At 36.0% G+C, this 212135-nt stretch overlaps 7 protein-coding genes, 2 long non-coding RNA genes and 4 pseudogenes across 13 annotated transcripts; 5 read left to right on the plus strand and 8 right to left on the minus strand.

Annotated features, from left to right (window-relative positions):
- Window positions 1-398: 398 nt before the first annotated feature.
- LOC147907911 (uncharacterized) lies at window positions 399-2658 on the minus strand (annotated as a pseudogene). Its single transcript, XR_015546860.1, has 4 exons — window positions 2393-2658; window positions 2202-2239; window positions 1902-2104; window positions 399-1606 (listed from the first exon to the last, which is right to left on the minus strand). The product of XR_015546860.1 is annotated as an uncharacterized LOC147907911 (transcript).
- A 13061-nt stretch (window positions 2659-15719) lies between these two features.
- On the minus strand, window positions 15720-17988 carry LOC147907912 (uncharacterized; annotated as a pseudogene).
- An 8046-nt stretch (window positions 17989-26034) lies between these two features.
- Window positions 26035-31448, minus strand: LOC147907913 (uncharacterized). Its single transcript, XM_087411877.1, has 2 exons — window positions 31396-31448; window positions 26035-31336 (listed from the first exon to the last, which is right to left on the minus strand). The coding sequence occupies exons 1-2, from the start codon at window positions 31446-31448 to the stop codon at window positions 30787-30789; spliced, it is 603 nt and encodes a 200-aa protein (XP_087268003.1). The 3' UTR covers window positions 26035-30786.
- Window positions 31449-31471: 23 nt separating this feature from the next.
- On the minus strand, window positions 31472-33635 carry LOC147907914 (uncharacterized). The gene has a single exon (XM_087411876.1). It carries the CDS (start codon window positions 33622-33624, stop codon window positions 32455-32457), a length of 1170 nt encoding a protein of 389 aa, XP_087268002.1. The 5' UTR covers window positions 33625-33635; the 3' UTR covers window positions 31472-32454.
- An 11335-nt stretch (window positions 33636-44970) lies between these two features.
- Window positions 44971-60786, minus strand: LOC147907915 (uncharacterized; annotated as a pseudogene).
- A 2059-nt stretch (window positions 60787-62845) lies between these two features.
- Window positions 62846-67140, plus strand: LOC147907916 (uncharacterized; annotated as a pseudogene).
- A 10055-nt stretch (window positions 67141-77195) lies between these two features.
- On the plus strand, window positions 77196-83397 carry LOC147907917 (uncharacterized). Its single transcript, XR_015546947.1, has 3 exons — window positions 77196-81091; window positions 81169-81332; window positions 82929-83397. It is a non-coding gene; the product is annotated as an uncharacterized LOC147907917 (long non-coding RNA).
- Window positions 83398-83964: 567 nt separating this feature from the next.
- Elp6 (Elongator complex protein 6) lies at window positions 83965-88159 on the plus strand. Its single transcript, XM_011060394.2, has 2 exons — window positions 83965-84472; window positions 86939-88159. The coding sequence occupies exon 2, from the start codon at window positions 86944-86946 to the stop codon at window positions 87766-87768; it is 825 nt and encodes a 274-aa protein (XP_011058696.1). The 5' UTR covers window positions 83965-84472; window positions 86939-86943; the 3' UTR covers window positions 87769-88159.
- A 3636-nt stretch (window positions 88160-91795) lies between these two features.
- On the plus strand, window positions 91796-149516 carry Hlc (putative ATP-dependent RNA helicase DDX56). Of its 2 annotated transcripts, none has more exons than XM_087411918.1 (7): window positions 91796-91928; window positions 91989-92708; window positions 117287-117730; window positions 117828-118087; window positions 118192-118384; window positions 147947-148251; window positions 148449-149516. In XM_087411918.1, the coding sequence occupies exons 2-7, from the start codon at window positions 92634-92636 to the stop codon at window positions 148813-148815; spliced, it is 1644 nt and encodes a 547-aa protein (XP_087268044.1). In that variant the 5' UTR covers window positions 91796-91928; window positions 91989-92633; the 3' UTR covers window positions 148816-149516. The 2 variants fall into 2 exon arrangements, with proteins under 2 accessions (XP_087268044.1, XP_087268045.1); XM_087411919.1 differs by lacking the exon at window positions 91796-91928 and adding an exon at window positions 112116-112374 and having other exon boundaries at window positions 92516-92708.
- On the minus strand, window positions 92068-108879 carry LOC147907918 (uncharacterized). The gene is made up of 2 exons (XR_015546951.1): window positions 102472-108879; window positions 92068-102090 (listed from the first exon to the last, which is right to left on the minus strand). It is a non-coding gene; the product is annotated as an uncharacterized LOC147907918 (long non-coding RNA).
- On the minus strand, window positions 149499-202177 carry LOC147907919 (uncharacterized). Of its 3 annotated transcripts, none has more exons than XR_015546945.1 (2): window positions 201955-202177; window positions 149499-149875 (listed from the first exon to the last, which is right to left on the minus strand). XR_015546945.1 is itself a non-coding variant. In XM_087411920.1 (2 exons), the coding sequence occupies exon 1, from the start codon at window positions 154343-154345 to the stop codon at window positions 153665-153667; it is 681 nt and encodes a 226-aa protein (XP_087268046.1). In that variant the 5' UTR covers window positions 154346-155132; the 3' UTR covers window positions 149499-149875; window positions 151000-153664. The 3 variants fall into 3 exon arrangements, 1 of the variants encoding a protein (XP_087268046.1); XR_015546944.1 differs by lacking the exon at window positions 201955-202177 and adding an exon at window positions 155156-155673; XM_087411920.1 differs by lacking the exon at window positions 201955-202177 and adding an exon at window positions 151000-155132.
- Window positions 156303-157771, plus strand: LOC147907920 (uncharacterized). The gene has a single exon (XM_087411923.1). The coding sequence runs from the start codon at window positions 157305-157307 to the stop codon at window positions 157707-157709; it is 405 nt and encodes a 134-aa protein (XP_087268049.1). The 5' UTR covers window positions 156303-157304; the 3' UTR covers window positions 157710-157771.
- LOC147907921 (uncharacterized) lies at window positions 181919-185173 on the minus strand. Its single transcript, XM_087411922.1, has one exon. It carries the CDS (start codon window positions 185165-185167, stop codon window positions 184541-184543), a length of 627 nt encoding a protein of 208 aa, XP_087268048.1. The 5' UTR covers window positions 185168-185173; the 3' UTR covers window positions 181919-184540.
- Window positions 202178-212135: the final 9958 nt, after the last annotated feature.

Genomic DNA, 212135 nt, shown 5'->3' on the forward strand with positions numbered 1-212135 from the left:
ATCAAAACTTGAATTTTGTCACCATTCAATTTTTCGAAAAATCATTAAAGACTAAATTATCTCATATATAAACTTATCTCATATATAAATCTTTTCGAATTTTTTATTTCAGATAATCTGATTCTGAAAAATATTGATTATCGTAAAATGCTTTATACATATATATATATATACACAGGGGCGTGAATATATGGCCTCACTCGTCTTGAGCAAGAAGAGTGGATTAAACTGGGGAGTACAAATTAGTTCGGTTCGTTTTCCAAAAGATGGCTTCCGGCTGTTGTGAATGGTTCATAGTGACAGCTGATTTTGGCGTTTTTAAAGAAGTTAGACATCTGCTAATAATATTCAGTTTATATCGCTTTGAATTTCATACAAAAATACTTGATTCAATCATATTTGATTTTTACTGTGTTTGAAATGTCGAATTTTGTGTTAACCAAGCAGTATTTGCGGGAGGTTCTAAATTCTGTTTTAATTGGAAGAAAAGTGCAGCTGAAGTCCATCGAATGCTTGTCGAAATTTATGGTGACACTCCAACTAATAAATCATGTAGGGAATGATTTCGACGTTTCAAGGATAGAGATTTCAGCGTTGAAAACAAGCCTCGCTCTGGACAGCCAAAAAAATTTAAAGACAAAGAATTAGAGGCGTTACTCGAAGAAGATCAGAGTCAAACGCAAGAGGAGCTTGCAGAATCATTGGGAATAACTCAACAAGCCATTTCTGCACGATTGAGAGCCATGGGAATAATTCAAAAACAAGGAAATTGGGTGCCTTATGAACTGAAACCGAGAGACATTGAAAGGCGATTTTTCACTTGCGAACAGCTGATTCAAACAACAAAGAAAAGGTTTTTTTGCATCGGATTGTGACTGGAGATGAGAAGTGGATATTCTACGACAACCCCAAGAAGAAAAAATAGTACGCTAAACCCGGTCAATCGTTACCATTGACCTCAACATCAACACCAAAGCCGAACATTCATGATTCGAAGATCATGCTCTGTATCTGATGGGACCAAAAGGATGTTGTTTACTATGAGCTGCTGAAACTTGGCGATTCCATTACGGGCGATCGGTATCGGATACAATTGATTCGTTTGAGTCGTGCATTGCAAGAAAAACGGCCGGAATACGAGCAGACATAATAAAATTATTTTTCTTTATGACAACGCTCGGCCTTATGTCGCAAAATCGTAAAAAAATATTTGGAAACGCTCAAATGGGATGTTTTACCGCACCCGCCGTATTTTTCGGACATTGCTCCTTCTGATTACTGGTTGTTCCGAAGGATGCAGCACGATTTGAATATTTCTTATACCAATTGTGAGTTTTATGCTGCAATGTTGTAAACAACTATGTTGTACGTATAGGACAATCATAAGTATTAATTCTTGATGCTATATTTGATAGGTACGTCTCAAATAGGATGTAAATTGTAAAATATCTGGATATTCGCAAGAAAAGAATATCAACTTCGATTTGTATAATAGACATAGCTTCTTGAAACATATCTGTCGTAACAAAGGCAATTGTCATTGTCATGGAAAATACAGTTTTGAAGCATTTGAAAGGTGTAGTTTTCGCCATTGACGTAACATAGCCTGTAAGAAATAAAGGCAATGTGATTTAGTTCAAGTAGTGCAATAAAATAAATACCAATTAGCAATTGATTTAATTAATATCAATTAATAGAAAGCAAAAAATGGAAAAATGTATAAAATATAACTATGCAAAAATAAATTAAAAAGTATTAAAATATAGAAAAACTAATATAAAAATGTTAAAACTTAAGAAATACTTAATACTTAATATTTTATGAATTTAATGTATTTATGTTTTTTTAACGAATTATTTAATATTTTTATCTTTTTAAGATACAATAATTATTTCATATACCTGATTGAAATGAAACCAACATCCAGTTAACTTTGCTCCGGAAAATTTTGAATTAAGCAATTTTACTGCAGCTATTTCAAAATCACTCATTATAAAATTAACGTTCTCCTTAAGTTGTGGTACCATCTGTATAAATTTTATTCCATAAAGCATCATACATAATAGTTGTACGCACATCATATAATAAATAATGTTCCAATGCCCTGGAAAAATTAATTTATATTTAATGTTTTAAAAATCTTAATAAATTAATTTTCAATTAAACAAATATCTTGCTGTATTCATGTATCATATATGTACAGAATAGAGTTGCGCCACATGTGCATACGTGGGAGAACCTTAAAAAAATACAATATACAATAATTATTTTCATAATCCAATTTAAAATTACGTGCTAAAATATTTTGCCCTTATTATTATTGTTTGCTGTAAAATACTATTATAATTTTTTGTTAAAATTTTTTATAAGGAAAAAACAGTTGCATACTTACAGAAAATGTTCCATCGACATAGATTTCAGTAGCGGACAATAAAGCTTCTGGTAAAGAATTACTAGATAAAATTATTGCAGTTTTTCCATTATCTGTAATTAAACTTCTCTTATATACATAATGTTACAGTGTTCCAAAATGTCACGTAATGATGCCAATGTATCAGGTATGGGTGATCTGCTTTTTATATGTTCACGGTGCATGCTGCACCTTTTAGACGGAAAACTCAAATATTGCGCTACATTCGGATTGCCAGAAAAGAAAAATGCATGTCATAAATATAAAAAATTGTAAACAAAATTTTGTTGAAATATACAAACATATAATAAAAACAATGAACTAGGAACATAGCGGGGAGTGGTTCATTCACGGAAGCGATTTACTTAATAGCAAGTTTGGCACACATGCACTGATTCGGTTTTGGTGCTGCTCTGACACAGTGCAAGTGCGTAACCACTTTGGTGCTATACTAAACTGCACTATCAGAAATGTCAGTGTAACATTCTTTAAACTCGTTCAGTTCATTCGGATGATCCGAATATAAATTCAGCACTATACTGGGTCAGTTTTTATTTGTCGAATACAACAATCTGAGCGCACTGATACAGTTCGCTCAATCTGAATGTGCGGCACTAAAAAAGTTCGCATTTAGTGCACACTGCCAAATTCGCTATAAACGTTTTATCGACAATTATCGCTATGGTAGCGACAGCCAATGGCGAGATCCTGGAAAAAAGCGTAGTTCTCATTGGCTCTCGTTAGTTAGCGACAATAGACGATAAAACGTTTTGAGAACCCGACCCAGTTCATCACAGCCCATTACATAAAACGATCTTGAAATAAGAACTATGAATATCGTCTTAAAAGGCTGATCAATGAGATATTACTAAAGATCATCGGCGCTTATAAAAGTTTGCGTAATTGTAAATTTAAGTGATCAAGAACAACAAACTAATAATATGATATTAATTTCATAATTTATTAGTTTCGTAGATATGTATGTATATTCAAAACTTAATAATACTTGATTTTTACTAAAAATTGTGATTTTAACTATCATCTGAGTTTGATTATCAATGGAGATAAGTACAGAGAAAAAATTGTAATTTTTCGTCAATATATAAGATATTATAGTATTAAAAGTATGCGTACTTATTTATACAGTATTTATATAATAAAAAATCACGAATTTAATAATATATTATCAAAATATTTATTTTATAAAAGTAATAAGGCTCAATAAATTAAAATAAATAAAAAGAACAAAGAGCTAAAACAATCAACATAAAATAACAATTTGTATTAAATAGTTAAAAATAAAATAAAACATGTCATGAAATTAAAAAACGTAAAATTTAATTTGACAGTCAGCAAGTGAACAAAAACAAACGTTTCGATCTCTGTTGGATCATCCTCAATGTGATGCAAAGATAACAATAGAAATGTTACGTAGATAAAATATATAAAAATTAAATAAAAAATTTTCGGACGCAGCATTAATTATAAAACTCCAAATTGAAAGAAAATCAAACAAAAGATTATAGTTGACGACAATGTGCTCCTCCGAATTGTGTATGTGAACAAAGACGAATATGTTTCTGTTAGCAAGTACAAAATGTAATAATAAATTAATCACAGGAATAAAAATAAAAATAATAAGAAAAGTACAAATCGAGTCGTAAATAATAAAAAGAAAGGTACAAAACAAGTAATAAGATTAAAATTAAAAGAAAGAGGCAAAAATTATTTTTGATATTATAAGAGTAACATGTACATAAGAGTTATTAATGTCGAGAAAGTATAAAATGCTGTCATTCATTATACATATATATATATGTATTGAGTTTAGTACAGATAAATTTAGAATAAATATCTTATTATGTGTCTCAAAATGATGTGTTATCGATTAGATAATGCGATGGGAATCAAAATTGATCATCTTTCTAGGAAGCTAAGAGATAAAGTAAAGTATATATAAAGACAGGAAAGTTAAAATGGTAAACTAAAAAGAAAGGGGAACATAAGAAAGAGAAAATAAAGTAGAGATTCTGATTGAATAGGATTTTACGATTCCTTATGTCAAATCTATTTCTAAAGGTTTGTTTCCCATCTCTAGTATGTTTCATTGTAAATTAGCTTTTTCTATTCCCAACACATTAAAAAGTTTTATAAAAAGAGGAAAAGGTAAGCTTGATTTCCAATCAGAATGTTGTTTATAAGATCTCCTGTGATGATTACGAGGCGAGTTATGTTGGTCAGACAAAAAGAAAATTGAGTACGAGATTACGCGAACATATCTCTGATATTAGAAAGAATACGGGTTCTCCTACTGTCATAACTGATCATCGAATTAATTTTGATATATATGATCATAATTTGATATATTTGATTATAATTTTAAATGGAATGATTAATTTTATTTGAAACGATGTGAAAATTTTAGACTGCAAATCTTCTTATAATAAGAGATTGGTGTCTGAAATGATTCATATTAAAAGGCAGAAACAGAGTCTTAATAGACAAAATGATACCGAATCTTTACCTGAAACCTACTCACAGATCATTCAATCTCTTTCTCCTTCTTAACTGCTTACTTTTTCTATCCATCTCTTCTCTCTCCACTTTCTCTCCCTTCTACTTTATTTTCTCCTTCTTATGTTCCCCTTCCTTTTTAGTTTACTATTTCTACCTTCCTGTCTTTATATGTACTTTACTTTATCTCTTAGCTTCTTAGAGAGATGATCAATTTTGATTCCCATCGCATTGTCTAATCGATAACACATCATTTTGAGACACATAATAAGGTATTTATTCTAAATTTATTTATATTAAATTCAATATATATATATATATATATATATATATATATATATATATATATATATATAATGAATGACGGCATTTTACACTTTCTCTATCGACATTAATGACTCTTATGTACATATCTTATAATATCAAAAATAATTTTTGCCTCTTTCTTTTAATTTTAATTCTATTATATATATATTATATTTTATTTATTGCGACTTGTTTTGTACCTTTTTTTTATTATTTGCGATTTGTACTTTTCTTATTATTTTTATTTTTATTCCTGTCATTAATTTATTATTACATTTTGTACTTGCTAACAGAGACATGTTCCTTATTCATATACACAATTGTTGGAGGAGCACATTGTTGTCAACTACAATCTTTTGTTTGATTTTCTTTCAATTTGGAGTTTTATAGTTGATGCTGTGTCCAAAAGCGAATTTTTTATTTAATTTTTATATATTGGATCATCTAAAAAGTAGGTTTTTTGTCACTAGATGTGTTGATGGTCAACAGGGATCGAAATGTTTGTTTTTGTTCCCTTGCTGATTGTCAAATTAAATTTTACGTTTTTTAATTTCATGACATATTTTATTTCATTTTTAACTAATTATATTTAATACAAATTGTTATTTTATGTTGATTGTTTTAGGCTCATAGCCCTTTGTTCTTTTTATTTGTCAAAATATTTATGTTAATAATCGCAAATTTTTATTAATTGTCGATAATGTCAGCATTCTTCTGAAACCTCGGATCCTGTTGATAGTCATGAAAATTTGCCTAGAGCCGACGGTCTTTAATATCCGTTGATGAGGTTGTCTACAATAGACAGAAGCATGCAGAAGTGTGATAAGGCTATAAAACACATCAAGAATAAGCTAATTTTTCAGTATAATAGGACATAGAATAAGTCCGTAAACAATAAGTCAGTAAAATATAGGAAATGGATTTCGATTATTCACTTAAGCTGGAAACAATGAAAAGTACAGATAATATGAACAATAACAGATTTCAATCAAACAAAAAACGTCTATTCTAATATAAATATTATAGTTTCTGATAGGTGAAATCTCTTTATTCCCTGTTCCTATTACCTGTGCTTTTCATTTCCAGCTTTATGAACTTATTTTACGCCTTATTTTATTTAAAAAAAACCAGCTTACTCATAATGTGTTTTACAGTCTTACCACTACTATCTATTATAGACAGTCTTTAAGACAGTTTTAGATAACATTTTAAGATATTAATAAAGCTCTGTGATTGGTTTATGAAGTCTTAAGAATGCCATAAACTAATTACAGAGTATTAGTATAAGAACAAACTTTATGAATATTAATCTTTAATTTTAACGAGAGTGATGTCATAAAAAATTTATTATTAAGAATATCATCTCAACTGAAAGATATGTCGATGTAAAAAACAACGACATCTGGACCCTATTCTTGAAAAATATTGCATATGAAAATCTTCAGAAATACTATAGCCAGAGTTGACAACGTTATCCCATAAAAATAATTCGTTACCGTTACCGGTACCGAGTAATTTCTTTTTCCTTAAAAGTAACTCGTTATCGTTACTCGATTTGCGAAAATAATTCATTACCGATATTCAAAATATAACAAGTTACTTTCTCGTTACTTTTTTTACTTGATGTTAACAAAAATATTATAGCGTTTTTCATTGGCAAAATTCAGTGCACATTAAAGCCGTTGTACACTACTCTAATCTGAATGTAAAAATGAAATATCTCAATTGATATAATGTCAAAGGGCATTTTATCTAATTTAAAAATTTTCAATACATTTTATAATAAAGTGTATTGAAGATTTTTTTCGCGGTTTATCGCGTTTCTATATTTTTATTAAACATACACATTTGCGTCAATTTGTGTGTACAGATTTAAACTGCACTGAGTGTGCACTATCCAGACAGCAAAGAATATTTATTATAAATGTTTATTAATATTCATTTTGTGTAAATGTTATATAGATATTTCTTTATTCATATATATATTTTATATAAAACTCTTTTTGAAATATTATTAAAATATAGACTAAGATAAATATTTTATATAATATTTATGAATATAAATATAAATAAATATTTCTATTATAATAAATATTTTTTACTTGGATTATAATGACTCATTAAATATTTTCACAGCATTTACTATAACATGTACAATAAATATTTCATAAATTTAAAATAAATGTTTATGATCTGTGCAATCTAAGATCACAAAAATATTTACAAAATATTTAAAATAAATCTTAAATATTTATAAATATTTTGTAAATATTATAAATATTTTATAAATATTTATAAATATATCTTATAAATATTTATAAATATTTTATAAATATTGTGTGCTGTCTGAGTAGTTCTGTCAATGAAAAATTTTATTATGTGCAGATTTTTGCAATGAATATTCTGAAGAGAAGTCAGAATTCTATCTTGGTAGAGCTCAAAAACTGATATACTCGTATATATAGAGAGATATGTACTGCATCAGTCGTTCAGATTCGTTTTTGCAATCATCTCCATCACTATGGATTCATACGTTCAACATGAGTTGGCTAAGTAAGTATTTCAATTATACTTATTTGTGAAGATTTTTTTTCTCTATATATTGCTTATTCTTTTGTTCTTCTCCATTACAACGCGTCTTCTCATACCATTTTGACAAGACTATTAGCGTTGACATCGACGGTTTACAAATTTTTGAAGATTGGAATCGTTGCGGGGCCAACCCCTCGTATAGAAATTGCGATTGGCGATACCCGATAACCGCATCATCCCGTCGCATGTTACGTGAATGGCGTTCATCGAAAAAACGGATAGACATCCAGTGATTGATGCAGTCATCTACGCCATCGAAAGTAATGATACTGGACCTTCATTGAACTTATTAAATCATTGAACTTAAAATATGTGATGTTGATAATGTGAAGTTATCTTTAAGTGAAAAGTGTTTATACATATATGAAACCGTCGACTATACTTTTTATGCTTGAACTCGAACAATTGTGTCGAATATATATATTTCGATTTGTATCCATATATTAATATTACAAGCAATAAATTTAAATATTTTGTGACTCATTTACGTCAAAACTGTATAAGTAACAATAACAATGCTATAGATATTTTACGTTAGGATTTACAATAAAAATTCATATATTGAATGCGAAATTGGTAATTTAATATGAATCATTTCAGACAGCAATCTCTTATTATAAGAAGATTCGCAGTCTAAAATTTTCACATCGTTCCATTTAAAATTATGATCAAATATATCAAATTATAATCATATATTGGGTCATTTAAAAAATATCCGCGGTTTTTTGTCACTAGATGGTGTTGATGATCATATATTGGGCAACACTAATCCGATTGTGTCAAACGAACGCGCGTTTGAAAGATGACATTTTAGGTTACATTTTTGTAAACAAAGTTTGGTGATTCATCAATCGTATCAAAAATTATATTGGTTTGAAAATGAGTGAAATATCTGAAGAAATACGCTATGTGATGCTTTTTTACTACAAAAAAGGCAAAAACGCAGCACAAACATGCAGACAAATTTGTGAAGTTTACGGCGCGGATGCTGTAAGTGAACGTAGGACGCAGGAGTGGTTTGTTCGATTTCGTTCTGGAAATTTTGATGTCAAAGATCAACCTCGCTCTGGTCGGCCAGTCACTGAAAAAATCGATGAAATTTTGCAACTGGTCAAGCAAGACCGACATGTGAGCTGTCAGGAAATAGCTAATGCACTAAGAATCAACCATATGACAGTTTGGAATCATTTGAAAAAAGGCTGGCTACGCAAAGAAACTCGATGTTTGGGTGCTACATGAATTAAAGCAAAGAAATTTGATTGATCGAATTTCCATCAGCGAAACACTACTAAAACGCAACGAAATCGACCTATTTCTGAAGCAAATCATCATAGGCGATGAAAAATGGGTGAAATACAAGAATATTGTTCGTAAAAGATCATGGAATAAGCGCGGCGAATCACCACAAACGACTTCAAAGCCTGGATTGATGGCAAATAAGGTGATGCTGTGTGTATGATGGGATTGGAAGGGAGGTCGTCCATCATGAGGTGTTACCATATGGCCTAACGATTAATTCAGAGCTCTACTGTTCACAACTGGATAGATTACAGGAAGCAATTAAGGAAAAATGACCAGAATTGATTAACAGAAAAGGTGTTGTCTTCCATCATGACAACGCCAGACCACACACATCTTTGATGACGCGCCAAAAATTGAGGGAGTTTGATTGAGAAGTTTTGATGCATCCACCGTATAGCTCGGACCTTGCACCGTCTGACTACCATTTGTTTCGATCTCTGCAGAACTCTTTTGATGGAAAAACATTGGCTGACAAAAGAGCTGTCGAAAATCACTTGAAAAAGTTTTTCGCCGATAAATCACAAAAGTTCTCCACGGATGGAATTATGAAATTACTCGAAAAATGGCAAAAGGTTATAGATAATAATGGCCAATATATACTTGATTAAAATTGATTTTCAATAAAGAAAAATTTCATTCAAAAATTGAACAAAAAACCGCGGATATTTTTTAAATGATCCAATATATCAAAATTAATTCGATCAGTTATGACAATAGGAGAACCCGTATTCTTTCTAATGTCAGAGATATGTTCGCGTAATCTCGTACTCAATTTTCTTTTTGTCTGATCAACATAACTCGCCTCACAATCATCACAGGAGACCTTATAAACAACATTCTGATTGGATAGGAAATCAAGCTTACCTTTTCCTTTTTTTATAAAACTTTTTAATGTGTTAGGAATAGAAGAGGCTAATTTACAATGAAGCATACTAGAGATGGGAAGGAAACTTTCAGAAATAGATTTGACATAAGGAATCGTAAAATATTTATCTCACGTGAATTATGTGTAATGTATTTATTATGTATATGAAACTTTAATCTACGTTCAATTGTAGAGAAAATAAAGGAAAGAGGATAACAGTTATTTAAAAAAGTATGAATAGCCTCTATCAAATTTATTTATTGGAACCGTGGATGTGATAATAGGATAATTTTGTCAATAAAACTGATGATAATACCTTTTTTATGGCAAAGAGGATGATTTGAATGGAAATTAAGGAACCTTCCGGAAAACGTCTTTTTATGATAAATGTCAAATATAATTCTCTCATTATTTATAACAAGCATTGTATCAAGAAAACTTAATCTGCCACTTGTATCAACCTCCAAAGTAAACTGCAATCTCGTATATAAAGAGTTAAAAATATTTAAAGTGTCATTGATAGTATCGCGGATGGAAGCGCGAGAAGAACATCGTCTACATATCTAAAATAAAATAAAGGGTGTACTGACAATTTTTTAAGTGCTGTTTCTTCTAGAACTCTGTAAGTTCTATTATTAAAGGTAAAAGGTTGAATCTAAAATAAATTTAACAGCATAATAAACTCGTTTTTTGAGATGCTTGTCTTCGCTGAGATGTAAATCCACCTCCTATCGATGTTATTTAATGCTAGCTCAATAGGAATATTAGTAAAAAGGGATATTACATCCAACGGAGTCAAAACATATTTAGAATCAAAAACAGTACCATTTAAATGCTCACCAACTGGAGACTGTTTTTAATGTAATTAGGAGCTTTTGGTATACTATCACTAATTAAATTATGCAAAAAAAGAGAAAAATAATATAATGAACTGTTAACAAATGACACAATCACTCTCAATGGGTTACCATCCTTATGTATTTTACAAACCGTAAGCTTTAGATATAACACTATCAGTTGTAAATAATCTACGATATGTTTGTTCATCAATAAATTGATCACGCTTCCATCTCAACAAAGTGCGTAAATCCTGAGTCAATTTTTTACTTGGATCTTTATTAACGATCGCGTAAGTGTTAGTGTCTGAAAGAATCTCCTCCATTTTTGATACGTAGGCGTCCTTGTCCAGAGCAACAGTAACACTACCCTTATCAATGTTTGTGATAAGTATATTGGGCTGGTTATTAATAAAAATCTTTTTGTTATACGTAACCATTCCAAAACCAGTTTGTCAGTAAAAGTAGGAAAAGGAAAATTATTATGGAATCTATTGAGTATTGGAAAAGAATTATTCCTAACAAAGTTAATGATATTATTAGGACGACCAATTATATTATTTTCAATGTGTTTTATAAATTCAATCAAGATACTGTCTTTATTTTACTTATTGATAGGAAGCCCAAATTTTTCACCGAGTTGTAACAAGTTGTTACAAGAACCTCTAAGGGAATGTCAATGCCACTCAAGTTAATAAACCATTTTTCATAAAATATCCAAAGGAGGCGCCTCATTAAAATTATCGAGATTAATATCAATTCTAATAGTAATAATTTATTTGAACAAAATTTATATATTCATTTATTAAGTTATTAGGTGTACAAATAAGTTTCCGCTGTTTTTAATCAAAAATTAAGCATTTATTGTGAAAGAACGATACATAATGTTTTATTGAAAGTATTGTCCATCGCTAGCCACTACTTTTTCCCATCTTTCTGGTAGCATACGGATACGTTGGAAGAACGTTTCATCTTTTGAGGCTATCCAATTATCGATCCAATTTTTGATATCTTCATATGATGTGAAGTGCTGCTCAGACAGACCATGCGCCATCGATCTAAATAGATGATAATCGGAAGGGGCAATGTCTGGTGAATACGGCAGGTGGGGTAGAACTTCCCAATTGAGTGTTTCCAGTGTAGGTTTTGGTGACCGGCGTCGCAACATGTGGTCGAGCATTATCATGCAGGAGAATAATTTTGTCATGCCTAGAGTAGTAGTGGGCGCGTTTTTCCTTGAGTGCTCGGCTCAATCTCATCAATTGTGTTCGGAAGAGAGCCCCAGTTTCGTTCGGTTTGAGCAACTCATAATACACAACACCAAGCTGATCCCGCCAAATACACAACATTTTTTTTCCATGAATATTCGGCTTGGGTGTCAATGTTGAAGCATAGCCAGGTGATCCCCATGATTTCCTCTTCTTTGGGTTATCGTAGTGGATCTATTTTTCATCATCAGTGACTATACGATGTAAAAAACTCTTTCGTTTATGCCTGACAAGCAACATTTCACATATGGAAAATCGGCGTTCAACGCTAGACTTCAGTTCATATGGAACCCAATTCCCTTGCTTTTGAATCATTCCTAATGATTTTAAACGATGTGAAATTGTTTGTTGAATAGCTCCTAATATAAGCGCAAGTTCTTTTTGCGTTTGGCACGAATCTTCATTCAATAATGCTTCCAATTCTGCGTCTTCGTACACTTTCGGCTTTCCGCTACGTTCTTTGTCTTCGACGTCAAATTCACCGTTCTTAAATTTTTGAAACCATTCATGACAACTTCTCTCACTTAAGGCAGCCTCACCATATGCTTCTACAAGCAATTGATAAGCCTTAGCTGCAGATTTATACAAATTAAAGAAATAAATCAAAAGTTCCCGCAAATGACGCTTATTTGGTTCAAAACTCGGCATTTTCGCACAAAAAAAATATATGATGCTGATACAAAATCGCTAATATTTCAAGATTATGTTGTTGACAGATGTCCAACCTTACGATATAATGTTTTACATCAAACAATTTTAACCATAGCTTGCTAGTGGCGCAGTCTTTTGTCAAACGGCGGAAACTTATTTGTACACCTAATATTTTTCATGATTTTCTTTTAGCTCAATGGCAGACGATCAAAAAGGTTTAGAACTAGCGACCCTATGGATCGAATTAGATATATTAAGACATAATAGCTCGGTTCTCAGAGTCACAGTCGCCTGTGACAGGACTAGCGGCGATACAGCCGCTCGCGTCGGACCAACGGTGCAGGCTGTATCGATTCACAAGAAAAACGTAAGTTAAAAATTATATTAGGTGTATGACTTTGCTCATTCGGTTTTCGTATAGATGGCATTAGCGGTAATTGGTGATCGAAATAAATAGATCATAGACGTCACACAATAAACTTAGGAATCTGTCAACATAATCCAAAAAGAAACATTAGTCGATTTGTGTCTGCATCATAAAGTTATTCTCGATTGAAAATGTCAGTTTACGAGCCAAATTCTTGTCATTTGCAGGAGGTTTTAATTTTCTACTTCAATATGAAGAAATCTGCGGCTGAGGCTCATCGAATGCTTTCAAATATTTATGGTGAAGCCGCTATTAGTGAAAGAACGTGTCATAAGTGATTTCAACACTTCAAGAACGGTGATTTTCACATCGAAGACCAGCATAGCGGTGGAAGAGAGAAGGTTTTCGAAGATGCAGAATTGAAGGCATTACTTGATCAAGACTCTTGTCAAAATCAAAAAGAATTGGTAAGATCATTAGGAGTGACTCAATCAGCCATTTCAAAACGTCTCAAAGCCATGGGAATGATTCAGAAGCAAAGAAATTGGGTGCCGTACGAGTTGAAGCCGAGAGATGTTGAACGACGTTTGTTTGCTTGTGAACAGTTGCTTGAAAGGCAAAGACGAAAGGGCTTTCTGCATCGCATTGTGACTGGGGACGAAAAATGGGTTCATTACGATAATCCCAAGCGCAGAAAATCATGGGGAGTTTCCGGCCATTCTTCCACGTCGATGGCCAAACCGAATATTCACGGCTCCAAGGTCATGCTCTGTATTTGGTGGGATCAGTTCGGCGTAGTGTATTATGAGCTGTTAAAACCGACTGAAACAATCACAGGCGATCGGTATCGAACGCAATTGATGCATTTGAGCCGAGCATTGAAAGACAAACGGCCGCAATACAACGAGAGACACGATAAAGTGATTTTGCAGCATGACAATGCTTGACCCCCATATTGCGAAAGTGATCAAGGCATACTTGGAAACGTTGAAATGGGATCCTACCCCACCTGCCGTATTCTCCAGACGTTGCTCCCTCTGACTATCACTTGTTTCGATCATGGCCTGGCTGACCAACACTTCCGGTCTTAATTCTTTCGACGCGGGATTCGTACGCTGCTCGAAAGATGGAAGAAAGTAGGTTGTCCAGCGATGGACAATACTTTGAATCATAAATGTATAACCAGTTTTTTACGATAAAGCCTCGAATTTCGGAAAAAAACGGCGGAAGCAAAGTTATACACCTAATACTAATATAAAGTTCAATAATAATTGGGAGTACAAATTAGTTCGGTCTGTTTTCCAAAAGATGGCTCCGGCTGTTGTGAATGGTTCATAGTGACAGCTGATTTTGGCGTTTTCAGAGAGGTTAGACATCTGCTAATAAAGAGATATAATTCAGTTTATATCTCTTTGAGTTTCATACAAATACCTTGATTTTTACTGTGTTTGAAATGTCGAATTTTGTGTTAACCAAGCAGCATTTGTGGAGGTTCTAATTTTCTACTTTAATTGAAAGAAAAGTGCAGCTGAAGTCCATCGAATGTTTGTCAAAGTTTATGGTGACACTGCTCCAACTGATAAATCATGTAGGGAATGGTTTCGACGTTTCAAGGATGGAGATTTCAGCGTTAAAGGCAAGCCTCGCTCTGGACAGCCAAAAAAAATTCGAAGACGAAGAATTAGAGGTATTACTCGAAGAAGATCAGAGTCAAACGCAAGAGGAGCTTGCAGAATCATTAGGAGTAACTCACAAGCCGTTTCTGCACTATTGAGAGGGAATAATTCAAAAGCAAGGAAATTGGGTGTCTTATAAACTAAAACCGAGAGACATTAAAAAGCGATTTTTCATTTGCGAAGCTGATTCAAAGACAACAAAGAAAAGATTTTTTGCATCGGATTGTGACTGGAGATGAGAAGTGGGTATTCTATGATAAGCCCAAGAAGAAAAAATACTACGCTAAGCCCGGCCAATCGTTGCCATCGACCTCAACATCAACCAAAGCCAAACATTCATGGTTCGAAGAACCATGCTCTATATCTGGTGGGACCAAAAGGATGTTGTTTATATACTATGAGCTGCTGAAACCTGACGATTCCATTATGGGCGATCGATATCGGATACAATTGATTCGTTTGAGCCGTGCATTGCGAGAAAAACGGTCGGAATACGAGCAAAAACATGATAAAGTTATTTTTCTTCATGACAACGCTCGGCCTCATGTCACAAAAGTCATAAAAAAATATTTGGAAACGTTCAAATAGGATGTTTTACCGCACCCGTCGTATTCTCCGGACATTGCTCCTTCTGATTACTGGTTGTTGTGAAGGATGCAGCACGATTTGGCAAGTCACCGGTTCACTTCTCCAAAATTAGATCGCCTCCAAAGAGTCATTTTTTCGAGATGGAATTCGAAAATTGCCTGAGAGATGGGGAAAAAGTAGTAGCCAGCGATGGACAATACTTTAATTAATCTGTTCATTCATCTTGTTTTGAAATAAATGCATTTTTGAACACAAAAAAATGAACCGAACTAATTTGTACTCCTAATATATATATATATATATATATATATATATATATATACATATATATATGTATATATTAGGTGTACAAATAAGTTTCCGCCGTTTGACGGCGCCACTAGCAAGCTATGGTTAAAATTGTCTGATGTAAAACATTATATCGTAAGATTGGACATCTGTCAACAACATAATCTTGAAATACTAGCGATTTTGTATCAGCATCATATTTTTTTTTTGTGCGAAAATGTCGAGTTTTGAGCCGAATAAGCGTCATTTGCGGGAACTTTTGATTTACTTCTTTAATTTGAAGAAATCTGCAGCTGAGGCTCATCGATTACTTGTAGATGCATATGGTGAGGCTGCCTTAAGTGAGAGAAGTTGTCGCGAATGGTTTCAAAAATTTAAGAACGGTGAATTTGACGTCGAAGACAAAGAACGTAGCGGAAGGTCGAAAGTGTACGAAGACGCGGAATTGGAAGCATTATTGAATGAAGATTCGTGCCAAATGCAAAAAGTAATAGCTAGCGATGGACAATACTTTCAATAAACATTATGTATCGTTTTTTCACAATAAATGCTTAATTTTTTATTAAAAAATCAACATCGGAAACTTATTTGTACACCTAATATTTAAAAAATATTGTGTTAAGTCGGTTTAAGTGCAATGTAAACCAAAGAGTATTAATAATAATATGCCGATAAAAAATTTAATTTAATGTTTATAATTTTTGTAATGTTCTAAAATAAAATACAAAAATATTTTAATTATTCAATATTCTATTTTCTTTGTTTTCTTCACAAAAGCAGTGCAACATTAATGTAACGAACATTAGTCAGCATATCAATGGTAAAGTTTTCATCATATGGAATTTTCAGAATATACATGGATTTATCAAAAGATGAATAAAGAACAAAAATGATAGCTCCGAATATTCAATATAAGTAAATCCAATTGAATTTGCTCATAGTATGAATTTTTCTTTTTAAGAGTATAATCTTTTTTCAAAAAAGAGCAAAAGTTTAAGCAATCATTAATTGTTTTCATTTTTCCTTCATAAAGACACTTAATTTCTAATAATAATTCTGGATCATTTACTCCAAAAATTATTCCATCTAGCGAATATCCAACCCAAGGGCACTTAGGATGAACGACAAAACCACATGGTTTCACTTTTCGACCTGTAACGTTTTCATATTCTTCTCTCGCAAATTTTTGCATTAATCCATGTTTTACATACTTATTTTTAACTTCTTTTGGCCAAAAATAGGATTTCGATTTTTGCTCTCAGTTTTGGCTTTACATTTTTGGAATAAGTAAAAATATTGTAAATTCTTGAACCGGATATTCTCAATTTCCTTGCTTCATTCTATGCTATATGAGATTTTATTGTATCGTAACATAATTTGGCAGCATCGAATACTTGTAAAATATTTAATATCGAAGAACAACATGAACTTAGTTGAACTGGAGGTAAATTTGATATTATATCGATTGAATTATTATCGAACAAGTTGTGATCTATAATGGCTTGTATTTCTATTGGAATTTTGACATCTCTTGTCTTTTCGTCGCAAGGCTTTATTGATGTACCACGTCCTCGTTTATGTAACGATATTGCACCATTTGGCCTACATTTGGCATTTAGACTACAGAATCTATCAAATAAATTAGGTACATTTATTTTGATATTATTGACTTTGAAAGACAACAAAATGACGTGATTTTAGCAGGACCATTCATCCCGTATGATATTTTTTGTGAATTCCAAACGTATTTTAAATCGGTGCAAGACAATTCTTCCAATTTCAAAATGTCATTTCAAAAAAAAATTTATTTTTTAAGATAATTTTTTCAAACTTTTAATATAATATTTAATTAATTTGGTTTTATTACATAAATAATTTAATATACCTTTCCAAAAAGAGTAAAACAGTTACAATATGCTTATAATTGTCTGATAACCTCGCTTTACATGAGCACATCATTTCTTGAATCATTGGTTTTTTTACGATGTTTATAATTCCTTCTACGGTATGCTGAAATGATTTACGTGCGCTCGTTTGCAATATAAGACCCGAAATATGTTTGGTCGAGTCATTATTCGTTGTTTTTGAGCAGCTAACAATAATTACTTGGCCAGATTTTAAAACTTCCTCATCTTCGTTTATATTCCGACTCATATTTCCTTTTACAAATTCATATCAATATTTGAGATAATCGTAGAAACATATTGAAAAAATAAAAATCATAATCAATTGATATCGTGAAACTAAAAATTTAACCCTCTTTACAGACCACGTGATTTAATTAACACTAGCGCCACTATCGGTTGTGAGCATCGCGAATACGTATAAAGTCCTTTCTGTTCTGTATCCGGAACAAAATGTTTCATATATAATTATATGTATGTACAATAACTACATAAAATTATATAAAATTATATGTATATAAAATTTGTCCATATATACATTTTTTTCTAGATATTATGTATAAATGTAAATAAAATATAAGAATTATAATATATAATTTCATCGTAAGTATATGTATAACATATGAAGGTGAAGTATTATATGTATATTACGAGCTATTTTGTGTTAAATATGAATCAGAAAAAAATACTAATCCGGAATTCATTTCTATGACTTGATGTCTAATGTATTGACAGTTCAAAGTATCACGGAAAGCCTGATTAACGATCATTGCTCGATCATTGGACGATGTAAAAATAAAATAGATACATTTGCAGCCTAAATTATTATTAAGTTATGATGAAATTATATATTATAATCCTTATATTTTATTAACGTTTATATATACTCAGGAAAAATGTATATATAGACATATTTTATATATAATTATATATATTGGGTCATCTAAAAAGTATCCGCGGTACTTTGTCACTAGATATATGGCCATCAACACACATCTAGTGACAAAAAACCGCGGATACCTTTTAGATGACCCAATAATTATATATAATATGTATATAAAACAAATGAACATGATTGGTTGTTACTTATAAATCAAACCAATCACATTTAATCACTCGGCAAGCAGGCTAACAGCTTTATTCGGCTTAAGAACACGCCCATTAATTTCTTTCGAAGAATTATATACAGCCAATTGTCGAACAGAGTAGTGCACAGAAATTAGACAAAAAAATTTGTCTATTTTTCATCATGATTTCTTAAATAAATATGGCACTTTTAATTTTTAATTAAATATTACCTTTTAATTAAATATTACCTTTTATTTCGTATGCGGCAGAAACTACGCGTGATTCAAAATTCCAGTCGACCAAGTTGCAAACGTGCACGCATGCTATTCCTCCTTTTGAGTCTGAATTTTTTCCTGTTTTGTTAATTAACGCGGGATATACAATAGTTAAGTCATAGGGTCTTAAATTGTAGAAAATTAATCAATCACAATCCAATATGAGGAGAATAATCGATAATTGTCAGTCTTCTACGACTTAAGACCCTATGACTGTTATGATTTTTATTCTAGACTCCCTATAATTATACTATCCAGCCAGAAATGATAATGGAATTGACGTCGATTTAACGTCAAAATCATTAAATTGATATCAAGTCGATGTCGGAAATATAATCTTCATTGATTTATTTGTATAAATAATTTAATCACGATAGATTATTCTTATTTTCTGAGATAAGCGAGGATATTACAAGTTGTTTCGTATTTTATACTCTGTATGTACTTACTTCCATTCTTCAATCTCTGCAACAAACACCAAACAGTAGAGGTGGAGAACTATCGATAGCATTGTCGATTACTATTGATAATTTTAACTATCGAATACTATCGAGGTTTTATTACAATTATCGATAGTTTTCGATAGTGATATTTTTCCATCATGAATCAATCAAAAATCCATATTAAGACTTGCTGCACGTTGAAAACGATGAAAATCTTTCTGAAAATCTTCAATTTGCGTTTCGTTATTACTTAACGAGTTCGTTCGCTTTCCAGATTTCATGCTCACAGTCAATTGAGTCAATAGTGTTCACACTATATATGTTCCAAAATTCACTGCCAATGTTGAAAATGGATACATTCAGAACAACGACCGCTCACTGAGCGCTCAATGAGCTTTTTGATCTAATTGGCATATTTCATTAGATCTTAAAATATAAACGAATCAGATAAAAGAGTAATCAATGAGCGGGTTATCGTCCTGATGCACTTAATGTTGACTGTGAGCATGAAATCTGAAAAGCGCACTTAGTAAATAACGAAACGCAGCCTTAAAACATAATTAATTTTAAGAATAAACCATATTGACATATTGTGTAATAATAATTGGTATAAGAATTGATAAGTAAATAAAATATCCCTATAATAAAGCTAATAAGCTATCTTTATTTTTAAGATCGAAAAAGAAAATGAATAATAAGACTGAGTATAATAAGGTGAGTATAATAAGGTTAAGATGTCAAAATCACATCATATTTTATATGTATCTATATTTTAGAAAATCGAAAAACAGCTGAAGAAATAAGTGACAAATCAGATGAAACATCAAGCAGTAATACAAATAATATAGGTACTATTACTGTCTTCAATAAAGGAAATAAAAGAAAAAAGATATCTATGGTCTGGAAACATTTTAAGAAGTCTAAGGACCAAAAATTAGCTAAATGTATATCATGTAGAAAGGAATATAAAACTAATGATAATACTATTAGATGTACAATTTTGCTTCAGTTTTTTTTCCGAAATTCGAGGCTTTATTGTAAAAAACTGGTTATACATTTATGATTCAAAGTATTGTCCATCGCTGGCCACTACTTTCTCTCATCTTTCGGGCAACGTACGAATCCCGCGTCGAAAAAACTGATCATCTTTTGAGGCGATCCACGAATCGATCCAATCTTTTATCCAATTTTTTACTTCTTCATAAGACGGAAATGCTAGTCAGCCAGGCCGTGTGCCATTGATTGAAACAAGTGATAGTCAGAGGGAGCAACGTCTGAAGAATACGGGTGGGGTAGGATTTCCCATTTCAACGTTTCCAAGTATGTCTTGACCATTTTCGCAACATGAGAGTCGAGCATTGTCATGCTGCAAAATCACTTTATCGTGTCTCTCGTTGTATTGCGGCCGTTTGTTTTTCAATGCTCGGCTCAAACGCATCAATTGCGTTCGATACTGATCGCCTGTGATTGTTTCAATCGGTTTTAACAGCTCATAATATACTATGCCGAGCTATTAAAAATCCACCAAATACAGAACATGACCTTGGAGCCGTGAATATTTGGTTTAGCTGTCGACGTGGAAGCATGGCCGGAAACTCCCCATGATTTTCTGCGCTTGGGGTTATCATAATAAACCCATTTTCGTCCCCAGTCACAATGCGATGCAGAAATCCCTTCGGTCTTTGCCTTTCAAACAGCTGTTCACAAGCAAACAAACGCCGGTCAACATCTCTCGGCTTCAACTCGTATAGCACCCAATTTCCTTGCTTCTGAATCATTCCCATGGCTTTGAGGCGTTTTGAAATGGCTGGTTGAGTCACTCCCAATGATCGTGCCAATTCTTTTTGATTTTGACACGAGTCTTGATCAAGTAATGCCTCCAATTCTACATCTTCGAAAATCTTCTCTCTTCCACCGCTATGCCGGTCTTCGACGTCAAAATCACCGTTCTTGAAGTGTTGAAATCACTCACGACACGTTCTTTCACTAATAACGGTCTCACCATAAGTATTTGAGAGCATTCGGTGAGCCTCAGCCGCAGATTTCTTCATATTGAAGCAGAAAATTAAAACCTCCCGCAAATGACGAGAATTTGGCTCGTAAACTGACATTTTCAATCGAGAATAATTTTATGATGCAGACACAAATCGATTAATGTTTCTATGGGGTTATGTTGATAGATGTCCAAGTTTATTGTATGACGTCTATGATCTATTTATTTCGACCACCGAAAAAGGTTTTACCGCTAAAGTCATCTATAGGAAAACGGCTAAAGCAAAGTTGTACATCTAATAGTAATCTAGCAAATCATCTAAAAAGATTTCACCCTTCCATTATCATTAAAGATGACTTTAAAGAAGTCTCAATCCAAAGTACAAGTACTACTTCAAATAATAATCTAAATTCAATTCGTTCAAGTTACCGATCAATCAGTCCTATTTTTAGAAGATCACTGCATTACGAAAGTTCATCTTAAAGAAATAAAAAATTGGATAAAACATTCGTCATAATGATTACAACTGATTTGCAACCGTTTAATATAGTAAATGATGTTGGATTTAAGAAATTTATTTATTGTCTTGATCCAAAATATGTTTTGCTTAGCAAATTTACAATAAGAAATTTAATGAAAAATCTGTATTTACAAAGTTTTAGTAAATTAAAACAAATACTAAATGATATAAATTATATAGCGATTACCACAGATTGTTGGACATCAGTGACAACTGAATCTTATATATCAGTGACTTATCATTATATAAACAATAATTATGAATTAAAAAGTACGATATTATCCTTCATTCATATAATGAAATTATTAACAAGAAGACATACTGCTATAAATATGGTCGATGCCATAGGAGAAGTTTTTGAAGAATATTAAGAATAAAATTACTTGTATCGTGACAAATAATGCTGCTAGCATGATAAAAATGTGTGAAATTTTAAAAAAGAGGCATCTTTCATGTTATGCACACACTCTAAATTTAGTTATACAAGACAATTTAAGTTCAAATTATGTAAAAGATGTTATCAGTAAATATAAAGAAATTGTAAGATTTATTAAAAGTAGCTCAAATGCAACAGAAACATTCAAGCAAGAGCAGAAAAATGAAAAAGAAAATTCCTATAAATTAGTTCAAGAAATCTCAATGGAACAGTATGTTGCACATGGTATAAAGAATACTTAAAACTAAAAATGCTCTTAATTAGACTCTTTTAAAATTGAAGAAAGCTCTTGTTCTATTAACAATAGAAGAAATAACGATTTTAACTGATATCGAAGCTTGTTTAAAGTGTTTTGATGAGGCATCGACAAATAAAATATCAGGTTCGCAGTATATAACAATCTCACTAATTATCCCGATTACTTTTGGTATATACAACATTTAGATAATTATTAAAAATCACATTAGAAGAAGGAAAAATGTTTCGTTTGGATCTTATTGAATCTGTAAAAAAAAGGCTTTCTATCTATGAAACTAGAATCCTATATCCTATACCTTTCGTTTAGGTCTTATTGAATCTGTAAAAAAAAAGGCTTTCTGTCTATGAAACTAGAATCCTAGATCCTATAATTAGGATCTCCAATTCTCGATCCAAGATTTAAAAAGGAAGATTACAGGAAAATGCTAATCAAGCAGCAATATTTCTGGAACAAGAAATGAATAGTTTGATGAAGGTAAATTCACACACAAATCAGGCTAAACTATCAATAATTTCATCTTCGAAGAAATTTTTCTTTTCATTTATCGAATGAAGAAAAGTCTAAAAGTGTTCTAGCAGATGTAATTATATGCAAACGATAATTTTTGAAGAGAAATAATTCGCCAGAAAATAGATCCACTTCTATTTTAGAAGGTAAGTATTTCCTTTAACATTTATTATAATTTGATAAACATTTTTTAATATTTTTAGATTAGTAAGGAGTTAAATTCTCTACCAGAATTATGCAAAAAATTTATGCATACCAGCCTTCAACAGAATTTGAAAGAATTTTCAGCCAAACTGGGCAAATAATATCCGATAGAAGATCAAGAATTAAATCCAAAAATGTTGATATGCTTGTCTTTTTAATAAAAATCAATGGCTTTTTTATGATTAAAAATATTTTATATGTTGGATATCAATAACAACTTTTGTGATGTAGGCACTTTTAACTTTAATAAATGTACATGACTACATGAAACGAAACTTAATTTTTGAAACTAATCGATAATCAAGCTATCAATTACTATCGATGGCAGCAATTATCGATAGCTTTCCATCTCTACCAAACAGACACACAAATGCATAAGAAAAAATTGCCAATTCGGTAGTTTTCTATTATGGATGAATCATGATGTAATCCTTACATGAGCTGTGTTCCACTTGAGTCCGGAGGTTTGTTCGCGTCGCACGCTCCAACATGCCCAACACGCTCCAATACGTTCGCGTCACCGACACCAATATTTAATAAATGAGTTTTTGATATAAATATAAAATGTTCAATGACATGAACTTCAAGACAATTGAGTATGTCGCCTAACCTGTGAGACCACTCGAACGGGTCGGACATGTGCTTCGTTTCGTTTCGAGTATTTTGTGTTACCTCGATTATTTGAAAAGCGCTTTTATACAAAATAAATGCGTTTTTAATAAATATAAAAGATATATTATATTTTGACAAACGCAGAGTCGCTATTTTGTATAATATGTATTTACGTTTCCGTACGTCTTACTATCAAATCCCTCGTGAAAGAAATGAACCATCATTCCAATTAAACTCCTTTTTGAAAGATTTTATTCTAGTAACCATTGACTGCTCGCGACAAAACGAGTACTAGACTCCGTCAAGAAGCACTGTAGATGTACGATTAGAATTTGAATTGAAGAGAATGTAATCGCGAATACAACCGCCTATTGCTTTATCATACACGACTGCGTAATCGAATATAGATCAATGTTAAATGTAGTACGCAAGATTACGTAAATCATCACTAAAAAAATACCCTCCCCCTTTTTTTAATATATGAGATAAAATCCAAGATCCTTTGTGATCAAGCACAGTCTCAAAAAGCCATTCACCATGACTATACCAATGTTGGTAGATCTACAAGGACTTATTGTTGGTAACAAATTTGTCGTGAAGGAAGTGACGGTGTTGAGAAAAGAATCTATTCTTTCTCATTATATTTTTACGTGTCCCATCTCATGGAACTTCTTGACAAAGTCAGAAAAGTATTAAGCTTCCTGGTTGAGTGCTTATCCCCATCGATTGCAATAGGAAGATGGGATGATATCGTACAGCATGCCGAAATGATTACTGATTACAATGGCTGTAATTTTATGAAAGTTTTTATGGAAATTTTTATGGAAATTTTTAATTTTATGGAAATTTTTGTTATGGAAGAGAATGACGACAATAAGACTCTTGTATACGTTAAAGGATGTAAGAAACGCGAATAGCTGGCTGTTATACTCGATAGCGACGACTCGACAATTGAGACTCTGAATGCTGATTACGAAAATATAGATTTTTTTCATAATCTAGATGTTCTATCAGAAGAATCTATCAATAATGATAGTTGTTCAGTAGTATGTATATAGTTCAATAAGTGTTCGATAGTTACTCAATAACAGTTTTAATAATGATTCGATAATTAGGAACGCCTGGTGTTCGAGATCGGTAATTTGAAAAAAAAGGGTAAGAATTCCTTCGGTCGACCGACAGTAATTGTTATTGAACGCACGCACAAGGCGAGCTCGTGATTTCATCTCGAGCCTGACATTAAGCCTCGTCAAAGTCAGGGATTCATGGTTCTTTAGCCTTTTCAAAACAATTCGGTACACGCAAACAGGCACCGGCAACGGAACATCGAAAGTTCTAGAACAATTCGATTCGCGCACGCGAGCGCCGCGCTCCGACGAATACGTCACGCGCTGTCACCAATCCCGCGTACGGATTTTCTGTCGCGCATGACTGTTACGTTGAACGTCGCTAGAAAAGAATCGAAAGCGCCAATCAATTTTGTACAACCAATGCCACGTGATAATTACGATTGTGGCTAAATTTAATTGGATTTCTCCCGCCCGGACCGGAAGTAATAAATGCTTCGATCTCGCCGGTCCTAAGAGCAGATTGGGCAGATTGCTTAAATAGTTTACACCGCTTATACCGTCTACACCGCTTAGAGTTCTTAGACTTCTTAGAGATCTTACTTCTAAAAGTTCTTCGAGTTCTTAGAATCATAGTCTCGCTACTATACAGCTTCGTTAAATCGCCGTGCTAACCGCTTAGTGAAATCGCGATAAAACGAATCTTTCCGAGAAAATCGCCGAGATTTTCCATCACCGCGATTCCGAATACAATTTTGGAAACGGTGGCTGCATTTGATATTTTGTTAATCTATAATAATAAATCGGAACCCTATCATTTGAAAACAATTTGTAACTTTATAGTGTAAGCTGCGCATGACAATTTGTTCGTTTGTAATCTTATGGTATAAGCTGCGCGAGTTATTTTTCTTTCTCAGTTGCAGAGTTCACGTTCGCGCGGCATGACGTGATTTCGGACGAAGAAGGTCAGCGAGCTTCAGTGAAATCGTGCATTTTGGGTGCCTCACAGCCAATCCAACGAGCTCATCTTCGTAGAATGAAGAAGACGGAGGTCATCAACGAACGCACTTCAATCGTATGGCCTTATCTTTTTTTTTTTTTTAAGAAGACTGCCTCTTTTACGGTTTTTGAACTGAGGTTTTTCCGGAAGACGAAAGGCGAATGCCGAGGTAGGGATTGAAAGCAGAGGTACTGCGGTAAAACCAAAATGGAATCTTCCTCCTCCCTCTTTTCGAAAAAGGAAGTACCAAGAGCACAAAACTTCAAGAGAAGAGACAAGAGGATCCTGGAGTTCCTTGCATGAAGTCGAGAGGAGCCCAAGCGGGTTCCGTTCTACGGAAGTTTAGCTACTCTCTGGAGAGGAACTAAAGAGGGGTCCTGCTCGAAAGGGAGGAAGACTCAGGAGACCTCAAGGATAGGTCGGAGGATCGGACCCTAGGAGAACCAGAGCTATGGGAAGCTGCTGCAGTAGCACAAGGAGTAAGAAACTGATCAGGAATCCCGAATTCCTTAAAGAAGCCAACGTTTTTAGGAAAATCACAATTGCCGGGACGATAATTTAAGGAAAGGAGGGCATTGTTACGCCCATGCCGTGTCAACATCATAGATCGCCACTTGTGAAATCCTGAAAATCGCGTTGCCCAGCGACACGTGATTCTGTCATTTACTGTCATTTACTGTTATTTAACAAGATCGGCAGATTTGGACGTGAGCCGTTGCTGCGCTCGGACATGTATCTCGATCCGCTTATCCTTTCATCAATCGTGTGCTCTGAGCTTTACGCGCGCGCGCGCGTGTGTGTGTGTTCTATGTTCATTTCATAATAAACTCTTCTCATTCTTTTTATAATATTCGTGTTGTTCATTTCTGCGAGCCGGGAGTACGTGAACGCATTTGCAAGAACGTTTCCGTGAGCCGGACGTTCGGACATAACAATAGTATGTATAATATGTATAATATAGTATATATAATATGTATAATATAATATAATATGTAAATACAATATATATTTGATATTTATAATATGTATAACGTATTTTTATACGTATTTTTTTATATACGTATTTTTTTTATAATAAACATAAATTTTAAACACATTATCTTTATGTATCCACGAATTGTGCGAATTGTCAAATCCCAACCATTTCACGTAAACCTCATTCTCCCTCTTACGCAATACGTTTTCAATGAGATGCACGTCGAGGTTAGCGATGTTGTGCAATTCGTATTCATAGAAGCCTCCAACAATAGGTTCTCCGCAAAAATCTTTCAAAAGATACGTCACTGAATTAGTTTGTTGCACTTTGATAATTTTAAACACCTTTATGCTCTAATTCGGCGTGTAATCTTTATCAAGGCTGTCTTGAATTTGCTCATGCGTATTGAATCACCTACTTTGTATCGCGCGAGTGTAGCAACTTTACGCGATTGTAAACCGTGGTTAAGAGCTCGGCGATCGCGGGGGGGATCGTCGACGGGACGCATACCAATAGTTCGATGCTTGCACACGTTGTAATTTGATATGAGACGCGGCAGGGTGGATAGACATCCATTTGAAATTTCCATTTATTGTTGTCCATTTATTGTGCGTAAATTGTTTCCACATATCGTTCTTTAAAGTACGATTGAACCGTCCAACTGAGGCCTTCATACCCGGCTAAAAGTCATGTGGTTAGAAAATCGTATCCGCATTATATAATACGACAGTGTTAAATCTCGTGGATATCGAATTTTCGATAACGTTCAAAGACAGTTCCAAAATTCGAAAATCTCAATAACATATCGATCAACGTGTATGCAGATCCTTTATCTACGGCTCATAGGCGATAAGAGGGACAAGCATGTCAATCTCCTGTACCTACAAGATTCACGCAATGACAACATTAGACACTTTGCGTGGATCAAGAACCTGTCGCGTCTCGTGAGCTTGCAGATTAATAGAAAAAAGAACAAGAAATATTTCTGCGATCGGTAAGTATGATAAGAAAAGCCAATAAAAAAGAAATAGCGATAAAAAATGATTTATTTATTTAGGTGCCTCCATTACTTCAGCTCGTGCGAAAAATTGCAGTCGCACGAAGTAGACTACCAGAAAATTAACGACTGTTCCATCCGACTGCCGAGCGAGGACATGGCTCGAATTCGGCAACTATAACAACGGGAATGAGTGCCGTTCATCGTCTACGCCGATCTGAAGTGTGTCTTACGCAAGACGGAGTCCAATAGGGAAGACGCGTCGTCATAAGCATATCAACAGCATGACACGTTTAACATAGGCTATTACGTGCGATGCGCGTACGATGACGCGTTATCGTCGTACTACTTTCGTTGCAATGAAGACAGTAGCGTGGTTCGCAACTCAACGATCGCACATCACGTGAAAAATATCATATTCGCCAACGAGTCTATGGAAACGTTATCTAAATAGCAATGTCGGGAGGCGCGACACGTTGTCACATCTGCGAGGAACTGTTCGCGCCAGACGATACGCGGGACCATGATCATCTCGCCGGTAGATACCGCGGTCCAGCGCATTCGAATTGTAATTTAAATTATAAACATTCGTTTTATATTCCGGTATTTCACAATTTATCGGGCTATGACGCGCATTTTATAATTAAGGAAATTGTTACCGCGTACGATGAACATGTAGATGTACTACTGATAACCAAAGAAAAATATATTTCATTCTCTAAACACATCGATAGCACCAAAGACAAAAATGAAAAGAATTTTCAGAAAAATTACGTAAAATTAAGGTTTGGTTATTCTTTCAAATTTTTAAATGCAAGCCTCGATAAATTGGCGTCGTATCTCGACAAAGATAAATTAAAAATTGTACGTTCCAAATTTCCAACATTATCAGACGAAGAATTTGAAGTACTCACACGAAAAAGTGTCTTTCCGTACGATTGATTGCGTCAAAAAAATGGCAGAACCCGCGCTTACCACCGCGCGAATTATTTTTCAGTTCGTTGACAGGCGATACAGTATCCGAGAGCGATTACACTCACGCCACGAACATCTGGAAGCGATTCTCCGAACGCTCGGCGAGTATAGTGATCTGTACTTGAAAACTGATGTCTTGTTATTAGCCGATATTTTCGAAAATTTCCGCAATAGTCGCATCGCGAGTTATCTGTCTCGATTCCGCGCATTATTATACATTGCCAAGTTTCACGTGAGACGCCATACTGAAACATACGCGCGTAAGATTCGAGTTGCTCACCGACATTGATATAGTCATTCATCGAGCGCGGTATACGCGGTGGTCTCAATCAATGCTCCGGCAGATACGCGCAGGCTAATAACAAGTACATGTGTTCGTTCGATCCATCGAAACCGTTGTTGTTCTTGATGTACTACGATGTGAATAATCTGTACGGATGGACGATGTGTCAACCTTTACCATACGCCGAATTTTGATGGGTCGAAGATGCTGCGAACTTTGTGAACGCGATCGCTCCGGATTCACCTATCGGTATATTCTTGAGGTCGATCTCGAGTATCCGCAGCATCTACGCGACCGACACACTACCTTTCTATCCAACGCGCGATAAATCACCTGGCAAGCGCGAAGATAAACTTCTAGCGACGTTGTACGATAAGCAGCGTTATGTCATCCACTATCGCAACCTGCAGCAACGTACTCGTCATGGTCTTTGCGTAATAAGGATCCACCGGGTGTTACAATTCGCTCAATCTCCATGGCTCCGTGATTACATTGAACTCAATACACAATTTAGAACGCTCGCGAAAAACGATTTTGAAAAAAATTTGTATAAACTAATGAGTAGATATACTAGGCGGGTTCTAAGCCATGGGGCTAGAGGGGAATGCGGGGTGCGGGGAAGTACTTGTAGGCGCGGGGAATACCTAACGCGGGGGAAAGAGGGGGAAAGGTCTAATCTCCTACACAATAGGGCTCCTACACAATAGGGCTCCTTTTTTTGTTATCAAAATTAGACCATGTTTTTCTTTAAAAATGCATTGATAATAAAGGTTTGAATTTGACCATGACATATTTTTCTTTTCTTTAAAAATGTATCGATAATAAAGGCTTGCATGTTAGAGAAAGATAGAGCGCGCGTGCTACGAGTGAAGAAAGGATGGAAGAATTAATAGAGTACGAGTTTCTTTTGTATGATACAGTTTTTCAATTTTTATGGTTTTTCCTAGCGCGTCGAGGCAAAGGATGGGAAGTAAAAGACAATACACATGAAATAAGGCGAACAAAAATGTTTTATTTACATCTTATTACATCGGTTTTCGTACTTATTAAAAACTAAAGCTAATAGTTCGCAATCGATGAAAGGCTTGCATGTTAGAGAAAGATAGAGCGCGCGTGCTACGAGTGAAGAAAGGATGGAAGAATTAATAGAGTATGAGTTTCTTTTGTATGATACAGTTTTTTCAATTTTTATGGTTTTTCCTGGCGCGTCGAGGCAAAGGATGGGAAGTAAAAGACAATACACATGAAATAAGGCGAACAAAAATGTTTTATTTACATCTTATTACATCGGTTTTCATACTTATTAAAAACTAAAGCTAATAGTTCGCAATCGATGAGCTGATGTCCATTGAAGATGTCGCTATTACATATAATGTTCTCAGATGCAATGTTGGAGAATCGCTTATAATAAAGGCTTGTATGTTAGAGAAAGATAGAGCGCGCGTGCTATGAGTGAAGAAAGGATGGAAGAATTAATAGAGTACGAGTTTCTTTTGTATGATACAGTTTTTTTCAATTTTTATGGTTTTTCCTGGCGCGTCGAGGCAAAGGATGGGAAGTAAAAGACAATACACATGAAATAAGGCTAACAAAAAATGTTTTATTTAGATTTTATTACATCGGTTTTCGTACTTATTAAAAACTAAAGCTAACAATTCACAATCAATGAGCTGCTGTCCATTGAAAATGTCGCTATCACATATAATGTTCTCAGATGCGATGTTGGAGAATCGCGTATACTTGGTATCTACCGTATCGATGAGTCGAGCTAATCGTTCAAATGTTACATCGACACACCCGTTAAAGTCAAACATACGGCGTAGCGTCGTTTCGGTCATCATAATGCGTACCGATGAAGAATCGAGACGTACGACCGTAGCATAGTTCAGCATGAAAACACTGATGATTAGCGGTCCAACGCTAATAAAATTATCCTTGTATTCATTTCGAAACAGCTTATAAATATTTCCTCGCTGCTCGTAGAGACTCTTCCATGTTTCGAGAGATAGCGATAATTCGTGTCCGCGATGATCTCCAAGGACGATCTCCACGTAACTCGGTGGGCCAACGTTGATTCCAATTTCTAAAAATTTGTAGCCCGTATTCGTCAGATCGTAACGTCTGCTCAGTAAACGCACTGCACGATGCTCCGTACTGTGTACATACATAATGTTAAAAAACGTTTCTTTTATGTATAGAACGTTGGAACTTACATGTTATATTCCTTCTTCACATCACACGATGCACTGTTCTCTTTAGCGTACATTTTTTTTTTTTTTTTTTTCGACCGTTCGTATAAGCGGGTATCGTAAGACTGACTGCATCCGTGTAAATGGTAATACTTCTGGAATCGATGAGAGAAGATAGGTTCTCCCCCTCTTTTCCAAAAATTTCGAACATGTTGCGACACGTTTTATCAAGTCTTTCTACATATTTTCTTTATCACGAATTTATACATACGTTTATACATACATTTATACACACGTACATACATACATACGTTTATACATATGTTTATACATACGTTTATACATATGTTTATACATACGTTTATACATACGTTTATACATACGTTTATACATACATACATACATACATACGTTTATACATACGTTTATACACACATACGTTTATACATACGTACATATGTTATACACACATACGTACGTTTATACATACGTTTATACATTACAAAGGAAGGGAAAAGAAATACATAATAAATATGTTAATGTATTTTTATTAAAAAAATTCTTTTGCAACCACCAGTTATATATTTTCAAAACATTTTGTAACGCGCAATTCTTAACATGTTGTCCACATCGTATAATATTAGTAACATCTAGATTAGATAAAGATTCCATGTCTTCGTAAACTGCATCCAGGGTCTCAATGTAAATACGTTCTCGCTCATCGTCCAAAAGCAAGTTCCACAGCCACGTTCGTTTTTCGCGTCCCTTAACGTACACGATAGCATCATCTTCAAATACAGCTGCTGTGATCGTCCCGTCTTCCCATTGCAATCCATGGTGATAAGCAATCAACCAGGAGGCGCAAAACCTGTCGGATCTTGTCAAAAGTTTCCATGGCACAGGACTCGTAAAAATGTAATGCGTGAGAACGGCCCCCTGTTTCAGCACCGCCACTTCCTTCACGATAAATTTCTTATTAACGATGAATCCTTGCAGATCCACGAACGTTGGCATGAGCATGTTGTCGAGAAGACTGCAGTCGATTGTGGTCGTATCGTAGATCTTATCGTGTTAGAGGTGCACTTAGGTGATTTTGCGCACAACGTTGGTCAATGGATTATACTGAATCACGCGATCGTGTATGATGAGACAATAGGCTGTTGTATTTGCAGGTACATCCTCTTTACATTCAAAGTCTAATCGCACGTCCACGGTGCCACTCTTGATTGATTCGTTCTGTCGAGAGCAATCAATGATCACGAATGGACCATAACGTAAAAAAGTTGTAAAGGTGAGACTCGGCTCGAGATACTCGTATCCGTAGTAGCCCTTGCAGAAACGCGCGTACAATTCGTACAGAATCGCACATCTGTTTTTGTCAAAATCCAGATTCAAGTCATCGTACGGATAACATTCCGAATTCAGGTAAAGTTTCGCATTGGTTAATTTGCAGTCATCGAATCGACTTACATCCTCGGACATGATGTTTTTTCGACCTGTTTGCATAGCGAAAATAACGTAGCGCGGCTTCTCGAGCTGAGTAGCCGTCTTGATGGCCCACGAATGTTTGGTTGTGCTCTGCAAGAGTGGAAATTCGTACAAATCCCACGAGCGAAAAGCCATGCTCAGATATCGTCCGTTCTCCAAAGCGCGCAACATCGACAGCTTATTTATCTCGCTCAATAACACATGCGGCATTCGCCACTGTACTTTGAATAATTCGAGCGTTGGCTCTACCACCGGATCTCCCGTCAGACAATTGTTGTCGTTGCGCGCTCGTATTAAAATCAACTCATGACGAGCGTTAATCACCACGCGTTTGTAATCTTCGCAAAATCCCAGCAGTACGTAGAGCGGTACACAGAAATTAAAATATCCGGTTGCAGTAGTCTGCGCATCCCAGCCGGCATTCCGTAGAATCACGCTTCTGTCGGATGACACTGTTACATAGTTTTTGAGCGTGCTAGTTATACCCACATTTCTATTACGATCAATCTCCACACCATTGAGTTCATATCGAATCTCATCGAATATGAATGCGACACAATTATTTGCCAATGCCACATGAGCATCTTGGACAGCTTTGTTCTTCGTCAGTTTTCCCTCGACATATAGAAAGCTTTCGTACGGCAGTGTGTACAGATCCTGTTGCTGTATAGGTATTCTTATTTCGTCACTGTACCCAAATGTTGTATTAGCGAACGGATTGTACGTGTGAGTCTCAATCTTGACGATGCGATCGTCAAAGATCATCTTTAATGCTTAAGATATCAGTCATCTTAAAAGTTGCGCACCACGAATCCTAAAGATTGTAAAAATTTAACGTTCGACGCACTGAGCTTCTTCTTGCTGACGCAGTTGGATGAGCAAGCGTTATCGAGCGGTGATGTTACCAGCTTTGTAAAGAATGCGTTATCTCTCTGCGTGCGCTCCGCTCCGTTCAATACGAGCATCTCACGCTCGCTGTCGCTGTCGAGTGAAATTTACGGGTCTCCTCCCCGGGAAAAGAGCAATCGTGTTTGGCGACAGGATCGAAAATTCCGTAAGCTCTCCCGGATCGGAAAAATGTTTTGCGTGCCCCTCCGATATTTATATCGGGGGCACCCGGGTAAAAATGTGTTCGGTGCCGTTTTTTGCCGTGCTGTCCGCCCGGGGTCAGTTACATTGGGAAAAGGGGTTTACTTTCTTTATTGATCAATGTTCGATTCGGCCTTTTTTTGGGGTTTTGCCATACGTTCGAAAAAATCCAGCAGCGACCAATGCTTTGGGCTGGCCCAAAGTTATTCTGTAGCCATTTTAATCTGCACCCATGGGGTTGTATTTTGCGCGGAGCGAAATGGGTTTTCCCCAACCCCAAAATTTCCCATGTCATTGTTGGGTTGTTTATGTTGTTGGTTTTTGTCATCACCCCTCTAAAGGTTTCAGTGCGTTGCGGTGAAAGTTCCAAAAATCATACTTTCAAAATTATTTTTCCCGCACTTCTACAACCTTGGGGAATTGAATTTTTGCAGTTTTTGCCAAAAAAAATTTTTTGTTCGATTCGTTTAATTCGAATGGTGAAAGTCTAAAAAATCCCAGCCGAGTCGTAATCGCCATCACAATCTATGGGGGAAAGATTTCGCCGCGAGGACGGGCCCTTTTCCGTCAGCGAATGTCAGGACATGACGAAACAGCGTTCATAATCTGAGTTTTTTACAGCACCCGTGAGCTTTTAAATTCACGCGCGTTACCGTTTTAGAAATCAGACACTTTTGACGCAAACTCTGATTTCCCGGATAGGACGACGTTTTGTCCCTATGTGTACCCGTTTCGAAATCGCACTTTCCTTGGGGGTCAAATTACGAAACTTAAAATATATACGGGTTTTTCCCTTTTGGGAGCTCCCGGAGTCCCCCCGGTCGCTCGAAAAATTTTCACATACGCTTTTTTTGGGTGCACCCCGCTCGTGGGAAAAGCGTTAGCATGAAAAACCCCTTAAAGTAGGGTCGGATACGTCCGCGGAGCCCCAAAGGCCTTTGGTATTTCCCCCGAGGGCTTTTATTCTTTTGGGTTTTTTTTTTTTCCCCGCTGCACACCCGCCCGGGTTTTATAGGGGCCAAATATAGCCCGCGTCCTATTTGTACGGAGCGAGATACAGCCCGCGGCCCTTTTCCATCGCGCGGTCGTGACGTTCGCTCCTCGAGGGCGCCGGTTTTGCTACTTTTTACGTTTGCCCGCTGGCCGCTCCCCAAAATCAAGGCCCCGGGGGCCCCAAAACTTGGTAAAAATAATGCACCCCTCGTTTCCCTTTGGAAGTATCCGTTTTTTTCGTTTTTTCTTCCCGTTGTATTTCTTTTTTGTTTCAGCCCATCCATTTGGTCTTGGTTTTCACGTGCCCAACGGCAGGCGGAAAAGCTCTCCGCAACCCGAATCTCTCGCGGTGACACGTTTCCCGCCTCCTGGCGAGCTTTTCTGCCGCGTTCTACGGTAGACGTTGCTCGGAATATGCAAGTGTTTTCCCGGGCACGCGGTCCACGGATTAGTTCACGTACCCTTGGCTAACGCTTCGAAAGCCATGCCCGGGCCCAAAACGGGTTAGCCCGGAAATGTAACTCGAAAGGAACCGTTTATCGTTTCGTTTAAACAGACTCCCCGCCCGCCCGGCTTGTTAAGTCTTTTCTTGGGTCGGGACGCCTTTTGGGCCTTGCCAGGTTTGTAGTGCTGTGCAGCGACGATATTTTTAAAACCTCCAACCCTTCCTGTTGGAAGCTTGTCCACATGGGGAATAGTCACCGTACAGCGAAGGTAAAACCCTTCGGATATCGGCAGCTGCGCGGTTCAAGTCCGAATTCAAAAGGATGACCGCATGAGATCATTTGCTACTGCGCGACTCGAAATTTTCCCCCCTTTAAATAGTCGTTCGGGCGCGTAGTTAGTGTGAGCATGAAATTCGTGCCGCAACCGTTGTCGAAGCTCAAAAAATTGACTAAACGAAAATGATGGGAGGCGGTGGAGAAGCGCAACCCGGCAAATGCTGCCGAAACTATAGCCTCTTTTTGGGCCCATCAATTTGTGGTAAAACCAACGTTCCTAATTTATGAGAGCCCGAATGGCGGCGTTTCGAAAACGTGTACTTACCAAAGTTGAAAACACCAAAGTATCGTTTCCGAAAATTTTTTTCGTTTATTGACAAAATCGGTTTTTACGTTCCAAAAACGCGACATCTTTCCCACGACGAGGCGACCCAAAATTCTATTTTTACTTTGATGAGGGCAGGCAAGCAGGATGCGGGAGGAAATTTTCGAGGGGTCGCACGGAACATCGATGTTTCTACCTGTCAGATACCGGGATCCCCTAAAAATTATACGTGAAACGCGAACCTGTGATCCGTTAAACAGGCTACCAACTTGAACAGTTTAAAACTCAGTGAATACTGAATGTCGTACGTTTTTTCCGTTTGCCCGTTTGGCAGCAAAAAGGTTTCTATGATGAAAAAGAAGAAGCTCACAAACGGACATATAGAAAAGGTTTAAAGGGTTCGCGTAACCCTAACGGACCAGTCGTTACCGATATTCCCAAAACAACTGGCGAAAGTGCGCGGCGTGAAAAAACGCGAGGGGACGAGAAAAACGAGTGATCGTCCGCAAGAAACTCGCGCCTGAAAAAACCCGGGAAACGAGGGGGCACGCGTTGGAAGACATTTTAAAACCCCTTTTTCGAAAACCCCTGCGACTTTTCGCGAAACCCCCCGCATGCGCGCTCAAAAAAGGGGTCGCACGACGAAGAACTCTGCCTCTAAAGGAGGAAGGATGAAGGGAAAAAAGAAAGGAGAAGGCAGAAGAAACGAATGGAAATCGAGCGTTCCACATTGATAATCCAATGATCATCGCACATCGCCACAGTCAAACCCCACACCATGTGCCAAAATCGACCGCGATAGAGCGTTTGGGGAATGTTTTAAAACGACGGAAGCTCTCTAGCGCGAAATTTTAAAAAACAACCAAACGCGGAAAGGCGAGGGCTTCACCCGGGTTGGGCCCCCTGGGGCAAAATATTCGGGCTGCCCTGAGGGGGTGCCGATAAAGAGAGCGGTATAAAACAGTGACGGCATTTACCTACACAAGGAGGGATGATGTTTTGGCAATAAACGTTTCGATGGATGACGCCAAATAATTACGATGGGGTACGATCGCCGGACACCGGGGCTTACAGTTATTTTTAAGAGAATTTCCCGACGATACCCTACCGGAGACGATTGCCCAAAAATAAAGAGAGCTGTGGTGACAACGGGACAAAACCCAAATACCATCGCAGGGCGTTTTGAGAAAAAGGGGATAAATACAAAAAGTAATCGCCCGTTGGGGCATCACCCCAAGAAACAAAGAAAAAATCGGAAAAATTACCTCAGCAAAGATGCTGAAAAAACGCGATCGATTACGAACCCCGGGTGATCCCCAAAGAGTGGTGGACGTCTACATTGCCACGCTTTGCACGGCGGCAAAAAACGTCACAAAAGAATTGTGACAACCCAGGAACTTCGCGAAGCGGGCTTTTAAAATTAAATGCTAGCAAGGAAAAAGATTCAGTTTAGAACTAAAACAGAAAAAATACATTTTTTTCTGTATCGTGTATTACACGTCGAATCATGAAAAAAAAAATCTGAGAAAAAGGAGGAAAATTTCCCAGAGACGCAACCGTGAGGAATTCACGCTCCCGGAGAAAAAATTTTTTTGCGTAGGCGCGCAAATTCGGGAACGACGATCTGTGGAGGTTATGCGGGGACGTCCTATCATTTTTAAAAAGAGGCCACCAAATACTCACCGTTCGTTTGAGCAAATACGCGTGGGCTACCATCAAGAGCAGGGGGAAGCGGACGGCTAACGCTATCCCCGGGGGAAACGTTCGAAAGGTAGAAGATTTCCAAAAAAATTTTCAAACGGAAGGGGAAAAGGTTTACAACGGATGTAAAAAAACTTTAAAAAAACAATGTTAAAAATTTTTTCCCCGTATTCGAGTTTGGGAAGCGTCATAGCGGCGGTTCAATCGCCGCTTAGAACATATGTGGGAAAATGTTCCCAACGGTAATTATAAGGGGTCGCGAGTGCCGGTCTCCTGTCATTCAACGCGCGCAAAACGCACCATCGGCATGCGACCCGCCAAATAAATCCCCGATCGCCCAAAGGCCTTTGGGCCGGTTCGCGCGATAAAGACGCGGGCCCGCAAATTTAAATAGGGGATTCCCGGGAGCGTGAAAGGAATAAAAGTTTTTTAGAAAGGGGACACTCAATTGGACCCCCGAAGTTTTCGACGTTAAGGTGCAGGTACAATCCGAACCATTTACTCGGGATTATGTGGAAAATTTCCCCGTGGACGTTCACGAGTATGGTTGCATCGCGCTAATCCAACGTGTATCTTGGGGAGAAAAATACTGGCAGGAAGGGGGGACAAGGTGACGCAAATGGTGGGGGAATCGATGAAACACACAATTTTGGAACAAAAATAAAGTTTTGATAAAATTTTTATTTTATGTATTTTTTTTTACATAAAAAAATTCAAAAATTTAAGTAATAAACTAAGTAAATTTTTTTTATTCCCCTTTCCCTTTGTTTTTTAGTTCAGATATAAATAGAAAAAGTGTACATAAAATGAAAAAAAAGTAAAACAAATAAATGAACCATAAAACGAAATAATATTATATAAGAAAAAAAAAAAAAACATTACGGAAAAATTTTAAGAAATAGTAAAAAATGCACGTATGAAAAAAGTAAAAAAAAATAAAATTTTATAAAGTTGTACACACACACACACACACACACAAACCCAAAAACCCCCCAAAAATATACAAAGGGTTTCCCCCAATGCCCCCACGGTAACGTCTCCGGCTGGGACATGTATCGTTTGTATGATGGCTCAGAGGATTTTTGATTGGGAACTTACACATCGTGCAGTTTGATGTATACACGATTGACACGATATTTTTAATTTTATTTAAACCCCCCGGGGTTCGTCGAAGTTATCGTTTCCCCTTGTGTTTTTCCCCGTTAAAGCCTTTCGCTTTTTATTTCTCTCTTTTGATCCCCTCCCGGTACACTTCGCTCTAGACCAAGAATTTGGATTATCACACCTTTTTTTGTCTTTTACAGCCGTACTTTTTTTTTCGCGAGGGCAACCGTAGCGTTGTCCCCGGTAATCACTGTGTCGAAACAGCATATCACGTTCATAGTTCGTAAACGTTCTGCACTCGACGTTACAAAAAGTCCGTGTCGGTGTACAAATTTTTCTTTTTCACAATATGGTAACAATCTCGGATGAAATTCTACAAGCAACTTTGATATGTAAGAACACATACCCAGTAAAAACGGTTGTTTAACTTCACCCCGATTTTTCGCAGTTTGACGGGTTAAATTTTCCCCAAAAATGCCGGGGGTTTAAAAATTTGGTTTTGGGTCAGTTCCGCCCGACCGTCGCCCATTTTGTTAATAATTTTCTCAAGTGAGGGGGCCCATTCTCATAGTTTTACGAATACCGCGTTGTTCATTAATTTTTTAAAATTTTTTGAAAAACATTTTTTGCCGAATTTTGAAATTTTTTTTGATTCAATATAAAAGCGAAACCCGGAGATTGCGGAATTTTATATCGATGAAACTTTGTTACGCGAAGACCCCCGACGAGTACATTGCGGGAGGTTGCGGTAGTGGTGACGTAACGCGTTTATGTAAGCGTCCTAAAATTTAGCCTCGCGCTTGGGGCGGGTTATTCGCGGCGGACAAAACGGGGGTCAGGTGCGTTGTGTAATGTTTGTGGATACTCGAGATCGACTTTGAGAAGTAACCGATGGATGAACCAGAACAACGCACTCACTCAAAATTGCAGCGTCTTCGCCCATGAAATTTGGCGTTTGGGAATGGTTACACTCGCCCACCCTATAAATTGTTAACTCGAGAATCAAGTACGACAGGTTCGAGAGTCGTAGAACCGTATTGTATTAGCCTGGCTAATTATGGGAAAATTGACTGAGACCCCCCCGGTATACCGCCTCAAGAACATTTCCCCTATCGATGTGGTGAGTAATCGAAATTTTTACCGTATGTTTAGCATCGCATCCCCGGGAAAAACCGGGAATGTTTAGCGCGGATCGAGACCGTAAAGCACACAACTTTGGGAAATTTTCGAAAAAGCGGCCAAACAAACTCTTTTAATACAGACCTGTACTCGCCGGGTTTGAGGAAAACGCTTTCCCAAGTTCCGGCGTGACGTAATCGCTCTCGTACGTATCGCCTGCAAAAAAACTGAAAAATAAACGGCGGGGGTAAGCGCCTGCCGCAATTTTTCGACGGACAATTTCGTACGGAAAAAAACCTTTTTTGGGAGTAATTCAAAATTTCATTGATAATGTTGGAAAAAGAACGAAATTTTAATTGTTCTGCTTTAAAAAAAATTTTAATTTATCGAGGGTTTTCGTTTAGAAATTTTAAGAAACGAAAATCGTAATTTATGCAATTTTTGAAAATTCTTTCATTTTTGGCTTTGGGCTATCGCATTTTTAGGAAAAAAATATTTTTCTTTTGTACGGTAATAAACTTACATTTTCCTTTGAACGCGGGAGCAATTTCTTTTAAATTAAAAATGCGGTCGTAGCTAAAATTGTGAAAAAATCGGAATATAAAATGATTTTTTTTAATTAAATTTTCTTTGCTCGCTGGCCCCCGGAATTACCGGTGGATGGCAATGATCGCGGGCCCCCGGGATCGCCGGCGCAACGGTTTTTCGCAAAAGGCAACGCTCGTGCTCAGTACCCTTCCCAAGTTCTTTCGACAACGTTTCCAGGGTCTTGGGGGGATAATATTTTTAACTGATGCGCCAAAACATGATTGGGGCGCGAAACCCCGTTATGCAAACTTCACGCGACGGAAAACCCATACAATGTAACGCGTCGTGATGAACATCGCAGTAGTACCATACTAAAACCTCGTGCTGTTGATGCTGTACGACACGACGATGCATTTTCCCTTTCAAGTCATCTTCCGTAAACGCATCCCAAAACAGCGTAGGGCGTGAATGGGGCGTCTGCTTATTTCAGGGTTCCCCCAATTTAGCCAATTTCGTCCAGCCGGATTGATACGAAGTGTTATCTTTCGAGTCCATTTCGTGCGACTGCATTTTTTTGTTGGAGAATAGTGCAGAATGAAAAAAAAAAAAAATTTTAACTATTTCCATATTTTATAATGAACGGAAAAAATTTTAAAAATTTTTTGATATTTACCCATGCAAAAAAAAATTTTTTGTTTTTTTTTCTAAATCTGCGAACCCCCGAGACGGGGGTAAATTTTTTTTCCATGCAAAAAGTCCAAAACCTCGTTGGGATCTTGCACGTACGCATGTGACGGGGTTTTCCTTTTTTTCATTTGGGGAGCCAGAGGGAAAGGCCTGTTTTTTTCGATGCCCTACACTTTTTCGAAACCCCGTTCAAAAACCCTTCAATTTATAAATATCCTTTAAATGATGGAAACTCAAGTTTTCGAATTTAGTTGTTTTAAATGTGGTATGCGATTCCCATTTACATAGTTTTTGCAGGGTACAAGGGGGCGACCCCCCCACGCGAAACAGATTTTCGGAAAGAACTGTCACCGCCCCCTTTTGTCACTTTTCTCGGGCACTTCGATGTGAATCCCCCGTGCATTGGATTTGTTTTTTTAAAACCATTTTAAGGATTCGCGACAAAGCCCACCGTACTTTTCCCGGAATTCTTCGAGCGATGTGGATGCCAACGAGGCGCTCGTAAACCACCCTGAATCGGGGCAACGATTTTCGCTGTTCTTTAAATGCTCTTATTGGGGTTTATCCTTCGTCGCAAACTCGCCCTTGAAGCAGATTCCTTTTGCGCTACCCCGTCTTTTACTCGTCCCACAGCCGAACTATTCCCCGGTCTCCAAAAAACCCTGCGGCTCAATGTATTTAAATTTATCACAGACCTGTCGATACACGGTTTTAAACGCGGCGCGATCTCTCGCCAGATGAGGATTTTCGTCGCGATTCCGTACTCCCATCGCGTAGTCGCCCAAAGTGATGAAAACGTTGTCCCAATTTATTTTCACTCGCGAGTGTGCACCTCCCCAACCAGGTTTTCTGTGCCAAGGCAACGGCGCTTGGCCCAAAAGTCTTCAAAGCGCTCGTGCCATCGTCCCATCGGCAGCCACGCAAAATTTTACCCAAATGCGACCCGGCCGCACTGTTTCCAAAAATTCGCGTACTGCCGGGTTTTCCATGTCTTTTTTTTTTTTTTTTTTTTTTTTTTTTTTTTTTTTTTTTTTTTTAAATCTTTTTGATAACTCTTTACGGAGAAATTTTAATTGTCATCACAAACATTTGCAAAGTTTTTTTTAATGTGGCAATGTGGGCACTTTTTGCTGGAAAATAAGGTTGTTTTATCTGCAATTGTGCAAGGGTGCCCCTTTGCGCGTAAATATGTCAAATGGCTTCCTTATGAGAACAATCTTTGGGGATGTCTATTCAAACGATCTGCATTCTGCAAATTTCGAAAACCCCTCCTCTTGTATAATAACAATGGATTATACAATGTTTTGATGGTTGTTCAGTGCACGGATTTCTGATGATGACACAAATCTTTGTATATAATCTGTATCAATCTCGCTCAAATCGCTAGTATAGCCAGCGTCGTCCGATAATGTTTCTTCGTCGGAATCGATCTCTTGATCCATTAGTTCTTCGAAGTTCACTTCTTCGAGTACTTCGAACACTTCGTCTCTGATATGTGCGAACTGTTCCTGATCTGCGTTTCGAATATACTGGACTGCGTTGACTATGTTCACATGATTAACCATATTATGCTTATCAATAACTGAAGCATCAGTAACTGAAGCGACTGATTCCTTGGTCTTCCAGGACACCACTGTGGTACATCGAGCACTTATGCACTTTTATATATTTCATTATGTCCAATGGACTCCGTCCAAAATTTCTCCGTTTCATGAAAATTTCAACAAAGAAAGGAAAAAAAACAATCGTTAGTACAAAGCATGAACATAAAACTCAAACTTTAACGATCACTGATCTGTGAGTGATAATATTCAAGAAACTTGCCATTAGAAAATCTTCCCAATGATATTGGAAACATAAACAAAAACATAGATATCCTCAGAATCGTCAGATCTATGATAAAATTTATGAAAAAGATTACAAATCATGTAGAAAAAATCCTATTTACATAGGATCCACATTTAGATTTTGTATTTACTGAACCGATCGTGTATAAATAAAGACTCATATTTTCACTGTATTATACAAAAGAAACTCGTACTCTATTAATTCTTCCATCCTTTATTCACTCGTAGCACGCGCGCTCTATCTTTCTCTAACATGCAAGCCTTTCATCGATTGCGAACTATTAGCTTTAGTTTTTAATAAGTACGAAAACCGATGTAATAAGATGTAAATAAAACATTTTTGTTCGCCTTATTTCATGTGTATTGTCTTTTACTTCCCATCCTTTGCCTCGACGCGCCAGGAAAAACCATAAAAATTGAAAAACTGTATCATACAAAAGAAACTCGTACTCTATTAATTCTTCCATCCTTTCTTCACTCGTAGCACGCGCGCTCTATCTTTCTCTAACATGCAAGCCTTTATTATCGATACATTTTTAAAGAAAAGAAAAATATGTCATGGTCAAATTCAAACCTTTATTATCAATGCATTTTTAAAGAAAAACATGGTCTAATTTTGATAACAAAAAAAGGAGCCCTATTGTGTAGGAGCCCTATTGTGTAGGAGATTAGACCTTTCCCCCTCTTTCCCCCGCGTTAGGTATTCCCCGCGCCTACAAGTACTTCCCCGCACCCCGCATTCCCCTCTAGCCCCATGGCTTAGAACCCGCCTAGTATATCTACTCTAATGAACATGTGGTATTCGTGGTATAAGACCATGGAGAATGTGCGCAACCACGTTGATGTAAAATTAATAACAAAATGGGACGGATGGTAAGGCGCGGAGGCAATGATCGCGAAATTTCACAGCCGCAACGGAAAATTTGACCGCCGTCGGAATGTGCAAACTCGAAATGAAGTTCAACAAGCCGATTTACGTGGGCATACTCGACATATCGAAAGTTTGCTTATACGAATTTCACCACGAGTACATGTCACCAATATATCGCGACAAATGCAAGATCATGTACACCGACACGAACAGTCTTATTTACTATATAGAATGCGACGATGTTTACAAAACTATGAAACGCGATATTGCTAGATTCGACACGAGCAATTATCCGGCAGACAACGTGTACGGTATGTCTCTCGCGAATAAAAAAGTATCCGGCCTGATGAGAGACGAGAACAACGGTGCGATAATAATCGAATTCGTTGGACTCAGAGCGAAGATATACGTGGTGAAAGTGGAACTAAGAGTGCAAGAAGGACACTAAAAAGGCGAAAGGCGTAAAAAATAACGTCGTAGCGCGAACGATAACATTCGACGATCACACGCATTGTTTAAACGAAGAGATCGAAATGACTCGCCGTCAATCGTGTATAAATTGCACGAAGTGTACACGATATCCGAATCGAAAATCGCTCTGAGTCCATACGACAACAAATGATACGTATCGGACTCGACGGAGACGTTACCGTGGGGGCATTGGCGGATACCTTTGTAATATATGTATTATATATAATATATATATTATATGTAGTATATATTGCTATTATGTATTACTATTGTATTAGGTGTTGGAATTAATTCGTAGCGTTTTACAAGTGATGGGAAGTACTTTCATTAATGTATTTTTTAATGCTCATGTGAAATAAATAACATTCTTTCATTAAAAACGCTACGAATTAATTCCAACACCTAATAATTTACACTTTTTTTTACATTTATACAAGTATTAGTATATTTTATGTAATAGCATTTATTATATATTATGATTATTGTACTTTCATGTAATACGTATATCATATGTTTTTAACATATATATATATATATATATATATATATACGTATTATATACTACTAGTATTTTAATTTACACTTTATGTATTCCACTTTATGTTTTTTTCATTTATGCGTATTACTATTATGCGTATTTCTATTCTTTTGATTTACACTTTACGTGTTTTTTACATTTATATAAATATTACTATTATGTATTACTTCATATGTATGTATTCTGCTCCATACATAAATTGTTATAAATAATTATATATTTTGTATCCAAAACGAAGATGATGATGAATGGGGGCTAATAAAAAAATATATGTTTATATACTTATTGATATATATTTTTATATGTAGAAAAATACACGAAATTTTATCAAATGACATTGTTTTTGTGTATCCATTGAATTGTGCGATCTATCGAATTCTAGCCACTTGACGTACCTTGTCTTCCTTCCGGCGCAGTACTTTCTCCACGAGATACACGTCCAGAGATGAGTAGCGCGATGCAACTCGTGCTCGCAGCTAGAACGCACCAGCGATGGATTTTCCACGATAGTCCTCGAGTAGATAGGTTGGGATTGGTACGCTGCACCTTAACGATCAGAAACACCTCAATGGTCCAATATGACGTGTAATCCTTCTCAAAAATCGTCTTGTACTTGCTTACGCGTACTGAATCGCCCACTTTGCCGGATCAGCGATTTTTATCACACTATACATTATGCCCAAAAGTCTTTCGGGAGATACGTTGGCGAGTCGCATGCCGATAGTGCGATGTAATCTGATACGAGACGCGACAACTCGTCGATCCACTTCTAATTGCCGTTGAGTGTAAACATCTTCCACATGTCGTTTTTGAGCGTGCGATTGAATCGCTCGACTACTGATGCTTTCAACGTCGAATATACGTGGAATAGTGATTAACGTCGTGTTTTTTCAAGATTTTCTGCACATCGGTGTTGTAAAACTCTTTCCCTATATCCATTTGTAAATTTTTCGCACATCTTCCACTCGCTCGAATTATCTCAACAATAGCATCAGCCGTCTCGCTTCCACCCTTGCTTTGGAGCGGTACGGCCCACGCGTACTTGCTCAACACATCGATACGAACGGTGAGTATGTAGTGGTGGCCTCTGTTGAAGTTCAAGTACAGGCGCATCTCGACGATATCAGCCTGCAATAGATCGTCGTATTCTCGAAATATGACGCGTCTTCACGGAAAATTTCTTCTTGCCGGAGCATGCAATTCCTCGACGAGTCGATGTCTCTCGGAGCTAATTTTTCTCTTTTCGCTGGATCTCTTTTTCATGATTCGATGCGTAATACAAAGAGCAAAAATATTTTTTTTCGCTGACGCCACTCGACTGATTCGTTTCGTTGATACGCGATTTAATTTATAATAAGGCTTCGCGAAGTTCCTCGATGATCGACAGCATTTCATTGTCGTGAGCGCTTCCTTCCAAGTTACATATTTCTGGCACGTCTTATCAGACGTACGATCAGAATTTCTGCGGACAGTGTCTGCAATTTCTACAAACGATAGACGCGCTTGAATTTAAAAAGCTCGACGAGGTGCTGTGAAATCTTAATATTAGTCGAATGCTTTTTCCGTCGTGCCATTGACACTTACGCTGAGCGGAAAGAGCACCGTCCTCGCGGCGAATTATTTTCCCGCCATAGATTTGAGTGACGGAGATTATGAGCTCGGTCTGGTGTTTTTTGAAACTTATCACATGATAAAATGTGAATGAATCGAACAACAAATTTTATTTCGCCAAAGATAAGCGGAAATTACAATTCCCGAGGGTTCATACGAAGTACGAGACATAAATGAATTTTTGAAATGCGCGATTTTACGTCCGCATCGCAACGCACTTAAAACCGTTGATGTAATGCGTGGTGACAATAACTACTACAGCAACAATAACAATGACACCGATGATGATAATGGTCGAGAATACCCGATTATGCTCCGCGCAAACTACAACACGATGAAATGCGAGATTAGATGTGCGTATAGAATAAACTTTGGCAAGTCCAAGCATTGGATCACTGCTGGGATTCTCATCGAAGCGTATACTGTGTGGCCGCGAAGGTGGCATGAATCGGACGTGTCGATCAACATAATGAACGTAAACGTTATCCGCGTAGAGTGTAACGTGACCGCGGGCGTTGCGGTTTTACAGCAACGGTAAAAGCGCGCAAACGATATATGAATGTTCCGAGCGTGCCGCCTGGATATAAGATATCGGAGAGACTGGCGCAGATCATTTGCCGATCATCGTACGGAGCATTACGGATCTAACGATATATCGTCGATCCAAACGGACGATTGCTCGAGGAGAAAAGATCACTGTTAGATTGCATGTACGACGGCGACAGTGATAACGTGAGCATAAGATGCTGAACGGAACGGAGCATACACAGAGAGATAACGCATTCTTTACAAGGCTGGTGACGTCACAGCTCGATAACACTCGCTTATCCAGCTGCATCAGGAAGAAGAAGAAGCGCGTCGAACGTTACATTTTTAAAGTCCTTGAAATTCGCGGTGCGCAACATTTGAGACTGATATCCTAAACATTAAAGACGAGCCGATCTACGACGATCATATTGTCAAGATTGAAACTCACACGTACAGCCCGTTCGCCAACACAACGTTTGGGTACAACGAAATAAGAATACCCATACAGCAATAGGATCTGTACACACTGCCGTACGAAAGCTTTCTATATGTTGAGGGAAAACTGATGAAGAACAAAATGATTCAGAATGCTCACGTGGCATTGGGAAATAAGTGCGTCGCGTTCATATTCGATGAGATTCGATATGAACTCAAAGGTGTGGAGATTGACCGTAATAAAAATGTGGTCATAATTAGCACGCTTAAAAATTATGTAATAATGTCATCCAATAGAAGCGTTTCTACGGAATGCTGGAATGCGCAGACTACTGCAGCCGGATAATTTCTTTAATTTCTGTATATCGCTTTACGTACTGTTGGGATTTTGCGAAGATTACAAACGCATGGTGATCAACGCTCGTCACGAGTTGATTTTAATACGAGCGCGCAACGATTGCCTGACAGGAAATCTGGCGACAGAGCCAACGCTCAAATTATTCAAAGTACAGTGGCGAATGTCGCATGTGTTATTGAGCGAAATAAGCTGTCGATGTTGGGCGCTGGGAGAGCGGACGATATCTGAGCATAGCTTTTCGCTCGTGTGATCGATCTGTTCGAGTTTCTGTTCTTGCAGAGCACAGAGCTAAGCATTCGTGGGCCATCAAGACTACTCAGCTCGAGAAGCTGCGCTACGTTATTTTCGTTATGCAAACAGGTAAAAAAAACGTCATATCCGAGGATATAAGTCGATTCGACTACAAATTAACCAATGCAAAACTCTATCTGAATTCGGAATGTTATCCGTACGATAAATTTAGATTTTGAGAAGAACAGATGTGCGATTCTGTACGACTTGTACGCACGTTTCTATTACGGATACGAGTATCTCGAGCCGAGTCTCATCTTTACAACTTTTTTATGTAATGACCTGTTCATGATCATCGATTGCTCTCGACAGAACAAATCGGTCAACAGTGGTACTGTGGACGTGCGATTAGACTTTGAATGTAAGGAGAACGTACCCACAAATACAACAGCCTATTATCTCATCATACACGATCGCGTGATTCAGTATAATCCATTGACCAATGTTGTGCGTAAAATCACCTAAGTGCACCTCTGACACGGTATAAGATCTACGATACATCGCAATCGACCGCAATCGACTGCAGTCTTCTCGACAACATGCTGGTGCCAACGTTCGTGGATCTGCAAGGATTCATCGTTAACAAGAAATTTATCGTAAAGGAAATAGGTGCTGAAACAGGGGACTGTTCTCACACATTACATTTTTACGAGTTCTGTGCCATGGAAATTTTTGACAAAATCCAACAGGTCTTGCGCTTCCTTGAATGCTTATCATCATGGATTGCAATGGGAGGACGGGATGGTTCCATACAACAAGGCGAAATGCCTGATCACGGCAGCTGTATTTGAAGATGATGCTATCGTGTACGTTAAGAGACGAGAAACGAACGTGGCTGTGGAACTTGCTTTTGGACGATGAGCGAGATCTTAGATGCAGTTTACGAAGATATGGAATCTTTAACTAAGCTGGATGTTGCTAATACTATGCGATGTGGACAACATGTTCAGAATTGCGCGTTACAAAATGTATTGAAAATATATAACTGGTGGTTGCAAAAGAATTTTTTTAATAAACGTATTCATTACGTATTTCTTTTTCCCTTCCTTTGTAATGTACACGTATGTATGAACATATATGTATGAACGTATATGTATGAACATATATGTATGAACGTATATGTATGAATGTATATGTATGAACGTATATGTATGAACGTATATGTATGAATGTATATGTATGAACGTATATGTATGTATTATATGAATGTATGTATGTATGAACACATATGTACGTGTGTATGTATGTATGTATGTATGTATATATGTATGTACGTATGTATGTATGTATGTATCCGAAAAACATTGACGCTTCTGTTAAACGCGTCGCGACATGTCTGAGCTGACAGTACATACATGCAATGTATATAGATAGTGTATTAGACTTTTTTCATTCAATCGTAAGCTTCAATTACGAGCACTAAGACATGGACCGAGTAAAAGAATATATGCGTCGAAAATCGATCGAGCGAAAGAGGTACCGTCCGTTGTCGCCAAGTCCACCAAGTCCACCACCATCGAAGGAAAAAGCGAGATATTAGGAATGTCCTGGAGAAGGCGTCAAAGCCGCCAACGTGCTCATCATCACCATGCCACCGCGTCATCGATACCATCGAAATATAAAGTATAAATATTAATAAACTCGCGAACAAAGAAAATACGTAGAAGACGCGATAAAATGTGTCGCGACATTTTCGCAATTCTTAGAAAGAGGGGAGAGTTACCTCTTCAATTCGAGAAGTTTTACCATATACATCGCAATTTACACGGGTGCAATTAGTCTTCGTACAAGCGATACTCGCTTGTACGAACGGTTGAAAAATGTATTTCGCTAAAGACTGCAATACATCGTATAAAACAAAGAAGAACTGCAGTAATATGTAAGTTCAACGTTCTATACACAAAAAAAATGTTTTTAATGTTATGTATGTACACAGCATGGAGCATCGCGAGATACGTTTATTGAGCAGACGTTACGATCTGATTGCTACAGGCTACAAATTTTTGGAAATTAGAATCAACGTTGATCCACCGAGTTACATGGAAATCGCTCTGGGAGATCATCGCGGACATGAACTATCGCTGCCTCTCGAAACGTGGAAGGGCCTCTACGAGCAGCGATGAAATATTTACAAGATGCTACGAAACGAATACAAGGACAATTTTATAAGCTTTGGACCGCTAACTGTCAGCGTTTGCATGCTGAACGATGCTACGCTCGTTTCGATTCTTCGTCCGTACGCATTACAATGACCGAAACGACGCTACGAAGTATGTTTGAGTTTGACGGATGTATCGATGTAATGTCCGAATGATCAGCTCGACTCGTCGATACGGTTGGTGTCAAATATACGCGATTTTCCAACATCGCGTTCGAAGACACAATATGCGATAGTGACATCTTTAACAAACATCAGTTCGTCGATTGCGAGCTTTAGTTTTTAATACGTACAAAAAAGAAACGAAGTAATAATATGTGAATAAAAAATTTTTTTCGTTCACATCACTATATATGTACTTTCTTTACTTCCCATTCATCCATCCATTAATCCTATACCTCGACGCGCTATCATACTCCGTTTAGATAAACAATAACCAATCCGTTTTTTTTTGCCATGTTACGAATAATGTACACATGTACGTATGTATGTACGTATGTATGAACGTATGTATGTATGTATGTATGTATGTATGTATGTATGTATGTATGTACCTTTCCGTAGGAAAAAAGGACATGTTACAGGTGTGAAAATAAACGTGCAGCGTGAATTTTCAGCAATCGATGGGCTACAAATAATCGCGGCTACATTATAAAGAGTGTTGCAACTATATAAGCAGTAACTTTTCTCGTGACTTTTCTCACTTATGATCTAAATTGTTTTACAACTGCCGCCTACAGATAAATTTTAGGCTGGCTCGCTGCAGCGAAGATTGATTCTCAACATCAGTCTTTGTCTTGCTTTGTCTGTGCGCAAGACGTATTACAACGTGAGTGATTTTTTTTCTCCCAACGTGCAAAAATATTCTACCATTAACGCTAAATGGTAGAATACTTTTGCACATTTTCTGTGATTAAGTGAAGTGAAGTGATAATTTTTTTTACTGTGTAGCTATTGTATAACATGGATGATAAAGAACTGCAAAGAATTGAGCCTCCTCTTCCTCCTCCTTCTCTTTCTCAGTTCAATAGAGTGATATTATAATTGATCTCACTCAATTACATGTCACTCAAATAGAGTTGTTCCATCGCCTCTTCGAGATTGCCGATGAGGTGGATGATCTCACTCATGTGCGCATTAACAGAATTGCATTCAACCATCTCATCGACAATTTCGATGAGGCGGTGGAGGAAGAGGAAGTGGAAGAGGAAGAAGAAGAAGTTGAAGAGGAGAGCGTCTCCGCTGGAGTTCTGGAGGAGAGCGTCTCCGAGTCTTGAAGGATCTCGCTCCTTCTCCCCCTCTGGAATATCCTGAGGATATATCCGAATTATTCAATCAAATAGAACTAAATTTGGGTATCTACAATGAACTTAATTTGGGTATTTATCTCCTTAGCGTCCTGACGATCGGGCAGGAGGAAGAAAAGGAGGAGGAGGAGGAGGAGGACGAGGAATAAGAATTCAGCGGAGAAGGAAGAGGAGGAGGAGGAAGAAGAGGAGGAGAAGGAGGAGGAGGAGGAGAAGGAAGAATAAGAATTCAGCGGAGAAGGAAGAAGGAGAAGGAGAGAGTGTGGAGAAGGTAAGAATATTTTATTATTATATTATATATAATAATAACATACAATAATTTTTCTTTCTTTTTTTTCTTTAAAATGAATCTTGTTCGCATTATAATACCGCGACGCATTTTGGAATGGACGTGGAGTCCGCGGTGGCGGCGATGGCGGCGGTGATATGTGACGTCACAACATAGTAGGATGTATCATCATATCGGTAAACACCGATAGCGCCGGGACTTCCCGCGCGTCCCCCTCCCTTTCGCCGCGCCTGCGAGGACCTCCTGCGCCCCCCCCCCCCTCTAGCCCCATGATCCAGAACGTGCCTTGTTTTACTACTACTGTACTTGGAAAAGAAACTTCTTAGACATTTTATCAAATGTAGGAAATAGATAAAAAATAAAGGAATCGTTCAAGATCAACGAACGACATGCTGGACACTGTTCTGTCACACCGAACTTGTCCTCCATGGAGCGGTTCCAGAATGCTCCATTTGATGCCATTGCATCGACCTTGAATCCAGCTTTCTCAATGAGAATAATGCATTCCATGAGTTGATGCAAAACTGTTCTAGATGTGCTTCCTGAACTAAGAAAGCATCCTACTGCCTGTATCCATTTGCCCTTAAAGGAAACATGGAACATGAACTTAGAATATGAAGACCAGTGCGCGATCTCCTCTTTTTCCAACTTTTTGTGTATTTCCCCAAATTCGTGAAGCCCTCAACTTCAAGGTTTTTACGATTAAACGTTAGTGTCTTAGATACTTTCATTTCATCTAATAGATCAATCATCTTGAAACACATAAGATAAAACAAATAAGATTTACAAGTGAGCTTTCGAATTTTTCATTCTTTCAAAACTGATATTCAACTCTGTCGAAAACGAATAAATTTCACTCATAAAATATTGAAAAATTCATTCTTCATAAATGAGTAGCTCAATTTTCACTCCAAAAAATTTAGAGAGTAAAAAGAATAGGAACAAAGTAATAAAAAAGAAAACATTGCAAGGAAAAAATAGTTATAAAGAAGAAAGAAGAATTTATGAAGTATGCAATATCATCGACAAGAAATGTTTATATTAATACATGTACATAGTATATTTTTATTTGAGAGAAATAAACTTATCACGCACATCAGATGGTTCCATTTTCGCACTTTTTTTCTTTAAAACTTTCTATAAATTTAATAGATAATAAATTTAATTTCCAATAGATATATTTAGGAACCCTTAACAACCTTACAATCTTTAATGGTTTCAATGTACCGGCTTTAAAGTATCTCTGCATGGCAAGGCAAGTATATTGTGACTTCGAAGATGCTCATAAGTCTTTTTTACTTTTTATTTGTAGCAACAAACATTCGTATATCCATTGAGTAGTATATCGCATGCCTTTACTACTTTTCACTTTCGATGCTGCAAAACATGCCTGCACGAATTGTTGAGTTGTGGGAAGCTTACTTATCGCTTCTTTTACTGCTTGCATATTTGCTTGAACGCATTTGATCTTTATGTTTTGAATTTTCTTTTTTAACAGCAAAAACTACATTTCCAATACAATATTACAACGAATAAATGCGAAAGTAGTATATGGGCAGTCATGTGGCACCAAAACAAACGTCTCCTCCACGTCTCTCGCCGGCGCCGTGGGCGTGGCCTAGACGGTTCAGTCTGGAAAAAGGCGCGCTCTGATTGATCGAGGAGTGAAAGGTAGGAGTAATAGGATAATTAAATGGTGTGTTCTGGTTCGTCCTATATTTGATAAAGATCTGATTGATTCGCATCGTACCTATTCACGAGGTGATTAAAGAAGGGGGGGGGTAGTAGAAGACCTCTGACAAAATGGAGGATAAAGTGAAAAAAATGGTGAGTGAAGATTGGGACTGTAACATTTTTTGTCGTGAAGACAAAGTATGAACACTGGGCATGAATAGCGGGCGGTTTTATGACGCTCATTTTTTTTGTTGACGCGGCACTATGTCTCCGACGTGTTGGCGTTTGTGAATGTTTTTTATTTATGAGAGATGAGATCTTATACTAAAAATTTTGGAGTCTTACTTTTGCTAAGAAGAAGGAGGTAAAATAGGAACAAACATGCTCAACTGACGCGACGCATCGTCTCCGGTATGATGACTCATTTGTTCGAGAGTATGATTTTTATGTACAGGGTGGGCCATCTATTGGTACGTTTTTGAATTTCGTCGTATGGCAACACCGAACGAGCAACAGACCCGAAATTTTGACAGTTTATTAGTCATACCGTCCGCGGCACGAAACAACATGTTTTCTCTTGAAGAGCGTTTTGAAATTTTAAAAACTTATTTTCAAAGTCAGTGCTGTGTCGCCGAAACTGTACGAATTTTGAAAAGAAATATGGGTCGTGATAGAGCACCCACCGAAGGAGCTATACGCAAATTGGTGAGGAAAGTTCGTGAGAAAGGGATGTTAGTGGATGACATTATATTACGACTGTTTTGAGTGAAATTGGCGCCGAGGTAGTCCAAAATGTCATTAATAATTGGGGTGACCGAATGGCATACTGTAAGGCCAGTAGAGGGAGCCACATGAACGAAATCGTTTTTCATTCTTGACGCGGATACTTTTAGCTTCACAACAAAAAAAAAATTAATAAAAAATATCAATGTATGCTCATTTGATCGCATTTTTAAAAACGTACCAATAGATGGCCCACCCTGTATAACAAGGATTTTATGAATTTGTATTGTACTTCTTGTATTTTATTTAAAAGTCTATATTATACATGTAATAACAGAAATATGTAAAGAAAAAAGTTGGTTATTGGAGTGTACGAGTGATTAAGAAACGAGTTTATGTTATGCAAAAATGTATTTATTGATACAAATTCTTTTTTTCAAGAAGAAGAAATATATAATTCTTATGAGAATAAAGTAAAAAGAGTTTTTAAAAAAATTAAGCCAACGATTCTCGCTTCGAGAGAATTATATAAAAAATTTCGTTATATCTTAGTGAAGTTAATTCCAAAAATATTATATCGAAATACATATCAAGAAAAATTAAGTTGTTAATTTATGTACGTACATTATGCTCTATATCTTCGTAATTATCTCGCAACGTTAATTTTATAATTTCCTGATTAATAAAACTTGCAGGTAGTTTCGATTTCTTGAATTAAATAGAGTACACTTGTTAACATTATCGGATAAAGATTCTAATTGTTTTAAACGCGCACTTTACAATATTTTGCAGTTCGAGGAAGGTAATTTTTTGCATTACAATTGCCACTATGTAGGTTTTTCGTTTCGTCGCCGATGGAGTTGAATCGTGCACGTCCTCTTCTTTTCAAAGATTGAAATTTTCCCTTTCTTCTTTATATGCCAGCAATATTGATTTTGTCCCATAAGATGTGGTAAAGCTAATGGTGATATTTTTTACTACAAATATTTTTCACTCTGTTATCGCTGCTTAAATATTCGTTCATGAGTCCTATGTGATATTGAAACTGTTGCCAGCAGTCGGTGTCGAAATAAATTCCGTCCGCGTTGTGTCCGTTCAATTTTACAAGAGGTTTTGAAGATTCCTTTGTTCGTTCTTTGCAATCCTACGTGAATCGTCTTGGTATGAGAATTGTTAATACCATACGTTGTTGCTAGCAACAAATGAAATTGAGCAGTAATAAGACAAGGGAGATTCTAACGCAGGAGTTTTAAAGAGAGGTGAGGGGCGGGAGGGGGGATATCCGCGGTGCGGGAGTCTGCGGAGAGAGGGTGACGTCACTAGGTGAAGGGTAACGTCACAGGGAGAGGGGAAGGGATCGCGTCACAGGAGGTGATGTCGTTAGGCGAGGGAGTGACGTCACAGGAGAGGAGGAGGAAAATGATGTCACAGTGGGCGACATCGCGGGGATGGCAGTGCAAGAGACGAGGACGTCCTGGGTGCGAGAAATTACGTAGCCGGAAATTACGTAGCGGAGGTGTGCGTCTGCGTCGCGGTGAAGACGTAGCGCGAAGTCAATGGCTGCCGCCGTCGCCTCTGGGCGCGGTCCGCCGTCGGTCTCCGCCACTACTACCGAACATGGTCCCCTCCGCGCGCTATACTTATCATGTATACTTATCATATATACTTTCTATTAATACTTATCATTTTTCCTCTTATGTGTCGTCATCCTCTTCTCGTACGCGGAATGTTTTATTTATTTATTATGTTATATTATATATTTTATTTTATTTTATTTTATCTTATATAATTATTCGCACTGCGCGATGGTCGCACGCGATGGTGTGATGACGCGCACGTAATACAATACCGGTGAGATAGGAACGATTAATTGCAGACACAGAGATATTTTTATTTTAACTTATGAAAAGAAGAGCATAAAAACCACCGCACAAGATATTGTTTGTGATATTTAATTATCATTACATTAATAAAACGTTAGACGTTTCGGCCACCATCTAGCCATCTTCAGTAAATTTACAATATTCTTAAAATGCAGAATTACATATATTTGACAAAAATTAAATTAAATCAATCATCGTATAATATAATTATGTATTATATAAACGTGTTCTTTCATCATGTAAAGGTGCATTGTACAACAATTGTGCGAGAGCGCACCGCGCGGAAAAATTAGAGTGAGAGTTCGGCGCACGGCTGGTATGATGCACGACAGAAAAATCAACTCAGTTTCTTTGTAATTTAACAAAAGAATTTCTTTAATATATTCAGTTACAAAGTCAAAAGATATAATTAATTAAAGATCAGATTAACAGAATATTAAATGCGGTCACCTTTTCCAAATTGAGTTTGGAATCGCGGTGATGGAAAATCTCGGCGATTTTTCTCGGCACTTCTCGAACGATTCAGTTTATAGCGATTTCACTAAACGGTTAGCACGGCGATTTTACGAAGCGATTATAACTCTAAGAACTCTAAGAACTTTTTGGAAGTAAGTAGGAGGACGGCGAGATCGAAGCATTTATTGCTTTCGGCCTGAGCTTTCCCTTTTGGGAAAAATCCAATAAAATTTTGCCACAATCTTAATTATTACGTGGCATTAGGTATACAGAATTGATTGGCGCTTTGAATTCTTTTCTAGCGACGTTCAACGTAACAGTCATGCGCGGCAGAAAATCCGTGCGTGGGATTGGTGACAGCGCATGACGTATTCGTCAGAGCGCGGCGCTCGCGTGCGCGAATTGAATCGTTCTAGAATTTTCGATTGTCCGTTGCCGGTAACGACAGCTTGTTTGCGTGTAACGAATTGTTTTTAAAAAGAACAAAGAACGACGAATTCGATGATTTTAATGAGGATTAAGATCATGCTCGAGATGAAATCACGAGCTCACTTTATGCATGCGTTCAATGACAATTAATGTCGGTCGACTGAAAGAATTCTTGCTTTTCTTTCGAATTACCGATCTCGAACAACAATGTTGCAGCGCTAATTGTCATATTACGAATTATGTAGAACAAGAATCTAATTTTAAAAAATTTAACCTATCATTCATATCTTCTAGTCGAAATGTATGAGAATAGAATCGTTACCTGTTTTACAGCAAAAAAATGATGAATCTCAAGTACATCCTTTACATAGATGGAAATTTGTCGTGACATTTGTGTGTTATTATTTGTCATATCATATCTGTTACCACTATTTATATATATGTGTCAAAAGTTTAGAACGTTCTAGAATTATTTATTAAGTGTGAGAGAGATCTTTCTTTAGAAAAGGCAAATAAACATCGGGCAAACTTTCAGTGTCACTTTGCTTATTGATACTACTTATTTGGTTTTTTATGTATATCATTTCAGAAATTCTTCTTTTCTTATTAATGATTGTTCTGTGCCTAAAATTCTGATATTATCTCAATCCAATTCATGCATCTCATTCAACTGGTGATGTGAAACCATTGACATCTCCGAGGTGGATCTTCTTATGTCAGCCCTATGTTCTCTTTTTCGAGTTTTTAATTTTCTTTTTGTTTGACCAATATAAGAAGACTCACAATTTAAACAATTTATTTTATAAATCACTCCACACTGGTCCTCTTTACGCAGAGGATTTTTTTCAGTTTTAATAAATCTATTCATTTTATTTATAGGTTTGTAAGTGATATTAAAGCCTTGAATATGTGATAGTTTTTTAAATTTTTCTGATACTTTACTTAAATATAGTATTATAAAAAACTTTTTCTTTAAATTAGAATTAGAGTCGCTTTCGTTATTGTTGTACTCACTATTTTTATCTAAATTCATTCTATTTTCTAAAGTTTTAATTTTATTTTTTATTGTTGAAAAGATGAATTTAACAGGATAACCATTCATTAACAGAGTGTGAATTAAGTCAGAGATTTTTTTCCTGAAATTTTGGATGGGATAAAAGCAATATTCTATCTAATTGCCCGATAATTACGCCCCTTTTATGTACTAACAGATGATTCGAAAAATAATTTAAATATCTCCCTGAATTAGTAGGTTTTTTATAAATATCGAAGATGATTCCTCCTTCTTGTCTTGTTAGTTTAACGTCTACAAAATTAATGCCGTTTTCATCGCCAAAGTCAACTGTGAATCTTAGCCTTTCATGATATGAATTAAACAATTCCAGAGCATTCTCCACTTTGTCTTTATGCACTGCTAATACAATATCATCAACATAACGAAAATAAAAAGACGAGATAATATTACTAGTAGTAATAATTTCTTGTTCTAAGTCTTGTAGAACAATATTCGCTAATATAGGGGACAATGGAGAGCCCATTGGCATGCCAAAAATCTGTGTAAATATTTTTTTGTCCAATTTAAAAAATGTAGAATTAATTATAATCATAATTGCTTTATATGTAGAGTTAATTATAATCATAATTGCTTTATAATAAACTTATGGAAAGGAATCGAAGTCTTGTTTTCAATCAAGTTCTACCTACGTTCAATACTCTTTAATACTAAATCGGTTGGAATGTTCGTGTACATCGAGATCACGTCGAATGATATAATACTGAAGTATTTATCGATTACCTTTCCATTAAGTTTATTTACAATATCAAAACTATTTGATATTGTGAAACTATTTGGTGGAGGTAAAATATGCCTGATCGTGTAAATAAGTACCAACACCGGTTTTATAATAATTAAAACGGTTTTTAATAAAATCATTTTTACCAGTGTGTGTAAACGTAGTCTAAGACTCTACTGTTAAGTCCGCTGAATACAATGGCCTAGTTCCCACCAAGGATTTGAACGAGAAAGTTTGTCCATTTATTTGCCTCTCACTTTACTCATCTTTCTATCTCCACCACCGCCAATAACGGTCCATTCTAGATGTCAATGGCGCGCACGGATCCACTCTGCAACTGTTGAGTTTGCTGAACACGACTAATGGCATTGAATCAAGTGATTTAGCCAACCAATTAGATCACTTTCTCACTTTTCTCCTTTTTGTTTCATTCAGATGTCTTCTATGCACTGGTGCATAAAAGCTGTAATATAATTGTCGTAAAAATAATATGTTTATAATAATATAAATACAAATACAGGTTAAATCGTAAGAAATCCCCAATATATTTAATGATATTATTAATAGGTCTGTTCTTTTCAACTAAAGTTCTTGTACGGTTCTCGTTTTTACACTAATTCATCTTAAGATGTCACGAATCAGAGAGCCGTCTTAAGACATTATTTAAGCACTTTAAGACATTACTTAAAGCTGGTTCTACATTAATCGCAGCGCAGCGTCGCACGCGTATTGTAAGCGCGTTGCGATCCAATGCATGATGTCAATATATAGGTGAAGCATTTGATAAACAAGAATAAGATGATCTGCTAAAAATTATTACTCTTCAAAAAAAATGAATGTATCTAATGAAAAATTAAAACCCAGATGTACAATCTTAATTAATCAAGTTCTATCAAATTAAAAAGTATAACACAAATGATACTGTTTCTTATTATTTATACAAACTTACCGTTTTAAAAAAAGATAAAAAAAAGCGCTAAGCATGTGCTTTTCGTGAAGAATCATTTGAGCCGGTTTCACCAACGCCAATTACTTAATTGGCCGTGGAACTGACTAATTGTGTTTGTGTTTGTTGTTTTAGTAGAATTGATCACTTATGATTGACAATTAATCACCGATTCCGCTTAATCGAATTGATGAAACCGGCTCTTTGTATATAATACTAAGTATGCAACCGAATTAATAGTAGTTTTAATTTTTCTTCAAAGATATTTTTGAACATATTTTTCTTAATCTAACCTAAATAATGGCAACTTTTATTCTCTGTCAAAAATTAATACTCTTTGAAAAAAATTAATGTATCAAATGAAAAATTAAAATCCAGATGCTACAATCTAACTAATCAAGTTAAATTCTATCAAATTAAAAAGTAAAACACAAATATTGTATTGTCTCTTGTTATTTACTTAACTCTAATGATATGTATCATTCGTATAAAAGATTTGATATCAACAAAATTGGCGCTAAGTTAAATTCCATGTAATTCGGATACCAAATTATAAAATATTAACTTATATATTATATATTAAATTATAAAATAAAATTATAAATAATATTAACTTTAATGATATGTACCGTTCCTTTAAAAGATTTGATATCAAAAATTAGCGCAAAATTAAATCCCATTTCTTTACTATATATGGCAAATTAAATAAATAATGAATATTAATCTAATGATATGTATCATTTGTATAAAAGAATTGATATCAACAACTGTGGCGCCAAGTTAAATTCTACTATCAAAATCAAAAATGAAACTCTAGTGATACTATCTTTATTATTATTTACTTAATCCAAATGGTACTAATTTTTATGAAATAAAACCTAAGTATACGTATATCTTATTGCAAGATCTTCCTATTCCAATCCAAATGGTTTAAATTCCTCTTACATGAAATTATTATAGCATAATCCATTCAAAGACATTTTCTCTTTCAACTAAAATAGTGGTTATTTAATTCTCCTTCAAAATATTATATACAAATTTGCATAATCTTGCTCAATTTAAGTGTTATTACAAAAAATTAAAGAGTTAATCATATAAAACGAAAAAATTTAATTTAAATAGAAAAATTTTTCAAAATACTTGTGCTAGATCTTGATGTAATAACATAGAAGAAAACCATAAATGTGATATTTAGAAAAAGAAAAATAAAAATATTTTTAAAAATAACAAAAACAAGTAGCATATTGATAAGAAAAATTAGAATTATATTTAAAAATATGAATATTTAGAAAAATAAGAAAAATAAAAAGCATTCCCAATGAGAGTTAAAGTATCCAGCATGTATATATATGCGATTAAGTTGTAGAGTCATGTAAATTATGATGAACGTTGTGAATGCTATTAAGTTTAAGTCTAAAATAAATAAATTTAAATTTGTAAGACATACGTTATCAAAGAGAAATAAATAGTAAACTTTATTCTTATTTAATATAAAGTTCAGATTAAATTTATTATTTTTATTATTACTTCAAATTACTTTTATTATTACTTTTATTATTACTCGATCTAGCAGCGCCAAATGTTTTTACATGAAAAATTTTTCTATTTATAATAAATTAAATTTTTTCATTTTATATGGTTAACTCTTTAATTTTTTCTGATAACACTTAAATTGAGCAAGGTTATGCAAATTTGTGATAATGTTTTGTATAATATTTTGAAGGAGAATTAAATAATCACTACTTTAGTTGAAAGAGAAAATGTCTTCGAATGAATTATGATATAATAATTTCATGTAAGAGGAATTAAACCATTTAGATTGGAATAGGAAGAGCCTGCAATAAAATATATGTATACTTAGATTTCATTTCATAAAAATTAAAGATAATACCATTTGGATTAAATAAATAATAGTAAATAGTATCACTTGGGTTTTACTTTTGATTTTGATAGTAGAATTTAATTTGGCGCCACAGTTGTTGATATCAATTTTTTATACAAATGATACATATCATTAGATTAATATTCATTATTTATTTAATTTAGCATGGTATAAAGAAATGGGATTTAACTTGGCGCCAGTTAATATCAAATCTTTTATAGGAATGATACATTCCTATAAAAATTAACATTATTTATTTAATTTGGTATCCGAATTACATGGAATTTAATTTGCGCCAATTGTTAATATCAAATCTTTTTTACGAATAATATATAAAATTTTGAAGAATTTAACTTGGCGCCAATTTTGTTGATCAAATCTTTTATACGAATGATACATACAATTAGAGTTAAGTAAATAACAAGAGACAATACCATTTGTGTTTTACTTTTTAATTTGATAGAATTTAACTTGATTAGTTAGATTGTAGCATCTGGATTTTAATTTTTTATTTGATACATTAATTTTTTTCAAAGAGTATTAACTTTTGACAGAGAATAAAAGTTGCCATTATTTAGGTAGATTAAGAAAAATATGTTCAAGAATATCTTTGAAGAAAAATTAAAACTACTATTAATTGGGTTGGATACTTAGTATTATATACAAAGAGTTTCGGTATATACAAAGAGTTTCCAGTTTCATTAATTCGTTTAAGCCGAATCGGTGATTAACTGTCAACCATAAGTGATCAATTCTACTAAACAATAAACACAAACACAATTAGTCAGTTCCACGACCAATTAAGTAATTGACATTGGTGAAACCGGCTCAAATGATTCTTCACGAAAAGCACGCATGCTTAGCGCTTTTTTTTATCTTTTTTTAAAACGATAAATTTGTATAAATAATAAGAAACAGTACCATTTGTGTTATACTTTTTAATTTGATAAAACTTGATTAATTAAGATTGTAGCATCTGGGTTTTAATTTTTCATTAGATACATTCATTTTTTTTTTGAAGAGTAATAATTTTTAGCAGATCATCTTATTCTTGTTTATCAAATGCTTCACCTATATATTGACACCATGCATTGGATCGCAACGCTCTTACAATACGCGTGCGACGCTGCGCTGCGATTAATGTAGAACTAGCTTTAAGTAATGTCTTAAAATGCTTAAATAATATCTTAAGACGGCCCTCTGATTCGTGACATCTTAAAATGAATGAGTGTAAAAACGAAAATCAACTGCAAGAACTTCAACTAAAAAGAACAGACCTAATACCATTGATTATATTGAAGATTTCTTACGATTTAACCTGTATTTGTATTTATATTATTATATACATTTTTACGACAATTGTGTATGACAACTTTTATGCGCCAGTGTATACTAAAGTTCTGAATAAATCAGAAAGGCAGAAGGTGGAGGAAATGGTCTAATTGGCTGGCTAAATCACTTGATTCAACGCCATTGGTCGTGTTCAGCAAACTCAACTGTTGCCGAGTGGATCCGTGAACGCTATTGACATCTAGAATAATGTCACAATCCGTAGCTACCCTAAAAATTTGTTCAGAAAATATTTTTTCAAAATTCACAAGTATATTCATCACTGGCGAGCCTGAGTAACGCACCCGGACCCCGGACACCGAATCGCTAAAGCCGCATCTGACGCCTCTCCTACTCCCGCTATCGCTTATGGCATGAACCGAGGGTGGGGGACTTTTCCAAATGCCCATGGACAATAGAGCAGTAGAGTCAATCAGTTATTTTTCGACCGCCGCGCAGTTTCAAATCTAAATATGCGGCCCTTTTCGATTTCTAGTAATAAGTTCTGCCTCAAACTCTAATTTTAATTCGGCCTCTATCTGACCCAGTAATTCTAGCGTAAGATCCATTTTTATTATAAGATCCGAATCTAACTGTTAGTTTAATACAAATAATTTTAGTCAGTAATTTTGTACGAACAAATACATATATTTGTACTTAGTTTAAATGAACGTACATGTGCACATTTCTCTTAACAAACTCCCTATTTCTTAAAAAACATTCTTAAAAAAATATCAAGCGCTAGTTGATAGCTATTGATCAAGCGCGATCGTACTTGCTAATTATTTACTTGCTGACAATTTCCTTACGAGGAAAGACAATCTTATAATTTCCACCACACAGATGGGCGAACTTTGCGAAGAGGGAGCGCGCATACTCACGGAGGGCGACTCCTGCGAATCAAAAAACGCCTCAAAAAACACTCTTGGGCGCGCGAAATTAATCAGCGACAAGAATCGATACATTATCATATTAATAATTGGCGAGCAGATATTGAAGGACAGGAAGGCAACTGATGGTGGAAGCAATCTCGTCGCTGTTAGACGTAGTCAGCGAGCTCGCTTTACCATCGGTCCCTTTGTAAAGGCGATATTAATGGACTGGCATGGCATAGAATCAGAGATATCTTAGACGATACATTTCATGATCATGATGTAAAAATCTCAATTTGCACCAACCAAATCATGACACCTCCAGTCGATCGCCCACGAATCAGCGAATGCTACAATATAATTCCGCAGCGGGCGGACATAAAGGTATTACAAAGACATATTTGCGCGTCAAGCAACGGCTATTGATGTCTCCAACGCATTCATGAGCGATTTTATCTGTATTTATGGCACACCTAAAGCCGTTCTCACGGATCAGGGATCAAATTTTATGAGCGCCCTCATGCGCGCGATAGCATGCAAATTTCGAATAACACAATTTAAAATATCTATCGCGTATCATCCCCAATCAAACGGCTCGAGAGAAGTCACCATGTACTTTTGGGAATATCTTAAACAGTATGTAGATCGAGACAATGAGTGGGATGAACATTTGAGGTTGATAACGTTTTCGTATAACGCGAGCGTACACGAAGTTTATAACAACTAAGTTTGGTAAGACGGCTCGAATACCAACGAGCGACCCAGTTCTATCAAGCGATTTGAATATCACATACGCGAATTATTTAATCTCACTGTTCAACTGATTCCGCGACTTGCAGGAAATCGCTCACGAAAATCTCACTCATGCAAAACAACGGTCGAAACATTATTATGATAAGAGAACGAATCCTCGAATGTTTAAACGCGGCGATCAAGTTTATTTACTAAAGGAACCCGTGAAAGGGAAACTTGCCGATCAATATACCGGGCCGCAACAAATTTTGAAATTTTAAAAATTTTAATGAACAATAATATTAAGATAGCGATAAATAGCAATAGGACTTGCATAATACATAGTGACAAATTAAAGAAATTACGCTATATCGGAGAGCGTGGAGTGCACCTCCCTGATGAAGACGCCCCCCGGATCCAGTAGAGGAAGTTAATACAAAGATAATCGCTAATAGTTTAGTAACTGCTGCATCCAAGAATGGACGAGTCCAAGAATGGACGAACGGACAATCATTTTTAGCATCGTCACCGCGCTCCTCACCCCACCAGCGAAAGGGCTGATAGGTTACGACTACGGGGGTCACGGTCTCAATATTATGTCTTTATCCCTGCTAGATATAGGGAACTGTAATCTGGAAGACATCGAGTCCGTCATCGAGAATATCCACGTCCAGCTATTCCAGCTCTCGGATTTTGACAGGACCAGAGTAATCCAGTGCAAGATTGAGGTCGCATATAGATCATAATATAGACAAGACCAGAGTAATCCAATGCAAGATCGCATAATATACTATTACGAGATGCACTCTCATGTGTCGATAATATATGGCGAGAGGAGAGTGTACTTGCAAAAAACAGCAGCTAGCAACTGCCGAAGAATTCACGAAATCGATACAATTGACCTAGGAGGAAGAGATGATTATATTATATTTTTGGCATCGAATAACTCCTTTATTTCGGAACGTCACTCTCACCGGACACACGTCCGTGGATGGACGATGCAGTGGTATTCAGTATAGCGACCCGTATGGAACATGGGACAGCGTCATCGTGCAGGCGACGGTTAAGGTAACGTTGCGAGACTTCGAGGCCCCCATCCGCCGTAATTCGCACGAAATCATTTTACTTTCCGGTTTGCACTGCAAGATCACGGCCAGAGAGTGTCTTGACACCGACGGAGGTGAGACTTTTGGTCACCGCCCGTTAGTTATTATTTCAGCTATTACGACGTCTTGTATGAAGAGCAAGCGAGTAAACTAACTCCTAAGACCAATCAAATGGCACCTATCATTTACTCGATCATCACGAGAGAGACCACGTTTGCACTCACGCAAATGGGCAGAATCAATATCTGGCTACACGCTAGTGCAGACGGAACATCTGAAATTTTTTATCCTGAAAACATGGCAAGACCGAGCTTTTAGGATACGATCAAGAATTTCCATGAACAACCTGGATATTATCAGTTGCATAAATTCTAAGTTTGTATATGTGAAGAAACATATCAGGGACTGATGTGCTTTTACCGGGATATAACGAAATAAAAATGCGCCTTGGAGAAACAAATACTCCAAAATGCACTTATACTATTTAGAATTGCGCCAGACGAAACGGCGCACCGCATTATGAAATCCTCTGGACACCTGGCCATGGTGGCTGGAGAAGTCATACACTTCATTAAGTGTGTTCCAGTGGAATGCAAAATCCGACATATGGAGGAATGCTTCACCGAATTACCTGAAATCTACGGAAATAAATCGGCTTTTCTTTTACCTGGATCAAGAATACTAATGCGGACAAGAACACATAAAGACTGCAACGAGCTCCTGCCAAACATGTATAAAATACATAGGATCTGATTCCGCTTTATGCTGCGCCCGGTAGAATCCACTCATAATTCAACTGCTGACACGACTAACGTGGAGATACACCGCAGCGCTCGCTACCAATAGGATCTACTCGAACAAAGACCTAAACAGGCTCCGTAACCATATAATGTTCCCGGTAGAAAAACCACAAATGTTGAACACCTTGGCACGAGGAGCAATGGGTCACAACATACTTTCAGGAAGCGTCTCGATAACAAATCTCTTCCACCAGAAATCCCTGGAAAAAATTGCTGAAAGCGGGGGGCACGCCTCTGGCAGAGATTCATAACATTCGGCTCAGCAAGTGCAGGAATCATGACAATTTTCATCATCATCAAATTGATAAAATTAATCGTGGACACAATAATCCATAGTTACGCCCTGCACTCAATATGCAAGTAGAGTTTACATTTACCCGGGGCTATTTGGAGTTCCGTCACACACTTGTTATTGTATCTGGCAGAACCTAAAGGAAGGGATACCACAAGACAACAGGACGAGGAAGCATACCGGCCATCACAGGACCTCTCTCATACCCGCCGCCACAGGACCTCTCCCCAAAATCCGTTCTACACCAGAAGATCGACCCCCTACTCTCACAGCCCCAGTGCCTATCGAAAGTGCGAGTGAAAAAACCGTGAGTTACAGGGAACTCCGCGCAATGTTAAACAATAAAGATAATGAGTGAGCGACTATTGCTAGCTCTAAGCAAACTAATTGTAATACTGCGATAGGTTAAGTAAATGCGCTAAGTCAAGCATTTACGATAGATTTAAGAACAGTGTGTGTTAAATTTTCCCTTCTCTTAGATCAGACAATCAATAAAACGTCGGACATAATCCACAACATTTTATCTTTAGGAGGGAGGTGTCACATCCATAGCTACCCTAAAAACTTGTCCAGAAAATATTTTCCAAAATTTACAAATATATTCACCACTGGCGAGCCTGAATAACGCACTCAGACACCGAACCGCCAGAGCTGCATCTAATGCCTCTCCCACTGCCGCCACCGCCTATGGCATGAGCCAATGGTGACTTTTTTGAATGCCCATAAGCAATAGATCAGTAGATATAGAGTCAGTCAATTATTTTTCGACCGCCGCGCTGGTTTCAAATCTAAATACATGCCCTTTTCGATTTTTAGTAATAAGTTCCGCTTTAAACTTCAATTTTAATTCGGCCTCTATCTGACCCAGTAATTCTAGCATAAGATCCATTTTTATTATAAGATCCGAATCTAACTGTTAGTTTAATACAAGTAACTTTAGTCACTTTTGTGTAATCTATCACGAACAAATACATATATTTGTACTTGATTTAAATAAACGTACGTGTGCACATTTCTCTTAACAAAATCCCACCCTATTTCTTAAAAAGCATTCATAATATCAAGCGCTAGTTGAATGCAATCGTACCTGCTAATTATTCGCGAAGTGGATCGTAACTACTACTCAGAATCTTCGACGACTAAATTAGAGCTGGATAACGTAAGGTAAGTGAAATATCATATAGCCCTTCTCTAAGAAATCAAATCGCAGCTAGTTGCACAAAGGATGATATTTCCGCGCTCGCGTCCATTTATTGACGTTCGAATCTTGACGGTGAACCCACGCTCTAAGTGGTTATTTAGTACATCCTGCGTGTCATCGTTATTCTTTCAACACAGGAAGAGCGGTATAAAGTGTCCGGAGTGTTACACTTCCGCGCCAGAAGACGAAAAGAGGCATTACCAAGATGTTCTAAGACATTACATCCACTTGGGCTTTCCCGATCGTTTCGAATTCTGTAGTGCATTCCATATTAACGGCCACTCTGCGTACCCTCGCAATTTGTCTAAAGTGTCCTGAGGTACTAGAGAAATTTATAGCGTATCTGGGCAGAACGGGGGAGCAGCCGTGGAACTACTATCATCGGAATATATAGTACCCGCCTCTAACTAATCACGGAGCTGGATAAATTTAGATAGGCCTCTCCCTCGGTACATAAATCGCGAAAATTTAATCCAACATAAAATCTCGGGTTAGGAAAAATCTCGAAACCGGAAGATCGGCCGAACTCTCCCTCGGGTGTAACAATAAACTGTTGATGGCGGTGGTGGACAGAAAGACGAGTAGAGTGAGAGGTAAATAAATGGACAAACTTTCTTTCTTTCGGTTCAAACCCTCGGTGGAAACTAGGCCATTAATTGCGTTCAGCGGTCTTAACAGTAGAGTCTTAGACTATGTTTACACACACTGATAAAAATGATTTTACTAAAAACCGTTTTAGTTAAAACCGGTATTGGTACCTGTTTACACGATCAGGTATATTTTACCTCCATCAAAAATATTTATATAATTTGATGGAACCTGAGACGAAATATCCTTTGTCATTTATTAACCTTAATATCTAAAGTTGCTAACATCGAATTTTGATACGTTAAAGCGATTGAAGACACCGCTTACAAGGCTTTTTTAATTTAATTAAAACGGTTTTACCAGTGAGTGTAAACGTAGTCCTAGATAACAGAAAGATGACAAGTGCAATCGATAATAGAAATCGATAAATCGCCGCCATTTTCTTTTATATTGGAATCACGTGATTATTATACACGTACATAGCACAAAAAATTCAAAATCATCTTTAGATGTGCAATATTTAAAATGTCAAAAACTCATAGTGATAAAAAGTATGTACAAAAGTATATAAAAAATTGGGAGTTAGAATCAATTTTTGAAGTTTAGTTTCGCAATAGTTTAATTAAATAAATAATTACAGAATAGAAAAAAATCGATATAATCTAAATTTGATGCAATTTTGGCGATACTATTTTTTTAAATAGTGATGTCCATTCTTTTTAAAATTATTCTTATTCTTTAATGATATAGATTGGTTAAAACTGTCGCCTGCTGGAAATTCGAAAAAAGCATTTTGCATTTTTTATAGTACAGTTCTCATCGCGCACAAAAAAGGACTCATCGAACATGCTGCGTCGAGAAAACACAAGACATATCTGAAAAATCGAAATATCGTTCAATTATCAAAACTTAACAAATTTGCGAAAGTGATTGTGACAGAAAAACGAAAAATAGCTGAGCTTAAAAATTGCTGTTTATGTGGCAGAACATTCCTCATAAAGGCCGTTGATCATCTTGCTTTTATGATCAAAGAACTTGATTAGAATTTTGAAATCCTGCGAAACATAAAGCTATATCGGATGAAATGTTCAACTTTAATAAAAAAATATTCTATCGTATATCGTACAAAATCTCCTTAAGGACCTTAGAAATTCATATTTATTCATTGATTATTGACGAATCTATGACGATCAACGTGACGAAAATCCTCTGCCTCATGATTCGATATTTCAGTCAAAGAAAAAGATTGTAACAACTTTTTATCGCTTGATTGAAATGACAGCAGGTATCTCTGATGCTATTGTTGAAACTATCTTGTAGCAATTGAAGAGTGGAATCTAAAGACGGAAAAGCTTTTAGATCTAGTTGATGGAGCCAGTGTAAACGTAAGTATAGATCATTCGATAACGAGGCTATTGCGAAATATATCAAGATCTTATCGTGGTTAAATGCATTTGTTATTCATTACATCTCGCAGTCGAGGAGGCTTGTAAAGTCTTGCCAATCTCGATTTCATGGTCATGCGAAACACACTTTATTAGTAAGAAATGTCAAAACAAATATGCAAAAATTTATTGTATTCTCAATGATAATGCACCTAAAAAAATTATTAAACTATCGAAATACTCTCGATGGTCAGTGAGACTCCAGGCTATTAATGTCATTAATGGCATTTTCAATCAATGAGACGAACTATAGCTGCATTTTAAAATTACAAGTAATAAGGAACGCTGTTATATAGCTTCTCAAATATATAATATGTTCTCAACGCTCGAAAATAAATTGTACTTGAATTTCCTCAATTCAACGCTGCAAAACATCACGAGGCTAAATAAATTATTTCAATCTGATTTTACTGATCCGGTTAAATTAAAGATTTGAATGATTGTTTATATTCACTTCTCCAAATGGTCATCGTTCCGTCACAACTAAAAAAAATATCGCATTATGATCTTGCAGAATTTGATTTCAAACGCATGTTTCTTTTTTGCATGTCTCTCGAATGCATCAATTTTGGGTACGAATTTAACATTTTATGTGCCAACATTCATAAAGACTCAGTTGTGCAAATCAAAGAACGTTGCAGAGATTTTTTATTTGTTCTTATATTGGAATATATTTTATTTGTTCTTATATTGGAATTACAAAAGAAAATTTCTGATAATATAAAAATATTTCATGAAATATCAACATTTGCGCCGCAATTCGCATCATCACAGATAAAAGCTGATATCACGGATATTGTGAGCAAGTTCAAACGTAGTCTGTGCAATAATATTGATTTAACTGTGACTGAGTGGAATTCACAGAGTTGAAGTTACCAAAATTGTTTGTACTGAGAAATATTGGATTGAGGTCAACGAGCTTATAGATGCAGACGGAAATAAAAAATTTTCGGAAATATATTGAAGCTAATTCTCGGATTGCTTATTCTATCCTTCTCAAATGCTTCGAACGCACATTTTTTATCGTAAATATTATCAAAGATAAATTATGTAACAAAATGTCGATTAAGATGGTTGTGTGAGACAATTTTATATATTCGTTGCACCCTTGATATTGAATACTTCGAGTTTAAACCCACAATAACTGTGTTGAAGAGATTTAATTCTGAAACAGTATATGAAATAATAAACGAAAATGATGTTAAGGTTTTGGATATTTTATCGAGCTGTGAATTAGACATTTAGTTCTTAACTTTTGTCTTTTATCCATAATTTTTATCTGTAAGGCCCTGTATTCGCGATACTAGAAATCGATTCGAGATTTCGGACAAAGAAAGAATTAACAAATTACATTTGAACAATTATATTTGGTCACATGATCAAGTAATTGGTCAATTCTTTCTTTATACAAGATCTCGGACTGATTTCTAGCATCGTGAACACAAAGCTTAAAACTTATTATATAGATATCTTAGGTTTATTCACATCGCATGCTCCAAATTAACTCAGAGAGCACTTGGATCATAGGTAAGATGGCAGTTGGAGCAGTTGCATTCATGTGCTCCAATGCTCAGTGAAACAAACGCATTTTGGACAAGTGAGCGTGTCATCTAACTTAATTCGTGAGATCACTCGGATCGGACATGTGCCTCGTTTCGTTTCGGATATTTTGTGTTACCTCGATCATTTGAAAAGCGCTTTTATATAAAATAAATGCGTTTTTAATCAATATAAATGTTATATTATATTAGGTGTTGGAATTAATTCGTAGCGTTTTACAAGTGATGGGAAGTACTTTCATTAATGTATTTTTTAATGCTCATGTGAAATAAATAACATTCTTTCATTAAAAACGCTACGAATTAATTCCAACACCTAATATTTTTATATTATATTATATTTTTTGTATTAATATTATTTTATTTTTCAATTTTTTACTTTTTTTTATTTTATTTATTTTATTTTATTTTATTTTACTTTATTATTTTATTTTATTAATATTACTTATATTATAAAGATTATGCGTTTTGCGGGTTTCCTCCGTGTCCAGATTCATTCTTGGAATGTCAATGTTTCGTGAATTTTGCAGTCAGGGCGAGGAGCAGCCTGAGCTGTTCCTTCGGATCGTTCCTTTTTTATATTACGCTACTTGTTGGAGTAGTGAGGGGAGAAAAAGAAAATTGTGAATCACATTACTTATATTATATTTTTATATATATCAAAAACGCATTTATTAAATTTTTGCGTTTTTATACAAAATGAATCTGAAATATTTTTTTTGATAAAATATGTTTTCAACCATTACGCATGCGTGCGAAACATGCCCCAATCGTATTCGTGTTACAGTCAAATAACAGGCGAATGCTCGATTATGATTGGTCAGTTCTTATATTCTGACCTTCGGTGGAAACTTAATCATTGATAACATATATGTAGACACCTTATGTAAAAATAAATAAATATCAAAATACTACCTTTTTTCATGTATATATTTGTACATACATTTGTTAAAACCTATGATAATCTTTCCTGAAAATTTTTGAATTCTCTAAAAAATACCCTAAATAATTTTTCTCCCTATTTGTCCCCTGACGCAACTAAAAATCCCCTAAATTTAAGAGAAAATCTTGATCTGGCAACACTGGCCCGGCGCACTGCGCCTCACTCGCGTTGTTCAACTTTCCAATGATTTTAAACAAACTTTTTCGGCAGCAAAAAATTCGAGAATTTTTTAACAGCAAATTCAATTCTTCCTTGACAAATTCTTCCTTGCCAGACGGAACACTCTTAATCTTAAAAATTAGAGTCACAGTGATTTTTTGAAAAAAAATTGTTATCTTGGCTCCTAATAATTGAAGGGTAATCTTCTTTTTTTTTTAAAATTCGTAGAAAAATGTCAGATGTCAAATGCTTCACACGGCTATTTGATATGATGCACATTAACGGAATTATTTTCAATTTTTTGTACAGAAAAAGATACCCACTTTTTAAAGTCGTTTTATGATAGTTTAACTGCAAAAAAATCGTTTTGTTATTAAGTGTACGTGATAGTGCAACTTTTGAAGAAAAAAAATCACCTCTGTAAATTACTGTGCAACTGTTCAAAGATGAAGAAATTAAGTTTTCCGCAAATAGATTTTTAGTGAACAAATGGCTTTTTGCAAAAACTAATGAACATTTCAGGCTAGCTTCGTCATTACGAGGGCTACATTTACACGAAAATTTCAAAACTTTGCTTTGAGATTTAAATCTTAATGAACAGAGAGCGAGTGAAAAAAGGCCTTTTTCAGTGTTTATTTTTTTTCTACTGAGTTAATAGATCGATTTTAATGTTCCATGTTTCATTTTGTAGTTATTTCAAATACCTATATTTTTTATATCGATTTTTTTTCCATACAATCAATATCTTTCGTTTTATAAGCAGAAAACGTGCTTTTTGCAACTATTCGATTTTTTTTCGCATATTTTCTTCACAATTCTCGAGTCTTAAACATATGCATTTCTTTTCTGATAGCCTTTCAAAACTTTCGTAAAAAGAAATGCTAGAAATAATTTTTTTCCGGTAAAATTCTATTTCTACTGAACTCTTCTTGTTATTCAAATTTAGGAGGGGTATACTATATAACGTGCATGAAAAATCGTAAACAATTAAATATCTCGTAAACTGTTGCGTTTTAACATGATTCGTACTATTCTGGATTAATAGGAGGAATACATTATTCAACTACAATTTATTAAAACTTATATGTTATTTAGCCTCCCGCCCCTTATTGATGCCTAAGATCATCGAGCGGCCGAGATTGCCGAGAAAGCATTTTCGGTCGCTTGAAACAAGCGACTCACTAGTCACTTGAGAAGGAACTCGCTGTCTCACTCACTCTCGGCGCGCCGCAGGCGAGCACACGGACATGGGCTTGTTTGTATGTCACAATGCCGCACCACGATAAATGGCCAAACTTATAGGCGTGGAAAAGTGACGTTTTGAATATGAAATTTATGTTGCATGTCATTTCGTTATTATTTGTTTAATTGTGAAAATGTAACTTGTCTCCTCTACTTATCAAAGTTGTAATTATCGATGAAAACTAAAATTATCTTGGAATTTTATATGTATATTGGATCATCTAAAAAGTATCCGCGGTTTTTTGTCACTAGATGTGTGTTGATAGTCATATATCTAGTGACAAAGTACCGCGGATACTTTTTAGATGACCCAATATAAAATTATATTTTACTTGGTTCAACAACTGTCGGATTGTTTCTGCCCGAATATAAGCTCACTTTACGTTTTATGACTATTTATTGATCAAGAGAGGAAAAGACAGTTTTCATCAATTTTTACAAATATTTTAAAGTGATCTCGTCATTTCATTTCATCCAAATTGTCTTTATTTAAAAATGATATACAATATAAATTATCGTGTCATTCCTCACTTCTGACGTGACGATTTCAACAGAACCGTCGCGACTAGGAGCCTTAATTGCGAGTAGAAGTTAAAAATTATCGAAAGAGTGGCACACTCTCTCGTGCCTGACGCCCAATTATTTAGCGAGAAGCTCTGATATTTGTTCATCTAGCTGTTGAGATCTTATGTTTTTCTAAAATAAGAGTACTTTTAAGTAAGAGAAGATCAAAGAGCACGCGACGAAGTTGTGCCATCGCTCGCAAGCATGATTAGGGACTCTGCACAATAAAAGAAACAGAGACTAGAGAATAAGAATTTCAACCTACAGAAACTGTGTATTCCACAATACATGATTTCTGATAGGTTGAAATTTTTATTCTCTGTTCCCTGTTCTTTTTATTGTGTGGAGTCTCTTACAATATATATTTGGTGCTGAAAAGACAGAAAGCGAAGAAACTGAATGTAAAAAGTCGAATAAACCTAAAGCGGGGAACAAACTTTTGCATAACACATAAAGCATTAGAAATTCAAGCAATCATGGTTTTTTATTTCATGGAAAGGAAGGCAAACGATGGATTGATTTGTTCAATTGAACTTTGATTGATTCAATTTCTTATGCATTACGTATTATGAGAAATGCGGGTAATTGCCTAAAATTGTGTTCTACTTACCGATTTTGATGAAAGTAGACTTATTCAACGTGTTTTTGCATGAAACAAAAAAATCTGGCAAAAAAAATGTCACTCTGTTCCACGAACAGAGATATTAAGAATTAAAGTTCACGACTATTCAGGTTAAGAATCTATCACAGAAACAAAATGATTGTACTGTCTATAATTGTACTGTTTCACATGGATTTCGACTTTTTACACGAAGCGACTCTCGCTCGCGACTTTCACTCCCGACTCTCACCCCTCCTCCCTGCAAAGGGGCGTACGACTTCTATAATGATACTGTTGTTGTCGAGGTTAGAAAATCTGTCATGTAGACAGTGGGGTGTATAGACTAGTGCTTATTGGTTCAGGGCGACGTAGCCGAAAAAAAAATAATACATCCTACCCGCTTGGGGCCTAACCGCTTAAACATTACAGCGTAGACAGTATCCGTTTGGAATATTTCTAACTCATGAAGACAGTGAGATGTAAGAATAGTCTTTTTAGGGTGGTCTTTTTACTTTTAGGCTGCAACTAGAATTGTCAGATGAACCAGGGCTAATATTGCCACCTAGCTTTTCATAGCCAAAAGTCGCCATTTATTGGTGAATTTTCACTAACAAAATCATTAGATTTTGGTGATTTTTCGCCTATAAAATCGCCACATTTCAGGAATTTATATTTATGGGTATGGTCAACGTGATGCTGCAAACGCTTTGAAGCGTTTTTTAATTGGTCAGTTTGTAAAATTCTTTCTTCTAATTGGTCCATCAAATGCTTCAAGGCATTTGTAGCGAGACTTTGACCACAACCTATTACTGTAACTGATGTAATTACACTTAAGGCGGTTATTTAAATAAAGAATATAAAATTGTAGGATATTACTAATCGAAACAAACTTTGACATTAAACAGTAATATTCAATTTATTACAAATTTATTATAACCTTATTGCAAAGTAATCTTTTAAAATAAGAACACATACAACAAAATTTATATGCACGAATGCATCTCTGTCGGAAATTTCTAATAGATCATTTCAAAGACCGACGAAATGCGAATAAAAAATTTGTACGTTTCTGTTGATTGTAGATTTTTAAAAGAATCTATTCGTACTTAGTCGGCTTTTGGAAAGGTCTGTTAGAAATTTTTGACAGGGATGAGTATTAATAATGTTATTACAACCTCTTACAATAAACCTTTTAAATTCATATTGTGCAATCAGTTAATAATAAGTAATAATTGTATTACATTAACATAAACTTTTGATATTATATTTTAAAACGAAATTAACATATTTGATAATTTGACATATAAAAGCGTGAATACTATAATTGCATTATATAAACAGATATTTTTGGTAATATAACCTTTTTAAATGAAATGCACATTATATAATTAACTATGCATACAATCACATGAGTATTGTAATAATTGTATTACGCAGCATAAATTTTGATGATACATCGGATAAATTAAAACAAAGTAAACTTAATTCTTGTAATATATTTCAATTTTTGTCTCTTCTATATTATTGTCATCAAATATTCTTTTGTTAGGATAAACTATTTTTGAATTAAAATCAGCTAACATGGGCTTACTCACTATGAAACTTGAACAACATACATTGTTTACATAAAAGTACATTCGTATTCTTAAGCTGTCTAGCATTTCAGTCAGCATCTTATTACGTGCTTTAGTTTTAATCGCATTTTTAATTTCATTATAGAGAAAATACGTCCGACAACTGCGTTGCTTGATGGTAATAATAATAGCCCGAGTGCAAATAATACTATTTCTTTAAAAATATATTTACCGCCTACGTTTTTAAATGAACACACGGCCAGAATGAATAACGATCATTTAATATATCTTCTCCGAAGATTTTAGCCCAGTCAATGCGCCTAATAACCTATTCCACTGAGACTTGAGTATGCCAAGATTATTTGGTTTAGTTATTTCTTTGAGAAAAAGTAAGTCTTGAAACTTAGATCGATTTTGACTTAAGCAAATTTCATATGATAAAAATTTGAGTTGCTGAAAAAATTTCAAGTTGATGAGCAATCTCTGTATCAATTGTAAACTCAGTCTTTTAATAAAATTGTAAGCCTGTGTTTCAATGTCTTTTTTTTTAATTCTTTGTATATTGTTTAAAACAAGTGGTTTCATAATATTCTATACCAAAATCAGCTTCGTCTATAGATAAATAAGCTAAATTATTATTGACTTTTTGAAGTTCTTCGAAGTTGTCTGTATAAAAATGAGTTTTACAATTTTTCTAGCTAATAAAATAATTAAATTCTTTAAATCATCATACGCTCCACCTAAGTCGACATTTTCTTTTTGAAATGTTAAATTAACAATATTTAATTCATGAAGAATTGTTTTAATTATTTTTAAGTATAAATAATTGTTGTCATCGTTCAACATTTGATTTAAAGTACGCGCTTTATAGCATTTTTCTTTTTCTACGATGCTATTAAAGTGCGTTTTTAATTTGAACCACTGTTCCAAAATGACTCTGACAACATTGTATCTTACTAGCCATCTTGTTGTTGACTGCTGTACAAAGTGATGGAATTGTTTTTTCGAATCTTCCTCATTAATTGTATCCCATGTAAGCTTGTACATTGACCTTCTCACGGCGATTACAGAAAACCAGTTATAAATTTCATTACAAAGATAGTCAATATTTGCAAGAAATTCCTGAGCTGCATTCGACACGGAGTTGTTAAGTGCATGGGAAATGCATTTGACAACTTGTGCTAGTGAAAAAATTTCTCTGAATTTCTCCGAAAATTTTTCTGAAAAAGTCCATATTTTCGGACATGTTGCAGAGCTTTTCAAAGAATTTTTCAGTATAAATTTAGATATTTGTTAATTTAGATATTTATTTATGTCAGAATATTACAATGACTTTTAAAGATTTTCATAAAATTTTTTTTAATATATTCATAGACTTTTAGAATTTTTCACATTTTCAATGTGATACTTGTAAAAAAATTTATATTTTAAGACTTATAAATTTTGTTTTTTTATTTAACAGAAATTGTTCCATACAAGATATAATATATGTAATGATTTTACCCGAAATTATTTTGAAAAACACACTTACCTAATAGGATTCTGGGATCTCTGGATTATAAGTCTCCTACATTACGTATTACACCTGATCTCTTCAACTGATAAAGCGTGTTATTTATATCTATTTAAGTTTCAGAAATATCATTGAATTCGCATGAAATTCAGGAACATTCAGACCCTTGAAAATAATTTTCAAAGGAATCCTCTGAAAGCCTTTGAAAAATAAGATACTATTAAAATTCTATCTTCAGAGATAATGAAATGCGAGGAATTTTAAACACTTGGAAATGATTTTCAAAGAATTTGCTGAAAATCTCCGAAAAGTGAAAAGTCGTGAAAATTTTATCTTCAGAGAATTTCCGAATTTCAGCAAAATTGAGCGACTTTTAGACATTTGGGAATGATTTGCAGAGAATTTGCTGAAAGTCTCTGAAAAGTGAGAAACCATGAAAATTCTATCTTCAGAAACATCACTGAATTCTCGAGTTTCAGCGAAATTCAGAGACTTTTAGACACTTGGAGATGACTTTCGGATAATTCAATAAAAGTCTCTGAAAAGTGAGAAAGTATGAAAATTCTACCTTCAGAAACATCACTGAATTCTCGAGTTTTAACGAAATTCAGAGACTCTTAGACACTTGGAGATGACTTTCGGATAATTCAATGAAAGTCTCTGAAAAATGAGAAAGTATGAAAATTCTACCTTCAGAAACATCACTGAATTCTCGAGTTTTAACGAAATTCAGAGACTCTTAGACACTTGGAGATGACTTTCGAATAATTCCCTGATAATCCCTCAATTTCTTTGAAAAAATCTCTGAATGTCACAAAAAATCTCTAAAAAATGATTTCAGATATTTTCAACGAAGTTTTCAGAAACATTTTTTTACCAGGGTACAGTTTGGGAACGGACGACTTCAAAATCGTATACAAAGAATGATTGCACCCATACAAATTAGAGCCATCATCTGTTCCCGAACCAATAACATTGGTCAAATTCAGACTTTACAAAAATATTCTTGTTACAAAAATCGACAAGAACTTTGTATAAAGTTTCTGCATCTGCTTTATTGATCTTTACAATGCCTAAATAATTAGTAATAATTTTATTTTTACTGATACTAAAATATTTGGTGCATAAGCAAAAATATTTAAATACTGCCACATTGGTGGATTCATCGACGATCAATGAAAAAGGCATATCACCACCAAAGGCAACATCTTCAACGAGGTTTTTTAAGAAATTTGGAGCAATAACATATTTAATTAAATTACTGCATTTTGTTCGGTGCAATTCTAACTTAAAATTTTGAAGTTTAAAAGAATTAAAAATGTTACTGAGATGATCAATACTTCTTAAACTGGAATGACATGCTATGTAGACAGAAAGATTTAAATCTCTTATTTTGCTTTTTTCTTGATCTTTAATATTGCTAAATGCGTAATTTTATGCTGCTTCTCTAAATTTTTAGTTGATATTAATGATGACCAATTTTGGATTCTGCACGGAAGGATTTCAATAGTTTTATATATATTAGGTGTAGTAAAAAGAAATTCATTATTTTTCCAATAGATGGCTTTAGTAATCTGTATCACGCGTAGACGAGATGTAAAAACAAGTATGTAAAAACAATTGCAAAAGAGCTATTATTATATCATTACCTGATTTTTCTGTTAAATATAAATATGAAGACATTGTACTGTGACTTGCAACCAGAAGCAGTGAACACAATAGAAATAGGATATTACATATTATATAACATATTATGGATTTGTAAAACTGTTTTTGGAATGGATTTTCGATCGGAATTATTTCATTTTCCATATGAAACACAATATAAATTTGAGGAATAATTGAACAATTCTCAGATCGGAATTCTCTAGATACGCAGCAACCGCAACGGCTCACGATTCACGATTCTCAACAATTTCAACGCCCGCGAAATTTCAATATTCACTGAGCAATCATGGCAGCGTTCAAGAATTACGCCCAGATAACTCTGTATTCCAAATTTACTGCCAGCACTGAAAATGCTACAATCACGTGCACTATAGATTTTCAGTACTGGCAGTCAATTTTAAAATACAGCCTTTAGTCCGTAAACACAATGGAGTAGAAATCGACTAATCATAGTTGATTATCCTTCTCACATTCGACTATGATTGATTGATTTCTACGCCTACTTCTTAATCCACTGCCCATTGTACAATAGGCTTTAAACTTAATGCGAGGTCTACAATGGCAGTAGCAGTAGTAAATGAGGTTATAAGAGTAACAAATTGACCAATCACAGTTGAAAATGAGAAGAATAATCGACTGTGATTGGTCAATTCCTTAAGGCTTATTACTCCATTGTTTGCGAATTTAGTGCCGGTTGTTCCACCTTTTGATAAATTTTACCCGTGAAATAAATCTGGCAATCCACGCATATGATTGGGTAATCTTGCTATTTACCCACAAGTAAAATTTATCACAAAGTGGAACAATCGACCCTTAAAGATTTGTTTGCGTCGTAAGCTCCAACATGCTCCAACATGCTCCTATCATAGTTCCTATTCACTCTATCAAAAGCGCGTTGGAGTATGAGCTATAATAGGAACATATTGGAATATGTTGCATGCAAACAAACTTTAAGCTGTAGGTTACGTTACGTATACTATAGCAAAAATGCACCCTAGAGTCATCTAAGCGTAATTCCTGAATTCAGCCCCGTAGCCATCAATCAGCGCATCAAAAAATTTTCCAGCATTTTTTGGAAACGAAAAGAGAAAGAAAGAGAGAGAGAGAAAGAGAATCACCAAAGACGCCAAAATCGGAAATATCAGTCGCCAAATTCGAAAATAAAGTCGCCCAACCTAGAGAGCCTATAATCAGAATGGCCATACGAGAGATGACGTCATTTTAGCGAAATTCTGCGAGAAGGAGATATACGGTCTCAGTCTATCCAACAGACTGTCAATTTTAGAGTTAGGTGCAACAGCATTGAACGACATAGATACGTAAAGATATATTGATAAAAATAAAATTATTGAAATTATTTTAGAAATATGGTTGGATGTACAATACCGTTTTGTAACAATTCATTAAAAAAAAGGATATATTATGAAAATAATTCCGAAAGACACAGAACGCCGAATGAATTGATTAAAGAGTATAAATGGCAAATATAAAAATTGGACACCGTCAAAAAATTCATCTGTATATGAGGTAAAGTAATTTATTCTTTATAAATAATGTATTAGGTGTTGGAATTAATTCGTAGCGTTTTTTTAATGAAAGAATGTTATTTATTTCACATGAGCATTAAAAAATACATTAATGAAAGTACTTCCCATCACTTTCTACTACTTTTGACCATCTTTCGGGCAGTGAATGAATACCGCGTCGGAAGAACTGTTCATCTTTAGATGAAATCCAGGAGTCGAACCATTTTGTACAATCTTCGTAAGATGTGAACTTCTGCTCGCACAAGCTATGAGCTAATGATCGAAACAAGTGGTAGTCGCTAGGTGCAATATCAGAAGAATACGGCGGGTGCGGTAGCACTTCCCATTTAAGTGTTTCCAGGTATGTTTTTACCGGTTTTGCAACGTGTGGGCGAGCATTGTCGTGCAGCAAGATGACTTTATCGTGTCTTTCGAAGTATTCCGACCGTTTTTGCTTCAATGCACGGCTCAAGCGCATCAGTTGCCGTCGGTAGAGATCTCCAGTAACGGTTTCATGCGGTTTTAGCAGTTCGTAGTATATGACACCCTTCTGATCCCACCAAATACAGAGCAGGAGCTTTGAGCCATGGATATTGGGCTTTGCCACTGATGTTGATGGTTCGCCGGGCTTAACCCATGACTTTCTGCGCTTTGGATTGTCATAATGGATCCACTTTTCGTCACCGGTAACAATCCGATGCAAAAAACCTTTTCTTTTCTGCCGTTGAAGCAGCAGTTCGCACGTGAGAAAACGTCTCTCAATATTCCTTGGTTTCAATTCATATGGGACCCAATGTCCTTCCTTCTGGATCATGCCCAAACTTTTAAGACGTTTTCCTATTGTTGAGAAGTCAACTTCCAATGACGTAGATAATTCTTTAAGTGTTTGACATGAGTTTTCATTGAGCAGTGCCTGCAAATCGTTATCTTCAAATTTTTTCGGCTGACCAGGTCGCTCCTTGTCATCCAAGTCGAAATCACCAGCTTTAAAACGTGCAAACCACTTCCTACACGTTTGCTCAGCCAGAGCATGTTCACTATACACATCCACTAAAATACGATGAGCTTCAGCTGCACTTTTGTTCATATTAAAGTAATGAAGCAAAACTCCCCGCAAAAACACTTTATCTGGCACAAATTTTGACATATTCAATGAATTATACAGTATTGTTATTTATGATTTCAAGAAAGGTTATGTACGGCAAATGACGTCCTATGATAGATGTTTACAATGTATACAGAACTATAGGTAACAACGAAATAGTGTACTGCTTGTGCCATCTCTTGTAAAACGCTACGAATTAATTCCAACACCTAATATTTAAAATATTAAAATAAAAATGTAACATAAAATATATACAGATTAATTATAATATCTGAAGACACGATAAGTGTATATGTATAGGCATCACATTGATTACGAATTTAATTCTTTCTCTTTTTGTCGTAATCTTTTCAATTATATATCATTGCATTGTGAGTCTAAATCAAATAATATGATAATTACGATATTTAATATATAATATTTTATGAAATGGTATATACATATATAATATTATATTTTTTTGAATTTTTGATTTCTTTTATATTATTACAGATGCATTTTGCTCCTAAAATGTAGGAACAGAGAATGGATAATAAACTAGCGCATTTAATAGCGCAAATAATGTACAATAAATAACGTTTTGTATAAAGTAATGTGCAATATTACAAAATGTATTATACACTATTGCAATAGTACAAAATAAATGAAATTTTATAATAAATAATATATGTAAAAGTTTTATTATTTTACAATATTTATTTATTATCATTTTTTAATTTGTCACAATTTTTGAGCATTTTTTAGCATTCAAAATTTAGAAAATAATGCGTTTAAAAACTGGAGGGAATGGCTAAAACATGGCAGACCAATCACAAGTGATACCCGTATATAATACGTATGGCGTCACTCTGATTGTAGGCTCTCTAGCCCGACCAAGTCAAAAATCGATTTGGCGATAAATCGCCACATCTGGCAGCTGTAACTTCTAGGCAGTTAAGCGGGTAAGATGTTTTTTTTTGTTCGAAACGGCTACGCCGTCCGGAACCAATAAGCACTAGTCTATACACCCCACCGCCTACATGACAGATTTTCTACACTTCAACAATTAGAATTATAGAAGCGACACTTTTTTTTGCCAGATTTTTTCATTTCATGATGAAATTAGATTTATTCAATGCGTTTTTGCGTTCATGAAATGAAAAAATCTGGCAAAAAAAAGTGTCGCTTCTATAATTCTAATTGTTGAAGTGTAGAAAATCTGTCATGTAGACAGTGGGGTGTATAGACTAGTGCTTATTAGTTCCGGACGGCGTAGCCGTTCCGAACAAAAAAAACATCTTACCCGCTTAACTAATATGATTTTGCCCTTATTCTTCACTGGATCTAAATGTATAAAGGTGTCTTTTCAGGCCGAGGTCCGACGCTCATTTTTGGTCAAAATAAATCATGTAACAGAAATTGATGAATATCAAGCATCAATTTTGACTATACGATTTATCTTGACGCTGAAAATGAGCGTCGAACGTCAGCATGAAAAAGTACCTTAAATCAATCATATTGGCTGCGTCAGCAGACTCAACAGTATTGCAACCGTTTTGATTCTTTGCATTAATTGGATTATACTTTTAGATCTAGAAAAATGGTCTTATCTCAGCAGAGAATCATAAAACGGTTGCAAAACTGTTGAGTCTATTGAATACAGCCATTGAAGAATTTTACAATAGTTGCACGGCTCTTTTTTCTGCTGAACGCAGTCAATTAAGGACGTAGCACTCTTGCATAATACATAAAAGAATCAACCAAAATTCTTCTTTTCCATGGAATGAAAGGAAAGGAAAGATTTTGATTAGTTGATTCGCTTATGCATTAAGTGTTATGCGTTATGCAAAAGTTTGTGCTGCGGCCTTTACAGAAGCCATGTGCCATGTTCCCCTCCGCAGTGATTTTGTAGTGAGAGGGAGGGAGTGACAGATTTCCTAACCTTAATAGTCGTCAACTTTAACGCTTAATATCTCGATTCGCTGGACGCACATTTTATTACCAGATTCTTTCATGTAAAAACGCTTCGAATAAGCATAATTTCATTGAAATTGAAGGTGAGGGACGTTTTCTAAATAATTACCTGTCATTTTGTATGTAGTGGCTCTTACGCGTAATTATTTGTTTCGTGAAATATATCACCGCGTTTTTCTGCCAAATTCTTTCGTTTTGAATGAATACTAGTTGAATGAGTATTTTTATTAAATAAGTTAATAAGATATAAAAAATATATATGGGTTCAAAATACATCATAAAAACGAACGGTTTATAAATCAAAACGTATGAAAAGAAGAGGATAAAAAACTGCACAAGATATAATTTGTGATATTTAATTATCATTACATTAATAAAAACATTAGACATTTCGGTCACAATTTGGCCATCTTCAGTAAATTCACAATATTCTTAAGAGTTACATAACTGACATTAAATTCAACCGTCGTATGATATAATTATATATAAACATGTTCTTTCATGTGTAGGTGCCTCGTACACAATGTTACATCGCCAATTGTCATATCACGAGAAGTGTAGAACAAGAATTTCCAGATTTCTAATTTAACAAATTAACCTATCATTAATATGTTCTAATTGAAATGTGTGAGAATAGAATCGTTACCTGTTTTACAGCAAAAAAATAATGATAAATCTCAAGTACATCCTTTACACAGATGGAAATTTGTCGTGACATTGTGTGTTATTATTTGTCATATCATATATGTTATCATTATTTATATATATAAGTCAGAAAGTTCTAGAATTATTTATTAAGTGTGAGACAGATCTTTCTTAAGAAGAGGCAGATAAACATCAAGCAAACCTTCAGTGTCACTTTGTTTATTGATACCACTTATTTGGCCTTTAATGTATATCATTTCAGAAATTCTTCTTTTCATTAATGATTGTTCTGTGTCTAAAATTCTTATGTTGTCCCAATCCAATTCATGCATCTCATTCAACTGGTGACGTGAAATCACTGACATCTCAGAGGTGGATCTTATGTCAGCCTTATATTCTTTTATTCTAGTTTTTAATTTCCTTTTTGTTTGGCCAACATAAGAAGACTCACAATTTAAACAATTTATTTTATAGACTACTCCCCGATGGTCCTCTTTAAGCAAAGGATCTTTTCCAGTTTTTATAAATATATTCATTTTATTTATGGGTTTATAAGCGATATTAAAGCCATGAATATGTGAAAGTTTTTTTAAATTTTTCAGATACTTTACTTAAATATGGTATTATGAAAAACTTTTTCTTTAAATTAGAATTAGAGTCACTTTCGTTATTATTGTCCTCACGATTTTTATCTAAATTAGTTCTATTTTCTAAAGTTTTTATTTTATTTTTTATTGTTGAAAAGATGAATTTAAGAGGATAACCATTCATTAAAAGAGTGAATTAAATCAGAGATGTTTTTTTTCCTGAAATTTTGGATGGGATAAAAGCAAAATTTTATCTAATTGCCCGATGATTACGCCCCTTTTTTGTACTAACGGATGATTCGAAAAATAATTTAAATATCTCCCTGAATTAGTAGGTTTTTTATAAATAATCGAAGATGATTCTTCCTTCTTGTCTCATTAGTTTTACGTCTAAAAATTTATACCGTTTTCATTCCCAAAGTCAACAGTGAATCTAAGCCTTTCATGATATGAATTAAACAATTCCAGAACCCCTCCACTTTGTCTCTATGCACCGCTAACACAATGTCATCCACATAACGAAAATAAAAAGACGGGATAATATTATTAGCGTAATTTCTTGTTCTAAGTCTTGTAGAACTATGTTTGCTAATATAGGGGACAATGTGAGACCTTTGGCATGCTAAAAATCTGTCTAAATATTTTTTTGTCGAATTAGTAGGTGGAATTAGTAGATGGAAATTCTTGTTCTACACTTTTCGTGATATGACAATTGGCGGTGTAACATTGTTGTACGGGGCACCTTCACATGATGAAAGAACACGTTTATATATTAGGTGTTGGAATTAATTCGTAGCGTTTTACAAGTGATGGGAAGTACTTTCATTAATGTATTTTTTAATGCTCATGTGAAATAAATAACATTCTTTCATTAAAAAACGCTACGAATTAATTCCAACACCTAATATAATTATATCATATGACGGTTAAATTTAATGTCAGCTATAACTCTTAAGAATATTGTAAATTTACTGAAGATGGCCAGATTGTGGCCGAAACGTCTAATGTTTTTATTAATGTAATGATAATTAAATATCACAAATTATATCTGCGATGGTGTTTTATGCTCTTCTTTTCATACGTATATATGGGCTCTTGAGATTCTAACAACAAATTCGTATAAATAATGAGCAAATGAAAGAACTAAAAAACACAGTTCTCGTTGTGAAATGAAAAAAATCTTATTCAGAAATCTTGCATATATCTTGTATGTACAATCCTCGACTATTTTTATTAAGATTTGAAGCGAGGAAGCAATTCTAAATAATTCGTTTTTATTGTGAGACTGAACAATAATGATGTGCTTTCATTTTTCAGTTATTATGGCTACCCCAATAGTAATGTCTAATATTCTTGGAATTGACAGAGTAAACATGAATGGTAAAACAATTTTAATCAAAGAGCGACATGGTACCAATGCAAATTTCTTGGTGAATGCCATTTTATTACATGCATTGAAAAGGATGAATGCCGCTGTTTGCCTCGTTCTTTGTCATAATACCCTTGGTCATTATCATAACATTGGCATGAAATTTGGCTACAATCTTCTTAATTTGAAAGAAAAAGGCCAGGTCACTGTTGTTGAACCAATGAAAATTATAGCCAGTAATATCACTGATATGTATAAAGGTTTTACAAATAGAACAGAAACAGTAATTCCAGATGTCAATTTTACAGAACATGTAGATATTGCACATAGATTTTTTGCATGTGTCAAAGAAAAGTATGATGAAGCAGCAAGATTTACTGAATCTGTTGTTCTTATTATCGACGATATAAATCATCTCCTTAATCTGGGTCTTAGTTTACGTGATACTATGTATTTTATAAGATACTTAAGATCATTTATATCATTGTATCCCTTGTCGCAGCTTTGTATTCTTGCACATATATATCAAGAAAATCTACAAACTTCGAATGCAGATATTATTGCTAATGCTTTAAAATACATGACACATCTGTGTGTTACAACACAACCATTCAAGACAGGACATTCTAGCGATGTATCCGGTAAACTAACTGTCTACTGGAAGACAGATTCTGTTAGATCTAAATATCATTGGTTAGAGAAAACAACACATCTGTTTAAATTGTTAGATTGGCAAGTAAAGATTTGTGCACCTGGTGCGATGTCTATCCTGTCATAAATAATAACTTTACATTGCTATAGTGTGCTCTAGTTTTTGATAATTGATTTTTATGTATTTCTGATATTTATAATTACTATATATAGAAGTAAAAAAAATTAGAATTAGATATCTAATGTTTTTTCTACATTAATTTAACATTCATCTTATTCTCTATTTCTCGTAAAAAGAAATATTTTCAGTTATAAGTTATACAAGTCAGACATTACCCTATATTTTTTTAATAAAAATTTATTATGTTAAATGAAATGAAAAATTATATAATTTTAATGGAATTATATACTTTATTTTCATATTTTTATATGAAATATAAAATATCTTGTAAACTATTAATTTTTTACTATATTTTTATATGCAAAATAAAAAATTATTAAAGAAAATTTATAAAAAAGATTGTATAATTTTATTTTAAAAATTGAGATATGATTTTCTTTGTCCTTTCTTAAAGAGATATTCTTGCCTATCATTTAAAAGCTACAACAAATTATAAAAATTATAACAATTTACCTTACTTTAATAATTTCAGAAAAACATGTAACATATAATTATGCAGCATATGAGATGCTGCTCCAATGTCCTTCATCTTGACCTCAACCTATGTTGTTAGGTTGTCAAGATTATGATACTGAGTGACCTCCAACAGGTTTTAGCCGTTGTTTGTTATTTGTTAAAATGTTATTAACAAAACATTTTTTTAAAATAGTAATATTTTAACATCATTTTACTATATATTCTACTATATACTCTGCTATATGATTTACATGCTCTTTTATATCAAATAAGATAATAGCATAAAAATTAGATTTTTTTGAAATTGCCATAAAAGATTTATTTGCGGAAAATTTGAAATGACATATTATACAATATATTATATTAAAAGTCCTGACTGCTAGCGGACTTGAAAAATTTTTCAGCTTTAAGAAACTAATAAAAAATGCTATTTTTTTTTAAATATCTTAGAAAGTATCTATTTAATTGAAAGGTTACGAAAGTTATATAAAATTACGAACAATTTCGTTTTTTTTTTAAAGTCATATGATCAATATTTGATAAAATTTTTTTAAGAATGTTGTATTTTTGGTCATTTCGAGAATGAAACGATTTTTCACATTTTTTTCATAAATATCTCGGATCTGGCTACTTTTACGTACAAAATACTTCTTATGAAAATTGATTGTAAGGAATTACTGAATTCCTTAAAAAATCGTTTTTTTATTGATTGTATGACCAATAGTTTCCGAGATATGATTTTAAGAATATTTCCTTTTATTTTTAAACAAAACTTATTTTTTAAAGTTTTATGTAAATATCTCGGATTCGGCTATTTCTGTATAAAAAGTATTTATTATCAAATCGGAAAATTTTTTAATTCCTTCAATTATTTTTTATTGAATCTTGTACGATGAAAATAGTGGCTGAGATATAAATAAATTTTCTCAAATTATAATACATTTTGTAACAACCTCAATTTTGTGCGCGTAGTTCGCTGGAAACATTTGATATCGGTGCGCAAAATAGGTTTGCTTCGGGAGATGAGATGCAAATACAATAAATCGAAATCGAGTATTTAATGCTGTAGTCAAAAGAAAATATCGTGTATTTGAGGATAAGCAATACAATATAGTTATGTGTGTATGGATGTATGTGTATGCACGCGATGTGAGCGCAATGATAAAGCCGTCGGCTTCGAGGCCGCGGTATGGACACAGGAACGTGGGACGTAGATTAGACGCGCATAGCAGCGCACCTGATTGGCCGACGCGGCACGCGGATATGCGTCAGCAAATCGTAGTCGCGGACACGTCGCGAGAAGCGCACGAATTTTTTTCCTTATTGTAACACGGGGAAAAATGTACAATACATTTGGGCATTCGACTCATCTCAGAACACTGACTGACCGAGAACATTCGGCGGAGGCGGAGAATCTCTACCCCTTTGCTACTCTCGAGACCCAGTGGTTTAGAGGAAACAGACAGTCGAGAAAACTCGAGACAGAGCACTCTCTATCCTTGGAAAGTATGTCGGCGCGAAAAGCGGCGACAAACAAGCCAGCTGCCGAGAATGCTCGGCGAGGCAGAGTACACTGCCTCAAATTATTCCCATCGATGCAATGGTTCAGGATATGTCAGTCGATTGCTGTAGAGAACTCTCGTAGCAGAGTACTCGAGTTAAAATTTACTTTAAATCTTGCAAATGCTTACTTGTTCTTCATTAATGCTTCTTGATTTGTCTACACATTATTGCGTTATATTTATTATTCCAATTATATCAGATTGTAGATGAGAATTATTTTATTATATTCATTTAATGTATCAGCTGATCTTTCTGTAATGCTCAATTATCATAGCCCATGTTAACTATCCATTATTAAATAAATATATGCAATTTATACATATTTTCACACATACTGTCATTTCATGTTCCGTCATTATTATTGGACTTATTTAATATAATAATTATCTTTACAGCTATTTTAATTTACTTTAATAAATTTCGAAAGCGATATTCCCTTTTCCCTTAATCATTTTTTTTATTGGTGTCATCTATCATTTCGATAAATTAAAAATATGTTGCAACTTTAACAACCAATCTAATATTACTTTAACTTTCATATTTCATGATTATTATGTTAACATCGAATCAACATTAACTAAATTACCTAAGCTTCAATTATTATTGAGAAGAGGCTCCGTAAGTTTCAGCTCGGCCTATGGATTTTTATCAACTCTAACTAAATATAATAATTATATTTAATTATAATCCTAATGTGAGAATTTGCCATGTAGTTTGTCCATACTACCTCACCTTAGCTCAGCGTCCTCAGCCGAGACTTAACAGGAGTGCGTTCCAAAACTTGACTTTGCCAACTTCGAATACCTTTTATCTTTATTCAACATTCGGTGACCAACAAGGATAAAATGATACTTGAGTTGACAGAGTTGAATTTTGGAACGCAATCCAGAAGGATATCTGAAGATGGCTCAATTTAAGGGCGAGTTCACACCTTGACGGAAAAGCGGAAGCCAATCGGAATCGCAGTAGTAGTAGGCGGTACATTTCGCTTCTCTTTCCGCGAGTTCTAATTGGCTTCCGCTTTTTCGCTTTCCGTTTTTTCGTCAAAGTGTGAACCCGGTCTAAGAGCTGAAACATGTATTATAATAATTCTAAACTCAGTTTTCCATTATGTAAGTATTTAACTCTTATTAATAATTTTTATACGTTTATATTTTAAAGAATTGATTCTTATTTGCCTTTTTTATCGTCATATTGTTATTAGATTAATTTTGTTATTATTGGGTCATCTAAAAAGTATCCGCGGTTTTTTGTCACTAGATGTGTGTTGATGATCATATATCTAGTGATAAACCGCGGATACTTTTTAGATGACCCAATATATGCTTTTCAAATTTTAGTATTGTAATAAGAAAATAATAACAAATAAAGTAAATAAACTATAAAAATGTATTTAATAAAAATGAAATGTTTGAAACACAACTTTCATATGTATATAGTTCATTTAAAATATAAATATTGGGTCATCTAAAAAGTATCCACGGTTTTTTGTCATTAGATATGTTGACCATCAACACTATCTAGTGACAAAAAACCGCGGATACTTTTTAGATGACCCAATATTAACACATTTGTAAAATAACCTGCGTGTAATATAATCTTAGTCAGAAATGATAATGGATTCGATGTCAATTTGATGTCGATTCCATTATTATTTCTAGGATGTTAATATTATACTAGGATGTTAATACTTTTAAACATTACGCGCATGTAAAGCCGCGTATATACTTAGCGAACGAACAGCGAACGCAAAATTTTGCGTTATTTGTTAAAAGTTGCATACAAGTTTAATTGCTATGTGCAATGAACATCGAATCTGACCTCGAATACTAGTATTCGGTGCAATCAAGAAAAAGAATAAACTGCTCACAAACACAAACACGAATGTCCGAATATTCGCGTTCGGTGTTCGTTCACTAGATGTATACGCGGCTTAAGATTGCAGAGATGAATATTTCTGATCCAGTTTGTAAATGTAGCACGATTATAGGAACCAAATATCGATTTATCATCTACAGCCTTGAAAAGTGGACGTACGTAGGCAAATCAATAAGTACCTGTGTTCCAAGACAGGCGACGTTGCTGATGTAAGTTGGTATTACCATCGTGTACTACTATCTTTCAAACGACGCCATACAAAATTTCAGAGTGATTCGTTCAATATTTTGCATGATAACTTGAGAATGAAAAAGCTGTCGGTCCGATGAGTGCCGCGATTGCACAAAGCACCGGCTTACTCCTCCACAGTCAAATTGGTCGAATTGCGCTACGAATTGCTGCCGCATTCTCCGGATTTAGCCCCCTGTGACTTCTTCTTGTCCAAACTTGTTCCAAATTGAAAAAATGGCTCGGTGGAAAGAAATTCACATCGAATGAGGAAGTCTGCTGAAACAGAGGCTTATTTTGCAAAGTTCGACAAATCGTATTTTTCTGAGGGGGTTAAAAAATACAGAAGCATTGGGAAAAGTGTATCCTAAAAGAGGATTACGGTGAAAAATAAAAAAAATTTTTGTGAAAAGCTTGCGTCTTCATTACTAACACGGGTACTTATTGATTTGCCCTCGTATGTATGTATTCTCAGAAAAGTGGATCTTGCTATGTAGTTTACATCCACTTTTTCAGAGGGCAGTAGTGCACGGCAGCATTTTGCGATTACAGGCCGTCATGTCCTCTCTCAAATTTCTCGTTTTTACTCTGCTTGAACACGTGCACGTGTGTTAACGATTGAATATTGATGAAATGTTTGTAATTAATAATAAGATCTAAATAATTTATAAACGTATCTGAACGAGATGGAATTGAATGAAGAAATTGAACCAAAATTAAAAAAATTTCACGAACTTGAGTTGGATGACAGGATATTAAAGGTAAAGTTAATTCATCACAGTCTAAAATAAAATGATATGTTGTGTATTTAGTTCAAATTTGATAAATATGAAGGAGATGGGCTTACCGATTTTGATGAAATTAGGCTTATTTTGCGTTTTTATACGAAATAAACCAACAGAAAAAAGTATTGCTTTCGCTCCGCGAACCGAGATATTAAGCGTTAAAGTTGATGATTATCAGGTTAGGAAATCTATCAAACTGATTTTACTAAGTTACTTTATTAAGTCGGTGGATAGTTAGTAATCCTAAGTCTTATAGGCTTTCTACAATAAGTTATTATCTAAGTTTTAAGGCTTAAACTATAAAAAATTGATTATAATCGATCATTCTTTTCACATTTGATCGTGATCGAGTAATTTTTTATGATTTAAGACTTAAATCTTAACAGCTTATTTCAGAAAGCCTATTATTGATAAATCATAAATAGGTGAAGTTGGCCAACAGCCAACTTGTATTACTAATAGGCTTTTTACAATAAGTTACTATTTAAGCTTTAAATCTTAAGCTATATGAAATTTATTCTAAACGCTCATTTTTTTGCAAAGCAATAATATAAAGAGATACCTGTAATCGAGCAGAACAAAGTTATTTTTAACAATATTTCATCATTTATTATCCGAAGAACATAGTTCGTTTCACACGGAGCACATTTGTTCGGACCACACAGGTCCTTCAACAAATAATAATATAAAGATTTAAATTAAACAATATATCGGAAGAATTAACATTACATTATTAACAGTTGAAAAATTCGTTGTAAAGAAACGTTCAAAATTGTAAATTCTCCAAGAAGCAAATTGTCCTTCTTGAATTCCTGTTTTTAATGTGAGTGTATATACATAAAAAGAAATTTCCATGGTTGTTGAATGAGAAGGAAAATAATATTGATAAAAACGTCCCTCATTACCTATCATTGCTATTCAAACCCTCCTAATGGAAATCTTACGTTCAACATAGGTGAAAAACAGACTAATAATAATCAAAATTTAATTTCACGTATTAATTTGAACTCAACTGATTTTAAACACTTTAAATTTGTTTTTTCTCACATTTTAAATGATAAATAGTTCATAAATCTTTTTGAAATAGATTTGCCTACAGAAGTTTCTTGTTTATTACAATTGGGTGGTAATTTTAGCTTACCAACCTACATCAAAGAATCTTCAATATTTGAGTTTGTTAAAGATTTTGAATATCACGATAAATATTTTAATAACACAGCCAACTTAAAGATTAGAATTAGTTTGTTGCAATTTTATTAGTTGCAATTTCTAAATTTAATAAGTTTTCACATAAGAAAATAGAAAAGAAAAAAATTTGAAATTGATTTGTTGAATATATATAAAGTTATTAAACAATTCTGCGAGAATCCTAACATTCTTGTTACTAAGGCTGATAAAGGCAACCATTGCGATTAATAAACAAGATTATATTAAAAATTGAAGATGCAGATAGAGATACTTAAGCTATTGTTGATCACAATCCTATTAACAAAGTTAAAAAGAAATTAAATGGAACCTTAAAAAGTTGGTTTGATAGAGATTTAATTTTAAGAAAAGTATATACTTTTCTTTATATTTTAGTGATTCTGTTCTTCTTCCTGGAATTTATGGCCTTCCCAAGATTCACAAGGAAAATTGTTTTTTCAAAATTATTGTTTCTTTAACACAGCATTATCGAATAAAGTAAACGCCGAACGGTCTTTTCCCGGCAAGTTGAGAGGTCCCAGGTTCAAACTCTGGCTGAGGTAATATTTTTCGCAATAAGTTTCTTTCCGTTTTGGGGGTTTTATTTAGAGGGGGTTTTATTAAACAGTTCATAATGATTATGTTGAAAGTCCGACAATTATTAGCGCGCAATATATCATATTTGGAACAAATAAATTGATTAAACATATTAACATCTTTGATCGTTCGGCGTTCTTTACTTTATTCGATTTATTTATACACGGTTCTTCTTATAATGTTTATACAGCATTATATTCTATAGCAGCATATTTACTCGATCATCGCGTCAAGTGTAGAGAAAAATCCAAAAACAGGCTAATAATAGTTTCGAAGTTTATAGATCACTTGATGGAGTAGAAACACACAATTCTGTTTTGATTTTGTTGGACGTGATTTTTATGTTCACAAACATTCCTTTAAATTCCTCTCGCAATTAACGGTATTAAAAGAAGGTGACAATTAATTTTTCTAAAAACGAACATCCCACTGAATGAATTTATAGAAATTCTAAAATTTATTTTCTCATCGACTTTCTTTTCGTTCAACAATAAAATTTACCAGCAAACTTTCACACTATGGGTGTAAATTTTATTGTTGAACGAAAAGAAAAATTTTTATCCTTATCTCCGATCTTAGCTAAGTTGGTACTGCGAGATCGAATTGTATGAGAATTGAATCGTTACCTGTTTTACAGAAAAAATGATGAATCTTAAGCACTTCCTTTACGCAGATGGAAATTCGTCGTGACATTATTATTTGTCATATCATATATGTTACCACTATTTATATATATGTCAAAAAAGTTTAATTGTTCTAAAATTATTTATTAAGTGTGAGAGATCTTTCTTTAGAAAAAGCAGATAAACATCGGGTTTCAGTGTCACTTTGCTTATTGATACTACTTATTTTTATGTATGTCATTTCAGATATTCTTTTCAATAATGATTGTTCTGTATCTAAAATTCTAATATTATCCCAATCCAATTCGTGCATCTCATTCAATTGGTGACGTGAAACCACTGACATCTCCGAGGTGGATCTTCTTATGTCAGCTTTATGTTCTTTTATTCGAGTTTTTAATTTCCTTTTTATAAACCATTCCACAATGATCCTCTTTACACAAAGGATCTTTTCCAGTTTTAATAAATCTATTCAATTTATTTATAGGTTTGTAAGCGATATTAAAGCCCTGACTATGTGATAATTTTTTAAATTTTTCCGATACTTTACTTAAATATGGTATTATAAAAAACTTTTTCTTTAAATTAGAATTATAATCGCTTTCATTATTGTTACACTCACTATTTTTATCTAAATTCGTTCTTTTTTCTAAAGTTTTAATTCTGTTTTTTATTGTTGAAAAGATGAATTCAAGAGGATAATCATTCATTAACAGAGTGTAAACTAAGTCAGAAATTTTGGATGGGATAAAAACAATATTCTATCTAATTGCCCGATGATTACACCCCTTTTATGTACTAACGGATGATTCGAAAAATAATTTAAATATCTCCCTGAATTAGTAGGTTTTTTATAAATATCGAAGAAGATTCTTCCTTCTTGTTTAACATCTAAAAAATTAATGCCGTTTTCGTCGCCAAAGTCAAGTGTAAATCTTAACCTTTCATGATATAAATTAAACAATTCCAGCACATTCTCTACTTTGTCTTTATGCACGGACAGTACAATAATGTCATAACGGAAATAAAAAGATGAAATAATATTATTAGTCGTAATAATTTCTTGTTCTAAGTCTTGTAAAACAATATTCGCTAATATAGGACAATGGAGAGCCCATTGGCATGCCAAAAATCTGTCTAAATATTTTTTTGTAAATATTTCAAATTTAAAAATGTAGAGTTAATTATAATCATAATTGCTTTAACTCATCGAAAGGAATCGAAGTCTTGTTTTCAATCAAGTTCCACCTACGTTCAATACTCTTTAATATTAAATCGGTCGGAATGTTCATGTACACCGAAACCACGTCGAACGATATAATACTGAAATTTTTATCGATTACTCTTCCATTGAGCTTATTCACAATATCAAAACTGTTTTTAACATAACTGAAATTCTTTTTGTTATTATTGTCTATAATATCTTTTAAGAAGGTCGCCAATGGATAAAAAGCACTGTTTATGCAACTAACTATTAATCTTAGCGGATGATTTTCCTTATGTTATGAATTTTTGGCACTCCATAAGAACTCGGAAGTTCGCTGTCCGATACATACAATTTTTTGTATATGTTTAGGTCAATGTACCCCTTGTTTTTCCAATTTTTTAGTAAATTACTAATTTCCGTTGTTATTTTGTTGATGGGATCTTTATTTATTAAAATGTATGTGTTCTGGTCATTAAGAATCTCATACATTTTCCTTCTGTAACTTTCACGATTCATAATTACTGTTGTGTTACCTTTATCAGCTCTGGTAATTAAAATTTCAGGATTCTCTGAGATGAATCGTTTTACTTCCCTCATCTTCTCATATAATATTATTCTCAAACGATTTAATGTCGCAGTTATCTATTGATTTAAATATTTACTTTGTTCCTAACCGTTTTACAAATTCCGTCATCAGTTTTGAAAAGGTTACACTCCACAAGTTTAATAAACTCGAGCATACTCTTTTTTTTGCTGATGACGTTGTTAGGTAAATTAAATTGCTGATCTAATTGCAATACGACTTTGGCTTTTTCTGGAATCTCAGTATGAGATTTATTAGCCATTGTTCGTTTATACTCATTATTGCAAAATTTGTTTTAAATCTGTCTGGGCAAATATTGTACGTTGTTTGTCGTTCATTGGCCATAATATCTTTGGTTGAAATTTTCTTTAACTTCAACGGTGCACTTAAGATATTGCAATTCATCTTAGAGTCTAACGAATGTATTATGTTATAATTAATATTTTTAATTTTCATTCTTTCTCTAAATCTATGACTCGCTCGCAAGTTTTTGATTTTATTATTAATCCTTTCTTGTTCCTTTCGCCAAATTCTATTAAAATTGGTTTCTTGTCTACAAAAGAAAGAATTGAATATGTTAAATGGTAGAGTTTTCTCTATCTGTCTATACATGTTATAATGAACATTTCAAATTTTACGTGTAATTAAATGTTATGTGTTCAAGATGTTTATATGCGTCTTGTAATTCTACCCGTAGATATTTGAATATAAAATTACGTTTCAGTCTGTCAATTCTTTCTTTTGAAGAGTGAAACAGATTATTATTTTCATTTCGTGTAAATTTAAACATATAATTAGGGATTAGAAATTCCTTCCTTCAAAAGATCCTGGAAACGATCCTTTCTGTAAAAAGGACCATTGTAGAGTGATTTATAAAATAAATTATTTAAATTGTGAGTCTTCTTATGTTGGCCAAACAAAAAGGAAATTAAAAACTCGAATAAGAGAACATAGGGCTGACATAAGAAGATTCACCTCGGAGATGTCAGTGGTTTCACATCACCAGTTGAATGAGATGCATGAATTGGATTGGGAAAATATTAGAATTTTAGATACAGAACAATCATTATTGAAAAGAAGAATTTCTGAAATGATATACATAAAAATAAGTAGTATCAATAAACAAAGTGACACTGAAGCCCGATGTTTATCTGCCTTTTCTAAAGAAAGATCTCTCTCACACTTAATAAATAATTCTAGAACAATCTAAACTTTTGACATATATATAAATAGTGGTAACATATATGATATGACAAATAATAATACACAATGTCACGACGAATTTCCATCTGTGTAAAGGAAGTGCTTAAGATTCATCATTTTTTCTGTAAAACAGGTAACGATTCAATTCTCATACAATTCGATTAGAAGATATTAATGATAGGTTAATTTTTTTAAATTAGAATCTGGAAATTCTTGTTCTACATAATTCGCAATATGACAATTGGCGCTGGAACATTGTTGTACGATGCACCTTCACAAGATAAAAGAACACGTTTATACATAGTTATATTACACGATGGCTGAATTTAATGTCAGATATATCATATTAGGTGTTGGAATTAATTCGTAGCGTTTTTTAATGAAAGAATGTTATTTATTTCACATGGGCATTAAAAAATACATTAATGAAAGTACTTCCCATCACTTGTAAAACGCTACGAATTAATTCCAACACCTAATATATAATTCTGCATTTTAAGAATATTTGTGAATTTACTGAAGATGGCCAGATTGTGGCCGAAACGTCTAATGATTTATTAATGTAATGATAATTAAATATCACAAACAATATCTTGTGCTGTGGTTTTATAAATTAGATAAATTTCAGAATCAAAATGTCATATATAAGATTAATTATGAAGATTGCTCAGCATCTTATGAAGGGCAAACGAAGAGACAATTGAAGACGTGCATTAATGAACATAAAAGCAATATAAGATGGGACTCTTCTAGACACTCTGTTATCACTGAACATATTCTGAATGATAGACATTGAAGCTATAACATAAGGATGATTTCTAAGATATTACATCAAGAAACAGAATAAAGGCATTAACTCGCAAAAAGACATAGAGTGTCTAGATGAGTCTTACAATTGTTTATTAAAACACATGTTCAACGAAAGTAAATAGGTACTAATCTTGGTTTCATTTCTCGCTCATTATATTTATTGCTGGTTTTAACATTTGCGTTCAATCGAATCAGACGTTTTAATATAATGATGTTTCTGTTGTATATGTAATTTTAACAATTGCGTAAGAAGTTTTATTGTAATTATCTTTTGTTTTACATGTAAGTCTTAATCATATATTGATTCTTTAAATAATCAGTTTAACATTGACAATCAGTTTAATAAGTTTCAACTCTTTTTGATTAATCTTTAATGACTCTTTACAATAATTATTATTTTTATTATATTTTGATTATATGACATCAATTAAATGATAATTATACTATATAGGTGTTTCCTGATTTCAATTTTATAATTCTGAAAATGAAAAAATATTAAAAAAAGATGTTCATCTTTATACTCACATTAAAAACAGGAGTTCAAGGCTGAAGGACAATTTACTTCTTGAAGACTTTATAACCTTGAAATGTTTCTTTACAAAAAATTTTTTAATTGTTAATAACGTAATGTTAATTTTTTCTTAATATATCGTTCAATTTAAATCTTTGTATTATATTTGCTGAAGAAGGACCTGTGTGTTCCGAAACGTCTTATATGGTCTTCGAATAATAAATGATGAAATATTGTTAATAACTTTGATCTATTCGATTACAGACTGTCTCTTTATATTATATGAAATTTACCAATCATAATCCATTTTTCTTCTCATATTCGATTGTGATTGGTTAATGTCTTATATTAAGTGTTGGAATTAATTCGTAGCGTTTTACAAGAGATGGGAAGTACTTTCATTAATGTATTTTTTAATGCTCATGTGAAATAAATAACATTCTTTCATTAAAAAACGCTACGAATTAATTCCACACCTAATAATTTAAAACTTAAACTTAATAGTAATAGTTTATTGTAGGAAGCCTATAAGACGATTTTCTTAAGATTGACCAAATTCGACTTTATTCTTTCCCATTAGTTAGAAGTTAGAAGCTGAAAATTGATGACCATGATTTGGTCCTCTTCTGATTTATGACTAATGGTTTATTGTAGAATGGCCATTAGACGAGCTAAACGACTCGCTGTACAATTAACAACTAATAGATGCGAAAAATCATAGTCACCTATTTAGGTTAAAACTGGTTAAGACTTAAGATTTCCGACTACCGACTCATTGTAGAATCAGCATAGCGGTACATGAGAACATGTAAATGAGACTAGAATAAGTATTTTCTGCTTAAAAAAATTACATAAATTCTCTTCTTTAAGGGGAAGCCAGAGTTACCAATGGAACATTATTTCATATTTCTCAAACCATTTTGTTTTTCTTATACAGAATAAAAAATCCTCCAGAATAAAAAAAAAAGCAAATAAAACTTTGGAAAAGTACAAACTGTTATAAAAATTCCTAAAAAAATTGTAAATTACAGTTTTCTGTTACCATATAGATTCGCTTCCTTTACATATATATAAATGAATGCAAGGATATATCCAAACAAAAAGTACTTTTGAATAATAACACACAATGTCACGACAAATTTCTATCTGTGCAAAGGATGTACTTGAGATTCATCGTTATATTTTTTTGCTGTAAAATAAAATCTGGAAATTCTCGTTCTACTTTTCGTGATATGACTTTGGGCATTTTAATATTGTACGAAGCATCTTCTCATAGAAATGAACACGTTTATATAATCACAACATACGACGGTTGAATTTAATGCCAACTAGATGTAACTCTGCGTCTTAAGAATATTAATTGAATTGTTGAATTTACTGAAGATGGCCAGATTGTGGCCGAAACGTTTAATGTTTTAATTGATGTAATAATAATTAAATATCACAAACTACAACTTGTGCTGTGGTTTCTTATGCTCTTCTTTTTATATTTGAAAAAGTACTTTCCCATATTCGAGTAATATATAAGAATATCATGAGATCTTCAAATTATGATTTTGAAGTTTACAAAAGAAATGGCTTGAGAAGTACGATTTGAGCGTACATAACCTTGCATTCATGTGATATATGTATAGAATATAGCAGAGCAAGAAATGTACGTAACGTTTTACTTAATGATTCTGATTAATGTACGTAATGTTTTAATTAATGTATGTGTACATACATTTTTGATGTAAATATTTTATTTGGAATTAAAAGTTTGTTTTATTAACATCGATTAAGTTCGGCCATTGCTCTAGCATCCCCTTAAAAATAAAGAACCTCGCACAAACCTTATGGAAATTGAATTTTGGTCGAATTGCTTGAAAATTTGATATGTTGTAGATCTTATCGTTCTATAATAATAAAAAGTCTCCACAAGCACGACTCCCTATAATGAACCGCTTGACCTTCACGAGGCGTCACTTTTCGAAATGGACTAATACTACAATAACTATGTAACTTATAGTTACACATAGTGAATTTTATTTATTAACATTTTATTTATTTATTAACATATAATTTTCTTACAAGAAAGAAATATTTAACTGATAAGAACTAATAGTACGAGTAATTATAAAAACAACTGTTGTGAAAAATTGCTCTAAAAAGATTTGTTTGTAAAAGTAGTTGTGAAAATAACTGATTTAAAGAGTAGCTCTGAAAAGAATTAATAGGTCGCAGGAGTTCAAGCACGATCTCGAGATGCGTACAAGCCGGATGTTGAAATGAGATAGCAATAATTCGATTGGCATACGGTTTACTCAATATAAACAAAGTGCGCAGCGATCCTTCGTGTGCGCCTCATAATCGTGTTAAAAATTCCGCTAGACGTGAAGCAACACAGCGTTGACTTAAATCTCAAAAATCAAGTTATCGACTTTGATATAGCTTATAGCTTTTTTGTCAGGAACAATTAAGTCAGTATTATCTTTGTAATTTTTTTACTTAAAAATATACATCGAAAGAGCAATAATAATATCGAAATACACCATACTCGTTGAAAATAAGATATTTATTAGCTCGTTTTGAAAAATGACGCCTCATAGAGATCAAATTCATTACAGGAGGTCATGCCCGTGAAGACTTTTTATCAAGATCTACAACATATCAAATATCAGGCGATTCGACCGAAATTCAATTTCCATAAGATTTGTGCGGGGTCTTTTCCTGCTTTAAAAACACAAATTCTCTGCTTTGAAAATAGAAATTCTGTCTTTTAAAAATAAATTATTTTCTATATAATTTTTATTTTTACAGCAGAGATTTTGTTTTGATATTTGTCTGCTTTAAAAACACAAATTCTCTGTTTTAAAATAAATTATATAGAAAATAATTTGGGTTTTTAAAGTAGAAAATTTGTATTTTTAAAGCGGAGAATTTATGTTTTTAAAGCAGAAAGTTCTTAAAATACAGAATTTGTGTTTATAAAACAGAATTTGTGTAATCTTCTATGTCATGGATGTGACAGATTTCCTAACCTGAATAGTTGTCAACTTTAATGCCCGTATCAGACTACTACGGATTGACGATTGATTAACAGTTGCCCGGTTCTACTTCAACTAATCATGTAGCGAGTTCATCTGAAATAGAACTGGGCAACTATCAATCGTAATCGTCAACTCATAAGCTTGGTCTACAATAAGTTGTAAACACTCCGTTACCAGTTGCAAAGGTTGGCAACTACTAAAAGTGCTATTTCTGGTTGCAATAGACAGTCGCGGTTGCCAACGGAGAGTTGTTCAACTTTTAACTTCTTGGCTACAGCAACTGTCTCAGCAACTGTCTGTCAATCGTAACACCTTAACCAATCAAATGTTCTGTTCAAAAAGCGCGAAGAGCGAAATTACAAAAGTTATAGTTCTACAAACGCTTTAAATGGTGCATTCTGTTTAGTAACATCTCGAATATCTAACACATAACCTGACTTTAACAAATCCACTTTGATTTTTCGGCTACAGCAAATAACGACAGACATTCTATTTTCTGATTGATTGTTTCTATACAATTCGCAACTTTTGACATCCAAATGTGGATTAAGTATTGCAATGATTTATAACTTGTGACTGGCAATTTGTCACTCCGCGACTCGCAACTAGAAACTTATTGTAGATTGCCCTGTAATTTGATACTTCCCTAAAGGTACATTTTCACGATGCCACTTCAACTAGCTAGAGTACCTATAATAACAGAGCGCGAATGAGGCAATGCATTGAAACGCGCGCGCATTTTCAAATGTGAAGTGTAAAACAAAGGATGCGATCTGATATTTATTGTCAGTGCTGAAAATTTATAGCGCATGTAACGTATACTGTATAGTTTTAGCATCCTGAAATCATATCCCAAAATTTACTGCCAGTACTGAAAATCTATAATGCACGTAATGTATAAACAAAAATTATAAAAGGAGCATACAGCCAAAATGCTAGTTGTTCCGTTGTGATGTCATATATTTAAAATTATCATTATAAATTAAAATTCATAAGCGTTTTGGCCGATATTCGACCTTCTTCAGTATATTCTACTATAATAAATCATTTCAAGTCGAATAAAAATTACAAGAGATCTATAAATCTAAGTTTAACTCAGTCATAATATGTGATGATCAGTTAATATACGATGTTGAGTGTATGAAACAGAATAAACATTTTTGTGAAATGGTTGATTTTCGTGTTGAATTTACAATGTTGGTCTGCTATTAATTGCAAATCCTCGTGTAGTACAGCATTTCCAAGTTCTAATTTGAATTTACATAATTAAATTGTTATGAAGAATTTTTTTAACGTAATTATATGATAGTATTAACAATCACTTAACATACCTGTACTAGTATGAAATAGGAATTATAATTATCCACTGACAATTTTCCACTCTTTATAATTTAATTTTATTTTTAAGGATGGAAGAATTTTTCTTGTACGTTACTTGTTAACAGAATTTTTGTGATTATCTGTGTTCTGGCCTCCTGTATTTATATTTGCTAGAAAAAATTGAAAAAATTTGATTCAATATCTCAAAAAAATAACAATCAGATTTTTTCAAATTTTTTGATCAATTTTAACTCGTATCAATGGGGCGCGAGTAGACTGAAAAACATTTTTGTGAACAAAATTGGGCCGACGCTGTAATCCTTAATTAATTTTAAAGTTTTTTTTATTTGCTCAAAATTGAATGAGCTAAAAACCCACATTTTGCGTAAACTTTCATTACGGTTCAAAGTAAAAATTGCCGATTCAATGAGTAGAAAAAGAATCAAAATTATACGATAACGAATATTAGATTAGCAATTTTTAATCAAAATTTACACAAAATGGTCTTATCGATTTCGCGAACAAATAAAAAAAAACTTTAAAATTGTTTAAGAATTAGAGCATTGGCTGAATTTTTTCGTCCACTATGCAAGTGCTTTGAAATTTAATATTGCTTTTAAATGGGATTTTTTTTAAATAATAAAAAAAGTAATAAGAAATAAGTAATGGGACTTCTTATAATTGTATATATTATAAAAAAAAAATAATGAATTCAAAAGAGTTAATATGGAGTCAACGCTGTATGAAATGCAAAAAATTCTTTATAAATATTATTTAATTACAATGCTCGGCATATTTTGGACCGATTCTGGTGCGCGATCCCTACTACCACTCGAGGCTCAGCGAACGAGCGCTCACGTGACGCTGGCTCAGAAGCGTCTCTGTAGCTTAAATGTACAGAGGTCGTATTGTACGTTAAAGAATATTTTTCTTGCAAAATAATTTTTATTTTCTTAAAAAAATTAAATTCTAAATTTTCTAAAACATTTTGTCATAATACAATAATTCTATCAGAAACTATTCAATAATTGTTATAAATTCACATCGAAAAGTTTCTAGAATAATTAACACATTTTATCCTAATAATTCTTGCCTATCAGAAACCATTTAATAATTGTTATAAATTTACATCGAGAAATTTCTATACAGACTGAGATTGAAGTCAGAAAATATATGAATCTGGAAATTTCGTATTTTCCATACGAAGTCTTACAAAGTCTCAAGTAACAAGGATTTTATATCGCAATAACTATTTTCTTCTATAAGCGAATATAATTATCATTTTAATTAAAACCAACCAGTTGTCAGTGATCATTTTCTGAGTTGCTTAGTGAGTACAGCAGAATCCTCCTGGAAACCTGGAAAGTGAGTAGACATTAGATGTTTGAGGATTTCATCTATTATCTCGGTATGATTTCCGTTTAGGAGCTTTAAGCAGCCCAGATGGGAAGTGTTGTCTTTGCTGAGGACTTTGTTTAGATGCTTCAGGAGCGCTCTCAATGCTTTCACAAAAATTCCTCCAGCTTTTTCTTTTAGCGATAATTATTGCTTTGCTATAACAGCGCTGTGTTTGTCTGTAAGCTTCCCACTCCGTTGTTAAATTTTTCCTTCTTTGTTGAAGAGCTTTTTCTCTTCCGACCTGTGTTTCGAGAGCTTTTCGCTCTATAACATCTTATTCGGTAAATGTTTCGGCTTTTCGGGGCAGTTTGCCTCGTAGACCCTTTTATCGTATCACTCACATACTGAGCCGCGAATTCTAGATTCCTCTTGGAGTGGAATCTGATTGGAGCGTTCTTTAGGATATTCTCAAGGTCTGTTCTATAGTCCTCCCAGTTTGTTGTTTTGGGATTACGCCTCTAGATTTTAGATTTTCCATATGTTTGAGGGTGAATCTTATCTGTCTGTGATCCGATCCTGACAGTTCTCCGGACACTCTTCAGTCCAGTACTAGGCCAGCCACTTTCTTGCTGCATATGGTTATGTCAATCATCTCTTGTCTTCTGATGCTTATATCAATCACCTCTTGTTTTTCATCTGAAGTCCATGAAGGTGAGTTCGGATTTCCTGTTCAGGATGGCTAAAACTGGTGCCCATTATGGAGGCTCTCCCTTTTCAAATTTATATTTGAGCTGCCTCACCCTATATGGGAGTTTGCATCACAGCCCATAAGGAGTTTGAGCCTCCGTTCCTTTGCATAGCGCACCAGCTCTTCAACCTTTTTCTGTTGTGGTGCTGTTTGAGAATCGTGGGGCATATATACCGATCCCATTAGTACAAGTGATCCAAGTGGTTGTCCTTGTCCAAGTTGAGCCTCAGTTGTATCACGGTCATACCTCCGTCGCTGTGCTGTAACATAAGAAAAGCATTTAGTTCTTTAATTACAATGCAAGTCTATTTTATCCTGTCTGCTTTGTATATGACTCCTCAGTCACTCAATCCTTTAATAGCGTTATTCAGGAGCTATGACTCTTGAATGAGTACTATTGCTGTCTGCATTACAGTCATGCTCCTGGCTAAAATCGCCAACGCCTTTGCTGTTAATTTGTACTATTGTAATATGAGACCCGCGAAGTCTAAGCGGTCTCCCGTCCCTGTAGTTGCCTCCTCCCCCCCCCCCCGCCTCCTTGTATTCTTTGTCGAGCAGCTTTACAGTTGCTTGATCCAGCCCACAACAAGAAAGTCGTAGGTTTTAAGAGCCTCCAGGGAAGCGCCATCGATTAAGGCAGCGAAGTGGGCGCTCTTGGCATTCCTGCTTTTGCTCCCCCTTACAACGATCCATTCCTTGGCGCCCAGATCCGCGTTTTGCCTGTCGAGAAACTTGATAATTTCTTCGACAGCCAAAGGCTGTCAGGCTCCTCCACATGCACCATCACCTCGCTTGGGAAGCTCCTCGGCCGGCAGCACATGCAAAATATGCTCACCTATATTAAATTTGATGAATTGGTTTTTTAGTCAGTCTACCAATTGTTGGCTGCCACAGTTGATGATAACTGCGTCATCCTTCTCCCACCCTCCAGAAAGCGGGGGCTAGCCCCTCAGGAAGATTGAGGATGCGCCGCGTGATTAGTTTCCTGATCTTACCCATCTTACTGGAACTTAGCTTGATTTCAGGATAGCCCTCGAGGGGCTATCTTGATAGTCCCTTTTGTCGCCTAGGCATACGACCTTCCGTCAACGATCTTGAGTTTCTTGCCCGAGCGACTGTCCGTTGGACTGGGGGTGCAGTGCTCCAGCCTTGCGCGTTTAACCGCGTCGGCCGCAGCACCGCCCCCCCCCCTTCACCCGGTAAGACTTTGGCGCTTGAAGGAGTTGGAGTTAGGACTCCTGCTCCTTCTCCCTTTTAGTTTGGCAGTGCCGAAACGAGGTCTTAATTTCCAACTTCGCTGTGTTGTTCTTCTCCAATCGTTCGCTTCCTAGGGAAACCACACCCTGGAGAACTGTTTAAGGTTAGCGAACTTTTGATTTATCGTCGTTTTTCTCCATACAATTTCCATGAGTACTGCGGTCACGCGATCTTACCCGGGCAGAACCGCGAATGCTTGAGGTTTGGCTATTACTCCTGGAGGACGCCCGGTATCCAGGAGGTACCGTTCGAGACGCAACTCTTTTACGATATGCAGCTCCAGGTACGGTAGCTCCCCTATCTTGGAGGAGTTTCTCTTAGTTGATCGCCCACGGGTGGATGGTACCGCAGACGACCGTAAGCCCCGCCACCCGTCATGGCCCGGAAGCTCGCGGCCTCCAGGATACGCATTTTGTTGGTCGATGTTTACTTCATCAGACGTTTGGCACGAAGATATCATATCTGCTGTTAAAGTTAAAATTAGGTTTTATTAGCCTCGCTATTGCTGTGGGGCATTCAGACCACGTGCACCTCGAGGCTCGCGAACCCTTGCCCCATGACTACTACAAGATAGGAACTCTTTCGGGGGGGTATTAGCTCTGTCAAAAGACTATTTAAAAAATTTATATTATTTATGTTATTTTTGTACCATCTGTTAAATAATACAATATTTATAAAGAATTTTTTGCATTTTATAATATACAGCGTTGATTTTATATCTGAAAAAGAGGATATTAAAAAAAGGCTGATTTCTTCCACAAAGAAATTTGTTTAAATATATCATGTTCATGCTCAATTTTCAAGGTGTTTCCTATCCTAAACTTTTTATTAATATTATCATATTCAAGAGATTAAAATCTATAAAAAACGCTATTTCTTTTATTTACATTCTTTTGGGTAAAAATCAGACCTTTTTTAATATCCTCTAAAAAAGAGTTAGATTTTTCTTAAAAAGATGTAAGTATAAAAAACAGTGTTTTTTTTTATACAACAGATTTTGATTTTTTGAATATGATACAATTATTAAAAATTGGTATTTGGGGAACACTTGAAATGCAAGAATATCGAAATTTGTTTAAATATGTCATGTTCATACTCAATTTTCAAGGTGTTTACTATTATCGATCTCGAACTTTTTATTAATATTATCGTATTTAGGAGGTTGAAATGGTTCATGGAGTTTACAGGAATATGATAGCTATCAACTGTCAAAAACCTATTAAAAAAAATTTCAATTTAAAAATAAAATATTAATTAATTTCAAGGCTCCGTACAGTGGTCGGAAAAATTTTGAATTCTTAATCCAGGCTTACAGCCTGTAGCACATTTTGACTAATTTTACTTAACGTCATCCTCATTCTTTTTGTTTTATAGCATTTAGGGCTATCGCAGACAAAATTTCTGTAACAATAAGACGTAAACTTAAACTGAGTCAGTCAGGATACTGTTTTAGATCTACGTAATCTAACGGAAATAGAAATAACAGTAAACTTATCCATAAAGCGAGTTTCAACTGGTTGAAATTTGCCTTATTATTAGTTATGGATAAGTTTACTGTTATTTCCATTTCCGTTAGATTGCATAGATTTAAATCAATATCCTGATTGACTCATCGACTTAAGTTTATGTCTTATGGTTACTGTTGTGGAATTTTATGTACGGCAGCTCCTAGACCTTGCCCGGAGACATAAAACATTCGAATTTAAGGATGATATTAGCCGTAATTCATACAAGCCCTATACGGCTGTAAGACTTTGAAACATATTGCCTCACGTTCACTGTTTACAAATTCTTATTATAATTATAATTATTATTATTATGTTAAAAACTCAATTTATTTATTAAAAATGATTTTTAAAAAATTTTTTTTAGTATACAATCTTAATTAACATACGTGTTTTATTTTGAAGTGTTACTTTTGAGTTTCTAACATAATAATAATAATAATAATAATAAAAATGTGTAAACATTGAATGTGAGGCAATATGTTTCAAAGTTCTATAGCTCTATAGTGCCCTGTATGAATTACGGTTAATATCATCCCCGAATTCGAGCGTTTTATGTCTCTAAATACCATTATCGAAACGAAAGGAGTAGGGATGATGATAGGCAAAATAGGTCAAAATATGCAATTCAGCTGCAGGGCTGTCTCAACCAATTTTAAATATTTTTTTTAATTTGCTTGAAATTAAATGAGTTATAAGCCCATTTTGCATAAGTTTTATGGTTTAAGTTAAAAATTGTTGATCTATTATTCGCTATCGTATAATTTTGATTTTTTTTCTGTTCACTTAATTGGATAGGCAATTTTTACTTTGGACCGTAATCAAAATTATGCAAAATGGGCTTTTAGCTCATTCAATTTTGAACAAATTAAAAAAAAACTTTAAAATTAATTAGGAATTAGAACATTGACTAAATTTTATTCACAAATATGTTTGTGCCTAACCGTGCCATGGTGGCACGGGTTAAGAGAATGTTGGAGTGACTGACGACCTTGATAGAAGTCGATATTACAGATTTTTATTTTTAATGTATAAAATGCATCCTCTAAGTTAATATGATCATGCAAGAAATTGAATCGATAATTATCAACATTTTTATTCCATTTCCTACATTACTATCTTAGCTCAGGGACGAAAACATGTATTAGGTACACACAATATTTGTTCCACACAATATTGTTTCCACAAATATAAGATTTATTTTAATTTTGGAAAATTGTTCAATAAATTAATCATTGCATTTGTGGATCATTAAATTTCTTTTATTTCTAATCTAATTTATTTCATAATTTCATTTCATCTTTAATCATTACATTCCTCAGGAGAAAAATTTTTAACCAGAGCACGTAAGAAGCTTGTTACGAGCCTGAGTAGGTCGATAATTCTGATCGTTTTAATGATCCAACGAGGCACATTTTATGACAGCGCCGATGTCACAATATCGAGGAATTAAAATAGTGCTCGATGCCTTTATGTCAATTTTATTGGTAGCATACAATTGAAATTTTTGTAGACTCCGTTCTCTTATACTAAAGTTCTTAAGCTTATTTCTACAAGCATAGTATTGTTTTTTGAGATTTTTTTATAGGGCGCCAGCTACTTACTTTAAACATGCAAAGTCTAAAATTCTTATATGGAGCACATATTGTGACGAGTCGACTGCAGAATCGGAAAAATCATAATTTTTAATTTTCTTTCGTTTTTCGTAATTAAATTGTAGCTGGTACCCAGTGTTGTTGTCGATACTTTATTATTAATTGGAGGACTTTTCAATCTGTAAATGCAATTAAGAGAAACGAATAAATGAAAATTATCACACTTTATCGGTAAAACAGGACTACTCCAGCATCCCCTTAAAATTGTTCAAAAAAATCTTAAAAAAGAATTTGATGTTTTTTTTTTGAGATATTGAATATTTAGGGGGTGTCCTGATTAATTTTAACAATTTAAAAAATTGTTAAAATAACTCTAATACACGCACGCACGCACGCACGCACGCACGCACGCACGCACGCACGCACGCACGCACGCACGCACGCACGCACGCACGCACGCACGCACGCACGCACGCACGCACGCACGCACGCACGCACGCACGCACGCACGCACGCACGCACGCACGCACGCACGCACGCACGCACGCACGCACGCACGCACGCACGCACGCACGCACGCACGCACGCACGCACGCACGCACGCACGCACGCACGCACGCACGCACGCACGCACGCACGCACGCACGCACGCACGCACGCACGCACGCACGCACGCACGCACGCACGCACGCACGCACGCACGCACGCACGCACGCACAGGATGTCCTGAAACTTTTTATTAAGCGCTCTTGTGTAGATAGAGCGGACTAAACTGACAATTAATTATCGAAGAGTCCTGTATCATTTTGCAATTTTCGCAAAAGTTAACAAGATATTAATTACTAAAAATCGCTGAATATTGATTTATAATAATTTTTTACTCAAATTTTATCAATCTTATAGAAAAACAGTGAGAGACAAAAATTATTTAATAATAATGTCAAGAAATATAGGGCATACAAGAGTCAAATTATAAAACTTAAAATTTTAAAATTTACAATTTTAAAATTATAAAAATATGTGTAATTACATACTAAAATTGTCAAATATTCTAAATATTATAATATACATATAAATATGACATGTTCGGCATCATGATTGTGCCTTCTTCAGATATTCAAAATATGCGCAGTAACAATATTGTTGGATATTGAAATTTTTTCGTAGAGAACAGACAAAAATGTAATAAAATGAGACCAATAACCAATAGCTAGGAAGTAGAATGAAATTGCTCTTACTTGGTTGAATGATCGGATGTAGAAATTTTCAAGTGTTCTAATTAGATTAGAATTATAAATGAAACATGTAAACAATATCGTCGCTCATTTGTGTACTTACCGAAATGACCATACAATAATCTTTCACATATATTTGGTGTTCATTAATGTTACATGAATACTAGTAATTTTAATCATTATATAAAAGTATGCTGTACATTGTTAAGTTATATACGAAAAATGAAAAATCATACGAGAATAAAAATTAGTGTGTGATTATCTATTACTGTGGTGTTTTATTACTGCGAGAAATCATATATTAAAACATAAATCATGATGTTGCAAAGTCATGTTTTGTTTATGATTGGTATATAAACTTTGTGAAGACCTTCTGTATCTATCTGTAAGTTTATGCTGTTTTTCTGTTTTTTAATATTAATCATTTCTGAGATTAATTGTTTTTTTGTAACAAGGTTCTTCATCTAAAATTTTAATACAGAGTCTTCCAGTAAGAGGTTTCAGTTTAAATTAATAAAAAAAACTAATAAGTTTTTAGTTATATTTATTCTAATCCAAAGTACAGATTGTGCGATTAAACGTGGAATATCAATCTAATGGCCGCCTCGATTTTTCTTACAAATGGTCATCTTTTTAGGAAATTTTTCATCACGTTTTCGCATGCGGCTCAATTTCGCCAATAACAGTTCGAATATTGTCTTTGCGCCTGAATCATTTGCGGAGCATTTGTAAGTCTTATTGTTCACATAACCCCAAAGGAAAAAATCCAGGGATGTCAAATCGATCTGATCGGCCAATTGAAATCTTCTAAAAAAATGTGAAATGACACCAGGGCTTCTCATGTAATTCCATATTGCTGAAAATAAACATCGTCCAGGTCCAGTTCTTCAATTCAGGTAAAAAAAATCTGTCATTGTTTTTCGATAGCGCAATTCATTCAACTGTGACACAATCAGCTTTATTTTCGAAAAAAAGCTTCGTTTTTGAGTCTGGCTGATCGAGCACATGTTGGGTTCTTAACATTGCTAACCTGGCGAGACGATCAAATTTATCGATTAAATTCATAATTGTTGGAGAAGGCGCTTCTCTACGACCAAAAAATTGGTATGGATTTTGCGAACTGTCTTCGCGAAATTTTTACGAGTGTTTGTGGTGAGTTTTCACTATTTCTATGCTTTGCTTAATCGAATATCAATCCATTGTTGTTAACCACATAGTTTTTATTCGACAATTGTCAAATACGACAACTCCATCTATAACAGATAAAAATGCTGCGAAATTTAAAATGAAACCTCTTAATGGAAGAGTGTATTCTCCCATTCGGATTCGTGTCCTAGATCTAGTCTATGGTCTGTTATCACAGAACGACTAGACTTGTTTTATCGAATGTGATTACGATATATTGTAAGTCTAGTTTTTAGTTGTCTACTCATTTGTCCGACATACGAAGCATCATAATCTTTGCACGTGATTTTATAAACTACGTTTCTGTTAGATGAGAACGTTTCTGGAAGAGAGAATCTTTTTGGACTTTTATGAATTTATGTAATTTGTTGGAACTGTAAAAAGAAACTTTGGTGTCTGTGCTAATTGTTGAATTTTGTAAATTGTTCGAATTTTTCTATAATTAAAGGAATGAACGGGACTATGAACCATGTGGTTCGGTTATCTGAATTTTCAATGTTAGGTCTTAATATTTTAGTTTCTCGTTACAAAAGACTTTAAATTCTTTTGTTAATGGTGTCGAATATAAATTTTTGTGGATAATCATTCTCAATTAAGATGTTGATAATGAATTCTAAACTTTTTGTATAATATTCTTCATAATAATATTGCTTTGTCTATTAAACTTATGATGGTACCTCTTTTTTGAGAGATGGTTAGAATAATAATTTAAATATCTGCTCGAAAAACTTTGCTTATGGTACCAATCAATACTTAAAAATTTTCCTCTTTTTATGATAGTGACATCTAAAAAATGTAATGAGTCGTCTTCAACTTCTAACGTGAACTGAAGATAAGGATGAAACGAATTAAAACATTGCAGAAAAGAATTTGAGATGTCGCGTAAATAATCGTCTACATATCGATAGAAGAACGGTAGCTGATTGTTAAATGACAATAATGCACTACGTTTTAATCTCTGCAATATTAGATCTGCAATGATGAGTGACAACGGAGAACCCATGGGTGTGCCGAAGCTCTGTTTATATATAATTAAAAATAAAAAAATGTGGAGTCAAGAATAAATCTGGCTACTGTCAAAAGTTCATCTTTCGGTGGATCGCATTTATTCGAGAATTCCCATTGTCGTTAACAGAATCCATAGCTAATTCTACAGGGACATTTGTAAAGAGCAACACTATGTCTAATGATATTAATTTGTAATCGTCCTCAATTATTATTTCTTTTAGTTTATCAATTAATTGAAAGCTTTTTTATGACTCTCTGTTTTTGTTTATATGATATTGTATGACATTGTGATACATGATATGAAACCGGTTAAAGAATGCAACAGACTGTCTATTGAAGAAATGATAATTCTAAGAGGATTGTCGAATTTGTACTTTTGACATTCTATAAGCCGGAAGTAACCCATCACTGCAGTGTAATTGTTTATAAATTGAATTATTGATGTAGTTGTTTTTCTTCTATTTTATTAGTAAACTACCAAAAGAAGTTGTGAGTTTTTTAATAGGATTTTTAACAATAACTTCATATGTGTTTGTATCTTGTAGGTCTCCTAGTTTTCTTTCAGTCTATATTTATAATTATCTTTTTCTAATGTTACCATGATATTATCTTTATCTGCAAAAAATTTCAACATCCAACTATAGGGTTGTTTTGTTTAAAACTTTTTTTTTTAAATAAATATTTAAAACATATTTTAAACATCAGATTAAATTAAACATGCTTTTTTTAAAACAATTTAAAACAAATGTTTAAAATGTTTTCTTTATATGTTTTTAATACTATTTAGTAGAGGAGAAAGTAGCTTCCCAGTTACATTTTACCACGATAACTTGGTTTACTTAGTTAATAATGAATATTTAAGTTTAAAATTTGACAATTACATTCGTTAAAATGTGTTGAATCGATTCTGGATACAAAATTACGAAACATTTATTACTTAGGACACTATTAATAAAAATGTGGCGACACCATTGCATAATCGAATATTGTGAATCGAAGAGAAACATGGATGATAATGTGGCCTTCTATAAAAATAGTATATTCTATAAAAATAGTCTTAAAAAGTTAGTTTTGTTTAGAAAACAGCAGTTTGCAAAATTAACAAAAAAGTAGAATATTGCAAAATGTATGCATGTATGCAAATATGTATACATATACACATACATATAATATAACGTTATGTACATATAGGTACCTCATATAGGTACACTAAAAATCTATAATAACGTAAACTATAGATTAATATTAGAACTACAATTAGATCAAGGAATAATTATTTTGATATATTGTAAAAAGAAACCATGAATAATCAATACACATAAAGGAACACATTAGAATGCCATGCTATTGTTTAAATTTGCATAACTCAAAATATATACAGTTAAATAAAATGTTAAATAGCAAACAATTATACATAAACATACTCAAATATACATATATTCGTGAGATAATACGCTTAAATTTAAGAAAAATGAGGAAGTAAGTGTTATTAAGTGCTAAAATGTACCTCAAAAATGTTTCAAATACTTGAAAGTAAAAATTCGTTATAATAAGTGCTGGCTATTGAGTATTGACATATTAGCATTATTAGAGTCATGGTATACAACGGCATTATTTAACAAATAATTTCATAAATAATCCTTAGGATTCGCTATGTAACAGATATAAAGAGAGGTCACAATATCTACGCTAGCCATAACTACATAATACTTCTCCTCTACTATATTTATAAATTTGTGAAATATTAAATTTGATTAAACTATTAAATAATTTTAATCTGAGTATATAATATAATAAAATTTATTTCTCTCTGTAGATATGTGAAACATATAGACATATTTGCGTATCTATAGTACATACAATACACATACATATGTGTGCGCGTGCGTGTGTAGTGTATATTTGATGTCATTACTTGAGACGATCTTGAGATTAAGAATGAAATACAGACTTTAATATAAAATATAATTAATATATATTATATATATTTTATATTTGTATAAAACGTGTTTTTTTTGTTTTAAATTATTTTTTTCTAAAGCTGTTTAAAACAGCTAAAATATATAAAATATATTAAAAGCACGTTTGAACAAAAAAAAGTGAATGTCTTGTAAAGAAAAAAAAACCAATTTTGATCAATGGATAAAACCTGGATAAAACTAGTAATTTTTACTGTTCAATGCTCATTTGTTCATGTAACTGCTTTAATTGCTGGCTGAACAATGAATTGTATATTTTTTTTCTATTTCAAATATATATGTAATTAGCTATTTGAGTGCTAAGAAGTGCAATCATGTCTTTTTTTATTTTAAATCAAATCATTTCTTTACTCCTTTATTATGATAAAGGATTAACAAATTCTGTTACTTCCTTTTGTTATCTCATTATTGGACATTTACTTTGCATTAAAGAATAGTTTGGTTTAGTAACAGCTAATTGTACCTTAACAATTAAAAATTAAATGTATTAACCCTCAACATATGAGTGGGTCATTTGGACCTGGGTGAAAATTTTAGTTTGTCGCTATTTTTATACGGTCAATATTGTAAAGTTGAAGTGAGGGAGGGGGGGAGGGGGTAAAAAACTTGGAACCTTTCTCTGTCGATTACCGTGATGCAATTGTTTCATTATTGTCTTGACGCTAATTGTGCAATAAAAGTTTGGCTTGGGTGACTTGGACCCGTCAAATGTAAGTACGATTTTTGCCGAAAAATTCGTTTTTAGTAAGTGCCTGTTTATTAGTGCTGTATTCAAATATATAATGTCAAATATATAATATATGATGTCTTCTTATAATTGAAACATATATTCATTGTAAAATAAAAACATTTCTGCCAGAGAAGCGTGAAACGATCTATTTTTCTCAGAATTATATTATAAAATCGTGAGTAAATAATATCGAAATCATTGTATATTTAATATAAAATATTTTCATTGCATTTTTTTTAAAGAAAATACTCATACCTCCGATATCATTTTCCGAGCATGTACAAATGCTCCCACTTCAGTCGTGCAAATAATTATATAATATTTTTTGGGATGAATCAATATAACTTTTTTTTCTTAAAGTTTACGTTTTCGTCTTTTCAAAACACTACTTATTTTTATTTATATCTTTTTTTATCATAAAGATAAGATTTTTTGAAGAAAACTGATTATTGCACTTTTTTCACAAATTCTTTAATATTTTTTGGCATAACTTTTTCCATTATTATCAAAATCTTTTTATGTTTTGATATCTCGATTCTATACATTCTGGCATTTCATTAAAAAAAAAATATATTTTCTATTGAGATTTACGATAATTACGGAGCTAGTTAAAAACGTCGTGGGTGACTTGGATCCAGACATGTAAATTAAGACTTTAAAACGAAACATGTAATTGAGAATTAAGGAAATTAAGCTATTGTAGAACTTATTTGAACGCTTATTTCTTGCATTATTTCGTCAATTATCTCTGGTACTTAAACGGTTAAACAATGACGAATTCAAAAGTTAAGTTCATAATCAATGAATGAAAATATCAAAATATGTCATAATAGCAAGTTCTTATAAATATGTTTAAAATATACAAGAGAAATATAGATTAAAAAATATATTAATTAAATTATATAGGCTATCACGAAACTAGGTTGGATGGAACCTACATTAATACAAGACAAAGTGATACCTTTGTTATTGGAAGGAAAGGATCTCTTAATCAAGGCTCGTACAGGTTCAGGTAAAACTGCCGCCTTTGTAGTACCGCTTATTCAGAAAATATTGATAAACAAACGGATACAAGAGAAACAGGAGATCAAAGGCCTGATCATCGCACCTAGCAAGGAATTGTGCAGGCAAATTCATGATGTTATTGTGAGCTTAACGACAAAATGCTGTAGGGAAGTCAGAACAATTGATCTTAGTTTACAAACGGATTTAAATGCGCAAAAACTTTTACTGAGAGATATGCCAGATATTGTTGTGGTTACACCAGGTCGATTGCTACAGCATTTAAAAGCAAAAAATTTAATGCTGAAACATAGTCTCGATACATTAATAATTGATGAAGCTGATTTGGTATGTCTACTACTCATATAGTATAGAAGTTACAAACATTACAAATTAAATTTAGTCAGATTCATTTAATACATAATTATAACATTGATTATTACAGCTATTTTCATTTGGATACGAAAAGGATTTAAAAGCTGTATTAGCTTATCTACCAACGGTATATCAAGCGGTTTTGGCTTCTGCTACATTGTCTGAAGATGTTCAAAGTTTAAAAAAATTAATTCTTCACAATCCTGCAATTTTAAAGTTAGAAGAGCCACCATTAGCTCCTCCTACACAATTGGCTCACTATACTTTGGCTGCAGAAGAAAATGATAAAGCTGCCATTTTATATGCTTTATTAAAACTACATTTAATTAGGTATCTTACACATAGATAAGTTTAGTAAAGTATATAATATTTTTTAAGAAAATGATGTTTATGAATCATTGCAAAAATATTATGTGTTTTTATTTTTCATTCAGAGGCAAATCTATAATTTTTGTACATACTGTGGATAGATGCTATAAATTGAAATTATTCTTAGAGCAATTTGGTATTCCAACTTGTGTTTTAAATTCCGAGTTACCAGCAACTTCAAGATGTAGAGCGGTTTCACAATTTAACAATGGCACTTATGATATTATAATAGCATCAGATGAGAAAATATTGGAAGAGGTAAGAATATACATGTACATGGAGAGAATTTTTTATTATATTTTATCACAAAATTCACTACACATTTTATTATATTTAATATTAAACATGAAATAATGTGGCAACCAATTCATTTACATTACTCTGTGAAAAAAAATTTGTCTTAACAGTTTGAGCTATTTTTAATACATATTTACTTTTGCTGAACATGAATTCATTTTCCAACTTTGTCTATCACGTCACAATTTTGAAAAATACTCATAGCAAGAACAAAGAATGATATTTTTGAAGGTTTTTATGACGTTGTAGCATCGACAGGAAAATTTATATGAAATTTTGTTAATACTAAAACATTACAGGCGCGCGCTTCGCGCACACTATTGAGCATTTAATAATTATATATATGTATATATATATATATGTGTGTGTACACACACACACACACACACACACACACACACACACACACACACACGCGTGCGTGCGTGCGTGCGTGCGTGCGTGCGTGCGTGCGTGCGTGCGTGCATGCGTGCGTGCTAAAATGTTATTTTCATTAATATTAAATCTTTACTATGAACGATCGCATGTTCCGAGTAATCGAAATTAGTGCCATTAATCATGTTTTGTTAAAAAAACGTTTTGCGTAAAGATGTATGCCATTCCATCGAAAGATGAGACAAAAGTAGTAAAATATGTGGCGATGCTTTATCATACAATAGATCAACATCAATATTAAACAAACACAAAATTCAAATATAAACACAAATTATCTTCAACTCTTATAGATAAATGGTTGCAAAGAGGGAAGAGGCAAAAGGCAAAAACCAAAAATATTACTAAGGTCTCAGTGGTCTATAAGCTCAGGATGCTCGCACGGAATGCAGGAGATCCGGGTTCGACTCCCGGTCGAGGCAATATTTTGTAGCGCTTCGTATTTAAAGTAATTTTATGCTTTACTTAAACATTATTTAAGTTCCGACATAACTAAAATTTTTTTTTAATTTCTTTGAATTATTTTATAATCAGTTTTCTGAAACCTATTTTACATTGTGTTTTTTCTTTTTTGTTTTTTGGTTTTTGCCTCTTGCCTCTTCCCTCTTTGCAACCATTTCATCGGCAATTGTACAATATTTCTTGCTATGTATTTTGTGTTTCTTTCGAAGTTCGTTAACTTTTATCAAGCGACATAAAAAACCGAATAAGGAGCAAAAAGACAAGATGTAAAAAATAGCAAAAAGCAAGAGAGCCATAAAATATATATCTGTTCTTGAAAATCATCTTTTTGAGACCACTTAAAAACCTTTAAATTTTTATTCTCCCTCCCTCCTTCCCTCTCTTATTTGGAATCGAAAAGATAAAATCCAAGTTCGATTCTGCTTCGTTATCACATTTTTCATTTTGCATTATTAATATCATTACTCACCGACATATAAGAAATTTTCTGTCGGATGTAAGATTTAATTTTTTCCGCTTCTATATCTTTTTTTTTGCTTCGTATAAGAGAAGTGATTTTCAGTTGTTCGTTTCTTTTTTCATGGCGTTTTCTGAGAATTTGAATTGATGTCGATGGAATTGGAGATTCAATAGTTTCTTCCAATGAGTCGGCTTCAACGCCACCAAAAAATAGAGAACTTAAAAAATATTCTTCGCAATTCTCATTAATTACATAAAACTATACTGAAAAAAATTTAATAAATTAAAAAATATTTGTTTAGATATTACTAAATAAATATTTATTAAATGTAAACATACATTTATCTGATAAGAGAATTAATTTAATTTAAGTGTAATTTTTTTATTTTGAATAATTATATATTTATTTACTGTAAGTAAATATTATGTAGGATTATTTAAACAATTATTTTTAAAATTTTTATTAAATTTTTGTTAATGAGATATGAGAATTAAATATAACAATTATACTCGATATCTTTTTCCCAAGTTTACAAACGTTCTTTACAGATTTATATAAATGATTATCGATTTCTATCAATTTATATAAGAAAAATTTTTATACCTGGACTCATCATCTATAAGAGTTGAAGATAATTTGTGTTTATATTTGAATTTTGTGTTTGTTTAATATTGATGTTGATCCATTGTACGATAAAGCCATATATTTTATAAGCTGCCTTTGTATCTCATCTTCTGATGGAATGGCATACATCCATATGCAACTTTTTCAATAACAAAATATGATTAATGGCACTAATTTCGATTACTTCAGGAATATGCGGTCATTGATACTAAAGATATTAATGAAAATAGTATTTTATTGAGAAAAAAACAAAAAAACTGTACGAGTAAATTAAGGGTAACATACGTGTCATCGGGTAATCTAATACGAGTACCCAGATAATATGATTAACCCTTATACACCTTTGGATTATTCGTATCTTGCATATTTTTTTTCTTTGAAGTACTAAAAGCACCTGGTCAAATATTGGTCTATTTTCTATTCCTAAAATAAGTTTGGCATGTAAATAGAAAACAAGTTTTGTGCTTTGGCTGCCTCAATTTGTAGGTATCCTTTATATATATATATAGAAAGATCCTAAAATCTGTGTTATCGACTAAACAAATGTATTACAGATTATAAATACAATTTTGATATTTCTTTATATGAGGGAACACCTCTTCGATTGACCTTGATATATGTTATAGAAGTGAGAGTACTGATCAACTTTTCTTTATAAATTAATCGGTGGTTTCTTACAGTTTTCGAGATATATTTACATAAAACTCATTTTCAAAATTTCATTATTTTTTTGTATATCACCCGACTTTCCACGCAAAGCGACTTTCACCCCACCTTCCCCTTTGCTTAAGGGGCGTCCGACTTTCATTTCCCTTGATAGAAGGGAGTCAGTAAGGCGAAGATCTAACTATATTACAAATTATAAGAGACCGCCGATTAATTTATAAGGAAAAGTTGATCAGTACCTTCATCTTTATATCATATGTCATGGTTAAGGTAATCTAAAAGGAGTTCCCTAATATAAAGATTTACCATAATTTTTGCATAACAATTACTTTTTTCTTTCTTACTGATTAGAAAATCCTTTTTTAGGATTAAAGTATATGCGTTAATACATGTCTGCGAGGTGGAGTCTATGCTGGGAATTAAAAAAATTTCGAAATTGAGACCTTTACCATTTTTTACAAGGGACGTTTCACAATTGTTCGATACCGATTTGATTTCTCCATGAAATGTGTTGTTAAACACAAAAATCTATAATAAAAATACTTATTTTTTAATACGTGCCCTAACTCATGTTTAAGGAGCGAAACACTCCTTTGAAAAAAAAAATCGTATTTCTCTTTCGAGCTGAATATCATCGGAAGTATAAAAGATGGAAAAAAATTTTTAAATAAAAGTTATGGTTTCAAAAGTACTTTAAAGTTGTGAGGAAAAAAATTAAAAAATTGTTTACAGTATACCAGGGTATACCCTCGCCACTCACAATTTTTTCAAATTTTTCAAATTACAAATTAGATTATTTTTTCCCAACTTCAATCGTGTATAATGGAATTACATTACAATATATCATTTTTGAAAATTAATTATAAATGTTTCCGTATATATATGTTATCTGTGCTCATAAGTAATTATTGTTGAAACAATAAGATAAAGAAATCGAATCGATTATTAAGGAAATTAATATGATTGATATTTTTAGAATTACAGATTGTAAATAACATTAAGATAGTTTTTATTATTTTTCCTTAAAGTGAGTAAAACTTTTGTTCTTTATTCATCTCTGTATATTATTTCCTTATATCTTAAGATTATTCTGTTAAAGTTATTTTCGATATTACGCTTTAATATCTTATTTATTTGTCGTTTACATAATAATTTTTAAATATTTACACAACAAATTTATATTTTGTATCATTTACTCATTACAATAATGATACTCGAAGAAAAAATGATTTAAACATAATGACTTTTTGCACTATGAATATTTTACTATAGCTGTATTATTGTAACCTTTGATATCATATCTTGTTGAAGTTTTGTCAAAACTAAATTCTATAGATTTTCAAATTCTCTGACTTTTGTTTATATAACCATTTTTAAACCACAAATATTTAAATAAGTTGTGATATCGTGGGAATGACAATTGATTGTGTATCAGAGATTTTTATTATATTATTTTGTTCATGCAAATTTATATTACTTTTCAATAACAAAATATTAGGTGTATGACTTTGCTTATACCTTTTTCGTATAGATGGCTTTAGCAGTAAATGGTGATCGAAATAAATAGATCATAGACGTTACACAATAAACTTGGGCATCTGTCAACATAATCCCATAGAAACATTAGTCAATTTGTGTCTGCATCATAAAGTTATTCTCGATTGAAAATGTCAGTTTACGAGTCAAATTCTTGTCATTTGCTGGAGGTTTTAATTTTCTGCTTCAATATGAAGAAATCTGCGGCTGATCTGAGGCTCATCGAATGCTCTCAAATATTTATGGTGAAACCGCTATTAGTGAAAGAACGTGTCGTAAGTTTCAACGCTTCAAGAAGAGTGATTTTCACGTCGAAGACCAGCATAGCGGTGGAAGAGAGAAGATTTTCGAAGATGCAAAATTGAAGACATTATTTGATCAAGACTCTTGTCAAAATCAAAAAGAATTAGCACGATCATTAGGAGTGACTCAATCAGCCATTTCAAAACGTCTCAAAGCCATGGGAATGATTCAGAAGCAAGGAAATTGGATGCCGTACGAGTTGAAGCCGAAAGATGTTGAACGGCGTTTGTTTGCTTGTGAACAGGTGCTTGAAAGGCAAAGATGGAAGGGCTTTCTGCATCGCATTGTGATTGGGGACGAAAAATGGATTCATTACGATAATCCCAAGCGCAGAAAATCATGGGGAGTTCCCGGCCATTCTTCCACGTCGACGGCCAAACCGAATATTCACGGCTCCAAGATCATGCTCTGTATTTGGTGGGATCAGCTCGGCGTAGTATATTATGAGCTGTTAAAACTGACTGAAACAATCACAGGCGATCAGTATCGAACGCAATTGATGCGTTTGAGCCGAGCATTGAAAGACAAACGGTCGCAATACAACGAGAGACACGATAAAGTGATTTTGCAGCATGACAATGCTCGACCCCATGTTGCGAAAGTGGTCAAGACATACTTGAAAACGTTGAAATGGGAAGTCCTACTCCACCCGCCGTATTCTCCAGACGTTGCTCTCTCTGACTATCACTTGTTTCGATCAATGGCACACGACCTGGCTGACCAGCACTTCCGGTCTTATGAAGAAATAAAAAATTGGATCGATTCGTGGATCGCCTCAAAAGATGACCAGTTTTTTCGACGCGGGATTCGTATGCTGCCCGAAAGATTGGAGAAAGTAGTGGCCAGCGATGGACAATACTTTGAATCATAAATGTATAACCAGTTTTTTACAATAAAGCCTCGAATTTCGGAAAAAAACGGTATAAGCAAAGTCGTACACCTTATAATATCTAAAAATTTTTTAGCAAAATTTTTCCAAATTCTGAATCTGTAGACATTTAATGGTTGTATTTTTCCTGTAGTGCCTTTTAGTACAATCATAGTAGTAATATGTTTTTCTGCACAGGTAATCTGAAATGATATTGGACAACGTCTACGAATCAAAAAGAAGAACGCTATTAGAAGCAATGTTTGGAAAATAATTTTCTTCTAATCACATTTCTTACAGATCATTTTATAATGTTCTGTAAGAAATGATTAGAAGATAATTATTTTTCAGAAAATCATTAGCTGTTTTTTGCAAATTAATGGAACCTTCTAATGTTTTTATAGTTACAAATTTCATAAGTTTTCTCGAAACAATTCGGTGAGATTTTTTGAATCTTGATATCTAACTGTGAGATGTTTTAAATATAGGATTTAAATTTTCTATTTCTTAAGCTTTGTAAAATCCACTTTTTTTTAGATCGATATCACTGTTGGATCATAATTCATATGCGTAAATTTAGATATGTAAAATAATTTTTCTATATGATTTTCTTGATTGTAATTGTTTTCATCGTCTTAATTGACATACAGATGAAACTCTTTTAAATTTACTTTGCATTGATTTTAGAGGACGATTTCTATTCTTGTCGTTATTTTTTTCATTAATGTTCCAGTTCTGTCAATACTCAACAGCTCATCTTTAATAAAGTCAAAGTCTGCGTCATTATTTTAACATTGAGGATAAGAATTTAAATTATCTTCATGCTTCCTTGTTATCTTCAATTATTTCAAAACTATTATGTAATTTATAAAGTTCTTAGTAATCAAGACAGATTTTTTTCATTATTTCCAATCCATTATAATATAATAAAAAATGCTATTCAGCAATTTTTGTACTGGTGTTTTTCTATTAGATTGAAATTATAGAAGCTAATAATATTAAGCGGATTGATAATCTTTTTAAAGATGTTTAACTTTGCTTTGTATCCTAACAGAATAACAATTTAACAAATTGCAGATATGATTATAACAAGACGACTGCACTAACTGAACACAAAACTGCTACGTGAATATACATATTTATACGTCCACTTATGTCACAAACTCTTCAGACGTGACATTTACCAACAATTCAATATACTTCTAAATGCGATAGTGGTTTCTAAATTCATTTTTCAAAGATTTAATTTTATACAATAATTTTATTATAAAAAAATGGATTTCGAATAATAAAATTGTATAAAATCTTTAATTTTTATTTATGGGAAAAATTAAATATTAAAGAAATAATAACAGGGTTAATATATATACATATATATATATATATATATATATTAACTAAATCTAAATAAATTAATATTTATTAATCTAAATACATATATATACATATATAATATACAGTCATAAAGTATATAGAAATCTATACAATTTTACTTAAGACTCTTGAGTAGTCACCACAGTCATATTGAATCGTTAGAATTGAGAAATAACACGTTAATTTTTATTATATGCCATTTATGCCAAGTAAAGACATTTGGATAAAACAAAATGATGAGATTGCTTTAAAACATTGGTAAAAATGGACGAAAACTATGCTTATCTCCCTTGACAGTAAATAAAATTGTAAAAAGTGATAAAAAGCATGTGAGTGAAAGCTACGTATGCATATTGAAAAAAGCACTTAATGTGCGACATTGCCAAGTTATCGATAATCATTGAACATAAAACATTAAATACTTGCATTTTCTAATATAATAGAATATTAATACTATGATTCAAAATTAAAAATTAGCAATCAATGTAAAAATTTAATTTTAATAAATTATAAATTAGTCTTTCTTATTATTAAAAGATTTTCATATAAGATTGATATTATCAATATAGGACAATAGTACTCTCCTCGCCACTTACTTCGCAAGTGATCGATCGTACATCCTTAACAACATATTTCGTTGAGAATCAAATAGGTATCCGACAATTATGAAACGTTCCTTGTTAGTCCAATATGGCGCTCCAGAGCTGTTGTGTCGTGACAACATTTCCATATAAAAGCTATGCAATCTGTATTTAAACAGACTAGTAGTTTTCATGAAATAGTGTGGAATTCTAAAAATTGGACTTGTACTTAAAATGTAATTGTTATACGGAAACTGATGTGTATGTGTGGCGTGTGTGTGAGATATTGATACAGTAATGTGTCAATGACACATAAATCGTCTGTAAGTGCTATTTTCAATATGATTAATCCAACTAATCTTTAGGAATCCCCTTAACTAGAATAACTTCTAAGTTCACATCTGTGTCACAAATTACCCGTCGTGTGTATAGAGTGTACGTTTTTGTATGTAAAAATATTTTTTTCTTTATTTTTAACTAATTCTCATTTATATTGCGGGAATATTTTGCGAATTATTAAAAAAAAGAATTTAACTTTAGAACAACATATTAGCCCTTAATAAACACAATGATTTTTTACATCCTTGTGTTAAAAATCTTGCCTGTAATATTGTATAATATATAATATTATATATTATATATTATTTATATATTATATAATATTGTTACGCTAGAGTCCCAGGAATCTTTATTTCACAGGAATTAGAAAGTGCGTGGAACTGTTTGAATTGATGTTTCAGACCAAGATAGTGGTTCGATGTCTCATCGCGCGTATCGCGACTCGAACGCACTCGGGTTAAATTTCAAAACAGAAGTCTGCAGCCGAACGCAATGATTCTGTTTTGTGATAATGCGCCCGTTTTTAAATCAAGGAAATTATTCCTTATGACCTGAGATAGGACCGTGTGACCTTACAAGAGGAGGAATCCGGTGAAGGATTTGAAATAATTCATTCGGCTTATCTTACATTACTCTAGATTTAATGAATTCTATTATACATAATTTGAATTTCTTAAAACTAAACTAAGTTTACTAAAATATTGTTTTAATTAAGTGAAAATTGTTGTGTTATGTTGTATTGTATTGTGGGTGATTTTATATTATTTCGGAGGTTTCTGAATAGAATCTTGGGAAGTGTAATTAAAATTTTGATCTATTTCTTGTTTGTTATTTACATAAATTCTTTTAGTTTAGCTAAGAGTTCCAAACGTTAGTATATAAGTTACGGTATTGTGTCTCTAAATCAGGAGAGGAAGAGGCTAATTCGGAATATAAGAAATGAATGGGAACGGGGAAGGGTTCTTGGATTTCAGGATCTAGGATTGTAATTTGTTGATAAGGGGAGAATCTGGAAAGATAATTTCTAAAAATTTGAAATTCTAAGGAATTAGGAAGTTGTGGATTTGAAGAAAATAATTCTTCTAAGTCGTTCGAGTGAGAGAGAGAGATGGGTGAGAGATATAAATTAGTTCGTCTAAAGGATTATTTTCAAAGGGTTCGAAGGTGGGTGATTGGTTGGAAGGATTTAGAGAAATGGTTACTTGGAGAAGGTTCAGGGAGGTTGATGGAATATTGACATAGGATATTGTGTGGGACTGTCTGGGTTTAAGGTTGGAAAATAGGAGATTTCTAGAGGAGGTGAAGTCAATTCCGGCCGAGAAGTGTAGTTAGAAGAGATTCTTATTTAATTTTCTACTTGTTTTTCTACTCGCCTAATTATTTGTAGTAAATTAAAATTTTTATGCGTTTTAACTGAATGGCTAGAAGGTCGCGTTGTCTGTCATCGCGGCGTTTGTTGCCATCGGATTAGTTGGCGTCGTGTTAGTACGGATCGCTCCGCTCGTTTATATCTATTTAATAATCGGAAGGACACTAGAATTTTTAAAAATAAAATCTCTAATGAATAGATTGCTTTAAACTTATTTTTCGGTGAGACGGATGGATTAGATCTGCTTCCTTTTTCGAGAAGACGAGGATGTTCTTCTGTCAGATGTTCACTGAAGAAGCCGTCCTCGGAAATCACTTCAACCACTGGTATGCACTCCCAATTCAGAATTGCTAATTTAAATTATTCGCGACTTATCAGTTTTTTAATCGGCTTTGTCCGCTATGCATTTTGCACATCTTAATTTATGCTATGAGTTTCTTTGTCTTTGATGGGAATAATCAGCGAGAAAATATAGGGATCAATTATTCCTAGGTGTCTTATGGACTGATTCTATTGTTAGCTTGAAAATATATACTCCATCGCTGATTTGCGGTTTTAGATACCCGATCCATCTATTAGATATCATCCTTTGACTTCTTGTTAATCTTTCTACGTTTGACATTACATTCTCCTATTACAACAAGATTGAAATTCCTTTCGAATTGATTCCCACAAGTGTTTAGTTTCCGATTCGATGGTAATATTTTCATGAAAGAAAAAAAATCATAGAATTCTCTGGACGTAACAATATATTTTATTTATATATTATATTATATATAAATTGAAGATATATTGCATTTACATTTTAAACAATGCATTTTATTATTACTATTATTACTATTAAAAAAATTTATAATTTATTAAGAAAATGTTCTTTATAACATTATATGTACAAATAAATTATAAATTTTTTAAATATAATAATAATAAAATGCATCGTTTAAAATGTAAATGCAATATATCTTTATCAATTTATAGCCATTTATGCATACTAAAAAAACATTTTCAGATTACTAAATAACTAAATTTTTAATTATTAGCTGACACTTGAACTATTTTTTCTTTTGTATAATATAATAGTTTGGAATGTCAACTTTAAGATATTAAACATAGAGTTTTATATTTATATTTTTAGAGTTTTATATTTTTTTTTTGTATGAAAAAAGTACATATTTCTTATTTTGTTAACTATATATAGTTATAACAATTTATATACAATTTGTTATAAATATGCAATTTTACAAATACTTACAAATACTTTCGAAAGATGTCAAAGTATACGTAAAAATTGTTTAATAATTTGTATATACTTATAAAAGTGGTGAAAATTAATCCAGAACACGAATGACTGAACATGTGTGGTAAGGGTGCCCAAAACTAAGGTGTGTACTAAGGGTACCTAGATAATGCTTCCAAGTAATACGACTAATAAGGGTATCCGAGTATTACCCGCATATTTCGAGTAGTGAGCGGATACTACAGACAATTGAACAGAGCAATTCTGGTAACTTATTACCCGATTCAAATTATTAGCCCTAATATGTACAGATATACTTGGGGCATTCTACGCCAAATTGGATGGCCTTTGTCACCGACCCTTGCCAATTTTTTTTTACTGATTTTTTAATATATTCCTCATATTAAAGTATGTATCCAGTTATTTTTTTAGATTTTTATCTCTATTATTAATATCCTAAATATGAATTTTTTAATATTTTTAATTTATTTTATTTTGCAAACGTTTAGTTGAACATAATTTCTGTTTAATTTATTGAAAAACAAAAAATAATTCAAATTGTTCGTCTCAAAATTCTCTATTAGGAAAAAAATATGAAAAAAACTTCAAGTTTTTGTTTATACTCGAAAAATCTGATTGAAATAAATAAAGTTGATTTTCGTCAAGATCGACATTTTTAATTTTTATTAAAAAATTCTCTAATATTCTTAATAGAAATATAAAGAATTTAAGTTATATTTGATTATAGTCAAAATTTTCGTTCCACTTTTTTTAAATTTTTCAAAATATTAAGTCTATTATTTAATGTTAGTAGATTTTTAATCTGCTGATGGGTTAAAAAAATAAATATATATTATTATATATATAAATCATATTATTTCATAACAATACTAGAGAATATATTTTTAATTTCACAATTATTGGGTCATCTAAAAAGTATCCGCGGTACTTTGTCACTAGATATATGACCATCAACACACATCTAGTGACAAAAAATACGCGGATACTTTTTAGATGACCCAATATTTAGAGAATAAGCACTTATAAGAATATTATTTGAATAAAATAACGTCTTATAGAATATGTGAAGAAATTTATTAATAAAAATCATTTTTATGTAAAAATTTTATATAAAAATCATTTCCATAACGGAGCATTTTTATTTTTCAGTTTTTTCTTACTTTTGTACGTTCTATAATCCAAAGAGTTTGAAAATAATTTTACAGATCTGCTATTTTGAATTCAACAATTGTGATTACAGTACTAATCAGAGACTTACAAAACTTTCAGATATCAATTTTCATGTACTGATTTTTCTTGAAAATTCTTGTTTTTTATATTGGATCCGCCATTTTGAATTGCACATTTTTTACTTCAGATTCGAAATTAGGGACCAAAAAAGATTACACAACAGCTCCTGTATTCGGTGGTTATATGTTAGACTCAAGAGAATATCGCGCACTATAGGTGACGCACGAGCTACTTTAGCGCTTTAAATTCAACTTTTGAACAAATGACCGAAAATTAATTTTTCAAAAAAGGATTTAAACTAGAAACATACAGCCATAAATTGTCAGATATTTTTTACGATTTTTTTTTCGAATTATTTGGTTTTATATTTCAAAATTTGTCATTTTCTTCCGATTTTTTACAATTTTTCGAAAATTTCAATATCATTTTTGTTTAGCCGGAAAAAATTAATAAAAAGTTACTTCCAGAAAAAACTGTTTTTACGATTCTTTGAAAAATAGAGGATGAAAAACCGGACAATGTAGTCGTTTTCAACGTATCTAAAATTCTACGGAAACATTTTTCAAAGTTCAAAGTATAAAATCTCCCCCCACCCTAAATTTTGTCGGTCTGTGTTATCCTAGTTCGCGAGATTTACAAATCCACTCATTAAGAAAAAGTTTCACTTTTTGCTTTCAGATCAATAATACGATCTTGGATCACGTTTGATCGTGTTCACGGTGCAGGCTTAATTTCGGGGCCATCTTATTACTACTCTATAAAAAATTAACATTATAAAAAAATATTTGTTTACATGTATTAGAAGTACAAATTAGTTCGGTCCGTTTTTTTGTGTTCAAAAATGCATTTATTTCAAAACAAAATGAACAGATTAATTGAAGTATTGTCCATCGCTGGCTACTACTTTTTCCCCATCTCTCAGGCAATTTTCGAATTCCATCTCGAAAAAAATGACTCGTCTTTGGAGGCGATCCAATTTTGGAGAAGTGAACTGGTGACTTGCCAAATCGTGCTGCATCCTTCGGAACAACCAGTAATCAGAAGGAGCAATGTCCGGAGAATACGGCGGGTGCGGTAAAACATCCCATTTAAGCGTTTCCAAATATTTTTTTACGACTTTTGCGACATGAGGCCGAGCGTTGTCATGAAGAAAAATAAATTAATAATAAAAAAATAATAACTTTATCATGTCTTTACTCGTATTCCGGCCGTTTTTCTCGCAATGCACGACTCAAACGAATCAATTGTAGCCGATACCAATCGCCCGTAATGGAATCGTCAGGTTTCAGCAGCTCATAGTAAGCAACACTCTTTTGGTCCCATCAGATACAGAGCATGATCTTTGAACCATGAATGTTCGGCTTTGGTGTTGAGGTCGATGGCAACGATTGACCGGACTTAGCGTAGTATTTTTTCTTCTTGGGGTTGTCGTAGAATATCCACTTCTCATCTCCAGTCACAATCCGATGCAAAAAAACCTTTTCTTTGTTGTCTTTGAATCAGCTGTTCGCAAGTGAAAAATCGCCTTTCAATGTCTCTCGGTTTCAATTCATAAGGCACCCAATTTCCTTGTTTTTAAATTATTCCCATGGCTCTCAATCATGCAAAAACGGCTGGATGAGTTACTCCCAATGATTCTGCAAGCTCCTCTTGCGTTTGACTCTGATCTTCTTCGAGTAGTGCCTCTAATTCTTTGTCTTCGAATTTTTTTGGCTGTCCAGAGCGAGGCTTGTCTTCAACGCTGAAATCTCCATCCTTGAAACATCGAAACCATTCCCTACATGATTTATCAGTTGGAGCAGTGTCACCATAAACTTCGACAAGCATTCGATGGGCTTCAGCTGCACTTTTCTTCCAATTAAAGCAGAAAATTAGAACTTCTCGCAAATGCTGCTTGGTTAACACAAAATTCGACATTTCAAACACAGTAAAAAATCAAGGTTTTTGTATGAAACTCAAAACGATATAAACTGAATATTATTAGCAGATGTTTAACCTCTCTGAAAACGCCAAAATCAGCTGTCACTACGAACCATTCACAAAAGCCGGAGCCATCTTTTGGAAAACGGACCGAACTAATTTGTACTCCCAATACATTGTACGCACTTTCTAGACCTGTATTAGTTTTTAAGTGTACCTTAATTTTTATTCATTAAAAAATTCTCAAAGAATGGCTTCAAAATTGGCTCTCAAAAAGAGATCCTCTTAATAATAACTATTCAATAGTACCTTTCTAAAATTGAAATCCAATGTTCCTTAGTAGAGCATTTGCAATTGGTTTTACAATTCTTAGTTTAATGTAATACGTGGTTGTCTCGATAATATTTATTAATCCTTTAATATATAACCGTCAAACGCGCATCTCCGCGATGATAGCCGCTTACGTAGTAAGCGCAGCGAGAGAATCGATCAGCATCACCGAAAAGTAGCAACAGTATTTCACATCGACATATAGAATGGACCACTGATGGCAGTGGTGGAGGTAGAAAGATGAGTAAAGTGAGAGGCAGATAAATGAATGAATTTCTTTTTCTGTTTATTAAAGCTTGATTGGTTGGTAGGTACTGCTGGAACAGCAGCCAATTAGACTTTAGTAAACAGACAAAGGATGTTCATCCATTTATCTGCCTCTCACTGTACTCATCTTTCTACCCCCATCACTACCATCGATAGTCTATTCTATCTGTCGATGTCTATATTTCGATATATTCAACTAGAGTCATTCTAATAAAAGTCGAGACGTAAGCAGTCTTCTTCGTAATTGATGCGATTATGTTTCAGTTTATTAATGTGTTAGTGAATATAAGTGAGAGCAATTTTTATGAGTGTAGTATCACGTTTGTCAAGATATTGACGCCGAGGCGGACGTTTTTTATTTTGGTTTGAGTTAATTATCTTAAAATAATTATCGCCAATCTAATTTTGGCCAATCTAATATCGACCTCCTTCTTATTTTTCCGAGGTATCATTTATTAAAGAAGAATAAGAATTATTAGTTGTTTCCGATAAGACTGAAATATGGCTTCCTTCTGGTTTTGTGTCTCGATTCACACTAGAGTGATTCTATATTCAACTATCGTCTTAACATCTTTTTTTTTAGAAAAGGTTACACGAAAATATTAACTTTTAGCTTTAAAATTGTTTTCCGTTTCGATATGATTTTTCGTTTTCAAGATATAACAATCAAAAAATCATTGTATTTTGTCAATTTCATATTGCTTTTTTATTTATTATAATATTATCTGATTATAAGTGCAGTATTTATATGTAAGTATAAAAAGCTCTTACTTTCCATATAATGTAGTTTTAAAATGAAATGAAATGTGTAAGAGGCTTTCCTTTATTTTTATTATACGCGCGAAATTGCGAGTTGCGCAATAGTGAGGGCGCGCGTTACACACTATTATCAACGTTTATCGATTGATATTGAACGCGTTTTATATAATAGATTAGCGCTGACGCATTAGGCGCGCAGAAAAGACACGTTTGTCATAACACTCGATCTGTGATCCTGACTAACAACAACGTTTTCTTGTAATAAAATAAATAAACCTTATTAAGAAATAATTTATTTTAATTAAATAAACCTTATTCAGTTTGTGTATCCGTGGAGATTTTCCCTTCATACACAACATGTCTTTTCCATGTATTACATGGAAAAAGAGTTATTTTCAAATTGTTACCTCGAAAATGAAAAATCATATCAAAAAGAAGCAAAATACATTTTAAAGCTAATAGTTTTATGTATTAACGAAATGTAGAAAAAAAATGTGCAATATCATTAACAACGTTATAAAACAATTTTTTTTGTCTGTTTGACAGCTTTTTTCAAAATTGTGACGTGAAAATTTGGAAAACGGATTTGTGTTCAATATTTAAAAATTATGAAAACGATAAAGTTTGTTCAGATAATGATCCAAAAATGTAAATTTGCAAATTAGTGATAAATAATGATAAAAATTTTTAAATATATAAAAGACATTTTATAAACTACATAATCAAAATTATCAAGCAAGTTGTAAATTTTGTAAGGCAAAATATTAACAATGCGCTTCGTAAAAATTATATTTTAATACAGATTAGTTGCTATTATACATATTACATTTTAGTATGTTATAACTTCCAGAAATTATCAGGGTCCCTAAATTAATTTCGTAAACATTCAAAAGTGATGTTCCCTAAAAAATCACGATTTTTTTCAATAATGAACAAAACTAATTAAAGGACATGTAATGTTTTAAGAGGGAGTTTATGGTTTTTGTAGGAAAAATTCTATTTAGAGAACGAATAAGACAATTTTATTTTTTATTTGGTAAATGAATACTTTAGGTTACATCTTAGCATCCGATTTGAATGTCCTTTAGATATGTTGTAGGGGAGAGTGTCCTGAATGATTTTCCGCAAGAATTGAATAGAGGACGCCATTATTTTAGGAGATATAGTAAATTAAAATTCCATAATATGTAGAGGATGATACATTAGTATAAGGGATATATTACGAAATTTGTATACTGAAATTTGTATTAGGAGGTTGCATTGAAAGCCGCTATTTTTTTGTTTATTTCGATAACAAAATCAAAGTATTTACCCAGAAGCTACGATTTTTGCCCACTTTTTTGGCAAAGAAGTTGAATTCTGCGAAAGAATGGTCTGTCTTTTCAGTCAATCCATTTAATAACCTAATTTTCGACATTGCCGTAATTACGGAAGTATCTTCCAGAGTGTGTTGCATTGATCGGATTAAATGATAATTGCTTGGTGCCAAGTTCGGAGAATACGCTGAGAGAACCTTCCATTCGAGTTCCATCAGTATTTGTTTCACGGCTATAGCAACATGGAGCCGAGCGTTATCATAGAGAAGAATCACCTTTCGACGATTTGCAATTAATAATCGTTTTTGCAAATTAATTATCATTCAAAACTCCAATTGTCGATAATGATCGTCGATAATGGTCGTTCGGTGATGATTGTTTAATTCGATTTCAACAACTCATAATCGATCTTCCATATTCCACCAAATACACAGCATTGATCATGGATATTTTGTTTTGGAGTCGATGTTGCTGATTGGCCAGGATTTTCTGCGTTTCAAGTTATCAAAATAGATCTATTTTTTATCGCCAATCACGATTCGTCACAAGAAATTCTTCTTTTTTGCTTTGCAAGCAAAGAAATCAAGATGCTTAAACGATGACAATGGCATTTTTGGTCAATTTATGTGTCAGCCATTTCCCTTCATTCTGAAGCTTTTCCATGGGTCGTAAGTGTCATGAAATGATTGATTTATCGACTTTGAGCTGTTGAGCCAATTCTTGGAGTGTTTGAGCAGTTTTCTTCCAATAGAGCTTGCAGTTCATCTTCGAACTTTTTTGATTGATCTAGCCGTTGTTTATCATGAAGGTCATAATCATCACTTTTGCATCGTCGAAACCAATCTCTACATTTTCAATGGAGCAGATTCACCATAAGTTTCCACAAACAATCGATGAGTTTCAGCTGCACTTTTTTTCAAATCAAAGTAGAAAGTTGTAACGATACGTCCTGGATGTGTATCATTCCTAGCGTAATTACCTGAATGCAATCACTGAGGATGCGATGCGCCCGTAACACCGCATGAAACTCACGAGTGACACTCCGCCGGAGATATCCGAGCTCGTTCGAATTCTGTCGATTTTCGTTCTCTTCCGCTCGTATTGTTAATCGGCGGGAATCGCCGAACAATTCCAGAGCAATACGAGCGGAAGCAATAATTAGTATAAAAAATACATTTTTCTCCGCGCACGCTCTCTTTTCGATCTTGCTCCTGCTCCGATTCTGCTATTTTCCAGATCCGAATCTTCTGGCCGTGAGCGCAAAAAAGTGATAGAACGTACTTTGCTACTGTCGAGAGTTCACAGCAACCGACATAACCTGAACCTGCTGCACCGATGGGAATTTTCCGTGACGGAATGTACTCCGAGTATTCTCAGTTGCTGTGGCTTATTTGCCTCCGTTTCCTTTCCGCGCATCGATATAAATCCAAGGGTAGAGCGTGCTCTGACGAGTTTTCGACCGTCGATTCCTCAGATCACTGGGCCTTGACAGAAGCAAAGGGGTAGAGATTTCTCTACCTCCGCCAAGTATTCTCGGCCGTCGAGTGCCCAAACGCATTCTGCATTTTCCCCATGTTACAACGGGGCAAAACTCGTACGTTTCTCGCGACGGCTATCGAATGCGACCGCGATCGCAATTTGCTGGTGCATACTCGCGTGTCAGCCAATCAGGTGTACTGTGTCGCGCACCTAACTTGCGTCCCGTACTCCGCGACCACGACACCGAAGGCAATACCAAGCCGTACCGCGTTGTGATTATACATACACATCGTATGTATACGCACACATCTACTTACATACAGAAACTCTATTGTACGTATTAGACTTACATAGACTCAAATACACAACTTTTTACTATAGCAAAAACACGAATCTGATTTATTTGTATCACCTCCCGAAGCGAACTTAATTTTGCGCACTGTTTCGAAATTTCTGGCGAACTATGTTCGCGCACAAAATCAGGTCTTTTACAATGTACACAACTTATCACGTTCTATTTTAATTTGGTTATAAAAAGTCACATATATAAACAAAGGATAGCATTTGTTGACTATATTTTAGTAGGAAATGTTCATATTTTTCAAAATGACATAAGTAACAGATATCTGACCACAGTATACGCAGCTAGAGCCATGAACAGCGGTTTGCAATCCTTCTATGCCGTACTGATCTCTTGAAGAATGTAAACAAAGTCAGAAAATCACAGAGTCATAGATATTTTCTCTAATTGGCTCATCATCTGCCGACGTGATCGGACATGTTATTGTATCATCATTTTTGAAAAGTGAGACTGACTTCAAACGCGCAACTGAGTTTGTGTTACTATTTTAGACTTTTGTATTCTTCATATTGTTTTTGTTATTTATTTACCACATAAGTATCGGATACTCAGTTCCAACTTATCTAGTTGCGGAGCCAATAAAAGAAGAAGAAGAAAAATAGATATTTTCTAAACAGTAGGACGTACACTCCAGGCCAAAAGTTTGGATACACTGTTCCGAGCAGCATTAAAATGCTTAAACGGAATTTTTCGCTTCTATAGTATTTTCTTTTATACTTACCGCGTTTATTATCTCATTAGATATTTAGAAAATTCATATGTACCTAAATGTCTAAATGTACCAGAGAGGTGAAATAATTAAATTTGAGTAGTGTGCATACTTATGTAAACATTTCAAAAGAGTTCTTCGTGCGTACTCGAATTTCTGTAAGTAGTTATTTGTGTTTATGATTTGCTTGCGATAATATAAACATTTTCAAGTGCGTTATGGACTTGTGTATGCTAATGCAGGTGAACCTTAATAGTGAAAACGACAGCGAAGCTTCAACAAGTGCTTTGATACTGACTTTGTGAATTAATAATTTTATAGAAAATATGGTAAAATCTAAAGAAATTTCGATTAATAAGAGAAGTGCTATCGTAACTTTACACAAAGAAAGTCAGTCAGGGTTATCGCAAAAAAAGTGAAAGTATCGCTGAAGAGTGTCCAAACTACCAAAATTACTATAGCGTACTACAAGACATCCAGTATTCTGGTTGACCGTACTCGTTCAGGACGCCCAAAAGTAACCATTTCTCAAGAGGATCAGTATATGGTGATTACAAGCAAGCGGAATACTAACGGACGACTAACAGCATCGGAAATCTATGCAGAAGTGAATAGAAGTCGCGATAATTAATCCGGTTTCTCTCATTATACTAAAACGTTTGAGAAATGCAGGCCTCAAAGCTGTGTAGCAAAAAATCTTTTTGTTGCGTGCAATAAATACAAAGAAACGTGGGCCCAGCAGCATTGAAATAATTTCAGGTCATTTTGAATTTAATGTAACATCTTCTAATAAAATATTTTTTTATAACAATTTATCACGTTTTTGTTAAATGTATTTGCAAACTTTTGGCCTGGAGTGTAATAATCTCGCAGTTCGTTATAATTTTCAATATGTAACTATATTTTTAAGCTTTGTTAATGATAAGAATAAATAATAGTCCTCTTTTCGCGTTATAAAATGTATGCCGTGGAGGCAGTACATGCCGCCTTCCGCGGAGGGGAGGGGGGCACACTGCCCCAAAAAAATTAATCTAATCCAATCCATATTTTAGTATTAGTGCATATACTTTACAATATAAAACGAAAGCTACTTAATATTAAAAATATTTAAAAAGTGGGTTGAATTATGTTATATTTTTGAGGGGTAGTGCCCCTAGCAGAAGGCGACACATATTGCCTCCACGCATACATTTCTCAACGCGAAATGTGCCAAGGGGCACAACTTTTACGCGAAGTGGGATCCATCCCACCTCCCTCCCTGCCCAGGGGTACGACTTGCCACATGTTCATATACAGTGTGTTTCATTTTAATAGAAAATGGGGATTTTAATTCCATTTAAAAAATTTAATGCGACCTTCGTCTGACCTTGACAACGCCACTCAAGCTCAAACCAAATGATTTTATTCATCTTCTGTCATCTTGCCTGGAATATCTCAAAAAACATGGAAGATACAAAAGAATGTTTCAAACAAAAGTTTGTATGGTTTCGAGGGAGACATAAGATGATATCATTTGGTTTGAACTTAGATGGCGTAAGGTCAGACGAAGGTCACATTAAATTTTTTTAATGGAATTAAAACCTCCATTTTTTTATTGCATATTCTTATAGCTTACCTCGAGAGCTTTCCAAAACACTATAATAAAATATGTTTTTCATTAAGCACTTTTCGAGTTATGAGGCTTGAAAGTTATAGTATTACATGTATTAGGCATAAAAAAATAAACGGTATTAGCCAAGGTGTGCCGGCCAGTGAAGAGGTAGATCCGGCCGGTGAAAGCAAGACTCGAGGTGGATGAATGTTATTGGCATGTAAAATTCTACATACAATTGCAGGAGACACATTTAATTCACGATTAATTTGACGTTGACTAATGTGCGGATTCATACCATTTCTAGTATTATTACGATAATAACATCGTCGTTATTTAATGATTTTTTTTTAGAACGTTTGCATTTCATCAATCCCGTACGCGCTCTAGTTGTTAAACGCAAAATTGTTTTATGATCGGGATGTCGTCTGGATACCTATCTCGATACTGACGAGCTGCTTTTCTAGCGTTATTAGTGGCATAAAAAATACCAATCATATAAACTATTTCTGACGGCGGGTAATCTGCAATGTTAATAATGACATAATTACCGGAAGAAAACAAAATGAGTTTACTCAATTGAACAAATCCGCAATAAGAGCGACCAATCCGAATCGATTTTAAGTTAAAAAGCAATCAACTATATGGGAGCCTAATGGAAGTGTTTTAGAATATGTCATAGAAGTCTGTATAGTTTGAAACAGCGCGCCGTATGTGATTGCCGTGTGTCATTGTTAACCTTCCGCCGACGAACGCAGAGATCTCGTAAGACTCTCGCGTTAGAGTTGTTTACTTTTTTCATCTATGCGTGAGTCAAGTATGCTTCCTTTCTCCTGTTTTATATTTGTCAATCGATGTAGGAGGTATATTATTATATAATAAGATATATAGTAATCATCATTTTCAAGCTGATTCAAGTTTTCGCATTTAAATCGACGATGTTGTAAAAACATTTGTGACTTTTACGAATTTCAGACACCATATTTGAACCCCCATATTGGATTTTTTAAAAGTACACAAATGTGCGAATATTTTGAAACCTTTTATATTTATTTTTATATATATATATATATATATATATATATATATATATATATATATATAGGACGTTTCGCATCAAGCGGGCACTTCTTCTTCCAAAATTTGATGCAACGGAAAAAAAAGTTTAAGATCTCAAAATATTCACACATTTATGTACTTTCGAATGAAACGTAGCTTTTTGAAAAATTCAATATGGGCCGTTCAAATATGGTATCTGAAATCCGCAAAAGTCACAAATGTTTTTACAACATCGTTGATTTAAATGTGAAGACTTGAATCGATTTGAAAATGATTACTATATATATTATTATATTGGGTCATCTAAAAAGTATCCGCGGTTTTTTGTCACTAGATGGTGTTGATGGTCAACACATCTAGTGACAAAAAACCGCGGATACTTTTTAGATGACCCAATATAATAATATACTTCCTATATTAATATTATCCTTTACATATAATATTATGGAATAATTTTAACTTTTATTGTGTCTCCTAAACCAATGCCGTCCCCCACTTAATTCTTGCGGAGAATCACTTAGGATACTCTCCTCTACAATATATTTAAAGGACACTTAAATCGATGAAATGTAATCTAAAGTATACATTTACTTTTTGTTTAAATATGTAAAATCTTGTAGCAACTATGCACTTCAATTTATTTTTATTTATTTATAAATATAAAGATTCTTCACGATCTTCTATACGAAAAAAAATTTGCATTTGCGACGATTCCAACGTGACTTGAGCCCCTGCATACTGGCAGTTATGTCGAATTCAGTAGGACTTGTAGAGTTGTCACAGCTCCACATTGGTAGCGATACGGTAATTTTCACAATTTCCTGATCACAAGATCTGTGCCTACATCATTTTGGCGTTGCCTCCTCTTCAATAGTGATTAAGTCATACCAACACATAATAGGCGTTTTATTGATATATCGTGGAGTTGATACAGCTCTAGCGTAATAGAGCTACCTTATTTTGACAACACAATTTTAATTAATATTGTAATAATGTATAAATATATTAACTTAATGAAATAGTTTTTTTTTTGGTATTTATACATAAAAAATGTAAACAAATGATTCACATAATATAAAATTAGAAAAAATAATTAGTCAATTTTTTACATGAAAAGAAAATTACAAATCAAACATAAAGAAAAGAATATATTATGCTTCATATTGTTATTTTATTATTAGATACGTAACTGGTATAAATTATAATTTGTATATTTTCTCCCGTTGAACTTGCAATCTGCTCGAGAGCAATAATTAAGTGTTGTGTATGTCTGTAATAATGGCGGGATTTAAAAGTTTTTAAAAATCCTAACGCATTAAAATTTTAATCTTATATTTTTTAAAACTTTAATCTTATATTTTCTAATTCTATTTCTTTGGCTGTAAGAATCAGATCCATTGAAGTTGTACGCTTCAATCTCTTGACATAAATGGGGTTGTTCAGTAGTCGTTACCAAAGCGTTTGGGTGGTTCGCCAGTCGGTCCACATAATTTATATTGGTGCATCTAATTTCTCTTTGGATTGTTTCTATATTTAAATCGAGCAGCGTATCATTTGAAATATTATATATTAGCATTTATGACAATCTTGACAACTTTGATTGGAACCTCTGTAATATTCAATATTTATTAGCTCCACAGTTGAATTTCATAACTCCATATAAGCTTTAATATCGACTTGTATACAGCAAACTTAACTTGAAGGTGTTCCGAAGCTTTTTCTGCATCTCCATTCACTACGAGGATGGCTGTAGCGTCCGTATAAGTTGCTGACAGTATTATCTGATGTTGAGATATCCGAAGTGTAGATTTAATGAAGTACTGGCCCAAGGACATTATCCTGAGGCACTCTAGTATTGGATAAGGTTTTATTACTTCGTTTTGAAACTTGAAACTACGAAATATCTGTCAGTTAAGTATGATTTTAGTATTTGATAGTGGAAATATGGAGCTAAACTGATGATCTGGTATTGTATGTAATTCTTCGAGAACAAGTATGAACCTGATCAAGAACAGCTTTTCTCGAATATTTTTCCCATTAGAAGTAGTAGGCATAAGTCATCAGATCACCAGTTTGGCTTTCGCCAGAACCATTCCATTGAACAAACCCACAAATTGGTTGACAGCATAACCTTGCATTTAGGAGAAAAAATACTGTCTTTTTGTGTTACAAGCGTTCAATAGAGTATGATATGAGCTTGTTCTTAAGTTAAAATTAATCCTATCATATCTGCGCTATCAAATACTAAAATTATACTTAACTGACATACGAGGGCTGTTCAAAAAGTATCGCGAATTTTGAATTTCCGCGGGTTACGTATATTCGATTTTGGATTTTTTTGTGGCGTTATATTGGTACTCATGTCTCTCACTTATGCCGACAAGTTCGGCCATTTTGAATGTTCAGTTAATTTTTGACAGCTGCTTTGCTTGCACGTGTTTTGACTCGTCTTCGATTTTTGCCTATTCCAAAAAATGGATCAAAGAATCTGTATCAAATTTTGTGTGAAAAACAAATGTGCTTCAGAGGGTCATAACTGGTGACGAATCATGGGTTTATGGTTATGACGTGGAAACCAAAGCTCAATCATCCCAATGGAAGCTGCCGCACGAGCCAAGATCGAAAAAAGCGCGCCAAGTTCGGTCGAATGTGAAGGTTTTGCTTACAGTTTTCTTCGATTACAAGGGCGTGGTGCATCATGAGTTCTTGCCACAGAGTAGAACGGTCAATAAGGAATATTACCTGCAAGTTATGCGCAATTTGCGCAAAGCAATCCGCCAGAAACGCCCGGATTTGTGGAAGAACAAAAATTGGCTTTTGCATAATAACGCCCCTGCTCACACATCGTTGCTTGTGCGCGAATTTTTGGCCAAAAATAACACACTAATGATGCCGCAGCCACCGTATTCCCCAGATCTGGCCCCCTGTGACTTTTTCTTGTTCCCGAAACTGAAGAGGCCCATGAAAGGACGATGCTATGCTACGATTGAGGAGATAAAGACGGCATCGAAGGAGGAGCTGAACAAGATCACAAAAAATGATTTTTTGAAGTGCTTCGAGGATTGGAAAAAACGTTGGCATAAGTGTATAATATCTGATGGGGATTACTTTGAAGGGGACAAAATAGATATTCATGAATAAATAAATAATTTTTGAAAAAACACAAAATTCGCAATAGTTTTTGAACAGATCTCGTATTTCATAGTCAAGTTCCAAAACGACATAACAAAACCTTATCCAATACTAGCTAGAGTGCCTCAGGATAATGTCCTTGGGCCAGTACTTTATCAAATCTATTTCGGATATCTCAACATCAGATAATACTGTCAGCAATTTTTGTGGATGATACAGCCATCCTGGTAATGAATGGAGATGCAGAAAAAGCTTTGAAACACCTTCAAAAACTTAAACAACCTTCAAACTTAGTTGAGAAAATGGAAAATCAAAGTTAATGAAATTAAATTAATACATATTCCTTCGCCTTACGACATGGAAATTGCTCCCTGATTAAGTTCAATGATCTAACTTTGTCTGAAGCAAATAGATATCTAGGCATGGATAAAGACTTACATGACAAAAACATATATTTGAGAAGAGAAAACAACTAGGACTTAAATTATCTAAGCTCTCCTTAATTAATCGAAAGGAAATCTTCACTCTCACTTGAGACTAAGCTTACTGTATTTGATATTAAAGCCGATATGAAGTTATGAAATTCAATTGTGTACGGCTAATAAATATTGAATATTACAGAGGTTCCAATCAAAGTTATTGAGAATCACAAATACCCTTTAATATATCTCAAATAATATGCTGTACCATGATTTAAATATAGAAACAATCCAAAGAGAAATGAGATACACCAGTATAAATTATGCGGACCGATTGGCGAACTGATGATTGGTTTGAAACCACCCAAACGCTTTGATAACGGGATTATTGAACAACTACATTCATGTCAAGAGATTGAAGCGTACAACTTCAATGAATCTGATTCTTACATTCAAAGAAATAGAACAGAATTAGAAAATATAAGATTAAAGCAAACTTAGATCAGATTTAAAATTTTAATATGTTAGAATTTTCATAGGAACTCCTAAATCCCGCCAGTACTAAAGACATACATAATACTTGATTATTGCTCTCGGGCAGATTGCAAGTTCAACGGGAGAGAAAAAAAATATACAAATTATAATTTACACCAGTTACACGTATCTAATAATAAAATAACAATATGAAACATATGGTATATTCTTTTCTTTATGTTTGATTTGTAATTTTCCTTTATGTATTATAAGAAATTGACTAATTATTTTTTTCTAATTTTATATTGTCTGAATTATTTGTTTACATTTTTTATGTATAAGTTGAATACCAAAAAAAACTATTTTATTAATTTAATATATTTTACAATATTAATACATTACAATATTACAGGGTGGGCCATCTATTGGTACGTTTTTGAATTTCGTCGTATGGCAACACCGAACGAGCTACAGACCCGAAATTTTGACAGTTTATTAGTCATACCGTCCGCGGCACGAAACAACATGTTTTCTCTTGAAGAGCGTTTTGAAATTTTACAGGGTGGGCCATCTATTGGTACGTTTTTAAAAATGCGATCAAATGAGCATACATTGATATTTTTTATTAATTTTTTTTTTGTTGTGAAGCTAAAAGTATCCGCGTCAAGAATGAAAAACGATTTCGTTCATGTGGCTCCCTCTACTGGCCTTACAGTATGCCATTCGGTCACCCCAATTATTAATGACATTTTGGACTACCTCGGCGCCAATTTCACTCAAAACAGTCGTAATATAATGTCATCCACTAACATCCCTTTCTCACGAACTTTCCTCACCAATTTGCGTATAGCTCCTTCGGTGGGTGCTCTATCACGACTCATATTTCTTTTCAAAATTCGTACAGTTTCGGCGACACAGCACTGATTTTGAAAATAAGTTTTTAAAATTTCAAAACGCTCTTCAAGAGAAAACATGTTGTTTCGTGCCGCGGACGGTATGACTAATAAACTGTCAAAATTTCGGGTCTGTAGCTCGTTCGGTGTTGCCATACGACGAAATTCAAAAACGTACCAATAGATGGCCCACCCTGTAGATGGCCCACCCTGTATTAGGTGTAGTAAAAAGAAATCCATTATTTTTCCAATAGATGGTTTTAGTAATACCTCGTCTACGCGTGATACAGATTATTAAAGCCATCTATTGGAAAAATAATGGATTTCTTTTTACTACACCTAATATTATATACATTACAATATTAATTAAAATTGTGTCGTCGGAATAAGGTTGGTGGTGCTATTACGCCACTAGAGCTGTGTCAACTCCATGGATTCAATACAACGTCTATTACGTGTTAGTATGACTTCCTCGCCCTGATGAAGTGGACTGCAAGATTCACGAAACGTTAGCATTCCAAGAATGGATCGGGACACGGAGAAAACTCGCGAAACACATAATCTTTATATAGAAAACACCTGTGGAAGCCTCAAGAATATAATTTAAGTTTCTTGAATAATATGTTTGAAATTAAATTTGATATTGATTTAATATTTCTATGTTTATTTGTACAATGACTGTTACAAGAATTCGAGCAAAAAGAAATCCGAGACCACAAACAGAGGAATTTTCATTGTGTGTATGTGCATATGTGCGTACGTGCATGGGGAAGAGGAAGGGAAGTCAAAAACATACATGTATCCTATTCTTGTTTTTATTCATTACCAAGACTGATTATATTTGATGATCAATCATTTCCAGGTGACATGCATTTTCCTGTGCTTAGCATCACCCAAGATGAATGACGTAATAGAAATTTCAACTCTTTGGGGTATTTCACGCGAATCCCCCTTGCTTCTCAATAAAGTATCCCAAACAGTCGATCGTAAAGTATAACTTTTCCCCTCCTCCACATATGCACGTACACATGTATGCACATACCATAGACATACAGGGTGGGCCATCTATTGGTACGTTTTTGAATTTCGTCGTATGGCAACACCGAACGAGCAACAGACCCGAAATTTTGACAGTTTATTAGTCATACCGTCCGCGGCACGAAACAACATGTTTTCTCTTGAAGAGCGTTTTGAAATTTTAAAAACTTATTTTCAAAGTCAGTGCTGTGTCGCCGAAACTGTACGAATTTTGAAAAGAAATATGGGTCGTGATAGAGCACCCACCGAAGGAGCTATACGCAAATTGGTGAGGAAAGTTCGTGAGAAAGGGATGTTAGTGGATGACATTATATTACGACTGTTTTGAGTGAAATTGGCGCCGAGGTAGTCCAAAATGTCATTAATAATTGGGGTGACCGAATGGCATACTGTAAGGCCAGTAGAGGGAGCCACATGAACGAAATCGTTTTTCATTCTTGACGCGGATACTTTTAGCTTCACAACAAAAAAAAAATTAATAAAAAATATCAATGTATGCTCATTTGATCGCATTTTTAAAAACGTACCAATAGATGGCCCACCCTGTATAAGATAGACTCAGCATTCATCTATTTTTCTATAGTATATGCTGGATTTGGCAGAACGAGAGGCAAAATATCGGGACAATCTATCCTTCTCTGCGCGCGCATCTTGATATTTATATCACTGAAAAAAGTAAAATAAGATATAAAAGTAAGGGTAATATTCAAGAATTCTACCTTCTTCACCGATTTTGATGAAATTAAAGCAGAAAATATTTATTCTAGTCTCACTTACATATTCTCATGTCTCTATGTCATCGATGTGACTGACTTCTTAACCTGAATAGTCGTTAACTTCAACGATTAATATCTTGGTTTACGGGGCAGGACGTCACTTTCATGGCCGGCGACTTGTTGATTTGCCATGTGTGGAGTTGGACAACTTGATCGGGAGGAGAGGAGGGGGGGCGGGGAGTAAAAAATTTCCAGAACTTATTTAATCTCCTTATTAAAATCTCTTTATAATCGTACAAAATGATGAACAACGAAATTATAAATATTTTATAAATATTCATAGTTTGACTTGAAACATACTTAAATTCATAAAACAAAATTTAATGAAAAAATTTAATAAATTTAATCTCGTAGAGTAAACGTTGAACTTTGAATTATATTTTTTTTAATGAATTCATCCATAAGTGCGTTAATATTTAAGTTTCTCGGAGTGCACATGCAATATAGCTTGAATATTATTGAATATACGAATATGAATTCCTATATATTCCCAAACAAATAAAGATGTCGCTAAGATATGCACGAAAAACTATAGACTAGCGCTCTTCGCGGAGAAAAATATGAACTGCGTAAATATTTTATTAGCTGCATTTGATTCGTTCAGTGTGTGAAATTTTGATTAAAATAAAAAAATTTAATTTATTTTTAGTTTAACATTTATTATTGTCAAATTGCTTATGAACAATTTTTCATGTGTGGAATTTCACACAAAAAATCTGATATGTGAAATACGCACGCACGCACGCGCGCACACACGTACGTACGCACACACAGACACGCACGCGCGCGCACGCACGCAACACACACACACACACACACACACACCGATTGCCGATGCTCTAATTCTTAACCCCTCGGCTTAGAGCCGAGTAGCACATTTTGACTAATTTTACTTAACGTCATCCCCATTCGTTTTGTTTCATAGCACTTAGGACTACCGCAGACAAAATTTCTGTAACAATAACCATAAGACATAAACTTAAACTGAATCAATCAGGATACTGTTTTAGATCTACATAATCTGACGGAAATAGAAATAATAATAAACTTATCCATAAAGCGAGTTTCAACCTTTGAAAGGTTGAAATTCGCCTTATTATTAGTTGTGGATAAGTTTACTGTTATTTCCATTTCCGTTAGATTGCGTAGACTTAAAGCAATATCCTGATTGGCTCATCGGCATAAGTTTATGTCTTACAGTTACTGTGGAATTTTGTGTGCGACAGCCCCTAGACCTTGCCCGGAGACATAAAACATTCGAACTTAGGGATATTAGCCGTAATTCATACAAGGCTTCTATAGGGCTGTAGGACTTTGAAACATATTGCCTCACATTCACTGTTTACAAATTCTTATTATAATTATAATAATAATTATTATTATTATGTTAAAACTCAATTTATTTATTAAAAATGATTTTTTTTTATTTCTCTCCATGTATGTTATAATGAAGTATATTTTATTTGTATCATTTTTTAAATATATTTATTTTTTACAGTCGCATGTGATAAAAATGAAAAAAAGCAAACGAAAAAAAGACAAGGAATCTGGTGTAGCACGTGGCATTGATTTTCAATTCGTATCCAATGTAATCAACTTTGACTTCCCATTGAATTTAAATTCTTACGTACACAGAGCAGGACGTACTGCTCGTGGAAAGAACCAGGGAACCGTTCTTAGCTTCGTAGCTGTTAAGGAAAAGTCATTAATGGAAGAAGTAGAACTTGAATTAAAGCACACTTACAATTGTGAGAATCTATTTAAAATTTATCAGTTTAAATTGGAAGAAATGGAAGGCTTTCGGTATGTATAATCTGATTTTTCTTGATTTCGTTCTTGCAACATATTAAAGATTTTTTTTTGTAAAAGAGGAGAGAGAGGGAGGAGAGAGAGAGGAGCATACTTTTTTCAAACAAACTTTATTTTTTAATTTATTTAAATTTTTTAGAATTATTTTTGACGCTGATCTGTTTTATTTTATGAAATTATGATAATTTTAGATATCGTGCGAAAGATGCTTGGAAAGCCGTTACAAGGATTGCTGTTCGAGAAGCGCGATTGAAAGAAATTAAACAAGAAGTTATAAATTGTGAAAAGCTAAAAAGTTATTTTGAGGATAATCCACGAGACTTGAAATCATTACGGCAAGACAAGACGTTGCATACTGTGAAACTTCAACCACATTTAAAAGATGTGCCTGAATATATAGTACCACCCACTTTGAAGAAAGTCATAGGAATAGGAAGAAGAAAAAGAAAATTTGATAGAGATTCTATGTCAGGAGCAACGACTGCTAAATCAAGATATCTAGCACGCGCTTCAAATCCATTGATAAGTTTACAGATACCAGGAAATAAGTCTCTGTAAAAGTTAGAAAATTAATCTCTGTAAAGTTTATAGATACCAGGAAATAAGTCTCTGTAATAAGTTCGTCAATATAGTATGAAATTAATTACATAATTCATAAATATATGCAAAAATTCCGTCGAAAGAGATTTGTCTTTTTATTTTTAATACTGACTTCTACTGTACACATTTGAAGAGCAGACTTTTAAAATGCATTTTGTTCAGAATTTCATTTTTTTAGTTAAAGATGGTGTAGTGTTCAGTGTTGAATGACTTATATTATAAGTTACTCTGAGATGTGCAGAAAGGATTTTTTTTCATCGTTAATTTATATTCTGAAAAAACATTATAAGTGTATTATATTTTTTAACTAAAAACGAACAAAATGCATTTGTTTAATATTTTTAATAACTGTTAAGTAATTTTGTTTAATATTTTACATTCTATTAATTGATTTATTGTTATATTTTATAAAGTGCATAGTTTCTTTCTTTCCCATTTTCTGAAAATTACAAATTTTAAAACAAAATGCATTTTGAAAGTCTGCTCCTCATTTGTAGAATGAAAATAATTAGTAATTTTGAACAAATATGTCTGGACATGATTATATGCATAACATTTTTATTTGCTATGTATTAACATCTGTGCATTTGCTATTAAAATACAAATGGAGCATAGAGATAAGAAAATAATAAAGAAACATATAAGATGTTAAGACAAAATTTTATTTGCAATTTATTAGAAAAAAAATGAATTAAGGCTCCTGACCATAGACTTCTGTGTCTAAATCACTGACTCCTCTGTGATAGGAAAAAATCTGATTCCGAGCTGTCTTTATTTTAGTTCGCGAACATATTTGCATCCTGTCTGAATATACCGTGATATCCTTGTCTCCGTTTTCCTGTTGAATTTTGGTTCGGAATCTTCCTTTGTTTAGGCTTGGATTCTACAGTAGACTTTTCCAGTAGACGTTAATACTCCAACTTGATTTTTTAATTTGCTGAATGGACCTTTTGGCCTGTGAGATCCTCTCTTTTTAGATGCCTGGACTGAACATCGTTTAAGACCGAAATCCTTTGGACTGAAAAAGAAAAAGAATAAGAAGCAAGAAGTCAAGCGAGTCCGTTAAATCTTTAATAAAATATATTTAATATAAAATTTGAGTTACAATATAAGGCTTCTTAGATAAACTCATAAATATGTAAGGAAATGCCAATGTGAGCCAACATTAGTTATTTTCATGTGTAATACATATTAAAAAGTTAGATTCAGATATTTCAATCCTAGTATTGAGTTTAGAGATATTATTGTCGATTATCGATAAGTTATCGATAATTTATCAATAAATTTAAATGTATCCATAATATCATTAAGATAATGATAATTTCAAACCTATATATTTAAACGTTTTTTAATTATTTTAATAATTTTACTTGATTTATCATCAAATCGAGAAAAATAATTGGTTTTAATTCCGACATTTTCTCCTAAGATGTAGGGGAGTTATGTTGTCTCTGAGGAAAGCTCAAAAATGAGCCATGTAAGCGCATTTTAGTGAATAAAGAAGTTTTACACTTCATAGATATATTATTTGCGCGACGTTCTTTTGCACTTGACTCCTACTGCCCGTATCCTTTCCAGTTCTTTAAAAATAATTTTAATACACAGAAAAAACTTGTGTTAATCACATATCTCAAACGGTCCAGTCAAATTTTTGTATTAATTTAACGCAAGATCATGTTAAAGAATAACACTTTGTACTAGGGATGCATCGGATATCCGGAAAATATCCGGTGTTATCCGACACTTTTCTACCCAATCGGATAGCCGGATATCACTAGTTCCGTTTTTCTAGCTCCGGTTCTTCTTCTTCTTATGCCCCTGCTTGGTTTTCCGACCCAAGGAAAGGGTCTCATTTTTACTTTATTGCAATTAACAAGGTTGGTGTCTCCGAAGTCATGTCACTTTCTCTCGCAGCCATAAGATCGGGACCTCTCGCATCAATTACACCCAGAGACTCAACTCGTCACTTTAATTCCCAGAGTCGACGCTATTCCTTCGCATAACAAAGCTCTGGAATCCTATGGGAATAAGTGATTCGATTGATGAAACAAATTCTCAAGACAAGATCGCTTGTCGTGTGATGTAATATGAGGTGTAATGATCGACACTTTTCTTGTAACTAATAATGATGAATTTTATTACTCGAGCTCGAATGAATATAACCGTACAGCTTCTACATCATCGCTCGATCATACCGTTCGAAGCGGGATAATACGCCGTGGTACGAATTCGTTGACTGCCGATCAGCTGAAGAAGTGCAGTAAAAAATTGTACTTCGAACAGGTTACCTTGATCCATTATCGTTTTGGGTGCTCCAAAGTTTGCTACCCAGTTGTCGTAAAACGCGCGTGCCACTGTAATGGCTTCGGTGTCTTTGAGAGGTATTGCTACTGGCCAACGCAAATCTATCAATAATCGTCACACAATATTTGTACCAGTACGACTCAGGCAAAAGACCTATTAAATCCATGTGAACATGCTCGAAATGCCCGTCGGACGCGACAAATTTTTCAGGATTTAGTTGAATGTCTGATTATTTTTGACTGTTGACAATCTAGACAATTTTTGCATCACTTCGTAATGTCGTGATGCATGTTAGGCCACACGTACCGTTGATGGATTAACGCGATCTCATAAAGATATTGGTATATAGGGGCGGATTGCCTCACCGGTCATTTCAAAATAAAGTGTAGTATGCGTCGGTCCCCATTGAATTCGCTTCATAGTAAGCGGAAATTCAGGAGATTCGCGGATGGACTGTAGTTCCTCGTCTTGTTCTTGTTGCTGTGCAAGCTCATTTAGTTCAATCTCGGCAGGTAAATGGATGGCTTCGATACGGGAAAGGGGAATTCGTCACGATGTTATCATTGCCCGATAAGTATTCGATACGCGTGGTGAACTGCGAGATGAACGACAGTAGTCTCTGTTGCCGGGGTGATGCCTTTTCGGAACGTTGCATGAACGCGTAGATGAGAGGCTTGTGATCGGTTGCAATCTTGAAATTTCGCCCTTCTAGGAAATAACGAAAGTATTTAACTGCCTCGGTGATCGCCGTAAGCTCCCGATCGTACGCGCTGTAGTTCTGTTGCGCCGAACTTAATTTGCACAAAAAAAACGCAAGCGGTTTCCACGAGTCGTCCAGGCATTGTTCGAGGGCGGCCCCGATGGCGAAATCTGACGCGTCACATACGAGGCGCGTCTCGGCTGCGTCGGAGGGGTGAGAGAGTATAATCGCATTGGCCTCTCTTTGCACTTATTAAACGCTTCCTCAGCCGCCGGCGTCCATATGATTGGCCGTTTGTCATTTTTGCGTGAGTCGCGAAGGTCTCATTTAGTGGTGTCTGAACGGTAGTTGCATTATGCAGTAGTTTACGATAAAAGTTGACAAGCCCAAGAAAACGATGCAATTCAATTATAGTATTAGGCCTTGGAAACTCGCGAATAACCTGAACCTTATCAAGTGTTGGTTTACAACCTTCGCTATTAATCGTAAAGCCGAGGAATTCTAATTCTTGCTTGTCGAAATCGCATTTCTCTACATTGAGTCGTAAATAAAACTTTTTTAATCGCTATAACACTATGCGTAAGTGAGTTTCGTGTTCTTCAAGAGACGTCGACACTATGAGAATGTCGTCGATGAATGCAAACACAAATTCCAGGTCACCTAATGCGCGGAAGATTTGACGCTGGAATATTTGACTCGCGTTTCTAAGACCGTATGTCATAAATTTATATTCGAACAGCCCGAAGGGCGTAACGATAGCCGTTTTCGGAATATCTTCCGGTGTCACTGGAATTTGGTTGTATGCCTGATGCAGATCTAGCTTAGAGAAAATGACTTTCCCACGCAGGTTGGAGGAAATGTGGTACGGGAAATTTATCCGGTACGGTGATCGCGTTGAGACGACGGTAATCGCTGCAGATCTTCCATGACCCGTCTTTTTTCTGTACCATGTGAATGAGACTTGCTCATGGGCTACTGGACTAGCTATTGAAATTCAGCCTTTGCTGCTTTTAATTATACCGGACTTAACCTGGGACGCTCGGTTACCGGCGTGATAATGATATAATGACAAACATCGCTACTGCAATTCGGAGTTGCCTGTTCTAAACCGGTGACCTCCGGAAATTCAGATAAGATGCCCGCAAATTTCGTACCGGGATTATGACCGTGCTAATGGCAAGCTGTGGTACCGATTTGACAATGCCCGACACGTACACATTGTTTTGTGAATCGATGAGTCTGACCTTAAGGTCCGAAAGGAGACCGTAATGTGCAATCAGGTCAGCCCCAATAATCGGTACGGAACTGATATTGACTACGCAGAAATTCCATGTGAGCGGGCGTAATTTAGGCGTCCCTAAATGTAGCGTTCGGAACGACTCCCCATACGCGTCTATACGTATTGTTTGCCGCGTAAAGCTTGAAATTGCTCGGAATTTTGTTCTTCGCGTATCTGCTGGGAAGCAGCAAAATTTCCGCCCCCGTATCCACAAGGAAGCTCTCCGGACTCGATCGCGGATGTGGAGACGGACAGAAGAATCAACGCCCTCCATACCTGTCTCCTCGGTGGCGGACGACTCTATTCCCCCGCCTTCCTGTCCGTTAAAGCCTTGGGCTTTGGCCAATCACATGGGGATTTGTCGGTTCCCTTACAAACTCGCACCTGGGCCCCGAAAGTACGATGCGGCCAGCAGACATGAGAGCTTCTGCTTTTGGAACGTTTACAATTTTTGCTTGCCCCATCTCTCGCCTGAGATCTGCCGGACCGCTCGACCTTGTCCGCGAGGGCGGCCACCGCTGCGGTCAGACGGTCCATCTCAGCTTTCCATTCGGGCGGCTTCGATTCTGACAACGATATGACGGCATACTGCGCAGAGTCTCAGCTATTTTATCCACGGTCTCAGCTATTTTATCTGCCATTTTGGCTAGCTTGTCCAAATCCGTGCATTTGAAAATCGCAAGAATGCCTCTAATGTGCGGCGATAGGTGTTCAAACAATACAGTTTTTAAAATGGCGTCGTCACATCGCTTGTCAGTATTCAAATTGCGAAGTCGACTGAGGATCTGCGACGGTTTCCCTGACGTAAGCACTTGGCCTTTTATTAGTTGTCGCAGCTGACTCTCTGCTGACGCTGAAAAATTTTCAATAATACACTGTTTTAATTTGGTGTATGGTTCGTTCTCATCGGTGAGATCTCTGCAGCACGTGATGGCTTCGGCGTCCAAAGAGATAATCACGTGATGCGCCTTAGTCTCCTGATCTGTGATTCGTGCGGCCTTGAATGTGGCCTCGACTTGAATGAACCATATCGCCGGATCTTTGATTAAAAACGGTGGAATTTTCGGAACCCTATATGAATCTACGCGCGCGACATTGCTCTGCTGAGGCGCCGTTTGCAGCTGCGCCACTAGCTTCTGCAATTCCTCATAGGTAGGAGGCATGACTGTACGTCTACCGTACCGAAGCTCGCGAACAATCAGCATTTCCTAACGGCAGTTAAGTATAAACCGTTGACGCGCACGCTATATAAAAAGTCGATCGCTTAATACTAATCTATCAAAAATGGAGAAATCGTTAATTAATGTTCATGCGTTAATCTCGCGGAGAAAACGCGGATCTACTTTCCTGTTTTGCCGGATTACGCGCGCTAAAAACTAACGCACTGCGCACGTAATTTGCCCGACTACAATGGCGGCGACGACGCGCTTCGCTGGACACAATGGCGGCGATGTCGTCCTTCACAGGTCACAATAGCGGCGACAGCGATGGCATCCTGAACGCCGGCTCCTGGGCTGACCCGTCCGGTTCCCACGGAGGCGGCACGCTGCGCGCCTGTCGTTGGATATGTCTTTGCGGTGTTTCCGACGGCTAGACTTTTCTGCCAGCCCCGGCCTCAACTATGAGGGCCTTGCGACCGTTCACGATACCGGTGATGGGCCTCCTGCTGCTCACGATGTCAGCGATGGGCCTCTTTGTCGGCCACGGCGTCGGCGATGAGCCTCCTTGTCGGCTACGTCGTCGGCGATGAGCCTTCTTGCTGATCAAGATGTCGACGTGCACTGCTGCTCGGTTCGAAACCCAGTTCGTTTCGATGTTGCTCGAACGATGATCAATCACTTCTACCTCTCGATCACGTCGGGATCACCAATGTGGGGAGTCACCAATAAGTGACTCGATTGATGAGTCAAATTCTTAAGCAAGCCCACGCTTGTCGTGTGATGTGATATGAGGTGTAATGATCGACACCTTTCTTGTAATAACTAATATAACTAATAATGATGAATTTTAATTACTCGAGCTCGAATGAATATAACCGTACAGGATGAGCGCCATAATCTATATAACGTCTTATTTTTTTCTGACACTGCTTATAGGCAACTCGCAACCTATAAAATCCCTAGGCTTTCTACACTCGCTGCGTTAGTGAGGTATTGAGAATGTAGTTCCCTACAGTCCTGTGGCTATTGGATCACGTGCTACGCAATATGGCGCCGGTGATTGCCAACCACGGCGAAGGACAATTGGCGGGAAACGTTAGGTTGAGAATGAGCGCTACGCACTGCTTCTGGTTTTATACCATGAGGCGATTTAATACACACTTAATGTCTAACTAACTAAATACTAAATACAAATGTTGATTAGAAAGTAGAGACGTGATTGTGCGTGTAAGACGGTTCGGATACCGGCATCGTGTCGCGGAGTTACAATACTAGAACTATACTAAATACACTCTAAGAATTTATCTGACGACGCTAACAATTATCACAGACATGAATAATGATCGGTATCGGTCTCACGAAATACACAAAGTAATTCGGAACCTCAACTTCCGAGTTCTAACTTACTGACTATCGCAGAAACTTAACGAGGTCTGCACGCGGCGCGCCATGACACCAGAGAGAGAATGGAATAAATCACGGAAAGAACGACCGTATCAGCGCCGCGACTAACGTTCGCAACGCCACAGTCCAACCACAGCTGGCGCCATCAGGTGACCTGAAGGGTGAAGCATATCTCGGGCAACAGACCGTTAAAACAGTACATCCAAAACTTAAATGCTTATGTCATTGAAATTTAAAAAGTTAATTATATATTTAATTACTTTTATATTTGCTCAGCTACAACATAAGCCACAGAAAAAAGAAGGAATATAATTTTAGATCTAAAAAAGATTTTATCATCAACTCCCTACTTTCATTTTCATATTTCAAATATGTCCATATTACATGATCAAGATCTTGAAACTCAAATCTACAATCGTACGTCAATTATTTTTAACTTTAATTTTAGAAAAAAAGGAGTTAATGAAACAATGTCCAATAACACAACTCTACCAAAATTCCTTCTATTAATCTTAACTTTTTTGAATGATTTTAAATCAATATATTCTAATAATATAATATTTAAGTTCTCATATCAAATGAATCATAAAAATTGATCATTAACATTTCATAATAGTTTGAAATTGACGAAATGCATTGTTTATAGTTCACTTTATTATTAAGTGCCAGATCTTGCAGCTTCTTTAGCCATAAAATCTACAGTTTCATTATTTTTAATATGAGTTGGACATCAAATGAACTTAACAGGGCCTCCAAACCGTCCTATAGTTTTGTTTCACTGTGGCGTTGCGAGCGTTAGTTGCGGCGCTGCGAACGTTAGCTGCGGCGCTGCGCGCGTCAGTGGCGGCGCTGCATGCGTCCGTCGCGACGCTGATACGGTCGTTCTTTCCATGACTCTTCCCATTCTCTCTCCGGCGTCATGGCGTGCCGCGTGCAGACCTCGTATAAGTCTCTGCGATAGTCAGTAAGTTAGAACTCGGACGTTAAAGCTCCGAATTACTTTGTGTATTCCGCGAGGCCGATACCGATCATTATTCATGTCCGCGATAATTATTAGCGTCGTCAGATAATTTCTTAGAGTGTATTTTCATAGTTCTAGTATTGTAACTCCGCGACACGATGCCGGTATCCGAGCCGACTTACACGCGCAATCACGTCTCTACTTTCTAATCAACATTTGTATTCAGTATTTAGTTAATTAGACATTAAGTGTGTATTAAAACACTTCATGGCATAAAATCAGAAGCAGTGCGTAGCGCTCATTCTCAACCTAACTTTTTCCCGCCATACGTCCTTCGCCGTGGTTGGTAACCACCGGCGCCATATTGCGTAGCACGCGATCCAATAGCCACAAACTGGTGACCCCGACGTGATCGCGCGGTGTTTTTGCTGTTGTTTGCGCGTGTGTGACTTCGTGTGTTCGACCTTACGCGCGCATCTAAATAAACCGCCGACATGCCTGGTGGCTCTAGCGATTCCCCGGCGTGCAATCCGGACGGCGGCGCACCATCGCGTATTATCGAGATACCCGCGCTTTCGCGAGTCGGTATTAGGTCCATACCGTTCTGGAAAAAAAAAACCAGATCTTTGGTTCGTGCAAATGGAAGCTCAATTCCTCACCGCAGGCATAACGGTAGATGACACGCGGTATAATTACGTAATACAATGTCTCGACGACGATTCCTTGACCGAAGCTAGTGATATCATACTTAATCCGCCCGCGATGGACAGATACGCCGTGCTAAAAGACAGGTTATTGAGAAGCTTCGCGGACAGCGCCGATAAAAAATTGCGCAAATTGTTAAACGAAGTCGACCTAGGCGACCGTCGCCCGTCTCAATTGCTCCGCCGCATGCGGGATCTCGCGCAAAATGGCGCATCGGAAGAAGTATTGAAATCGTTGTGGCTGCAGCGCTTGCCGCAACAGATACAGGCGATATTAGCGTCCAGCAAGCGAGCTGGAGGAACTAGCGTAATTAGCGGACCGAATCACGGACGTGCTTAGCCCCAGCGCCATGGCCGTCGCAACGGTTGACGCCGACGAACAGTAACACTAAAGACGCACAAATATCCGCGCTTATTGAACAAGTAACTAAACTAGTAGCTCATTTATCGCGCGACAGGTCGCGGCCCTCGCATAATTCGCGTCGTAGAAGCCGCTCCAAGTCCCAGTCCACGAGCAAGCCGTGCTGGTATCACCAACGCTTCGGCGGCAGAGCGCTCAAATGTACGCAACTGTGCAGCTGGAAGCCGACGGCGTCAACGGAGAAGGAAAACTAACAGCCGAACTATCCCCGACGGCAGGAAGTTCGGCGGCGGTGAATCGCCGTTTAATGGTGCGTGACCGTGTCACCGGCACCAATTTCCTGGTGGACACGGGCGCCGACGTCTCGACCGTACCCGCCTCAAGGCGCGACCTTGCGCACTTAGATAAGCAGGTACTCTACGCTGCGAATGGTACGATCATCTCGACGTACGGGCAGAAGCTACTCCGGCTCGACCTCGGATTCCGCCGAGTGTTCCAGTGGCCCTTCATCATCGCAGAAGTGGACACCTGCATAATCGGCTCGGACTTCCTGGCGCGCTACAATTTGCTGCCTGACATCCGGCATAAGAGGCTTATCGATGGCGACACGCTCTTCAAGATTAACGCACAGCTCGTCTATAAGACAGTACCAAAGCTGACAGCCTTCGCCGACGACTGCCCTTTTAAAGAATTTCTAAGAGAGTTTCCAGAGATCACTCGAACATCGGGTACGCACAAGCCAGCCGCACATGCGGTAGAACACGTCATCGAAACAAAAGGGCCTCCGGTATCAAGCAAAGCCAGACGACTCTGCCCGGAGAAATTTAAGGCAGCCAAGCAAGAGTTCGAATATATGATTCAACAGGGCTTATGCAGGCCTTCCAAGAGCCCTTGGGTCAGCCCACTGCACCTGGTCAAGAAGAAGAATAGCGATTGGCGTCCGTGCGGGGATTATCGCAAGCTCAACGAGGTAACCGTCCCGGACCGTTACTCAATTCCGTTTCTTCAAGACAGCACACACTTTCTTCATGGTAAAACAGTTTTTTCCACGATCGATCTAGTACGCGCATATCAGCAGATTCCAGTTCGCGAATCGGATATTCCGAAAACTGCCATCATCACACCATTCGGGCTTGTCGAATTTCCGTATATGACCTTCGGACTTCGTAACGCAGCTCAAACCTTTCAACGATTCATGGATCGAGTAACCATAGGACTCGATTTTTGCTTTACTTATATTGACGATATTCTAATCGCTTCGCAAAACGAAACTCAGCACAAAGCACCTAAGGATTTTGTTCGGTAGATTGCAACAGCATGGAATAGCGATCAACCCGAATAAATGCGTGTTCAGGCAGAAGAGTGTCAACTTCCTTGGACATATGATCAGCGCCGAAGGCATCAAGCCCTTGCCCGAAAAGGTTCAAGCAATTGTTGATTTCCAGGAACCAGCCACTGAAAAAGGACTTCGACGATTCCTGGGAATGCTCAATTTTTACAACCGGTTTTTAAAGGATATCGCAAGTATACAGGCGCCATTGTTAAAAGTAATTTCTGGGCGTAAACGCAACAACAATGCGAAAATCGAGTGGACTCCTGAGCTCAAGCAATCCTTTCGACGAGTCAAGGAACATCTTGCTCAAGCCACCTCGCTCGCATTTCCGGACAACAATGCAACACTCTCGTTGCAAACAGACGCCTCAGATAAAGCAATCGGCGCAGTATTGCAACAGCACAGCAACGGATTTCTCCAACCACTCAGCTTCTTTTCAAGGAAACTCACGCCTACACAAACTAAGTATAGTTGTTTGAGATCGGTAATTCAAAAAAAAAGGTAAGAATTCCTTCGGTCGACCGACAGTAATTGTTGTTGAACGCACGCACAAGGCGAGCTCGTGATTTCATCTCGAGCCTGACTTTAAGCCTCGTCAAAGTCAGAGATTCATTGTTCTTTAGTCTTTTCAAAACAATTCGGTACACGCAAACAGGCACCGGCAACGGAACATCGAAAGTTCTAGAACAATTCGATTCGCGCACGCGAGCGCCGCGCTCCGACGAATACGTCACGCGCTGTCACCAATCCCGCGTACGGATTTTCTGTCGCGCATGACTATTACGTTGAACGTCGCTAGAAAAGAATCGAAAGCGCCAATCAATTTTGTACAACCAATGCCACGTAATTACGATTGTGGCAAAATTTAATTGGATTTCTCCCAAGAAGAAAGCCCGGACCGGAAGCAATAAATGCTTCGATCTCGCCGGTCCTCAGATTGAGCATATTGCGCAGATTGCTTAGATAGTTTACACCGCTTAAACCGTTTACACCGCTAAGAGTTCTTAGACTTCTTAGAGTTCTTACTTCTAAACGTTCTTCGAGTTCTTAAAATCATAGTCTCGCTACTATACCGCCTCGTAAAATCGCCGTGCTAACCGCTTAGTGAAATCGCGATAAAACGACGCTTTCCGAGAAAATCGCCGAGATTTTCCATCACCGCGATTCCAAATACAATTTTGGAAAAGGTGACCGCATTTGATATTTTGTTAATCTAATTTTTAATTAATTATATTTTTTGACTCTGTAACTGATTATATTAAAGAAAATTCTTTTGTTAAATTAAAAGAAAAGGAGTTCTCTTTACTGTCGTGCATCATATCAACCTTGTGCCGTTCTCTCACTCGAATCTTTCCACGCGGTGCATTCTCGCACAATAGTGCATACGATAGAGAACTATTAGCTATCTATGCGGCTATCAAACATTTTCGATATATGTTAGAGGGACGAAATTTTCACGTTATCACGGATCATAAACCTCTCATTTACGCATTCAAGAAGAAGTCAGATCAAATGTCGCCAAGACAAACTCGTCATCTACTCTTCATTTCAGAATTCACAACTGATGTACGTCACGTTTCAGGCGCCGATAATCGTAGCAGATGCATTATCTCGCGCCGACACTATCGTGATATCGCCAACTAGTCTCGATATGCAGGAGATTGCAGAAGCTCAAGCCTCGGATGATGAATTGCAGCAATTGAAGCAGTCCACATCAACGTCTTTGAAGCTCAAAAAGTTTACCTTATCGGAAACAGCATCCAGCATTTACTGCGACACTTCAGAACAAGAGATCAGACCTTACATTCCTGGACCACTACGAAGGCGAGTTTTCGACATGGTGCATCAAATGTCGCATCCAAGCGGCAGAGTAACTCACCGGCAAATTGCACAAAAATTTGTGTGGCCTTCCATGTCTAAGGACATTAAAGAGTGGGCCCGCACTTGTCTAGCATGCCAACAATCCAAAATTCATCGTCATAACCACACCACACCCTCCAAAATACCAATACCAGATTCTCGTTTCGAGCATGTACATATCGACATCGTCGGTCCTCTACCTCCATCCAAAAGTTTCAGGTATTTATCAATGATTGACCGATTTACTCGTTGGCCGGAAGCTATTCCATTACAGGATTGTACAGCAAACACGGTAACAAAGATGTTTTTCACTCACTGGGTAGCCAGATTCGGAGCTCCACGCTTGATCACGATCGATCAAGGCTCGCAATTTGAAGCGCAGCTGTTCGACACATTAACTAAGCTCATTGGCTCTAAACGTTGTCGGACAACTGCATACCACCCGAAGTCTAATGGCATCATCGAGCGATGGCATCGCTCTCTAAAAACAGCATTAATGTGTCACGGTGAAACTCAATGGACTGACACACTGCCAATAGTATTACTAGGATTGAGAACTTGTCTCAATCTAGGCGCTTCGGTAGCGGAATTAGTGTACGGCACTACGCTCAAGGTACCAGGCGAATTTTTCTCCTCTGAAGAGATGCCGAGCGACCCACGAATCTTCGTCGAAGATTTCCGCGTAATTATGCAAAAGTTGCGGCCTAGACCAACTTCTCATCACATTAGACCTAAGCTATTTTTTATTACTTTTACAAGGAATTATATAATTGCTCGCACGTTTTCTGCAGAGTTGAAGGCAACAGACGTCCTCTGGATCAACCATATACCGGACCGCATAAAGTACTAGAGCGCATCGGACCAAGTCTTCGCCATTGAAATCGACGGCAAACCCATCAATGTCACGGTCGACAGACTTAAGCCCGCGTACGTACTAATCCAAGACTCGGAAACTCTTCCGTCCACTGCATCTTCGTCTTCAACTGACATTCCAGTGCAAGGTGAACCAAAGACATATCCTAGTCCAGCAGCAAAGCGAAAGACTGTTAGATTTAAGATATAATTCGCGCAACATTACGCTAAGCAAACCAATATGTACAACTTTTGTTTGTTTCATCTATTCTTATGTTTGTTATTCTCATTCTAGCGATATCTTAGCCAGTATTTCTTTCTTTATCGTTTACACTAGGAGGGGAGTACTGTGGCGTTGCGAGCGTTAGTTGCGGCGCTGCGAACGTTAGCTGCGGCGCTGCGTGCGTCAGTGGCGGCGCTGCATGCGTCCGTCGCGACGCTGATACGGTCGTTCTTTCCATGACTCTTCCCATTCTCTCTCCGGCGTCATGGCGTGCCGCGTGCAGACCTCGTGTAAGTCTCTACGATAGTCAGTAAGTTAGAACTCGGACATTAAAGCTCCGAATTACTTTGTGTATTCCGCGAGGCCGATACCGATCATTATTCATGTCCGCGATAATTATTAGCGTCGTTAGATAAATTCTTAGAGTGTATTTTCATAGTTCTAGTATTGTAACTCCGCGACACGATGCCGGTATCCGAGCCGACTTACACGCGCAATCACGTCTCTACTTTCTAATCAACATTTGTATTCAGTATTTACTTAATTAGGTATTAAGTGTATTAAAACGCCTTATGGCATAAAATCAGAAGCAATGCGTAGCGCTCATTCTCAACTTAACTTTTTCCCGCCATACATCCTTCGCCGTGGTTGGTAACCACCGGCGCCATATTGCGTAGCACGCGATCCAATAGCCACATCACCAGTATTTGTGGCGCCCCCTGAGATATATTCTCCGATAAACTGGAATTAAATGGCCAAATATGGCTGAATAACGTCCATTGTTACACACACACAGATACACACACACACACACACACACGCACGCACATACGCATACACATTGTTCGAGATCGGTAATTCGAAAGAAAAGCAAGAATTCTTTCAGTCGATCGACATTAATTGTCATTGAACGCATGCACAAATTGAGCTCGTGATTTCATCTCAAACATGATTTTAATCCTCGTTAAAATCATCAAATTCGTCGTTCTTTGTTCTTTTTAAACACAATTCGTTACACGCAAACAAGTTGTCGTTACCGGCAACGGACAATCGAAGGTTCTAGAACAATTCAATTCGCGCACGCGAGCGCCGCGCTCCGACGAATACGTCACGCGCTGTCACCAATCCCACGCACGGATTTTCTGTCGCGCATGACTGTTACGTTGAACGTCGCTAGAAAAGAATCCAAAGCGCCAATCAATTTTGTACACCTAATGCCACGTAATAATTACGATTGTGGCAAATTTTTATTGGATTTTTCCCAAAAGGGAAAGCTCAGGCCGAAAGCAATAAATGCTTCGATCTCGCCGTCCTCCTTCTTACTTCCAAAAAGTTCTTAGAGTTCTTAGAGTCATAATCTCGCTTCGTAAAATCGCCGTGCTAACCGTTTAGTGAAATCGCTATAAATCGAATCTTTCGAGAAGTGCCGAGAAAAATCGCCGAGATTTTTCATCACCGCGATTCCAAACTCAATTTGGAAAAGGTGACCGCATTTAATATTCTGTTAATCTGATCTTTAATTAATTATATCTTTTGACTTTGTAACTGAATACATTAAAGAAATTCTTTTGTTAAATTAAAAGAAACGGAGTTCTCTTTACTGTCGTGCATCATATCAACCTTGTGCCGTTCTCTCACTCGAATCTTTCCGCGCAGTGCGCTCTCGCACATTTTCTGGTCCTTCGAGCCGGATTTTCGCCGGCATCCGCAGTGTCGAGTGCATCGCGTCCAGTGCGCGCATCATCAAGAAAATCAGAGAGAGAAAAATTCGCAAGTGAAATCATGAGTGACGAAATAGCCGTCTTGCTGACCACCCAGAGGGACATCCATAGTCGCATGGCCAGGTCAGTGACCAATTTAAAGAAAATGGAGACGGCCAACATCACCCTCCGCGCTGTCGAAATCCGCTCGACGCTTCTCGACAAGATGTGGGCGGACTTCGAAAGGCACCACGAGCTTATTCGAGCACATTACAAGGAAGCCTTCAAACAGAGTGAGTACTATACGTCTCAATTTGTCGATTCCGCCGAAAACACGTACGTGCAGCAGCACAGTCTGCTGGACGATTACCGGATAAGGCTCGGGGCTGAGAAATCAAGTGCGGCTCCTCCAAGTGAGTCGGGACCCGATTGTTTTACCAGGTCGGCGCTGCCGCGCTTAAAAATCCGATCGTTTGTGAGCAATTCCACGGACTTGCCAAACCATAAAACGTTGCTGGACTTTGTCACAAGGAGAACGCTAACTCTCAAAGACGCCAAAGCAAAATCGCTCAAGGTCTCCGACAACCCGTCGCGATCTGCCAAGTCGCATCACGTCAAGAAACACACCGAGTCTTTCCAATGCGTCCTATGCAAGGGTAAGCACCACGTGACGGTGTGTGAAGAATTCAAGAAGAAATCCGCGGCCGACCGCAAGGCCGTCGCCGAAATTCACAAGCTGTGCTTCAACTGTCTCGGCTCTCATACATTCGCGAAATGCCAGTCGACGAGGACGTGTGCTACGTGCCAGTCTCGTCACCACTCAATGTTACACGACGCGTACGTTTCATCGAAACCTCACGAGGTCAGCTCACTGTCGGCGGTGCGCCGCGACACCGACCACAAGGCTACCTTGCTCGCAACTGCGCGAGTTTCCGTCGCTGATCGTCACGGCAATCAGCATACCACACGCGGGCTCATCGACCAAGGTTCGGAAACTTCTCTGATCTCCGAGGCTCTGATCCAGCGCCTACGCTTGCCACGCTCTCGATCCGCAATCGAAGTTATCGGCATCAACGGCAAAAGCTCCGAGCCCAGCAGGGGAAAGGTGACTCTCAAGGTGACCTCGTTAACCACAGGGACCGACTTCAAAGTCGGAGCCTTTATTCCGCCACGTCTTTCGCTTTACCAAGGCTCTCACGCCAGGATCAGAATGGAGGGGCCACATCTGAAGGGGCTCCAATTGGCTGATCCGGACTACGCAGCGAACGACTCGATTGAGCTATCTTTTGGAGCGGAGGTATGCTCAATCATTCTCCAGGGTGGTCTCCGCAAGGGAGGCCCCCAAGCGCCTATCGCTCAAAAGACACAGCTCGGCTGGATCTTATCGGGAGGTTGCGACCAAGTAACCAACTCAGCACAGCGCCACTCGCTTCAGTGCATCTCAGATCATGAGTCAGCCGACCTTGTGCACCGCTCAACCGCCGATCACGCCGATGGTCAACTCGCCGATGACGATGGACCACGTTTCCCTCGAGGCGCAGATCCGTTACGACACGACTGCTGCGTCGACGATGTCGCAACCGGAGCGCATGAAAAGGACGCTATCGCTCTCCAAGTAGAGCTCCGCAACCTCTGCATGGCGGGCGGGTTCTCTCTCCGAAAGTGGGCCGCCAATGCCAGGAGCTTCTTCGCGACATTCCGTCTGAGTACAGTCTCACTAGAGACTCGAAGTCGTGGGAACTAGAGAACCACTCAACGCTGGGATTGCGCTGGTATCCAACCAGGGACGAATTCGCCTTCTCTGTTCCTCCTCGCATCGTCGTCGCGTTCACCAGGAGAAGTCTGCTGTCGGAGACCGCTCGATTCTTCGACCCGCTCGGATGGCTGGCTCCAGTGACCATTCAAGCAAAAATTCTCATGCAGTCGGCCTGGCTGCAGCAGCTAGAGTGGGACACACCATTGCCGTCAACCATCGCTGGAAAGTGGAAGCGGCTCTGGGAAGAGCTTCCACTGCTTGAGAAGCTCAGAGTCGGCCGCTGGCTCGGCACCTGCGACACGAGCTCTCAACTCGAATTGCACGACTTCGCAGACGCATCCGAAAGAGGTTACGCCGCTGTGAAGTATCTCCGCATCACCGCAAACCACAAAACGAAGACTCTATTGTTGACAGCCAAAAGCAAGGTCGCGCCGATCAAACCTGTTTCTCTCCCGCGACTTGAACTCTGCGCCGCCACCGTACTGTCAAGTGTACTCGTGCACACGCGCTCTGTGCTAAAACTAATTGCAACGCCAGTGATCTTGTGGTCCGATTCCAAGGTCACGTCTCCCGCTGGATTCCATAAGTCCAAGCAGTGGTCAAGCGATGGCTGCATCAGTGCGTGACATGCACACGGTGGAGGGCTGCCACTCCGCAACCAAAGATGGGAAACCTTCCTCCAGGAAGAGTGACTCCCGCACGACCATTTCTTCACGTGGGCAGCGACTACGTCGAGCCTATCTTCATCAGGACGAGCAAAGAGCGTGGGCACAGCGCTCACAAAGCGTTCATCGCTGTCTTTATCTGTTTTAGCTCCAAGGCCGTTCCTCTCGAGGCTGTTTCAGCTTACACCACCAACGCCTTTCAGGCTGCTCTCTGTCGATTTACATCTCGCCGAGGACTGTGCACGGACATCTACTCCGATTGCGGCACCAATTTTTCGGGCGCCGACCGGCAACTTCGTGAGATGTTCCGAGCCTCTTCGTCACGCGAGTACTTAAATACTCTGGCTACCAGACCGAAATGGACCAAGGATGCTTTGCCACCACGCCTTGGATCGCTATGCATCATTCGCTCCGAGCTCTCGCCGCCAAATAAGTGGCCACTGGCACGGATCACGCAGCTACATCCTGGGGACGACGGCGTAGTGCGAGTGGTCACAGTCAAAACCGTCTCATCCGAATTAATTCGTCCTCTGGTCAAATTAGTTTTATTGCCAGAAGAGGCTAACGCGTTTATCTCGCACGCTAATGCGACAAATGTAAAGAAGAGCTTGAATTGATCGCGCGTATTTTCGTGAATCATTCTTTCAATGTTATTTGTCATATAACTCTCGTTTACGGTTCAAGTTCTTCCACGAATTCATTGTATTGTATCGCTTGTTATGTTTTCGCGTTTACAGTTTTTGTAATCTCTATACGTAACCTCATACACATATCGTCACGGAGATGACGAGGCGGGCGGGACGTTCGAGATCGGTAATTCGAAAGAAAAGCAAGAATTCTTTCAGTCGATCGACATTAATTGTCATTGAACGCATGCACAAATTGAGCTCGTGATTTCATCTCAAACATGATTTTAATCCTCGTTAAAATCATCAAATTCGTCGTTCTTTGTTCTTTTTAAACACAATTCGTTACACGCAAACAAGTTGTCGTTACCGGCAACGGACAATCGAAGGTTCTAGAACAATTCAATTCGCGCACGCGAGCGCCGCGCTCCGACGAATACGTCACGCGCTGTCACCAATCCCACGCACGGATTTTCTGTCGCGCATGACTGTTACGTTGAACGTCGCTAGAAAAGAATCCAAAGCGCCAATCAATTTTATACACCTAATGCCACGTAATAATTACGATTGTGGCAAATTTTTATTGGATTTTTCCCAAAAGGGAAAGCTCAGGCCGAAAGCAATAAATGCTTCGATCTCGCCGTCCTCCTTCTTACTTCCAAAAAGTTCTTAGAGTTCTTAGAGTCATAATCTCGCTTCGTAAAATCGCCGTGCTAACCGTTTAGTGAAATCGCTATAAATCGAATCTTTCGAGAAGTGCCGAGAAAAATCGCCGAGATTTTTCATCACCGCGATTCCAAACTCAATTTGGAAAAGGTGACCGCATTTAATATTCTGTTAATCTGATCTTTAATTAATTATATCTTTTGACTTTGTAACTGAATACATTAAAGAAATTCTTTTGTTAAATTAAAAGAAACGGAGTTCTCTTTACTGTCGTGCATCATATCAACCTTGTGCCGTTCTCTCACTCGAATCTTTCCGCGCAGTGCGTTCTCGCACATTTTCTGGTCCTTCGAGCCGGATTTAAACTAGCGAGAAAGACAGTAAGACAAACGCCGCATCACTTTAAAAATTTCACGATCAGCGCTCTCGCTCTGGTTGGCTCTCGCACACACATATATAAATAAAATTAAAGCAAAATAATTATTTTTCATTACAATGCTTTATTAAAACATATATATATCATTTTATTAAAATGTTACATATGTATTTTTTTTCAACATATATATGTATATATGTATATATATATATATATATATATATATATATATATACATATATATTTTATGTATTTCTACTATTAGATATCGAATTATCGATATCAAAATAATTTCAATGAATAATGTTCTCAAATTTCGTATATACTCGTATATATTACGATGTATACTGGGTTTAAAGGAATTTAAAAAGATAATTTCTATTCACAATTTGATACATTTCATTATTCAATTCTATTAATACGTCTCTTAAGATGTTTTCTCTTTTTTCAATTGTACATTCTTTTCGTATAATTTTCTAGCTCTTGGAGTCAATACATTTTTTCTGGTTATATCTTCAACATCAGGTCTTGCACATGATTTCGGGCTTTGTTGAAGATGCATTCTTTAACTGGTGAATATCTTCTGCTTGTTGGTTTAATAACTTTTGATGTTGTAATATCTGTTATGCTGTTGCATTATTAATTCGTATTGCTGCTCCTTCAGTTATTGCTGTTTAATCAATATATTATAATCATTTTGACCTTGCAAAATGAGTCATCTATGTTCTTGTAATTCAGATTCCAAATATTGTTCTCTAGAGCAAATATCTTGTATCATTTTATTATTTTCAAATATATGTAGTGAAATTTGGAATCACTATACTAGTATTTAGTGCAGTTGTACTTTTATCTTCTGCTGATGGCATATTAGTACTTGTTATAGTAATATTTTCATCTTCTGCTGATGGCATATTAATAGTTGCTGTAATTATATTTTCATCTTCTGCTGATGGCATATTAGTACTTGCTGTAATTATATTTTCATCTTCTGCTGATGGCATACTAGTGCTTGCTGTAGTTACATTTTCATGTTCAGATGACATATATATTGACGGAATCGTAGTATTTTTTAAAACTCGTCTAGATAGAGAACAACTATAATCGTTGGCATGAAAATGTTTATAACACACTCGCAGCTTTTGTATTTCAAGTTCTGATGGATTTATACGTAAACTGTCTAACCATAATTTGCGACGTTTTTGATAATAAATGGGATGGTATTATACATACATTTTTCCCTGAGTGGCAAGTTGAAACACAACATGCTCTTACCATTCTTGCAAATAATATTATATTGAATACTGAATTAAATGCAATAAATAAACGTAATAAACAATATTGAATCCACGTAATAAACAGCACTGAATACAACGAATACTCTTCGTTTCGTCGGATAACATCATATTTATCGACATGCTCACGCATTCATATTTAGTTCATACGTTGGGGAATGTATGAGGCCCTGGGACGACCTGTTTGGAAGCCCTGGAACTTAATATGAATATCAGGAAAACTTTTCCTGATTGAAAATAATTTGTTTTGAATATCCCTAAGGGATAAAGCTTAGACTAGTTCTTTTTACCTAACGTGAATGTAGTTAAACAGCTCTTTGGAAAAACGCGAGTAGTTTAATTAAATGATTTTATATAACGACGACGTTGTGATCGAGACCATTGATAGACAAAAAACATTGAATCTTTCGAATATCGATAATAATAACATATTTCGATGTGGAAGACATGTAAAATGTGCTTTAGAAAATGTATTAAATTTATTTAATTGGTGGGATATACAGTAATACAGTGGTTCTTGAAGCTATTTAAAATACATAATAAAGATTTTGATTAACAATTTTGCATTTCTTGCAATTTTATTGAGTATCGATGTATCGAGATATCGATCGAACTATCATCGCTAGTAAATTCCAATTTCCGGTAATGAAAATGACTTTAATCTATTAATTAGCGTCTTTTGAGACTTTCCTTTAACGTATTTTATCTTAATTTTGCTTAATTTAGCGATTCTCAATACATCGATCTCGACATTGGAGTTCCTAACCCCATTTAGTACTTTCATGAAAACTAAATAAAATTGAATAAAACCTTTAAAATTTATTTCAGGCGCTGTCTGACTTGTGCTCTTTCTATTCTGTTTTGGCGTTATTTTTCCGAATTTTTCCATCCTGGCTAGTGTCTTTCTTGTATCGATCAATCAACGCCAAATAGTCAAAAGTATGAATATAAAAAATTAATCACTGATGAATTTCGTCAAAAACAGCTTTTTTTAGTTGCAAGGTGCGTCCCAAAATTTTCCCAACTTTTGAAATAAAACAACAACGGTTTACTTTTTTTTTCAAATTCAAATTGTTTATTCAAAGTAGTCCCCGTCGGACTCAATACAACGTTTGGCACGATCTAAAAGCATTTCAAATGAGTGTTTTATGTCGTTCAAAGGCACGTCCTTCAGAATAGTGGTACAAGCCCTTTGGATGTCTTCTACGTCCACATACCGCTTTCCTTTCATGGACAAATGCATTTTGCCGAATAGGTAGAAGTCACAAGGTGCCATATCAGGCGAACACGGGGAATGGTTGATTGTTAAAATGTGATTTTTAGTCAAAAAATCAGTGACAAGTGTCGAACGGTGAGATGGCGCATTATCGTGTAACAAGCGCCAACTTCCTCCTTCGCGATATTCTGGCCGAATACGACGAATGCGGTGCACCAAACGCTTCAAAACGCTTACATAGAATACAGCATTAACTGTTTGGCCTGCTGGAACGAATTCTTTGTGCACAATATCCTTGGAATCATAAAAACTTCGATGGAATTTTCGTTAATTGTCGATTTTGGGCGACCTGTATGTGCGTCGTCATTTATGTCCTCACGACCGTTCTTGAATCGCGTATACCACTCATAAACACTGGCACGGGCTACACAATTATCACCATAAACTTGTTTCATCAAATTATGGGTTTCGGTAAATGTTTTACCAAGTTTAAAACAAAACTTAATATTGGCTCTTTGTTCGAAGTTCATTCTCGTACCGATGTATACAACATACTGACACTTGAGACGCCATAACTTCGTTTCCACTGAACCAAATGTCATGAAATTTTTACTGGAAGTCAGCTAGGGATGTACCTTTCAAACGCGCAATCGAACACACGGATGGCGCCACCCGACCTATCCCTATTGAAAAAGTTTGGAAAATTTTGGGACGCACCTTGTAATAGTCTCAGGGCACATAGAAAATTCTGGTTTTCTTTTATTGTACAATCTAGCCACAACGAAAAAACTTATTCTGTCCTTTTAACTCATAGCACAGTATATACAGTAGCGCAATTCTCTTAATTTTATGTTGGCCAAAATGCGCATGAATGAAATAAATAAATTGCCCCGCCGTATTTCCTCCTTTTTTTATTGCTCTCTCTCTCTTTCTCTCTCTCTCTCTCTCTCTATTTAAATGAGCGTTTCAATGTTAACTTAAACACTTAAACATTTGTCTTTCAAGCATACATGGTTCAGAGTAGAAATTTAGAGGGAAGTATTATGTGTCCCTTTGGTGAAATGTTGTGTGAGAAACCTCGAAAGGTTGGTCTAATTTTTGTAAAAAAATGATAAAATGAAAAGGTGAACAAAAGTAACATAGAAAACCGAGCAAGAAAAATTTCTTTTTATTTATTGTATTTTAAACTTATTTTTTGGACATATATGTATATAAATTTCTTTTATATCAGCTTTCTCATAATATTTTCATAGCACATATAATTACATAATATTCTAGATAGCAAGCTACGTCATTTTGACGTCAGCTTGCTATTAGAAATTTCTTTATACAAAAAAATATACATTTTCAAGTTAATTTAATATTTTTCCTAATTTTTCTATATTTTTTTTATTTTTCAATATATTTACAATTTATTTTTATTAATTTTCATAAAGTTTAAATTAATTCATTGCAATAATAGGTTTATTCGCGTCGCATGCTCTAATATGCTCCAATATACTCCTACCATGAAGTAAGAGAATAGAAGAACTCGATAAGCGCGCGTGTAACAAAAATATTCCTAACTTGTCTACCTTATTGGAAGGAAGTACGCCGAAAGGAATAGTTCTTACAGATAGTCGCCATCTTTGAAAACGTCTCACACATCCGAAATGTAATGAATTTATAGTATTCACAGTCATGCATACATTGCATACACGCGATTCTAGTTGTTACTTCGATTTTGAAAGAAAATGTTGAAAAAAACATTTTTAACAACAAAGCAATATTAATTGAAAACTAATCATAAATTGTGTACATCGTGTTACAACTTGGATGGAAATGGAAAATAGAAATTGCGTCAAACAGGCAATAGAGAGATTATATTATGAAAAAGTACATAATAATTATGAAATAATAAATTTAATATTGAACAATTAATAAGTAAAACTAACTACTTTTTTTAGTGATATAGGGTGCGGTCGAGTTGCCACTTTCGAATGCTTCAAATGTTTTCATTTTCAATGCTTTGGAACGGTCAAGTAGCACTACGTTGTCAATACTAGTTAAGTTGACCGGTCTAAAGCGTTCTGAAGTGTTTCCAAGTGTTAGCATTTATTTTCGAGGCAATGTAGAAAAAATTTACATAAATATTTACAAAAGTGGGAATAAAAGTTCGTAAAAATGAATGATAATATTATAGCAATATATATTGTACAAAATTATTTTGAATGTACAAATTATCTCTACGATGATGGACGATATAATGGACATTATAATAACCTCTGAACATGAAAAAAACAGAAAATGTATTTATAACATTGAAAATTATGTCGAACATATAGTATCGTCACTCAGTAGTGAAAGTTTTAAATCGCATTTTTGGTATGTATATAATAATAACATTAATAACAGATTTTATTATAACTAATTTGTTATTTTATTTTTAACTAATTTGTATATTATTATATGTATTTTATTTAAAAATTACAAAATTAGAAATATTATAAATTTATACTCATTATCGTGTAATTTGAAGAATGAAACCTTCAACATTTAAATTCATTTTGATTCAAATGATTCAAATGAAATTGGAGAACAACTTTGCCATAATACTAGTGGAAATGATAGCACCAGATAAATAACTTTTGTTAAGTTTATGACGTTTTGCAACTTCAGATTCATACAGGCAAGTATGCTAAATTCTAGTTATACTTATTATTGATTATCTTAATACATTAACTATCTTAATACAATTGACTATCTTAATACAATTACATAGAACATATTATTTTTTTTAGATGAATAATTCATCGATTTAATGTTGCTAAAAACACAGCAGTAAATAGTGTGCGTCGTGTAGTTTTATGCAAGCTTTCGTCAAAATTTATAATTTGGCTGAAAAACAATAAAATACAAGATATTGTATCTGGTTTCTATGATTTAAGTGGTTTTCCTAATACTATTGGAGCTGTAGATGGAAGTCATATAAATATTCCTGCACTTATGATAAACCCAGAAGTTTACGTCAATCGGAAGGGATATCATTCAATTCATTTGCAGGTAATGTTCTAATAATTATGGTATTTTATCAATACTTACAAAAATTTAATGATATCTTCTACTTTCGATTTAGTTATTTTTTATCAAATGTTGATATTAGTTTCCATGACCATTTGCCGGATATATACATTGCATCAGTATTTTGTCTGCCAAACCTTTACGATTATATTAATATTTATATACGATGTTGATAAATAAAGTGATAATAATTGATGATAAAAAAACTTGATAAATAAAACTATTGTTTATTATTTGATATTATATTTGTTTTATTGTTACGTTATTCATATTATAAATTATTAATTTGTGTATCAAATACTTGATAAAAATTAACAATATTGAATTTGTCAATAATTAACATAAATTAAGTTTTTAAGTTAATTACAGGCTGTCTGTGATCATACAAGATATTTTACACACATCTATGGATGTGGGCTCCATCTCGAAAATGTGGGTTCTGTTCACGATTCTCGTATTTCTCGTTTATCATCTCTACAAGAATATATTATAATATCATGCTCTAAAATAAAAAGTAAATTGATCAGCATCCGATAGATGTTTCAAACTTGTTTTGTTTCTTAATTAAATTAACTGATCAATTAAGTCAGTTTACAGATAATCTTAAATTTTTGAACAATATTATATATGTATTACATTTTGTTTCATGTCATATATTTCACATTTGATCGTCCGGTTTTAACGAATTCATGGGTGTTTGACTGTTCATTGCTATAATCAATGTTTTAACTCGAATACAAAATTTGATAGATCCATTACAGTCTACAAGATTTACATGATCATTTCGCAAAAATCTCATATCATCAGCGACTCCAAAGAACTGAAAAAAGTAAGTTAATGGACAGAAGCTTATACTTTCCCAATTACCATACAACAAATTTTTTTCATAAAAGAATTTTTCTACGGATTCTTTCCGAATTCAAAATCGTTGAATTATTTTTGCGCTAATTGAGACGTTTTAGACGATGTTTAGAATCGAAAATTTGAAATGCTAACGCGACGTTCATTTTTTAATAGGCTGGTTTTTTGTGATGTTTCGTTAATTTATAATTAACTCTTAAATTGAAACACTTTCGAATTTTCTATACAAAGCGGAGCATACCAATATTTTAATTAATTTTACGATTTTAATTAATTTAATGATATCATCCCATTTAGCGTTTATAAGAAATAAAAAAGTACTATCAAAATTTGATTTATACGAGTACTTTACGTTCGTATAAAATTTGAAAAATGTTTCCTGTTGCTAAACTAAATACCCTCATATCGACTGTGAGTAGTAAAACAAGGCGGGTTCTGGACATGGGGCTAGAGGGAGGCGCGGTGGGTACTCGTAGGTGCAGAGGAAGGGAGGAGGAGGCGCGGGAAGCTATCCCGGCGCTATCGATGTTTACCGATATGATGATACATGCCGCGATGTTGTAACGTCACGTATCATTGGGGATCGCCGCCATCCGATACCCCCCACCGCCGCCACCGCCGCCATCCCGCCACTCCACACCTCGCCGCAGGCGCCGTCACCACCGCCGCCACCCCACATCCACCCCAAAATGCGTCGCAATATTATACGTGGACTTTTGTCTAAGAGATCGGTGACACATCATGTGCCGGCTGCTACATAAAGCGCCATTAATGAGGGGTAGATGAAATTATACTGCGTTCTCACAGTTCTTCCTTTCAAGGTCAGAAGCATCGATAATATAATAATATTTATCTAGGAAGAACCACGAGATCGATGACTCGTTGCGACGCGTTAAGAGAGAGAGACGCCGATAACGATATTTTTTCTAAGAGATCGGTGACACGTCGTTGATGCTGCGACCCAATAGGGAGGGTAAACAAAGGGACCAAAAAGTCGCAAATGGAATATATAATGGGTCATAAGCGCGCGGCACCTCAGTTGGCGTTTTTAAAGATTATCGAATCGATCGTAATAAATGTAATGCAAAAAGTATGGCTGACCATCATACAGACGTTGAGGACATGGATGGTGTAAATGCAGACAAGTTATTTGAAGTAATGGAAATAGAATTTGAGAACATAATGTACGATGTAGAAGTTCGAGAATATTGGAAACAGAATCAACGTAGCAGAATATATTAGAAATGTGGATGAGGAACAATTCGCGAATATTAGAGATGAAGTGTTTGAAGTGTTTGATGAAATGGAAGTAAACTTTGAGAATATAATGGACCAAGAGTGGATGGTATCATGGACGAAGAAATGCTATCCGACGATAGTAGATGTGCTAATGATATGAGCGAGTATGAAATGGATCGCGTAGAAAAATTCGTGTCATCTCCGGAAATTCGTACGTTGAACGCTCGTACTAAGCATTGTGTGATCTACAATTATTATACAACGGGTGGTGCTTTAACCGTATGCACAGCATGCATGTTTTGTATAGCTGACATTAACGATGGAGGAATGTATCACGTCAAGGAGCATGAGACCGATTCTTTTGGTAGGCTAGACGGCAGGTCGTGCACGAATTGCGAAGTGTCTTTGTACATTATATTCTCGTGCAGCATGTGCCCACTTTGCATACATTAAAAAAAAAATGAATGCGAAAAAAGTGCTTGAAGACTGTGATCCGCGGAGGAGAGACAAAGATGCGCGAATATCGCCGGTGCAGTTCCTACGCGATCGAGAAATAGGTACATGTGGTACAAAACAGGGAGTTATCATCAATGACAATGATGAAAAGGAATATTGATTCGGACGATTAAGAGACGAAATGGTGTACATTGACTTCGAAGAAAGATTTTGGTACAAAGCTTTCGGTTTAATAAAAGAACAGTGTTATCACTCAATGAAAAGTGAAGAAAAGATTCAATATAGCTGCAGGGGTATTAAGATTCCCGCGGGTGATGAGAAGTGCATTGAAGTGATGATAATGGATAAGTTAGTGATGCCATACTGTGACCGCGAGGAGAATCCTGCTAAAAAAGTGTTTCGTGACCTGTGTAATATGTATATGCGTAATCAATTATGCTATCCTTGTAAAGAGTGCACTTTAGTAGACGAACATAATACTAAGGTGATAAAACATTATGATATTCTAAATGTATTATAAAACGGTGCTGCAACGTGTGTGAACGAGTCACATGCAAGTGCTCCGTGTAAGAGTGTGATCTAAAGACTGTGAAAAAGACATGGAAAACTACGAGCGAATGGAATGCGAACTGCTGGAACAGTGCGGCCAGGTCGCTACTCTGGTGTTTCATGTGGCTGCAACGATGCGACGAGTGCATCGAACAGCTCGAAGAACTTTGTCGTGCCAAGCGTCCGCGTCTCGCCATTGGACACAGACAATCTGTGGTGGCGAGGATCACGCAACTCGCGGGTGCAAAGTCACAATTGGAGCGACGTTTCGTGCACATTGATGATGAGTACACGAGTGGCGAATACGCGAGTGGCAATGATCTCTTAACTGGTGAGAGATCGACACCACGTTCGAGAGTCGTATATTGACAGGTGATAAACTCTAATCACATTGAGCCGCGGCGGTTTTTAGAAAACGCTGGCGATGTAATGCTCGAGTGAGTGCGAGACACTGTAGAAAGACATGGTAGTGTAAAAGTGAACACCGCGTTCAATGGCGAGTTCGTGACGAAGGATAAACGTGCTAATAAGAGCATAATTAAGAACAGCGAGACATATCACTCGCGCATCGGTATGCGCGAATGATACGAGTAACACGTCGTCGAGCCTATCCTAGCATTGCTTGAAGAGTTCCAGGAACGTGACAGCGGACGGGCATTGTCGCGAATTCTCAATTTGGTAGTGTGAACAAACTAAATCCCCTGCGCGCGAGATGTCACTTCGAGGTGCCGCGAGAAATTATACTTAAGAAAGCGGTGATCAACGTGCATTCGATGGACAATGCATGCTTCGCGTGATTGGTGGTAGCCGCTTTATTACGGAATACGTAGAATAATGATTGATGTTGCGCTTCTTCAAGAGTTTCTGCACATCCGAGTTGTAAAATTCTTTTCCTCTATTAGTATACAAATTTTTCGGATATCTTCCATCATCTCGAATTATTTTTGCGATCGTCTTCGTCACCTCGTTTCCGCTCTTGATTTTGAGCCCATGCGTGCTTACTTAGCATGGCGATAACGGTGAGAATGTAATGGTAACCTCTGTTGCATCGCGTAATAAAGACGCATCTCGACCACATTCGCCTGCCACTAGTCATCGTATCCATGTACTGTGACGTGTCTTCGCGGAACATTTCTTCTCGCTAAAGCGTGCAATTCATCAATCAGCAAAATTTCTCAGACATTGCGAATAATTATTCGTCACGATGCACTTCTTGAATCCTCTTTCCAAGTTCGTTTAGCATTACTGATGTTTACTTGTATGTAGAAGACTTTTTTTTCCAAATTTTCAAGAAGAATTGTAAAGAATTTATTACGAAAAATATCTTGATGGCTGGATGATTGAAGTAATTTTTGCAATAAATTTCTTATAATTTTTTCAGGAATTTGGGGAAAAGAAATTTTGTTGATAAAGCACTGTTTAGCTTGTCAAATGATAATATTAATAATATTACCGTTCTATTCGATTTAAAAAAACTGTGTTGAAAAAACAAAAGATATGCGATCCAAAGAAATAAATAAAGTATATGAAATTATGCACATATGAAAAATTATTTAAGCGTTAGGATCTTATTTTGACCAGTCTTTTCTGTAATTGAATTAAGATAGTTTAATTCACAAATAACGTTTAAAATTGTTATTAAACGTGTTTGCTAATGTACTACAATATAATAATTCATGAAAAAGATTACATGAGTTAAATAATATTAATTAATATAAATATTCGTTATTTACTTTAAAATTTGAAGGGCCTTTAGTAAATTGTTTAATTAAAAAACTTTTGCTTGTAGAATTGGCCCTGAAATTGGTTACCCCAATGCTCTTACTTTCAAGGTTCGTTAAATTTAGCGCGCCTGACTAATCAGATTTAACAAGTTTTCCATGTTGCTGTAAATTTGATACAAATTGCATCGCCTGAATTTCCTTTTTTAAGGAAAGCGACTTTCGATTTTGCTTACGATATTGACGGCAATACATACCATAAATGGTTATGCACAATTGGAGAGAAACAATTTTCTTCTTCTTTTTTATAAGTTTTATAGGTGTCAATCGTACGACAACATGATGGAAACTAATCTATATAAAACAAATTTGCTAGCAATTTGACAGTAATATAAAAGAAACTGTTGTAGTAAAAAGCATTAACCTCTAACAATGCTTTTCTTTTTAAAATCGCGACTCAAAAGAAAACTTTAAGATATCTTCAAGTTCTTTAAGAAAAAATATCTTTAAGATATTTCATAAAGAACTCTAAAAAATATCTTAGATGACTTAAAGTAACTTATGAGTTGATTTTAAAGATTTTACTTATTTGGTTGATAGGTATAAGTTACTATGAATAAAATTACAATGCAGAACAAAATGCATATTAAAGTATTAGGAGATTTCATTTACTCGGTAAACATTTCAAAAGAAGTATTATGCCTTTCATTTTAGAGCCTCCTTGAGATTCACTTCAAAAAATTATTTTATTAGAACACAATTAAAAAAAATCTTCTAATGCTGCGTCTTTTATTCTATTCTATGTTGTTTTTTAAAATCGAGAAATTTAACTCGATGCATCCCTCTAGTGGCGATACCGCATACTGTTCGACAACACTCCATTCAATTGACAAAAATGTGAGCTAAATATTTTACAAAAACGGTTTCAAACAGATTGTATCCACATTTATGGGAATGAGTTTGTTACAACATTTTCGTTCGTTTGCGCAAATAACCTTTGTCTGTATAATGCCTCTAGGTTAACCTAAACGAAATTATTATTGCCCTGGTGACAACATGATGACAATTGAAGAGAAACTTGTGCTAAGTACCTTTTTCTTTTCTTATGCCAAGGAACATTTTGTTATCTGGGATAGGCTGGCATGACGGCATGGACGATAGCTTAATAAAGAGGATCGTGGCGCTTGCATCACCTTTTCGTGTAATCGATCCGCTATATATATGTAAACTCTATGACTTTTTCACTAACAATCTTACTTTGAAGGTACTTACAACTAACTTTGTATTTTCTTACGTCGAATAAAGTTTATTGTTAAAAATTTGTCGCATTTTGCGACAGGTTATGGGCCCATAAAAATCAAGTTACAGTGTTTGTGTTTCCCGAGGTTCGTTCGAAATCAGTGAGTGTACAATCAAAACGAAAAATGGAGAAACTGATGCTACTAAAATTCAATACCGAAGACTTCGTAGTGGCGATTTCAAATTGAGTCGTACTTAGCGATACTTCTGAAAATTGTCGACGGTACGATGAAGTGTCCATCAGATGAAAGAGATCTGAATGGGACAAATTCGACAGAAAGGCTCGATTAATCATTGCAAGTACATTAGAAACGAATGTGATACGTCAAATTATGAATCTTAAAACAAATGAGATTCGGTTCTCGTTGCTATACGAATTACGAGACAAATGATCGTTCACCTGTACAAAAATTCTTCAACTATCGAATGACAGACAACTTAACAATAGATCAATATGTATCAAAGAGCGAAGAAATGACTAGAAAACTCAAAGATCTCGGTCACAAGTAAGACGAAGTTGTAATTATTACGAAGGTATTACACAGTTTATTATCTAGTTATCGTCACGTTATCTCAGCCTGGGATTCAATACCTTAGATCAACAAACGATGGCAAATTTGTTACCGCGCCTACTTATAAAAAAGGCTCTAGAAGCATTAATGGCTGCAATATCACTCGAAGATAAAACATCGGTAACTTTCCTTCACAAGAGAAAGCAGAAAACAGTTCTAACAGCAAGTTATAGAAAGGCTAAAACAAAATCGAAGAAATTTAATGAAATGTGTTATCACTGCGATAAGTCTAGTCATCGCAAATCAGAAAACTAAAATCAGGGGCTCTATTCTTGAAAAGTGTCGCATACGAAAAACTAGAGAAATGTTATAGTACATGTGACGCATAGTATTTCCCTAATTTTTTGTATCCGATATTTTTCGAGAATAGGGGTCAGAGACGATATCTGGAGAGATTTCTACAAAAGAAAATAATGAGCTATTGATGGTAAAAGCTAACGATGTCAATAATTTTAATGAGGTACTGATACTGGCGCTTTGCATTACATGTCACCGTGACACGAACTACTCCGAAACTTCGTGGCAATCAACGATAATTCAATTCCAATCACGATAGGTGATCCTCGCATGGTGCCGTGGTCGTGAGAGGTGTGTTTGGTGTGTGAATCGCGATATTGGCCTTGAGTTTTTACGTTTTTTCCTGATTCTCTCGGTACGAGAATTATTGCTTCGTCCTCGTCTCCATGCAAGGACGCTCTGTTCGTGTGCGCGCGAGCTAGCGAAATCGGATTGTTATAGAAAAGTGCTCTTATGAACGGGGGCTCGTCCCCCGATGGGGGGGGGGGGGAATTGGGCGCCCGGTTTTGAGCCCTTTCTCCCATCCAGATTAGAGATAAAGGCGAAACTCTGTCGCTTAGCGACTTCGTCGCTTTTGAGAGGAGCCAGCGGCTTCTCAATCAGGTATTCCCAGCCTTTTCCCCGTTTCCCTTTGACTCGGAGGACAATTGTGACACACGCGATACCATGGAGGAGAGTGATGCTGCGCATGCGCAGGAATGTATGGTCGGCATAATGATGTATACAACGGATGATTGTGTGCCCTCTTGTATGGAAGTGCAGACAGATTCTGCGTCTCGAAAAAGGTTTTTGGGCGAGCCCAAGGGTCTCAGTCTCGAAGTCCGTCATTAAAAAACCTAATAGATCCAATGGGATCATTATGTCCCCTATGGGCGAAGGGCGATATGTCTCCCTTTCCTCTTGACAAGGCGAGCTCGTCCGAGCGCACGTCGAATAACTCGGCTAGCATAACATCGACAACGCGGCGACTTCAGTGCCGAATAACAAAGAGAAAACATCCAAATCGCCCAACGCACTTTCGCGTACATACAACAACACGGATCTACTGCCATATGTGGTTCATGTGCACAACTCGAAGTTGGACAATGGCAAGAATTCATCACCAGTCAATCTATACCCAACTGTAGTCGGCAGCATCTTAATTGGTATTGTTGATAATGATATCCTCGAAACCAAGAAGAGCGGCAAAGGCAAGATTAGTGTGGAGTTTCGTTCCGATTCTGCGGCTAACAACCTCGTTCAAAATAATGTGCTGGCAAAACATAACCTTAAAGCATTTATATCTCTGCACCGTATTATGCGCACTGGCATAATTAAAGACGTTCCGCAGGAGATTGACGTAGACACGGTGAAAGAAATTTTGAGTTCTCCATGCAAGGTACTTGAGGTAATTAGATTAAATAGGCGCATCAAAGTGAATAAGTACACATATGTATAAGTACCATCTCGTGCATTAAATTTGAGGGACAAAGACTGTCCATGCATGTCTCGCTTTTTAAAATAAGACATGAAGTATTACCATATATTTCACGTGTGCGTAATTGTTATTCTTCTTGTTTTAGAGTTGGTTAAATAAGCAAATCTTGTAAAAGCGACACCCGCTATCTCTTTTGCGGTAAAAAGATTAAGGAAGTTCACCCAGAGGAGGAGGATTACTCGCTTAAATCGCTTGTCCGTCAATCTCCGAGATGTATTAATTGTCTGGGGGGCTATCTGGCCACGTCGCATGAGTGCCCAATCATCCAAGAGTACAAAGTGGTTCTCAGCCTTGCGGCTTCCGAAAATCTTTTCTTAATGGATGCCAAAAGGAAAATTAGGTACAGTAACGATACCAATAGAGCTTCGCTCACATATTCTCGTCTTGATTTTGATAATTTCTCACTATTGAAGAAAAACTCGAAAGGGACTGCTACCGGTCGCAGGCAGGGCGGCACACATCCTAATCCTGTTAACAGAGCGTATGGTGACACAAGATTATTTCAGAAGGATTCAGGGGATATATTCCACGCCTGTGGCTCTCAGGGGGGACGTTTTTCCGCAATGCCGCCAGCCTTTTCTTCTGCTTCTTATGCAGATATAACCAGAGTTCTGACAGCTAATATCGAACGTGGGACGAGTAAATCAGTCTCGTCATAGGGTCTTTAAAGACGTTAGATCTAACATGACCTCCCTGAGGATAGTCGCATCAGGGAAGAACGCGATTACGGGCCCTGAGATGGCCTCTCACGAGAACATCTGGAGTGCTTGGTTAGACCTAACAGCAGAGAATCCTCTCAGCTGAGGGATGGACATGGCGCTTTTGTCAACGACAGCGTCGGGGAAGGAGAAGGGACTCCTCTCCTTCAAACACGAATGGGCATACCTCTTTATATTCTTTACTGTCCTAAGCTTCGTTCAGAAGGGTACCCTGCGGGTTTCTTTGCCAACTTTATTAGGCACGTTAACCCCAATTCTGGGTGAACTTCTTGCTAACCGGGAGGGAAGGAATATCAGTGCGTTTTTAATGCAGTTACTTAATTTGCTTGTAGAATTTTTCGCCTCAGCACCGACATTTAGCTCCCCCGATGAAGTTGACAGGTCCTCTGGAACTACTAAGTTTTATCCTCACGAAAGAGACAGAGACACCTATTATGAATAATACAATCTCGCCTATTTCTGTCTTACAGTGGAATTGTCGAGGACTTCTAGGCAATCTCCCACAGATTCAATTTTTACTCAGTCAGAAAAGTCAATTATTCAGTCAATTACTCAGTCAATTATTTGCTTGCAAGAGACTCTGCTCAAGCCGAGTACTAAATTTAATATGCCAAACCATGTGAAATTGCAAAGCGATATTCTGAATGTCCATGAATGGAGTGGCCATGCTCATTCGGAAAAATTTGCACTTTGACCTCTCCCCCTTCTGCCACCCGTCGTGGGAGATTCAAGATGCAAAGTTTATACTCGGAGGACATTCCACGTTTGCGGTTTTTAACATGTGCGAGAGCGAATCAGAGCGAGAGCGCAGACGTGAAATTTTAGAGTGATGCGGCGTTTGTCTAACAATCTTTCTCGCTAGTTCAAATCCGGCTCGAAGGACCAGAAAATGTGCGAGAGCGCACCGCGCGGAAAGATTCGAGTGAGAGAACGGCACAAGGTTGATATGATGCACGACAGTAAAGAGAACTCCGTTTCTTTGTAATTTAACAAAAGAATTTTCTTTAATATGCAAAGTTACAAAGTCAAAAAATATAATTAATTAAATATTAGATTAACAGAATATTGAATGCGGTCACCGTTACCAAATTGTATTTGGAATCGCGGTGATGAAAAATCTCGGCGATTTTCTCGGCACTTCTCGAAAAGATTCGTTTTACAGCGGTTTTCACTAAGCGGTTGGCACGGCGATTTTACGAAGCGATATAGTAGCGAGACTATGACTCTAAGAACTCTAAGAACTTTTTAGACTCTAAGAAGGAGGACGGCGAGATCGAAGCATTTATTGCTTTCGGCCTGGGCTTTCTTCTTGGGAAAAAATCCAATAAAATTTTGCCACAATCGTAATTATTACGTGGCATTAGGTGTACAAAATTGATTGGCGCTTTGGATTCTTTTCTAACGACGTTCAACGTAACAGTCATGCACGACAGAAAATCCGTACGTAGGATTGGTGACAGCGGTCGGAGCGCGGCGCTCGCGTGCGCGAATTGAATCGTTCTAGAACTTTCGATTGTCCGTTGCCGGTAACGACAACTTGTTTGCATGTAACGACTTGTTTTTTAAAAAGAACAAAGAACGCCAAATCGCTAATTTTTATCGAGGATTTAGATCATGCTCGAGATGAAATCACGAGCTCACTTTATGCATGCGTTCAATGACAATTACTGTCGGTCAACTGAAAGAATTCTTGCTTTTCTTTCGAATTACCGATCTCAAACATTCCCGCCCGCCTCGTCATCTCCGTGACGATATATGTATAGAAGTTATCTCGAGCGCATTGAGATTACAATTAAAAAAAAAACAGTAAACGCGTACATAAGACAAGCGATACAATGCAATGATTCCGTGGAAGAGCTTGAACTGTAAACGAGAGTTATATGACAAGTAACATTGAAGTAATGAACGAAAGTACACGAGATCAATTCAAGCTCTCCTTTACATTTGATGCATTAGCGTGAGAGATAAACGCGGTAGCCTCTTCTGGCAATAAAACTAATTTGACAAAGGACGAGTTAATTCGGATGAGGCGGTTTTGACTGTGACCACTCGCACTACGCCGTCGTCTCCAGGATGTAGCTGCGTGATCCGCGCCAGAGGCCACTTATTTGGTGGTGAGAGCTCGGAGCGAATGATGCATAGCGATCCAAGGCGTGGTGGCAAAGCGTCCTTGGTCCATTTCGGTCTGGTAGCCAGAGTGTGTAAGTACTCGCGTGACCATCTCTGCCAGAAGTGGTCTCGCATTCGCTGGATAAGTTGCCACCTAGAAAGCAAATTTTCCTTCTTGTCTGACAAGGAAGGCTCAGGAATGGCCAGCAGTGGTGCCCCAATGAGTAGGTGACCTGGTGTCAGAGCCGAGAGGTCGTCGGAGTCGTCTGAGAGGGCATGCATTGGCCGGGAGTTCAGGCATGCCTCCACTTGTGCGAGCAGGGTGCTCATTTCCTCGAAGGTGAGCCTGGTTTCGCCGATGGTTCGGCGCAGGTGATACTTGGCAGATTTCACGGCCGCCTCCCAGAGTCCACCAAAATGTGGTGCCGAAGGGGGATTAAAGTGCCAATGGATCCCCTCTGATGTAGCGACGTGTGCGATCTTTCGTCCTTCTGATGAGGAGGCTCGGAGCATCTCTCAAAGTTGCCGGTCGGCGCCCGAAAAATTGGTGCCGCAATCGGAGTAGATGTCCGTGCACAGTCCTCGGCGAGATGTGAATCGACGGAGAGCAGCCAGGAAGGCGTCGGTGGTGTAAGCTGAAACAGCCTCAAGGTGAACGGCCTTGGAGCTAAAACAAATAAAGACTGCGATGAACGCTTTGTGAGCGCTGTGCCCACGCCTTTTGCTCGTCCTGATGAAGATAGGCCCGGCGTAGTCGATGCCCACGTGAAGAAATGGTCGTGCAGGAGTCACTCTTCCTGGAGGAAGGTTTCCCATTCTCGGTTGCGGAGTGGCAGCCCTCCACCGTGTGCATGTCACGCGCTGATGCAGCCATCGCTTGACCACCGCTCGGCCTTGTGGAATCCAGAACCGGAGGCGAAGCAATCTCAGGGTCAGCTGAACTCCTCCGTGGAGAGTACGGCGATGGTAGGCTTCCACCAGCAGGCGAGTGAGCCATGACCTTGAAGGCACGATGATAGGATGTCGCTCGTCGAAAGACAGCGCTGCGTGCTTGAGGCGTCCTCCGACTCGCAGGACTCCGTGTTCGTCCATGTACGGGCTGAGGGTTCGCAGATGGCTGGATCGTGCAAGATCGCGTTTATTTTCAATAGCTGTCCTCTCCTCCTGATAGTGCCATGACTGCACTATACGTATCCACTGGAGGAGCGCCGCGTCGAGTTCGGCTGGGAGAAGTGCTGACCCGTGGAGTTAATCGTCCACAGAACCGACCGAGCGACCGCGGTGACGCCAACGCAAGCACCAGGAAGTCACTCTGAGCAACCGGTGAAGCGACGAGAATCTGCGGAGCTCCTCCGGCTCGCGGCTGCTCCCGATGACTGTCGCGAGTGTTGCGGCCCGCCGCTCTGGTACGTCCTTGATGGGCTCCAGGTTGACGCTTGGCCATTGCGTCGGATTCCCGCACAACCAGGCGGGACCCGTCCATCACATGGAATGGCTGAGGAGCTCGCGTGGTGTTAGTCCCCGGGAGGCACAGCCGGCAGGGTTGTCCTTGCCTGGGACGTGACGCCATTGAGCCTCTGGAAGCTGCTGCTGGATTCGTGACACTCTGTTGGCCACGTAAGTTTTCCAGCGCGAGGCGTGACCTCGAATCCAGTGGAGCGTGACCTTGCAGTCTGACCACAGGATTACTGGCGTTGTCGCTAGGTTTAGCACAGAGCGCGAGTACACTTGAAAGCAAGGCGGCGGCGCAGAGTTCGAGTCGCGGGAGAGAAACGAGTTTGATCGGCGCGACCTTGCTTTTGGCTGTCAACAATAGAGTCTTTGTTTGGTTTTTTGCGGTGATGTGGAGGTACACCACGGCGGCGTAACCTCTTTCGGACGCGTCTGCGAAGCCGTGCAGTTCGAGTTGAGAGCTCGTGTCGCCGGTGCCGAGCCAGCGGCCGACTCTGAGCTTCTCAAGCAGTGGAAGTTCTTCCCAGAGCCGCTTCCACTTTCCAGCGATGGTTGACGGCAATGGTGTGTCCCACTCTAGCTGCTGCAGCCAGGCCGACTGTATAAGAATTTTTGCTTGAATGGTCACTGGAGCCAGCCATCCGAGCGGGTCGAAGAGTCGAGCGGTCTCCGACAGCAGGCTTCTCTTGGTGAACGCGACGACGGTGCGAGGAGGAACAGAGAAGGCGAATTCGTCCCTGGTTGGATACCAGCATAATCCCAGCGTTGAGTGGTTCTCTTGTTCCCACGACCGCGAGTCTCTGGTGAGACAGTACTCAGACGGAATGTCGCGAAGCAGCTCCTGGCAGTTGGCGGCCCACTTTCGGAGAGAGAACCCGCCCGCCATGCAGAGGTTGCGGAGCTCGACTTGGAGCGCGATAGCGTCGTCTTTATAATGCGATTACTCCGGTTACGACATCGTCGACGTAGCAGTCGTGTCGTAAAGCATTCGCACCTCGAGGGAAACGCGGTCCGTCGTCATCGGCGAGTTGACGCAGCGTGCGAATGGCGAGAAATGGCGCGCAAGCGAGACCGTAAGTAACTGTTTTCAACGTGAACTCGCATATAGGCTCATCAGTGCTGTGTCGCCACAGGATGCATTGATGCCTATGATCGTCGGGATGCACAAGAATCTGCCGATACATTTTCTCAATGTCGGCCACTAGCGCGTACCGATGCCACCGCCACCGCAGAAGTACGTTCGCGAGGGGTGGCAGCAGGTTAGCCCCCACTAGCAGATGAGTATTGAGTGACTCACCTTGTACGCTGTGATCCGTTGATGACGACCCTCAGCTTCGTCGTGGTGCTGGATTCACGAAGGACGCCGTGATGCGGAAGGTAGCACCGATCTTCGCTGGAATTCGGAGGTTCTGGCGCCAATTTCATATGACCTTGGTCCTCGTAGTCCTTCAGGAAGGCTCGGTAGAGATCGCCGAATCGTGCGTCTCTTTCACAGCGTCGCTCCATGGCGACTAAAAGTCGTTGAGCAAATCTTCGCATCTCAGCCAGCATCGGCGGAGATGCAAAAGGTAGTCGCACTACGTACCGTCCTGCGGCAGTGCGTTGGTGCTGCAGCGCGAAGATGTCTTCGCATTGTTGCTCTTTTGGCGTGAGTGCGACGGGAGCAGGCACTTCTCGTTCCTGCTCCCAGAAGCGGTGCACAAGGTCGGCTAGCTCATGATCTACGGTGCACTGAAGCGAGTGGCGCTGTGCTGAGTTGGTTACTTGGTCGCAACCTCCCGATAAGATCCAGCCGAGCAGTGTCTTTTGAGCGATAGGCGCTTGGGGACCTCCCTTGCGGACATCCTGGAAAATGATTGAGCATACTTCCGCTCCAAAAAGTAGCTCAATAGGGTCGTTTGCTGCGTAGTCTGGATCAGCCAATTGGAGCCCCTTTAGGTGTGGCCACTCCATTCTGATCCTTGCTTGAGGGCCTTGGTAAAGCGAAAGACGTGGCAGAATAAAGGCTCCTACGGTGAAGTCGGTCCCTATTGTTAACGAGGTTACCTTGAGCGTTACCCTTCCCCTGCTGAGCCCGGAGCTTTTGCCGCTGATGCCGATGACTTCGATTGCGGATCGAGAGCGTGGCAGGCGTAGGCGCTGGACTAGAGCCTCGGAAATCAAAGAAATTTCCGAACCTTGGTCGATGAGCACGCGTGTGGTATGCCGATTGCCGTGACGATCAGCGACGGAAACTCGCGCAGTTGCGAGCAAAATAGCCTTGTGATCGTTGTCGCGGCGCACTGCCGACAGTGAGCTGACCTCTTGAGGTTTCGGTGAAGCGTACGCGTCGTGTAACATTGAATGGTGATGAGACTTGCACGTAGCACACATCCTCGTCGACTGGCACTTCGCGAATGTATGAGAGCCGAGGCAGTTGAAGCACAGCTTGTGAGTTTCGGCGACGGCCTTGCGGTCGACCGCGGATTTTTTCTTGAATTCTTCACACACCATCACGTGGTGCTTATCCTTGCATAGGACGCATTGAGAAGACTCGGTGTGTTTCTTGACGTGATGCGACTTGGCAGATCGCGACGGGTTGTTGGAGATCTTAAGCGATTTTGGTTTGGCGGCTTTGAGAGTGACTCCCACTCCAGGCGAGTTCTTGGATCGAAGAGCTCGACGACAAGATGATTTAGTAGATCGAAGCCATGAGAGTCGATAGGCCTGTCAATGCTCTCCTGGCCGTTGACTACCCTGGTCACGGCGTTGAAGACGCGGTTGAGCTCCTCCTCAGTTTCGTTCTTCATCTTAGCCACGGCGGTAAACTTGGAGAAATTGGAGCGTGATAACTCTCTCTTATTTTCGTACTGCTCGCTCAGCAGCTCCCATGCGCGTGGATAGTTGTCTTCGGTCATTGCTAACGGTTGAATCAGTTCCTTAGCAGGACCCTCCAGACAAGTTTTCAGGTAATGAAATTTCTCGATTGCTGAGATTGATGAATTGTTTCCGACAATGGATTGGAAGAGGTCTCGGAATGTAGGCCAGTCTTCGAATGCGCCCGAGAAAGCACTAATCTTGAGGCGAGGCAGCGACGGTTTCCCGGAAGACACATTACCTTCTGTTTTGGAAGGTGAACTCGGTTCCTTCGCCATGAGTTTCGTTCGGTAATCGTTCAGCAGGCCGCGCTGCTGCACGTACGTATTTTCGGCGGAATCGGCAAATTGAGAAGTGTTGTACTCACTCTGATCGCAGGCGCCCTTGTAATGTACTCGAATAAGCTTGTGTTGCTTTTCGAATTCCGTCCACATCTGGTCGAGAAGCGCCAAGCGGGTTTCGACATTGTGGAGGGTGATGTTGGCCGTCACCAATTTCTTCAAATTGGTTATTGACCTGGCCATACGACCATGGATATCACTCTGGGCGCTCAGCAAGGCGTCTATTTCGTCACTCATGCTTTCACTTGCGAATTCTTCTCTCTCTGCTTTTCTTGATAATGCGCGCACTGGACGCGATGCACTCGACACTGCGGATGCCGGCGAGTATCCGGCTCGAAGGACCAGAAAATGTGCGAGAGCGAATCAGAGCGAGAGCGCTGACGTAAAATTTTAGAGTGATGCGGCGTTTGTCTAACAATCTTTCTCGCTAGTTCAAATCCGGCTCGAAGGACCAGAAAATGTGCGAGAGCGCACCGCGCGGAAAGATTCGAGTGAGAGAACGGCACAAGGCTGGTATGATACGCGACAGTAAAGAGAACTCCGTTTCTTTGTAATTTAACAAAAGAATTTTCTTTAATTTGCTCAGTTACAAAGTCAAAAAATATTATAATTAATTAAATATTAGATTAACAGAATATTGAATGCGGTCACCGTTACCAAATTGTATTTGAAATCGCGGTGATGAAAAATCTCGGCGATTTTCTCGGCACTTCTCGAAAAGATTCGTTTTACAGCGGTTTTCACTAAGCGGTTGGCACGGCGATTTTACGAAGCGATATAGTAGCGAGACTATGACTCTAAGAACTCTAAGAACTTTTTAGACTCTAAGAAGGAGGACGGCGAGATCGAAGCATTTATTGCTTTCGGCCTGGGCTTTCTTCTTGGGAAAAAATCCAATAAAATTTTGCCACAATCGTAATTATTACGTGGCATTAGGTGTACAAAATTGATTGGCGCTTTGGATTCTTTTCTAACGACGTTCAACGTAACAGTCATGCGCGACAGAAAATCCGTACGTAGGATTGGTGACAGCGCGTGACGTATTCGTCGGAGCGCGGCGCTCGCGTGCGCGAATTGAATCGTTCTAGAACTTTCGATTGTCCGTTGCCGGTAACGACAACTTGTTTGCGTGTAACGACTTGTTTTTTAAAAAGAACAAAGAACGCCAAATCGCTAATTTTTATCGAGGATTTAGATCATGCTCGAGATGAAATTACGAGCTCACTTTATGCGTGCGTTCAATGACAATTACTGTCGGTCGACTGAAAGAATTCTTGCTTTTCTTTCGAATTACCGATCTCAAACATAACATATATAAACATTGCAGTTTGTCCACCCCTTCTCAAGTCTACAGAGCCCTATTTGATTTTAATCGTTCCTTTGATTATGTTCTGATAGTTGGAGATATGAACGCGCACCACACATTCTGATATTGTGACCAGATTGACAGGATGGGGCGTACTCTGTGACGTGTGACGAGATGGACAGAAGAGAGCTGATGGTACTGAACGAAGATGCGCCCACTCTCGCTCAACCTCCCGGCCGCATGAAATCTGTGATTGATTTGGCCCTGGCCTCTCCAAACTCTTATCGCGCATCCAGACTGAGGAAGATTCTATGGGAAGCGATCACTATAAGTCTGCACCACCATCGGAGGTAGAGTGATGATAACTAAGCAATTCCTTTACAAACTCAGGCTTAATAAACAGCAGCTTGATGATCTGACTTTAGTATTAACACACTCTCTAGAAGAGCTCAAGGCTCAGGCTCCCTTCTCATCTTCAACTGAAAAGTATGAACACCTAAAAAATCATGTTTTAGAGAATGCACGTGAATACCTGCCACCGAATCAAAGACATCCCAGGACTATCATCTTCAGGAGTCATACATTCCCTCCCCCATGGTGGAACAAGGAGTGTGAGGTGGCGGTCATGGACTGGCGTCTCGCGCATTTAGAAAACACATGTCTGTGGAGAATTATGAGCGATTCATTGAGGCGAAGAAGAGTTGTAGCAGAACCTCGAGGAGAATTAAAAGAAGAGAGTGGAGGAGGCTTCCGGCTTCATTCGATGGGAAGATTCCTATCCCTAAGGTATGGTCGCTAATGAGAGCTTTTAAAAGACGTAAGGCTCAGGGCGATGAGATGGCAATTAGGGCTGCGACTAAACGGAGGGATATCGAGGAGTTTATAAGCAAGATTCACGCCAGATTCATGCTTACAGGAAGTTACTAAGCCAAATTTGATTATGGCTCGTCGCAACGAGGGAGCGGGGTCATCATCTTCTCTCCCTCGCGTCTGACTTCGCGGATCCCTTTACCATGAACGAAATGCGTCTCGCCCTCGCGGATTCGAAGAGCAAGTCGGCCCCGGGCTTGGATCAGATCGACAATAATATCATAGGAGCTTTGCTTGAAGATTATATAAAGTATCTTTTGGATATCTTCAACGGCATTCTGGAGGATAAGGAGTTCCTCTCTTCGTGGCGTTCTTCTCTGATGGTCTCAATACCCAAAGCAGGTAACAAAGGATACAGGCCTATCTCGTTGATGTCATGCACGCTTAAAATTCTGGAAAGAATGATTCTCCGCAGATTTAAACATTATGTGAAGTTAAAATCGATTCTATCAAACACGCAAATGGGTTTTAGACTTCATCGTTCTTGTATAGATAACCTAGTCATACTTACTAACTATATTAGAACTACTTTTTCCAGGAGAGATCTCACAGTCGCCGTCTTTCTTGACATTGAAGGCGCCTTCGATCATGTTATTCCTGGCATACTTGTGGAGAGTTTAGAGAGATTGGAATCCCTGTCATACTCAAGCAATTTATACAACATCTCATAGCGGAAAGAGAGGTCTACTTCGTGGCGGATGGGAGTTGATCGGTCCGCGTGTGACTCACGCCGGCAGGACTCTGCACTTAGTCCCTTACTTTTCGACATCTACCTCAGGGACATTAATACGCATCTTCAAGAAGGCGTTTCTTTGTTGCAATACGCGTACATGACCTGGTCAGGTACGTGTCGGCCAAAACGGTCGCGGAGGCTGCGAGAATGCCTCACTTGACGCAGTTAATCATTATCTTGAATAGCTGGGTCTTGAATTCCACAGAAATCCACGCAAGTCACCCAAAAAAAGGTCCCTAAGAAACTTAGTGACGGCGCTTACTATCGGGGGTCATCAGATTACAGTCTCCGCTTCGGTTCCTAGGTGTTACTGAACTCACGGGAAAGGAACAATTGAATGATTTGATACTCGGGGGCAAGACCACTTGCAAAATCATTTCTTTGTTGTGGGGCTCACATCCTTGGGCCCTATTGACGGTTTATCGCGCACTTTTTAGAAGCGCCTTTTTAGAAGAATAGAATATGGCTCACATGTTTATACATATGAAAACCAAATGACTCTCTTTCTACAACTAGAGAGAGTACAAAATTCAGTACAAAATTATTAGAAGGGTCATAGGCAGGATCTCCACGCCCATTAATGTATTTTTATATGAAGCCAAGGAGCACCCCCTCAAACTGAAATTCAACCTGCAGCCGCGCGCGCGGGGTGCAGTGGCTCATCATCCTCCGGCCGCGTCGAATGCGCGACCGGGCCGGGAGCCCTGCGCGCGGGGGGTGCGCCGCGAGACTTCCTCTCGCGGCGCTGAAGTATGAGGGGCGCCAAACTTCTGATTGGCGCCCCTTGGAGGGCTGGGGATCGCGGCGGGGGCCGTGATCCCCAACTCCCGCCCCCCAACATCAACCGGGGCGGCGGGCGCAGGGGGTGGTGTTCCCCCAGCGCCCGAATATAGGGTCGAAGGTGCCCAGCACCGCCCGGGGTCACGTCGTCTTTCAGACGACGTCATAAAGATCCCGGGGCAGGAATCGAAGTCGGCAATAAGTCGACTGGCCTGAGGGGGCCAGTTCCAGATGTATGCTGCACGCGTTCCTGGGAGTCCCTCATGCAAGACCAGATAAGAACACCCGGAGGGGTTTTAGTGGGTGCAAGCCCCACATAACCCCGGGCTCTCCCCCGAGGCCCGGGGTATGCGTCAGGCATTTCCCCTCCGTTATCAAAAAAAAAAAAAAAAGATTCAACCTGCAGACTGCCAAATTTCTCTTCAAGTTTCGATCAGAGTCAGATAATTTAGTTAAGGACGGTATTAGAGATATGGAGCGCGTGGCAGACTCTCAAATCGAGAGGATCAGGGCCATCAAATTTTCTCCAACTTTTAGAAAATATCTGGTTCATCAAGACGAACTAGGAAAGGTTTTTAACTCTAAGATCCCTCCGGAGTTTTCATACGACTACGAAACTACGATCCATACACCAGATTGTAGGCTGGATATGAACTTTATCAGTAAGGATACTCTCAGGGAGCTTATCGTGGCGGAGTTTAAGAGCAAGATTGCGGATCTCATCGCGTGCACGGATATTTCGCTATACACTGACGGCTCTAAGATTGGCGAGAACGGCCCGGTTGGGACCGCCGTTCACTCATCGGATGGAAATTTGAACATTGTGCGCAAGTTCCCGTCAGCTTTCTTTATCTTCTTTGCGGAGGCCTGGACCAGAGAGGCGTTGCTTTATGTCGAACAACGGGGGATAAACTCGGCGGTTGTATTTATTGACTCACGCTCAAGGAGCATTTTGGAAGCCATTTCATCGGTGCGATACACACACGCCAATTATATCATCTATCATATCAAATCTTTATTAACAAGGCTAGCAAGAGAACGCAAATGAGTCGTGATATTCTAGATTTCCTCGCACGTGATCCGCACGGAGATCCGCGGCAACGAAAGAGCGGAGGGCTCTTTGGCGGCCGGTGGCAAAGGACCTGCCGATGCCCTATACGGATGCAAGGAAGGCTGCCTCGGACAACTAAAAAAGCCTTTACCTGCTGGCTGAATGATGCAGCTGAGATCAAGGGCGTGCATGCGGAGCTACATCAAGATTCTTCTCCTCGCCTTTGGTTCTACTCCTCATCTTTGAAGAAATAGGAGATTGTCTTGGTTAATCGCATTCGCAATAATCATTACAATCTCAAAGAGAGTCTATATCAAAAGGGCATGGCGGAGTGCCACTGCGGTCATGTGTGTCAGGATGTTAACCTTAATATAATTTTTAATTATCCGAATTCTTGCAATAATGCTATAAGGCTTCTAAATCATTTACACAATACAAATTCCAACACCGCTAACAACAATATTTTCCTGCTCCTTAAAAAACCTCTCGTCGGTACATGTAGAAGACTGCTGGCTTTCTTTAAATCGTTAGGTTTGAGGTTATGGCCCTTCATAAGTTCGCGCACTCGCTTTGGGCGCGGGCTGGGGGATTTGGGGGGGACGGGCTCGGGGGGGGGGGCTCTCCTCATGGACGTAGCCTAACGGCTGTGTTCCCGTTGGGGCGTCTCTCCCCGGTCTTTTTTCCCTCCTTTTCTTGATTTCAGATCAAATAGTGGAAGATTGGTGGTTTTCCTGCTGACACTGGCCATAGTGATTGCCGGCTCCAATTAAAACAATAGAAGAAGAAGAATCATGATAGGCAACGAAGAAGTCATCTACGCAAGAGGACACGGCATAATTAATGCAGATTTTGATCTTGGAAGTTATACAAAGTGACAGACACTTGCGGATGTTTTGTACGTGCCAGATTTAGGTAAAAATCTGTTCGGTATCGATTCATCGACAGATCGTGCAATTGTAACGTTTAACAAGGACAATATGACATTAATGAAAAACGGCCATGTTGTTCTAAAAAGTTGTCATCCAGGAAGTGGCTTATATCGCATCACAATGAAGGCAATTCCATATTTCTAATATTGCAAGCAATGCAGTATCTATCAGAGTGTGACACGAGAGGTTAGATCACATTTCCAGACGATACGTGATTAAATACGCACTGAAGCCGTCACAGGGATCGAGTTAGATGATTATAATATATCAACACCAAATAGATCAGATCATACATAGCACCGAAATTCAATCAAATATGCGAATGTTGCGTGCTAGGAAAATTGACTTGTAAGTCTTTTAAAGATTCAACAAATAGAGCAGACAAGCCCGGTGATTTCATTTTGATTTATGTGGCTCTATTATCAATCGCTGCATTGGATTCAAAGCTGATAGCACTTTTTGTAGATGATTACAGCGAAATAGTCTTGGAATTTCTAATACGCAATAAAGCAGAAATAGTCCAGAAAACAGAAGAGGTAATCGCATTAACGGAGTCCAGCGGACATAAAATACGTAGACTGCAGTCCGATAATGCAAAGGAATTTGTATCAGAGGCATTTCAGAACATATGTTGTCGAAATAATATTGTTCACGAGTATTCAACGCTGTAATGTCCAGAACAAAACGGTCATGTGGAACGACAAAACCGAACAATTGTCGAATGTTGGCAGCAGCTAACCTACCAAGGAATCTGTGGGGTGAAGCAGCGCACAGTTTGAGTCCCATTTGTTCGATTAAATGGAAAGACGCTCGAGGTATGATCTGAAAAGAAATCAGATGTTTCACATTTTTGAAAGTCGTGCATACATACATATCGACAAAACTCAACGAAAGAAATTTGACAACAAGAGTCAAGAAATGATACATAGGAGTACGTATCCAGTCAGAAAACATATCGGCTATGGGAGCGCAATACAAAACGTGTAGTCGTTTCAAGAGACGTAGTCATCATTGAACCAAGACAACTCGTTGGTTCTAGCAGAACCAATTAGAATTGAGGACATGAAATTAGAAGATATCAAAAAGTTATCTGAAGTTGAAAATGACAAAGATAGCAAAAACCTATCTATCAAAGAACAATATACAGATGGACATATTCACAAATCAGTGGGAGACCGCAAAGGTATACAAATACATGAATCAACAAATGATTCAATTACTAATCGAATAAGAAGTAAAATGCCAAAGTCTGCGATGATCACAATAACAGAGGCATTATTCGTCGAGAGAATACCTAAGAAGAGGCAAAGCGATCTATTGTGTCGCTATTTCACGATTCATAGATCCACAAAGACTTCGGAAGATATTAGACAGCTTTGTAGTTTTTAAGTAAAAATATACTTAGCTGTTACACATAACATCAATGGTTATTTTATTACAATTCCTCTTAGCACTATTCGCGTCGCGGTAGATACTGCTACAATTTCGTTTAGACAACTAGTAAAATAACGCGACAAGTTTCTTTCAAATTTCTGACTGATGATCGCATTCGCGCTTATACATCTTGATTTTTGCGGTATCTTTCGCGTTAGCCTGTCAGCATTTCACTTATCTGATAAGGCCAGCTTCGCGCAAACGTCTTGCGTCCGCGATTCTACTGTTTCAGAGTTTTCTTTTATATTAATTATATTTAATAAATTCGTTTCGGCAATATCTCGGTTTAACTTTTAATTGTTGGTATTTTCTGGCACGTTCTTGACGCACTTGTGCAATTAACACTCGTGAATTATTATTCCTCCCCCCCCCTTGAAAAAAGGAAATGAGGTTACGAGTTTCTTTAATTCGCTTTATTACAGTACAAACATTTTCCCGATTTGCAATTTTTTTTATAATCGTTTCTTAATTAACTTATTTTATCGCTTATCATTAACTTATTTGTTTCTGCTCTAACTATCAGTTTAATGCTCGATAAACGATTTCAATCGTTTGCGTGTACACGTATTATTTTTCGTCCATTTTTATCGTGTAATTTACATCATTATGTTTTTCTATTATTGTATATGGATTCACTATTCATTTCTAGCTTCTTCAATCAGCCTCTTCTTATTGTTTCGTCATAGAGTAGAACCGTGTTGCCTACTTGAAAGGTTCTTTCTCGACTCGTTTATTGTTTTTTGGCTTGAATTTTGGCTTGTCTTACATTCTCTCTCGCGCGAAGTCTTTCTTTCAGCTCTTGCACGTAATCATCATATTACGCGTAATATATTTTGACTTTTCAAGATTACCCTGATGAAATTCAGTTAAGCGATTCCGGTCGAGAATCAAGAGGCGTCAACGACTGCCAAAGCATTTGTCATAAAAATAATAATGGAGCATGGAATACCCGAAAAAATCCTTACGAATCAAGGCACTAATTTCATGAGCGAAGTATTTAAGAATGTGTGTAAACTTCTAAAGATTGAGAAGACAGACAACAGCTTATCATCCTAAGAATAACGATGCGTTAAAGCATTCACACCGAACTCTTGCGGAATATTTACAACATTATATAAACGACGAACAGAGACAAATGGTTACCCTACGCTACGTATAATACTACACCTCATATCGCCACAGCATATATACGCCGTTCGCACTTATATATGGTCATCAAGCAACAATACCAACCGCCTTACTACAATCTGAAACCGACTTATGCGTACGATGAGCCACGTCAGTCATATAGCAATCTTATTCTTTTTATCGTTCGTGGTACCCTTTGATGCTCTCCTGCAGGTGCATCATGATATTCATATAATATTTGCTGTTTCTCTTCTTTCGTATGCTCCTTTGTGGTGCTCTTCTTGCCTTCTTTAGTGTCATCTTCCCTTTCTTTTGCCTGAACATTGTGTATGTGTTCGTCGTTCCGGATTAGATTTTTGACTCAGGGCGTTAGTATTACCCTTACCAACCTTATGTATGATCTTATAGTCATACTCTTCTAATTTCAATCTCCAGCGCATTAATCTCGAGCTTGGATCATTTACATTAATAGATATGGGCGAAAATATTTGACAGCCTAGACTATCGCTAGTAATTCTTTTTCCATAGTGTTATAATTTTATTCGGCTTTAATATTCGGCTCGCGTAAGCAATCGGATGGTCTTGTCCTACGAGGCCTTGTAAAAATACGGCTCCTATTGCAAGGTCTGACGCGTCAGTGGTTATCAGAAATTCTCGAATAAAATCTGGGTAATTGAATATAGGTTCTATTGTGAGCTTCATTTTTAATAATTCGATAATAATGCATTCTGTTGTTCCCTCTTCCAATCGAACTTCCTTTTTTGATAAGGTTGTTAGAGGCTTCGGAATTTTTAAAAAATTTTCGATGAATTTCCTGTCTGGCGGTCTAATCTAATAAACGATTGTATATCCTTAATTTTTTTCGTCACAGGAAAATCTTTTACAGCGCTTAATTTACTCGAATCTGAACGTATTCCTTCTTCGTTATTATATGAGAGAGATATATATATTCGAGATATATTACTTCCTTTCGTAGAAACTCGCACTTGTCTGGTTGTAGTTTTAAATTATATTTATGTAGTCGTTGCATTATCTCGACAAGACGCTTTATTCTCTAAGCTCGGTTCGTAAATAACTATATCATCTAAGTACACGAGGCATCTCAATCCTTTTATTCCCGCTAATATTGTGTTTATTAGTGTTCGAAATGTCGCGGGTGCATTTCTTAATCCGAACGACAAAATTTTGGTTAAATTCATAATGTCCGTGCGAAGTAGAGAAGGCAATTTTATTTTTGTGTTCCTTACTCATAGAAATTTGATGACATCCCGATGCCAAATTCAGTGTAGAGAAATATTTGACGTTTCCTAACTGGTCTAAAAATGTCGATTATGTTTGGTAAAGGAAATGAGTTAATTCTCCTATGGTTAATTCGTTAGATTTCCTAAAATCTACACTACTCTAAGATTTTGTTTTTCTGAAGCGTCGCTGTTTTTTGAAACGATCAGTAGTGGCGTGTTCCACTGACTCGAGCTAGGACGAGTATATATCATCTTGTAGCATTTTCTTTATTTGTTGGTTCACCTCTTTCTTATGTTTTTCTGGCCGATAAGGTCACATATTTACGGGTGCGCGTATTAATTTCATGCACAGCTACCGCTGTTATGAGCGTTAATATATCTCCTTCTAAATGGAATATCTTCTTCTAAATGGAAAATGTCATTGAAGTTCGCATATTTGTTCGATGGTTTTTTTCTTCTTTATTTAGATGCTCGGCGTAATTATTTCAATGTTTTCTCTCGTAGTATTTAACATGCTTATTGAGTAGGTATATTCGTTGAGTGCTACTAGGCAATTCCCGATAAATATTCCTGGTTGAGTTTCTTCTGATTTAACTATTCCCACATGATTTTTATCTGTGACCGCTCGCACTATCGTTTCGCTACGGGGGGGTCAGTGTTATTTTCCTGCACGGATGAAGTTTCAAAGTTATCCCAGCAATTTGCAAATTTTTTTAATCGCTTTAATTTTGCTTTTGTAGAAAATCTATTCCGAGGATTCCTTTGTAATCGACAGGAAAATCATCTTTCACGATATACATAGTATGTCGTATTTCCTTGTCGCCTAAACGCCCTGTTCTTATTTTTCCCCTGCTCTTATTTTTCCGATTGTCTTTACTTGGTCTGTCATGCCAGTGAGAGCCATTGGCTTTTCTCGTATAAGTGTCTCAGCCTTTAAATTTCCTACTTTAATTAAAATAAGTGTAGCTCCTGTGTCTAATAATAGATTTATTAAATAACATTACAATCCGAAGCGCCACTACGGTCTAAGTATTAAGATGTTGAACTAATATATTAGGTGTTGGAATTAATTCGTAGCGTTTTACAAGTGATGGGAAGTACTTTCATTAATGTATTTTTTAATGCTCATGTGAAATAAATAACATTCTTTCATTAAAAAACGCTACGAATTAATTCCAACACCTAATATAATATATATTATATTATTCAAACGAATAAATTAACTTCAGAAATAATAATTACGTGTCGATATGGTTGTCGACATTAACGCAATTAATCTGAAATGTAATAATCCCCCCAAAAATTCCCCAAATTAATCTTAAAAAACTGTAATAAACTTATTGCGAAAAAATTTTGCCTCGGCCGGAAGTCGAACTCAGATCTCTTGCATTCCGTGCGAGAATGCACGAGATCCGGGTTCTCGCACGGAATGCAAGAGATCCGGGTTCGACTCCCGGCCGAGGCAAAATTTTTTCGCAATAAGTTTATTACAGTTTTTTAAGATTAATTTGGGGAATTTTTGGGGGGATTATTACATTTCAGATTAATTGCGTTAATGTCGACAACCATATCGACACGTAATTATTATTTCTGAAGTTAATTTATTCGTTTGAATAATATATATTATATATTAGTTCAACATCTTAATACTTAGACCGTAGTGGCGCTTCGGATTGTAATGTTATTTAATATAAACGGTCTTGTTCCTATCTAATAGATTTATTATTATTGTATGCAAAATTTCTCGATGGCATTTATATTTGTTGGTTTATTGGCTCAATGAAAATCTTAGCGTAACGGCTTGACCGACAGTCTCCGCCCATAATGGCCTACTTTTCCGCATTTGCTGCACTGTACTCAAATTTTTTGAGTTTTGGCTTTGACCATATTTATTGCGATCATTATTATTTGCTTGCGGGGTAAGCCTTTTTACGCGCTCTTCCGCGCTTGTTGCATTGATAACTTCTTACAAGCTTGAATATTTTTGTAATCGTACCACCAGTTTAATATCGTCGCGCAGTCCCAACTCAAAATTTAATAAAGCTTGATCCTGAATCATTTCTAAAATTGCTCGCTTCTGCTCGCTTGTATTTTCTCGTTTCTTGATCAACGATTTGTATAGTTCCATAGCTAGGGTATCCACGCGCCATCCATATGTGTGAGTGCTTTCGTCTAGCTTTCGTTTTAAAGTTTCGTTTTTGTTAAATTCTAATTGTAGGTGTGATGTTCTGCGTTTTCCTAAGCAATTGGCTTCTATCTCTCGCCGTAATTGTTCTGCCACGCTTCTAGTTGGAAGTCTAATAAGAATTTTCCTTTCAATTTCGTGTTTAATATTTTTTCTAATAAGGCTGATTTTTCCGCAAAATTGATTTTCTCCGTCGCATAGGTACTAGCGCTTATGAATTCCTGCATCTTCTGATGCGAATGTCCGTCTACTTTCGGACATCAAACTCCGTACATCTTTTAATCTTAAATATCCCACGGGTCGATTTCTTGTTTCCCGCACGTCATTTTGCGTCCGTCCGTATGTAACGTTTAACGCTCTATTGTCGGGTACGCAAGTCGGAAGTTTTCGCGATCGTAAGTTGCAATTTCCATTCTATTCATTCTATCTTGCAATCTCGTAATTGCTTCCATCATTCTAATATTTAATATTTCCTCTTGCCTACTTTGAATTGGTGCTTCGCGCGCGCGTCCCTCTATGGTATTTCTGAGACGACCTATCTCTGTTTCTATTTCCTCGTTCGCTACCGGCTGATTGTTCGCGATCTCATCATTTTCGCGCGAGGTTGACGATCGAATTAGCGCGTGTGTTTTCAAATAAGTTACTCTCGTATGAAATTAACGAGGATTCTCATTGTTCTTCCCTATTAACGGTTAGTAAACTGTGACTAAATCCACGAATGGAAATACCACGCTCGATAACAATATTCGATGAGGTCCCGAATCGGATGCGCTATCGCTTGAGTATTGCGGTTCCAACATGCGCACGTTGTCTCGTATGTCTCGCACAGCTTCTTCGACAATTCGCACAGGATATACTTGACTAATTCTAGGACGCCCTGGTACAGGCTCGCTGTATATTTGCGAAGGTATCGGAGCGTTACGCCTGTCGCGATTGTTTTCACTTCTGGACATTTATTCGTTTATAATGGTTGCGTAAAGATTTTTGGACTTACATTAATGCGGTTAATCGCATGTTACTTATTCACTGTTCGTTGCCTGACGTATGCTGAGTCACCGTGTGGTAGGTCGCGCCTCTCGGGTTACGCTGTTATTTGCGTTCTGGTCGTCAGCTGCTATACCGAGTGCTCGCCTTGAACGGGAGTCTAGCTTCTGTTTTCCGCCTTCTGGGGGACTGCTTCTTCCTTGTTTTAACTGACCACCTTATTTATAGGCTATTGCTGCTATCGTCGCCGCTCCAGGGTCCTGGGTCAGCTATGTGTGACAAATCATCTGAAACTAAACAGTGGGAAACAGCAATGCAAGAAGAGATCGCATCATTTAAAAGGAACAATATTTGGAAACTGATTGAACTCCCGGAATATCGAAAAGTAATTCGTAATAAATGAATCTTTCGAAGACAAAGCCAGATGATACGGTTGATATAAGGCGCATCTCGTCATCAAGGGTTATATGCAAAAGACAGACACTGTGCGGAAACTTTTGCTCGAGTTGCACGATTCGAATTCATTCGAATACTATTGTCTATTGCAGCAGCAGGGAACTTAATGATATGACAATTTGACGTCAAAACCGCCTTTCTATATGGAGATCTTGACGAGATAATCTTCATGGTTCAACCCGAGGGCTGATGAAAGTGGTCGTGTGTGTTGCTTACATAAAAATCTTTACGGCTTGAAACAGGCGTCGTGACAATGGCATCGAAAATTGGATGACACATTGAAAATGTTTGGAATGATATTGACAAATTATGATCCTTGTATCTACTCAAATTCAAATGGCTCACTGTTACTTACATCATATGTAGACGATGGATTAATAACTGGACAATCTGAAAGCCAAATAAATAAATTGCTTCCCAAACTAAATGAGAAGTTTGAAACCACTGACTCAAAAGCCAATTGTTAAATTTCTCAAAATCGAAATTGAAACTGATCACAAAGCAAAAGAATTCAAATTCATCAATCTGCATATACACGCAACGTTTTACGGAAATTCGAGAAGAATGAGTCAAAAGCAGCGGTTACTCCATTGGACACAAATACAGTATTACACCGAAACGAAGATGAGAATGGAAATGCAATGGCAGATGTTCCTTATCATCAACTTGTTGGGTCGCTGATGTATCTTGCTGTTGGTACACGTCCCGACATCGTCTTCGCTGTTAGCAACTTATCTCAATTTCTCTCAAATCCTTCAATTGAACATTGGAAAGAAGCAAAGCGAGTATTACGTTACCTACAAAGAACCTTGGGATTACATTTGATAGAGAAAACGAACAGTCGAACAAATTGATACCTTATTCGGGTGCAGATTTTGCAACTTATCCTGACACACGCAAATCAATGAGCAATATCGTGTTGATACTAAATAGAGGACTGATGATCTGGTCGGCACGCAAAAGGAGTTGTAGCAACTTCGATGACGGATGCCGAATATGTGGCAGTTCATGACGTAACAAAAGAGGTCGTGGGCTCATGATTTACTTAAAGAGATTGGCGTTGTTCAAAAGTCATTGGCAATGCTAAATTGTGATAACGCACCGTTGATTACAAACAATGTGTTCCATCGACGCACAAAATACATTGATATAAAATTTCACTTTGTATATCAAGAAGAAGGATAGGTAGATATTCGACACGTGATGAGTGAGGACCAACTTGCAGACATTTTCATTAAATCCATGACTCATGAAAAATTCCGGATCAATCGAGGCAAACTTGGAAGCCTAAGATTATTCACGAGTGGGAGTCAAGATTCTTTAAATCTAGACCTCCTAGCTCCTGACCATAAGCTGACATGGCAGTATGGACGACAGCCTAGTAAAGAGGTGCTTGGATCGTGGCGCTTGCATCACCTTTTCATGTAGTCGATCCGCTATATATATGTAAATTCTATGACTTTTTCACTAACGATCTTACTTTTAATATACTTACAACTAACTTTTATATTTTCTTACGTCAAATAAAGTTCATTGAAAAATGCATTCTGCGACATTTATTTGACGAAACCATTTCATTAAAGATTCTTCTATTGTAATATCTTATCTTTGCATGAGCGTTTTTTATTCTTAAATTCTGTTTTACTAGATAAAATTACAACTTTGTTTTTATTTTTTATGATATATACACGTAAATATGTTTTTGAAATGCCATATGTCTTCAAAATATCCTCTTGTGATTTCCCTTCTTGAATTTCTTGAAAAATGGAAATCTTGTCTTTATATGTTTTGACTAATAGCTAATGCTTTAGAAAAACCAAAAATTTTCTTTCTGATTTTTCTAAAGTATTAGTCATTATTATTATTATACATGTATATCAAGAAATAAAATAAATACATCAAAGCACAATTTTGCGCAAGTCTGTACGAACAAGTCGTGATTTAGGAAATAATTGCTACATAATTGAATTCCTAATTTGCATCCTCACTTTTGCTATTCACATATGCCGAGCACATATGAAGGGAATGGTTCGCGCTATTTTGAGGTACGCTATTAAGGCTGGATTCTCATGAAATGTATTTACCGCGTATCGCGTAATCGCGACATCAGAAGCGATCCGCTGTGGTTTCGCATTTTATTAATTATTAATTGGTTACGCGATTGTGTGATACGCGGTAAATATACCTCATAGGACTCCAGCCTAAGAGGTTCCAATATAATTAAATTGAGAGCTTTGTTCTAAAATATTGTGTCATACAATCGTTTAAATTTTTATTATGAAATCTTTTGTATAATAAGGACAACGTTATCGAACAGTAAAAATTTTCGTCTATAATAGCTTAGATTACGCGCTTAATTACTAAGTTTGTTTAATATTAAGATGTACAATCTACTAGCGCCCAGATCCGACAATAAAGATTCTAAATACAATATATATACAAAATTCGCAACCCCAAAATATTAGCCTAAAATAGCAAGAAAGTTTTCAAAAAACTGAGTAAAAAAATTATTATAAATTTTTATCTTTTTTAAGCAATAATTTTTGAGGTAATAAGGATAATAAATATAACCATAATGTAAAGAGACAAGATTGTAAAAAGACAACATTGTACATAGTAATGGCGGCACGATGAGCGAAGCCAATGAAATTTGGGTCCAAATACACCCGCGCAATTTGAATACGAAATAATTATATATGGTCACAGCATATATCTAAAATGTTTGAAAAAAATAATGTAAAAATGCTTAGAATAATACAAACGCGCAAAAATGATGTAAAAATGTGAAAATACTTGGAGTAATACAGACGCGCAAAAATAATGTAAAAATACTTGGAATAATACAAGTGTGCAAAAATAATATAAAAGTAATGTAAAAATACTTGGAATAATACAAATGTGCAAAAATGCCTTTGTATAATGAGAGAATTATTTCTTTAATTTTAATTATTTTATTGGATTGGCAAGAAAGTAATTTCGTTTTTTAAAAAAGTATCTATCAATAAAAACCATAATTGCTTTCTTATCAATATATCTTGATAGAGTAAAATTTCAGCTTTAAGAATCTTTTTTTAAATTGCGATACGACAATTTTTAATGGAGTTATGTACAATTAAAGTCAAAATGATCCTTTTAATACGCGATAACTCAGTAACCAAAAATCGTAGAAATATTTAAAAAAAAAACGATTTTGTAGGGAAAGTATCAAGCTTTCACGATAGGTAGTTAAAAATTTTCTCAAATTTGTTTTGGGCGCGTTGCAAAGTGAGAAGAAAATTTTCCGTTCTTTTTCAGCTCGTAGTTTTTGGTATGTAGAAATTACCAAACTCATATAAACTTAAAAAATGTGGCTTTTAAAAGTAGATTTCAAGCTTTAAAACCCTTTTTGTAAATTTAAATTTCATTCATTATTGACGAAGATTGCATATACAATTTTGAGTTAAAAAAACGCAATTACTTTCTTGCCAACTCAATATTTAAAAATAATAACACAAGTACTAGTACAAAATATTGCGAGTAATTTCGTGTGCTGCTATTTCTTAATTGCTTGATCGATAATTAATGCTAATAGACAAAACATGAATCAATGGACAATTAATGCCCAATCAGATTATCAACTTTTAATGTAACATATATATGAATATTTCTAATTACAAAATATAATTACAATTATAATTATAATTACAGTAAGTGCAAAAAGTATTCGTACAGAGAAAATATTTTATATAAAAATTTTATATAAAATTAATTTATTTTTAAAAAGTAAATATTATCCAGCGAGAAATGAGTCATCGAATTGATGTCGAATCGATATCGATACGATGATTTCACAATTTGACATCATTTCGATGTTTAATTGATAATCATTTCTTTGTTGGGTAATTAACAATTTATTCGTAAAGAATAAAATAGTCTGTATGTTTCTTAAAATTACATATATCAAAAAGATGTGTATTAATTATAGAAAATATTGTATATCATTTGAAAAATAAGCAAAAATTAAAAATTATATTGTTTGGATGCTCAAAAAGTATTCGTAGTCGAAAAATTTAACTTCCAAAATCAAGAATACATGCGAAGCTCGTTTGTTTATGTTAGAACAAAATATATTTATTGTATAACATTGCTAATTAATATTTATTTTTTACAAATAAGACTTTTTTTATAAAAAATTTTCTTGTACGAATACTTTTTGCTCTCATTGTATAATATATGATTCACGTTGCACTACATGATACTCTGTGATTTTATAATAAAGTCAAGTTATAGATCATGTAGAAAGTATACAGGGCACATAAAAGTCTATTTTAAAACATGAAAGACAAACGAAAACTACATATGATATAAAATTCTATAATTGATAAAAAATCATATATATATAGGCTCAATCGTGAGACCGAAACATGTTTTAATATATATATATATATATATATATATATATATATATATATAATATATATATATATATAATATATATATAAGATATATATATTCAGATATTCAGATATTCATACAGGAGATGTTACATTGGATGAGAACAGTTGAAGATATAGACAAAATTATGTCAAAAAAGTTAATGAAATGCTTCAAGACAAAAAAAAACATATGAAATAATCAAAAAAGATCCTACTAATAAGCTTATAAAAACTCTTAGAATTTTATTTTCAAGATAGAAGGAATGCAATTACATTGATAACTCTCAACAGACACTTGTCATGCAGTGATAGTTTGTTGCCGAGAGTCTATGCACTGCCGAAGATGTATAAAACAAATTGCCCGTATAGAATCATTGTATCGTCGATTGGTAGTCCACTGTACGAGTTAGCCTCATTTTTACATAACATACAGGGTATATCACCAAAATCCGAACAAATCGAATAATTTCTTTAAACAAAATGTTTTTAATGAAAAATTAAATATTACAAAAAATCCTTTTACATAGCACTTGGGGGATCCCTGTAGAGCACAATTATTCGATATATCCCCCATTGGCTTGAATGACAGCCTCTATTCTAGGTCTGAAGCGTTTGCACGCTGTAATGTAACGTTGTCCATGCCGACGAATGCTGCCTTAATAGTGGTTCTTAATGACGTCACATTGGGATGCCGAGACTTGTTTGTGACTCTTCTAACTACACTGCATACGTAGTAGTCCAAGGGATTTAAATCTGGGCTGTTGGGAGGCCAGAATTCCTTGGACCAAAATATATCGACGTTGTCTGAGAGCCAATTTTGAATCAAATGACTCGTATGAATCGATGCACCATCCTGCTGAAAAACACATGATTTTCCGGAAGCCACAGTTTCCATGCACGGCTTCACTACATCCATCAAAACGCGCAAATACTACTTCTTTTGTGACAGTTTCCCCTTTTTTAAAGAAATGTGATGGCATGACATCACTATCACTGGACATAACACCTAGCACGTGAACGTTGGCCGAAAATTTCATTCTGGCAACAACAGGGACATCCTCGGGGTTGTAGACAAGCCATCGGTCATTCCTCCGGTTGATTTTGGCATCAACAGCAAACATTTTTTCGTCAGAAAAGAACCTGATTCGGCGCTGATTCCCGACACTTCGTTTTTCAAAGAATACAATAGCAGATTGCAGTGAGCAACTCGGCTTGTCCTCCTTGGCAATTCGATGCATTGTCTCATTGGCTCGCTTATACCAACAATCGATGCTAATTTTTGCAACAATTGCCCTGGGTTATTCGAAATCAGCACTTGAGCCCTTTCAACGACTGCGGGGGTCCTTGGGATGCGTTCTTTCGAGTGATTTTTCCTCGCTAGCATACTAGAACCTTCATTGGACTGTTCTAAAACCATACATTTTGCCACAATATCATAAACGGTTGATCTCGAATATCTAAAGAACCGAATTATTTCCGTTGCTGAGTGCGAATGCCTTCGATGATCGCGGCTCTTCAATTATACTCCACACTTAGTTTTAACATCGCGGCCATTATAGTTTTAACATTTTGAGAATATGACTTTACATTGATTATTAGAAACATCAGGCTTTCTGAGACGCCAACAGCAACCTCTGGCGAAGGCACAATATAGCGGAAAATTTAAATTGAAATTTGTCCGGATTTTGATGACGCACCCTGTAATATTTGAAACAATTCTCAAAGCGGAAAGCTATGTTAGAAACAGTTTTCGATTTGTTGAAAAACTAAAGAATTTAAATATCGAATCAAATTGTAAATTAATTTCACTTGATGACGTTTCTCTGTTTACGAACATTCTAATAGAAGTAGTCATAGATTGTGAAAACTGGAATTTTATTACAAAAAAATGTTCTATACCTGTGACAGAGTTTCTACGGTAATTAGATTTCTATTAGATTCTATGTATTTTGTATTTGACAACACCATTTATAAATAAAACTTCGGCACATCCATGGGCTCTCCAATGTCTCCAGTTATTGCTGGTTTGATATTGCAAAAATTAAAGGGAACTGCCTTGATGTTATCTAATAATCATGTATTATTTTATTATAGATATATTGATAATTTGTGTGCTGCTATTCCTTCTTCAAAATAGATCATTTTTTAGAGTGCTTTAATTCTTGTCATACTTGTCTCTCCAATTTACGCTAAAAATAGATCATGAAAATCACTAAACTTTTTAGATGTTTCAATCACGATTATTGGTAACCAACTAAATTTTGATTGATACCACAAACCGACCCTATCGAGGAGATTTCTAAATTTTTTTTCAAATCATCCTCTCTCACAATAAAGAGGAGTAATCATTAGTAGATAGAGCTCGGTAAATGTACAGTATAACGGATCATCCTCCGATGATCTTGATCTTAACATGCGTTGTCAAGATCATGATACCAAGTGATCTTCGGAAGATTTTAGCCCGCGGTCGTCCTTTGTTAAAAAGTTATTAACAAAAAAAGTTTGAAAAATAACGCATTGTTTCTGCTATACATGCAATATTAAATTCCACATAGGTTTTGACTTTTAACACGAAGCATTGACTCTCACTCCCCCCCTCCCTCCCCCCGACTTCAGGGACGCATGCTCTCACCTCCGACTTTCATTTCCTCCCCCTCTCCCCCGCAAAGGGGCGCACTACTCTTACCTTCGACTCTCACCATTTCTTCCCCCTCTGCAAAGTTATCTGCGCCCTTTTAATTTAATATACATTTTAAGTATTTAAGTAATTAAAGTACAGAATTTTTGTGTTATGTAGCAGAACTTTCTTTGGGAATCGTGCGCCCCTTTGCAGGAAGGAAGGAAGGTGAGAGTCGGGGATGAGAGTCGTTCGCCTCTTTGCAGGAAAGAAGGAGGGTGAGAGTCGGGGATGAGAGTCGTTCGCCTCTGAAATAGGAGGGAGAAGGGGTAAGAGTCGGAGGTGAGAGTCGTGCGCCCCTGAAGCAGGAGGAAGGGGGATGAGAATCCGTTGTACTGTACATTTAGCTAGAGCTCTTCTACTCTCGAATTCAAAACATCATACTAAAAATTTAACAATGATAATTTGAGATAGTAATCATTAAGTGATAATAGAAATATTATTACTTAATGATTACCTTCTCAAATTCATTTTTGAAACAACAAATAACAAAGTCAAATGCATTCTAAAAAAGAAGACATTATCGCATAATAATTTAGAGGAGAAAGACGATCATCAATGTCTCCATCGTGGTTCACAGTTCCTTTTATTCTATCAGTGATTTAAAAAATTTAATAGAGAAGACATCAAGATTTCTTTCTATAATATGAACAAATTAAGAAAATACATTAAAGTACATAAAGACTCTCGACATCATTTTTCAAAAAATAATGTTGTCTATAAGATCGATTGGGACAATATTAAATTTTAAACGAAGAACTTTGTTATAATAAGCGTTTGATTTCCAAAATATTGGACATTAAAAAATAAAAAAACAGTCTAAACTTTCAAACAGAGGCCTACATAAAGCTTACATACCGTTAATAAACAAAATCTGACATTGCAATACCATGATTATTTTGTTATTTGTCAGTCAGTGTCTGTCGTGACAGTAACATATATGTTTACCATATGTCAATTTTAATATCTTTTTATACAATATTTATTATCTACATACATCTTTAATTTTACATCTTGACTACCGATATCATTATTATTTTAATATAGACTGACACACTGACTTAGTAATTTAATTTGAGCATCTTCTCGGCATGCGAAATTTATCTTTATGGTCAATTAGGTGAATTATTTTTATCAGAGTGACGATTTTACTCTAATTTTGTCTTATTCTCTTATTTTATTTTCAACTTGACTTGTTAGAACATCAGGAAATATTAAACATCCAGTCGTCTAGCCATTTGCGAGTAATTTCCATTTCTCTGCAAAACATCTCACTGGTCATCATTATTATGTGTATAATTTTGTCTATATCTTCGACTGTTCTCATCCAATGTAACATCTCCTGTATGAATGAAGAAGGCTCAATTGTGAGACCGAAACATGTTTGTATGTGTATGTGTGTGTGTGTGTGTGTGTGTGTGTGTGTGTGTGATTTTTTATCAATTATAGAATTTTATATCATACATACTTTTCATTTATCTTTCATGTTTTAAAATATTCCGTTATTTGACTCTTATGTGCCCTGTACACTCTCTATATTGTTTTTTAAATTAAGAGTCCTACGTTCTCGTAAAAACTTATAGATCATATAAAATTCAAGTCTGTTATAGTACACGATAATTTAACGGCGATGCGATATCACGCTGCTGTTTTAAGAAACTTTACCATAAAAAATATTCGAAGAAACAGAAAAAAATTGAGGTTGAAGCATCTGAACTTTAATAATATATTACAATTACTTGAAATATATCAATTATCACATAATTTATCAATTCCAACAATGCACCGAATCTTAACATAATCACTTGATCATTTTATAAATACTTGACAGCTATACATAGCTGTTTTGATATCAATTATTGTTCAGTTTAACTGTTCTGATTCAATTCCGACTGTTCTGAAATAAATGGTCTAATGTATTATACACATACATATTTCACTGAAAACTGTATCCATTTTGTCATTATGATTAGGATATCTTTTTGCTAATATGTACATACATACATACATACATACATACATACATCATGTTCATATCATGGCCATATTGCTTTTGAACATTTGGATCCAATTCTTATTCTATATCAAAATCATGATATAGAACTATAGGACTACTACGCATACGTAATATTGATATATCTTGTCTTTTTACATCATGAATATAACCTACAATTACAGATCTGTTTAGATAGTCACCTATCCGTGAGTCGCGCGCGCGATGGTATTAGCTCTGATAAGCGCTCACTTCAGCGCGGTACGCTCATTAATATTTACAAATGATCATCTAAAGTAATCTGTAATTTTTATCTGTATTTTGAGTCGCAAATTTTGTGACACTCATGCAGCGTATACACACACACACACATACAAATATATATATATATATATATAAAGTGTAATAAAAAGAAATCCATTATTTTTCCAATAGATGGCACGCGTAGACGAGATTCAGATTACTAAAGCTATCTATTGGAAAAATAATGGATTTCTTTTTACTACACCTAATATATAACCTAATAAATATATATATTTTGTATGTGTGCGCGCGTAGAATGTCCCCAATTTAAATAACCAAACTTCGGGAGCATGTAGAAGTCGATAAACTAAAAATAAAAGAAATGTCCTTTAGAGATGTGCTTATTT

Source organism: Acromyrmex echinatior, chromosome 12 (genome assembly GCF_024713525.1).
Source record: "Acromyrmex echinatior isolate Ae372 chromosome 12, ASM2471352v2, whole genome shotgun sequence".
Lineage (NCBI taxonomy): Eukaryota > Metazoa > Arthropoda > Insecta > Hymenoptera > Formicidae > Acromyrmex > Acromyrmex echinatior.

What these genes read in the sequence shown, in the direction of transcription:
- LOC147907913 (XM_087411877.1), bottom strand. Translation starts at nt 31,448, where the DNA reads ATGTACGCTAAAGAGAACAGTGCATCGTGTGATGTGAAGAAGGAATAT. An exon ending in GTGAAGAAGGAATATAACAT is followed by an intron (nt 31,337 to 31,395) that starts GTAAGTTCCAAC and finishes GTATGTACACAG; the next exon opens with TACGGAGCATCGTGCAGTGC.
- LOC147907914 (XM_087411876.1), bottom strand. Translation starts at nt 33,624, where the DNA reads ATGATCTTTGACGATCGCATCGTCAAGATTGAGACTCACACGTACAAT.
- Elp6 (XM_011060394.2), top strand. Translation starts at nt 86,944, where the DNA reads ATGGCTACCCCAATAGTAATGTCTAATATTCTTGGAATTGACAGAGTA.
- Hlc (XM_087411918.1), top strand. Translation starts at nt 92,634, where the DNA reads ATGGAATTGAATGAAGAAATTGAACCAAAATTAAAAAAATTTCACGAA. An exon ending in TGGATGACAGGATATTAAAG is followed by an intron (nt 92,709 to 117,286) that starts GTAAAGTTAATT and finishes TAAATTATATAG; the next exon opens with GCTATCACGAAACTAGGTTG. An exon ending in TTAAAACTACATTTAATTAG is followed by an intron (nt 118,088 to 118,191) that starts GTATCTTACACA and finishes TTTTTCATTCAG; the next exon opens with AGGCAAATCTATAATTTTTG.
- LOC147907919 (XM_087411920.1), bottom strand. Translation starts at nt 154,345, where the DNA reads ATGCTGATTGTTCGCGAGCTTCGGTACGGTAGACGTACAGTCATGCCT.
- LOC147907920 (XM_087411923.1), top strand. Translation starts at nt 157,305, where the DNA reads ATGGAAGCTCAATTCCTCACCGCAGGCATAACGGTAGATGACACGCGG.
- LOC147907921 (XM_087411922.1), bottom strand. Translation starts at nt 185,167, where the DNA reads ATGCTCCGAGCCTCCTCATCAGAAGGACGAAAGATCGCACACGTCGCT.